This window comes from Dipodomys merriami, unplaced genomic scaffold (assembly GCF_024711535.1).
Source record: "Dipodomys merriami isolate MVZ:Mamm:240054 unplaced genomic scaffold, mDipMer1.0.p SCAF_10, whole genome shotgun sequence".
NCBI lineage: Eukaryota > Metazoa > Chordata > Mammalia > Rodentia > Heteromyidae > Dipodomys > Dipodomys merriami.
Window position 1 is genome coordinate 33,437,383 of NW_027202271.1, and position 288,358 is coordinate 33,725,740.

General features: G+C 35.7%; 1 protein-coding gene across 10 annotated transcripts; it reads right to left on the reverse strand.

Annotated features, from left to right (window-relative positions):
• Window positions 1-75,591: 75,591 nt before the first annotated feature.
• Kcnc2 (potassium voltage-gated channel subfamily C member 2) lies at window positions 75,592-235,868 on the reverse strand. Of its 10 annotated transcripts, none has more exons than XM_069988793.1 (6): window positions 235,496-235,773; window positions 233,528-234,221; window positions 84,368-85,295; window positions 83,852-83,955; window positions 82,042-82,206; window positions 77,473-77,558 (listed from the first exon to the last, which is right to left on the reverse strand). In XM_069988793.1, exons 2-5 carry the CDS (start codon window positions 234,200-234,202, stop codon window positions 82,087-82,089), a joined length of 1,827 nt encoding a protein of 608 aa, XP_069844894.1. In that variant the 5' UTR covers window positions 234,203-234,221; window positions 235,496-235,773; the 3' UTR covers window positions 77,473-77,558; window positions 82,042-82,086. The 10 variants fall into 10 exon arrangements, with proteins under 10 accessions (XP_069844867.1, XP_069844890.1, XP_069844884.1 ...); XM_069988803.1 differs by lacking the exon at window positions 77,473-77,558 and adding an exon at window positions 77,565-78,695; XM_069988766.1 differs by lacking the exon at window positions 83,852-83,955 and having other exon boundaries at window positions 75,592-77,558; window positions 235,496-235,868.
• Between the last annotated feature and the right edge of the window lie 52,490 nt (window positions 235,869-288,358).

Here is a 288,358-nt window from a genome sequence, read left to right on the forward strand (position 1 = left end):
AAGTGACATCCCAATTATTTTGCCTTGTTCTGTCATAAATCACTTGGTAGTTATGACTAGGAGAAGGTGGGGGTCGCAGGGAACTCTTTCAGAAGCTGCCTACAGCAGTGATATTCTTTAGTACGTTGGTTTTGGAGATGCATTCAGTTAAACAATAGCTGTTAAGGTACATAATTTGTGTCAGGCAGTAGTTAAAAAAAAAGGATGAGTAATATTGCCTGCTTTGAAGAATGTATTGTTTCCTTTGGATCCCCATGGGTTTCCAAACGCACAGGCTCTACAGGCATATAGATTTCTAAGCCAATCTGTGAGTCTAGGATACTCTTCCCTGGGGAGGCAATCCAATTCTTTTTGATGCAAAGGTGGGGAAGAGGCAGTGTAGAAAGCTGGGAAAACAACTATGTCAAGCCAGTAGCCTATGACACAGCACAATATATTACAGTACTGTGAGTAACAGTGTCCAGCTGAACGCCTTAGAAGATACCACAACTTAATCTATTTATCCCAGAAGCAGTCAAAGCACTCTTCAGTAAACTAATACCAACCTTAATTCTTCTGTTTGGCTCGGTATTGCTGGGCTAATGGTGAGAATTCATTCTTCACAGGAGGCAATTCTAGCAGGTCGCTCTGGGAAAACTCTCACTCACAACTGAATATCCAAACTCAGGTTCCCAGGGGGAATTTGAAACAAACGCAATTTTCCCCATACATACCTTGAAGTGGTTTGTAGAGACCATGTGCACTTTTAATATCACTGCCTAGTCTCAAAATTAAGCATTCCAATTAAGGTATAATGATGTTTCATAATTTCCCTTCATGGGAGAATTTTAAATATTTTCACTGATTATAAAAATCTTTTAATGTTGCAGAAGATATTTAACAAAAATGAACAGATTAGGAATCTGAAACTTGTAATAAACTTGCATTAAATCCTATGAGAAAATTTGAGTCTTTATTCCTGAGGAATGTTTGTAGCTGGTTCCTCTCAAGCCTTCTATGATATAAATCTTGGCTGATTTCTGGATGTGTGTGTGTGTGTGTGTGTGTGGTCTTGAAATCTTCTATAAAGTCTCACATATTAGAACTTTAACCATCACTGACTCAGACAAATTCATTCATTCCAATAGAGGGAGGAAGCTCCTAATTGTTAAGTGATTAATATTTCTTATACGAGTAGTTATCTTTTTTCTGAAGATCTGCTTGGGGGGGGCAATAGCGTAGTTTGTGTCTTCTAGCTCTAACTTTGATGCCATGCCACCAATATAACCACTCCAGTTCCCTGTGCATTAGTATCTCTAGGGCTGCTATGTTTCTAGCAAGAGCATGTTCTAAAAGAACAAGAAATGATGGTTTTGTCCTCCAAAAATCCTAAGACATGAGACTGCTATGCTGTCCATGTTTAATGCAAGATATTTTGGTTGTGGTTGATTTTTAGCAGTACTAAAATTGGCATTTAAGCCCTTATACTTGCTGGCAAGCACTCCATTTGTTAAGGTAGAGTTGATTTTTGCTTTAGTTAATTTTTAGATAGAGCCACACACTTCTTGCTCACTTTGTCCTTGAACCATGGTTCTCCTACCTATATTTTCCACATAGCCTGGATTAGTGGAATAACCACCATTGCTTGGCATGATTGTTGAGATATCTTACTAACTCTTTGCCTGGGCCTGCCTTGAACAGAAATCATTATGATATCTGATTAGCTTGGAGTACAAGTGTGTGAGCTATTATGTTCTGCTTAGGAAGACAAAGTTCCTATGATCACAATAAGCATTAATATGCCTAATTTAGGATTATTAGAAATGAAGGAAGGAAGGAAGGGAAGGAAAAGGGAGGGAGGGAAAAGAGAGAGAGAGAGAGGGAAAGAAGGAAGAAAGGAAAAAATAGCAAGAGCTGGCAAAATATAGAGACATTAGCAAACTTTATACAATTGCTGGGAATTAAAATGCTTCAGTCATTGTAGAAAATAGTACAATGATCCCTCAAAACTTAAATATAGTATTAGTACATGACCTCAAAATTCCACTCATGCCTATTGTATGAGTCAGGGTGCTTTTAGGAGCAGAACCAGTGGATATTTATTAGACTGCCTATATAATCAGAGCTGTATAATTTAACAATGGTCATGTGAAGGGCCAGAGATCATAGTAGCTGTTCAGTGCAAGCAATGGGAAGCCCAGAATACAAGGGACCAGTACTGTAACTCCAGTTCCAGGTAGAAGGTCTGGAAGCTCCCTGGAGAGTAACCACTGAGTCTACATTGAAAGGCTGAGAAACTCCATCTGATGTCCACAGGTGATCAAACACCTGCTCAGGAAAAATCCTCCTTGCGTGTGCTGGTTTCTATTTCTTCTTTTGCTCCATCTGGATCACCAGCCTATGTAATGATGCCATTCACATTCACAACCAGTCTTCCCCTTTAGTTTTATCCCATGTGTTAATGATCTCTGGAAATATCCTCATAGATACTCAGATATCCAATCTCCTAGGCATCTCTTGATCCAAGCAAGCTGACAATCAAGATTAATGGTCTTAAGCATATATCCAAAATAATTGAAAGCAACAACCAGAACCAATGTTTATACACCAATGTTCATACCAGTATTATTCACAGTAGTTTAAAGATGCAAGCAACCTCTCTATCAGTGATTAAAGATGATTTCTTAAAAATTGCAACAAAAAAAACCTCATGTCCCTATCTTGGGGTTCATTTCACTTAGCATCATCTTATATGGTCATATATACATAGCTTTTGACCTCTTCTGCTTGTCTGGTAAGATTATCCTAGACATATACTAGGTTTGCAAATAAGGGAAACCATGGGACCAATGTTTCTTTGGGTCTGGCTTACTCCACGTAATATAATTTTTTCCAAGTCTTTCCATTTCCTAACAAATGGGGTGGTGTCATCCTTCTGATGAAGGCATAGAATTCCATTGTGTGTGTGTGTGTGTGTGTGTGTGTGTGTGTGTGTGTGTGTGTGTCACATTTTCTTGATCCATTTCATCTACTGAGGGGCATCTGTGTTCATTCCATATCTTAGCTATGGTAAATAATACTGCTTCCCCATGGTATAACACCTGTTGTCACTATATTTAATTCTGGTGCCCTGCATCTTGGATACACATTTTTCTAATTAGGGGAAGGGAAGGAAAATAACAAAATGCTGAAACAAAGATGCAGGTTGACCCACTATAATAGTTAGACCTACAAGACACTATGTTGAAAACGAACTTCACAAACTTGGGGAGGGAGGAAGGAGGAGTTGGGGAGGTAGAAAGAGAAAGGATGGTAGGGGGAAAACAAAGGAGAGGGTAACAATACTCAATAGAAAATGTGCTCATTAAGTTGTCATGTCCAAAACGAGCTTTACAACGTCGGTGCGGGAGGGGGGGGGAAAGGGGGGAAGGAGAAGGATTGGGATTGGGGGGGAGGGGGGAGGCTCGGAAGGGATGTGAAGGGTAAACCAAAGGAGGAGGCTGCAATGCTTGGTAAGAAATGTACGCATTATCCTGCCCATGTAATTGTAACCCCTCTGTACAGTATGTTCACAAATAAAATTAAATTAAATTAAAAAAAAAGAAAATGTGCTCATTACCTTACTCATGTAACTGTGACCCCTCTATACAGTATCTTTACAATAAAAATATTTTTATAAAAAGACCTCAAAAATTGCAGTATATACAAATCAAGGTATACTACTCAGCTTTTTAAAGGAAGGGAATTCTGATACATACCGCAATGTGGATAAACACTGAAGTTATTTTGATAACTAAAATAAGCCAGATGCAAAAGGGCAGACATAGTAGTTGCTGATTATATGAGACACCTAGAGTAGTCACATTTGAAGACAGAATGAAGATTAGTGCTTACTAGAACCTTGGGGAGGAGAGAGGTACTATTTGATGCTGTAGCATTTCATCCGGGCAAGATATAAAAATTCTAGAGATGGATGATATTGGTAGCAGCTCAACAACATAAATGTAATGAATGCCAATTTATACTTAAATGTAGTGGACATAATATTTATATTTTAAGTTCTTGGAATAGCCTTAAGATTAATCCATTTTATTGGTTATCTCTTCATTGTAGTAAAAAAAAAATAAAAATTTGACATGCAGAAGCTTTTTACTTTGATACAATTCAATTTGCCAGTGTTTACTCTTATTTTCTGGACAATTGAAACTATACTCAGAAAAATACTCGCTTATCCTCATATAGACAAGGATTTTTTTCCTATAGCATAATTAATAAATGGGCAAACATATTACCTGACAGCTCACAGAAAAGTTACAAATGGCAATAAAAACATGAATAAATGTCCAAAGTTCTTATCCATGAAGGAAATGCAAATAAAAATATCCCTAGGATCCCATTTCAATCTTACCTCAAGCAGAATGCTCTCAGAAAGCAAAGAAGCAAAAGGAAAGATAAATGCTGGTAAGGTTGCTCATACACTATTGATAGGAATGTAAAATGTGAACTAGTACAACCACTATGGAAATCAGAATGGAGGTTTATCACACAGCTAAAATGTGGGTTTTGACCTTGTTCACTCTTGAGCCAAAATAATCAAAGGAGTGTATACCTTCACACTCATGTTTATCACAGACCATCTTTCCAAAATAGCCAACCTGTGGAATCAGTCTAGATCCCCAACAAACAATGAATGGGTAAAGAAAATGTGTTATATATACAGAACACAGTATAAACCACATGGAATATTTATTGAAACCTCCTTATATTGGTAGCAATTTCTAAAATTAAAAATTAAACTGGAGAAAAAATTCTTAATATAAAAAATGCATGTGTGTATTACAGGAATAAAAATAAATAAATGAGCACGATTCCCCCAAAAGACATAATTAACCAGCTTGAAAATTAAATTGTTAGTGGTAATTATATGTGCCCTAACAAATTGGCCTCCCCAATGATCAAGACTCGAATTATTAAAATGTTCAAGAGTAATGATTTTCTGAAAGCACAATAATAATAACTGAATTACGGACAAACAAGGCAATTCATCTTCTATCTAGAGCAAGTAGTATGAGAACACAGACTGAGTCAGACTGCCCGTGTTGATTTTCTGGCTCTACGACTTAACAGCATTATTTTGGACAAATTTCTTAACCACATTAGAGTCTCAGTATTCTAAGTTACAAAATTGAGAAAATGAAAGAGCTGATTATATGTGCCAAAATCCAAGTGTTTGTGTTAAAATCGTGTCTCCCAAGGTAATGGTATTAGGAAATGGGGCTTTGAGAAGTGGTTAGGCCTAAAATGAATCCCACATGCCTGAGACTAATTTTATTATAAGATGCCCACCTGCCCTTTCAACCATGTAAAGACACCACTACAGATTGCTGTCAGTGGAGAGGTCCTCACCAGACATCAAATCTGCCAATGTTTGGATTGAGAATTCCTTAAAAGTGAAAAACATACATTTCCAGAGGAGACAAATTAACAGTCTGTGGTATTTCCTTGGAGCAGATTGAATGAATGAAATCAACATAGAATTTTGTGTGCATTCTAAGAGTAAATACGAATGACAGATAGCCTGGTACCCACAGTGTCACATAAGAGATGAAAAACAAAATATCTATTCAAGCATTTATTAGCACCGCTATTCAAATAGTAAAAGGAATTGTTAAAAATGATTTTGATGAGGACTTTAAAGGTCCCCAGGGCAGAGTGATTATGCTCTTGGCTGCAATCATTTCTTTAGTAAGGATTTATCTGTCAGCAGCAGTAGCTGAAGTGGGCAATTATCTCCATTAACCTCCACCAATGTTTATCATTATTGTTATGTGAAAGTATGGTAGAGGAATCCTTTCAACTAAATATAAACACACATTAACTTCAATTCTACAGTAGACAAAAGTCACATTTTGCAGATTTTTCCTTCCTTTTAAATTCTTTTTATGTAAATTCTTTTCATAAAATGAATAAATTATCATAGATTTCAAGTCCATTCAAAATATAATAAATAATCGTACCTTTATGACTTGATAGTTTCCTCACAGAAATTCCCATGCCATTACTCATAAAGAATATTGCCTTTCTCTATTATTCTTTCTGTGGCCTGAACAGTCTATGGAGCAAGGCTTTCCTCCGAAAGTAAAGAATAATGAATTTTGAGTCAGAGATCTACTCTTTGTCTAATCGGCAGGCTCCGTGAAGGTGTAGGCCTACATTGTCTATCCTTGCATCCTCAGAGCTCAAGTACTACCTACAATGCATTAGCACACAGCAGGAACTCACTATGACTTAAGGAAGACGACCCTGCTCTCATCTGAAGCTCAGAATCCAGCAAAGCCCATGAGACCCTCATCCCCAATTACCATCCAAAAAAGCCTCAAGTGATAAGAGTGCTAGCTAGCCTTAAGCAAAAAAGCTCAAGGATAGTATCCAGGCCCTGGATTCAAGTCCCAGTTTTGGCACACACACAAACACACACACAATATGTATTTTTATTTTTTGTTTATGTTCACACAAACATATACTAACATGAAATCATAGTTCTAGAATGTGTTATACTTACTTGGTTGTTTGCTATTTTTTTTTTTTTTCAAATAAAGCTGAGATTTCAGTCTCTGAGTGCTTGGTTAGGATTGCCTCTCTTCAGTAACCAATTTGCATCCTCCCTGTATGGGTGTGCAGGATGTTTGATACGACTTCACACATCTCTTTTTTTGGGGGGGGGTCCAGTCATAGGGCCTGAACTCTGGGCCTGGGCGCTGTCCCTCAGCTCTACAGCTCAAGGCTAGCGCTCTACCACTTGAGCCACAGCGCCACTTCCGGCTTTTTTCTTTTTGCTTATGTGGTGCTGAGGAATCGAACCCAGGGCCTCATGCATGCAAGGCAAACGCTCTACCACTGAGACACCTTCCCAGCCCGACTTCACACATCTCTTGAGGACAGTCCTGCCTGTTTTGTTTTGCAATTATAGGAATGGATTTCCACACAAATGAAACAAAGGAGTGTACACACAAACACTTAATGTGAAATTGATATTGGAATGAAAGAGGGCTGACTACACCAGACAACAGCTTAGCCAAATATTTTTGGAAGAAGCAGGAACAAACCATCTTCTCTCATGGTTCCTTCTTCTTAAGGCAGTGACTCTTGTGGTCCACTGAATGATTTGTAAGCAGCTCTAAAGTTACAGTTACTAGTCAATCCTTAGGCAGGTATTCAACACCTCCTAATGTGCCTTGGAGATACTTGGTGACCTGTCAACAGATAAACACAGATAGAATGACCATATAAAATGGTGCTTATCGAAATGAACTCCAAGAAATGGAAACAAGAGGTTGGGTTTTTTTTATTGCACTATTTGCAGTTATTTCTTTTTTCTTTCATTTTTTCCCATTGATTTGTTTCCTGTTGTCACTGTTTTTTATTTCTGTAATCTTTGTCTTATACATAAGTTTATCTGATTTGGAGAAGGGAGGGGAATCACAGAATGGGGGAGACAAAGGGTGAACTAATTCAACAGTGATATTCACTAAACACTATGTTGGAAATTAACTTTACAACTTGGTGGGGGAGGGGAACAGAGAGATGGAGAATGAGAGAAAAGGAGGGAGGGGTAACACTGTTCAAAAAGAAATGTACCCATTACTTTACTCAAGTAAAGGTAACCCCTTTTGATATCACCTTACAATAAAATTTAAATTTTCAACAAAAATTACCAAGAGAGTGAAATCTATTTAAAAAATACTGCTGTACTACTATAGTAATGTCAACCCTTTCTTCAGTAACTAGAGATTACAATTCCTTGAAAATACAATAAAAAAATGAGCATCATTCTTTGAAACCTTTGAGAAGTGGCTATATCTTCACAAATATCAATAAGAAATCCTTTGGGTTCAATGAGGCTTTTTGGAAAAAGTAATTTGATAGTTTTGTTTTTAAGTTTTTATAGATTTTTGCCATGGGAGAGAGCTGGTTCCTTACCTTGGAATCAAAGAACAATATATTTGCCAAGAGGACCTGTAAAAACTGCTTTAATTTCTTCCTTGCCTTCTTATGATAAGATTGTTTTATCTGGTGGAGATATCCCAAATGTAAACAAAGAAGAAATAAGCTGAAAATTGCTAATGTTAACTTTAGGGCTTACAAAAAAAATCAGCTAGTTAAGAACAGCTGCCAGAACAAGACACTAGTACTCATAGACATGATTTTTCTTACAAAATTTGAAAGAAATTGTAATGATGAATCATAGGCCCTGCTATAAATAAATGATGACTGCAAATTGCCAGATACAAAAATATTCTCATTAAAGCCCATTGTCTTTGAAGACAAAATTGCCTCATTTATTATTTCACTAGACTCAAGCCAATTTAGAACAATTAAAGCCTGCATTATCAAACATGCTTGATATGCATGAAAAATGCATTAAAAGGGAAACAGGTGCTGTTTCTATCTAATAGAATCCATCACTACCTACTCTGTGAAGCCTGCCACTTGATTGTGGAGGCAATTTAGAGGGTTTCATTGAACGAATGGCCATTTCCAAAGAGCCAAGGACAATGTGGTGTTAGCATATGCCAACTGATGCATACTTTCATTCATTATTCATTTACTCACTCATTTACTCCCATATTTCTACTGTAGCTATACAGTGTCAGGTAATTAATCAGGAATAGTAAAAATCTGAAAATTGAGAGAATTATTCTCACTTACACTCACTCTTAGTCTTCAGTCAACTAAAATGGCATGAACTTAAAAGTCAAGTTTGAAATAGACTGGGCTCATGCCTGCAATTCTAGCTACCCAGGAGGTTGAAATCTGAGAATAACAGTTCAAAGTCAGCCTGGACAGGAAAGTTCATGAGAATCTTGTCTCTAACCACCAAAATAATCAAAAGTGCATCTATGGCTCAAGTATTAGAGCTATAACCTTGAGCAAAAGAGCTCAGGGACAGCACACAGACCTTGAGTTCAAGTCCCAAGAATGGCACAATATACATAGCTTTTAGGAATTTTCTTAAATTTAGTCAATTTGTCCCACATATGTTGTATAAACACATATGGATGCCCTTAAGATTCATGTAAGTGTCAACCCTTGGCCCCAGATCTCATGAAAATCTGTCTAGGAAATTACTTCCTAGAATTACCAGCAGCCTATTTGCCTCTGGACTATATTATCTATCATCTTGATAGTTTCTGAAAGTTTTAATTTTTAATTTGCCTACATTTATTCTCACTATTTGGATTGCAGCCAATTCTCTTATGTCCCAAGAATCTCTAGTTTATCTTCAATTTCCTATGTCTTTAAAGAAAAAGAAAAATCTTTGTCCCACTAAAATAGTGACTCTGATCATCCCCCAAGGTACTGAAAAGTTTTGCATAAGAATAACACTACTAAAGCCATTGATAGAAACAACAGGGAAGTAGTCTAAAAATGATTCTATTAACAAATGACAGGATGACAAAAGTCATGACATATTTCTAAGTGGAAACATAAGAGGATCATAAAGTGGTATGTGAATTTTGATCTCATTGAAATACTTGCATACTTGTACTATAGACACTGATTTGTTTACATGTTGTCAGTGATGATGCATTATAAATGGATATATTATATTATATATAAATATATTTGTTTACTATCCTGGGAATTAAACCTGATGCATGCTAGCCCAGCAAATCTACCCTGTGATCTATTCCCTCATCTCCCTTGCTTTTGAGAAAGATTTACACTACCTTTTGGCCCTGGCTATTCTCATATACATCTTTTCATGGGAATGGAATACTCAAAGACTTCAATTTCCTTCTCTATATATTCTACAATTCATATGTTTTATATGAAAATAATTCAACTAATGAAATTTACTAGCTTCTAAAAATTTGTGATTAATGCCAAAGCAATACTTTATCACCCAAAGTACCCTGGATAGTTGATAGAATTTCACATTAGGATTTTAGCTCTCACTATGGAACTAGCTACTTACCTTTCATTAGAGTGCTCATTTCCAGAATGAGAGATATGTCTCATAAGGTTTGTGGGTATATGAAATAAGATTATATATACAAAGTATTATATACAAAAATTTCAACTGAATTATAAATACCTAATATTGTTTTGAAATGGTGATTTTAAGCTAAACTCAATTTTATATTATGATTTTAAATTTACTGCATAATGTGTAGTATATTTAAAAATATAAAAATTGAAGCCTATGTTAAAATACAAAATTTATGCATTCTCTAGAAGATATAGGTACATTGTTGCATTAAAATCCTAAGTGATATTTCCAAAAATTACTTATTTACAGTTTATATTTTTGAATAGTAAAATACTGTGGAGTTTTAAAAATGAATAGACAATTTATATAATATTAAAGTTGCAAGAAAAATACCATCTAATAATTTGATATATATTGTCACTTTTTGAAACTGTTGTCATAAAATATAGCTAGCATATCTCTCTATGTCCATGTTATTTGACACTATTAGGATATAGATTCATATAGATAAACCAGTTCTGTAATGTGTATGTATTTGATTCCATATGCACACACAAAATGATCAATTGATTTTTAACCTTTAAAAAATGCTCTGAGATTCTGGGCCTGAGAATGTTCAATGACCAAATTGAATGACCAAATTAAATTCAAACTTTTCACTGGTTATATCCATAAAGCTTAGTCTCATGTTTATCCTAGCTTTAATATTCCAAGCTTCATAGCAAGATTTTCATGCTTTCTGGTTTTATATTTTCTTCTTCTAACTATTAATTTGTCACCAGCAGAAATTTGCATCAACAAGAACCAGAGTGCTTTATGAAGTGTAAGAACAAAACAAAACAAAACAAAAAACCCAAAGACAAAAAAAAAAACCAAAAAAACCAGAAGGTGACATTTGAGCCATTAATCTGTCAGATCTGAAAACAGATTTCTGCAACCAGTTAGAGAAAAAAACATAAAGACATTGTGGAGATTTTCTTTTCCTAGTAGATTATCATTGTTGACTTAGTTCTTTATAAAATGTCAGAGCTCTTCTTCTATCCTATTATTCACCTTTTTGCAATATATGTACTTGTCCCTGGCAGCATGAAATCTAATTTGAGTTCTCCACTACTAGGCTGAGACTAAAGCTAAACCTCTTAAGCCAAGGGAAAGCTGTGCCAATTGGAGCCATTTGAAGATTATGAAATCCCTGAGAAGCCATTACATGATTTGTAAGCCAGTTTTGTTCCAGGTACTTTTTACAGTAGCATTTTATTAGATCTCCATAAATTAACAAAGATTGCCATGTGCCTTGCTGTTTATATGACCTTAATTCAATAATCTTAGTAAATATTTTCTACCTTTGTAATAAGCTCTTTAAAAATATTTTTATAATCTCTAAGTAGTTGTACAAAGGAGTTGCCATTCAACACAGCAGTTTATGAACACAATGCATTTTGATCAATGTTAACCCTTCCAACAATCTCACCTGCCCTTCCCAACCTACTCCTTCCCTTACTTGTCTTTTTTTTAAATTTAATTTTATTTGTGAACATACTGTACAGAGGGGTTACAATTACATGGGCAGGATAATGCGTACATTTCTTAACAAGCATTGCAGCCTGCTCCTTTGTTTACCCTTCACATCACTTCCCCCCTTACTTGTCTTAATTTTAGGTTATACATTGAAATTGTTTGCCATTTGTTCTTTCTTAAGTTCATATTCTTAATACAAATGTGATAAATATTAGTTTTTTTCAAGGGCGAGGGTAAAGTGTTGTCCCCAACTATCTCTGTCTATAAGTATTTAGCAAAATGCTGTGATGGAAAGTAGCTTTTCACACTGTCCTAAAATCCTTTACCTGCACTAATTTTCACCCTTTGGTAATGTTCCATTTGAGTCCACGGTGCTTAAAATAGAATTGCAATGAAAAGGAACAAACATTGTTACAGTTAATGAGAGTATTTGAGCATAAACAGTCTTCAAGACTTGAGGGAATGAAGGAAAATAAAATAACTTTCAATCACAATTTAAGAAATTTCTGAAATGTCATGTTCATGTTTCCTTAAAAGTTGGCTTTTTTATTTCACTCAGATATATCTCACATTCCATTTCTTTTACAGTGTTATATGCATTTATACCTCTTTAAATTAGAATTAATTTGTCATGATATCATCCAGGGACCATGTATTCAAGTGCCACTAGAGGCCTATGAATATAACAAGTGAACATTGACAGTTGTGTTCCCAGAGCCTGGACTGGAGCCTAGTAAACTCATAACAATCTATCTGAGTTACAAAAATATAACTAAAGTCTCATGTATTCCAAGAAGTATCATGTATATATTATGTGATAGATTGTGGAAATATCATTTCTGTATGGGTAAAACTGATTTAAAGATACAGCAGTTGTTTAGATTTTCACTCAACATGTGCAAGTATTTTGATTATTGTATTCAAGTTTTCTCTTAGAATATGCCTGCTCAGCTTTCTCCATAGGCCATTCCACTACACATCTTAGATTTTAGAAATTAATCACATTATTTGTCAAGTTTTTCATAGTTGTAAGAGATTGTTCTGAGACTCTGAAATTACTTTATATGTCAATTTTTAAACTTGACTTACTATAATGAGAAAATCCTCTTTGAGTGCTCCCTTCAAAATTCTTAGAAATTCTGGGGAAGTTTTACCACTCAGTGAAATAAGTCAGCAAGCTGGGGACAGTTTTCTCATTGCTAAACATGTGAATGAATATCTATTTGTAAAATAAGATCTAGACATAAAAATGCCTTAAACTATTCATTTGCAAAATAAGAGGTAGTGAAACTTACCTTTCATTCTTTAGTCATAAAAATCATTATTTATTTTATGTTGTTTTAAATCATATTTTATCTATGTAAAATTTGCCTTTTTTACTTTATTCCATATGTTCTATGAAATAGAAAATATTCAACTCTCAGAGTTACTTAAACACAGAGGGCAAAAGTATTCTTTCAAATTTCAGAGCTTTCTAACTCCTGGGTGTTCCACAGGGGCAGCTAAGTCACAATCTGGGTTCAGGAAAGAAGCATTGTTTTTTCTTAACTAACACTCTGAACTACCACACCAAGATTCACCTTCATATACATATAGTTGATGATATCTATTGTCTTCATCATTTACTCCTTTTATGTACAAGTTGTATCAAGAAATAAAAACTGTCACATACTATAAGAGAAGCAGAGGTGGTATGCCACCATCTGTGGACAAACAGATAGGGGCAGGAAGGAGATAGGAGAAAGAGCGAAAAGAAATGAGAGAGAAAGAAAAAGCAAGAGAGAGAGAGAGAGAGAGAGAGAGAGAGAGAGAGAGAGAGAGAGAGAGAGAGAGAGAGAGAGAGAACATTCTAAAAGGGAAAGCATGTGAAAAAATACATACTATGAGATGCAGATGATGCCAAGAAAGTGCGATCCAGGAGAGAAAAGGAAAAAGACAAGGCTAATGAACAAAATCACAGAAACTTCTGAGCCTAGAGATGAGGAATGGATCTGGAAATGATGAATGGGCAATGCAGGAGCTAGGTTAGAATCTTGAGTTTAAAAGAAAGCGACTACACGTGAAATCAGAGTTGTGAAAGAATTGTGAACTCCATTCAGAAAAATAGCAAACTACCAAAAATTTAAAGGAGGCATGGCAGGGGAAAAGTTGAAAGAAACGAAGCAACTAAATTACATTCAAAGGTATGTACTTCTGAAAATCAAGAAGGAAAAAAAAAACACACAAGTAGGTATTACAGGCAAATATTTTGGTATAAAAATACAATCACATGGTTGTTGAAGAAATGTTGTGAGCAAAAAAGGTCTGTATATGAAATAGGTCAAATGATTACACTGTGTAACCTCCCTACCTCTTGGCTAAGTTTCCACCCAGTATCTGTTACCTAGGTAACTGGCACACCTGGAAGCAGTCACCTCCTTCTCCTGCTAGGCTACATCCTGGGTTGCCTCTGTTCACATGATTCCCATCTGACCTTAGAAGGGTCCCAGACCCTGAGGTCACATCCAGATCCGGTGTGGCCACATCTTTCCCCCACCTGGCCACACCTCTTCTTGTCCCTGGCCTAGATAAGTCCTGGCCCCCTTTTTAGCCATGCCTACCCACCATGCACCGCAGGGCAGCAGTTCAGTAAATAAACTTCTTTTCCTGCCTGAATAGCAGCATGGTGTTCTCTTCATTGGCTACCTAATGAAACCTACCTACTTAATATACCTTACACACTGTACTTGGAAAAGCCTGGTTCATAAGTCTATTTTGGAAAGTAGTCATTCTCTTTGAAGTAAGGAATATAAGAAGCAGCAAAAACTTTTGTCTGAAAATAGCCCGAGATTCTGCCAGACAGAGAAGCAGTGCAGGGAAATGTAGAAAAGGGACAGACTGGATAGTTTAGAGAAATTGTATCAATTCTGCATATATGTAAACATCTAGTACATTCAGAAGTAGAGAAATAAAAACTATGCCAGGAAAACTCATTTGCAAATGACAGTATGATGAAAGTGGACTGTTTCACTTGCATAATTAATGTTAGAGAACCTCAAACACGGTTCCTTCAACAAAATATTAAATGAACCAACAAACAGTTTGAATTAAAAAAAAGAAAAATAGCACACAGAAAGAGAGGAGGTAATGATTTTATTAAAAATATAAACTTGTCATTGACACTAATGCAAATGGAACATATGACTACTTTAAATGGAGATACAACTACACAGAAGCTTCTATTCCATGGAAAATAGATATATTTCAGGTCAGAATGACACTAAGGTAAATCACAGTCCCAATGCATGACTAGTACTGTACTCATTATGAGACTTACCAAACACATTTGTTTTTTGAAGTGTTAAGGGGGTTAAAGAAATCTAGAAGCAAATTTCCAGGACTTAAATTAATATGACTCCATTCTTGGTTTAAAATAAGGCATCAAAAGGAAAACAGGGGGAAGGAAGGGATAGTGGGACAACAACAAGGAATGGAAGGGGTAACAATGATCCACAAGTAATGTACTCATCGCCTTACTCATGTGACTGTAACCCCTCTGTACAACATCTTAACAATAAAATTTTAAAAATGTAAAGGGAAAACATATACCAGAACTCCATGACTTAAATAAAATTCTGAAAATGTGTAAGATCGTCAAGCAATAAAAGATGAAAATTAAATATTTTGTATATATAATTATGTATCCAATTTTGTACAAATGTATAGTCCCTGGAGAAGATGTAGTGAAAACATATTGAAAAATTAGAAAGTAAGCCAGGTGCCGGTGGCTCACGCCTGTAATCCTAGCCACTCAGGAGGCTGAGATCTGAGGATCGCAGTTCAAAGCCAGCCCAGGCAGGAAAGTTCATGAGACTCTCATCTCCAATAAACCGCTAGAAAACCGGAAGTGGTGCTGTGGCTCAAGCAGTAGAGGACTCGCCTTGAGCTGAAGAGCACAGAGACAGTGCCCAAGCCCAGAGTTCAAAAAATAATAAATTAGAAAGTAAAGAACCTTTATTCATACAATCGATAAATGAAAGTGATATTTAATTTTCAATTTGTGCTATTAATGAAACTTTACCTGTGAGGTCCTACAATATTAAGAATCTTTATTAATTAAAATAAAGAAGGAAGATAAAAAGAATGCAAATAACTTCAAATTGTATAATAATTTTAGGAGAAATAATTTTTATTTTAATGTTTAGAAAATGGTCACATCCATGTAAGTTAATCTTATGTTATGCATACATTATTAGAATTGATTTTTACCCAACATTTAATTTGTTAAAGATATTCCCCAAAATAAACATCTGTATATTTCATATATTACATACGCATGTACTTTTAATTGCTATCAAGGTAGTATATTCTAGTTATTTACAACTATTGATACTCTAAATTCAAGATTATCTGAGGTTGGCTATTATTGATTTGATGAGTTAAACTACCATGTGGCAAAAACACCCAGATGATAGTTGTATCTTTATATTTTAAAATTACATATTTGCTTTTTAAAACTAATTCTTTTTTTTTTTTTTTTAAGAAAATGTGTCTTTCTTTTATTTTTTTTTTATTTTTTTTTTTTAATTGTATTTTATTTTATTTGAGAACATACTGTACAGAGGGGCTACAATTACATGGGCAGAATAATGCATACATTTCTTACCAAGCATTGCAGCCTCCTCCTTTGTTTACCCTTCACTTCCCTTCCCTGCCTCCCCCCTCCCCCCACACAATTTTACCCCCCTCCCCCCACCCAATTATACCCCCCTCCCCCCCCCCACACCGAAATTGTAAAGCTGGTTTTGACATGACATTTTGTACTTCTCATTGTTGCAACAGGTCCACCTGAATCCTTAAACGATTTGTTTGTCCCCATCTCCTCCACATGATATACTGATATCAAATATAGTGAAAGCGGGGGTTACACTGTGGGGGAGGGACATACAAAGCAATAAAGGAATAATCTTATAAATGCATTAGAAATACATGCATGAAAGAAACGAAAACATTAAAATACATATTTAAGGGTTCATTTTCCTAACATCACATTATCTGGCCTTTTCCGCTTGACTCATACCTATACTAGATATTGCAAATAAGGGAAACCATGGGACCTATGCTTCTTTGGGCCTGGCTTACTTCACTTAATATAATTTTTTCCAAACCTTTCCATTTCCTAACAAATGGGGAAATGTCATTCTTTCTGATGGAGGCATAGAATTCCATTGTGTATATATACCACATTTTCTTGATCCATTCATCTACTGAGGGGCATCTGGGTTGGTTCCATATCTTAGCTATGGTAAATAATGCTGCAATAAACATAGTTGTGCTGGTAGCTTTAGTGTGGTCTTGTTTGTAAACATTTGGGTAAATGCCCAAAAGTGGGATTGCTGGATCATAGGGGAGATCTATGTGAAGTCTTTTGAGGAACCTCCATACTGCTTTCCAAAGTGGTTGAACAAGTTTACATTCCCACCAACAATGAAGTAAGGTTCCTTTCTGTCCACATCCCCTCCAGCATCTGTTGTTATTAGAGTTCTTGATTTTTGCTGTTCTAACTGGAGTGAGGTGATATCTCAATGTTGTTTTGATTTGCATTTCTTTTATGGCTAGGGATGTTGAACATTTCTTCATGTGTCTATTGGCCATCCTTCTTTCTTCTTCAGAGAAGCTTCTCTTTAAGTCTTTCGCCCACTTATTTATTGGGCAGTTGTTTCTTTGAGGATTTGTTGTTGGGTGGTTTAATTTTTTGAGTTCCAAGTATATTTTTGATATGAGACCTTTGTCCGTTGTATGGCTAGTAAAGATCTTCTCCCAATCGGTGGGCTTTCTATTGATCTTGCCAGCTATGTCATTTGCCCTGCAGAAGCTCTGCAGTCTTATGCAATCCCATTTGTCCAACCTTTCTTTGATTTGTTGTGCTTCCGGGTCTCTATTCAGAAAATTTCGACCTGAGCCAAGGAGACCTAGGGTTTCTCCTATTCCATCCTGTAATGTTTTCAGAGTGTCTGCTTTGAGTTCAAGGTCTTTGATCCATTTGGAGTTGATTCTGGTGCAGGGTGATATATAAGGATCTAGCTTTAGTTTTCTACATGTAGTTAACCAATTTTGCCAGCACCATTTACTGAAGAGGCTGTCTTTCTTCCATTCTATTGTTTTAGCTTCCTTATCGAAGATTAGATGGCTATAGGTCTGTAGGTTCATTTCTGGGTTTTCAATTCTATTCCATTGGTCCTGAGGTCTGTTCTTATGCCAATACCAAGCTGTTTTGATTACTATGGCTTTATAGTAGAGTTTGAAATTTGGTATTGATATTCCTCCAGCAGTGTTCTTTCCGTTGAGGAGCGTTTTTGCTATTCGGGGTCTTTTATTGTTCCATATGAATTTTTGGATTGCCTCCTCTATTTCCTTGAAGAATGAGGGTGGAATTTTGATAGGTATCGCGTTGAATTGGTAGATAGCCTTGGGAAGTATTGCCATTTTCACGATGTTAATCTTGCCAATCCAGGAGCATGGGAGGTTTTGCCATTTTTTAAGTTCTGTGTTGATTTCCTTTTTCAAGATTTTAAAGTTTTCATCATAGAGGTCCTTCACTTCTTTGGTTAAGTTAATTCCTAGGTATTTTATTTTTTGTGGGGCTATTACAAATGGAGTTGCTTTCCTAATTTCAGCCACACTTTTCTCATTGTTGGCATATAGAAAAGCCATTGATTTTTGTGGGTTAATTTTATAACCTGCTACTTTGCCAAAGTTTTGAATCAGCTTGAGTAATTTGGGAGTGGAGTCTATGGGATTCTTTAAATACAAGATCATGTCATCTGCAAAGAGGGAAAGTTTTATTTCTTCTTTCCCTATTTGGATCCCCTTTATGTCTGCATCTTGCCTTATTGCTGTAGCTAGGCATTCTAATACTAGATTGAAGAGAAGTGGAGAGAGTGGGCATCCTTGTCTTGTTCCTGAGTTAAGAGGAAATGGCTTTAGTTTTTCACCATTGAGTATAATGCTGGCTGTAGGTTTGTCATATACAGCCTTTATTGTATTGAGGAATGTTCCATGGATTCCTAATTTTTCCAGAACCTTCATCATAAAGGGGTGTTGGATCTTGTCAAATGCTTTTTCTGCATCTATTGAGATAACCATGTGGTTCTTATTCTTGCTCCTGTTGATGTGATGAATAATATTAATTGATTTGCGTATATTGAACCAGCTTTGCATCCCTGAAATGAATCCTGTTTGATCATGGTGTATGATTTTTTGGATGAATTGTTGAAGTCGATTGGCCAAAATTTTGTTGAGAAGTTTTGCATCAATGTTCATCAAAGAAATGGGTCTATAGTTTTCTTTCTTTGATGAGTCCCTGCCTGGTTTTGGGATGAGGGTTATGATGGCTTCATAGAATGTGTTTGGTAGTGAGCTTTCTCTTTCAATTTCATTGAAGAGTTGGAGGAGTATTGGTGTGAGCTCTGCTTTGAAGGCCTTGTAAAATTCCGCTGTAAAACCATCTGGTCCTGGACTTTTCTTAGCTGGGAGGTCTCTTATTGCTGTTTCTATTTCAATGCTTGATATGGGCCTGTTAAGCTGGTTTAACTCATCTTGGTTTAGTTTTGGCATGTCAATATTTGCTAGGAAAAGGTCCATTTCTGTCAAGTTCTCAAACTTATTAGCATAAAGTTTTGAGAAGTATTCCCTTATAATGTTCTGAATCTTGGTTGTTTCCGTGGTGATGTTTCCATTCTCATCTCTGAGTTTATTAATTTGGGTGTGCTCTCTCCTTTTTCTGATAAGGTTTGCTAAGGGTCTGTCGATTTTGTTAAGTTTTTCGAAGAACCAACTCTTTGTTTTGTTGATTCTTTCTATAGTTTTTTTGGATTCTAATTCATTTAATTCTGATTTAATTTTGATTATTTCTTTCCGTCTACTGGATTGGGGTTTATCTTGCTGCTCTTTTTCAAGGAGGTTTAGATGTGTCATTAAATTGTTAGTTTCCGATCTCTCCAATTTGTTGATGTAGGAGCTCAGAGCTATAAACTTTCCTCTGAGTACTGCCTTTGCTGTGTCCCAGAGGAGCTGGTAATTTGTGTGTTCATTTTTGTTGAATAGCATGAACATTTGAATTTCCTTTCTAATCTCTTCCATGACCCACTCATGATTCAGTAGTGTGTTGTTCAGCCTCCATGTGATACCGGACTTTCTTTGGTGGCTTTTGGTGTTGAGTTCTAATTTTATTCCCTTGTGGTCAGAGAGAATGCAAGGTATAACTTCAATGTTTCTGAATTTAGACAAGTTTGCTTTGTGGCCTAAAATGTGGTCTATTTTAGAAAACGTTCCATGTGCTGCTGAGAAGAACGTGTATTCTGATGCTGCTGGGTGAAATGTTCGGTAAATGTCTGTTAAGTCTAGTTGATCTATGCAGCTGTTTAGATCTGCGGTTTCTCTGTTGAGTTTTTGCCGAGTTGATCTATCTAGTGGGGAGAGTGGTGTGTTGAAATCCCCAACAATTAATGTCTTTGGATCTATCTGGGATTTGAGGGAAAGTAGTGTTTCTTTGATAAATTTGGGTGCTCCATTGTTTGGCGAATAGATATTTAGAATTGTAATATCCTCCTGAAGGAGAGATCCTTTAATTAGTATGTAGCGACCTTCTTTATCTCTTCTCACGAATTTTAATTTGAAGTCTATTTTATCTGATATTAGGATTGCAACTCCCGCCTGTTTATGAGGGCCGTTTGCTTGGTAGATTTTGTTCCAGCCTTTAACCTTGAAAATATGTTTGTTTTTACGGGCAAGATGTGACTCCTGCAGGCAGCAGATAGAAGGGTCTTATTTTTTAATCCAACTAGACAGTCTATGTCGCTTAATTGGAGAGTTCAGTCCGTTAACGTTAAGAGATAGGACTGAGAGGTATTTGGGAGTTCCTGCCATGTTATCCACCTTCTTGGGGGCTGTGAAAACTGGGTTCTTCCTAAGGTTCTTGGATTCTCCATTTGTGTGCAGTTTCTTGGCCTTTGTTGCATTCTTGTTGGTTTTCTATGTGTAGGACATCTTTAAGAATCTTTTGCAGGGCTGGTTTGGTGGAGATGTATTGTTTCAATTTTTCTTTGCTATGGAAGGTTTTTATTTGGCCTTCAGTTATGAAGGAGAGTTTAGCTGGGTACAGTATTCTTGGTTGATAGTTGTTTGTTTTTAGGGCATGGCATACGTCATTCCAGGCTCTTCTTGCTTTGATTGTCTCTGCTGAGAAATCTGAGGTAATTCTAATTGGTTTCCCTTTATAGGTGATTAATCTTTTCTCCTTGACAGCTTTAAGGATCTTTTCCTTGGTCTGGGTTGATCCTGTGTGGATTATAATGTGACGGTGGGATGTCCTATTCTGGTCTGGTCTATTTGGGGTTCTAAAAGCTTCTTGTATCTGAATAGGCCTATCTTTTTGTATGTTTGGGAAGTTCTCTGCTAGGATCCTGTTAAACAAATTTCCTAGACCATTAACTTCTGTTTCTAGGTGCTCCTCTACACCCATTATCCTTAAATTGGGCCTTCTGATGGTGTCCTCCAGGTGTTGGATAGACCTATCATATTTCTTGGACTTGTCTTGGATGGTTGTATGTTCTTTCTCTATAATATCTAGGCTGTCTTCAATCCCTGAGATTCGATCTTCTGCATGGTCTAACCTGCTGTCAAGACTCTCTACTTTGTTTTTTATCTCTTTTCCTTCTACTTGGTCAGCTTTGATGGCTTCAAGTTCTTTGTTGAAGCTCTGTTTTAGGTCTTGTATGAATTTCTTTACTTCCTTAATTTGGTGTTCAGTGTTTGTTCTCAAATCACTTAGTTGATTGGTTATGGTTTCTTTGGACTCCCATTCCTTCTGTTGGGTTCCATTCAACATTCCCTTTGTGGTCTCCCTGACTTCCTTCAGCTCTTTGTTAATGGATTCCATGAATGTCTTTAGTGATCTTTGTGTATTCTCTACCTGGTCTCTTAATTCGTGAATTACTCTTTGATTAGTTTCCTCCCTTTAAAACTAATTCTTAAGACAAATTTAATTGAAGTAATACAGCTCTCTCACACACTTCATCTAAGGGCAACTGTGTCAAGATCTGTAAAGATGATTTTATTAATCAGTAATTTGATAAGTACCAGCCATTTCTTACTTTTCTTAACTTGACAATTAAAAGACACTGGAATACAATTCATGTTTTCTGTAAAAGTGATGCAAGTTTAACATCAATAAAAGAAGTGAAAAACTGGGTGTTAGTGGCTCACACCTTGTAATCCTAGCTAATCAGGAGTTTGAGATCTGAGGATGGCTGTTCAAAACCAGTCAGGGCAGGACTGTATGAGATTCTTATCTCCAATTCACCACCAAAAACTGCAAGTGACCTTGTGGTTCAAAGTGGTAGAGCACTAGACTTGATCAAAAAAGCTCAGAGACAGTGCCCAGGCCCTGAGTTCAAGACAACAGATAAAAAAAAAAGTCTAAAGGTGAAAATGAGCTCTGTAGTGCAAGTCTGCCTGGGTTTCAATCCTGGCATGGTAAAGGCAAAAGTGCCCTGCCAAACCACATTGGAGCCTTGTTCAAAAGAAAAGGCACACATGCTTATCTAAATATCTTTGCATATTTTGAACAAAGGGGATAAAATTAATGGGATAAAATGTATGGATACATGCTATATGTAGTATATGTATATAATATATTATGCATATTTGTGTAAGTATGCCAATATGTGTGCATACATATAGTGATATATAGAAATAGACACAGATAATACATTTACATAGAGAGAGAGAGAGTAGCGCATGTGCGTTGATTCATCTTGATTGGCAATTTCATTGGATCGTGAAAAATCTAGAGGATAAGGAATGTACACTTTTGAGTATGTCTCCGAGAATATTTCCAGACAGCATAAACCAAGAAGGAGAGATCTACACTGAATTGGGTAACAACTTCCCATGCTGAGATCAAGCATGTTCTAATTTTGCTTACTAGACACCTGATGTGAAAGACTTTAGTCTGCTATGACCCCATTCCGTGGAATGGTATGGGCTATATAGGAGAGTAGATATTTTCTAGGTCTACAAAAGAAAAAAAAATTGGATTTTGGTAGAAATTACATTGAATTTGAAGATTTTTTTTTTTGGTTGGGTTAGAATCAGAGTAAGCATTAGGATTACATTGATTGTAAAGGAATAGTTTTAAAAAGTTACTCTTTTCTTTTTTCGGTCAGTCGTGGGGCCTGAACTCTGGGCCTGGGCTTTGCTCTGTCCCTCAGCTCTTCAGCTCAAGGCTAGTGCTCTATCACTTGAGCCACAGCACCACATCCTGCTTTTTCTGCTTGTGGTGCTGAGGAATTGAACCCAGGGCCTCATGCATGTGAGGCAAGTACTCTACCACTGAGCCACCTTCCCAGCCCAAGTCACTCATTCTTAATGTGTCTGGTTCATGCCTAAGAAACACATTAAAAAACCAATGGATAATCATAAAATTTCATATTAATATATCTTGAGAATTTAGTGTAGGGGGCCTGACAAAGCTAAAAAGAAATCAAGGAGTTCATTTTGATAAACTTCATTATATATGGTCGTATGTACTTAGCGATTGGGCTATTGTGATCCCCTGCTAAGAATATGATAGACATATTCTAGTTATTACAAATGAGGCAAACCATGAAACTTATATTTCTTTGGGTGTGGCTTGCTTCACTTAATATAATTTTGTCCAGGTCTTTCCATTTCCTTTTGAATGAGGCAATGCCATTCTTTCTGATGGAACCATAGAACTCTATTGTGTATATATACCATATCTTCTTGATCCATTAGTCTACTGAGGGGCATCTGGGTTAGTTCCATATCTTCGCTATGGTAAATAATGCTGCAATGAACATGGTTGTGCTGGTATGGCCTTGTTTGTGGTCATTGGGTAAATGCCCAGGAGTGGGATTTCTGGGTCATAGGGGAGCTCTATGTGAAGTCTTTTGAGGAGCCTCCATACTGCTTTCAAGAATGGCTGAACAAGTTTACATTCCCACCAACAGTGTAGTAGCATTCCCTTTTGGCCATATCCCTGCCAGCATCTATTGTTATTAGATTTCTTGATAACGGCCATTCTAACTGAAGTAAGATGGAATCTCAATGTTTTTTATTTGTATTTCTCTTGTGGCCAGAGATGTTGAGCATTTCTTCATGTGTCTATTGGCCATTCTTATTTCCTCTTCAGAGAAGTCTCTCTTTAAGTCTGTATAGCCCTCTTGTTAATGAGGTGGTTCTTTCTTTGAGGATTTGTTTGGGGATGGGGGGTGGAATTTAAAGAAGAATATCAAAATGAATTACAAGAATTAGAAACAAGCGGTTCTTATTATGATCTGCATGCAGTTATTTCTAATTTTTTCTTTCTGGTTTTGTTTTCTGTACCCTTTGTATTGTTTTTTTTTGTTTTGTTTTGTTTTTTTTGGGTCTGGTCGTGGGGCCTGAACTCTGGGCCTAGGCACTGTCCCTCAGCTCTTCAGATCAAGGCTAGCGCTCTACCACTTGAGCCACAGCGCCACTTCTGGCTTTTTTTCTTTTTGCTTATGTGGTGCTGAGGAATTGAACCCAGGGCCTCAGGCATGCAAGGCAAGTGCTCTACCACTGAGCTACCTTCCCAGCCCCCTGTACCCTTTGTATTGTATATAAGCTTATCTTATCCGTGGAAGGGAAAGGGAATCACAGAAAGAGCAAGACAAAGGATGAACGAATGCAACAATATACCCAGTAGACACTATATGCTGGAAATGAACTTTACAACTTAGGGGAGAGGAGAGTAAGGAGGGGTAAGTGGGAGAAAATGAGGGAGGAGCTAACAGTGTTTAAAAAGAAATGTACTCATTACGTTACTTATGTAACAGTAACCCTCCCCCCCCCTCATCACCTTTACAATATTTTTTAAAAAAAAAAAGAAGCCAAGGAATAGCCTCCCATTCTCAAAACATTCTTTGACAAAGTCTCATTTCAGTATTTTTAAAGAACTTTGTAATTAATTGTACTTTTATGATGCAGAAATACTGGAAAAATGATGAAAACAGTAACATATCCACTAAAAGAATGCAGACAACATCTGAAACTTCTATGGGCTGCAAACCTCTTCCTAGCCATGCAGGCCCTCTCAGTGATATCAGAGCCTGGCTTTGCCTTTGTGGAGAAACTAGAATGCAAGGCTTACTTTTGGGGAAGATTTCAAGTATAACAAGTAACAAGATTACTTAGTATATTTCCAGATACTTTTGAACAGCTCCACCAGGAAAATGTATTATTCTTCAGAACTGAGGCAGAAATGTACCTGTTATTTATGTTTTGTGGTATATCTTATTTATTCTCTGAACTTTAAATTCCTTAGTGCAATAGCAGAATTTCTTTTTCATAGATACTCTAAGCAGATTAAAAACTCTATGTACGGCAGACAAATGACAATAGCTATGTTAGGTGCAGTAACAAATACCTGTGTAAGATGCAATCATATATTCCTGTCTGTAGCAGCAATGGAAGGTTTTGACTTTCACTCCCAGCACATCTTGATTCATATCAAGAACCCTAGACAGTTTTACAGCAAGAAGAGCTGTCATGTTTGCCTTCCAAATTGGTTATTACATTCGTCTGAGCTTTATAGTCTCTGTCTGTTCTTTCAATAATTAGTTCATTTAAATATATGAAAAATGTAAATGGAAACTCTACTGCATCTAAAAGAATGAACTAACCTTATGAATGACTAAATAAATGAATGACCCACTGACAGAAAGAGTACAACATGTCTGACCTGTTTTCTTATTCTTGACAACTTCAGTTAATCTTCGTGGCAATAAAATGTGTTCAGTAAAAATGACACTGATAAAAATAGAATCACCCTAAAGTGCCACTGGAACATTTTGAACCGGGAAAAACATACCAACTTGAAGATTTTTTTCTGTCAAATAAGAGAAATGGCAGAACCTACTGATAATGAAAAGCTCCATATTTTAAAGTAATAAAATAAATCTTCTGACATGAAAAGTATACAGAAGAAAATTGAATAATGTCATTTACCTTTAAATAATCTTCACAAAATTATCCATTCATGTTAGAGTGCCTCCATCTAGATAAGAAAGAATACCTGCCCTGATAATTCTTTTAAAAAATTATTACAGATTTGTGCAAAGAGTTTACAAGTCCATAAGATAGGTTACGAGTACAATGTTTCTTGAGCTGTGTAACCCCTTCCATCCTTCTCCCCCATTTTCTCCATCCTATCTCTACCCTCAAGTTCTGTCCTTCAGGTTTTCCATAATATACAATGAATATAATCATTTTATTTGCAGTCATTATATTCCTCCCTCCACTTGTGTGCTCCCTCGTTACCCTCTCCACCACAATTTGTTTCTACCTCCTGATAATTTATTTTGATAAATAGTCTATTTTTTATTTAGAGGAGCTATACCTTTGGTCTCCTCCACTAAGTATACCATTTTTTTTAGTCTGTTTGTACATATATGCATAGAACCCTGTAAATGTTACCATGTATGTGTTGTTTTGTTTTGTTTTCTGTTGGTTGTAGGGTTTGAACTCAGGGCCTGGGCATTATCCCTGAACTTTTGTGCTTAAGTATGTATAGCACTCTGCCACTTTAAGCCACAGCTCTGCTCTGGTGGTTAATTGGTGATTAGAGTCTTGTGGCCTTTCCTGCCTAGGCTGGAACAGTATTTGGGCTGTTTCCATAATGTGGCTCTAATGAATAGTGTGACAGTAAACAGAGATGTGCAAGTGTCTTTACCATATCCTCACCTGTAAAGCTAGCTAGAAAATCCTAAGAGGAAATGTGAAGAGATAAAGACATAGACAAGAGCAGCATAACCATGAAATATTAAACTAAAGAAGAGGTAGCCAATAATAGCAAGAGGAAAAGACAACAGGAAAGTAAGAGAAAAAGCACTGGGAAAGATAACTATAAGTCAGCGCACAAGAAAAGTAAGTCATCTTTCTAAAGTATAACTTCAGCCTTTATATGATTCTTTCACTATAGATGTCTCACATTTCCTAACTTTCCTACCTTCTTTATGGATAATTGGGACAATTTTCCACTATGCCAGATAATTAATCAAATATCCCTCCCTTGCAATCAAATAGCTTTAAAAAAACAAAAAATATTAATTTTTTTTCTAGAATTAAAAAAATATTTTTCTCTTATTTATTTTTGTTTATATGGTACTGAGGACTCTAACACTGATCTTTATGCATGCTAGGCAAACCTCTACCACTAAGCCATATTCTCACCCCCATTATCAGTTTTCATTATTTTCATATTATTGTGTGGCCTGCAAATACTATGCCAAGGAGCTATACTATCAGCTCCAAATCTCTATGGTCTACAGAAATATGTTTGAGATTTCAAGATCTTTCAAATTACTCTAGGAAATATATTTGTCCAGGAAAGAAAACACTTTAAAGAAATTTTGAAAGAATAAAGTATGGGAAAGAATCACATAGACCCAGACTATGTGAACATGTGGGTGTGTTCAGTCTTATTTATAAATGGAAAGAAACGGAACATATATCTTGCTAGTATTTCTTTGCACACACTGACATTTAAATGGATATGGAAAAACCACATCCTCATTAAGTTCCTGCTCAAATTAAAACTACTGAACTTCTCCTCAGAAAATGGCTTTGCCATCCATCCGGCCAATCTGCATAACATTATCAATTATCATTGGAGAGTGACTCATGCAGCAGATCTTTCCCTTAGACATTTTAAAATCTTCATTCATTTTCCCACTTAAGTAGACAGAATGAGGCCCACTCTGCTTGCTTCTTTGTTTAGACTGAAAACTTAAAAGAAGCTCAATGAAGCAACAGGTATGTAATATACTGAACCCTCTCCAGAGCCCACCTTAATACCAATGAAGGAACCACTTGAGAAGAGACTAGATAGTAGTTAACTTTTCCTGAATGATGTATCTATTTTTCCTAATAAAGTCTCATCTAAGCTGTTCATACTCACAATTCTCTTACAACATGAACAAATGGAGGTGATGGCTAGTCATGAGACTTGCAGAGTAAGATATAGTTCACGCCAGCACTCAGGAAGCTGAGACAAGATGATCAAGTTCAAGACTAGCTTAGGCTACATAATGAGACCCTTTTCAACTATTAAATAAATCATTACATATCTACCTTCCTCAACATTCACCCCTTCCTTTCCCACATTAAGTAGAGGAGAATGGAGTATTTTCTTTCTCCTCCACTTTTCCCATTTTCCATGGACAAAATCTAAATGCTAGTATGTCATTCTATATAGGTAATAGTAGAAAGGTACACAGTAAATCTTCCCCTATGTCATTCTTTAAAACTGGATGTTCTGGTTGGTTAGTTATTGCTGGGAACAAAATAACTGAAACTTAGTGACTTAAAGCCACATGTTTACAATTTGGGAGAGAAAGAATTTAGCCAGCATATGTTAAAAGTGGCTCTTTTCTAAACTATGATGTCTGTCTTCAAATGAGGCAGTCCAAAGGTCAAGATGTGACTAATAGCAGTATCATTTACATCTCACTTCTTTGAGTGTTTCTTGCCCTGAGCAAATGATGATATGCTTACTGGGTTCTCAAGAGGCCAAAATAAACCCATCCAGATTTAGCCAGGAGATGTTTAGCCAGGAAATAAACCCAAGGAAGTGACAGCTTCTCAGTACTACATTTACTTTTCAAACTTTTCTCACATGGATTGGATTCCTTCAGCAAAGAGATCTCAGCAGACAGTACTTGCGTGATGTCCCACAAAGAGAATGTTTCAAGGGACAAAATGTAACACCTTGAAGACCCTAAGTTCTGAATCCAGAGAGTAGTTCTGCACACTGTTAGGGAAGTCAGTACTCACAGAGATTCAAGAACGAGTCTTCTGGAAGACACTTCAGAGAGGAGTGTGAAAACATGAATCCATCTTCAATATGGCATCCATTATCTCCTATACTTTTCCCCTCCATTCTGCATATGTCACTGTTAGAATGAAACTCAGATTTAATAGGTACTTTTAGATGTTTTGAGCTTCTATGTTCTATCTATAATATTTATAGATATATTTATCAGTTGATAAATAAACACCGCAATATGCAGTTAGTGCTCCCACACACGTAAATTACTGTGAAAAAAATTTACTGAGAAAAACCCCTTGATCTCTCATCAGTATTTTTTTTTGTTTTTGGTCTTCTGTAATAAATGTACCTCACAGAGATGTTTTGACAACTGAATGAAATAAGTTGTAAATGGAGCATAGTTGATAGTAAATAGTAAACATGTTCTTCTCCAAATTAGAGACAATTATGGTTTGTTGGGTGTAAATGTGTGTGTGTGTGTGTGTGTGTGTGTGTGTAAAAGGAGAAGAAAAAGTGAAAGTAAAATTCTGCTTTGTCAAAGCCAGTAGCATAACAGAAATAGCATCTTTCATGCTCCATTTCTGGGAAATGTAGAATAGTGATGGATGGGTTTATTTCAGGATATTGAGAACCCAGTAAGCATATCAAGATTTAATTGGGGCAGGAAAGAATCACCTGCAAAAACACTCAAATAGCATAAGCTGTTTGGGTTAAGTATTTGTTATTGGCTTAAACACAGTCCTCTTCCATTTCAGTCTTATTGTGTGATGACGCTTGTTTATAAACAAGAACATTTGGCGGGGGGTGTTGGTCGTGAGGCTTGAACTCTGGGCCTTGGTGTTGTCCCTCAGCTCTTCAGCCCAAGGCTAGCTCTCTATCTCTATAGCCACAGAACCACTCTGGCTTTTTCTGCTTATGTAGTGCTGAGGAATCAAGCCCAGGGCCTCATATATGCAAGGCAAGTACTCTACTACTGAGCTACCTTCCCAGCCCAAACAAGAATATTTTTATACTATTATTGCCAGTTAAAGAATGAGGATCCTATTAAATTCATGTTATTTTATATTTGATTTCATAGCACATTGCATATAGTATCTAATTTGTAATTAATTGCACCTATGAATTAGAGAGTAATTAATGACAGACTAAGCTAGTAATATAGGTGTTTTAAATTTTTTGGCATAAGCTAATTGTGATGCTTGACCATAGTCATAATTGATATTGTAATGTAATGATTTCAATTTATGTTTTAAATGTCTGAATCTATATTAAATTTTATTCATAAGGAAAAAAGATTAAATCAAAATACAAAAAGAAGTCAGTTGATAACATATAGGGAATATTGAGGAAATCTCTTCCAATGTTGGACATGTGGTAACTGTTCTTTTATGAAAAAAAGTACAATTCACTAAGTGCTGAACACTATATGAAATCTAATCATAGTTGAGTTGGGAAGATATTTCAGATATTTCCTTGTAAATAACCAAAGTAACTTATAGTACATTTTGTGACTAAAACGAAATTGGCTTATCAGGAAGAATGTCAAAAGTAGAAGAAATTGCTAAAAGCTTTGAAATTTCTCCATGCTAATTACAGAAATAGGAAAATGAATGTAAATTACAAATAGAATTGCACGAAATAAAAGAATGTTATGACAATGTTTTCTCTATGAATCCAGTGTTTCATAAACCAGGTCAACTGTATGTAGGAGCCCTTCTACAGAACCCAAAGGAACTTACCTTAGCTTAGTCTGTCACTGCTAGTTTTTGTAAATGAAAAATTTCCCTTAATAGTTCTCCATTCTGCTGTTCATTCACCTTTAGATAGACTATTCAAATGCTGCCAAAACTACCGTAGTTGAGCATTTATAATCATAAAAATTCCTCAGCAATGGACTGATCTACATCTTTGAACAACAGGAACAAATTATAGCTGAAAAAAAAAGCTGATGGAATAATTTCTGTGACTACAGTCCTCATAAGCCAAATACTATGATTATTTAATGCCAACTCCACTTAATAGTACAAGAAAGACATCTCTTTTATATTTTATTTAATTTTTATTAACTTTAAGTAGTGTTACAAAGGATTCTTTTTTGCTTTTGTTTTTGTTTTTATTTTGTTTGTCAGTGGTGGGTTTGAACTGTGGGCCTGGGAGCTAGCTCAAGGCTTAGTGCTCTACCACTTGAGCCACAGTGCCACTTTTGGCTTTTTCTGTGTATGTGGTGCTGAAGAATTGAACCCAGGGCCTCATGCACGTGAGGTGAACACTTTACCACTGAGCCACCTTCCGAGCCCAAATATTTTTTTATTGTAAAGATACTGTACAGAGGGGTTACATTTACATGAGCAAGGTAATGAGTCCATTTCTTATTTGGCTATGAAACAAAAGTCAATCACTATATTCCCTGTTAGATGTTAATAAGAAAAATTATGTGCCCCTGAAATTGATTCTGGAAAAACAAAGGACTGTCCATTATATAATAATATATATTATCATAATATATAATAATAAAATAATAAATATAAATAATATGAATATCCATTCAAAACAATGGTGAATGTTGTAAGAGGGAGATTAAAATTTGAACAAGTCTCCAAATGGCAGTTTAAATCTTTTAAAATATAAGTTATTAAAATTTAGCAGGCAGCCGGGCACCAGTGGCTCATACCTGTATTCCTAGCTACACAGGAGGCTGAGATCTGAGGATCACGGATCAAAGCCAGCCCAGGCAGGAAAGTCCATGAAACTCTTATCTCCAATAAACCACTAGAAAACAGGAAATGGCGCACTGTGGCTCAAGCAGAAGAGCATTCACCTTGAGATGAAGAGTGCAGGGACAACGCCCAAGCCCAGAGTTCAAGCCCCATGACCGACAAAAAAAAAAAAAAAAAAAAAAAAATAGCAGGCAATTGTTCCACCAAATTTCCAGATGATTTATAGAGAATTATGGAATAATGTAACTAAGGAATAACTAATTAAAACATTTGTTATGATGCTGAAGAAACTAGACTAGTATACAGAAACAAACAGAAAATGTAGAGAATCAGTGTTGAACTGTTTTAGATAAGACTAAGAGGTATCTTAGAGTTCAGAGGAGGGAATGATTATTGCAGAGTATTATGATTTTGCAAAACCGTACTGTAAAGATCTATCTGATCCTTAAGGATAATGTTTGAAAATGAAATAGATTAAAAAAATTTTTTATATATTCTGAATGGAAAGGCTAATAGGCCATAAAAAGAATGAAGGAAATAACTTCATTGTATACAATGTTTAGATTTTCTTATCAATAAAACAAATAGTTGTATGAAGCTGTTATGAAAGATAGATAGATAGATAGATAGATAGATAGATAGATAGATAGATAGACAGACAGACAGATACAGACAGACAGACAGACATAATGTCAAACCTAAAATATAAGGCTAAGAACTTGGTAAAAGGATGGCTTAATAAGAATTCCTCAGTTAAGAATCAGGTTAGTACAAACAAGCATTATGAACTAATTATCACCCTTATTTTCTATTACTGTAAGTGTCAGACCCTAGCATTTTGTTACATGTCAGAGAGTTGCAGAGTGATTTTTGCATGGGAGGGAAAGCTTATGTGGAACAGCTCACCAGTAATTTTTTTAACCTAGCATCCTTTAAGTCAGTATGGTAGTATTATACATCAGCCTGGTATCTCTTAAGACTCAACCTTAAGCTCTGAACTGTGGAGACCAAACAAACTATTACAGGAAAGAGTAGGGGAAACATTAGGGCTCCTGGGCACAGGTAAAGACCCAGAAGCACAACAAATCAAGAAAAACCTTGATAAATGCATTGAACTAAAAAGTTTCTGCTAGGCCAAGGACATAACCATCAAACTAAAATGGCAGACAACAGAATGGGTGAAAATATTTTCCAGCTGCATATCAGAAAAAAACAGTCATTTTTATTACAGACTACCTCAACAAATTTCAAAGGCCATATTTGAAGAATTGTGGAGGAGATTATGAGAGAGAGCCAGAGTGGGGGGGGGAGGAGAGAGAATGCCACTAAAATATATAGATTATCTAAATGGGACAAAGCTACATGTTCTGCCTTAGGTCCTAGATAAAAGTATTCTCTATAGCTTTTTCCAGATGTTCTTTCAAAATGGTTTTCTATTTTTTTTCTGAGACTAGTTGTTTACATTAAAAATAATCCATAGCCTGATTTAATATGTCCCACTACAATAAAATCATCTCAGTGATTACAACTAAATGTCTCACAAGTTGAGTAAATATGTGTTATATTCATCTTTATGGGTAAACCTATTGTGCTAAGTGTTTATGTTTTAATGAAAGTAGCCTACTGAATTCTATTTTATATGCCATTCATATAAAATAGCTTTCAAAGAGGTTATGGCTTTTAAGTTATACAAAATTCCATGTCAATACAGATGCATTGAAATAATACCTCAGCGTAAGTATCATATCCAGTAAATACTAGCATATTAGCATAATAAGAAAAACCTTAAGTAGTTACAACTTACTTTATTATTTTCTTCTTATGAGAGAAAGGAGTTTTTCTAATAAAACTATTTTCATATAATGCCAAGTGATTCATAACAATTTTTTCTACTATGAAAAAAATCAATACTTTATTCACTTGAATTGAAATGTATGTGAGCAAAATTTCTAGACCAGAGATCTAATGAACTCAGCCATAGACAGTTGTAGAAACAAATAGACAAGTGAATATAAATAACATAAAACCTTACTCACTAAAACAAGTAGTAAACTGGAGGCATTTGCCCATAAACATTATGGACAATGGAGAATTTGTCATATAAAATACATGGGCTCTTGGAGCCATAATTTTAAAAGTGTTATCTTCAAACCCTCTGAGGTTTGATTTAAGAGGAACAGTTTTCCCCCTTTAGCTACTTACATACCAATGCCTCGGGGGTCTCTTGGCTATAAGTTGAGACTTCCTTTTTAGAAGTAATTGCTTGACTAAGTCTGCAAAAAAACCTCTTTGGAAACTTGACTCTCACAATTAAGCAACGTGGAGGAAGAAAAACACAGCTGCCTAGGATACTGTGTACTGGTAATCAGTAGAATTGCTGGTTATTTTCTGTGAGGACAATAGATCTTAATTTAGTTCTTCTTCTGTCTTCACACTACATCCTCATTTTTATGCTATAATAGTGTATATTGAATCTTCCCTTGCCCCAAATCCCATGACAGGTATATTATATTTTTTTGAGAATCACTTGGTTGTTATAATTCAAACGCCTCACAATGCCAAACAGATCTTTAAAACTGTGTTATCCTAGGTTTCTTTCTTATGAGAATCTATAATATCTCCTTCTTTGCCTCCTAATGCAGACCTATCAGCTACCAGGAGCTTAGTTAAAAAAAAAAGTTTCCAGTGTGAGAAAGTACAATTTTTATTTGAACTGAAAATAAAATATCTTGGCATTACACATATTGAACAGAATAAAGAGGAATCTTTCAGTTCTAGATAAAAGGAAACATCATGATGTTATGTGCAACTTGATGTTATCTGTATCTTAGATACAAATGTCAGCAAAGCACACAAAGATTGTTCTGATTATTTATTGTGTCAGCTAATAGTATGATGCAAGTTGGGAACAACTACTTGAAAATTTAGGAAAGTTCCTAGAAATAGAACAATTGGACTTTATGTTTTGAGGTCTTTCTTCTAAATATATGATTTTTTTTGGTTAGGTTTTTAAAAAGAGCTGAGTAAGAACAGCACCACACACGTGGTATTTAGGTAAGGAGTAGGTTTATTCATCGTTCTATGAATTTGATGTGGCCACACCTTTCTCCACCCATACCCTAGATAAGGCCTAGCCCAGGCCCAGATGCTCTTTCTAGCTCTTTTCTAGCTCTTTCTCAGCTTGCTCTTTCCCAGCTCTCTCTCTTTCCCAGGCCTTTCCCACCGCATGGAGGGCCAAGATGGCCTGGTGCCAGCCAGACAGATGAATAAACCTACTCCTAACCTGAATACCACGTGCGTGCTGCTGTTCTTACTCAGCTATCTCTTTTTAAAAACCTAACATAAATGGTGCCGAAACCCGGGAAGGGCCTGCTGCCTTCTCTGGGAGGGGACCAAATTCCAGCCTTTTACCCCTATTGTCACGCCCTTGTCAGCAGGAAGTAGCCAGAGAGAATCCTCGCTCTATTTCATGATTATTAAAAGGCTAGAATGTAAGATCCGTTCCTGGATGGCTAGCAGATTCCACACTCCTTGCAGCAACAGCAAAGTCTCCACCCAGTACCTGCGTTACCTAGGCAACTGGGACACCTGGAAGAGACACATCTGCATTTGATGTGGCCACACCTTTCCCCGCCCATACCCTAGATAAGGCCTAACCCAGGCCCAGACGCCCTCTCTGCTCTTTTCTAGCTCTTTCTCAGCTCTTTCTTTCTCTTCTCTTTCCCAGCTCTCTCTGCTCTTTTCTAGCTCTTTTCTATCTCTTCCCTAGCTCTTCCCTAGCTCTTCTCTTTTCTAGTTACTTTCTCTCTTTTCTAGCTCTCTTCCCCAGCTCTCTCTCTTTCTCTCTCTCTTTCCCAGATCTCTCTTTCCCAGGCCTTTCCCCACCCATGGAGAACCAAGATGGCCTGGTGCCAGCCCGAACGATGAATAAACCTACCACTTACCTGAATACCAATGTATGTGGTGCTGCTCTTACTCGGCTACCTCTTTTTAAAAAACTAACATTTTTAATTATTTCATTTTGATATGCAATAATAGTAACTTAATAGTGCTTTAAAATATTGTAATAGTTGCTCTCCGTTACCAACATGGTTTGAATGGGAAGAGCGTAGGAGATTAGGAAAGTTTGCAGAGAGGATTCATTAAGGGGTTAAGAGCTACCCTGAGTGTAGGAGACACCATCCCATAGGCTATGAGACCCAATGTAATTAAAGGAGAGAAAACAGAGAGCAGATAGGATGCTCTCTCCCTGTCTCCCCCCCCTCCCTGTCTCTCTCTGTCTCTGTCTCTGTTTGTCTTTGTCTCTCTCTCTCTGTCTCTCTGTCTCTGTCTCTCTCCCTGTCTCCCCCCTCCCCTCTCTCCTTGGCTCTGGCTTTAATGTCCTTTGATATGTACCAAGAAGATAAAGAATTTCTTTTATTTATTTTCTTGTAAAGATGCTGTACAGAGGGGTTAGAGTTACACAAGGTAATGAGCACATTTCTTGTCGAACATACTTGCCCACTCCTTCCTTTTTTCTTTCTTATTTATTAAAACAATTGAAGGTGAATTAAGGAGGCCAGGTCTGGCAGGTGCCATATTGGCCACAATGGTGGATGGTAGGGTCTGGCATCTTGTCTTCAAGCTGGGGGAAAGGAATCCTCCCTCCCCCTTCCCCCGCCCCTGCCTGGCAGGTAATGGGTTTGCTCCGACCCCTGGAGGCAGGTTACTGAATCTGTCAGTTTCGTGCCTGGGACTGGGAATTTCCTGAGGATCTGCCTCCTGAGCCCGCCTATTTTAGGCCCAGACCAGCCTATCCACTAGACTTCAAGCCACATGTGTCTCCGTGATCTTGTCTTGTGTCCTGTGTCCAGTCTCCTGGCTCCTCTCCAGTCATCATGGAGTCCCAATTCCGCTCTCCATTGGAGCTGAATTGGCTTTTGGTATTGTTTTTGTTCTTTTTCCTCTTTAGCATGTTTCCTGGCTGTGTTATGTGTATTTGCGCCTGCAGGTCTTTGTGACAGCTGGCAGCCTGTTAACTGTATAAAGACTCCAATATTCTATATTTTAAAATGTGGCTTCTGGGATGATTTACCTTACAGCAAAGATACCTGTGGCTCAAGTCTGATATCCTACCTACCCAGGAGGCTGAGATCTGAGGATCGTGGTTCAAAGCCAGAAGGGCAGAAAAATCCACGAGACCCTTATCTTCAATAAACCACCCAGAAAAAGCCAGAAATGGGGCCATGGCTCAAGTGGTAGTGTGCTACCCTTGAGCTCAGGGCAGCACAAAGGCTGAGTTCAAACCTCAGGATTGGCAAACAATAAGAATAAAAATAAAAATAATTGAAGCATTACACAAACATGATTGAATGCTAGAATTATAAGACAAATAAGAAATGTTCCATTTCTTTTCATAAGGCCAATGGTCTAGAAGAAATGGGCTGAGTATATATTCTTAAAAATATATCTAACTAGATAGATAGATACATACATACATAAATTAAACCTAATGATGTTTATATTTGTTAGATATTTTAATCACCCTTCCTCTAGGATCAAATGTCTTTCAGTATTTCAAGAACTTCAAATTGAAATATTTGCTAAGTAGCATTGAATTCCAAGCTGAATTCCAGGCTGGGTAAGAGCATAGACATGCTAATAATGCAAGTTATAAGAGATCTTAGGCAAGGAATCTTGTAGAAGGGGAATTTTTCTTAAGGTGAATCTTTAATTTACCTCTGGATAAGAGTTGAGGTGTTTCTTTCCAATCCAGCCCCTTACAATGCAAGTGTCCCATGCTATTATTTAAGGATGGCTTAGCCCCTATTCCTAGCAAACTCAGTAAGGTTGTTTGCTTAAAATGCATGCTGGATGTGTCAGAAGTAGTCAGACTTTGTCATGTACTTGTTTTATGACAGATCCAGGCCACAGACAGGAGTCTCGGCAAGTACCTTATAAATTATAGCTGTACTGAAGCCTACAGCATTGGCGATGAACTCAGACCCACCTTCCCCATATTCTTGCAAAACTAAAAGTGACTGTTACCTACCACAGGAAGGCAAAAAACAATTCCTGAAAAAGCTAAAAACCAATTCAACATGTAATAACAGACTTATATTTTCTGTTTTATTTTCTTCCCAAGCAATCCTAAAACTTACTTTTGATTTAAAAAAAACCACATGTGACATTATATAATGCTTTTCTTTAAAATTTAATAACCCTTACTCTCTAGTTCTGCTGCAGGCTTTATTTGACAAAAATCTTGGCCAAAAAGGACATGACAATAATATTACTCTTTGTTTCATACTAACCAGAATTCAATTATCTTTAGTTTCTAAGCAAGAATGTTTTGTATTATCTACAATCTATTTTATGAGGGCAGGAAAGAAATGGCTGTCATTATTTAGATAATGACATCTCTACACTGACTAATTTAGAATAATTGTTCTATGTTAAATATTTAGACTAAACTGAAGATTCTCCTCAAATGTTTGATTATAGTGACAGTAATCCAATATAAATTTAATTTAGATTAGAAAACTGTGACCAAGTTTAGATTTTTGCATTGAATATTATGTATGACATAAAATGCATGTATTTGTTCTGTCAATTAAACTTCTACCCTAATAAAAGCTTACATACATCTACTGAGGGTCATTTGGATTGGCTCCATATCTTAGTTATGGTAAATAATGCTGCAATGAAAATGGTTTGCTGATAGCCTTTGTGTGGCCTTGTTTGTGGTTATTTGGATACATGCCAGGAGTGGGATTGCTGGATCATGTGGGAGCTCTATGTTTAGTCTTTTGAGGAACTTCCACACTGCTTTCCCAAGTGGTTGAACAAGTTTACCTTCCCACTAGCAGTTTAGTTGTTTTCTCTTTTGGCCACATCCCAACCAGCATCTGTTATTATTTGTATTCTTGATAGTGGTCATTGTAACTGGGGTGAACTGCGATCTCAATGTTGTTTTGATTTGCATTTCTTTTATGGCCAGAGATATTGAACATTTTTTCATATGACTATTGGCCATTCTTATTTCTTCTTCAGAGAAGTCTCTCTGTAGTCTCTGGTCCACTTATTAATGGGGTTGTTGTTTTTTTGAGGATTTGGTTTTTGGGGGGAGGGGTTAATTATTTAGCTCTTAAGTATATTTTAGATATGAAGTCCTTGTCTGATATATAATGAGTGAAAAATCTTACCCCAATCTGTGGGCTTTCTATTTATCCTTCAGTAGATGAGCAAGAAAATATGGTATATACAGGCAATGGAATTCAATTCTATGCCTCCATCAGAAAGAATGACATTGCCCCATTTGTAAGGAAATGGAAAGACTTAGAAAAATTATATTAAGTAAAGTAAGGCAGGCCCAAAGAAACATAGGCTTCATGATCTTCCATATTTGTCATAACTAGAATATGTATAGGATATTCTTAGCAGAAGATGATAATAGCTCAATAACTATATGCACCTGACCACATAAAATGATGGTTATCAAAATGAACATCAAGAAATGGAAACAAGAGGTTTTATTTTTTTGTTTGTAGTTATTGCAGTTATTTCTGTTTTCTTTCTTCTTTTTTCCTTTGGTTTATTGTTGTCACTGTTGGATTTCTGTACCCTTTGTCTAGTATATAAGTTTATCTGACTTGGGAAAGGGATGGAGAACCACAGAAACAGTGAGACAGGGTAAATCAACATAACAGTGATACTCACTAGACAGAATTTTACAACTTAGGGAGGGGGAAAAGGGAGTTTGAGGGTGGTGGGAGAAAATGAGGGAGGAGGTCACAGTGTACTAATGTAAATGTAACCCCTCTGTTCATCACCTTTACAATAAAGTAAAATAAAATTTAAAACAGAGACAAAAAACTTACATAAAATATATGAAATTATTTTCACTTTTTTTGTACTTTTTTATTGTAAAAATGCTGTACAGAGGGGTTACAGTTACATGAGCAAGGTAATGAGTACATTTCCTATTGAGCATTGTTGCCTCCTTTGTTTTCCCCCTACCATCCCTTCCTTCCCACTTCAACAAATACCCTTCCCCCTTGCCTCCCCACCCCCACTCCCCCACACTGAAGTTGTAAAGTTCATTTTCAGCATAGTGTTTTGTACATCTCATTGTTACAGTGGGTCAACCTATATCCTTATTTAAACATTTTGTTTTTCCCTTCCCCTCTCTGAATTACAGAAGTGTATATACAAGATGCAGGGCACCGACATCAAATACAGTGAAAACAGGGGTTATACCATAGGGGAGGAACATAGAAAGCAACAAAAAAATCACATGGTACATTATGAATACGTTAGAAACAATAGCAACAAAGAAAAAAGGTATTTGTGTCCCTATCTTGGGATTCATTTCACTTAACATTATCTTATATGGCCATATGTACATAGCTTTTGGCCTTTTCTGCTTGTCCTATACTTGTTATTTATTTTATTTTTCTGTGCTAGTATTGGGACTTGAACTTAGGGCTCAGCACTATTTCTTCACTTTGTTTTCCACTCAAGACTGGTGCTCTACCATTTGAGCTACAGCTCCACTGGCAACTTTATACTGGTTAATTGGAAAAAAAGGATCTCAGGGGCTGGGCTGGCTTCAAACTCTGACCCTCAGATCTCAGATTCCTAAGCACCTAGAACTGCAAGCATAGCCACCAGTGCCACACTAAAAAGTTACATATAATTTTTGCCAACTCTTCCCCACCCAAAAAAAAGAAAGAAATTTCAAAGTAATTTCAATTTAGCTATTTTTTTAAATACTAAAATGTTTTGATCTTTATCCAACCATTGTAGACCTATACATTCTTACTAACTTCAAAAACTTGCATTATTTTTACTAAAAGGGTATACATGCCATTACATGATTACCTCAATGTCCAAGGAAGGATAAATTTCTCCTTTTTTCCTACCTCTTACCAAAGGATGGCTTTGGTGAGCAAGTTCTGTGTTCACCAAAATTCAAAACTCCTTAGTAACCATATGTTTTGTTCAAACACAGTAATCTGAAATTTAAATTTTAGCTATTTAGGGGTCAGACATAGTAATATAGTCCTGTAATTCCATCTACAGAAAGGCATCCGTGGAAAGAGTATAAGGCTGTATACAAGTGTTTCTGTTTGACTCAAGTGGTAGACAGAAAATGCTTAACACGACCTCAAGACCTTGAGTTCAAGCTTCACCACCGGCACACACACACACACACACACACACACACACACACACGCGCGCGCGCGCGCGCATGCATGCACACATTTTAGAAAATTATCTCGGGCTGGGAAGGTGGTTCAGAGATAGAGTGCTTGCCTTGTCTGCATGCCCTGGATTCGATTCCTCAGCACCGCATAAGCAGAAAAAGTTGGAAGTGGTACTTTGGCTCAAGTGGTAAAAAGCCCTAACCTTGAGCTGAAGAGCTGAGGGACGGCTCCTAGGCCCAGACCAGAAAAAAATAAAATAAAATAAATTAAAAATAAATAAAAAAAAACTCTTGCTCTGATCTTCCATGACATATATCAAGAACCAACCTGGGTTTATATCATGTATGGACACAGCTTGCATTAGTTAACAACAAGCACATACAGTACCTTATTTATCATACTATCACTTAATCTCAGTTCACATATTCAAGATTCCTTCACAAGATTTTTACCACAAGATAAAAAGATGAGGGAAATTACTGAATATCTGTGCAAAATTAAACACTTGGAAAATGCTAAACCTCCTCACAACTGGAAAAACAATTGCTATCCTTCCCTTCTACCAGGTGATAAATGAAACCAAAAGTGAAATCTCTAAGATAACACAAATAACAAAAGCAGAGGTAAAATACAGGGCACCATGAGCACAGAGCACATATGTGAGATGTAAGTATTAAAGGCAAATACTTGGTAAAATTATAAACTGAACAGTTCATACCACTCAGTTGTTAAAGTATTATGTATTTCAAAACAGAGAGTAATAGAAAGGGAAATGCTAACAAGTAGTTGAAGTCGACATTCTAAGTAATTTTGTTTGTGTCACTTCATATAGAATTGGAATTTGGGCAACCCTAAAATCATCTTACATATGCATGAACAAAGAGATATATCCACCTCAAATACATCATTTGTGTAATAATTGTATATATATTAGATTAAAGTCATAATAAATTATAATAGTTATACTAAGAAACTAAACTGATGATTAGTCACCATGTATATATATATATATATATATATATATATATATATATATATATATATTTCATTAGCAATGAAATAACTTGGTCATTCCCAAATGTGTAAGGAACAAGGCTCTGATTCTCTAAGGATTATAAGACAATACAGTAATGATTTTTGTGAGAAGTCCATGGGTTCAGTCTGCATCACTAGGTTTTCAATAACATGGATACATACAAAAAAACACACATACACATATGTACAAACAAATCTAAATAGAGATATGTCTAGATGTTGTGCCAGAACTGCATGAAATATTAAAGGTTACAGATGCATATATGCTATTCTGATGAATTTATATCATGGCGTAATAGTTATATTATTAGTCAACCTATTTCAAAGAATAGAATAGGCAGATGTTTGATGTTGGTCAACCTTAATGACCACCCCCAGTTCTTTATGAGTATTATATCATAAATGTTGGATCCTATGCAATTAATATCTAAAAGATGCACAGTGAAAATGCATAATTTAATATTTTAATAATTTTACCAATATATAATTTTAAGATATTGATTATTTTTGAGAAAATGTAATTTTTTATTTTCTTATTTTTATTTTTATTGTAAAAATACCATAGAGCAAGATTACAATTACATGAACAAGGTAATGAGTACATTTTTTATATTTCTTATCAAGCATTGTTGCCTCCTCCTTTGTTTCCCCTTCCTTTCCCTCCCCATCACCACACCCCGCCAAAGGTGTAAAGTTTGTTTTTCAACATAATGACTTGTACATCTCATTGTTGCAATGGGTCCACCTGTATCCCTATTTAAACGATTTGTTTTTTCCCTTCCCCTCCACAAATGATACTAACATCAAATACAGTGAAAGCAGGGTTTATACTGTGAGGGTGGGACATACAAAGCAACAAAGAAATAATCTTATAAATATGTTAGAAACAATAGCAAGAAAGAAAAAACATTTGAGTTCTTATCTTGGGGTTCATTTCACCTAACATCATCTTATCTGACCATTTCTGCTTGTCTCAGACATATACTAGTTATTGCAAATAAGGGAAACCATGGGACCTGTGTTCCTTTGGGCCTGGCTTACTTCACTTAATATAATTTTTCCCAAGTCTTTCCATTTCCTAACAAATGGGGCAATGTCATTCTTTCTGATGGAGGCATAGAATTCCATTGAGTGTATATACCACATTTTCTTGATCCATTCATCCACTGAGGGGCATCTGGGATGTATCTACTAAGATTTTCTTCTCAATATACATTTCAAAATGGCTAATAATAGCAATAATTAAAATTTAAAATAACGATGATCTTCAGTAATAGAAAGCAATTATTGTGCTAATAATCTGTGCAAGATAATTTTAAGCAGCTAATAGCAATAGCAGAATTGTAGGGACTAACTAATGGTAGTAATCAAATAACAGTTTCACTATTCAAATGTGTATTTGATAGCAACCTGGTTAATTAATACTGTCAGTCACAAATCAATTCAAAGACAAAATATATTAGCTAAAATAAACAAGGATGGCATTCAAGGTTGGGATGTAGCCCAGAGGCAAAGTGCTTGCCTAGCAGGTGCAATACTCCAGATTCCATACCCAGTACCATTAAAAAAACAAAAAAAAAAAGAGTAGCTTTCAAACTGATTGAAAAAATGCTATAAATAAGCCTCACAGCAGACCCAATAGATTAGTAGTTGGGAAAACATACCTCATTCAGGTAAACAGATGCGGTCTGCATCATTTTACAAATATTATTTCATATTTTAGGTACATGAGATTGACCCTATTTTGTTGTCCACAAATATAGGGAATAGCATATTTGTAGGTGTTAAATAATTGTTTGTTGTATAAGAGAATTAGCAGATGAAAGACTTGTAGGAATATCCTTTGTAGTGGGAGGATTTGATAGTAATTTATGGACTTTAGACTGAGCATATGGATTCACATGCATTCCTTTTCAACACAGGCTTTCCAAGTAAAAGGACAAGAAAAATCAGTAAACTGCTTATAAGACACTAGCAGATTAAAGGTACTAGAATCTTAACATAGGGGTCGAAATGTTGCTTTTGCTGTTTCTCTGTGGTACCACATCATAAAGTTTTATAGGCTCAGTAACAAATGAAATACAGCAATTCAGACTTGACTCAAATACGCCTATGACCTCTAAATCTTGTTGTCACTTATAGTATACCATCTTTGAATTCATATTACCAAAATCAAATTCCTGAGTAATATAAACAGAGCCATTTAACCAGCAAAGTATTCTACCTCATCAATGAAGATTGTAGTACACAGAGCAGTAAGGGATAGGACCTTTTGACAACTCATTCTTATAGTCACAGGGCTTGTCCCCTTTGGTATGTGAAACTCTCAACAATCCCTATCTTCATTCCTGCTATGTGTGCTCAAGATTTCATGAGAGATGAGTTTTAGTGTTAACCGCTCATTGAGTATAATATATAGGTAGGTGAGGTAGGTGAATACCGATAATGTTTGTCAGATAGTCTTTTCCAAAAGTATTCAAGTTATTTTTTTTAAAAAAAGAGTAACTGGTTCTAGCACAAAAGTAACAGAACCAAGTAAAAATAAGTAGGAAAGAGCATTTTGTTGTTTAGGGTAAGTTAATGAGTACATTCATGAAAACCTATGGCCACAGATGTGAAAGGGGAGAATGGACTAAAATACAATACATAGCTAACTATCTGATACTGTGTAAGTAACTAGCTGTAGATTACAAGTATGAAAACAATCTAGGAAATCACAGGACAGGTAGTAAATTCTGTAGACAGAACTTGATTCTAGGACTCTGAGTTTATTTAGTATATTCCAAAAGTTTGCTTATCCATAAAAATGGTACACATGGTATAATAACTGTCAGTTCAGTACTGAATAAACAAGTTAATATCAAACAGCTGCTCAGGACACAGGTGATATTCTTTGCTGTTTGTCAATTGGAATTTTTAATTGTTAACTTCAGTTCATGGGAAACAACATATCTAGGACACACTCCCCTTAACTTTCCAGTTTTCCTTTGTGGAATTAGAAAAGTTGGGACTGAGATATGTGTTTAATCCTATCTACGTCTCTCTGTGAATAAGGGAATAGTAAGAACCCAGTTTTCTTGAAGAGATTGCAAAAAAAGGATAATCTAAGCAGTCCTGGCAAAAACAATGAGCAAGCACTGTGTCACTGCTGTTACTGGAGAGGCCTGACCTGACCGTCAAAGATCCTAAAGACAATGCTGAGCCTTCCAGTGACTCAGGTCCTCGCAATACTCTACTTCCTTCATCTGTACAAACATTTGATGTAAACTGCCAGCATCAATGGAAACACTATTAGAGCAATAACACATGATAACATTTTGAACCATTTCACTATTAGAGCAATAACACATACTAATACTTTGAATCATAAATTAAATATTTGCCTCATTATTGATGTGGGTGCCCTAAAGTTAGATTTGAGAAATAAGGTCACTGAGCATTAAAAAAATAACTCCATCACAAGTCACACAAGGGCAGAGAAAAGAAAAGGAGATTTTCTTAGAATTGCAAATCTAACTCGAATTTGAAGCTGTTAATGAAAAGACCTAGGCTTGAAAATCACAAAGATCTAGAAGAGGCTAGGAGTAAATTTGTTTATTAGATAAAGGATATTTAAGATCACAGACTAGGCTTGGGCACATTGGGTAAAACTGGTGAAGGTACCCCTTGAAATTTCTAGAATAACCTTATTTCTCATTTTTGGAGCAGTCAGAATTGAACATAAAATGACTATAAGGCTAGTGAAGATCTTTTCCCAATCAGTGGGCTTTCTACATACCTGGAACTCAAAAAATTAAATCCCCCAAAAACAAATCCTCAAGGAAATAACTGCACAATAATTAAGTGGGCTAAAGACTTACAGAGAAACTTCTCTGAAGAGGAAAGAAGGATGGCCAATAGACACATAAAGAAATGTTCAACCTTTCTAGCCACAAAAGAAATGCAAATCAAAACAACACTGAGATACCACCTACCCCAGTTAGAATGATTATAATCAAGAACTCTAATAACAACAGATGCTGGAGGGGATGTGGCCAGAAGAGAACACTACTGCATTGTGGTGGGAGTGTAAACTTGTTCAATCACTTTGGAAAGTAGAATGGAGGTTCCTCAAAAGACTCCACATAGAGCTCCCTTATGACCCAGCAATCCCACTTTTGGGCATTTACCCAAATGATCACAAACAAGACCACACTAAAGCTATCAGCGCAACTATGTTTATTGCAGCATTATTTACCATAGCTAAGATATGGAATCAACCCGGATGCCCCTCAGTAGATGAATGGATCAAGAAAATGTACAATGGAATTCTATGCCTCTGTCAGAAAAAATGACATTGCCTCATCTGTTAGGAAATGGAAAGACTTGGGGAAAATTATATTAAGTGAAGTAAGCCAGGCCCAAAGAAACATAGGTCCCATGATTTTCCTTATTTGCAATAACTAGTATATGTCTGAGACAAGCAGAAATGGTCAGATATGTTGATGTTAGGTGAAATGAACCCCAAGATAAGGACTCAAGTGTTTTTTTCTTTCTAACATATTGTTTCTAACATATTTATAAGATGATTCTTTTGTTGCTTTGTATGTCCCATCCCTGCGGTATAACCCCTGTTTTTACTGTACTTGATGTTGGTATATTTTGGGGAGGGGAAGGGAAAAAACAAACTGTTTAAAGAGGGATACAGGTTGACCCATTGCAACAATGAGATGTACAAGAAAGACACTATGTCAAAAAATGAACTTTACAACTTTGGTGGGGTGGAGGGAGGTGGTGGTTAGGGGGTGTGGAGGTGGCGGGAAGTGGAGAGGGGAAGGGATGGTAAGGGGAAACGAAGGAGGAGGCAACAATGCTTGATAAGAAATGTACTCACTATCTTGCCCATGTAATTGTAACCCCTCTGTATGGTATTTTCACAATAAAAAAAAAAAGAGAGAGAGGGAAAGGAAGAGAGAGAAAGGAAGAAAGAAAAAGAAAGAGAGAGGGAAAGGAAGAGAGAGAAAAGAAGAAAAGAAAAAAAGTGAAAGAAAAAGAAAAAGAAAGAAAGAGAGAGAAGAGAGAGAGAGAGAGAGAGAGAGAGAGAGAGAGAGAGAGAGAGAGAGAGAGAGAGAGAGAGAGAGAGAGAGAGAAGAGACCAGCTGTTAGATATTTAACAATACAGGATAGGATTGAGTTGAAACAAAGGGCCTTTACTCAAAGAAGAAAACAGCTGTAATTTACAAAACTTACTTGATTTGTAGAATCAGATCATAATACATTAATAAAATACAGTGTGCCTATATTGACAGGCCTTTTCCTCATCTTGTAAATATGGCTGCTAATTTTCCGGGCAGCCATATTGAACTATTTGTCATTGCAATCATGGAAGAATGTCTAGTTGTGGTTTCACTTGTAAACTTTTCTTCCCTTTGTGGAACTGGCCTTCCATGCTGTCCATATGGTCCATTTCTGATTGATCTCTAAGATTCTGATCACGTTATCTTATCCTTTGCTGAGTTCTTTCTCTTTTTTTTAAGTTTTTTATTGTGAAAATACTATACAGAGGAGTTACAGTTACACTGGCCCCCACTAATATTTCTCTTCCCTATCTCTGTGCTCCCTAAAACAAAATACATTTCTCTGGAAGCTGTATAACTTTGAACAATTGCTTGCCTGATTATGACTAGCCTTTTCTGCACATTGTGATATTTGAGTTTCACTTTGCTTGTCTGTTTGTTGTTTAATCGGGGTATCTATCAGAATAATAAAACCTAGGAGGTCTTCCATAAAAGCATCATGATTTTAGAAAATAGCCTCTAGGAACATAAACGTCCTTATGTTTTGAGCAATTTAATAATTGCTTGTTATATTGATGAGTACTTTCTGTCTCTTGACTGAAATGTGTCTCCCAAGCCTCAGCCATCAGAGGTAAAGTCTTATGACAGAGAAAACAAGCAGAGAAGAGAACCAGCATGGCTCACCCAGACCAACAGGCTCCTGGGTAACTGACTGAACATGGACTCTGGAGGAAGACTAATGAGAGCAAATCCACTCTTCTCATTCACTGCTTACAGCTGCTTCCCTCTCAACCAGTGGCACCAACTTTAATTACTTACTACTAACATTCCAACCCAAGATCTTTCTTTCCTGAAGGTAAAGTTATTTGGTAAGATAGCTGATTTCATTACAACAAGAGTCTGTTCCTCACAGACATACATTTCATCATCTCATCATTGAGATCTATTGGTATCGTTTCATTCACCAACTGCCCTTTTCATTTTCTGTCAGGGCAGATGTTCAATCTGGCATCTTCCCCAGCTGCAATCAATGCCTGTAAGGCCACAGCTCCTTGATTGGTTTCAAAACACTTTCCTGTCTACAAATAGGAAGAGAGTTTAAAGTTTCTGATGGCACATTTTAAATGCCTCTGCTTAGATCATCACAGTGCTCAGTGTCTTGGTTTGGTTGTTCATATTGATCTTTAAAAATAGATTTCCTGAAGTTGCAAACTAAGAAGTACTTATAAGGAAAAGAAAAAAAAACTATCATGATAGATAACAGACCCCCTTTTATCCTGATTGTATTAATATAACCGTATTGAAGATAAAGTTAACTCATTGGTCATGAAAAATTAGATAATCTCCAATAAGTGACAAAGTGTAGCTCTTACAACCAGCTGATATACAATGGAAAGCAATCTCAACCCAAACATAACTCTTTCTATAGAGGGCTCTGTTCTAAGCCCTAATGAAACAAACAAACAACAAAAAAAAAACAAACCACACCACTAAACCTTTAGTCCTTCCTGAATATTTTGGTATAGTGCATTATGTTGTTGTACAATAAAGCACCAAACATTTAGAAGTTATTGAAATTCACAAATTAACAATTGACAGAAGTTGGCAACCACTCCCATAAATACACAAAATTTTGAATTTAATTTTTGACACAAATGAAATCTGTCTTACCTATAGGTAGGTAAGACTTTGGCTGTCTCACTAAACTTACTTGAACTTCACATTGTCATTTGTGAATTGGAAGCATCAATCTCAATTCTGATTATGTCATGGAGTCATAAAATAGTGGTTTTCAGTAGAAAAAAAGGTTTTATAAGCAATGAACTGCTGTGCTGCAGTACTCAGAGGAAGAGACATTCCATGGCGAATACTTCATTCTTTCATCATGCTTACACTAATTGGTTTCAAGTATGGCCCTTAAAGTGGAGATATTGAGACAGATAAAATATAATCCTCCAATTTCAAGATATGCGTAGCCCACAAGAGCTTGCAGACTCAGCTCATTGGTGCTCACAGATATATTTTTTTCTACAAGCATACATAATTCAAAGTTGGAATGCAAAATAAGTTGACCACATTCTCCTGTTGGTCACATGCTTAATATCTCTTCTTGCATTAACCTTTTTACCTGTGAGTATCTCCAAAAGTCCTAATGTCATGAGTACTGCTTCCTTAGGCAAATGAACATTTCAATATATGTGCCCAGTTTGTTTCAGTTAGACTCTTACCTACATTTAAAGCCCTCATGCAAGTTGTTGGAATAACATTTGCATAACCATCACATTACTTTTATATTTGTATCAAATGTCTCCAGTTTTGTTCATTTTTCAACTAGATATTGTGCATCTCTATTTCTTTTTTTTTTTTTTTTTTTCCTGCTCATGGGTCTTCAACTCAGGATCTAAACCCTCTATCTAAGCTTTTTTACTCAAGATTAGTGCTCTAACACTTTGAGCCACAGCTCCACTTTCAGGTTTCTGGTGGTTATTTTACCTAATAGTCTCATGGACTTTTCTGCCAGGCCTGGCTTTAAACCAAGATCCTCAGGTCTCAGCCACCTTACTGGCTAGGATTTACAGGTGTGAGCCGCTGGTATCTGGCTTTGGATTGGCTTTTATACTCTTTTGCTAAGTTTTTCTAAATATCATCCTGACATACAGGATGCATTGTTTCACCTCATGCAGACTTGATCTTCCTTCAAACTCAGAATGGTTTTTTGGGTTTTGCTTTGTTTTGGTTTTTTGTCGGTCATGGGGCTTGAACTCGGCCTGAGTGCTGTCCCTCAGCAATTCAGCTCAATGCTAGTGCTCTACCACTTGAGCTATAGTGCCATTTCTGGTTTTCTCGTGTTTAATTGGAGATAAGAGTTTCACAGACTTTCTTGCCCAGGCTTGCTTTGAACCTTGATCCTCAGATCTCAGCCTCCTGAGGAGCTAGGATTACAGGCATGAGTCACCAGCGCCCGGCTATTGGGGTCTTTTAGATCATTCCAAAACTTGGTGATTGTTCTCTTTCCTGTAGCATTACTCATGCTTGTGTGAGTCATTTGAGAATGGAACTACATGTGGAGACATTTCTTTAGTTCTTTCATGTCGCAGCTTTCAAAATCCATTTTTAAAATCAGAAATTAGATCTCAAATTCTCTTATTTCCAGATTTTTATCCCAGTAAACCCTTATTAAAAATAAATTGACAAGCAAGTCAGGATGACACAACTGAATATATATCCTCCAAGAGGCAAGTAACATTTTATGCATTTAGTTATACAAATACAAAATTATCATATATGTACGATAAAAATGCTTGCAATTATTATAATCATTCTTATCTTATAATCAGTCTTATCTTCTTCTTTCATCTGGAGAATTTGAAAACTTCCCAAGTCTCTATTTCTCTATTTGTTAATTATTCTCATAATATATGAGTGGTCCTTAGATACAATGAAATGAATGCACATAAAGAGGTCAATCTTGCATAGTATAAAATCACAAAGGAAAACCGATGAAATGTAGCCCTAAAATCTTGCACATCAAAGTAATGGGCTATGGTCTCATTGGAATTACATAGAAATTCAGAGAACAACAGACGAGTGATGTATTATTTGCAACAATTTAGGTAAGAGTCTCTAGATTTTATAGTTTCCCACAGGAAACTAATTTGCAGAAAATAAAATCAAAGCTTGACTCTGCAGATACAGCCTGTGGATACTTAGCTTAAATATTGAATCAAGGGAGTTTTAAGTATAACAGAAGGTAAGGATAGTCCTGTGTGAAAGTGTTGCATTATATAAAATCACAAAAAGATTTATTTTAATTGCTATTGTAATTAATTAAGTTGATTGCTGGCAATTGAAGTTGGTGTTTAGAGTTTTTCATTTGTTTTGAGGGGGTTTTTAAGGGGGTTGTGTGTGTTTTCAAATTCTCCAGTGGAGTAATAATTTTATGTGTAAGTTGAAAGGATTAACAGGAAACAAAGCTTTGTAATTGAAAGAGACTCACACTTCAAACCAGAAAAACAAGCTTTGTATGCTTCTTTGCCTATCGTAATTATATGACTGTGTTTAGTTGGGTACCATTTTTAGCTTAATTTTGCTTTTCGTATAGTTGAATAATAATAATTTATTATTCTTGGTAATAGAAAAGATCGATTAAAATTGTAATTTCTCATTTTTAGTGTTTTTAAATATTTGTACAAAGGACTTTCCATTTAACAAAGCAGTTTATAAATTTGATCAATGTCTCGCCTTTCAACATTCTCATGATCACCCCTAACCCAACCCTTCCTTCACTTTTTTAATCTTGTAGTAGTCTATGTACTATATGTGTACTATATGAATTCTTGACTGCATTTCTGAGTAGAAAGGTTTGCCCCATTTATTAAGAAATGGAAAGATTTGGAAAAAATTATATTAAGTGAAGTAAGCCAGGCCCAGAGAAACATAGGTCCCATGGTTTCCCTTATTTGCAACAAGTAGTATATGTCTGAGTCAAGCAGAAAAGGTCAGATAAGTATTCAAATGTTTTTTTGATATTTTGTGTAATTTTTTTTGTTGTGAAAATACCATACAGAAGGGTTACAATTACATGGGCAAATTGATAAGAAATTACATTTCTTATCAAGCATTGTTGCCTCCTCCTTCGTTGTTGCAATGGGTCCACCTGTATCCCTATTTAAACGATTTGTTTTTCCCCTTCCCCTCCACAAATTATACCAACATCAAATACAGGGAAAGCAGGGGTTATACTGTGGGGGAGGGACATACAAAGCAACAAAGAAATCATCTTATAAATGTGTAGAAACAATCACATGAAAGAAAAAAAACATTTGAATACATATCTTAGGGTTCATTTCCCTAACATCACATTATCTGACCTTTTCTGCTTGACTCATACATATACTAGATATTGCAAATAAGAGAAACCATGGGACCTATGTTTCTTTGGGCCTGGCTTACTTCACTTAATATAATTTTAAAGTTTTGAAGAAAGAGATTGAGGCTGTAGAGAGAAGGGATTTAGATTCTGGTGGAAAATAATACAGTATGGACTAGTGCAATGGTAATGGAAATGGAGAAAAGATGGACTTACAAAATATTTTGGAGGTAAGATCAATTCACAGTATTGAACTCTGTATTAGAGGGAAGAAGAACGCAAAGTCAGAAATACTCTTTCTAAGCCAGGTGCTGGCAGCTCAAACCTCTAATCCTCACTACTCAGAAGGCCGAGAACTGAGGATTGTGGTTCCAAGCCAGCCTGGTCAGGAAACTACTCAGAAAATGTAAGAAGTGCCACCATGGTTCAAGTGGTAAGGTGATAGCTTTGAGCACAAAGAGGCTTGGGGGTAGTGCTCAGGCCCTGAGTTCAAGCCCCTGGACTGGCAAATAAAAGTAAAATGCAAAAAGAAATATTCTTTCTGGCTTGGATATTGATACAGTGACACTAGGGGAGAACCAATGGCAGAGGGGAGGTGACAAGAATTTATTCAGAACTGTAGAACCTTTTGAGACATCCAAATAGAGATATCAAACCCTAGATTTCTGGATTTATTCTATACCATCCTTTTTTTTTTGTCAGTTGTGGGGCTTGAAATCTGGACCTGGGAGCTGTCCCTCAGCTCTTCAGCTCAAGCCTAGAGCTCTACCACTTGAGCCATAGTGACTCTCCTGGCCTTTTCTGTTTATGTGGTGCTGAGGAATCAAACCCAGGGCCTCATGCATGTGAGGCAAGCACTGAGCCACTTTCCCAGCCCTAGACCATCCTTTTTTAATTTAAAATTTATCATTCACCATAGACATAACATGTTTATGTTCTTTCAGTGAAATACAGAGTTTAAATTCTCCTTTCTTTTGCATATGGTTACTCAATGAGTGGTTTGGAACTTTCTGCTTCAGTATTAGCTTCGTCTCCATGTGATTAGACATGGTTTTTGAAAATTATATTTTTATTATCTTTATGTAGTTGTACAAAAGGGTTACCATTCGACAAGTCAGTTTATAAAGACACTACATCTTGATCGATATTACCCCTATCAGTTAATCTTCCCTGTACTTTCCAATGAAGAGAGGAAAGGCTGGGAGAATGCATTATAAAATTCAATGCATATCCTACAAGGTTCTGGATTTTGGAAACTTCAGTATCAGAGGTACGCATTTTTTGGATTGTTAAGTATTTGGCTTTGTTTTATCAGGTGATTACTTGGCTTCTTGGGAGAATTGTATCTAAAACAATTGTGTTCATTTTTCAAGCAAAAAGCTTATTCACAGCTGCGATATTGCTGGACAGAGGTGGAAAATAGCTAACAGGGACAGGAGACAACATGATTAAGAAATATTAATACTAAAATAGGAAAACCACATTCTAACTAAATATGGATGTTAAAAGTAAAGAAGGAAAAATGGGTAGTGGGCTTAAGATGTCAGTGGGATCATATGCAAAAGCCATAGGAGTGGGAGAAGTTTGAGATCAGTTTTCTGTGCATTTGCTATTAATTGAAGATGTAATCATTACGAAGACAGTAAGGTGTTGTATTGATTGAATAGGGTGATAGAATGATAAAGAAGCTCTGCGAGATAAAGGAGCTGAGGAGTTTTAGCATGAAGTCCTCACCCCAATGCAATGATGAAGAGAAAAAGTGAATCAAGAAACAACAATCTTCATTGCTATTTCCTTGCTTATGAAAAAAATCAAAGTACCAAGGGAATTTGCTGTTTAAAGAGTTTTATACGGATAATCACAGTAAGCCCTTTGGATTTTCTCAGTGTTGGATTTTTAGTCACAAATATTTGAACCTCAGATTCTAGAGCCTTAGTAAATCTCGCATCCTAGTTGATATTACATTAATAACTTCACTCCCTTCCCCACACAACCAGACATATAGGACTGAAAATGCATCAGTTTTGACAGTTTTGGTGATTAGTAAGCATTGAAGACAGGCACAAGAGATTTTATACTAGGTTTTTGGACAGGAAAGGAAATATAATTAAGATGTTGAATAATTTAGTGACATATACTCTCCAGAGCATATCTACTTTTACTGCTGTTGCTATTTCCAGATCCTATTTTCCAGCCAGTGATTTTTTTCCCATGAGTTGTGATATTCACTTGAAACCTGACTCATTCTCAGAGATTCAGCTCTAAAATGGAAACTAGGGCTTTTCCTCTCTTCTGAAACTCACTTAAAAAAAAAAACTAGAGCTGCTGTGTCAACTGCCTTCAAATTTTATTAAGATTAAGAATAATAAAATGAGTTTTTTGCCTCATGGTTATCTTGGCTTACATTGTGAAAATTTCAGTACTGAATTTTCAGGTCCCAGTTCAAAATGCTACTTTGGTGGCCCAGCTCCTGTGGCTCATTCCTGTAATCCTAGCGACACAGGAGGCTGAGATCTGAGGATCTCAGTATAAAGCCAGTCTGGAGAAGGAAAGCTTGTGAAAAGCTCATGAAAATTGCCAGAAGTGGAGCTGTCGCTCAAGTGGTATAGTGCTGGCCTTGAGCACAAAAGCTTAGGGACAGAGCATAGGCTCTGAAATTCAAGCCCTAGGAAAGGGGAACACACACACACACACACACACACACACACACACACACACACACACACACACACACACACACACACACAATACTACTTAGGTATCCAAATGACCTTGGTAACAATCTTTAGTAAAGACTGTATCATCATAAAAGGAATTATTGACAGCATCTGAAATAGCACATCTACAAATTCAACAGGAAACAAAGTTATTGTTATTATTATTTTGCTAATCATGGGGCTTGAACTCAGGACCTGGGCACCATTCCTGAGCTCTTCTGCCCAAGGATTGTGCTCTACTACTTTGAGCCATAGTGCCACTTCCCAGGTTTCTGGTGGATAATTAGAGACAAGTCTCATGGACTTTCATTCCTATTCCGGCTTTGAAGAGCTATTCTCAAATCTCAGAGTTCTGAGTAACTAGTATTATAGGCCTGAGCCACCAACACCTTCCTGGGAAACGAAATTTCTACACAAAACTGATTTGTTAAATTGAGCTATTCACTTCTAATTTGCTCTTAATGTCCATGAATTTGTACATGAATTTGACTGTCAAATCATAGCTTTACCTAATACCTGGTTTTTACCACCTTACCTTTGTCTCTGATTTTCAAGGACAATCCTCGCTCATTTGTCTCCATCCTCAGCTTCATCTCTGTTGATGTTCTAGACTTGTCATTGTCCTCATTTAGTAGTGATATTCTTCAAAATGCCACTCTATTTTCACAAATATTTCCCTTCTCCAAAGTGAAATCAGTGCAATGTTTGATCCCATCTCATCATAAATAAACTGTGAAATACACAACAATGTCCCTTCCCCCGGTGATATCCGTACAATCACCCCAATATATGACTACTATATTTCATGGCAAAAGGGAATTAAGTTTGCAAATAGAAAATTTTCCTAACCAGCTGACCTAACAACAGAGAGATTGTCTTGAGTTATCCATATGGGGTTCCATCAGTGTGGGAGAAGGAGGCAGAGGTGAGTGCAGGGGCAGAGATACGTGGAGATATTACTGACTACTCTGTTGTCTTGGACAAAGGGAAGGACTTTGAGCCATGGAGTGGAGGTGACCTACAGGCTCTGGAAAGGGCAGGGAGCATTCTTCTCTGACCCCACAGAAGGAGTCCAGCTTTGCAACATTTTGAGTTTAACTCAGAAATACCCACTTTCGACTTCTGAGCTGCAAAACAGTAATATAATAAATGAGTGTTGGTATAAAACCATGAGATCTGTGAAAATTCATCTCAGCAGCAATAAAAAAGTGATATACAAGCTTTGGACTCATGGCGTAGCAGCACGTTAGGGCCGCAGGATGCTCGTGTTAATTAACATGTCCACATCAGTGACTAGTAGTGTTGTTCACGAATCTATTGCAGTTATTTTACTGTGTAGTAGTTAGGACTTTTCATTACTCAGTGACAGAATCATAAGTTCAAAGAGATGAAAGTTCTGTGAAAGAAATGTGGGAAAATCCTGCATTACAAATGATGGAGGCTTCCAGCATTACTACAAAAAGACAAAAACGAATCTGTTTTCTCCATTACACCCATCTCATTCATTGTGATATTACACATAGGGCTGCTCTTGTTCTGGTCCCCAGATTTCCTCCGTTCCTCTCCATTCATTGCTTACCACAATCATCGATACTTTCACTGATTCCCTTCACAACCATTTCTAGGATAGAACCTAGGCTGCAATGTGCCTTGTTTTTTGCTGCTAAATAATTCATGAAGCATCTCTTCTTTCTAGATACTCCACAGTAAACTGGAAAAGACATGTTGATCACCTGCAACAATCTTCCATAAGCACAAGTAAAACTTGTTTCAAACAAAAAAAAAATCCTATGAATTGTTATAAAGCCTTCCTTAACTTACTTACAGTGGCAAGATGACAATGATAACTCTAAAAATTAGTGACTGTGCATTAGAAAACATAGAATTTGGGAATATTTTAAGTTAGAAAATTAGAGTATAATATATCTATAAAATGCAAAGTTGAGGGGCTGGGAAGGTGGCTCAGTGGTAGAGTGCTTGCCTTGCATGCATGAGGCCCTGGGTTTGATTCCTCAGCACCACATAAACAGAAAAAGCCAGAAGTGGCACTGTGGCTCAAGTGGTAGAGTGCTAGCCTTGAGCTGAAGAGCTGAGGGACAGCGCCTAGGCCCAGAGTTCACAGGCCTACGACCAGAAAAAAAAAAATCAAAGTTGATATTTCTATCCCTCAATCCAGTATGATGTACCATTATCAAATATTAAATGTTTTTTTCTAACACAAATGTCAAGGGTACAAATATATATTCAATATTTTTATTACTTAGATATGATCCCAGAATGGGATAGTCTTTTTGAAAGTTGACTATCCTCCTAGAATGTGGGTTACTGGAGTTTCTTAACATATCTTCTGAACAAGTAAAAAACTGACAATGTATGCTAAAGGTGGTTATTTGAAAGAAACTGAGCAACCGATTGGTTACATAACCATTTATGAAATCCATGTATATGCTGCATGTTTTACCTTTTGACCACATACATATTGTGATGCTAGCTGCAGCATCCACAGCAGACCTCAGCCATGGCAGATGGGAAGTCTATGATGGATACGGTGTTTCCAAATTTGCAGTGGTAATGATCCTAGTTGTCACTTTTCATCTGTTAACCCCCAACCCTAAATTCTCAGGCACAATATTATACTTTGAAAACAGGGCTATAATTGATTATCTTGAAAAAAATAATCAGACATTACCTTTATTGCTTACCTTAGAGATCATTTCAAAATCGATTATGAAGAGTTAATATACTGATGGTTTTATTAAGAAATGGGAATTTTTATACTGTCCCTCTGTAACAAAGACAATCTATGCAATTAATTCTATAAAACATGAGAAAGTCACACTAAATTAACAATTACCATGTGATAATATTTCTTTTCTGATTACTGCCACCAATACTAGACTATATTCCTTTGATTAATGTTGAACCAAAAAAGTTCTGGGAAAATACTTGCAAAGAAATATTTTCTTCTTTTCTGAGCCGATGTTCTTAGGAAATGTTTAACATGTGAGAAAATCAAGATGAAATAAAGTCAGATCAAATAAAAAAAACAAAGCCTAGTTAAATTTTTTTTAATCCTCTAAATCTTTCTTTTTCTTTTGAAACAGACTGGCAAATGCTGTCAGCTTTATTCTTTGTTGAAAACAGTCATCCATGTGCAACAGCTAGCCATTTAAAGTATTTAAAAATAAGATGACTAGTTTATAATTATTTTAAACATTGAACTTTGTTAGTAACAGCCTTAGCACTATAGCTAAATATGAGGGGGGGAAAGGGGAAGAAGAAAAATAAAAACTCCTGTGAATATTAGGGCTGTGTAGAAGTTGCTTGTAGCAAAGAACCTGTAGGCAATTGTACTTATGTTCAGATAACTCTATTAGGCTTAATTACCTTGTCTGAAATGCCATGTAAAACAATAGTTTTCATAATCTGTTTGTGAAAAATGAAACATATTTTTGCTATTCTGAGTTATGAAATGATGTACATTACTTTAAATAGAGTTTTACAGAAAGTAAATTCTTTATCTGTCTTGATTTGCCGTATTTGTTCAGTTGTCAGGATTTCTGGTTGTTTTGCCATGAAACGTCATGGATACTTCATAATATAAGCCATGTTCCATTGCCCCAAATAAAAGGCAGCAGCTTTCCCACATGAGCTACCCCCTACTACTCCATTTTTGCTTTATGTTTATTTTAGGTATACACTCTGGTTTTTGTGGAGGAGGTCTCAGATCATAAGCCTCCTGATCTCCACCACCATGCCTGGATCAATTTCCTTTTTGAAAGCTTATAATCTTGGAGAAAAATGTTCCAAGTTTAAATAGACTGCCCATAGACTCATAAAGCAGATTTGCTTCTTGGGTAGTTATTTGGGCAATTTTCTTTATGGCTATTCTCATACATCCCATAGTCTACATACCTGGAAAAGATTTAAGGTAAAAGTGACAAAAATAAGAATACTAACCAAAACAAAAAATCTCATCACTGAATAATTAATAAGAAAACATGGACTTTTCCTTTAGCTATAAAGTCCAGCAATAGAAATCTCCTTATAACGAGATAGAGTCTTGAATGTGATATTTAAATATCTTTATTCTCTCTTAATATTATTTTACATTATTGTTATTATAGAGGTAATATACATAGTGATTAATGATTAGTGATTAGTTACATGAGTCAAGTAACGAGTAAATTTCCTTTCGTACAGTGTCTTCCGTTCCCCCATTCTCTCCCAGTCCCTCCCTCCCATCTCTACATGCAAGTTGTATAGTTCAATTTTATAATTTGGCAATATTGGGGTTTGAACTCAAGACTTTATATTCTAAGCAGGATCTCTACCACCAGTGCCATAATCCAGCTTCCTTTTTAAATATTTGCATGCATTATAATTTAAGAGAATCTATCATTCCTTATTTTTGCTTACATCTTCATTTTTCACATGGATGTAAAGTGATATTAACTTTATGATAAATAAGTGGGAAACTTCTTTTTCTATTTCTATATTTTGCAGCAGTTCTTTGAATGTCTGGAAGAGCTCATTAATAAAACTGATTTGAGCTGTGACTTTTTATTGAAGAGTGAGATGCATGTTAATGATTTAAATGTCTTCAGTAGGCTCCAGTATATTTCACTTTTCTATTTTGTCCTAGAGCAATTTTGGTATTTTATATTTTACACACAAGTTCTCTGAGAACCTAAACATTTTTCTGAGATTTTTAAGTATTCAGTACCACATAATTATTCGCAATATACCTTTTCCTTTTCACAATCATCGTCTATAGTTATTTCTTTTTCGTTCTAGATATTGTGTATCTCTTCCTTGTTTCTATTTTTATAGAGCAGTTATCTGATAGTTATGTTTATAAATATTTTCAAAGGACTAGGTTTATTCAGTTCAACTGCTCTTATTTTGGTTTTATCATTTTCTATTTCATTGATTTCTTCCTTATCTGCTTCTTGTTGACTAGCTTTAGTTTATCATTCTGTCAGTGTCTTACCAACTTCCTGATGAATGCTGGCTTCCATGCTCTTGTTTTTAATCTTTCTCACTCTGTGATTAATGTACTTGTTCCTGTAAATCTTTCTGCATAGCTGTCTTGTCACATAAGTTTTGAAATGTAGTCTTTTTATTTTTATGCAACTGATGATTTTCTAATTTGTCTTATGGCTCCTCTTTCACACAGAATAGTTAGTAGTGTACTTTTTTAGTTTATAGGTGTATTAGACTTCAAATCATTCTCTTCTTATTGATTTCATTTCATTATTATTATCAAACAAGATCACTTTTTCCCCTTCCTTCCTCCTTCCTTTCCTTCTTTTTTGTCCTTCTTTCCTTCCTTTCTGTATTTCTTATTTGTTTTGCTTTGTTTAACACTGGTGCCAGGGCTTGAACTCAAGACCTTGAGTTCATGCTCACATCTGGCACTCTACCACTTGAGCCATGCCTCCATTCTGGCATTTTAATGCTTAACTGGAGACGGGATCTCCTAGATTTTTCTGCCCAGGAAGGTCTCAAAACATAAAGCCACTGGCCTCAGGCTCCTGAGTAGCTAGAGTTACAGGCATGTACCACTGCCGCTCAGCAAAGAAGAAAATTTCTGATATATTTATTCTAGCAATTTAGGAAGCTTTCTCTGAGTTCTAAGAATGTTACTTTTGATGACTTAACTTGAAAAGAATGAATAATGTTGTATGTCACCTAGTTTAGGTTTTCTTGATGTGTTTTACCAGATTTTACTAGACTTACCAGGTTCTATCATTTTACCAAAATATAACACTTAACTAGTTTATCTCAAATTTTTTAAATCATCTTTAAATTATTAGTGTATTAAAACTATTGCTTCAGTTTTTGCTTTGGCTAACATTTGTCTAATATATTGCTTTATATATGCTTATTCAAGCTGTCATTATTCTTTTCATTTAAGTGACATTAGGGTTTTCATGGCTTTATAGTTTTCTTTTGTGCTGATAACATTGTATCAGGACTTGTTTTTACATTTTCTATCACCGTTTTTAGATGTATTTGTCTTCCTTTATCCCTTCCATTAGATATAAATTTGAAATTTGAATTTGTATTTAAAATGATAGCTTTAGTAATCTAGAGGTTATTTTTATTTTCAATTACTCAGAGCTACACAATGTTATTGGTTCCTATAAGTCTATTCATCTTAAAAATATCTATATCTTCCTCCATAACAAAGACTAGCACTGTTCTAAAACATCCTCTAATACATTTAAAGCTCTACCAGCTTACTTCCTCATCATAGTCACATATTCTATGTGTTCATTTAGAATTAGGAATGAGATAGTTAACCAATAGATAAATGGATGGGTAGATAGATAGATAGATAGATAGATAGATAGATAGATAGATAGATAGATAGATAGATAGATAGATAGATCGTAGGCAGATAGACATGCAGAGCAACAGAATATTGATGCATGGATAAGTATGTATACTGAATCTTCATGTGTTTCTTTAATTATTATATGTGCTAGTCTAAAGTGAGTACTTCCTCTTTTGAATATTATGAAGAGGATTAGGTCTTACACCTGATAAAAGTTGTGGTTTTTAAGCTCCTTTAAATAATAGGTAAGCTTCAGGGGGTACTGGTGAGTCACTTCTACAATCCTAGCTATGTAAGAGGCTGAGAACTGAGAGTCACAGTTCAGGAAAAAATGGAAAAAGCTGAATAAGATTAAGAGTTCAAAGCCCCTGTTCCAGAAAAAGCAAAAACAGCTAAGTTTAATAACTACTACTGTTTGAAGCTCCTTTCCTTCCCTTTTTAAATAATGTCATTCCATTATTTTCCTTCACTCAAACATGCTAAGGACAAGTTTAATATACTTCTGATTATTTTTATTCATAAATAAACTTATTTTCCTCCCTGGATATGATGAGTCTTTTTCTTTGAATCATTTAAAACTGTAGTCCTGATATAATTTAAACTGTATCTAATCATCTTATCTGAGATTTAATTTGTCTCAGGAACTTGCACAATTGCTAAAAAAAAATCTACTTTTATCCTTGAAATCTCTTCTATTTTTTAATGTCTATGATATTGGGGATCACACCCAAGGCCTTGCAAGTGCTAAGCAAGTGTTCTGCAATTAAGCTGCACCCTTAACCTTCTTAATTGTTTTGATACAATCTGGGAAAATTACCAGTCTCATCTTCAAGCTATTAATATTTTGGTTGATTCACTTTGTAAATCATGCTTCCTTATACATTTTTGTATCATCTCGGAAAATCACTGACTTCATCTTCCAATTGATTGATATTTTCCTTCTACTGACTTTGCTACACAAAACTCTTTGGGTCTCCTTTCCACTTTTAATACCTGCTACCCAGCCTCTCATGGATTCCCATGTAGGAAGAGGCAAGAACCATCAGAATTGCTGTAGTAGCTGGACATATTGATGGTTTCAGACCTCAGTAAGAGTCATTCCAGGCACTGATCCTTACCAGGAACTGTTTCCTATCAAGTCCTTGAATTGGCTGAAGAGGAGTTGGAGAAGGGGGAACATTCAGAGTCTTTTTGCATTTTGTTTTATGGCTTTGCTGCTCAGCAGCATTTGATCTCTTGTTCCTCGGTCACAGGCCAATGTGAAATAATTTATACAGATAAATCCAGTCATCTTATCTGAGATTTGCCACTGTTGATTTCTATTTTTCATTTGCAATGGGACAAACAGGGATCTTCCCAGAAGTAGAAAAGATTTTGTAGTAAAAGCTTTCATCCAAACCAACCTTCAACCACAGCATTCATTTTTTATTTTCTTCTTCCAGCAAACCCAAATAGCTTCTATACCTCTATAGATGTTTCAAGTTGTACTTGGTGCTCTTTGCTTTGATAGCATCCCTGGCATTGAGTTTGGAAATGACAGACTACACTTTTCATCATATTTTTAAGAAGCTAATATTAGATTTAACATCTCTGAATTTCTCTCTCAATCCACTTTTATCAGCTCTCTTTTGAGGAAGTAAGATACTTTTCAGGCTTCCAATTTTGTTTTGAAATTGTTGGTGGTTTTCTAAAATTTTCAGAGAAATGTCATCATTGTATGAATTGAGGCACAGGCATACATTTAAGATCTCAAAGGAATCTGGGTATATCATTTACTAATTGTTTAGCATTGTTTTAATATGAATTAATGTCTTGAAGGGAGACGAGAAAGCTCAAAAGCAGTATAACTTGCAAGTATAACTTGTAAAAAATTAATATTTGGATATTACTCCTTTATGATACTGAGCCAAAGTTGTCACATTAAAGTGCACTAATTCTTTTTTTTCCAGTTTTTCCTGGTACCAGGATTTGTACTCAAGGCCTTGTATTCACATTGATTACTTGCTCATCTTGTGCTCTACCACTTTTGAGGTACACCTCCAACCTTGAATAGAATAGAATCCTGAGAGTTTTCCACCTGGGCTGGCTTTATGACTAAGGTTCCAGATTTCAACCTCCTAAATAGCCAGGATTATTGGCATAAACTACTGATATATGGCAAAGTGATTTAATTCTGAGTCCTATATATTAATGTGGCTGTTTTTCATTGATTATATACTTAAAGAAAGCACTGCAACATATATTTGCATATCATTTATGAAAGTGATTTCATGTACTCTCTGATTCCCTAGTTTCATTTAAAAAAATGAGTTATCCAAGGACCAAGAATCTTGGATTCTAGAATGTGAACCCTTACCTTAAGATGACTGCCACCATTCTCTGCACAGAGTGATTCCTTAATATAATGAATAGTATACATTAATCACCTTCATATTTACTTTCAGTCTCTATATTCTGATATGCAGCTGTCCAGGGATCCCGTTTGAATACAACATCTAAGAAAATGCCAGGTTCACAAATTCTGACATTCAGACTCAACAAACCTTAGCTCTGTTTCATTTAGTGTCTTACTGGGTGCCTGCCCAGCTAATTGGATTTCTAGGTAATGCGTTATTTTGCCTGTCCCCTTGAAGCGTATTTTGATAATTATCAACAGCCTCCAATTCCTGAACTCAAGGGGATGAATATTGTGGTAATTTCCAGCCCTGTGGCAAGGAGAGGGAAGAAACATTTTTGAATTATGGTGTGTAGGAGTGGCGGGAATTAAGCTTGAGAAGGAAGCTGAATCACACTGTGTAGGCAGCTCGGCCCTAGTAGCACACACCACGGTTCCCATTTTCTCTTAGCAGACAGCCTAACCTTACAGGTATCTAGGAGAATCTAGACTCAATTTCAGACATAAACAAAAGTCAGCACTCTCGGGATCATGGAAAACAGAAGTTTAAAAAAATAACTGAGGGGAGGGGGGAGGCTGGGAAGGGAGGTGAAGGGTAAACAAAGGAGGAGGCTGCAATGATTGGTAAGAAATGTATGCATTATCCTGCCCATGTAATTGTAGCCCCTCTGTACAGTATGTTCTCAAATAAAATAAAATAAAAAAAATTAACTCCATCAAAAAAATAACTGAGATATAATAAAAAAAATATGAGCCCAGCATCGGCGGCTCACACCTACCATCCTAGCTACTCTGGAGGCTGAGCTCTGAGGATCTCAGTTCCAAGCCAGTGAGACTCTGATATCCAATTAATCACCCAAAAAAACTGGCAGTGGACTTGTGGCTCACGTGGTAGAGCATTAGACCTGAACAAAAAGGCTCAGGGGCAGCACTCAGGCCCTGAGTTCAGGCCCAAGGACCTGAACAAAAAGAAATGAATGAATACTATATGTCTGCACATTTAGGTTTATACATTGTGTACAAAATGTATTAATATGGAGTTTAATTTTATTCAGGGTATATTTTAAAGGTGTATTCTTAGCTCTATTTTATGTATTGGTATCTAAACTAGTGGGCCAACTAATTAGATTAACAGAGCCACAACTGTGAGTTTTGTTCATTTTGCAAGGATATTTTTATCATGGTCCAAAATGTCCATGTGATGGGGAATCCATCTCATCACCATTTAGTGCACTCCACGCTTTTCACGTTGGTTGTTTCTGCATCTTGAACACACAAGCCGACTTTGCTATTTCTGTTTCCATGGAGTGAAAACCCTTGCCTCAGATTTCCTCCAAGGAAATACTTAAAGGTAAAACCTTCCTTGACCAACCATCCCACGTACCATGGCTCCCAGTCCCTCAAATCTCTGCCCCTACATCTTTAGTTTCTAACTTTTACCTCCATATGGCACAGGTACCTGTACCGTATTTGTGGACTTTATGTCTTTCCAAAATACAATTTTAATTTCACAAAAGCAGGATTGATTTGTTAAACAACAGGACTTACTTGCTTTTAGGAGTGAGGAAAATGACTGGAGATGCAATAGTTACTTGCCAATAAATGAAATCATGCAGAATTCACATGACATGCATTTTGCTGTAAGAATCATGTAAGTCCAAAGCAAAACACAGGGCTCAGGCTTGCAAGGTGAGCTCTCTGCCACTGAACTATGACCTTATCCTTTAGAATTAACATTATAATCATCAGACTCATGTTTGAAAAAATTCTGAGACAAAAGTATACCAATAAAATCAACAAATATCTTAGTATCTACTTCTATTTTTCCCTTCTTTACTAACACTTGAATATTTAGTAATTGGTTATGTTTGGTGGTTAAGATTTCAACTTATCAAAGTCATTTCAGAGACATCTAATAACAGTTTTCAATACCATCCCATAAATCAAATGCAAGAAATATCACTTGAATATGTGTGTTTGTGTGTGTATATTATGTATGCATGTATGTATGTATTGTTGGTTGTGGGGCCTGAACTCTGGGCCTGGGCGCTGTCCCTCAGCTCTTCAGCTCAAGGCTTGAGCAACAAGGCTACTTCTGGCTTTTTTTTCCCCTGCTTATGTGGTGTTGAGGAATCGAACCCAGGGCCTCATGCACGCAAGGCAAGCACTGTACCACCTTCCCAACGCTCACTTGAATATATTTTAGAAAATTAAATATAACTTTTCAAGAGATTCAACTACAGTCATTAGTCTCTCCCTTTTTGTTTGAAGATTATCCGTGTCTTCTTTTACAGAGGTGCATATATGAGGGATTTGTCCTCATAATTTAACCAACTGGCAAAGGCCCCACTGTCAGATACAGTCACCATAGAGGTTTAGCTTCAGGACTTGAATTTTGGATGGCACAAACATCCAAACCACAACATCTGTTATTCCTGTCAACCTCCAAAGCTTGTCTCTCACTGTTCCTAGGAAGTCTCTCCTTTTCCCAGAGAACATGAATCTAGCTTTCACCTATGAGCATTTTCTTTACCATCATGACCTTTAGAAAAATCAAAATCTGGGCTGGGAAGGTGGCTCAGTGGTAGAGTGCTTGCCTTGCATGCCTGAGGCCCTGGGTTCGATTCCTCAGCACCACATAAGCAAAAAGAAAAAACCAGAAGTGGCGCTGTGGCTCAGGTGGTAGAGCACTAGCCTTGAGCTGAAGAGCTTAGGGACAGTGCCCAGGCCCAGAGTTCAGGCCTCACGACCGGCCCCCCCAAAAAAAAAACAAAACAAAAAAAATGAAAAATCAAAATCTTCCATTGAAAGTGATAGTTATATCCCTTTTTAAAGGAAGGCCAGAAGATGGAATAAAATAGAGAGAGTAAATATTAATATGCCATAGATTATTTCTGTTAATTTTCCCAGCCACCGTTCCACAATTAATCCTCTCTAGGGATAAGTGTAAATTCATTCATCCAAAAGCCTGATTTAAATGCTAAGGTCTGTCTCAATTACTAATTAATCAATGGAATGACAAACATCTTCAATATCTTTAATATTTTCTTGGTTGATCTAGCAAAGAATAGATTCCCATATTTCAAACTCTAAGTTCCAACTCAAAAGTGAGTCATAGACACAACTAAAATTTAATTTGAAAATAAATTTTATCACCTGGAATAAAACAGATTAAAATCTCATTTGAGCTCCTATCCTCAGGCTCTGCATTATGTTCCTATGCTGTACAATTTAGACACCTTTCTCCTCATCCAGAAATCCCTTCCATTTATTCCATGTCTAAGTTTTCATGTCCCTACATGCTCATGGCTTCTACCTCATTATTGGTTCATTCTCTAACTCCTTTTCTGCTTCTGACAATGACTTCTTAGCTATCTCTCTTGTATATCCATACATACCCTTACTGATTTCATCCATTTTGATGGCTTTAAATGCCATCTTTGTGCTAACAATCCCCAAATATACATATTCTAGCAAATCTGAGGGCCCATATATCTACCTTAGACCTAAAAATGCACACTTAATACATTGGAAGTAACTGAAAATAAAAAAATCCACTTTCTTACAAATAAAAAATGGTTGTCAACTTATTTCCTAAGGCATATATTATAAATACAAAAAAATCATCTAGGGCTGGGAAGATGGCTCAGTGGTAGAGTGCTTGCCTTGCATGCATGAGGCCCTGGGTTCGATTCCTCAGCACCACATAAGCAAAAAAGAAAAAAAGCCGGAGGTGGCACTGTGGCTCAAGTGGTAGAGCGCTAGCCTTGAGCTGAAGAGATGAGGGACAGCGCCCAGGCCCAGAGTTCAGGCCCCACTACCGGACGCCCCCCCAAAAAAAATCATCTACTTTTTTGCATCTAACCTGTTAATAAACAAAAGCTTTCATAGACATACATATGGGAAGTGGTGCAGTAGATCAAGCAGTAGAATGCTCACCTTGAGCTGAAGAGTGCCGGGACAGCACCCAAGCCTAGAGTTCAAGCCCCATAACCAACAAAAAAAAGACACACACACACACACACACACACACACACACACACACACACAAACACACACATGTATATCTATATATGCGTGATGCTGTTAAATTTTGAAATATAACTTGAAAATTAACAATCAGTAAATAAAGTTTATTCTTCTTCCAAGTCTGTGATACTCTTCTTAATTCAAAGAAAAATATGCTAGGTAGCACCCTAAAAATGGGCTCCATGTTCTCATTTAGCCTGAGAGGGAAGGAAGCTTCAATGTTGTTACAATAGCGGTTGGAAAACCAGCTCTTGAGACTTAAACATGTACAGCTAAGACAATTCTTTTTAGGGTGCTACCTAGCATATTTTTCTTGTGCTTTGGCACTGTTTTGTTCATGAATATTGTCTATTTAAATCAACTCTGAGAAACGATAATATGCTCCAGTTTGTTTTCTAACTATTGTCTTAATACAGATGTCATAGTAAGATTTATCTTCCAAGATTTCTTAAATTTACATCTATATTAATATTTAGTGCCATCCTCTTTCCCCCCAACTAAGTCAAGACTTGATTCCTTTTATGTACTATAGATAGACCACCTTAACTTATAGTAATGAAAATGAACATTAGGATCAAAGTATATTTGAGTCAGAATTTTGTTTGCCTTTTTTCCTTATTACATGACTTTCAAAAAGGAATTTAAACTCTATGTATTTAATAAAAACCCATAGGCTAGAGAGAATAATATCTACATGGTAATTTTGTCACAAAATTGAATGGAATTTATAAGTAATATATTTAGCATGGAACTTGGTACAGAGCTTCTGCTCAGAAAGTGTCAACTGCTATTATAAGTATAATTTTATGTTATCATTGATTGTTTTTACAAAAGTGTTTTACAGTTTAACAACTTGTAATTTATTCTTTCAGGACTGATTTTACTTATGGAAGATATTATGAAGAAAAAAATTAGCAAAAGTTTTTAAATTTATTTTCAATTGCCTGTAAAGCAAATTCCATTCAAATGTATCCCCTCATCAACATGATATATCTTCAAATGATTTTCTTGTCACTTATAGATTAATTCTCCATACATTGGTAAAGGTGCATTTTTAATATTAAAAAAGAAGAAATCTATTTGATAATTAAAGTATTTGGTAAGACTGGCAAAGTTCCTGAAGAATATAAAAACATATAAATTATTTATATCCTATTCTGTAGAGTAAGTGAACAGATTCTAAGATTTAGTCTAAATAATATTACATCATTAAACATAACCTTTGGGGTCATATTATTACATTCCATATCTATTGGAGATACTTTTAGAAAAAAAATTAGTTGGTTCCAAGAAGCATCTTGCTTATCAACTTCTTTCACATTAGGTTTATTTACTTAATGAGCATGTGATCATAGACTTTATTTTAACTCATTAAGTAAAGAAACCTAATGTGAAAGAACTTGATAAATAAAATAGAGTGTATTGTAGTTTCTCAAAGTTGATTTAAATAGATAATATTCACGAACAAAACAGTGCCAAAGCACAAGCAGCTCTAAGCCCGCCAAGGAATATTGTAAAGAAAGACTAACAATGTAGAAAAAATCCATGTGGCTTTGTCAAAATTATAAGGAAGTATAGATCATCTAAGAGAAAGTTGTCTGAATCCATTCTTCTATAAGGAAAGTGAAATTTTATGGTGTCTTCTGCTACCATATTATGCCTTGCAAACCTTCCAAGATCTTCCAGTGAAAATAGAATCTCTAGTGTTTCTGTGATGAATTTAAGTTAACAGTTTAAGAAAATTATGAAACTGTTTCTTTACTTTCAGCTTATCTTTTTATTCTGTGCTTAAATGACCTTGCTTCAGGCAGTGTTCAATGTCCTGTTTAGTCTTATGTTTCCTGGTCTCTGTCTACCCAGCTCTGTGTGTGTGTGTGCGTGTGCGTGTGTGTGTGTGTGTGTGTGTGTGTGTGTTAATCATTATCATCTTAGAATCTTAGACTCTGGGATCCCTATGAGCCTGACATCCAGAATTCCCATACTGTTTTTTTTTTTCTTTTTTCTTCTTTTTTAAATATATTTTTGTTGTAAAGATACTGTACTGAGGGGTTACAGTTACATGAATAATGAATGTATTTTAGAAAATTAAATCTAACTCTTCAAGAGCTTCAATTACAGTCATTAGTCTTTCCCTTTTTGTTTGAAGATTATCCATATCCTCTTTTAGAGGATTTGTCCTCATAATTTAACCAACTGGCAAAGGCCCCACCATCGGATACAGTCACCATAGGGGTTCAGACATGAATCTTGGAAGGCACAAACAGCTAGTGAAGGAGGAGGTGGGGAGGTGGGGAGGTGCTCAATAGGAAATGTACTCACCGGGCATGCACAGAGTACTTCATTATCAAATGAAAACAGTATAGTTGAGAAAGCCCCAACAGGCCCTGAAGGCCTAAGTAAGTTTTATGTATAGAAGTTGTATGTATATAAGGAAGAAGCAGTAATGCCCATGGTCTCTGACACTGCTAAATGCCTCTTTTCTTCCAACCTTCACACATTGCCTCACAGGGAACTCTCTTCTATTAGCTGACAGTTCCTTCCTGTTAAAGGCTTTAGTCTGGTTCACAGATGATTCATGGTCATACGTAGACGCCATCTGAAAGAGAACAGCTGACACTCCACAGGCCTTTATCTGGGACAACCCCAAAAGGCAGTGATGAGGAAAATCTTCCCAGTGGGCAAAACTTAGAATAGTGAATCTGTTCTTCTTCCTTGGGAGGAAAAATGGCTAGATGTATAGTAATACTTGGACACTGTGGCCAGTGGTCTTTCTGAATATTCAAGATTTCAGAAAGAACATGACTGGAAAATTGGTGACAAAGAAATCTGGGGAAGTGAATATAAGTACACCACAAATTTTTTAATGAAAGTAGTGTGTCTCCTGTGAATGCTTAACAAACCATTGAGCTTAACAGAAAACATTTTAATGATCTAGTTAGTGGACAGGATTACCCAGTCTGTCAATTTCAGTCAGCCTCTTTCCCCATCAACTCCAGCCATTACTCACTCAACAAACTCATGAAGTTGTTTATGGGATTATAGGGATTTTCACTTACCAAGGGTAACATAGTTATAGCCACCACTCAGTGACCAGCAACAGAGTCCAATACTAATATAGCAGTATCCCCTAGACTGCTCAGTCATCTGCACGGTATGAAGTTGATTTTATATTGGGTTACTTCCATTATGGAAAGGGCAGCATTTTGTTCTTATTGGAATAGGCACTTACTCTGGCAATGGATGTGCCTTATCTTTATGCAATGCTTCTATCACAACTATGATCTATGGATTTGCAGAATGCATTTTCTATCATTGTGTTATGACACGTACAATTGCTTCAGCTCAGAAACTCAATCCACAGCAGGGAAACAGAGCAATGGGCTCACATTTATGGAATTTATTGCTCTTACATGATCCCAGATCTCTGTAAGCAGATACTTTGTAGAGTGGTGAATAATCTTTTGGATATTAATTTATATCATCAACTAGAGGAAAGCAGCTGGTAGTGTTGAGTCAAGGTTCTTCCATTTTCTAAAAGTATTTCCAAACTAACCAATCCCAGAATCAAGATTCAAAACCCAGGAATTAAGGAGATAAACATAGGGATGACACTATTCTAACTAATCTAACTCCTAGTACCCGACTAGCAGAAAGGTTTTCTTTCTGTTCCATCAAACTCTGATGGTATGGAACTCTTCCAATGGAAGAAATGCTTCTTCCCAAAGACAAGAGCTCAGACTATTGTCCAGTCACTTTGGACTCTAGAAACACCTGAGTCAAAAGCCAAAGAAGAAAGAGCCCCTTTACTAGCAAGGGTGATAGGTCCTGACTATTAAGGGGAAATTGTCTAGAACACGGGAGATTTTTAGGGTGTACCTTGCTATTATTTCAACTAGTATGGTCAATGGGAAGTACAGCACTCCAGTCCAGCCAGGACACTCATGGGTCAGATTCTGGAGTGAAGGTCCATGTCATTCCATGCAGTAAGGAGCCACATTTAGCTTCATGAAGGCAAAGAGGAGATACAATGAGAGAATATGTAGAAGGAAGTTACGAACTCCAACTATGACCCTATGTGACCAGTCATGAGGAAGTAGAGAAAGGGAAGTTTCTCTCAGTCTGACTGCTTGAACAGGATTATTATTCAGGATTATTAGTCTTCTTCTGCCCTTGGCCTGGAACTTACATCACCAACTCTGAATCTGAGTATATTCTTGCTTTGTTAAGCATGTGTTAAAGTGTGTGGGTAAAATATCTTTATTTTCTTTGTTGCTCATTCCCATATCATACACTGATATGCAATGACTTTCTGTAAGAATTTTACTATTTTTATGCCACATTATTTAAGACAGATGTTAAAGAGAATATAATAATCATCACTTGAGAATTTATCTGTAGAAGAGTTTAGTGTATTTTCAGATGAAGGCCAGTTCTTCAGTCAGGTACACAAATATCTATAAGACATCTGTATGGAGCTGGGTTCCACAACAGAGACGAGATTTACAAATGCTTCTTATGTCAAATAATATAGCATTTACACATTACCTATACATACCTTCCCTTAAACTTCAGTCATCTCTGGATAACTAATGTTCCTAGAAAAATGCTATATAAATAGTTGCTGGGCTCTATTGTTTAGGTAATGACAAGAAAAAGTCTGTAAGTGTTTGTTATTAAGGCAATTTTTTCTAAATATCCTCAATCACCAGTTGGTTGAGTCTGTAGATTTGGAACCTGTAGGGCTTGCTAGTTAGCATTATGATGTTGTTATTGTCCCAATTTGGAGACTGGGTATTGTAAGGATGCTTCTGAGTATGAAGGTAAAAGAGGTGGACATCTAATGTTGTTTCACATGTTGATTTGAGTAGATCAAAATCTGATTATGCATTATTTCTAGAAAAGATGAACATTTGAATCAGTAGGCTGGGTAAAACAGATTTCCCTCCTCACTGTCTGTGGGCCTCACCCAATATGTTCAATGCTTGAATGGAGCATTTAAAAAAACAGGAAGGAAGACTTCACTCTGTTGAAGTTGAGTATCAGTCTTCTCCTGCCACTGGACTAGCTCTTACATTACCATGATTTATTACTAGTTCAAGTTCACTTGAACTGCCTTGAAATTTGAGCTACCACTGAATGTGAACTGCCTTTGAACTTGGACTCAAATTACAGCACCAACTGTCTATTTCTCAGGTCTTCTGACTTGGACTAGAACTTAAAGCAACAACTCATATTTTGCAAGTCTTCAAACTTAAAGAAGAACTACACCTCCAGGTTTCTTAGGTATCTAGCTCACAGTTAGTAGATTAAGATTCTTGAGCTTCCATAATTCCATGAACCAAATTCTTACAATAACTCTTTTTTAACGTAATTAATGTATATGTATAACCTGTTGGTTTTTCCCTCTGGACAACCTTGACTGATGTAATGCCATTCTAAACTACTATGTGTCAAAACGATGGAATATTACTTATTGCTAAAGGAAATACACTTGCAAGTATGAAAAGATATGGAGAAATATCAAATGTATATTACTATGTGAAAGAAGCAAGCTTTTAAAACTATAAAATGTTTGATTCTGACTTCAGGACATCCTAGAAGGCAAAACTCCAGAGAGTAAAAAGGTTAACCTTCAGAGTTAAGAAGAGAAAGTTAAGAAAGTGGTGTGGATGATATTGTAATGGCACCTACAAATCACTGTGAAGTTCCCAAAGTCCATAGGAAATAGAACACCTACAATAAAGCCTAATGTAGACAGTAATAATGTTGTGTCATCCTAGGCTCATAGATCCATCGATTTTAACAGATGTACCACAGATTGTACGAGAGATTGAGACGTCTGCAGTGTAGGAGGGAAGGGGTACATGGGAACTCCCTGTATCTTCTACTCAGTTTTGCTGTAAAGTCACAACTTAAAAAAAAATAAATCATTCAAAGGAGAAGACTATATTCCCTGAAGATGTTAAGATGAAAATTGCGTTTTTCAGTCATCAATCACTTGGGCATGATAGTGTGCAAAAGTGATTAACAAAATGAATAAAGCAATTTTAATTGTGTTAAATCATTTAACTTTTAGAAAATATCTTTAAAAAATCCCACATTTTAAATAAAAGCAGTATTCAGAAGAGTTGAATTTGGTGATGGAAATTAGAAGAATGAGATTATTTTTCCAGTATATAAAAATCAAAAACCATATATTTCAATCATCTCAAACTGTTAAGAATTTCAGTATTTTAATAGATTAATTTGGCCATAAACATTTTCAAGCATGGATGTTGTGAATCCTCTGAAGTTCTTAGTCTGTAATATAATCTGTTGACATGTTCTTTGTCTATGTAAGATAAGTTGACTATAGCTAGTCCATTAGTCTGTCTTGTGATTTATTCCAAAGATAAAAATTAATGTCTTAACTTTCATCTATGACTATTTAATCTTGATTTTATAAATAAATTCCAATGGCAAGTATCATGGATTACAACAGATCTCTTCAACTTTTTCCTTTTTTTTTGGTCGATCATGGGGCTTGAACTCTGGGCTTAGGCTCTGTCCTTGCGCTCTTCAGCTCAAGGCGAGCGCTCTACCGCTTGAGCCATTGTACCACTTCCAGTTTTCTAGTGGTTTATTGGAGATAAGAGTCTCACAGACTTTCTTGCCCGGGCTGGCTTTGAACCGCGATCCTCAGATCTCAGCCTCCTGAGTAGCTGGGATTACAAGCGTGAGCCACCAGCGCCCGACTCTTCCATATTTTTTTACACAGTAAATTCTGCATCCTTAAAATTAAAAATATTAAAAATATTCTATAGGTAATTTTGTTTGGATACATTCTCTTTTCTAAGCTCACTTCTTAATAATCAACACTGAACATGATTATAGACTGAAAAATGCCACAGATATATTGTAGGAAAGGGCTGGGCTTGACAGCATTTTTCCCTTTTAAAATTTTATATGTCTCCTACCTCTGGATGGTGTCATAGAAATCACAATGTAAATCTGCACATATCTTTATGATATAAATGGAATGACAGGTATGTATAGTGTGACAGAAACTGAGATTCATTACTCAAAGTTGAGACAGGAGCTGTCTCAATGATGAAGCATTTATAAGAGGTGCAGTAACTATTTTCAACATTCGAATCTGTGGCAAAGTTGATCATCTGTGACGAAAATGTGCATGAAGATTTGTGCCTCTCTGATCCTAATTTTTATTACCAATAGAAAAAAAACAAAAATATATGCTACCAGAATTATCGTGACTAAACTGGAAAACAGACAACATTTAGCATTCTGAGTACATATGTATTGAATATTATAATCATTAATCATTTTAAATTTCACAATTATGAGAGATAAGTCGGTAGGCCAAGCAAGAGAGAAATACTGGCTACATATCTAAAACTGAAAGATTGTAAGAGTCATGTACCTTTTAAAATTCTTCCATTCAAAATTCTATATTAGGTGTGAGTGTCTAGTAAGCTACCAAAAAGCATAAAAATAGCAAAGCTATTGAAAACTAATACAAAGAAAGGAGCCAAGAAAAGACCATGAATAATTTAATCAGATAGGATTCAAGTTTGTCCCCAGTTCATTTGCCTTTTATTCTTCATTTCAATTAGTTACATGTCTGTCCGTTCTCGCCAAGGTTATGCATGCACCTTGAAATGGTCACAGAAAGGTCCACAATACAGGGGTTCATAATTAGTTTATATGTTATATTCAGAATCCCAGGGGAACTAATATATTCTGGAAATATTGATAAGCACTGTGAAAAATTCTAATACAGTTTTAACCACAACAATTTTAAAGACAAGTACAAGCTTCATTTGCCACAAAACCCACAAAAATTAATTGATTGAAGAATATCTCTGTTATGCAAAATATACATCTTAGGATATAATTTGAGTAATATTCCACTATATACTGACATTATTTCTTGGTCATTTATTAAAAAAATACTCTCACTGCCAGAATTTTATATTTCTTAATATTTATAATTGAGGTAACAATGACAGAAAGGCTTAAAGTATGAAGACTATTGGTGACATTCTTTGAAACTATAACAAATTGCCAGAACCACACAAATTATATGACTAAAAATTGGTTAGCTTTTGATAAATAGAAAAACAACTTTACAGAAATGACAAGTTGATAAACAGTTTATAAGAGAATGATACAGTCAATGTTGCTAGAACTTACCCATAAAGTAGAAACAAGAAAAACTAAAACAGGTCTAGAATACATCTGTATCACCGCCTTGTATAATTCACAACACACCCTACAGTGGGCCTGGGCCTCACTTGAAACTTCATAGATCGTGAGTTTGGCTTCCTTTGATGAAAGGTGACCAAAGTGGTGGACCCGTGCACACATGTTGGTATTTACAGGTGTTTACTGATACTGGTCAGTCTACCAGCAGAATGCTCACGTGGGAGCACAAAGCCAACTGCAGCCACAGTTCCATTGCAAGCTTTAGATGCTTCGTGAAGATAAGGGAGCCCACTTGTAAGTACAGCAACCTGGTCACCTCAGAGCACAGTCAGCAGCAGCAATTGTTTCCAGTAAAAATCCTTGGCATGCCTACATTCCACTGTCCCTTTTTCAGCCGTCAAAAATATCCATGATAAATTCTGTACAACACTGGAGTCAGGAACAGCAGCACCAGACAGCATAGTAATTCCTCTACTAGAAACTTGTGTATAATTAGAACATTCTCTGTGTGTGGTGTTATCAAAAAGATCACAGTATCTCTAAAGAGCAGGTGTGTGTGCCTGGGTGGATAATTTGCTGTATAAGATCTCCGACATGCAGCTCATGCTCTAGGATTTGGGAATACACAGTAATACATACTTTTTTTGACCAATCATAAAAATGGCAATTGTCATCCTCACCAAAATAGAAAAAAAAAACGAACATTAAGAATTAGTTAACAATATCAAGGATCCTAAATGCCTTAAAGCATTATTCTTCAATGTATATTATGGCATTGTACTTCCCTCACATGCCTGGTACAACAGATACACTATTGCTATTGCGTTTGGGAGGGATGTGTATGCAAATAGACTTTCTACCACTCACACTGAATATGACTCCCCAGGGGTTTTGCTGGAGTGTGGTGAAGAATGCTAGTTGCTAGGCAGTGGAGAAGGCTGACACTACATTAGGCAATCAAGTGCAATGGTGAAATTACTGTTTAAATCCTACTTATCAAAAAGAGTCACAGTGCAGATTAACGTAGGTAGTCTACAGGGCATCACTACTTAATACACAAAGCAGAGAGGCTGCTCAAAATAGCAGAGGCTACAGTGGGTAGGAAGTGACAGGGTTTCAGTATTAAAATCATAAACACCGTATCAAGGCATTTCTAGACTTCATGGAGACAAATGATATATGCAGTTAAGACGGACAGACAGAAATGACATACATGACAAAGCACCTGATTAAAGACTGCCTGATTATCCGATGAGAGTCCTTTGATTCAGAACTTTAAGGCTAATCAAAAAAGCCTCCTGTGAACACACGTGACCTTTGATCTTTGCACACAAAAATCATCATAATAAAGAAAAAAAGAGGGGTTAAAAAAAGCCACTAGAGCTTTGGATTAATATTTGGCACTCTGCTTCTGAAAATGATGACAAACCCTTGGGTTAAAAAAAATGACTGTAGTACTAAGCAGTAATTTCTGGCTAAAATGTGCAAGCCTGGCTGGACTTTTTCTGATTTTGTACCTTCCTCAAGTCATTAAGGGATCTGGCCTCAGCTTGCATGTATCAACAATGGCAATCTCTGTGCAGTTATCTGCATACAAACTATCAAAGCCATTCAGAATTGCAATACAGCATTTTTTGAACAAAGGAAATCAATAAAGAGATTAAGGTGCTTAAATACTTCTATTCAAGAATAAAGAGGAAAAAATGTTGAGGAGAAACTCACCCTCCCTATCCCACAATTCAATGTGCAGAACAGTTGATCAGTGCTTCCAGATCGGCAGGGTGGTTCCATGCAAGTACACATGTCCTGAGCCATTCACAGTCCCCCAACTCTGCAACATTGCTTTCAGGTGATAGAAACAAGATGGTCTATGCAAATGTGCTGATCGAAGTCATGTTATGTGCAATCAAGAGGAGATCCAGGACATCTTCAGAATGGTTTAGAGTCACAAGAAATGAAGTGGTTGACATTTGGAAGCACATCGATGTACATATATTTCCCTGAAGATGTGGTTATGTATTAGTGTACTAGCCAATATCTGATGCTATCTGTCATTTTATTTCCAAAGGAAAATTAGGGCAATTCATATGGAGAAGTATAGGAGTACTACTTTAGACAACCCTGAAAGCCAGAATAAGATTTCTTAACTACTCAAGTGGCATTTCTGACTTCAATAGTAGTATCATGCAGGACTTATACTGTATTAATAGATCCTGGAGTAATGCTACGTTTAACTATTTCCATTACAGGGTAAACAGTACTTGAATTGACATAATTTAGCCGACTGGATGCAGTTTGGTTTACAAGATAGATGGGATGGGAGATCGAGAGCGCCTCAGAGGACAAGGAGAGTTGTAGGGTGATGTTACTGGAGAGAGCCTCAGCGCATTGCCTGCCAAGCCCGCTATGTTGTTTAAGCTTCGAGATTTCTCATAGCCTTTTATGAAAGAATGCACACACATCAGTTGAGTTCAACCAGAAAATAGACAGCGACAAACAATTCCATGCAGGGTAATCAAAAGTGCTATTTTTGAGCTCAAAGAAGCTTCTGTTTACATAGAATTCAATATGGAAATATTTCACAATAGTAAAAAGAAATGAAACTCACTGTAAGCTGACATGGTCCAAAACTTAAGCCAGCTGTCACAAATTTCAGCACAATTAATACTACAAAATATATTCTTTCCTAGATTATAGTTAGTATAAACGTCATCTTGCCTATAAAATAACAGAACTTTTAAGAATTAGGCAAAGCAACTTAAGTAAGATATGGCCTTAATATCACATTTCATGATGTGTTTCTGAAAATGAAAATGGATGCATTAACTATATTTTTCCATTTTCATTTTAATAATCTAATAAAGTATGCTTAAGCTTAAGTGAGCAATCTTTTCCAAGCATATTTATTCTTCTGGCTTGATAAAGTTAAAAGAATGACTATTAAAATAATAGGAATTGATGTCATTATCTAGGTGACATAGAATGGGATGCCCATTTCTAATTCTCTGGATAAAAAGCAAAAGTAAGTGAACAGGGAATTGAATATGACCTAAGCAGAACCATAATTTCCATGAAATAAACTTGAATTTGCCTAATGTTGTCTCCTTCCCTCACCTCCCCAAGAATTGAGAAAAATTTTATGACTAAGTCATTTTTATTAACTTTCATCCTAATCTATTGTTCATGTCTATGATAACTATGGAATTAGAAAATACAACCAATCTCTTACAAACTTTAGCTGAATGGTTTTCCTTAATACTCAAACCAGATCACTTTTGTAGGGAGTTATATACTGTAGTGTTTCTATTTCAAACTATTAGAGACCATTGAGTGATGTAGGGCACTTAGTATAGTTTGAAGTGAAATGTCTAAACAGCAGGACAACTGTTTACTGTTAAGTGGAGCCAGTTTTGGAAATGAGTATGTGGACAGCTGCACTGAAGAACTGTTAAAGAGCAGGAAAACGAACTTCCTTTTGGACAAAGTTGAACACGTGCATACACATCCAGTGAACTTCTTGTCTCCCTTAGACTGTGTAGCACACTGTGGTGCTAATTAGCCCAGAGTGCACTTGCTGATTGTGGAGGAAAAAGAAAGAAAAATGAGTCCTTTGTTAGTACTCATGTTCTTCCAAGCTACATTTTTCTTTCATTCTATCTTTTCATAGAAATTACAGGGAAGAAGCGATTGCTAATGCTTTTTCTAGGAGTGAAGTGATATCTCTGGTTAAAGGCCAAGACAGGTATGGATGTACATCATAATAGTAACTTTGTAATGAGATGAAACTGAAGTTTTAGAAAAGGAGAAAAACCCGCACATATTCTGTGCATTATAAACACATTAACTTTCAATAGATGACATCTTTTGACATTTTTGTGGATGAACATTTATGCTAATAATTTACTATGATAAGGTTTTCTAGGATATGATTTTGACCAATTTAAAAACTTTTTATACTTTATTTAGTATTCTTTACTGTCAAGTATGGGAAATGGCATATCTTGCATTCCATGTTGGTAGATAATATGTGAGTTAAGAGGAGGTCAAATCATTTTAAATTTCATGTACTTTATTTTTACAAAATAGCCTACATATGTTTGGACAGTTCATTATTATTACTCTTCTCTAAGTGGCTGAAAATATAATTTGGGGAATTGTATAAAATATTTTATCCAATGCAGTAGAAATCGAATATGTAACTTAAAGTAGTGAACTAGAAAACACTTGATTAATTTTGATTAAAGAGAAACTGTTGACTCTGAATGAACCAGAAGGGTTCATAATACTTACAAACCATCATCATAAAGTCATAACTTTATCCACTACCATCTTCAAGATATCTAAGGGAACCTCAGAAATTTAAAATCTCTTTGACAATTTTATATTAGTCATACCAGTAACATATAGGTATATTTTGATTGTAACTTACTTGTTCAAAATTATCATGCTTCACATAAATATTACTCATTCTTAGTTTCTCTTCTTTTTAATGTCTGTACTTTCAATATTCATTTAGAAGGATTTTGTAGTTTAGTAACAAGTACATAATTAGTGATATTATATGTTATTCTGTTATTCATATACCTTTTTATTCTTATTTTTATGTTTGATTTTGACTAGGAAATCTGATGAAATTTTTGCTTACTTGATGTTTTACTGGAGTAAACCTGAAGATATAATTTATATTTAGGCTTATTTTAAACTATCATCAAAATAATATATTGGATTGGACATATTTTTTCAAATCCCGAGACCAAAGTTTCTTTGAGGCAATGTTAGAACTGCGTATCCATAAATGTACTATTAAAAAGAATGTATATATATAATACATATTCTTAAAAACTACTGTACAAATAGAAAAGTAGATTCTAAGTATTGGGATTTTACTTAAGTGAATCTTCAAGTTTTCTTTATAAATGACCAACTATATTCACATTTGTATAAAAGAAAATTGCAATAACAATCCAGTAAATTCATTTACATAGGGTAAGGTTTTTAGGACTTTAAAACAAAATCTGTAGAGGCACCAATTTGAAGGCAAATTTATTTTCTCATGGAAAATAAATGTTTAAGTAGAATACAAAAATATAACCTACATAATAGGACAGAAGAGAGGAAATTAATTCTTGAAGATATGAGAACATGACAAACTAGAAGGCTTAGGTAACTTATTCATAAATGTTATCTGACCTAGGAAAACAAACATACACAACTACAAGAGAAATAAATAAGAATGAAAAAGTTGATATGGCATAAAATGTTATGGATAAGTTTTCAAAGATGATTTTAGTGATAAGGAGAATTTTTGTTTGAATGCATAAGTTCTCCATGCAAACGAAATATCTTATTAATTGCTTTGCTCATGAATATGCATAGTTTATGCAGTATATATTTATATATTATCTAAAATTTATATATATAATTTATATAGTACCTATTTTTTCAAAGTTCTTTCTCATCTGTAAACTCATTTAACAATTTAAAATTCAAAATATTTTCTGACATGGAAGAAAAAAATTCTAGCAAGTTTTCCTTGAAGTAACCTTGGTAAATTAGTGCATATAGTGCTTTATTGAATGATGAACAAAATTTATCTAAGTTGAATTACCCACAAATATATAGATGAACATGCCTACAAATTTTACAGAAGTATACATGTAGATATAGAGTAAGTTAGGTAATGAACCTTGAAGTATATGTTCAATGCAACATATTATCACACTGGTATTATCATTTTTAATCTATGTACATATTTTCACAAAACTAGAATAAGATATTAACTATGTTCATAAAACATTTTTAATGTTTCCAGCACATGTGTAATGTAAAATAGTAAACCCATTCAATGATTGGAACACATTTTAGTTCAAAGAATAGATGTAGATGATAGAAATAATTGCAAAAGAATAGTATTTAAAGTAATACTCAGAAAAAGAAAGGCCTTTAGTTCTCTCTTCTGAGTCTCAAAGACACAGAAATAGAAGGCAACAGAAAATGATCAGAAGAAATTAAAGACAAAGGCAACATGAGTAATGAGATAAAATGTGAAAGAAAGACAACATAACATTGCAAGCTTAAAATGGTAAGGAATTCAATTGGGTAAAACTATAGTGGAATAACAAGCAATTATTCTTAAAATGCAGTTGCACTAATATGAAAATTGGGTGATGATTTTTTACTCAAATTTAGCCAATTAGGACAAATTATTATATATATATCATATAGATATCATATTGATATTTTGCTATATCACTTTAAAAAGACACTTGACAAAACATTTTTATTTGTTTGATATTTATGTGCCATCTTATGTTTCAGGCATACTCAGGGTCTGGTAAAAAATACAAATGAATTTCAATTTTTTTATTTTTTGTAAGGAAAAATACTATATGTATATTTGTAAGCACTTACATAACCTTTCAAGGGATTAAAAGGTATTCTTGCCTGAAGATCCTGTACCTTTGATACCTTAACACACTCAGCTAAATCCCTGGCAAATCTGCCCAAATATTAGAAAAGAGAACTCAAGTATGTGTAGTATTTATTATGAAAATAAAAATAGCCAATAATTTGTTTTACAGTCATCAATTTCTTATCAAATTTATTCATAACTCTGATTGATGAGTTTTACTTTGTTGTAGTAAAATAAGTACTAAGTACATTATAAAATAATTGGGTTCATAATTTAGTATTTACATATTTCATTTCAGTTCTGCCCATATGCAAATTTAAAAAAGAAAAAGAGAAATGTCTTTCGGGTATGACAATCTATTATGACAGGCATTTTTCAGTGCTTAAAATGAAAGATGGGTTGGAGGGGAGAAGAAAATGATGAATGGGCCTTTACATCACTCCACATATTTCTGGAACTCACTCAATTGCTAAGTCACCTGTTAGGATCTGATTAAAGGCATGCCTACCTTTCCTGATACCTCCATCAGAAGCACACGTGTAATCACCTGCCGTCAGAAGGAAACATGTTTCCCCTCTTCTGTTTTTGTCTCTGGTACTAGAACGTCTGATGGGGAGCCTTTCTGGGGGTGATAATGGCGGCTCACTTCCTGTACTGTCGTCACCTGATAACACTGGTCACAGCACCACGCCATGGACAGACAGTGATGGATGAGGAAATGAGACAGGACAAAAAGTTTACACCAAATGCCCATAGTCCAGGCACGCAATATACAAGACACAATCATCACACCACAGTAAGAAAAGGAGTTTTCATCACTCATCACACACACACACACACACACACACACACACACACACACACACACACACACACACACACATAAAATAACTTAAGTGGAGCAAAATGGAAATGTACTGCAAAGGAGAAAGGTGCTCTTTGTGAAACTTTTATTGCTCTGAGGATTTTGCCTAATATATTATTGACTTTCACCCAAGTAGTGAAAACTCAAAAAAAAAAAAAATCCTGGGAGCATGTATTAGCACACAATTTACCTTACAATATGTTACATGCTATTGTGAAAATATGATTGGGAATCATTAAAAGTAGAGGCCGTGTAAGGAAAAACTCTCAAGCAAAGGGAAAAAAAATCTCTCAAGCGAATTCTTATTTTTTGTAATTGCCTAAGAGGCTTGCTTTTATTAGTTCTCTAAAAGTAATTTTTAGAAAACCGTAATAAAAATAACCCTAAAGCTTAAAAACTGCGTGTTCAGATATTGCATTTTGAAGTAGCACAGTGTTTTTGAGCATACAGTGGAACAGATCAACTTCTCCAAATGCCCTTGAAATGACCGTTTACTTCTGCATGCTAGCCAATGAGCATATCCAGAAATGAGCATATCATCCTTTTTCATTTCCTTCTTAAAGGCTCTGTATAGATACTCTGAAAGCAGTCAAATAAGAGCAGCAGCACAAGCTAATTCCTCCCTTCATAGAGATAATCTTAACTCTCAGACATTTGTTGTGAAAGATATATCTGAAATCCTCTAATAAAACTTCCTAAATGAACATAAAGACTGCTCAATGGATTTCACTCCAGCCATATCTTTTGCCCCCTCTATCTGCTTCTTAAAATCTACCAGTCCAGGTATGTTATCCATACCTGTAATCTCAGCTGCATGGGAGATATAGGCAGTAGAAATATGGTCCAAGACCAGCCAGGACAAAAAGTACTTCTGGAAGCTAAGGAATTATGAAAAGGACAGCTGCCTTTTTGTTTCTTCACTTCATTACTTTGGGTTACTTCTAAGCTATACATGTGACCACAAGTCATTTATCTACAAGAAAAACTAAATTAAATATGTGTAAATTATGTGGAATGCATATGCCTCAATTTTTCCTAGTAAGAAAAGTTATTTAAACTGTAGAATGTTTCCTTCCCCTGAATCAGATATAATAGGGATGACACTAGTCACCATTACATTGGCATACTGAATATCAAGCTAGGATCAACTTTAAAGTACTTTGGTAGTGAAGAGGAATAGCTAATTTCAAGCAATAAATTACCTAAAGTTATGCAGTGCACGCTTCATTGAAAAATAGAAATGCACAGAGAAATTCAAGTTTGTCATTAGTTATCAGAAGCACATCATATATCCCTGAGAAATGGTGAGTTTTGATTCTATGACACAGAATTTTATCTCACCAAAGGGTTATATTAATATAACCTAATTTATAAACAATAAAAAATAGCGCTAATCTTGCAGAATATTACTAAGAAAGAACCTTGTCATTAAAAAACTTATCTTCCATATCACCTCTTTGGTGTTTAGGCCTTTGATGTGCAAGCACCCATTCTCCTTAAATAACGGTTTCTTGTGGACCCGGTTGAGATGCACAGCACCATGTGGCAGTGGTAAAACTGACAAACACACCAAGCCAAATGATATGGAGATCAACATTTGGAGAAAGAAGAACGAAAAAAAATGGCCATACCATCACATTGTGCAAAGAAACAAAGAAACATTGGCACAGAAGCAACAAACAGGCAAAAAAAAAAATATTGGCACCATCAGCAAAGGTCATTCCCACTAATGTCAGGAAACTGTATAGGTTGGTCTTCACTGGCCTACAGTCTCTATCTTGTAAATATCTACAATCACACCCACACGCGTGCAGGCACGAGCAAACACACACACACAATTTAAATTTAAAATTAAGACTGAAATTTCATATACATATGAGGAAAGCTGCCTTCTGCCTAAGGGAGAAGGTATAGAAAGTAATGACCCATGCCTATGCAGTCGTGAAGTCTATTTAGAATTGTGCCTTACCTGATCTATTATGTTCCAGAAGTCGATTGTCTTTGCCCAGACACGTGTCACTCTGTGTGCTATTGCAGGCCGTATTCAATTCTGTCTTGCAAAATGTCGGTGAGCTTGCCTGCGGGGCAGGAGGAATGTGCTTCTTTCTCTTTCTTGGAAGTTTCTGCTTCGCCATGGCCAAGGAGTAGTACATTCCAAAATTGTTGACAATCACGGGCACTGGCATGGCTATTGTCAGCACTCCAGCCAGAGCACACAAGGCTCCCACCAGCATCCCTGACCATGTTTGGGGGTACATATCCCCATAGCCCAGGGTAGTCATGGTCACCACAGCCCACCAGAACCCAATGGGAATGTTCTTGAATTGTGTGTGTTCACTGGCCGAGGGGTCATTTGGTTGAGCTCCTACTCTCTCGGCATAGTAGATCATGGTAGCAAATATCAAAACTCCTAGAGCCAGAAAGATGATCAGCAGCAAAAATTCATTCGTACTAGCTCGAAGAGTGTGTCCGAGCACCCTCAAACCGACGAAATGGCGGGTGAGCTTGAAGATTCTCAGGATCCTCACAAACCTTACCACCCTGAGGAAGCCAAGTACATCCTTAGCAGCTTTAGATGAGAGCCCACTCAGCCCCACCTCCAAGTAGAACGGGAGGATGGCCACAAAGTCAATGATATTCAAAAGGTTTTTGACGAACTCAAGTTTATTGGGTGAAAAAACAATACGGACTAAAAATTCAAAAGTAAACCAGACTACACACACTCCTTCTACATAGGTCAAGGCAGGATCCGTCTCGATTTCATATTGTGGAACAACGCTTGTACCATTGGTGACGGGTTCCGTCTTGTTTTTAACAATATTGAAAGCTTCGTGCGTTTCCAGGCAAAAGGTTGTGATGGAAACCAAGATGAAGAATAAAGAAGCAAAAGCAATGAACTGCAGAAGAAAAAGAAATAGAGTGATCTGAACCATCATGTACTTGGATCCAAATCTAAGAGCATTGATTCCTTCTGAAAAGAGAGAATAACAGCATATTTGAAGATATCATTTGGGGTGTTTCTCAAGTCAAGGGAGAGTTTGTATGTAATATTCACCAGAAGAGTATATATAACATGTTTCAAGTTCTGGGGTTTTTTATTTTGTTTGCTTACATAGAGACCAAGTTTTGCTTTATGTTTGAAAATTGTTTAGAACTATGATATAAGAAAATATAACCTGCGAAGAAAGCATAACATTAGTCCAAAAGTGTCTTTAAAAAGAAACCATCTGGAAAAAATAAAATCAGACAATATCTCCAGAATTGCTTGTGAGCCTAGAAATCTCCAAAAATGAGACTGAGTTTTATATCTATAAATATAAGCTGCAATAGACATGCTGAATATCATGAGCTATAAACATGGAGAAAGTGTTAAAAATGTATACTGCAAGTTAACTGGTATCAATCCAAGGTAGAAACTTGCCTAATAGAATAAACTGAAGGAGAAAAAGTAATGCAACAAGATGGAAAAAATAGATTAAGATACAAATTAAAACCAGCTTTCTTCCTCTACTGAAGAACCACTTTATTTTTCCCATTCAAAGATTTCAAAGTGTTAGTCACATTGAAAAGTAGCAAGTGAAAATGCTGTAATTTTTATTTAATTCCATTTCTTCAGTCAATTTGTGTGTATTAATGCACACAAATCTACTGATGCAGACTAATAAGTGTTCTGAAAGCATTATATAATTCTGACTATAGCTAAACACTATAGATACAAGTTTGCATAACCCACTAATTCCTACCAATCATATACCTGTGCTTCTATTTCCAGTCAGGAACATCAGATTGGGAAAGCTAATGTCACTTTTCTTAGTCCATATGAAAGGAAATGATAGAACTGACAAGATTATGTCCAGATTCCATTTCCTAATCTTCTCACATTCTCAGATGTAGAATACAGATAATTTGTTATTGTTACCATTTGCTGGAGTCTGGGGTCACAGACTCATTAATATTCGTCATCTGAATATTTGAAACCTAGGTGCTTCAAGCATGGTTGTCTTGAGTATTAGAGGATTTTTAAAGGGGTGGCAGATGTCTAGAGCTCTTTCATAAATGTGCCTATTTTGGAATCTAAATGAACAGATCATTCTATGAGTATCTAAACAAATGGGTCACTTAGGAGAGGGAAAGTGTCAGGCCAGTGGAGAAAGACCTTCATTTGGAAACAAATAAAAGTTGTACCCTAACATCTGTCACTCAAGCTCTGCTGAAAGGGAAGATGGAAACCACCTCTTTTATTTTGCAATTTACCACACAATATATAGGGCTACACAGGATGACTAACTTGTCAGAACTGTGACTTTATAAACTAGCAAAGCACCTCAAATCAATGAACAATTTTCTTCATATTGTGGTAGTTAGTACATCAATTATATACTATTATATGACTGGAAAGTATGAGACTTTTGAATTGCCTTTCCATATATATCTTCCAACAACATTATTTTTGGTCTTATTGTCAGATCATTAGCACTCTTAAACATATGGTGAAATTTTTTCATTCATTTTTTCCTTTGTATATGTAAATATCCAATTTTTAATCAACTAGTTGTTATGCTGATGTGAGGCACATTTAAAAATGACATCTTTTAGGGGAAGCAGCAATTATCCTTGATGGATAAATTGCTTCTTAAACTAAGCTTAATTTGAAACCCATATTTGTTTCTAATTCCACTTAAAATCTCTCTTCGTAGAACCTTGTTAATATGTACCTACTCATTCTTCCTCACCCACACTCCCTTATATCTCTAGCATTTCAGGCTACATGAAAAGTTTTAGTGTACAAAATCCATCAGTGGGGCAATGCGAGTATTAAACAACTGGGCTGCAATTTTCTTTTAACAATTCCGATATTCTTCAGTCTTTTTTTTTTCAGTTGACTTTGCAATCTCAAACTCTGCCTACATCCATGTGGCATATTAGCTGTTTCTTCACTTCCCAATATTTTGAGCTGCCAAAAGTTCTAGTGTGTCTGCCCACATCCAGTCAGGAGAAAGATATGGTAGTACATATTGGCGTTATTGACATAAAACACTAAAAATCTTTCTTAGTTATTTTCCAAGTATTCACTCACTCATTCAGCAAATGTATATTTGATGCTTCTCTATTTCATATAACAGGCTGTTTAACAGCATAATCCCAGCCATTGAAAAACTCACAATATCCTATGGATACAGACATGAAATATATTAATCACATAAAAAATGTAACTAAATTTAACTAAAATGGAAATAAATGCAATGAAGAGAAATAGAAGATACTTTCAAATGATCAAAAATAGACTAAACTTAGTCCATCACATGTACCAGAGTGTAATATTACTGATAGAAGGTACGTGTTTTAAACAAAATTTGTTGTTTTCAAGATCAATATTCATCTCAAAAGATGAATATTTTGTTTAGATAAACACAGCAAAATAAACTTTTTAATTTGTAAAAGGTAAAGATAATTGGCATGATCTAAAATAGAGGTTTGTAAAAGAGGAAAAATATGCTTTGTAACTACATGACTGGTATTTGGAGATTAGCCACTGTCAATTAGAGGGTAGAGAATTCAGAAATAAAGAAAAGAAAAAAAGAAAATGGGGTAAAAGGAAATCTCTAAGGAGAATGAGCGAGAATACATGAGGTTCCGTCCACAAGTGATAAATCCCTCCACAGGTACAGAACTCTGGAAAAGCAAAATGTAAAATATTACTTTGGGGTGGAGGCTGGTCCTTGGGCTTGAACGCAGGACCTGGGGGCTGTCCCTGATCCTCTTTGTGCTCAAGGCTAGCACTCAAACACATAAGGTACAGTACCACTTCCAGCTTTTTCTGAGGAGTTTATTTGATACACGAGTCTCCAGACTTTCCTGCTTGGGCTGGCTTTGAATCACAATCATCAGATTTCAGCCTCCTGAGTAGTTAGGATGCAGGTGTGAGCCACCTGCATCCGGCTAAAGAGTTACATTTACAGATTATCCTTTGTCTGTTATGCCCTTAGCAAAAGACTGTTGCACAAAAGCAACTAATATTGTCATGTTCAATAATGGAAGGTTTGAGCCAAGGAAAAGCAAAGGGAGAGGGAGAAATTTCTGACAGGAGGTAGGCTATTTGAACAGGTTCAGGAACAGTAATAAGGGTGAAAAGTTATCAGAAAAAAAAAAATAACTGCCATGAAAAATCCATGGATATTTTGGTGAGTTTAGACTTTCACATGGAATGAAAAGAAACTTACTTTATAAGTCATTAGTCTGAGTATTAACTAAGTGGATGACCTGAAGCACTTTGAAGACCTGGAACTAGCCAGAAGCAAACACTTAAATTGAATTATCAGGACTTGGCATGTTTTAACTGAAACTAATTCTAAGCTATTTGGACAAAGCAAAGTTCTGTGTTTCTGGTTCATTAAATAGAGTTAAAAAAGAAATAAATAAGAAGTTATATTGAATAATTTTAAGAAAAATAAATTAAATATGAATGAGACAGAAGGTTTCATTTACTTGATTTCTCTTCACTATTCGGAAAAATCTTTAAGGACTGAAATTCTGTAACATTCATCTTATTTAAATCTCATGTTCCTGGCATCATCATTAGAATTAAAGATGATAGGACAGAATAGAAAGATGGAATCATTAATGGAAAATAAGTAAAGAAGTAAAAGTACACTGTATGTCCATGGGAGTGAAAAATAACATAAATTCGAAGAAATTTAAATAATAAAGTATGAATGTTGAAGAAAAAGATCCATATGTATCACAAATAGCATGTTACATAATAAAATTGAAGGTTCTCCATACAAGTGTCTTTATCATATTAATTGAATTCATAAAAGAATAGGTCATTCCAAGTAGTTTCAGAATAGATATGTTCGGTCAAAAAATCGGCTTATGGAGCCAGGCCCAAAGAAACATAGGTCCCATGGTTTCCCTTCTGTGCAATAACTAGTATATGTCTGAGACAAGCAGAAACGGTCAAATAAGATTATGTTAGGTGAAATGAACCCCAAGATAAGGACTCAAATGGTTTTTCTTTCTTGCTATTGTTTTTAACATATTTGTAAGATATTTCTTTGTTGCTTTGTATGTCCCTCCCCCACGGTATAACCCCTGTTTTCACTGTATTTGATGTTGGTATAATTTGTGGAGGGGAAGGGAAAAAAACAAATTGTTTAAATAAGGATATGGGTAGACCCATTGCAACAATGAGATGTAGGAGACGTTATGTAGAAAACCGAACTTTAGAACTATGGCAGGGGAGACTGGGGAGGGGCGAGAGTGGGGGGCATGGGAGATGGGAAGGGATGGGAAGGGGAAACAAAGGAGGAGGTAACAATGCTTGATAAGAAATGTACTCATTACCTTGCTCATGTAATTGTAATCCCTCTGTAAGGTATTTTCACAATTAAAAAAAGAAAGAAAGAAAGTAAAAAGAAAAAAATTGGCTTACGGGTCAAGAACTTTTTCTTCATTGATACATTGTTTGTGCTTAGCCAGAGAAAGTGCTCTATATTCCTGCTGGCTGTCATCAGCTACACAGGGAGAAAGTCCTCAGAGTTCAGGGGTTACATGGAGGATATTATGTCAACCTACCTCAATACAAATACTCAAGTCTCTTTCCAGGTGTGTATACTAGGCAGAAATTGGAGAAAATGAAATATATTTTTATTTCCTCCTTTTTGTCTTTTTCCTGATAGCATTAAGATAAACAGAAATGAGTTCTGTATCCTACAAGCCAGGGAATTTCAAAAATGTAGGCCAAACTGGTAAGTATTTCCTTTCTGTGCTCAATTGCTTAGGCTCACTGATACTTGATGATTTTCTCAGGCTTTTCATTTTTCTTTTGTCTTAAAGTATCTTTAACTTAGGAGCTTCTCTTAATTGCGTACACATTCAAATCATATTCATTAGTGTGACCATAATTAATAACAGCATAATCTTGTTCACAGAACTGTGGTCTCTACAGGGACAAAGCAATTCTCTTCATTGGTACATCTTTCCTCAAAAGCCAGGCAAGTGGGAACAAGGAGCCCAGTGTCACTTCCATGTTGAGCTGATACTTCCATGAGCTTCTTCTGAGCACTGGTGAAATCAAGTTTTCTTCAACTTTTAAGATCCACAAGTAGATCCACTGATTTTTATGCATTAATGGTATTGAATTACACTGAAGAATGCAGATCTTTTTCAGTATAGTCACCATATATTTTCAAATTCAGACATCAATATAGACTGTTAAGCTTCAAACATCTATATGTAAATGAATGTATATATGAATGGATACTATAGACAGAACTACTTAACATATATTGTATGTGCATATATGTGTGTGTCTGTGTACACCATATATTGAATGTATATCCAATATATTCCTTCTCTGAATCTGCCATTTTTACAAGAATTTTCAAATCTACTGAGCACACTAATTTACAACAGAAATCCTAGAATGCTCCTATAAATTGTGTTCTATTTACATATATACATGAAAAAAACATAAGGTGAATATACATGCTAAACTCTGGACATCAATAAATCAAGAAGGGTAGATAAAGGAGAATGAAATTCCACCATTCCATTCCTTATTTGCATAGATTTTTGTATATAGGATGTTTTCAATGTCCTCATAAAATTTGGTATTAAAACCAAATGCTGGTTCCACATAAACTATAAAAACTGAACTTAACAGTGATCAGGCTAAACAAACCTTGTGTTTGTTATTTGGACAAAGGGACTATACATTTCAGAAATGTAACAGGCAGACTGCAAGGTGAGTTCTTTTTCCTTTATATATTGCTGTTTTAATCTCTATTTCTCTAGCTAGAGAAAGAAGTGGATGTTTTCATGGATTATTTAGCTCATTTCAGAGCTTTCAGGGTAAGGTTTACAGAACTTGCCCTTGATATAGAGACAACAGAAAGAAAACTGTTGAATATTTAATAAAGCTAGAAAATACTACATTTAATATTCTCTTGAGCTTGCACAGTGCAGACTTGGAAGGAAAAATCAAAATGCCTCTTTCTACATGGTGAATCTAAAAAGTGCAATCGTTAGATCACACTCTAAAATGATATCAAAAGCTGAATGCCAACACTTTAAAATTATAATATTTCTTTTAAAATATATGGTACTTGCTCTTAATTCATTGCGAAAATGCAACTATGATCTGTGATTTATGGTTTCATTTACATCTATTTTTTAGAACACTTTGTTTCTTTATTTTACCACTTCAACATTTTGGCAATGATCAGAATGTGACTGAGGTTTTTCTTTATTTTACTTTGTTTTGTCAGTGTGTTTTGATTTGTAAATACAACCCCTCTGCATATCACCTCTACAATAACAATAATGTATATATACATATGTATATATGTATATATATATGAAGTTTAAACACTAAGCAAATCAGTCCTGTAAAGTCTTTAATATTTATTACACATTTGATATGGTTTTTTTAATTTTCTAAGCAAAAAAAATTTAAACAGAATAATCTCGCCTGGCGCTGGTGGCTCACGCCTGTAATCCTAGCTACTCAGGAGGCTGAGATCTGAGGTTCGCCGTTCAAAGCCAGCCCAGGCAGGAGAGACCGTGAGACTCCTATCTCCAATAAACCACCATAAAACCAGAAGTGGTGCTGTAGCTCAAGTGGTAGAGCCCTTGCCTTGAGCTGAAGAGCTGAGGGACAGTGCCCAGGCCCAGAGTTCAAGCCCCATGACCGACAAAAAAACAAAACAAAACAAAAAAAAAAAAAACAGAATAATCTCTTGAAACCAACATTGTGAAAAACCAATTTTGTGAAACCAACCAATGTGAAAACCAACATTCTTCTTGAAAGGTTTTATCACTCATAGGACTTTAAAAATATCCCATATAATTTCATTTTTTCTTTATTCTGCAATTTCATTTATATATTCACTAAATATTTCTTGTTCCAACAAAGATGAATTTCTGTGTATTATAAGCATGTAACCTATTTAAGAGAAACCAAATTAAAATAAATGCCTTAAGTAAAGGGAGAACACATGTCATTCACTATTGACAAAATGTTTAAATTTAGCCATCAATCTAGCTCAGGCTTCATTCAGTCATTTTTCTCCATATCAAGCAGCTAGCTTCTGTTAGGCCAAGAGTTACAACCCTATTGATAAATCCAAATAGAAAATGCATTATCTTTATATTCACTTTCTCAAAATTAGTAAATGCTAAAGACCTCCTTTTAAGAGAATCACTGACTGACTTTCAAGATACTCTGTTCTGATATGTTTCTGACTTCTCTGAGCAATAATTCTCAGTTTTTTTCTGGATCCCCAAATGTTGGATGGACTACAACAGAATTCATAACCATATTATTTCTCTATCTAGGGACTGGCACAATTCAAGTCCTAGAACCTACATTAAATTGTGTAAGATTCTAAATTTAGATCTCTACTCCAGACCATGTCCCCCCATAGCTCTAGAATTCTTTTCTTATTTTCTTCCTTCTCAATACCACAAAGGTATGATATCAAGTATATTTAACATGCTTCTTAATATTTTCCTCCTAATTTTTATCTCTTCTGCCTCTCTGTCTTACTAAGTAAACAACTGTTACCCAAACCAAAATGTAGACATCATCCCAGTGCCTCCCTCTTCCTAGATCAATATCTAATTCACTAACTTGTCAGAGTTCACATGATAGCCAACTTTTTGGATAAGAACTGTATTCTCTTTAGGTAGTACCTGATTCTTATAGAGATCATACAGTGTAAGTACGCCTTTCAAAACTTAATAAACTAAAACAGTAAATGCTATCCAACTTTTTATATCCATAACAGTGGGTATGTCTGGGGATGACACCTTACGAAGTTTTATTCAAGATTTTGTCCAGTCTCATTCGTTTTCAGAAAGCTAATCTAAAACCATATATGTGTGTGTGTGTGTGTGTGTGTGTGTGTGTGTGTGTGTGTGTGTGTGTGTGTGTGTGTGTGTGTGTGTGTGTGTGTGTGTATGCACATGTAAGGAGTTGGCTTATGAGATTATTAAAATTGAAAGAGCTCAGAATTTGCCTTCTGCAAAGCTTGGAGCACAGCAAATCTAGTGGTGTGATTCAAAGGCCTAAGAAGTCAAATGCACAATGGTATGGATTCTAATCCAAATCTGACGACTTCAGAATCAAGAATGCCACAAAGAAACTCTTCTTGCTCAATTAATGTATACTAATTTTTTAAACTCCTTTTAAAAGAGTCAGTATAAACAAAAGTTGAAGAAGATGGTTGTACCTGTTCAAAAGTCAGAGAGCAAATTCAAATTTAACCAACTTTATTATTTTTTCTATTCAAACCCTCAGAAGAAGATGCCTACTCCCATTTCAGAGGACTATTTTTGTATTTTTCTCCACCTCAAATCCTAATCTCTCCAATATAAGCAGAAAAAGCCAGAAGTGGCACTGTGGTAGAGCGCTAGCATTGAGCTGAAGAGCTGAGGGACAGCGCCCAGGCCCAGAGTTCAGGCCCAGACTGGCAAAAAAGAAAGAAAGAAAGAAAGAAAGAAATACCCTCACATGTAGGACCAGAAATCTGGGCATCCAGTGGCCCAGTCAAGTTGACACAAAAGCTTACCTCACTAGATCACTGCTCCCTAGGCATCTGTCCATGGTGCTGAGTTTTATAGGCCAGCACTGAGAAGTGCTGTTGGGTCTTTGTGTCACTGCTAAAGGTTGCAGTCATGGAGATTGGGATTGAGGGAAGCAGTTGTGATTCCTCCAAGATGTTATAGAAACAAGGACTCAAGAGGCTATTCAGGGTTCATGGGTTTACTATCTATTACATTTACCAGTCAGACCCTGTGTATAATTTTTGACGCTTTCAAACTAAACTTCTAGTGGTCTGTTGTGGTAAAACTTATTGGAAATCTTACAACACCACAACCAATTAACAAATTTTGTACATTGAAATGTCTCCTTTATGGTGCAAACACATTAAGAGTGGAAGAGGTTGCTTTTCAGTGATGTGCCATTTACCACAGAGATCAATATCCTATAGGAAAACTCATCACTCAGAATTTCATTTATTTCCTTTTGTGGTGGTACTGGGGTTTGTTCTCAGGGCCCATACTTGCTTGGACAAGCACTCTCTCACTTGAACCACAACCACAGCTTTATTTTGTGTTTAAATGGCACTTAACAACAATGGAGCTCATCACAATACAACAAAAGATGATCACAAAATATTAGTAGTGGTACAACCCCTGTTTTTACTGTATTTGATGTTGGTTGCCTGCATCTTGTATATACATTTTTCTAATTTGGGGAGGGGAAGGGTAATAACAAAATGCTGAAATAAGGATACAGGTTTACCTATTGTAACAATGAGATGTACAAGACACTGTGTTGTAAACACACTTTATAACTTGAGGGGGAAGGAGGAGTTGGGGAGGCAGGGAGTGAAGGAATGGTAGGGGATAAACAAAGAAGGAAGTAACAATGCTTGATAGGAAATATATTCATTACCTTACTCATGTAACGGTAGCCCCTCTGCACACTATTTTTTACAATAAAAAACATTAAAACAGTAGTAGTATAGTATTGATTACTAATTTTGTGCAGTTACAATTCAGCAGTACAGCTCTAAATTTATATTTCTCTTGGCTACAAATATTACATGTTTTCTCTATGTTTATAGTATATTTGTTTATATTTTATACCAGCAAATGATTAAAAATAGATTATTGCCTACATATGTTTTGTGCATTGATGATATGCCTATTTCCTTATATGTTAATATTTAGGCTACATAGATTTTCTGTATTTTTTTAATTGTCACAAGCCATCTCCAAATCTACATATAAGAAGATTTTTATATTTCATATCTTTGATGTTCAACCATCAACTGTATAATGCATTCATGATAAATATTAAGAGAATGAATGTTGAAGATATGTTTTTAAATCTCTCCCCAGAGCACTCCCCAGAGTGAATGCCTTGTACAAAACATGTCCAGAACAACTGTGGCAGGTCATGAAATATGATGAAAGGGTCCAAGACTTGTACATTTGTAGGGATATTTATGAAGATAATCACCACTCTAAAATACTAAAGAAAAATATCTGATGTTACCAAGAATAATGAAGAAGATTCAGAAATTATTGGATGATTTCAATGAGGAATAAGAAAAGATTTAGGGAAAGAGTATGGACTTAACAGTGTGCAATAAAGTGAAAATTTACCATTCTTGACAGAATGGTTTAAAGAAGCACCTGTGAAAAATATTTTTAGGAAAAGTTACGCTTCCCTTAAGCAAGAAAGTGGGAAAAGGACAGTTAAAACTCTAATATGGATAAATTACTCTGCTTAGGCATCTATGACAAAGTACCATGGTTTAAATGAAATAGAAAAGTTGCAATCTCACAGTTCTAGAGGCTAGATGTCCAAGGTCAAGGTAGGGTTACTGTTCAGTGAGGGTTCTCTTTCTGCTTCACAGATGATTGCTTTCTCATTATATCCTTACATAAACTTTTTTTCTGTGTCTCCACATTCCTCTTTATTACTTCCTCTTCTTAATTTACAGTGATTCTAGTACATCATGGCCTCATACTTGTGACATTCAACCTTAAATCCATCCTTAAAATCCACTGCCAAATACAGTTACTTTGTAAGTTAAGATTTTTACACAATGTTATAATGAGATGCAATTTAGCCTGCAATCATGAGTTAACTTGTAGTAAAAAAAAAACATACAATGGTTTTTCTGAAGGTAAGAGTAGAATATCATACCCAACGGTCATTATAGGCACAGCAAGGAATTAGAATAGCTATTATAAAGGTAGAAACATAAAGATGGAAGATCTGGAAGGGAGGGCACTGAATCAGGATCAGAAATGAAGCACCCGAGGAATAGTGGGGATATTGGCCTACAAGTAGTACAATTTCAGGAAATGAAATGAAATGGGTAAGTCTCTGTGTTTCAGTGGTTATTGGGAAAAATTGGGAAACTGAAGTCATTAAATAATACACTTTTTATTGAAATAAGCGTTAGGTAATTAACCTTTCCAGGTTCAAGTGGCGACCTTGTCTGACACTAGATGGGTAACTCTTCAACATTGAAAATTACTTTCAATACTATGAGGACTGTGATAGGTATGGCTTAGTAATGGGATGAAGTTAATGCTGGCATAGACTTGAATAACAAAACTTAGGAGAGAAAGACAGCAAAATATCAGCTCATGAATTGGAACATCTCAAATACTTCAAATAATAAGCATTCAGTGACAATGTTAGTTGTATATTCAATAAAATGGTGAAGATCTTTAATTTCTTATTATGTATTTGGGCAACAGAATAGAGCCTCAGCAACTACTTTCATAATTTATAATAAACATGCATAGACATGTGAGAAGAAGGTGAGAAAATAAAATTCTAAGACAAGACTGGTCAAGTGTGCACAACCAGCCAATTACTATTTTTTCCAATAAACTATTCACATGAATTTGGATGGATTATAAAATGTTACAACAAAAAAATCAGGTAATTCTCACATTTTAATGTCACAGAAAGGATTTGTTAACTATAAGTCACAAACATGGGGATCCAATAAAAAATGCCCATGTGTTTTGAAATTTTAATTTTGCTTCTAATAGCTGCTTGATCCTGGATAAATGACTCCTGAGAAGCAAAGATCAATACATATGCTTTACAAACTGCTAAATTTCTTGTTTTTCAATTCCTTTCTTCCTTTATGATTGCAGTAATATGCTACATTAGTCTAATTGTTCTAATGTCAAAAAGGTAACATTCTAAAGAAATATTAAATCTCCCCAAAATATATATTTGGAGGTACTTAGATTTGAATTTAGAATCCTGTGTTTGTCAGGCAGATATTCTACTATTTGAGCTGAATCCCTTGCCCTTTTACCTTAGATTTATTTATTTATGATTTATTTATTTATCTATTTAGAGTGAAAGAAAGAGAGTGTGTGTATTGGTACTGGGGCTTGAATTCAGGGCCTGGGCATTATTAGCTCAAGGCTAGTGCTTTACCTCTTCACAGCTCCACTTTTCAGCTCTTTGGCTTCTCCCTAGGTTGGCTTCAAATGGTGATCCTCAAATCTCAGTCTCCATCCTCATATCCTAGCTTCCTGAATATGAAGATGACAAGCTTAAGCCACCAGCTTCCTTCATTATTATTATTATGTTTTGTCTGTCATGGGGCCTGAACTCTGGGCCTGGGCACTGTCCCTCAGCCCTTCAGCTCAAGGCTAGAGCTCTACCTCTTGAGCCACAGAGCCACTTCCAGCATTTTCTGCTTATGTGATGTTGAGGAATAGAACACAGGGCCTCATGTAAAACAAGGCAAGAACTCTACCACTGAGATACCTTCCCAGCCCCCTTCATTATTTTTTGATAGAGTCACATATATGTCTGAGCCAGCCTGGAGCACAAGCCTCTCATTTATACTTCCTGTGAAGCTAGAACAACCAATGTCAGTAGAGGAAGATTCAAACCATCCAAAGGCTGAGGTCTGTGCTTCCACTAATGTCCAGGCCATATAACACTTACATCTCAACAACTTCTGTCTTCCTCCTCCTCTGCCAGGGTTTAAATATCATTGAATAAAAGTTCTCTTAAATCATTCACTTGTTTACTTCTGGATTCCAGGCTCCTGGCATGTGGTGGTTCTCAGTAAATGATGGCTATTGGGTGGGTGAGTGAATTAATGAATGTTGAGACTGAACAATTATTTTGTTTGCTTTTCTGAATCCAAGAAAGATCTCAAATGGGTGAAAACCACATCTGTTAGGATGCTTACTCCTCTCTTTGCCCTCCTTCCTCACACCTCAGAGGTGAACTCATACCTGAATCTCCCTCGCAAGAAGTGTTTGGACAATTCTCACATCCCACTGAAAGTTGTCTTAGGAGACATGTCTTTTATGCTCTGATGTCAATAGCAGTCAGCGGTGGGGATCCAGGAATTATATTGCTAGAAGCTGAACTGTTTTCCACCAAATGTCATGGTGGGAAATATTCCCAGGACCTTAGAATGTAACTATAATTGAAGGTAGAACCTTTGATTAACATTAGGGTGAGCTATTATCAAATGCTTCTGATTTCCTTCCTAGAAGAGAACATTTAGACACACAGACACCCCAGGTATGAGCACACATGAAAGCCCAGCAAATAATAAGCCATCTGTAGACCCAGAAGAAAAGCCTCAGAAGAAACCAAACCTACCAACACCTTGACCTTTGGTATCTCTCTGAGATCTGTGAGCTGTACATTTCTGTTGTGTAAGCTTAAAGAAATTATTTGTTTTTTTCAAAAAGACCCCTAAAAGCAGAGTGACTCTGGAGTAATTCTGTGTATTGATGAACATCATGTAAATGTTGCTCAATTTTATATAATCTTGAAGTCAAACCAATTTTATCTCATTTTAACATAACTTCAAGAATCATGGATATGTTATTTTCACTGAAGACTTAAATATTTAGAATATAAATATGGTATTATAAATATTTATAATACAAGCAGTTATTACTGTTTTTCACTACAATTTTAATTTAGCAGTGTTTAAAACAACACAGCCAGGTACTGGTGGCTCATACTCATAATCCTAGCTACTTAAGAGGCTGAAACTGAGGATTGAGATCCAAAGAAAATGACAACAAACAGCAATGGCAACAATAAACAGGAAGACTTGTCTAAGCCACAAAACTTAAATTAAGAAAATGCATTTAATGAAAGAAAACTAATAGATAGGGATATTCTGACTAGTGTGTGTTGGCTTGTAAAAGAAATTCTGAAGATATATTTTAAGCCCAGATAGTCACTCCTTAAACACAGCACAGTGTTAAAAGTTACAAAGATTGATTCTTTTGCAAATCAAAATGCAACCACATTTAAATTCTCAAGGTGAGATTTTCATGAAGAGGAAAATTTAAAAACCTATACGTATACTCAAATTCATGTATTAAAATATGGATAAATATATAAAATATTAAAGTCATATGCATCCTCTATAAAAGTAGCCAGATATATTCACTGAATCACAAAAAGATTTATTGGGAGGGATAAAGTTTCGATAGAAAGCATAGCATACTGTGTTCTAGATTTAAAAAAGTTTTCTATCATGCATAGTATATAGAATAATTCTTGGTAAGTATGCTCTCTATGCTTAATCATTCAAGATCGCAGTGTGAGCCGGCTGCCAGTGGCTCATGCCTGTAATTCTAGCTATTAAGGAGGCTGAAATCTGAGGACCATGGTTCAAAGCCAGCCTGGGCAGTAAAGTCTGTGAGACTCTTCCCCGCCCCCCCTTTTGATTATGAAAACAAAACAAATACCTCAGGAGAAGGGTCCATGATGACCAGAAACATTAAAGAGTACTTTCTACTGTTTTTTACTCTATGGTGTTGAGGCTGGCATTGCAAACAAAACAGAACAAAACAACAACAACAACAAAAGAAAAAACAAGTTAAAACTACTTACATTGGACTCATTTTCAGTAACTGACATTTACCGGAATCTACAAGCAACAGCACTAAAAGGCTTAAGAAAAGGTAAGGTCAAGTAAGAACCCTGATGTGGGTCCAGCCACACCAGCGCTTCAGATGCAGCTGAGCGGATGCAGAGGAGAGGAGACACGAGGCTGGTGATCAGGTCACAGCTGGTGATCTGACTCCCGTTGTGTTCAGCCAGTTTGGTAAACTGTTAAGTCAGTTTTGTTTATAATAAAAATAAGACATGGGTTTTTTAAAGCTCCATTTTTTTTTAAATTAGCCTTGCTTTTCAAAGGTATTTTTCTAAACAGATCTTGAATAGAACGTTTGAACTGTGACCTCAGGATCTGCCGGTGGAGACTGAATCTTCACCATGCCAGCAGGCTGGTGGCACTGTGTGTCCCTGGTGCAGGCCCTGCCCAGGTGCTGGGGCTCTGCCAGGCAGCCCAGGGGACCCTGTGTGAGCTGGGGTTCCTGTCGTTCATTTGTGCTGTAACCTTGTAAGGCTTTGTTTTGGAGGGCCAATAGCTCCTTCAGCCTCTGGCGTCCCACGTGGCTGGGGGGAACTGCTATGTGCTTCACCAGATGGGAAAGGCTGCCAGGCATGCACAGGGCGGCTCTACACAGGCTTCCCTAAGCCAGCGGGAGGACAGGGTCAGGTGTAAGTTACCACCTGCAGTGCCCTGGGGGCTGCAGAGTCACTGGGTCCAGAGACCCTCCCCTCAGCCTTGTTCTGTTGTGTCTGTCTTGGTTTGCCTTCTTCTGTAGTCATCTGGGAAAAAGAATATCCACATCGCTGTTCCTAATGCTGGCCTAACACTTCCGGGAAGGTTTTTGTTTTTATATTTAAAATGTTACTTTTCTGTATGCTGTGAGTCTCTTATCTCTAATAAACCACCAGAAAACCAGAAGTGAGCTGTGGCTCAAGTGTTAGCGCACTAGCCTTGAGTTGAAGAGCTGAGGGACAGCGCTCAGGCCCAGAGTTCAAGCCCACAACTGACCCCCCCCCCAAAAAAAATTGCAGTGTGTTGAATTTCCTTTGAATTGTTCACAAAAAAACACAGCAAAAGAAAAGATCCCAATATTTTTAGAATCTCTCTCTCTGCTCATAAAGTTAGTATCTTAACAAGAGGAAATGAAACATACTATTTATTGAAAAGCTCTTCAATCACAGGGCTGTGACTTTTTAAGTGTCAGAAAGACATCTTTCATGTGAGAAGAGACCCTGCCTGGCATTATGCAATGCTTTTTATATGCATCAGGCCACTTTCAAGATCAAATAGCAACTATATAAAGGGTCCCAGTGTCTTCCTCCTTCAAGTAGGACACAAATAGCTTAAGTAAATTGCCAGTGACACAAATGGCAAATGACAAAGATATGACTCAACCCCAATCCTATAACATTGACTTCCCCTATACCATGAAAATATTATGAAGTGCGGTAAAACCGCACAAATAAATGAAACTAAGTAATTGAGGAACAAAAGACTTAATGTATAAAGAAGTCAATAAAATTCTATTACATATAAACCATGTATTAACATAGAATTTTTGACATTGCATGTATATGTCATGAGTAGATTTTAGTTTCCAGAACTAAAAACTAGCTTTAGAAATATTTCTTCAATTATTTCCCATGAATAATTAATATGCATAATTTATATAGTTTTTTTCACCCAAAGTTAAAACTTCTGGGCCAAAGTTAATTCCTCTGGGCCTAAACCAGAAAATGATTAACCCTTCATGGAAATGAGAGTTGTTTAAAAGAATGTGAGATGCAGAAAATTCATGTTTAGATCTCTTATATGAAACCTCCATTGCAGGTTTTCTTCAATACAAATTCAATTTGATACACCTGACTTTGCTGATACAGATCTTAACATGGGTTGGAGCTAATGTATACTTTCACAGATCTCTCTTTGACTTTCTGAGGCTCCTGATTAGGTTTCCTTCCATTGTAGCTGTCTGTAGATGTTAATAACATTGACAAAGAAGGGGAAAACCAGTGATCTTGATAGTTCTAACTACTCTGGATACCCAACTAAGATATCTAACTGGTTCAATTTAGAAGATTTCAAAAGATTCTAATCACTGGTAAGCACTCCCACATAGATGATTCAAACATATTTATGAAATAAAGATATAATATATAGTCATGAAAGGTAAGACATACTTTCTCCAATTATAAGAAAAAAAAAGATAGTTTGGAGGCACTTGTATTTAAAATGTGGATGTAACAGATACTTTCATGTCTCTGCATTGCTGAAGTCTTAAAAAGAACATTTTAGGAAACCAATAGATCTGAAATGTTAGAATATCTAAAAGGAGAAACCAGTAGAAAAAAAGTCAAATAAGTCCTATACACAAAAGGGTTTTTTTAATCAGTGGCTTCTCAGAAACATTTCTAGAGAACTCTAAACTTTCTCTGTAACTTGCTGAGTGCCTGGGAATGACAATTTTAACTTGTAATTTTCTTTCTCCTGTTAGTTCAAATCAGAACTTTAATGCTATTTCAGTAAAGGTTTTTGAACCACAGATCTTGAAATGGCTTTGATGTGACATGATTTTTTAAGACATATATCTGTCAAAAATGCCAAATAAATATAACTTGCAGATGATGTGGGATGCAAAATCCCTTGACAAGAAAATTTCCACTGAAGTGGACAGAATGGTGCCCATTCATAAGAATAAGACTGCATCCTTTGCTACAGAGATGTCTATTTATATCAATGGAAAACAACTGTGATGTAGATGGGAGCCAACTGAACTGAGCATTGTACAGCTCATCCCTGACTTCATTCTGCATCAGTTGTTTATCTACTGTGACCTGTAAGTCTGTTATCACGAAAGAGCTGTTGCTATTTCTTTCATTATTCAGTCCAGGTATTAACAAAATCTGTCTGATGCTAAATTGCTCTGAAACAAATATCACTGCACAGTAGTAACAATAATACTGATAACAGTTCATACCATAAGGTTATTTTTAAATAGAATTGATAAGAAAATAACTTTTTGGTTGGTTAAATGATGGTGAGACTATTTGATTATAAATTAGTAAATAAGCTTTCAGAATAAAAACAATTCTCTATTCCATTGATGAGCTCATTTTTTGTAATTCTGTGTATTCTTTTTGTTTAGATAGATAAAGTTTTTACTAAATTCAAGTTAGGAATTTAAGAAAGTTGTATTAATATGTTTAATAAATTTTATCCCTCAATAGATGCAGTATTGCATTAGTTTCAAAAAGATAGAGATGATCTCCTTTGGTCCTTTATTTTCTTACTTAAAACATTCTTATTTAGGTAGACTGCACCTAAATTTAGAAAGTATATAAATTATTATAAGAACATATAATTAATATTGTTTTAGAAAGGGAGGACCAAAAATCCAAAAATACACAGATAATATCAAATATTTCTATTGAAAATATAGATTTTTAAATTGTACAGATCATATAAACAAATTCATGGTCTATCTAAAGCATAGGTAAAAAATGTGCTTAAAGCATTACCATATATTTATAAGATACTTATTTTCGGAAGTGGCGCTGTAGCTCAAGTGGTTGAGCGCTCGCCTTGAGCTGAAGAGCTGAAGGACAGCACTCAGGCCCAGAGTTCAAGCCCCATGACCGACCAAAAAATAAAAAAGATATTTATTTTCATTGGCTTCTCAGATTTAAATATAAATATATATAAATGTACAAAAATAAAGTTATAATATTAGCTCATTGATTCTAAATAAAGCCAGATATATTTAGCCTAATTAAAGCAGTTGCTTTGTATTGAAGTTTTTTCAAAATACTCTACACAAGTGAGTTTTCCATATATAAATTTACATATATTGGCCTTTGACTAGTTGATCATTCTGTTTTGTGGTTCTTCATATGTTTTGTCGATTGAAATTTTAAAAATGTTAAGAATCTGTGACTGAAAAAGTCATCGATGAAATATACATAGTTTAGAAAGGTTTGGTTTTCATATTATTTTAAAAGTGTATTTGTATTCTTACAACCACATTCTGCTATAGTACTAGTCATAAGATAAATAAGAAATCAGAAAAGAGAGGTAGTACTCAAGATCTCAGATGCTCACAGCAGATTCTAGCCATTTAGCTTTCTTCTTTTAAAATTTCGATTAGCATAAATTAATTATACAAAGAGGATTCATTTTGATTTTATATACATGTATATAATGTACTTTTATCAAATTCACAATGTCTGTATTACTCTTTCTTAAACCACTTACCCTCTCCCTCCTCTTTCATGATTTTTAAAGAGTCTTATTGTATTATTTTAATGACTATATAATAGAGTGTGAACAGGGATTGTTATGATTGAAGTTTATTAATCTGGTTTTATTCAACTTTCTCAATTCATATCCAAATAGGGCAATGATGGTGATTTAATTTTGCTCCATTTATGAGATGTTATGATTTTATTCCCATCATCACTTTAAAGAAAATCTCTTCTTCCTCTAATAATATTTATACAACTTGTGAATGCCTCTATTAGATCCACTGTTAAAGCACAAAAACCTTCCAATCTGATGGTTTAAAAAGTAATCAGTAGAAAATTCATGAAGAGAAAAATACATAATTAATCATGATTCTCTCATAGTTGGTGGAAGGATGATAATTCTGGTTTCATTATTTATACCTAAAATGCAGCATCTCTGAACCTTCAGAATTATTCTTTATAAAATATAGTCAAACCCATACTCATGTTAACTAGTAAGTGTATCTGAGAAAATACACTTATTGAGATATACAGCCTTTTTGCATAGCCTTTCTCAATTTTTCCATTAAAATGGACCACAATGAATTGATTAACTGGTATCTAAATCTACTTTAACACATATATTTTTTCATTTAGCCCATGAAAGTGGCCTATTCTAAATATAGAAATAATGAAATGTATCTTAATTATCAAACTGCTGGCCCCAAGAACTTTCATACAAAAACGATATAAATCTAAACTGGTTTACCTAGTACTTTCTCAGTATGGGTATATACAATCTTAATGTCAGACAGACAGACAGACCCAGAGGATCATGTGCATCCAATGTGCACAAACACTCACCCGTGGACACAAATAAACACACACACATATATCAAAGATAATCTCATTGTAATTCTATCAACGTAACCTAAACATGTGTGATATACATTTAAGCATTTTGACTCAGACCTACTCAAAACAGACTAAAGAATATTAAAATGCTAATACCTTAAAATTCCTGTATCATACAAGCCAAAACTACTTTCCACACATGGTCAATTCAGTAATATCATCACATGCTTACTGAGAAAATTTGTTTCCTAATGGGATATTCCACTCCTAACAACCAAAACTGAGCAAACAAAGTTTATGATACAACTCAATTCTTTGCCATCACTCATTCATTCTTTTATTTTGTCCCTGATAGCCTTGAAGGACAAAGTTATTCTCTTCCAAAAAACTGTTTCTAAGGATTCCGAGACATACTTTAATCTGTAATTTCTCTAGTGAACTTCCATAGGGCATGAAAGTTCTACTATTATTGAGTAGAAAATTGTATATAAAGTTTCGACCAAATCCCCAAGTTATCTTTGTGTGTCTAGCACTCAATTTGTGTGTGTGGCACGCATCCCTGCACTCAGAAGGCTGAGGCAGGAAGATTAAGAATTCCAGGACACTCTGGAAAACATAAGAAGACCCTTTTTCATATATAGATATAAAGATAGATCTCTATATATTCATATATAAATACATATAAGTAAATATTTCAAATATATGCATATGTACTCTTTGATCACTTCTTTCATGTTGTCTTACTGCACATCATAAATATGGTCCTACCTAAGGCTAGAATTCTACATAGAAATAAAGTAACAACTCAGCCATTGGATTCTAAAAGCTTGGATATTTTAAGCAAATAGTGCCTGAAGTTTTTAGTTCTTTGGATCAGAGTTCCTCAGTGGAAAATAACCAAGTAATCAAAATCAAGATAATCTCCAAACATTTTTTTAGCATTACTGAAATGGATAAAAAGTAGCTTCTCTCCTTGGTAAATGCATGTCTCCTTCATTTATGAAAGGGTGGGGATGGAGGGAGAATGGTTTCCCTTCACTCTGCCCTAAGATGTTTCCTTAGTGAGAATAAGAAGGGATGAATGAGATGTAAGATCTCATTGACTCCTGGCTGTGTCATATAACCCTTTCTTTGCTGGATGCTTTCTTTCCTCAACCTAAATTTTACAAGAAAGTGCTCTTTTTTTTCTCCAACTTCAAAATACATTGCCCTTGATTTGCTCCTATAGACTGGCTCAATCTCATGACCAGTTCTGTTGACAAGATGTTATTCTTCTCAATAATAAAATTTCCCTGAGAAAAACTGTCAGCAAAAATATGGAAAAAGGTAATTAAATAACTTTCTAAGGGAAAGAAGATGCAATACTTCTTATGGGGGAGGACATGAATAAATCCAAAGTGAAAATTAGAAACTTTCGTTTTGAATGTATCAGAGAAGGTATATTCATAATCACACAAAACCCCTACCTAGAGTCATAATATGATAGAAAAAGCTAGAAAACAGTTTATATCATGTGGTTAAAACTGAATAGCCATGCCTGAAGAAAACACCCAGTTCCATCTAGCACCAAAGATTTAAGTTTATAACAAAAGCAACAAACAGCAGAATTATCTGTAAGATCGCCATAATGGAATGCTGTACTGGGATAGAACTGACCAAATGACACATAACAGACCGACCCAGATCTCATTATTAACACAAAGGATCAATTCTGCATACAAGTCTTTGGAACACAACTATCTAACACAAGACCCTTTATTTGCACTACCCTAAAGTGGTAGGTATACCAATCATTTCAGCCTAGTCTCTCATTCTCCTCCTTCCTGCCTCTTGGTGGATCTCTTACACCACTCAACGAATCTCTCTTTCTCTCTCTTCCTCCTGTTTCTTTTCCTACCATCCTCTCCCACAGTCATATACACATGCTCATATGTTCAGCATATGATATATGCCTACACTAGCATTTAATTTTGTTTGTGGATATGACTGTCCTATCAGAGCCAAGTGCAGTGCTAAGCACATTTCAGAAGTCACAATTATTGGCAAGATTAATGGATCTAATTATGGTTTCTTCATCTTCTCTTGGGAAATCCCTTCTGGAAACAGTAACCTATGCTAGTACAGAATAACATGTGTGGATTTCAAAACATGTTTCCTCTTTTCTGTAATTATATTATATAGTTCCTCTGGTGCTGGATTGTTGTGAAATAAATTGTTGTCTCAAGATATTTCTCAACTTTCTATAAGGGTATATAATCTATTCAAGAGAAAAAAGTATAAGCCATATTGACACATATTAATAATCTATATTGACACATTTTAATAATCATTACATTTTGATCCATTTAATTTGGAAGCACTTTTAATATTTTACTTATTAAAGAAGTACAATTTGTCATCTTTTTCCCTAACTCCTATCCTGATATCATTCACTTTTACCTTTTAAGTCTCTTTGTCTAGGACAACTTTATAGACACAATAAAAAACAATAATAAGTCAATCCTAAGGTCAACTTGACCAACTTTAAAACCCTAATTATGTACATTTATAGCTCTTTTTAATGTAATTATTTGGTTGCTGGAGATAGTTTGTTAAGTACTTTGTCTACCAAAAGCTTGATTCACATCATGCAATAATTTTTTTCAGCTATTCTAGAAAATATTAGTAATAAAAATTTGTATTTCAGCTAACAGACTTATGCATATATAATAATTTGAGAAAATATAAGAATACAAGAATACTTTGTATGTCAGAATAGAAAATAATGCTTCAGTGGAAATGTGCAGGAATTGAAATCATGATGTTCATATTCTAAATTTATAAAACCAGTATAATGTTTATTAGTAGAACTGATCATTGTACCTGAAAGAAAAATTCAATGCTAATCCTGTATGAGCCTTTCTGCTGATTTTCACTTATATCAAATGTCACCAAAATTACTATTTACTTAGCTAAAAGATAATTTAAGTTTCTTAGTTCCATACGTTCTCATATCAGCTTGCCCAAACCCCTTAATTTACGTTAAGCCTGAACAAGTTGCCTTTCTGCTACATGTATTTTTTCTGTAACTTGTAAAAGAGGCACAGTAATACCTATTTCTTTTTATCACATAGGTATAGTATGAAGATCAATTAAATCTGTTTGCTGACAATTTTGGAAAGTGCTATATAAACACAAGTTGCTGTAATTTTTGAGAATCATAGGTTATCTCAGAAAAGTTTTGAACCCTAGATATTAAAGACTCATTACAAGGCATTGGAGTTATCTGTTAAAAAAAGTAATAATAGCACTAGTAATCAGACAATCATACTACTACTACTACTACTACTACTACTACTACTACTCTAACAACTAATACTACTACTAATAATAATTCTATGTAAAACTAGAAATCACAATGGAATCAGAATTTCTACAAGTAGTCCCAACAGCACCATTATCAACCCCAATCTTTTGCAATAAAAGGCAAATTTTCCTATACCACTTAAAAATGCAATAAAACATGAAAAAGAGACTTTTTGTCTATGCTCAAGTTCAAGGTGGGCCTTGAGCTCTCATTTGATGTTCTTACTGAAGACTGGTACTTGAGTTATGCCTCCAGTTAATTGGAGATGTAAGACTCTCAGTTTGTTCACCCAGGGTAGCTTCAAATAAGGAGGATCCTTAGATCCTCTTGAGTTGCTAGGCTTATAAGTGTGAGCCATGGGCACTCAATTAGCAGTATATCTGATAAGCATATAAGAGAAGGACAGACTGTCATTATTTTTTAAGCACTGTACCATATGATAGAACTTTTGCAAGCTCGTCTTAAAGCCATAATCTCATTTCAGTTTTATACCAGTCTTTAAGTGAATATAATTTTAATCATCTCAGAGATGAGGAATAGTCTATCTCAAGTGTGTTCAATAATGTGCTATAGGTAAAATAGTTTTAAATGATTATGTCTTCTCTTTCCATATTAACATGCCATGAATATTTTTGCCATTGGCCAAATACCATGAACCTTCTAAGAGATAGTCATACATAAAAATAGATATCCTCTAATACTCAGGAAGTATACATACATAATTAAAATTTATTGTGATAGATGCAATGAAATAGAACAAGTAAAACTGCCAACATAACACAGAAAATAAAACTACAATGATCAATATCAGGAAAAGCAAATTTTCATAATTTATAACCATAATTAGTATCCTTACTAAAGAATTCTTTAAAATGTTATTTATTATACAAAAAGATGATCATAATTTGGCCAATAACAGTATAACCCATCTTCTGGCAGCTGCTTTGGTTCATAACAAGAAGCAAAACATCTTCATCATCCTGGTTTGATATTTAATCGATACTATATTTGAAATTTCTAGATTTAGAGCAAACCTCTTAGATGCAACAATCTTGTCTTCATTCAACTGGTAAATATTCTGAGTATAGGTATTTAATGGTTAATTGGATTAAGTTAGTAAGAGTACAGATTAAAGTTGAAAGAGTATAACAAATTGGTAGTCATTCAATGAAAGTCCCAGTTGTTACTCTGCTATTTTCCTACAATGAAGCTTTGAAATATTTCCTAAAATTTTTGAATTCTCAGTTTCTTTATTAATCAAGATGGACTAAAAAATAACTATTCCCTATCCTAAGAGAAATATTTGGATTCTGCTAAAATGCATAAAATCTATGGTTTATATAAGTATTGCTGTGTGGTTTTTTATTATATTTAAAAATAAATCAGGAAACTGACAGGCCATTAATTTTCATATTTGTTCATTTTAAACGTTTTAAGCATTTAAGATATTTTACTATAACAAATACATAATACTTCTTACTTTTCTTTTCATAGAATGGAATTTTACTGTATGGTAATTAGGAAAATATCAGAAGTTGAAAAACAAAATAAAATGACATTTAGCTAAACTCAGGAAATAAAGATGCTCATTCTTATTCTCTCTATTCTCTGCTCTTAAGCTAAGCAAAGATGTTTGAGCACGGATGTTCCTAAATTGGATGCATCCTTTTGATTAGACTCTTCTGCTTAATTTTTGATTTGAGAGCACCACACTCCTCTTGAAGTATCCTAGAATTAAACCACTTTACATCTGTTCACAAAGACGGTTGGAAAATGTGGAGGTCATAGAAATTAATTTATCCCCAAAGAATCTAAGATACAGCTCCTTCTACCATGTCCAGGTCCATATTCTGTGAGATTTCATGCACATGTCCATATGCATATACACATACATATAGAAATAGAGTTCTATTTCCTGTACATTTTAGATATGTATGTATGCATATATATATATATATATATATATATATATATATATATATATATATATAAGCCAAATCAAAAGGATTGAACTTCCAAAAATTGTTGTAGATAGTTACAAAAACATAGTATCATCTTATTTCTGGTATTTTCAAATTGACTATGTATAGTCTCTAATATAAATCAAATTTGATTCCTGGGAACTTACTAGGTTTTACACAGTAGCCTTTTGTCCATTCCTGACTTTCACTAAGAGTTTTAGCTGCCAGTTTCTTGTCATTTCATTTCATACCAAACTGACAAATTTCACATTATTCTCAATCTGGGTTTCCTAGTGTTACAGCACTTATATCTGAGCATCCTATTATCCTATTGTAGTTCTATTGTTCTCACAAACAATACCATCACTATTTCATAAATGAAGACAAAAGGAGAAAGGAGGAGTAGGGGAAATTTTAATAATTATATCAGCAGCAAGCATTTACTGAGCATATACCAGTTGTTAGCTGTTTTGCTATTTATGTCAACCATTTCATTTAACATTTACAAAACTAGTTGTATTCATTTCATTTAATTTTCATGGAATTTACTCTACTCAGTTTTATAGAGAAGAACGTGATCCTAAGGCCTCTTTAATTTAGAAAGTGGCATATTCAGAATCTGAACCATATCATTCACTCCAGAACTTGTGTGCTTCAACTTTGAGGGAGACTAACATACTCCACAGCTCTCTTATTTCTCTTAGGCTGGGTATTATTGTTAATATACTAAACTAGTCATTTCTCAGATGGTACATCAGGTCTCCAGTGAGTTTGCTGGCTTTATCAAAAGATATTTGTTCCCAATCTCTCATAATCATCTTCCCAGAGATGAGTTCCATTTATCTGATTATATTCCCTTAGTACCAACTTTCCTCCTTATTCTTTCAAAATATAAAGAATAAGGAAATTAGAAAACTAAAGATACTTCCAGCTATGGTGCTAATGCAATGATAAGGATGGAAGATCATTGTGTTAAGATTCAAAAGACTCAATTTCACATCCCTTAAGTATTTTTCAGTGAAATTTCTTTATTGCTGTAAATGGGAGCCTGAATCGGGCCCATGTTGGTTCTAAACTTAATATAACAAAATGTAATGTAATTCAGTGTTTTAGATAAACCTATTTTTAATCATTAATATACATCATTAGTATTCCAGTAGAGATTTAGAATATGGGAAATATCAGTAGCAATTCCTCAAATTCTCCAAATTTACAAAGATAACCCTTTGGGCCAAATCCAAGTAGAAGAGCTCTCTGCAGGGTCTGTAGGGGAGGATGGCAGGGGGATATGATCAGATATCAGATCTTCATAGGGCAAAACTTCGTGCCAAACTAGCTCAACCATTCATGGTTGATGGCTGTTGAGCTATCTTCCCTTGCTGCCATTTGTCAATTTATGATTTAGGCCATGGGACAAGAATGTGCATAACAAAAGAAAATGGAAAAGACTCTGACTAACACAAGGAAAAGGATTCATTTTTCTACCTTAATTCACTTGCTATATTTTAACCTCTTGGTGCTCTTTGTCTTGAAATAATGAAATGCACATGAATAAGTCAGATCTTCCTCCATTGTTCTCAGCCTACATTTGGTCAGGTAGTAGACACATTTCATGAGTCAGCAGCATAAGGCTTCAGCACTAAGAAGTATTTTTAGTTTGCCTTCAAATAAGAATACCACTCTTTTAATATGAGGATGCATTTAGAGAAATTATGTGGATTTATATGCACAATTTCAGATATATGATGAAGGCAGAGTTCAAGAAATAAAAAAAATATGAACATTTGACATTTTCCACATTAAGCAGGACAATCACATATAAATAATGTGCATTATATTCTTAGTGAAATGGGTTTTCTCACTATCTATATCAACTGATAAACTATCATTGAATACCTATGGTATATATTTTTTATGCTTTTGATGTTCAAAAGCACATTTGACTCATATTTCATTTATGTAGTCCTTCAAAGTAATGGTACCAAAATATATTCTATTACTGACTTCTCTATTAGATATTGTGGATTCAAAGACAAATACCACTTTGTAAGAGTTGTAATTTAAAACCTAAGAAGAAAGACTTATAAGCAATAGTTCCAGGTCCAAGTGATACAGGATATTCAGCAAGAATATTCCATTTGGGGCTACTTTCCCTTCAGAATAAGCTTATGAACTAAGCAGAGTTATTACTTAAATCCATGTAGGACAGTTAGTACTTATGCTGGGAGTATAGAATGAATTCTCTCAAGTCTCAGAACTAACTGAAAGCAGATTTAGGATGAGAATCTTCATCTCTACTAATGCTCATGTGAGCCTTACCACACTAGCCACCTCTTCCCCTTAGTCAAGATCATAACCCATAGGCTTCAACTTAAAAGCATTTTGCTGTTGTTTTAGGGAGAGAAGTAAATCTATATTGATAATTCTGTACATCTTCTAACAAGCAGCTCTTCCCATAGTAATGTTTAAGCTTCTAAGGATCTTATAAAGATGTGACATATTTCCTGAATAATCTTTTTAGTGCTTTCACTATTCTGAAGTTCATATTTTTATAAAAAATTGATTTTCTATTTTTCTTTATGTGGTACTGAAGAATTGAACCCAGAGCTTCATACATGCTAGGCAAGCATTAGACCACTAAGCTATACTTCCCTGAAGTCCATGATCTTCAATACTTGAGGAAATTAACAATTTGGTTTATCATTGTAGAGTCTATGGCTTTAGTTTGAATTGTCTACATTAATTTCATTCAACTAAGATTTGGAGAATCTCAGGACACAATTGCTAGTTCATTTGCTGATCCCTTTCTACGAGTACATAGTACTGTGCAGAAGAACTGTGGTACATTACTGTGAAAAAAGTAAGCCTGGACACAGGCCAGGCAAGGCCAAGCACAAAAACAGGAATACAAGACTAGAGCAACACTGACTCCTGACCCGAATAGTCTAGACTGAAAGAACCTTGCCTAAAAAGCATCTCTAAGTAGAATGAGTTACTAAACATAGACTCCTGTGTTCCAGAAAAAAAAAAAAAAACCTTTCATCCCCAATACTCTTCACTTCTCCATTAAACCACAATTTTTCCCAAATGAGAACATGGTGAATGTCATGATAGCAGACAATGGTTCTGAAAAGAAAATATCTATTGAAGAACAAAGTTTTGACATATCAGAGTTTATGATCTAAGATACACATTAGCCACACAAAATAAGTGGGATATTTAATCTCATATGTGAAGTAGAGATTAAAAAAATTATTGAACTAATAAGGCCTGTCTGAGGAATAAATACTTGAATGTACATGAGTGTTCATCACAGGGTCTAGATTATATTGAAATAAATAAAATTTATCAGATTTTACAAAGATTAAGTTTCTTATTAGTTACTTAAAGATTAGTTTCTTCATTTGGAAGGAACAGATAATAATTATGGAAATATAAATAATTTGGAGGAAGAGACAATAATTATGGAAATACAAATCCTATTACCTTGTGGAAATTTAATGAGGTCCTCCATGTAAGTAGTTAGCTTGGTGTCTGCCTAAAATATAATCTAAATAAATGTAAACTTTTAGTATGCTGTATAAACATAACACTAGAATGGAAGCTTTCTTAACCTGCAACTGACTGGTTACCTGGGTCAAGCAAAATTTTCTATTCTTTGCATAAAATCCATAAGCTGATTGATGTCCAAAGAATTTAACACCATAGTTATTAGCATACTCTATAATTACAGTAAATATAGGTCTTGGCTTGTCCAAGATAAGGTAACTATTTCCTCTTTCTTTCTCAAAAGTATCTAAACTTGAGTGATAAATTACATGGTAATTTCACAAGTATACTCAAAAGCCCATCCCAAAGACTTATGTGTTTATCAAGTTCTGCCAAAATGTTCTCAATGGTATTTCTGTGAGATGTACTTATTCTTATGATTTCATAGTTCAATTATAATTTATATAAACTTGTAAAAATACTATTGAATTAGATACAATTATCTAAAACTTTCGATAAACTTATAGAAATTCCATAGTATTTGACATGAGCGAAAACTTACAAAAGAAGCTAGTGGGATTTTATGTCTCTGCTCCCTAAATTTTCTGAATTTCTTGCTCAAATGAAGAGAAACTCAGGACAAAAACAGAATATGTGAAATTTGAAAGCAGATAAACTTGCCATGAAATACACTAGATGTGAAATAATTTGTTCTTAACAATTCAATAAGTAAATACATAAAATAACAGTACTTAATTGTAACAGAAACGTGTCTAAAATGCAAGTCTTTGTATACAATTCCTAGATAATAACTCTCACATCTCCATAATAGACAAAATTTAAAGGCCAAAATGAAGAGAAAACACACTATCAGTTTTAGATGCTACATGAAAAAGTTCTGAGTTAATTGTGAAACATCGACTATTAATTTTTCATGACAAAAAACACCACAAATTAAAGATAAATCTCTGTTCTCAAATATCAGCATTCCATTGTGATACATATGCATACATATTATTTTAATTACTAAAAATAAATTATATGAGATTAGATACACACTGATGAAATGAAATGCCTCCAGAGTGTGCTGCAGCACACTAATGGGATATATTCAATCTGCAGTCAATCAGTGCAGAACATTTAATGTCAAGCGAGAAACTGTCATTGCATTCTCAGCATTTACAAGGTAATCCTCCTGAATTGATATCTTCTCTTAGAACACTATAAAATACAAACCATTAAATCGATTCCTGCTCCATCAATTATTGAATGCAGCTCCTCTTTGAAAGATTGTCTTAATTACAATGAAATAAGGAGCACCAAAAAAAGGAAACCTTGTTGGATTTAAGATGCACTTTATGAATTTTGAAATAATGAGTACTGTTTCATCTATGTGGCTTATTAACATTACTGGGAAATGTGCAGCTAAAAGAACATGCAACATTTAAGAATTCTACACTTTATTTCTCACTTCTTTGCCATTTTCTCAATAAATGGTAAAATGATTTGCAGAATTTTAGGGATCCAAATTAAACTATATAGACCTGTACCATCTCCGTAACCCCTGTCTGGAGGTAACTACATAACTTAAAATAAAATACTAATTAGTTTAGCCACATTCTAAGCATCTATACGGATGTGTTGATAGTTACCATTTACTAAGCAATGAAGAAAGAAAGCACTGAAATTTCTACTGATACTAAAACCTTGAATTAGGTTTTCCAGGAATCTGTTTTTGCCTTTAATGTGCTCCATGTATAACACAGTTTAAGATAATTCTAATAAGCTGAAATCTGATACATCAAAAATAATGTTAATTTCATTATTAGTAAATCCATCTGAAGGTGCTTCCTTATAAGGAGTTCCTCATTCAACAGCCATGAGATCTTCTCTACCAAAAGTTTCTTTTTACCCTCAGGTATACTGTTTTGTTTTCAGAAAGTCTGCTCATCTATCCCCTATCTTCAGAGCTTCTGCTTTCTTTATGTTCATAACACTATCTCCAAAGTCACCTTTTAATAATCTTTGAGAGCATATCTTTCACTTCTTCTTCTTCCTCTCCTGATACTTGTAAATAATCACCAAACATTATTTATTACACACATGTACACACATATGAACACACTTTATCTTTACCTCTTCTTCACCTTTAATGCCTGTAGCTTGTTATCTCTATTTCTCTCACTGTAATCCATCTCAAAACCGCCAAAAACCATCTTTCCTTAAGCATAGACAAGAAGACATCTACCCCAAAATAGCGTGTCAATCCCTTAGTCCATTCCACTTTTGGAAGTTTACACAAATGATCACAAACAAGGCCATGCTAAAGTTACCAGCACAACTATACTATTGCAGCATTATTCACCATAGCTAAGATACAGAACCAACCCAGATGCCCCTCAGTAGATGAATGGACCAAGAAAATGTAGTAGGTACACACACACACACACACACACACACACACACACACACACACACACACACACGCACACACACACACACACACACACACACATACACAATGGAATTCTATGCCTTTACCAGAAAGAATGGCATCGTCCCATTTGTTAGGAAAGGGGAAGACTTGGAAAACATTATATTAACTGAAGTAAGCCAAGCCCAATAAAACACAGGTCCCATAGTTTCCCTTAGTTGCAATAACTAGTGTATGTCTGGGACAAGTAGAAAAGGCCAAAAGCTATGTACATATGACCAGATAAGATGAAGTTAAGTGAAATGAACTCCAAGATAGGGACACAAGTGGTTTTTTTCTTTCTTGCTATTGTTTCTAACGTATTTATAAGGTACCATGTGATTTTTGTTGTTGTTTTGTATGTTCCTCCCCTACAGTATAACCCCTGTATTTGATGCCGGTATAATTTGAGAAAGGGAAGAGAAAAAACAAAATGTTTATATAAGGATACAGGTTGACCCATTGTAAAAATGAGATGTACAAAACACTATGTTGAAAAACAAAAAGGCTTGGAAAAAATTATATTAAGTGAAGTAAGCCAAGCCCAAAGAAACAAAGGTCCCATGGTTTCCCTTATTTGCAGTATCTAGTATATGTATGAGTCAAACAGGAAAGATCAGATAATGTGATGTTAGGAAAATGAACCCTTAGATAAGTATTTAAATGTTTTTTTCTTTCATGCATTTGTTTCTAACTCATTTATAAGATTATTTCTTTGTAGCTTTGTATGTCCCTCCCCCACAGTACAACTCCTGCTCTCACTATATTTGATGTCGGTATAATTTGTGGAGGAGATGGGGAAAAACAAGTCGCTTAAGGATACAAGTGGACCCGATGCAACTATGAGAAGTACAAGTCGTCATGTCAAAAACGAACTTTACAACTTTGGTGCGGGGGTGGGGGGGGTGGGGGGTGAGGGTGGCGGGATTGGGTGGGGGGCAGGGAGAGGCTGGGAAGGGATGTGAAGGGTAAACAAAGGAGGAGGCTGCAATGCTTGATAAGAAATGTACTCATTATCCTGCCCATGTAATTGTAACCACTCTGTACAGTATGTTCACAAAAAATAAAAATTTAAATTAAAAAAAAACAAACAAAAAAAACAAAAAAAAAAGAAAAACAAACTTTGCAATTTAGGCGGGGCAGGTGTGGTAGTTATGGAGGTGGGAGGGAAGGGATGGTAGGGGAAAAACAAAGGAGAAGGCAACAATGCTTGATAAGAAATGTACTCATTACCTTGCTTATGTAACTGTAACCCCTCTGGGTACAGTATTTTCACAATGAAAATTTTATTTTAAAAACAGGAATTTTGTAATCCTGTATACATCCTACCAACCATCTCCCATAATGCCTTAATAAATATTCTTGACAATTTTTAAGGAGTCTCAATAGACATTTGTTGGAAATCTTTTCTAAATATCTGAATATCAACTCATTGTCTCTAAAATGAAGGACAGAATATCTCCTGTCAGGGAATACAGAGCATCATCAATGGCATAATCACCTACATCACCTATCATCAATTTGACTCTCTTTCAAGGCTCTAGTTGTATTCTCAAAGACATCTGCATGGACAAACTGGTAAAATGTACCATTTTACTGGTGAGAAAAAAATGGGTCAGAGAAGGCACTATCAACTTGCCATGACCAATCATATTAATGAAGAGTAGCCTCAGGATATCAATGACCTTTCCATTCCACTAAATATTACACAGTGCCTGCTGAAGCTCAGTGCTAACGGTGACCTTAAGTGGCTTTAAAAACAATTCTGAATTTAGGAAAATGGGCTGCTTTTTTTCAGAGTTATTTTATAAATAGAGAAGAAGAGGAAGGAGAAGAAGGAGAAGAGGAAGGAGGAGGAGGAGGAGGAGGAGGAGGAGGAGGAGGAGGAGGAGGAGGAGGAGGAGGAGGAGGAGGAGAAGAAGAAGAAGAAGGAGAAGGAGAAGGAGAAGGAGAAGGAGAAGGAGAAGGAGAAGAAGAAGAAGAAGAAGAAGAAGAAGAAGAAGAAGAAGAAGAAGAAGAAGAAGAAGAAGAAGAAGAAGAAGAAGAAGAAGAAGAAGAAAGGAGAGGAGGAGGGGAAGAGGAAGAAAAGGGGAAGAGGAAGAGGGGAAGAGGAAGAATCATCTGTCTAACACTGGCCTGTGAGGCAGTTTCTTTTCCTCCATTACATATTCAATTTTATTTTATTCAGGCTTTCATTAAAATTCATTGATGACAGGTCATATACATATTTTATGACAAAGTGGACAAAGACATTGCTCCCCCCAAAACAAGACTGTCTCTTGGACAAGTTTTGATACTCAATTATAACTAAGCAACCCATAACAATAAAAATGTGGTGCTTTAGAAAGATCAGTAACTGTCAGTTTTCCCTTTCTTGCCATGTCTTCATATTTCTATCCCAAACTCTTAACTCAGGAAGATCACACATGTCAAGTGTTATATTTGAGTCCCAAAGTTTATGTCTTTTGGTAAAAAAAAAATTAGTTACCAGTTTTGCTCAGCATGAATGCTTCTATGTGGATAAACTTGCTACACTCCAGTGGAACTCATTCTGATATATACTGCTCCATCAGTTCATCAAAAAGTTTTATCTCATAGTGATTATGACTCTCAGAGGTAAGAAATCAAGCATGTGATTTTAATTTGTCCTTTAGATTGTCTTAATTGATTGGAGAGCTCCACGTTCTTTTCCCATATTTAAAATCTCCCAAGGAAATAAATTAGGATACCAAGTTAAAAGAAAACAATGAAGCAATTAAAATGGTGTTTCTTAGCATTTCATTTAGTCAAAGAACCAAAATACTCTGGCAACTCATGAACATAAAAGGAAATGAGGACATTCACTAACAGTGGAAAATTAAATTCAAGACAGACTTTTGTAGTCTGTTCTTCTTTGTCACAGCATCAATGGCCTTAGTATTGTTGGTGCTACATAGAATACATGATCAGTTTGCTGCCATTAAGAGAAAAAAACTACATCAAAGTATGTTCCCACCCTCGTGACATTGTGGAAAATCAATGTTCATTAGATGGTAGAGGCCCAGCAAACCTAATGTCCCTAGGTACAACATCCTTCCTAGTTAAAAATCAGGCATAGTTAATACATGTTGGCCATTCATGAATCTATGGGATTTGGAAACATATAAAACCTGTTTCCATTTTACTTAGAAAAGCAAATGTTCATTTTAGCTACAGGTATACTCTACAACATCTTAAAGACCAAATCATCCTAAACTTAGAGAGTCAACCTCATGAAATGGTCACCTTATAGTGGATTGCATTTAAAGTATTTAAACGTGATCCCAGCAAAACCTAAAGTTGCTAGAGCTTATTGCACCACTGAAATGACTGATGGCAACTACAACCTATGGTTATCTATCAAAGATTCAAGAGCTTCACATTTAAAAAATACATTTAGAATTTTATTATTGCCAGATGGAAGTATGTATAAATTGACCAGTGCTAACATGAGTGAGGCTATTTTGTAGGACAGTTCCATTTAAAAGTTTCATTTTGTATATTTTGAATTTATAACAATGCTTTTCAAATTTCCAATGTTTTTCTTTTTGCTTACATTTACCTAAAAGTACACTCATGCTTTTTTGGGGCAGAGGTTCAAAATATTAGAATAGCATATTTAAATGTTAGTTCATCAGTTAGGTGGGAACAACCTCAGTGCTTTATAAGACCAAAATCAGACAATATATTTTAAGTTGTTATTCAATTTTCTAATTACTTAAAATTCAGATACTCAAAGTAAATTTAAAAAAACTTCAGACACTGGGCCATCAAGGAAAGTTATCTTCTCCTATAGTAACATCAACTCAATACCAACAGCTAAAATTCTATACATAAATCACTTGAAAGCATTTCTCTATCAAGACAAAATCCATTTATCTGGGTTGTCAGTTTCAAGTCAAACAATTTATTTATTAGTGATCTGTGAAGATGTTATAATGATATAGCAAAATTATTCTTGTATGTGTGCTTATAAGCAAACACTTCCAATCTGTTCTCATATTCTTCTAACTTAAAAATTAAATCTAGGGCTGGGAAGGTGGCTCAGTGGTAGAGCGCTTGCCTTGCATGCCTGACATCCTGGGTTCGATTCCCCAGCACCACATAAGCAAAAAGGAAAAAGCCAGAAGTGGCGCTATGGCTCAAGTGGTAGAGTGCTAGCCTTGAGCTGAAGAGCTGAGGGACAGCGCGCAGGCCCAGAGTTCAGGCCCCACAACCGGACCAAAAAAAAAAAAAAAATTAAATCTAAAAACAAAAATTATATTCTGAAATATTTGCTTTCTTACTAATCCTATTGACAAACATTACTTCTCTCCAACCCAGGAAAGTCTCTAACTTGTAAAGCCTTTGTTTCTATTAAACAAGAAATTTGACCTTTTTTTTTTTTTTTTTTTACCTTTTTAAAAGCAAAGTTTCCATAAGGACAGTTCAAGCAGACATTGAAAAGTCTTCAGGATTTTTTTACTGAGTCAGAACTTATAAGGATTAATTAGCTACATATGTCCTCATGACAGTACTGATGTGAGAACAATAACCAAATAAAAACTCTGTTGACAGAAATTGGCAATGATAAAGACTTTCTACCACTCTCTCTCAAAAAACCCCCATAGTAAAGACATTAGAGAAAATGTTATAGCAATGAGAAAAAAGGATTCATAACCCACAGTTCTTGGAAAAAGACCAAAGAAGTCTAGGAATATCTATCTGCCTATGAAGTAACAAGAAATCAAAACAGAAATGAACCTACTTATGGTTCCCTGATGCACGGAAGGCTGGCCCTCCATTGTCAATGCAACCAGATACAGACACATGAAGATCTATGCTTATTTGTTTCACAGATACTAGAAGAATTTCCAAGATGGAGAATAGGATGGAGAAAGGTTTACAACTGATCATTCATATAGAAAAGTTGAAAACCACATTGTTTCCTGTGTCAATTTACATATCAGTTTTCAATGCTGACAAGGAACTAAGGCTGATCTGACCATCCCTTAGTCAGACTGACTTTCAGAGGTTTAATTGTACAGGCCCAGGCTTAGAAGGGACTCATTCTTGTTGAAACATTCATAGTCACTTTCTTGAGACTGTTAGCAATTTTTAACAAGTCTCATATTGTTACTTTTCCCTAGATCCAAGAAATTACTATGCCTGCCCTATTCCCAGACAAATCAACCATATTCTTTTCATATTTTGTTACTGCCATTTCCCAGTTCTCCAAATGACATAGAGTAAATGACATAAATTATTTTTTCTAAGAATTAGGAGCCAAACTGAAATGGTTAACTACATGATTCCAAACATATAACATCATGGAAAGGACAAAATTACAGAGCTTGATAAAAGTCAGTCATTTCTGGACTCCATAGGAAGAAGATATATGTGGAACTTAGAGGATTTTTTAAAGCCTGCAATTATATATGAACCTGTAATTCTAGATATGTATAACTATACATTTGTCAAATGTCATAGAACGACCAGGCACTGGCAGCTCACGCCTATAATTCTATCTAATCAGAAGGATGAGATCTAAAGATCAAAATCTGGTTCAAAGACAGCCCAGGAAAGCAAGTCCATGAGACTCTTATCTCCAATTAAAATCTCCAAAACTTTGAAGTAGCTGTGTTCCAAGTGATAGAGCACTAGTCTCAAGCACCAAAGCTCAGAGGCAGCAGCCAGGCTCTGTATTCAAACTCCAGCACTAGCACCAGCACCAGCACACACACACACACACACACACACACACACACACACACACACACACACACACACACACACATAGAATGTAGAACATCAAGAATAAACTCAATGCAAACTTGTTAATAGTAATGTGCCAACATCAGCTAATCGTTACCTTGTAACACACGAGCACAAGAGAGAGCATGAATTGAATTGAAACTCTATACTCTCCATTTTCCTGTAAATTCTAAACAGCTAAATAAATAAATAAATAAATAGTGTTCTATTTTTAAAGGACCATAAAAACATAATAAAAGCACAATAGCAAAGTAATCCTACTTCATAAAAAACGTATTAGAAAGTATATAGCTTGGATTTTTATGACAATGACTTTGAAGACAAGTGGACCAACATTTTAATTTCAGTTTTGTTGCTTAGTACTTTTTTTGCCTTGAACAGAAATGTTTTTAAACTTTTGAGCCTTAAGTTTCAGAACTGAATAGAAATAATATTTGTACCTATATTACTATATTGTTTTCTCTCAATATAGAATATTTAAAAGGGTAGCAAAAAAATTGTCCAAAATTGAGAACAGTATCAGGTTATGAAATGATTTACTTTAAGCAATCACTATAAATTTACTACTTTCTACCTATAAGAGTTCTGTAGTGGGAAATATTATTAAATTACTTAATTACTTAATTAATTAAAATGTTATCATGAATGTACAATTAAGAAGTCTTGCTTATTCTCTAGCCTTAAAGGTCTGGTCAATTTATAAAAATTTAATTTCAGATCTCAACCCTATTTGTTAAGTAGATGCTATTCTAATCTAGATAAGACTAATTTAGGACTATGATTATCTTGTTCAATATTTTGTGCCAAAAGACATTATCTACATTAAATAGAGGGTTTTTTAAATGTTTTCTTAATAGAGAACACAAACAACCTGTAGGAATTCACATCTTAGATGGCACGGGCATTGTGAGCCAGCTGTTGCTATTTGTAAAATATTTGTTTCACATTGCTCTAGCTGGCTGATTCAGGTTTCATTTCCACAGAGAGCTGCAAGAAGCTTTTCAAACATCCTTAATCTATCCTAAATCCCTTTTCTCCATAGAATTAGAAGATTGGGATGGGATGGTCTGGAAATTATTTCTAAGCAATCCAAACAAAAGAATGTTGAAGCTACAAACAAAGTGAGGTCTGAAAAAGGCTCAGAAATAGCATAACTTTACACAGGAGACCTGTTTATATATAAAGTGGGGCTCTACCCTCTGGAGAGCTGGAACATGTTCTCTTCTCAGTGTCCTGCTGATTCATTGTTTGACTTTTCTCAAGGACTGTTTTTCACTGCTTGTGGTAAATGAGCAAAAAGTGTCAGCATCTCTTATATTCTTTCATGATGGTTTATAAATTAATAAGCTTCTATTATAACACAAATCTGCTCAGAAAAGCAAAACATCACTATTCTTCATACAAAGTGCACAGAGAACACTGGAACATATTAATCTGAGCAATTACAAATAATGTTTAGAGGACCAGCACAAATGGCAATAAGCCATTTGTTCTGAGATAAATTTTCTATTTCTAAGATTCAAATGAAAGAAAGTGATAATTTCACAAACCTTCAACTGTACAAAGCCTTGCGGGGTCTTGGAGTGGTATTTAGTCTACATTCAGATAGACTTGCATTTTCACACACTTTTGTCCATGAAAAGCCCAGCTGCTTGCCCAGCTGTCTATCAGTCCATCTTGACCAAAGCTTTGTAAGCAAGATTGTACATGCCTGCTATTTCCTTCTCAGCTGAAAGTGTTAGACATATTTCCTTCATTTGAAGGTCATGCAGAAAAGTTTCTAACTCTATGAACATGAAGACTACAAAAGAGACGCTATTTAGATATTGCTATACAAACATATGGTGTTTATCTGATTGAATTCTTACGGCTGTGTTAAATGGCTGTCAAATGATCAATTATCTCAAGATAAAGAGCCCAGCTTTAGCTCAAACACTAGATTTCTATTCTTCCCATTTCAATTTCAAGTCTCTATTGAATAATGCAAATTAACATACAAACAAAATATGTTGAAAAGAATAATGTCATAGCTCTATGATGTTAATATTTGTCAAAATAAGGGAAAACTGAGCAACAGAATAGTAGAACTGGGGCTAGCATTCTCTGACACCAAATGGAATGACCTTAAGAAAACATCTAGGTCTCCATTTACACCTAAAAATTGAAAGGAATAAATCAGATTAATGGATTTCAAAACTGTGTTGCAGAAATCTGTGGTCTTATGGATGAATTTCAGGGAAGGATAAGGTGGAAAAGAGAAGAAAGAAAGGAAATTCAGATAGATGAGATTTTACTGGCTTACCCTCTGGTATAACTGTGCGCAAGTTCTCGGCTTCAAAGATTTACTTTCATAAAAACATATTTCCATTTTTACATGTTCTTTAATTAAGTGCTTCCTATAGTCCTTTGTCTATCTAAGAGGCAAATAAAAATTTAATTGGCAAACCAGATCTACAAAAGAAGTTAGTTCCTACTTTTGTTTATTGCCTTTTATTGTGGAGTTATTCACTTGATGTAAATTTCAGCATGTCCAGAGTAAAACACTCTGAAATTTCAAGTAAATTGACAAAGGTAACAATAAAAATGCAAATAAATAAATGTATCTAACATTACTAAACATTGTATAAATAAATATATAAATATATAATTTTAATGCTGTTCATAACAGAGTTTTATGTGGAAACAATACAGATATACAATATTAGCAAACAGATTTGATGCCATTAAGCACAGTATCTTGATATTTTTGTATAAATTATATCATCACTGTCAATTATGTTCCATTATTGATTAAAGAGAGACCATACTTTTTAAATATTGCTATGATTTTCACACGATTATTATAACAAATCTAAGATTAGTAAAAATCTTGACAATTCATTTTCCTCTTAGGAACAAATCTGACAGGAATACATCAGAAATGTCATACTGTTTAATATTCTTAGATCATAAATGATAAACTATGCATGTATTTATGAATGGATGTGAAATTAAAATTTTAAGTAATACAGTGTAAACATACAACACAAAAATGAGAGAAGACATTTGAAGCAGAGGCAGTTGATGTTCTTAAATAAAGATATTTAAATTCAACCCATATAGTCCTCACCTTCCTTTGGCTCATAAATCTAAATGAAAGCACAAAACTCTATTTCCAGAAGAAAGTAGGGGAAAAATAATCTTCGTGTTTCTGTGTGAGTAAACTCTGTCACATCATGTGCATAACCCAGTAGTCTTAAAGCAAAATCTTGGTGAAGTAAACATTATCAGAAACAAAATCTTTTTCTGTTTATTTGTATTAGCAGCATGGCAAGAAAGGGAGCAGTTCTAAGACAATGTTTTCAAAAAACCTATCTGATACAGACAATAAAACTACAATATGTATTTTTTTAAATCACTCAGCTTAGTAAGACCAGCAACTTAATCAAAATTGGACAAAAGATTTGAACAGAAGGTTCATCAGAGAATCAGAAGGTGAATTTCAGGCATATAAAACAATGTCCAGAATAACTGGTCAATAGTGAAGTGTGAATTCAATAAGCAAGGTGAAGGGTAAACAAAGGAGGAGGCTGCAATGCTTGGTAAGAAATGTATGCATTATCCTGCCCATGTAATTGTAGCCCCTCTGTACAGTATGTTCTCAAATAAAATAAAATAAAATTTAAAAAAAACAAACAAAAAACAAAAAAAGCATTACTATAAAACAAAGTAGAATGGCTAGAAACAGTAAAATGTCAAAAGTGGCCAGACCGAAGCTAACATTAAAAATACAAGAAAGATTTGGGCCAGGCGCTGCTGGCTCACACCTGTAATCCTAGCTACTCACTCAGGAGACTGAGATCTCAGGATTGAAGCTCAAAGCCAGCCCGGGCAGAAAAGTACCTGAGACTCTTTTCTCAAATAAACCAATAGAAAACCCGAGGTGGCACTGTGGCTAGTGGTAGATCACTAGCCTTGAGCTGAAGAGCTGAAGGACAGGGCTCAGGAACAGAATTCAAGCCCCCCATGACTGATTTAAAAAAAAAATACAAGCAAAAAGGTGTATTGTGTATTTTCTTTAGCCATAGACACACACGATGAAATAATTTGGAAGTGAAATCATATGTACATTTTGATACTGGTCATCAAAACACATCAATCTGATATTGGTCATGAAAACACATTTTCTTAGTTGCACATAGAAGGAATATTTCTTTTCATACATGCATCACAATTAACTCGGAAACCACAGCCTCATACTTCAATGTAAGATAAGAACCCAGTGGCTACGTGGTAATTTTTTTTTTTTAATTGTGAAAATACTGTACGGAGGGGTTATAATTACATGGGCAAGATAATGAGTACATTTCTTATCAAGCATTGTTGCCTCCTCTTTCGTTTCCCCTTCCCATCCCTTCCCCCGGCCCACCTCCCCACCCCCGCACCTCCCACACCAAAGTTGTAAAGTTCGTTTTTCGACATAAAGTCTTATATATCTCATTGTTGCAATGGGTCCACCTTCCCCTCCACAAATTATACCTACTTCAAATACAGTGAGAACAGGGGTTATACAGTGGGGGAGGGACATACAAAGCAACAAATATCTTCTTAAGTTTGTATAAATATACTCAATTTGGGCTGGGAAGGTGGCTCAGTGGTAGAGCGCTTGCCTTGCATGCCTGAGGCCCTGGGTTCGATTCCTCAGCACCACATAAGCAAAAAGAAAAAAGCCAGAAGTGGCGCTGTGGCTCAAGTGGTAGAGTGCTAGCCTTGAGCTGAAGAGCTGAGGGACAGCGTTCAGGCCCCACGACTGGACCCAAAAAAAAAAAAAAAAAACTTTAAATATACTCAATTTATATACCAACAGTCTGGTTTGTGCAAATTCTTTGAAACTTTTAGATGTCTCATTATTTATAGTCAGTCTCTGTCTTTTCTCTAATTTATGATTTTTTTTAACCTTGGATCTAGTCAGAAGGGAAAATTTTATGGAAAAATACTAAATGAGTTTTGGGGGACGGACATTCCTATCACCTCTTTGAATCTAGCTAAAGCAATTAACAATAGTACTCACTTTCTTTTAGAGGACTATTTAAATGTTAAAATATCTAATTCCATTGGATAACAAATGAAGAGAAAGGAAATGTATTTCCCCAGGCCACTTATGTCATGACACTGAATTTAAATTATATTATTAATAAAATATTATAAATCTAAAAGCCTTTAGAATTTCAAAATATTCCCCATGTCTTTTAATTTTAGCCCATAAATTTACCACGTTCTGTGTTTTATAATTGTTTTTATATATTGATCAATATACTTTACTAGTAAAAGCTTATATACACTTCTGTAAATCTGTGCATAAATATACCTTCATTATATACTTATATGTGTAACATTACTGAAGACTAGTTAATAAGTTGAAAAAAGTATGCTTGCTCAAATATGCTTTATGGTCATTATGATTTATGATCAATATTAATTTTAGTGGACAATTGTAGTTGTCTCTTTTAGGAAAATATTTTACTGTATTTACCCTATTGCATTAGAAAATAAAATCAACCTCTAAAACAGAGGCGACTGAGAGATAACTTTCATTTACCTTCTAAAGCCTTCATCCATAATAATACTGAGATACAGATCCATAATAATACAGATATACATACATGTATACATTTATATGTGTGTGCATATATATATAAATATATATAGAAAGTTAGAGAAAGAAGTTTCATTCAAAGTGGGATATTTTCTCTTCTCTATTAGGAGATGTGTTCTCATGCATTTGGGCCCCATATATATTTTACCCAGAATTCCCAACAAGCTTTCTAACTAATGTGATTTCTAATCCACATTCCACCCCCTCCCCCACAGAATGCAGCAGAAATAGAATTATGAGCAGAAACGGGAAATTAGTTTGATGAGAAAGGTTAAATATCAGCTCATACAATGTACAGTTGATTTACTATGGGGCAATTTCCCAGGTTGGCTCTACCCTGAAAATATGAGAATATCTATGAAAAATGTTGATACAATGTTTGAAGTAGCTACATCTTGTTTTAGAGTTGACTGTTTAGTCTGTTACACACATTGAGACTGCAGCTATGAATTTAACTTGGCAATAAGAAAAATTATTAAATAACAAATCATAAAGAAATCTTGATTCTCTCAAAATGAACAGCTCTGAAAAAGAAAACTTGGCTAGCATCTACCATCACATTTTCTTCCAAAGCACTAACTAGCATAGCAAATCAGAAGGACAGAAAATAAGAGTTCTAAATTTACTACTCTGCCACATATGTCTGAAAACCTTAGGTGTAGCAGTAATGCTACAGAGCTTTTCTTTATTTCAGCATCAGGGAATAAAGATGAGAGTAACAACAGAAAAGATATATAAAGCCTGAATAGCTATCCTCTGTGGTCAAATTTACCAAGCCTTGAAATTGTTAGAAAATGAGATTTTATTTAAGAAGAAGGAACTGCATGTAGATTATCCAATCACCAAGTTCAAACCACTTATTGCTAGCAATGCAAACTGACAGCAAATGCACACACATAGTCAAATGGGAAACAATAAGGGTATATCCCCATAGACAGTCCAGCACAAAAAAGTCCAAAGGCCCAAGGGATATATGTCAAGAGTAATTTCTTCTTGTACATTGGTCTCATGCTGTGCTTTGTTAACTGGCAGTCCCTTCAATGGAGAATGTATGAAGCTCACAGGCAACAACAGATCTTTATTCTTAGCTAGTTCCTTCACTAGGGAAAAAAGAATCAGGTTATCCCTTATCCAGTACTGGAAGCGTTTACTGAACAGCCATATTTTTGTGTATGAATGGGTATTCAGAGAGAAGGAAAATAAGCTAGTTTCCTCAAGTATTTGTGGGCCAAAAACAAACAAAACAAAAAAAGGATCGTGTGCTGGAGAAGATTTCACTTTTTTTTTTTCTTTACCAATGGAATTTTCCATCACTAGGAATAGCTTTTCAAATATAATCATTAGATGCAAATTAGATGACTAAGGTGACATCTGCACTGGTTACATACTTCTAATTTTGGAAAAGCCCAATTGTATTACACCAGGAAGAAAACATTATCATGGCCCCTAAATGGCCCTCATTTTTTAAAAAAAGCTGTAGCAATAAACCTTCTATCATGGACATTGCTAGTAATGTCTGTATTTTTTTTAGGACTCCCTTCATAATATTTACTAACAATAGTCAAAGACCAATAGTAATTCTAATCATACATACATATAAGCATATATATTTCTACATGGATTTTATACATGTTTTAAATTATATAGATATCTATGATATTTTCATTTTTGTTTTTATTATTTATATCTTTCTACTTATTCCTACAGTCAATTTCTCTCAGTAATGTTTTCCGATTTTCAGGGTACCTGTCTTATTATAGATGTTGTTATATTTATCTTTACTAATTAAGCTTATAATACTATTGAAACTGGTGTTTTAAATTTCAGTTTCCAATTATGGCTTTCTTTCACCTTTGTAAATTATCTTTAAGTAGTTGTACAAAGGTGTTGCCACTTAGCAAAGCAGTTTATGAATTCAATATATCTTGATCAATGTCAACCCTTTCAAGAATCCAATATATATCCTACAAAATTGAGTGAGTTAAGGAGTGGGTAAGAAAGGGATTGGTGAGAACGATATTTTAACTTTTAAGATCAAAGAATTATACCCTTGATGGAACTAATTAGAAGCAGTACAGAAAAAGTAATTTATTCCTATCACCATAGTGAACTTTCAGAGAGCTTTAGAAAGTACCACTGTCCAGAGAATACTACCTCTCACCCATGTGTTTATGATAATACATAACAGATCTACAATCTCATAATCATATGATTTGTTTTATATGACAATTCATGGGATGGAGCATTTTTCAAACCTCTATATAATATAAAACAGTGATAACGAATGTTTCTATCCAGAGGAGACCTCCACAGGGAGGAAGAATATTTGATTTTACAAATGGTTGCACACATGAAAATAAAAGATGCCAAGAATAAATTTAAGGAAAGATGAAGTAAATTTCCAGTTTTCCATAAGAGAGTGTTCAATTGCTTGTAAAATGATCCCCAAGGACAAGTCACGGGCTTTGCAAAGGCAGATAATGAAAAGAATAACATCTAACTCACATGGAAAACAAACAAGTCAATGTCTATAATTGGAAATTTCCAAACATGAGTCAGTCAAGGCCTATGGATTCTGCATATTACTATTATGATTCCCAAATGTGTATGGATTTTTCCCTCTTGTTTTTCTTCAGGAGAATTGGGAAGAACCTATAATGTGTTACCTACTGTCTTGAAACCTGAAAAATTAGTCACTCACAAAATTCTGCCTGTATATATACATATATATATATGGAAGAGATATCAATTGTTATGTGAAAATATATGATATGCCATCTTGGGATGATCTTGGCCTTCATTGTTATGACTATTTTATTGTTTACTTAATGTCAACAATTCTGCTGGATGTCCTGTATTTGTTCCTGACTGGCTTATTTATGCCCCATATGGTACATAAGTACCCACATTTTAAGATGAGGTGAGTAAAGTTCTGAAATTTACAGTAATACAGCAAAGACAAATGAGACAACAGAGTCTAAAACTTCCCATGACTTTCTCATATTAAATCTGGAGAGCATGTTCTTCTGTCAGCACTGGAGAGACCCAATGCTAATGACTATGTGCCAATCACATTTGTAGCCAACAAACTTCTTTTTTCTGCTTGTAGTTTTAAAATATGTCTAGTTCCCAAACAAATTGCATTAGCACAATCAGGTGCTAATGGTAGTTACAAGATCTGAGTCTCGTGCTAAATACTTTCCAAATGACAATTTATTTACCTTTTGCAACATCATTATACAACAGATTCACAGAAGGAAACTGACACACTGCAAAATTGTTTCCCGATGTCATAAAAGGAAGTAAATAAGAGTTACAATTCAAACCCAGAGAGACTAGAAACCAAAAGGAGCTATAAATTATTAGTCCTTTAGAAAAAAATAAGTCAAATGAATAAGAATGACCGGGTATACATGGAGTGAACATTTATGATTTACCACCTCTCCACTGCAAAAAAATGACCTTAAGAAGATGTCTGATGGAGCTGGGAGTGTAAAACAAGCAACTTAACCTGGGGGGAAGAGCATTCTAACAAAGTGCATCAAGTGTAAAGGTCCTGAGGCCAACGAATGCTTACTATCAAAGTGTGATATCAAGACAAATCCTGTGTGTCTGGAGAAGAGTGAACAAGGAGAGGAATGATAATAAGAGAAGTTAGAGATAAATGGGGACCTGAACCCTGCAAAACCAGGCAAGGCTTTGGCTTTTGAGAATAATGAGAAACCATTGATTTTTAGCTAATGGCTGTTGTCAAAGAACAGAATGAAAGTGGGTTGGAGTACAGCTCAGTAACAGGATGTCTGCCTATCACGCTTGAGGATCTTAAATTCAAACTCCATACCATCAGAAAGAGAAGGACACAGAGATAGACAGAGACGGAGAGACTGAGAGGACAACCATAAAAGTGAGGAGGCCAGGGACTTACGATGTCCATAGAGATAGAAGTAATTATCATGTGATTTATGAGGAGTAAGAAAGAAAGCAGAATCACTAGAGAGGTTTCACTGTGGACATGAGATGAATGGAATTTTATGAGCAAGAAAAGGAACTGTTACTTGATAAGAGGAGGAAAAGTTCAATCATAGAAGCAATAGGATAAGCAAAAGATGGAGACATGGTGAATGGATGGAGATAGTAAGTAGGCAAATACATGGGTATATATATATATATATATATATATATATATATATATATATTATATATATATATATTAAAGATACTGTACAGAGGGGTTACAGTTACATGAGTAATGAGTACATTTCGTATGGAGCGTTGTTACCTCCTCCTTTGTTTCCCCCCCCACCATCCCTTCCCTCCCTACCTCCCCAACTCCTCCCCATACCCAAGTTGTAAAGTTCGTTTTTTCAACATAGTGTCTTGTACATTGTTACAATGGTCAACTTGTATACTTGTTTCAGCATTTTGTTATTTCCCTTCCCCTCCCCAAGTTAGAAAAATGTATATGCAAGTTACAGGGCACTGGAATAAAATACAGTGACAACAGGGGTTATACCATAGGGGGAATAACGTACAAAAGAAACAAAAAATATCACATAGTACATTAAAAACAACAATGACAGAGATTTTTAAAAAAACACCTCTTTTGTCCCTATCTTGGGTTCATATTGCTAAGCATCATCTTAAATGGTCATATGTACATAGCTTTTGGCCTTTTCTGCTTGTCTGGTAAGATTATCCTAGATGTACACTAGTCATTGCAAATAAGGGAAATCAGGAGACCTATGATTCTTTGGGTCTGGCTTACTTCACCTAATCTAATTTTTTCCAAGTTTTTACTTGGGTTTACAAGTTTTTCAAAAAATTTTATTGCGAAACTACTGTACAGAGGGATTACAATTACATGGGCAAGGTAATGAGTACATTTCTTATCAAGCATTGTTGCCTCCTCCTTTGTTTCCCCTTCCCTTCCCATCTACCCCCCTCCCCTCCCCTGACCCCTCCCTCCCACCCCACCCAGCCAAAGTTGTAAAGTTCGTTTGTCGATATAACAACTTGTTCATTTCACTATTGCAATGGGTCTACCTGTATCCCTAGTTAAACGTTTTGTTTTTGCCCTTACCCTCCACAAATTATAACAATATCAAATACAATGAAAGCAGGGGTTATACCGTGGGGGAGGGACATACAAAGCAACAAAGAAATCATCTTATAAATATGTTAGAAACAGTTGCATGAAAGGAAAAAAAAAACCAAAAACAAAAAAACATTTGAATACTTATCTTGGGGTTCATTTCCCTAACATCAACTTATCTGACCTTTTCTGCTTGACTCAGACATACACTGGTTATTGCAAATAAGGGAAACCATGGGACCTATGTTTCTTTGGGCCTTGCTTACTTCACTTAATGTAATTTTTCCAAGTCTTTCCATTTCCTAACAAATGGGGCAATGTCATTCTTTCTGATGAAGGCATAGAATTCCATTATGTATATATACCACATTTTCTTGATCCATTCATCTACTGAGGGGCATCTGGGTTGGTCCCATATCTTAGCTATCATAAATAATGCTACAATAAACATAGTTGTGCTGGTAGCTTTAGTGTGGTCTTGTTTGTGATCATTTGGGTAAATGCCCCAAAGTGAAATTGCTGGGTCATAGGGGAGCTCTATGTGGAGTCTTTTGAGGAACCTCCATACTGCTTTCCAAAATAGTTGAACAAGTTTACACTCCCACCAACAATGCAGTAGGGTTCCCTTCTGTCCACATCCCCTCCAGCATCTGTTGTTATTAGAGTTCTTGATTCTAGCCATTCTAATTGGGGTGAGGTGGTATCTCAATGTTGTTGATTTGCATTTCTTTTATGGCTAGAGAAGTTGAGCATTTCTTCATGTGTCTATTGGCCATCCTACTTTCCTCTTCAGAGAAGTTTCTCTTTAAGTCTTTAGCCCACTTATTTATTGGGCAGTTGTTTCTTTGAGGATTTGTTGTTGGGGGATTTAATTTTTTGAGTTCTAAGTATATTTTAGATATGAGACCCTTGTCTGTTGTATGGCTAGTGAAGATCTTCTCCCAATCCGTGGGTTTTCTATTGATCTTGCTAGCTATCCTTTGCCATGCAGAAGCTCTGCAATTTCATGCAATCCCATTTGTCCAACGTTTCTTTGATTTGTTGTGTTTCTGGTTCTCTATTAAGAAAATTTTGTCCTGTGCCAAGGAGACCTAGGGTTTCTCCTATTCCATCATGTAATGTTTTCAGAGTGTCTGCTTTGACTCTGAGTTCTTTGATCCATTTGGAGTTGATTCTGGTGCAGGGTGATATATAAGGATCTAGCTTTAGTTTTCTACAAGTGATTAACCAATTTTGCCAGCACCAATTGGGTTCATTTTTCATGGATACTATTTCCTCACTGAAACAGAAAATGCAAAAGCAATACCACTGAGAGTGACTGAATGCCAGCTATGCATCAGTCCCTTGGCCTGTTCCTCCTTAATACTATTTATATTCAGATAATTTCCCTACACTACTATGGAAAAATTTGGAAATTGTAAACACTGTCCTTATACCCAATATCTAAATACTTTTTTGTTGTTGTTTTTTTTTTTTTGGGGGGGGGAGGTTCTGGTCATGGGGCCTGAACTCTGGGCCTGGGCGCTGTCCCTCAGCTCTTCAGCTCAAGGCTAGCGCTCTACCACTTGAGCCACAACACCACTTCCGGCTTTTTTCTTTTTGCTTATGTGGTGCTGAGGAATCGAACCCAGGGCCTCATGCATGCAAGGCAAGCGCTCTACCACTGAGCCACCTTCCCAGCCCCTATCTAAATACTTTTTAGCTGAACAACTAACAGTGTATGCTAATGACTAATGTTTTTCAAACTAAATCCATTTTTTGCCAGTCCTGGGCTTGAATGCAAGGTCTGAGCTTCTTTTGCTCAAGGCTAACACTCTACCACTTGAGCCACAGCACCACTGCCAGGTTTTTCTGTATATATGGTACTGAGGAATATAACCCAGGGCTTCATGCATGCTAGGCAAGCACTCTACCACTAAGCCACATTCCCAGCCCCCAACTCCATTTTCTGTCAACAATTGAAAATAATTTTTCCTGTTTTAAGATCAAGCAAAAATAATATAAGGGTGTAAAGAGAGTTGAAAGTAGATATAATTGCTCTGTATTTATATTTTGTTATAAAATAAAATATAAAAGAAGCAATAGTAAGTTATACTAACTAATTTGTATTGTCTACGTGTTATCTGAAATGTCTGATCTATTTCACAGCTTCTATTTGAAATGGAAAGATTTCTCTAAGATTAGTCTCTGATTAATGATAAAAAATCAGTCTTCTCAAACCTTTGCTAGATTTATGGTTTCAGTTGAAGACAGAAAGAAACATGAGGTATGTTTATTTATTTGAACATATTTCTTATATAGGCTTCTTTCAAGAAACAGCTATCACTTTGAAGATTAAAAATAAGAAGACCATGGTTTCCCTTATTTGCAATAACTAGTATATGTCTGAGTCAACCAGAAAAGGTCATATAAATTGATGTTTGGGGAATGAACCCCAAGATAAGTATTCAAATGTTTTTATGCTTTTGTTTTTTTTCCTTTCATGCAATTGTTTCTAACATATTTATAAGATGATTTCTATGTTGCTTTGTATGTCCCTCCCCCACAGTATAACCCTTGCTTTCACTGTATTTGATGTTGGTATAATTTGTGGAGGGGAAGGGCAAAAACAAGTCGTTTAGGGATACAGGTGGACCCATTGCAACAATGAGATGTACAAGTCGTTATGTCGAAAAACGAACTTTTCACCTTTGGTTAGGGGGGAGAATCGGGTGGGGGAAGAAAGGGGAGTATGGGAAGGGATGGGAAGGGGAAACAAAGAGGAGGCAACAATGCTTGATAAGAAATGTACTCTTTATCTTGCCCATGTAATTGTAACTCCTCTGTACGGTATTCTCACAAAAAAATAATAAGAAGACCTAAAAGAATATGGTGATGACAACCAAATATGTGTGTGTGTGTGTGTGTGTGTGTGTGTGTGTGTATTTAAAGAAACTGCAAGAGCAAACAGAGAAAATATCTCCTAAGTCATCCATCTTGCCTTTTCTAAAATATTCAGGAAAAGCTGAAGAATTGCTTTTACCTGATGCATATTAAATTATCAAGCGCTCTAGATACTTGTATTTTCCAAAGGCAGCAAGTGAAATCCTGGATATAAACCTAATTTACTTCTAAATCTGGTATTCACATCACTAAGAAGTAGGTTAAAAGAAAAGCAAAAGGCAGAAGGACAGAGAAAAGATCTACTGTAGAGGTTAAAATGGAAGTCATCAGAATTGTCTTGAGACCAATCAACTTTGGAACTTATCACATTATTTCAACCGACAATAAGAAGGAATGGCACAGTTAAATGTATGCATAAAGACATATCAAGAAAATATTTGGTACGACATGATGTATTAATCTCTACCCACTTAATAAAAATGAACCTCTCTTGCTTATCAAGAAAATTAACATCATAAATTTTTGACTCAGAATGATTACTAGGTTTAAATTAAGAGATGTATAATTTACTGGTGTGACACGGAGCCAGCTACTTCACCTCTCTGATCCACAGAGTGGAAATATATTGTAATGATATGAAATAAAACATGTAGACAAGGGTCTGGAAGTATGTTAACACAGTGCTGCTGGGAGGGTATTTGTTCAGTGTCTATTTCAATCTCGTTTGGTAGTATAGTTCTCCTCACTTCAAAATTGTTAATAGGTTCAGAAACATTCATATCTATTCTAGTTATTCCATCTCCTTAAATATTTAGCCCTCATTACATTTCCTATGGCCATAGCTTGAAGAGGAAAGTTTCATTAGGAATTAGCAGAGGAAAGAATGTGGTGATTAAAATTTGGTTCTGATTATAACTATGTAAAACAGATTCTTACATTTGCATATTGTGTCCATCATTTTTTTCTATGTCTATTGAACTATAGACTTTCTAGAGTAGGAAAAGGAAAGCCTTCTCTTTTCCTTTTTTTCAACCCTTAGGAGTCTCTAGATCAATTTCTCTAATTGTGTTTTTCATCCATTTACCTAAGAAACAATTTTTTTAATATATTCAGATTTAGGTCTACTGTCTATCATGACAAAGCCTTTATTTGCCCTGATCCATTTCAAAATGGCTGCTGAATTTCAAAAACCCAGTGCTTACCACTTGCTTCCTCTCAGCCTTTACAGCTTATTAAAAGTGTATTTTTATTTTCTTTGATCCATTATTTTTTTTAAAATTGCAGAAATTGTTTTCATGAGTCCACTGTGATCATTTCAGGACTGAGGTAGCTTAGTTTTCTCACAAGTTCAGCTGAAATTCAATCTATATCAGAGCAGATGTATAGTCTATTACCATTCCAAAAAAATACTACAATAAAAAAGTGAAAAAATTGTTAACAACTTTCAAATTTTTCTCTGTAATAGAACTCAAGGTAAGTTTGAAAGTCACATAGCTACCTACTTGAAAACATACAAAGTTAATGTTCAGCTATCAGTATCTTAGACATTTACTAATGCATCTGTGGATAAGTAACTCATTCATCTCTTATCTAAAGCCTCAGTTCCCTTGATTAAAGTAGGTACTTATGAAATATCTTCAGGGATTTAAGTTGTCATATAAAATTGGATACTGATTAATGCATAGGAAACCTCACATTTATGTATAAAAAAATCACAATTTTATCTTAAGACTTAGAAGGTACTGAATAGACAGCATGCAGTGAACCGAAACTTTAAGCAACTCCTTTTGTAAGAGCCCCATAAAAAATAAAATACCAGCCGGGCGCTGGTGGCTCACGCCTGTAATCCTAGCTACTCAGGAGGCTGAGATCTGAGGATCGCGGTTCAAAGCCAGCCCGGGCAGGAGAGACCGTGAAACTCCTATCTCCAATAAACCACCAGAAAACCGGAAGTGGCGCTGTAGCTCAAGTGGTAGGGCACTCGCCTTGAGCTGAAGAGCTGAGGGACAGCGCCCAGGCCCAGAGTTCAAGCCCCACGACCGACCAAAAAAAAAAAAAAATACCTAGGAGTTAACTTAACTAAAGAAGTGAAGGGGGAAAAAAAGAAGTGAAGGACCTCAATGATGAAAACGTTAAAAACCTGAAAAAGGAAATTAAAGCAAAACTAAGGAAGTAGAAAAACCTCCCATGCTCCTGGATTGGGAGGATTGACATCATGAAAATGTTAATGCTGTCAAAGGCTATCTACAAATTCAATACAATACCTATCAATATCCCAACCTCGTTCTTCAATGAAAAAGAAGAAGCAATCCAAAAATTCCTATGGAATAATAAAAGACTCCAAATAGCAAAAACAATCCTTAGCAGAAAGAACAGTGCTGGAGGAATATCAATACCTAACTTCAAACCCTATTACAAAGCCATAGTAATCAAAACAGCTTGGTAATGGCACAAGAACAGACCTGAAGACCAATAGAAAAAAACTGAAGACACAGAAATGAATCCACAGACCTATAGCCAACTAATCTTCGATAAGGGGGTTAAAAAAATAGAATGGGAGAAAGACCGCCTCTTCAGTAAATGGTGCTGGCAAAATGGGTTAAACACCTATAGAAAATGAAGGCTAGGTCCTTATATATCACCGTGCACTAGAATCAACTCCAAATGGATCAAAGACCTGGAAGTCAAAGCAGACACCCTGAAAATATTATAGGAAGGAATAAAAGAAACTTTAGGGCTCTTTGGCACAGACCAAAATTATCTTAATAAAGACTAAGAAACACAACAAATCAAATAAAGGTTGGACAAATAGGATTGCATGCAACTACAGAGCTTCTGCATGACAAAAGACATAGCTAGTAAGATCAATAGAAAGCCCACAGACTGGGAGACGATCTTTACTAGCCATACAACAGACAAGGATCTCCTATCTAAAATATACTTAGAACTCAAAAAATTAAATCTACCAACAACAAACCCTCCATGAACTGAAACTTTAATGCCCTAACTATCCCCTCTAACACACTCGGTTCAAGACAGTATCCAAAGAAGACAAATGCACTGAATGAACATTCTCTGAGCTTGATAGGTTCAGAATAGTGAGCAGATTATTAAGACTATGTCACATCCATATAGAACTTTTGACATGAAACTCTTCAGTTATTATAGACAAGTCATGCTTATTTATTTGTATCAGAAAATCCTAGGGGCAGTGGTTGGGAACCATACTGTTCACCAAATTCGAAGCTAAACTGATATTTGGGATTGCAACTTGGAATGATGAGAGGAGCTCCTTCACCCTGACTTAACAAACAATTTCAAATCTGTGCATTTACCTCAAACTGAGAACTATTAAAAATCTGTTGAACTTTACTCTGCCCTGCTTGGACAACAGCGTGAGAACCTCAAAACTTGACTTGATACCTAGCAATCAGCAATGGAACTCAAGAATCTATGAGACAACTTCCAAGCAGATGACCCCAAAATGAGGGCTTCTACTGTAAACAATTTCTTAAGAAAAGTACAATGAATACTTGAAACAAATGGAAAGCAGTGTTTCTAGGTATATTCTTTGCATATTAAAAAATATTCTTCAACTCCAAATGGATCAAAGACCTTGGAGACACCCTGAAAACATTGCAGGAAGGAATAGGAGAAACTCTAGGGCTCCTTGACACAGGCTGACATTTTCTTAATAGAGACCCAGAAACACAACAAATCAAAGAAAGGTTGCACAAATGGGATTGCATGAAACTGCAAAGCTTCTGCATGGTAAAGGACATAGCTAGCAGGAACAATAGAAAGCCCACAAATTGGGAGAAGATTTTCACTAGCCTTACAATGGACAAGGGCCTCATATCTAAAATATACTTAGAACTCAAAAAATTAAATCCCCCAACAACAAATCCTCCAATGACAACCACCTGATTAATACGTGGGCTAAAGACTTAAAGAGAGACTTCTCTGAAGAGGAAATAAGAATGGTCAATAGACACATGAAGAAATGCTCAACTTCTCTAGCTATAAAAGAAATGCACATCAAAACAACACTGAGATTCCAGCTCACCCCAGTTAGAATGGCTAGTCAAGAAATCTAGGGGCTGGGAAGGTAGCTCAGTGGTAGAGCGCTTGCCTTGCATGCATGAGGTTCTGGGTTCGATTCCTCAGCACCACATAAGCAAAAAGAAAAAAGCTGGAAGTGACGTTATGGCTTAAGTGGTAGGGCGCTAGCCTTGAGCTGAAGAGCTGAGGGACACCCAGGCCCAGAGTTCAGGCCGGACCAAAAAAAAAAAAAGAAAGAAATCTAATAACAACAGATGCCAGAGGGTATGTGGCCAAAAGGAAAACCTACTACATTGTTGGTGGGAAGGTAAACTTTTTCAACCACTTTGGAGAGCAGTATGGAGGTTCCTCAAAAGACTCCACATAGAGCTCCCCTATGACTCAGTAGTCCCACTTTTGGGCATTTACCAAAATGATCATAAACAAAGCCATACTAAAGCTACCAGCACAATTATGTTTATCTCAGCATTATTTACCATAGCTAAGATATTGAACCAATCCAGAGGCTCCTCAGTAGATGAATGGATCAAGAAAATGTGATATAGATAGATAGATAGATAGATAGATAGATAGATAGATAGATAGATAGATAGATAAAGATATATGCATATAGGAATTCTATACCTCCATCAGAAGGAATGACATCACCCCATTTGTTAGGAAATGAAAAGACTTAGAAAAAATTATATTAAGCAAAGTAAGCCAGGCACAAAGAAACATAAGTCACATAGTTTCATTTATTTGTAATAACTAGTATATGTCTAGGATAATCTTACCAGAGAAGCAGAAAAGGTCAAAATCTATGTACAAATGACCATCTAAGATGATGCTAAGATAAATGAACTCCAAGAAAGGGACACAAGAGGTTTTATCTTTGTTGTTTTTATGTATTTAAAATGTGCTATGTTGCAATGGGTCCACCTGTATCTCATTACAACAATGAGATGTATAAGACGTTATGTCGAGAAACGAATTTTACAACTTTGGTGGGGGGGCAGGAGGAGGGAAGGGATGGGAAGGGGGAACAAAGGAGGAGGTAACAATGCTTGATAAGAAATGTACTAAAATAAAATAGAATAAAAATGACCCTGAAAAAAATAAATAAAATGTACTATGTAATTTTCTTGTTTCTTTTTTATGTTCTTCCCCCATGGTATAATTCCTGATGTCACTGTATTTGATGTTGGTTTCTAATTTGGGGAGGGGAAGAGAAATAACAAATGCTGAAATAATAATACAGGTTGACCCATTGTAACAATAAGATGTACAAGACACTATGTTGAAAATGAACTTACAACTTTGTCGGGAGAGGGGGGGAGTTTGGGAGGTGGGGAGGAAAGGAATGGTAGAGGAAGAACAAAGAAGTGGGTAGCAATGCTCCATAGGAAATGTACTCATTACTTTACTCATGTAACTGTAACCCCTCTGTACACTATTTTTACAATAAAAATATATACTAAAAATTAAAAAATATTCTTGAATACTTACATTTCACTAGAGGAAAATGAAATAAAAGATAAGTACTTTTAAGATTTGGCAAAGATCAATGGATAGGAATTTTTTTAATACACAGAAAACAGACTATAATGTAAAAGATCATGGGAGAAAAGTGAGCCTGAAGGAAAATACAAGAGGTTTGATATGCAAATAATGAGGATTTCAGATGAAGGAACATGAACAGATGGAAGAAAGAGAATAATCAAGCCAACAATAGACAAAATGTTTCCTAAACTGAAGAAAAGCAGGAGCTGAATACTGAAAGGGTTCACCACGTCCCAAAAAAGATTAATGGGAAAAATACTTATTTTTCATGTGAATCCTGGTAAAATATTCTCAATTTCAAAGGTGAGGTAAACTTTTAAGATGGAAAGCACATAAGTACATTTTTTTTTAAATGAAAGGAATCAGTCACCTTCAAACACATCAGAAATACCAAAGGACAGAAGCTAATAGTCACCCACCATTCACAGTCACAAAAGACTGTAATCATCAACTCTTGCCTAGATGAGACATCTATTGCCTGGGAAATAAGAGAAATCTAGCTCTGGATATGAAGACATTCTGAGACTTATGTAATCTACTTGCTACTATCTGAAGAAAATATATGAGAAGTTGAAGATATCAGCCAAGCAAGACTGGAAGACCTTGAAAGATGAAAAATGGAAGAGGAGGGCTGGGAAGTTGGCTCAGTGGTAGAGTGCCTGCCTCCCATGCATGAGGCCCTGGGTTTCATTTCTCAGCACCACATAAGCAGAAAAAACGCCGGAAGTGGTGCTATGGCTCAAGTGTTAGAGTGCTAGCCTTGAGCTGAAGAGCTGAGGGACAGCACCCAGCTCAGAGTTCAGACCCCACGACGGGATCCCCCCAAAAAATGGAAGAGGAAGGGTCAATCCCTTGCTTTGTAAAACACATAGATCTGTATTGATGGCCCTATGGAGATTGTCAACAAATAGAATTTCAAGTTTGAGAGTCATTTTAGTGAATAAAAATGCATGATAAAATGAATATTCATAAGCCACCTATTCAACAAACTGACTCTAACCTGAAATTCTTCAGCCTCAATGTGCCAGCAGTGATCATTGTTCCCATCGAGTTTGTTCTGATGCTTATATTTATGTTTTTTGTGATGCATGTAAATAACTCTGCACAATACATTCTTTGCCTTACATTTAAAAATACTTATGGAAATATGCATTAGACTACATGTAATTTTCTACACTCTACTGTTTATGAGATGAAATGCCCAATAAATCCATTCTTTTTTTTGGTACATGCTGCACTTTGATTTCAGTATAATGATCTGTGTATGAACATAGTGCCCAGCTTCTGACTTGTCCTGTTGGTGAACAATGAAGGTCCTTGGATCCAAAGGGTATCATTACATATGACTAAGCAGTGGAAGAATTTCTTAAGGAATAAAACTTAAGACACTAACACCAATACTAATAAATATCCATTCTACAAACTAATGCATAATATTGCTTTATTTTCTAAAAGATTTTTTTAATCTCTTTCTACAAATGTTTTATTCCTATTGTTTTTGTTAATGTGTTTTACAACTTTTATTCAGTCTCTTTTTATTCAATCTCATTCAAAATTCTGTTTTTCCTTTACCTGTTTTTTTCCTTTTATGTTTGTTTTCCTATATTCATATAAGCTCAGCAATTGAAGATTTCTACAACATATCCCATTTTTTGTAAGATAGAACTATACCTGAAGTGATGAATGTAAATTCCGATTTCATTTAGAAGTGTTATGCCCAACACAAAAACCTGAACACTGACTGTTAATACCAACAGTCTAGTAGAAATCATAAGTACATTACTTTTATGTTAATAGCTATCATAGAAAGGATGAACATTGATTAAAAAGTCTTCATGCCAAAATTTAAAATTTGAGAAACATAGAGATAGCTCAGAACAAATACCTAGAGTATACAGATATTCAATTTTCCTTGACTATCAACATTGCCTGAAACCTCATGTAAAATGCTTAAAACTACACATGGGCAGTTAATATACTTCAACCCCTAGGTGGTCTTTGAGATAGTTTTAAAATTATCTCAAAGAATAAGCAATTAATAGGTTACCAAACAGTTCAGAAGAAACCAAAGTGATAAATATTTTATAAAGACTGGGCTGGGAAGGTGGCTCAGTGGTACAGTGCTTGCCTTGCATGCATGAGGCCCTGAGTCCAATTCCTCAATACCACATAAGCAGAAAAAAGCAGAAGTGGCACTGTGGCTCAACTGGTAGAGCACTAGCCTTGAGCTGAAGAGCTGAGGGTCAGCACCTAGGCCAAGAATTCAGGCCTCATGACTGACAAAAACAAAAATTTTTAAAAGATGGATGCTTGTAATTGTGTATCAACCAATATTTAAACAATTGAAGTGCTCAAAGGGAACACATCTATATGAAAGTACATATCATTTGATAAATTTAAGGGCTGTACAATTAGTACTGACATTAATCCAAAAGGATTGGACCAGTGAGGTGACTTAAGTTTTCTAAGACCTCAGCATTGTATCTTAAAAGCTGAAGTCTCAAGTTTGATACAAATGTATCATTCTTCCTGGTCTGTGGATTCTCCTAACCTGCAACTCAACCTCCTTATCAGTAGCTCCAAATGCTGTATACCCTCTCTTCAAATGGATTCAGAGTGACTAAGAATCCACGGGCTGCCCATTTTGATGACAAACTCCTAAGCTAAAACCTACAAATCTGCAAATTTTCAGAATAGCAGAAAAGAGATGAGAAAGTTCTTTTGCTTATTTTGTACATCGTACTTGCCTACGCCTAGAACATATACATGGGTTTTCACTGGACAATCAATGTTCTAAATTTAATCGGCCCACTATTATCACAAGGTAGTAAGCAGACCCTCCTTCTGGTCAACATAGTAAGAATATTGTGCTGATACTTAAAGGCTGATTCTAGCCTTTAAAGTCTCTGTTAGGGAAAAGTTATATATAATATGTATATTATATAATGTAAAAGTTATATATATTCAAAAGAACTCAGATTGAGTTTTATTTAGTCATACAACTATTTTTCATTACTTAAAGAAATATGCACACATATTGTTTATAAAAGTTTAATCCCATAGACTGTGGCTCAAGATAATTGTGTATGTGCACGTGTGTATGCACACACACATACACTTGTATACACGTGCGGGTACTAAAGCATGAATTTAGGACCTAGTTGCTGTCCCTTAGCTTTTCCACTAAAGAATGGCTTTCTACTACTTAGCTATAGTTGCACTTTGGGCTTTTGGGTGGTTCATTGCAGACAGCAGTCTCATAGACTTTCCTACCTGGGCTGGCTTCAAACCCTGATCCTGAGTTCTTAACCAACTAGTTCTGCTTAACTCTAAAGTTCATATATTCATTTTATTTATTTACTTATGCTTCTGTATGCAAAAAAGGTGGTATATCTTATGTGTTGGATTCAAAGTTAGGAGAAAGATGACATTCAATCCTTTTGGTCTTCTGTTTTGCTTCTCTTTTGCAAATCAATTGCTTTCCTTAATTACCTCAGATCACTCTGATCTCCCAGTATGGTAGGAATCAAATTATACACCTGTTTATTTCTCAACTTGGTGACATTTTTATCTTTTTAAGCAAAATTATGTAAGAATCTATTGAGAACTAGAGACATCATCCATAGAAAAATAATGAGTATAATTACAATATTGTACATACCTGAAATTTATCCTAGGATTCCCTGCTAAAAATTCATTTATTTAATGTACCCAAGAAAATTATAGGCTTCTTGAGATCAGCAGCTATGGCTTATCCTCTCTTGAGCACCCTGTAGTGCCAGGGACAGTGTTGAATAAATTGAAAAAGAACCTTTGCTTGATGTAATATAAAGTGATATATTTTCAGCATAAACCCATCTAATTTCATACAAAATATTATGTGTATAATGAAGAATCTAATGTTTAGGAGATTATAATTTTATGAAGGGAGATTAATATAGTTCAGTACAACTGTGTGAGGATCATTGCCCAAAAATTCTAAGGCTGGCTGGGGAATCTGGATTGAGTTGTTTCAAAGGAATGTCTGAAGGGAACTTGAAGAAGGAAGCGGGGCTCACTGGGGCTTGCTTTGTTCCTTGCTCAGTAGCACTATCAGAAGGAAACTTCCTACTGACATTGTTGAAATTGCTCATTATAAAAATAATTGTAACATGACAGAAATGTTACTAGATGCTCAAATAAAAGCAGCCACAAAAAATCACTTTAATTTCTTCCTCAAAGTCACACAATAAAGTTTTCTCGGTTAGGTTCACATAAAGGAAAGTGAACAGTCTACAGGAAATGGCTATACACATTTTAAAAGAGAAAATTTTATACATGCAAGTGACATTTGAAAGTAGCCAAATGGGGTGGGGATGGTGGGCAATGAATGACAATAGATAATATTCTGTCTTGTAAAATGCGGATAACTAGATAACAGAGGACATTTACAAAATGGAACAATGGGTTCATTTTGCTTAACATCATCTTATATAGTTACATGTACATAGCTTTTGATTTTTTTCTGCTTGTCTAGTAAGATTATCTTAGACGTATACTAGTTATTGCAAATAAGGGAGACCATGGGACCTATCTGTCTTTGGGGCTGGTTTAATTCACTTAATATAATTTTTTCCAAGTCTTTCCATTCCTAACAAATGGGGCAGTGTTATTCTTTCTGAAGGAGACATCGAATTCCATTTTGTGTGTGGGATGTGTGTGTGTGTGTGTGTGTGTGTGTGTGTGTGTACATATATCACATTTTCTTGATCTATTCAACTATTGATCTACTGAGGGGCATCTGGGTTAGTTTCATATCTTAGCTATAGTGAATAATGCTGCAATAAACATACTTGTGCTCGTAGCTTTACTATGGTCTTGTTTGTGATCGTTTGTGTAAATGCCCAAAAGTGGATTGCTGGGTCATATGGGAGGTTTTGTTTCTTTGTCGCTGTTGTTTTAATGTACTATGTGATATATTGTTTCTTTTGTATGTTCTTCTGCCTATGGTATTAACCCCTGTTGTCATTGTATTTTATTCTAATCTGGGGAGGGGAAGGGAAATAACAAAGGCTGAAACAAGGATACAGGTTGACCCATTGTAGCAATGAGACATATAAGACATTCTGCTGAAAATGAACTTTACAACTTGGAGGAGGGGAGGGAGGAGTTGGGGAAGTGTGGAGGGAGGGGATGGTAGGGGAAAAACAAAGGAGTGGGTAACAATGCTCCATGGGAAATGTACTCATTACCTTACTCATGTAACTGTACTCCCTCTGTACAGTATCTTTACAATAAAAAAATATAAAAAGAAGACAATGAAATAATGTAAAGACTGAAAAAATATTTTAAAAAGAATTTAAAAATGGAACAAAGGGTAATGCAGGATTGTGTGGACTGTCTGGTGACCATATCTCTAACAGCTTTTCTCTTAGCTCATGTCCTTGACATTCTGTGCCTAGAAGATATCGTATACTGACTCCCACCTCCATACACATGTTTACAACCTATTCTTTCCTGTTCATCACTTCCAAAGAACATATTCTTCTTGCTTCAACAGTCTAGCTTTCAAAGGTGGAATCCCATCTAACTAAAATGTCTAGCCTTACATGGAAAAGAACATACGCTTCTTGCTTCAGCAGTCTAGCTTTCAAAGGTGGAATCCCATCTAACTAAAATGTCTAGCCTCACATGGAAAAGCTTCTTTGCAATTTTTTCTTCCCACATTCCATTCACATAGCAACACATTTGTTCTTCTGTTTTGGACACAGTTACTCCCTGACTCTCATTATCACCAGTAATTGAGCTTTTTGGATTGCAGTTAAAATGAGAAGGGGGGAGGGAGAGAGAGAAAAAGAGGGAGGGAGGGGGAGGATACAAAAGAAAGACGTTCCAAATTTAATTACATATTTTTCTTCATACATTGAGAAGTTTCTAGGCTTAAAGGCTTACTGTGTTTTATACTTTCTGATGCTCTGAGATGCTTTTGTTTTGAATTTATTTGCCTACTCATTACAAAACATACAAAGGAGACAATCTGGAGAAAATACAAGCTGCTCCATCAACAAGCTGGACCTGGATTGCTTTCATTATCTTGACTCAAACCACCAATAGGACAATAGGCAATTTGCATACTAACTTGTCCCCAAAAGACTATTACTAGGACTTTTGTAGCCATTGTTAGGAGATAGGTAGCCTTGGCGAGGTCTAATGACTTTTAAGATCACATCTATTTTTCTACATCCCAACCACTTTCCTGTAGTTTCCATCATTACTCCTTGACAAAGGTAATGCTGGGTTGAGGGTGTTTAGAAAAAAACTCTTTTAAATGGAACTTCCTAATCTAAGAGAGCACTGAGATCTGGAAGAATATGACTAAAATTAAGCAATAAAGCTTAAATTTATAAAATGCATAGAAAATAATGTACAATATTCACATATATGCACCCTTTCATACTTATACTTATCCAAATTATAGAAGTAATGGTATCTTTTTCATAAGTGTTTTTTTAAGTCATATGAGTCCATATTTAAAATTTCATGGTATAAAGAATTATGCAGCTTAGACATCATACAACTAAAAAGGTCAGTGTTCACCCATAACATAAACTGAATGGTATCCTAGAGTTGTGAAAACTAAAGGTCTTGCATAGTGATTAACATACTCAATTATTTGTTTCTGTAGATGCCTACCCAACCACATCATATTCTCTCAAAACAGTACCACTTGCTCATCTTTGTAACCTTAGTCCTAGCACCAGGTATTAGAAGGTAAATATTGACATTTTTAGAGACTGTCATGGGGTTTAGAGACTGCAGATATTGTAATTTCCTTTAGACATGTATAAACCAAAGCTCCAGAGAATTCAAGCAACTTAATCAAGGTCATTTAGTTAAATGATCATTGATAACCAGGCACTGGTGGCTCACAACTGTAATCCTAACTACTCAGGAGGCTGAGATCTGAGGATCATGGTTCAAAGCCAGACTGGACAGGAAAAGTCCATGAGACTCTGATCTCCAATTAATCACCAGAAAACCGAAAGTGGAGCAGTGGATCAGCGTGGGAGAGCACTATCTTTGAGCAAAAGAACTCAAAGATAGCACCCAGGCCCTGAGTTAAAGACTTTCGTCAAACTGACATACATATGTAAATAAATACCTAAATACATAAATCATTAATGATTTACTGAGTATCATTACTGAATAACCTAGAATGTACCAGATTTCAATGTCATCTCTGAGGGCAATATACACTGGTTACACTGAAATACCTAACATGCCAGTGGCAGAAAAATATCAAATAGTGAGGATCTAATCATATAAATTAAAATAATAAGGAAGGTGGTTGACTATACAATGATTGTGAAGAAAGTCTTGTTGAAAAGGGGACCTTTCAGTTCCTACCTTAATGTCGAGAAGGCTGCTCTGTAAGAAACAAGAGGAGGAGCATTCCCAGCAGAAGTGCAGGAAAGACTAAGACCTGCAAGGAAGTGGCCAACAGCAACAAGACCAGCGTGGCTATAATGCTGTGAGGAAACTGATGTGAAGAACTCAGAGAGACCTACAGAAATCCTGGTAAAGAGAAAAGATTTTATTCTCGTTCCATTGTTTTATCAGCCAAAGGCCTGATTGTGGAATAAGGTGGTTATACACAATGATAATGTACTGCATATTTTTGAGAACTGAAAGAAACAATTTTGAAAGTTTTCATCATAAAGAACTGATAAATATTTGAGGTGGGTGTGTGTAACCTGCCTTAAACATGACCTAAATGAGATATAAGCCTATTTAGATGCTAAGCAGGTGACAAGACATAGTACCCAATAAATACATATGATTTTTAAATTTATACATTATTTTTTAAACAATGGGAGCCAGGTGCTGTGGCTCATATCTGTAATCCGAGCTACTTAGGAGGTTGATATCGAAGGATCTCAATTTAAAACCAGCACAGGCAGGAAAGTCTGTGAGACTCTGATCTCCAATTAACCACCAAAAAACAAAAATAGTACTGTGGCTCAAAATGGTAGAGCATTAGTCTTGAGCAAAAAGAGCTCAGAGACAGTGCCAAACCCTGAGTTTAAGTCCCATTACTGACAAAATTAATAATAATATAATTATAATAATGTAACTTACAACCAATGGTAACATTTAATGAAAACTGAATAACATTTCAGCGAATACAGAGAAACTGAAGTAAATAAAGGACAGAAAGATGTTAACAGCCCAGTGCAGACAGACAGAATGTCTAACTGAATAGAGCAGTAAAGATTAACAGTGACATCCTTGAATTGTATGGTTTCATAATTTATAAGCAGAAGGAATTACATAGGGAAAAGGAAATTAAATATGGTATCCACACTTTGTTTTGCATAAACTTCACTGGAGAGAAATCTCCTAAATCATACTGAGCCTAGTGAGAATCAAATGATGCACTAATTAATTGAAAGGTTACATGAAATGTCTGTATCCTTTCAGGCATTTCCTTTTCACTCAATGGCCCTGTCAAATAGATTAATACTATGCACAACTTGATATCCACAGGACTGGGCTTTGAGAATGCTTGGGGTTGCTGTCAAAAATACAACAAAGGCAGATAAATATTTGAAGGAGGATAATCAAAAGCTCAATAGCTATGTGCATATGATCATATGAAATGATGTTTATCAAAATCAACTCCAAGAAATGGAAACAAAAAGTTTCTTTTTATTTATTTTTGTGTTCATTATTACTGCTTGGTTTGGTTTAGTTTGGTTTGGGTTTTCCTCTTTTGTCACTGTTTTTGAGATTCATACCTTTTGTCTTGTGTGATTTGGGGAAGGGACAGTGGAGCACAGAAATGGTAGGTCAACGGGTGAACAAATTCAGCAGTGACCTTCAGTATATTGAAAACGAACTATGCAACTTGTAAGAGAGGAGAGTCAGGAAGTTAAAAATGGGAAGAAAATCAGGAAAGTAGTGATGCTATTCAAAAAGAAATGTACTCATTACTTGACCTATGTAACTGTAATCCCTCTGTACATACAATATTTTTTAAGGTAAAACTGTAAAACCACATCCACCTTAGCAGAATCAGACCATCTGCAGAAAGCTTTGGTAGAAGATTTCCAGCCTAACTTCTCCACCTTACCTATCATTAACACAAGACAAAGGATTTAAGTGTAATAAATAGAGAATAAATATAGTGTAAGTCTTTCAGGAGCTTTAGTTATAATTCCAGTCATGTGTACTCAAGAGTGTACAGAACAACTCATTTCCCATTATCCCCAAACACTCTATCACTTTAATAGTTGCAAAGATTCCCTAAGATGGCAGTGGCATCTTGTCAATACTCACAATTGATTTACATTGAAGTATAGACCACGGTTTCCTTGGCATCCTGGCAATAAGAGTTGGCAGATAGCCTCTACTTGGCTCTCCACCAGAAGCTATAGCATCCCTCTGCTAGCAAACCATTAACCCTACATTCCGAATCAAATGTAATTTATAGTTGGGAGTACACCTACCTGCGCTTCTTAATAATACTACTTCTTGAGTCCAGCCAGTTCTTTACACAATTGGAAAACCATATTTAATCTCCTAAATTCTAGGGACTGGTATTTTCTTGAGCTTTGAAGCTGCATAGACTGAGCCTACAATGAAGCCAAAGCCATCTAAAGAATGTCCTGGCCTTGATACAGAAGTTCTGAAGTTGATGAAAGACGGGCAACAAGGAGAAAAACTCTAACAACAACAACAACAAAAACAGCTCGTGGCACATACCTATTCATTACTCTGCTTCAAAAAGCACTGGCTAGCCCATAGTTAGGAGATACAGGTGGGGTTCCACAGTATATCTGCTCAGAAGAGGATGAAATTATTCTCTCAATTATTTTACTTACTGAAAAATTTGGCTTCTGCCCTAGGGAAGGAACAGATGCTAAGCAACGAATCACCCACATAACAGGAAATATAAGTTGTCATATGTGATAGGGAAAAACAAACAAACAAACATAGGGCCTGGTGGAGAAGACCCACGAAGGAATGATTATATTTAGTTTAGGACCCTACCCATTCTTCTTTGTTAAATTATGTTTTTTTTTATTAGGAGTTGAAGACAGAATATTGTATTAGTTTGTCTGATGCTCTGCATGTGATTCCAATTTACTGTAGCTGTGCTGGGAGAGAGAAGTCCTCCATACTTTAGAATTTCCTATGAAACAGAGTAATTGTCCCCATGTTATTCCTTTGTCAATTCACAATGTCAGAAGAAATCCAGTCTTTCCACAATGCTTCCATAACCCTTGATTTGTAGAGAAGAGGAATCAGGCTCTCCTTTTCAGAAAAGAGAAGTAAGGCTTTTTGAGTTGACATTACCCTACAGTTTTTAAGGTAAAGTAGGAGTTCTGCAAATCATCAGCTTCTTGACACTGACTTACGGTAGAGAGTAAACAAAATCCTGTGGAAAGAAAAGGGCAATTGGAGCTGTGTAGGACCAGTCATATCAGGAGGTACCCTACAAACACTAACATCTGCAACTCGTAATAACCCTAAAGGCAGGTAGAGAGTGAGTGCCAGAGATACAACCCACATAGGATGGAATGTCCGCATAGGCCTATAATAAAAAGACCACAGAACTGGAGATCAAAAGTCCAATCACATGCTAACTCTTTCATCTGTGGGTGAAAGATTTTGAGATTAACTTAGTCCATAGGAAATGTTTGGCACACCTTTATGTGAGATAAGAAAAATAATATTCACCTTTTCCACATGCTTTTGGTATCAAAGAAAATCATGTCAAAATCCTATCAAAAGCTACAAATCATATTAAAATACTAGAAAACATGTTTTAATAAGTAAAACAGAAACATTTAAGGATAAAGCAAATGAGGACTAAAGCAATTAGAAAATACCAAAGTAAGCCAGCAAGTACAAATATTTTCTCTTTATCTATGATATAGTCATTGTATTCTAACATTGAGTGAGGTCACATCATGCAATACCAGATACTAGTTAAAATTTGAAAGCTAGAAAAATACCAGACAGTCTTATATGTCATCGTTGTAGCAAAGCAAGCTATTCTTTGAAACTCAGATTCATTTTAATCGAAGGGCATTTTAATTCAGGTCGTAGGCGAACCTTCCCTGGTTAATTTGAAGACTATTTTATCAAGTGTTATATGTTTTAAATCAAGTCTTTAGCAAATTCCAGTTAAAATAAAATCTCTTGTTCTCTAAAAAGCAAAAGCCAAGTTGTATAAAATAATATTTTAAAATGGCAAATAAGCCTTGCTCAAAGACAAATGTTTCTCTAATATTATTGGGACAAAGTATCACTTCAGGATAACAAAAAAATCAAAGCAGTTCCACAAAGTTTCAGCCTCAAACACAGGTGCAAAACAGAGATGCATAATAAAATATTCTTTTCTCCAAGGCAGCTTTCATCGCATAGTTTAAGGCTAAGCTTATTTTAGTTGGCTTGAAGCATTGCTATATAAATCTAAGTAGAGTAATACTTGAAACCAATTCTATTCTTAATAGCACAAAAATAGATGCAATGAAATACTTCTCTCCTAATTAAATGTTTTAAAAATACACTTAAGGAGAAAAGCAAAACAAACAGCTTGATATCCACCCACATCCCACGAAGAAGTACCTTTCCCAAAGGCCTCATTTGTGGCTGAAGAGGCAGTTTCTAACCCTTATTTCTGCTTGAGGTTGTTTACCCTAATCATTCATTCAGCCAAGGCACCCAATATAGTAACGATCCCCTCTTCTTCTTCATAAGGGAACACCCTAAATGTGTCTGAAAATGAGCAGGAAGGCCTTGATTCTAGGCCAACAGAATTCAACCAGCAGAGTCTGAATGAGGATGTTTTGCCTCTGGTGTATGCACTAACCCACTCTTTCGGTCCTTTCAAGCTGTGCCAGCAAAGTGGAGATTTGGGGGACCTGATTATCTTAGGATCCTGAGGAATATATGAAATCCACTCAGTCGCATTAAAAATAGGAGGCTAGGGAACCCCAAACTTCAAAATCATCCAGGACTCAGATCATTGGCTAACAGAGAAAACTTAGCTGAAGTTAGCATTTCAAAGTGTATTTGTCCAAAATGGAAATCTAATTTCACTTTTGTAACACAGTCAAGTCATTCTTCAAGGTACACTCTGCAATTTCTAAAGCCATGTATGCCCCTCCCCCCATTCATCTAGTCAGGAGAGTAAGTTCAAGGTGATGAAAAGAAGATAACACAAAATTCTATTAAATATTTTTAAAAATGTATCCAAGTTTGCTACATGCAGGTTGATCCTCTAGGTTCATGGTTTGGTTCTATTCCCTTCCTTGTTTGAAATCAATTTTTAATGCTGTATATAACTTCAGAGGGAAAAGAAATCGGTCCTTTACTGGTCATTTTTTGTACTTCAAAAACAGAACATCAATGTGATGATTCCCACTTCACAGAACATATTCCAGGAATTTATGCATCGTCCAATAGCTCCTTAGCATGATCATTTGTTTGTTTTATAAGTTTCAAGTCTGAGGTTGACTTCATAATAATCTTTAGCTCTATAAAAATTTTCTACATAGCAGGAAACCATTTGCTTCAATCACAATAAAAGGTATTACATGAGATGTAAATACAAATTGTTGGCATGGGTTTTTTGAAGATGTTTTATCAGATTATTACAGATTATTTAAATCATACCTGGGGATAAAATAATGAGCTCAGAAAATCCCATGCAGATCTATAATCCTGCAGAAATGAGCCATGACACAGGTGAATCTTTGAAGATAAAGATGTTCCTGCATATTAAAGAAGGATTAAAATGCAGAATTTCCATATATTGTGACTAAATATCTATCTCCCACCATGCTCACAGAGCTCTGAAAAAAGTATAAAAGACATTTTTTTGTCATTGGTGATTAGTATAACATTCTGTACGAAGACATTAAGGATCCTCCTACTGACATTTCCCCTGCTTGGCATCTTTCTTACTACTGAATTGACTTTAATCAAAATGGATCAGTGATTGTGGGCAAAAATGATGACCAATATGGCAGAGAACATGTACCTGGCCAAGTTGCATGTTCTACCATGAGTGGGGATAATTATTACAATTGGGAGATTCACACAGTTATTATACTTCTATAGCCATTTGTTTATAAGTGGGGATACTAAGTGGATCAACAAAATGTGCAAAAGTACTGTCAGATTCTTGTCTTGTGCCAAGAAACCTTGAACAGAGAACTGTCAATTAAGCAATCTCTCTTACTGACTGGCTGGGCAATCATCATGGCAAGCCACCTTCTTTGAACACTTAATTGATTCCTTGAAGAAACTCTACGCCATTAAAGTTCTACCAATGAAGTTACAGACGTCTGCTCCAGTACGTCTTGTTACAATCACTACTGCTCTTGACTGAGAAACCTTCACCTCAGCTATGACTGAACACGGACATACAAGTACACAAAATAAAGGTAACATCCAGCCCCAATAAAGGCCTTTTCCAATTATGTTTTGCCTATTTGTAGTCTTCTCATATGTAGAGTGAGCTGAGCAGATGTTGCAGTAAGCAAATAAACTCTGGCTTCCAACAAGCCGCTGCCGCAGCAGCAGAAGTAAGAAAGGAGCTAAACATCCAGAAATCAAGGATACCCTTATGACTTGATACCCAAGCCAAAGACAGGTAGCTGCAAAGCTCCACAGAGTAACCAAGGAGCAAAGAAGGAAATATTGAGAAGGGAAAAGAGAGGGAGAAACTAGAACTAGGAAAGATTAAAAAGGTTATGAAGAGCTTTAGTCAGAAGCCAGTCTATGGAGACTGGCGCTCTAGTAACCTGAAAACAAAGCCCAAGCTGCCGATGAATTGTCAAGGAGACCAGGAACAGACACTACCCACTGTAGTTCTACCTGCTGGGCACTGGTACTCTAAGCCCAGGACAGTAAGCACCTGTGTTGAGAACCTAGAGCAACAAGCCTCTGGCTCCAAAAACTTGACACCATAAGCCACTGGCTCTCAGGGCTTATGGCCAAATGCCTCTGAGTTTAGATGCCCAGCCTGTGAGCATCTGGAGCTCAGGTCTGTCAACACTATGGGAGCTGCCACTTTGTCACTTCTGTTTGGGTCTTGAAAAAAGAACCCCTAGCCAGCGCTATTTTTGTAGCAAAGAATTCCTAATCACACAGCAGAAAGCCAACTCCACCACTTATAATTTCTAATGAATGACCTTAACAGATGAAAAGAAAACCTCTTGTGTAATAATAACACGTTTCCAAAGATTGTCATAATACTCACTAAGTGGTGCTGTTTTAAACATGTCCTATGTTACCAATGTACTAGGTATTTCTTTTCTTTCTAGACTGTCTCAGTCAGTGTTTGGGGTTTGTCACAATGAATCATGAATGGGAACTTGCAGAGGAAATTACAGAATACAGGTAGCAACATTCTCTGGCAAAAGCTACCCTTTTAACAGAGTGAGAATTAGTAGCTACATGACAGCATTAGAAGAAAACGTAGCTCAAATTAAATCCAAACAATATTCAAAATTACAGGATCTCTCACTTGCTTGCAGAGAAAAAGGTCAGTTCTCCTAGTGTTGACAAGACGAGAAAAAGAAGCTTGAAATGTAAGGAAAAAAAATGCCTAAGGCTTTATGGAACTGTGGAAAAAAACTGACAGTTCCTCAGTCTGATTTAATTCAAGTGATTATTTGAAATTAATAATTGAACATGTCAATTGGAAAACCCAAAGGAAATTGGGGGAAAACTATTTTATTCTTTATCAGAAAAAATTGTGGAAGGGAAGGGAAAAAACAAATAGTTTAAATAGGGATACAGGTGGACCCATTGCAACAATGAGATGTACAAGACATTATGTCGAAAACGAACTTTACAACTTTGGTGGGGAGGGGGGAGGTGAAGGGATGGGAAGAGAAAACAAAGGAGGAGACAACAATGCTTGAGAAGAAATGTACTCATTACCTTGTCCATGTAATTGTAACCCCTCTGTACGGTATTTTCACAATAAAAAAATTTAAAAATCATAGATTGTCATTCCCAAACTGAAATACTTCAGAGGACCATGAGCCAAATAAGCACATTGCCCTTAAGAAATAAGAAAGCGAAGTAAATGATGAACATCGAACAGCATTTCTCTAAAATGAGGAGGTAGGTAAACAGAAAATTGAGCATCTTTTAAAATGACGTAGGTTAGAGTCTGTTGAGAAGATTAAGGCAATAAGAGGAGGATTATATAGTTTTAAAAATCTCAAAATAGCTGGGCACCTAATCCGAGCTACTCAGGAGACTAAGACCAAGAAAATGGTAGTTCAAAGCCAGCCAAGGGCAGAAAACTGCACTCTATCTACAATTCTCTAGCAAAAATCTGGGCTGGACATATGTCCCAAATGGTAGCATCAAACAAGCTTGAGGCCTGGAGTTCAATCTCTTGTGTTGGGAAAAAATAGGAAAAGGAATATTTTTATCTCACAAGTCAAGGTAACACTTCTAAGAAACAATTATAGAACTGTGAATGAAATTTTCTTCTCAACCTTAAATATGATGGTAAAATAATAAAGAAAAATTATAGCTTCTCCTTGTAAAGAGAGTTTCCTTCAACAAGAAAGAAAAATAAGCTAGACCAATTAAAATGATATGATGATAAATATTACTAACATAAAGTAAAAGTGGTATAGAAATACAATACCTAGTCATGTAATAGAATGTTCTGGTTTCTACAAAATTGTAGAAAATTCTTATTACCAGACTTCCTCTGCAATTTACTTCCTATTAGGCTTTCTCCTAATGAATCTATGTTCTTATTACAATAGTTGAAACCTGCAAATTCACATTACATATTTTTAATAAATGTGAGAATAATAAAACACTTCCAAATCATGATTACAAAATGGCCCAATGAAAAATAACAAGTTACATTTAATTTACTATGGACTACAATAGAAATATATTCTCCCTTCTCATTCAGAGGAAGAAATATAGTCAATCTATATAAAGAAAACTGCCCATGAAGAAGCATATTAAGGATGGAAAGAGGTAACTTTTCACTTACCATCCATCAAATAGCTAGTAGGTTTTTAAAAGGTGCAGTAGAGAGCAAGAAGGCCACATTATTTTAAGTAGACCTCTCAAAGTCCCTCATAGCTCCATGACTCTAACAGAGATCAAAAAACTTATTCTTTGTTACCAAAAAAGCAAATCATTTCAGATCACCAGAAATTTTAGACTGTTATATTTACACAAGCCCTATACCTTTGTTCATCTGAAAAGAAATGAAAATTTATTTTTAGGGTTTTGCTTTTGAAATCACAAGAAGGAACAAGGAAATACTTGAGCACAGAAAAGTTTTGTTTTTTTTCACACAGGAGGTATGAGAGAATGTACAAAATCAGATACTTGTAAGAGGAGATTTCCGTTATCTATTGATTTATGATTTCTTTATTTCCATGTTTTCTCTAGGGAAGATGCAATTAGCCTCTCACCTGCTAATAAGCTGCCTGGCCTCATTCCTCTCAGTATTTCATTTCATACTGGTTTATAAAAGTAAGATAAGGTTATCACCAAATATGAAAATCTTTATGGACTTTTACAAGTCAAAATACTTTCAGGTGAGGAGAAGCAGATCCAATAGCCATTTAAATTAAACTTCATGCTGAATGTATGAGATGCCTTATGCATCTGTCTCACTTAGCTTCTGGTGATTAAGTGGAGATGAGTCTCACAGACTTTTCTGCCTGAGCTGGCTTTGAACTTAATCCTCAAGATCTCAGTCTCCTAAGCAGCTAGTTTTACAGGTGTGAAGCAACTGTGCTCAGCCAAACTTCTCTTATAAAGTCAGGTCATGTATCTCAAGTGCAAGTAAATAAATCGTGGTAGATCAACACAGATAGGCACATCCATATTACTACACGGATGACTCTTCCAGCACACTGCACAGCCTGACAGCCAGGCACTAACCACTACAGCTTTGTCTCTACCATAACCACATTTGCTGTGGCTGTTGCTTAGCATGGGGAATAATCCAGGCAAATACAGAAAACTGGACATTCAGTGATTTCTTTTGTGAATAAATTGGTATATAGTGAGGTTTCCCTTCGCAACCAAGTGTTCAAAATGTGTGATTTCTTTGGAATTCATATCTTCCCTCACTTCATCTATTGTAATTTCTTGAAAAGCAGGATTAAGTGTCTTTATTCTTCTGCTTCAGTTTCTAGTGCATGACACAATGCTTTACACACAAAAATGTCCCACATACACATCCTGTCATAAAAGACAATGATAGAAGAAAGCAGGAAAAGGACTAAAAAAATAAAATACATGGTTTGTGAGGATTTCCACCATGATATTCAATATCATGCAGAAAAATGAGGATGGAAAATGTATGCTAGAAACAAGAAGGGAAGAGGCCTCCATACCCACTATATCCATAAGATACTCATACAAGGGCACCTTAACTAATATGTATTACAAAGCTAGGAAATGTGTGGTAGAATGGTAATTGAGGCATTTGTTTGACTGGATAAGTATATAGCAATATAGACAACAATGAAATTCACACATAGTTTCCTAAAATCAGTGTCTATATAATACTACATAAATTCTGTACAGTCCCTATAATTTGCCAGTAGCTTCCATCGATCTACAAAGTTAGTGTTTTGGGGAGGATTTTGTCTATACTTTTAAGTCATTCGTGATGTTTTAAATTTTGGAACTGTCTGAACTGGTTTTGAAGAGCTATTATTCTACATATCTTATATAGATAAAGATATAGATATGGATATATACTGTCTATACTTTTAAGTCATTCGTGATGTTTTAAATTTTGGAACTGTCTGAACTGGTTTTGAAGAGCTATTATTCTACATATCTTATATAGATAAAGATATAGATATGGATATATACATATAGACAACCTATATGTAGATAGAGATCTCTCTCTCTCTCTATATATATATATATATAACCAATATATATATATATATATATATATATATATATATATATATATATATATATATATAACCACACTAATCACAACAAGGTTTGAGTCATAATTCATATAATGATGTGAAGCATACATACACATCTTTAGCTATTTTAAGTTTTGGCCTTAATTAGGTCTATCTTTTCTGTTTTCTTGAGCACTCTCAATGATGATAAATATAATTATTTATGAATAATTTATTTACATGTTTTCCTTTTCAATAAGCCTATAAGCAGATTTGAGAATCAGTGTTTTACTTAGCTCTTTCATACAGCATCTAATGTAGACCAGTACAACATAGTTTATGTAAAATAAATGAAGGATAGAACTAATTAAGTAAGAAAAAATTAGAGTTTGATTTCTGGTAATACTAATATTAAGAAGATGCAGTCTATCAATATGAATACTTCATAAATTATGCTTTTAATGAGGTCACAGAAATTGTTACAATGACAATAATGCAAATATCAAGAAAATTTTGTAAAGTTGTACTTGAGAACTAACACATTTGAGTCAGCGTGGATATTAAAAACCTTTATTATCAATATTTTTAGGACAAAGATTATGTATTTGACTTAAGGCTGGTCACTTTTTTAATCACACTGGAGTTATCATAGCTCATGAAAGATCTAATAATAAAAAACAACGCATATGCTGAATATGGTAAAGTGAGACCAAAAAGCAAGATAGTACGGCTGAGATTTAGTATATTATTTAATTCATATTGCCTCACTGGCAATTCTGAGTGAATGGCCAGCATCTGCCATTCACAGACAAATCAAGCCCATCTGTTGTGCCTTCTGAATTATTGCTATTTGGATGCACCAATGCACTCAGAGGCAGAATACCCTTCAGGATATAACTACAATAAACATATGTTGAGGAAAAGCCTAAGGCTTGGGAACAATTGGGGTACATTGTATATCACCCACCTAAATGAGCAAAACTAGATGATTACAAATGTTCACATGCATGATGGAAAAACGTTAGCTATAATGGCTCAAATCAACACAAAATGATTCACTGCAGAAAGAAGGGTCTATTTCACAGAGAAGGGGACTAGTGTTCTTTATTGACATCTTGATATAGTTCACTTCCAAAATCAATTAAGATATCAGAGTCAATGTGGACTTCATTAAGACATCCTCATAGATCTTACCCTCAAATATGATATGCATTTCTTCTACTTTATTCTTAGCAAAAGTAATGCTTTTCAAAATTGCTGAAGGATCAGAAAAACTTGTCAAAATAAAAGATTGCTGAAATTATAATTTTAGTAGACAAAAGGCATCTCAAATAACTTTGTCAGACATATGTCACATAGGGGTTTTGTAAATTCAATTAAGGTAATGGACCTTAAAGAGGAGATATACTCGTTACCCTACTCATATAACTGTAACCCCTAATGACAGTATTTTTAATATATACCTATATATATATATATATATATGAGATAATTCTGTATCACCTGGGTAAATTCAATATAATCCCATGAGCCCTTTAAAGAATAGAAATTTCTTTGGCTAGAGGCAAAGGGGTACCACAGGAGAAAAAGTTGAAGATACTCAACTCTGGTGACACTTTGATCTCAATCCTAAGAAACAGTGAGCAAAATTCAGGTTAAGATAAGCTCAAGACACATGAGACAATAATAAGTAGATATTATTTTAAGCCATCAAAATTACAGTGATGTGTCACAGTCTAGCACAAAACCAATATAAAAGCTGGATCTCTAGAATTGGACTTTCTAGCTTCAAATTTCAACTCTTCTTTAGACAAATCGGGTGAGGAGAGTTTGTAATCTTAAAGAAGTAATCAGCCTTGTTAGCAGAGTATAACTTGGAGAAAGTTATGTTTCCCCTGGAAGATTCTAAATTTTCACTTGCAAAATTTCGTTAATAAAAAACCATTGTCTTTCTTGTAGCTTTGTTAGAGGATATTGGTAAGATTCTGCAAGTCACAAACTTAGCGTGGTGTCACTTCATATATAAAAATTATATTAAATTGAAGATTATTTGCTATTTTTATTTAGAAACAAATGCCTTTGCTAACATATCAATTGCTCAGATGTTTATCTGGATGTTTATTTATATACGTGATTTGCTCTAAATCATATAAAAGTGTCCGGATAGGTAGAAAACATTCATCATGTAACAAAAACAATATATTACAATATAACTGATAAAATTTGTTAAGTGGGCATATGGATATTATCTGTAAAACTGTTGCAAACTCTTGGTATTCTTGACAATTTTTAATATTTTATTGTAAAGATACTGTACAGAGGGGTTACAGTTACATGAGTAAGGTAATGAGTACATTTACTATCCAGCATTGTTACCCCTTCTTTGTTTTTCTCCTATTATCCCTTCTACCTCCCTCCACCATTTTCAACATAGTGTCTTGTATGTCTCATTGTTACAATGGGTCAACCTGTATCCTTGTTTCAGCATTTTGTTATTTCCCTTTCCCTCCCCAAATTAGAAAAAATGTATATACAAGATGCAGTGCACCAGAATCAAATAGTGACAACAGAGGTTATACAATAAAGGGAAGAGCATACAAAAGAAACAAAAAAAAATCACATAGTACATTAAAAACAACAGCAACAAAGAAAAACATTTTGTGTCCATATCCTGGGGTTCATGTCAACTATGTTTATTGCAGTATTATTCACCATAGCTAAGATATGGAACCAACCCAGATGTCCCTCAATAAATGGATCAAAAAAATGTGGTACACACACACACAAACACACACACAAACACACACACACACACACACACACACACACACACAATGGAATTCTATGCCTCCATCAGAAAAAATAACACCACCCCATTTGTTAGGAAATGAAAAGACTTGGAAAAAATTATATTAAGGCCAGTCCCAAAGAAACATAGGTGCCATGGTCTCCCTTATTTTCAATAACTGGTATAAGTCTAGGATAACCCTACCAGACAAAGAGAAAAGGTCAAAAGCTGTGTATGTATGGCCATATAAGATGATGCTAAGCGAAATGAACCCTTGACAATTTTCACTTTAAAATATTTGAACAAAATTCATGGATACCAGACGGGTTTGCTTACAAAAAAAATATCTTTCCATTGAAGTAACTCATATAGTCATTGTTAACAAAATTATAAGCCTTGAATATAAATCTTGTTTCTGATCCTAGCTCATTCCCTTGCTTTCTCCATACATTACCTTCCTCTAAGATGTTAAAGAAATCAAATTATGTAAGGGATGATAATAACATTCTACATTAAGAATAAAAACATCATATATGGCTTATTATCATTACACAATAATGTTTCACAAAGTGATAACATTTGTACCTTTTACAATGTTTATTAAGTGATTCCATAAAATTGATGAATAAATGCCATAGAACTATAATGACAATTCCTTTACTAATCCATTCTCCCTACACTTCGGTAATTATCATTGCTGCTTATCAGTGCCTTCATTCATTTCTCATTGTTTTCACATTGATATATTAGCCTGAGATTGCTTTAATCTTGACTTATTGAAAACTTTGAATTAATAAAAAATGAATTTACTGAAAATATTGACTATAGATTTTATGTATGTATTATATACATCATGTTTATACAGAAACCAAATGGCTTAATAGCTCTTCTCTTAATAATTAACTACTTTTATCCTTAATTTGTATAATAGCTTTATAATAGATAGTTGTGTTAGAGATTCTGAAATGTCAAGTGTCTTAGCACTGAAATCTTAACACTGAAGTCTAGAATACTTAAATTTCTAGTATTCAGTATTGGTGTCTGATATGAATGTCCTCATATAAATAATAAAATGGAAATTCAGCTTTCACACTCTACTTAATGATATTTTTCAACTGAATACTTAAAAATAAAGCTGATAGTTGAGGATGGAGAAGGTTAAGAGAAGGAGGGTTGACAAAGAGAGGAAGAAAGGGAGAATTAAGTCATAACATTCAATGTATATTTTCTATAAAACTAGGAAAATGAAGGGACTGGGTGGGGTCTGGAGGTATGGGAGAATGATGAAAGGGGTGATAATGATCAACTTGCACTTGCTCTCAACTGACCTGTTGAATGGTAACTCCCTTATACAACTACTTAACAATAATAGAAATAAATACCTAAAAATACAGAATATAGACTTACAATGCAGCTGTAATGAACATTTGTTATAGAGATTTGGAAAATGCTTGTAGAGTTTAATAACTCATAACCAAATTCATTCTTTTGATGCTTATTTTGGATATAAAATAACTAATAAATGAAATGAAACTGTTGAGACTATTCATGAAGAGATGGAAACACTAGATTTGAACTGTTCCTAAATCCCAATAACCTTCACAATAATATTAAAGGAGACCTACTTCTAATAGAACTTGGTAAAAGGAAATTATGTGTACTCCACTGAAGACACATTAAGAAAGTTAATTTAAACTGACATTTTTCTAACGTATCTATAATAAATTACTAACTCTCCCAGATGAGCAGAGACAAATGATACTTCTAGTGTTTATATTACATTGGTTATGATTGATTATTCATTAAATTTGCTTTAATATATGCATTCCCACAGTCAGCAAAGATATAAAGAAAATTTTTTACTCAAAGGACAATAGTTATTGTAATTGAACTGTGGGGAAAAACTTTGATTTTACAAATTTCAACTTGATCCTAATGAGCAAAAATAGTGTAGATACTAAAAACACAAACACAAATGTAATTTTAAAAATTAAATTGACCTACACATACAAACACAACTACATTTTATATGATAAATATGTATCTGTAAGCATGTATGTATATGTGTACCTGTGTAGGTATATGTTTATCTATATGTAAGAGAATACACAAATGGAATAATGTACATCAGTGTCTCAACAACAATGATATGCACTGCTAATAATGATGAATAGTAAATGGTAGAGGAGGCAGTGGCCAAAACCAAATCATATGAGAGAACTGATCGACACACAGCCTGTTAGGGCAGTAAGGTGGAAAAGGTAGATGGGATACACAGGCAGTTATCAGGGAGAGCTATCTGGGTAGTCTTTGCTCAAAGAATGAATTCATTGCTGACTCAAGATCCAGCAGAGAAGGTAGAGGAGTAAAGACAGACACTTCTGCTCTCCTTCTGCTCCCCTGTTAGTTCCTACAATTGGCTGAATCCTATGGGACTCCCAAGGCCAAAAAAAAAAAAAATTGCATCCTTGGGAGACCATTGCCTCTGAAGCCCAAATGAGGGGAGAGTGTGGAGAGGTATAGAGGAGAAAAGAAAGACAATCCTAAAACATTCCTGTCACTCAACATAAAATATTTTTAAAGGAGTAAAAATTTGAGGACCACTAAAAAACAACAACGCAAAAAAAAAACAAGGTGAAAAGGAGCCCGAACACAGGATACTGTAAGTACTCTATTCAAAGCTTGATATTATGTAACGTTAATATACAAAATGAATGCTTCTCTGCACACAAAAACATTTGCAGACTGGAAATTTGAAAACAAGTAACATTTACTTCAACACCAAAACAAAACCTCAAAAACTGAGTATGAATCTGACAAAAATATATCTAAGATCTAGATGAGAAAAACTGCAAGCCATAAAAACAAAGAGATATTTGACATTATCAAGCATTAGAGCAACAATTCCACCAAAAGTAGCACTGGGGGTTTTATACAGCTTCCTAAGCAAACAAAATAAGTAATTTTTTAAACAAATGATATTTAATAGCAAAGAGGAAACTACAACTGTTTACAATAATTAAATAAGGAGAAATGACGCTGTGGCTCAAAGTGACAGAGCACTAACCTTGAACACAAAAATTTCAGGGACAGTGCCCAGACCATGAGTTCAAGCCTTAAGGCCAACACACACACACACACACACACACACACACACACACACACACACACACACACACACACACACACACACACACACACACACACACTTAGCAAAACAGGAGAATGGTAAAAACAAAGGTTTATTAGAACACTAGTTAACCAGACACAGGGCAGCTAGCCAGCTAAAGGGACACAACAATGTGAAAACTGAGTTGGGAGCAGGGTTCTGCCTTTGGTTAGGTTACTTTGAATTAGCTCTTCCATTTTGTGGTACTGATTGGCTGCCTCTTTCTTGCAACATGGTTTAAATTTTCACATGAGCGAAAAAGCCAGTGTTGCATCTGGCACATTTCATTGGTTTTGACCCACTTCCTCATTCCATCTGGATCTTATTATTTGTCTGCCATTTTACCTTAAGTGAGGCCTCCTCCACATTTCTCACTGGAGTCATGCTTCCAGTATAGACTTTTGCTGGTTATTCTGGAGATGGAGTTTCAAGGACTAATTTTGAACCCTGATCCTCCCTATTTGAGCTTCCTGGGTAGCTAGGATTAAAGGCATGAGTCAACGATGCTCAGCTTCCATTTCCTTCTATTAAATACATACTCAACTCATTTCTAGTCTCTGGGAAAATGCTGTTCTGGAGCCCAGCAGTCACCCAGTTCATTTTACTGAATGGAATAGACAATGTTATGAGATATATGAATAGGTGATTACCAAGAGATACAATTTCAAACATCCCACTGGGACAACGAATAGTTTTTGTCCAAGTGAGAAGATCTGGGTTCTGGTCCAGAATTTGTGGTAAGCACCCCCATTAGACAAAGGGCATAAACGTACCATCAGTTTATCTTTGAGGTCTGAAATTTTATGAACAGTGCAAAACTATGGATGCATGCTACCACAGAATTTGTTTTGTGTTCAGCTGTAACCTAAACACTTACGCCTTGGCCCAAGGAATAAGAAAGCAGGAGGCACACTCTAGACAATAAATTCTTAAAAAATTAAATAAGTTTAGCAGTTTGTCCAGATGAAGGTAGCAATCAAGACATTTTTAGAAAACAAATTGACTAACCAAAATGCATGGAAAATATTTTCCTTTATAGTAATCACAACCAAAAATTATTTTAAACATAGAAATTTAACCAAGTACAGAATAGAACAACAAAAAAATTGTGGCAAAAGCAGAAAAATGTTAATGGCTAAAAATATATTTGTTGGAGAAGAAAAAAGGCTTGAGATGTGTGCTGAATAATTGTACTGTTGTTAACTATGCCAGACTACCCTTCCTCCAAATGGGAACAGTGCTGCCATAGTGAAGAGCAGAAAAGGCAGCCTTCTCCACCTGAGTAGGCGCTATTCACATCTTCATCATTCAGCGTGATGGTAGTTTCAGGAACTTTTCAGAATCAGGCAGCTCCTTTTTTATACCTATCATGAACAGTCGTTGTTTTTTGTTTGTTTGTTTGAGGGTGTTTATTTTGGCATATGTTGAGATAGCTTAGTTGCTGAGTTTGAAAATCACATTGATCTCTAAATGACAAATCAAGTTTACCCTCTTGGTATAAACCTCCATTAATCAGTCCACATCACCCATTTTATATTTTTAAGTGTGATTTGACAATATTTGATGATGATTTTGAAGCCTACGTTCACAATAAATATTGACTGTGCCATTTTATATCTTAGAAAGGTTTTGGTTTTGAATAAGGGTAAGACCTACAATGACTTGGCAAACATTTCTGCCAATTTTGAGCTATACACATGATCAATTTCTTTAATGAAAATATTATTGAGATGATTCATGTCAGAAATGCACATAAAGTACATAAATTAAGGGTTTTTAGTGTAGTAACAGAAAATATAAAGTTACTACTAATTTTAGGATAAAAAAATTTAGTCCAAAAGGAAATTTCTTACCTTCTTGATTGCTATCTTCATCTGGACAAACTGCTAAACTTATTTTTTTTTTTAAGAATTTATTGTCTAGAGTATGCCTCCTGCTTCCTTATTCCTTGGGCCAAGGCCTAAGTGTTTAGGTTACAGCCGAACAAAAAACAAATTCTGTGGTAACAGGCATCCCCAGGAATAGTTCTGCACTTTTCATAAACGTTCAGACCTTCTCCCTTCTTCCTTTTATTCAGTCCCTAGTGACCACTAATTTGTTTTCTGTATCTATGGCAGGTAAGTATTCAACTAGCAACTAAAAGGGACTCCACTCAGCTAGTTGAACTCTTTCCTATTTTCCTCTGCAAATTGTAGCAGCTCAACTCCAACCTTCTATACGTTGAACTCTGTCTCCTCTACCAAAAAACATCACTGGGTTCCTTCTGGAGTCTATCACCCTGCCTGTGTCCTAGAAACCGCAAATATATAGGGCACCAACAAAGTACATCTCAATTGTTTTCTATCTACCTGTTTTGTGGCCCAGATAGGCGAAAATCAAGGACACTGGAAAATCTGAAAATGGGTTTGGAAAATGAGACTTAAAAATCAGAAAACATGGGACTGGGAAGGTGGCTCAGTGGTTGAGTGCTTGCCTTTTATGTATGAGGCCCTGGGTTTGATTCCTCAGCACCACATAAACAGAAAAAACAGGCACTGTTGCTCAAGTGGTAGAGTGCTAGCCTTGAGCTGAAGAGCTCAGAGACAGCACCCAGGCTCAGAATTCAAACCTCATGACCGACCAAAAAAAAGTTAGAAAACATAAATAGCATGTTAAGAAATTTATTTCTTTTATAATTCTGATGTTAGACTTTTTTCTTAAAAAATAAGGAAAAGTGATAGTCAAGTTACATACTTGGAAAAATCACCATGTGGCATGGTAAAAATTAAATTTCTGAGCAAAACAAAGGTTAGGGCCTGAAATGGAGTGAAATTAATAACATGGGAGATTGTGTTTTAAAATAACTCAAACAATAGATCCACTATGAAGAATATCCCATAGAGATCTGAAGAATGATGAAGAATGGCCATGTGATCCTAGGTTGTGTAGCTTCAGAAAATTGGTGATAATTATTTCAGCAACCATATTAAGGAATACAAAAGAAAGAGACGTTGTATAGGAAAAGAATCTAATTAAAAGCAGGGCAATTGAAGAGGTCTACATATACTATAATCTGACAATGTTTTGTTGCCGTTTGTGGGGACTCTATTTTGTTTGGTACTCCCATATTTAAGTAGTGGAAAGACATTATGCAATGGCAAACCAGTAATGCTTTTGTCCTTTCAAAGCTAATCTTGCACTTTATTCTTCAAGTCTCATTCCTTGTCATAATTGGTCCTTGTATTCAAACTGCAACACAGTTCAATTTTGAGTCCATCTATAGTCTGGCTTAAAACCAGTGTCGATTCACGTTGCTCATCTTTCTTGAATATATTTGTGAGGTTTGGAAAGCAGAAGAGTCAGAAAGCTTGAAGAGAATGTTACAAGGCTTCCAACTAATAGAATAAAAACTGATCCTTTCATGAGCAGATACTTAGATTTAAATTAGCACAAATTATTTTTAAAACACATTTGTTTCTATTGCTAATTGGGAAAAATGCTTCCAAACATATTCTAGGCAAGAATAATACAAGGATGGAATAGAGGTGTGGCTCAATTGGTAGAGAGCCAGCTTTGAGCCAAAAAGCTATGTAAGACTGATAGGTCCTGAGTTCAAGTCCCAGTACTGGCACACAAAAAAAAAAAGAAAGAAAAGAAAGAAAGAAAGACTATGTGATGGAGGATGGGCCATTTCTCAAACTCTGCAAGCAATTTCCAAGTGAAGTAGGTACCTGCAAGTTAGCTCCAATGGTACATGAGCCTTTATCCTTTTTTGTTCCTAATCCAATGAAAATGACTTCAACTTCTATATGTACACTTACTGCATTTGGAGTACCAAAAACTTTTCCTCAATAGTCACTTATTCATTACTAATTTCTAGGCTGCTTTAAATGTGTTTTTGAACATGTCTAAGGCCTACAGAGAAACCAATTCACACATTACAGTCTTTTAAACAAATGGTAAGAATTTTCAACAACATTTCACCAGAGATATTCTATAGTAATTTTTTTCTGTTTGACTAGTTTTGACTCCCTCACAAACTTCTACTATTTTGAACATGTTTTGAAATTTAAAAATGACTTCTTAATGTCCACCATCTCTTAGAAGATATCAATGCACATTTTGTCAGTAATAAAAACTATTAGATTAATACTTTCACATTTAAAGGATGTATTTGAATCACTGACTTCAAATCTAACACATATACAAATTTTTGTACACTAGCAAGCATTCATATTTAAGAATCCCTTGATCTGACTACAAGTATCAAGACATTTGTAGCTGAGTGATTTTCCAACCAAATATTTGATATTGAGTAATATTTTCTATGAAAATTTGTTAAATCTCACAAGCTTAGTGACCTTATTTCTCCATCACTCAAGACAAATAAGCTTCCACTGAATTTCTGGTATTTTCTATATATAAAATTAAAACTTACAAGAATGTCCTTAAACTAGTTCTACAATTGATACCAAGACATTTGCAAAACAACAACAAAAAATTTCCTCCTGTGTTAATAACTTAAGTATTAAAATGGATTCACTTCCCTTGGTTTCCTCTCAGTGGAGATAGAAAATATATCTCTAGTTTCTCTGTAGCAGTTCTTCAATAATCAAAGGTCAGTTAGTTAGCTTCACATGTAAATGTGGGGTATTCCTATGGGCAGTTAAGCAATAGGGAAATGGTTGGATGAGAAGGAAAGAAAGAAGATGTGAAAATAAAAGAATTTTTTCTAATTATGCTTCTACTCATTCTTTCATATATAAGGAAAGCATTCATCCAATGAGTATTATAGAGCACATATTCCACTCAAGAAGCTGGGCTAGAAAACAGCAACAAAGGGAGTGACAACAAGACTTGGTCTTGTTTCAGACAGAATGCTGTGAATAAACTAAGCCATCAAGTGATGGATTAAGAAGATTGAACAGTACTTAAGAGAGGGTGCTGTTTAATATTTACAGGTCTCAAAAATGCATTAGGCTACAGATCTCAAGAATATATAATACATATAATGTTGTATATGTGTGTTTGTAAGTATAAGAATTGAAGCAAAAGTGTGTCACACATGTAAAAAGCAAGAAATTCATCTATTCTCATCTTCAATTGTGATTAAATTGTGCTTAATCAGTTATTATACTTTTAAAGGTCAGCCATTAGCTACTTAAATTTTTATAATTTAAGTGAAAGTAAAATGAAATGCCAGTGCCAGACATTAAGTGAATACAATATCTTGCTATTCTGGAGGTATTATGTTGCATTTTAACTTATACCTGGAAAGTACACAGATATGTAGAGGGATATTAAAGATATACACTTACTTATTCAGACAAAAGGCATATGTCTCTTCTTTGAAAAGAGAATGACAGAGTTCAATTGAACATAACCTATCTGTTCAAATATAATGTTGAAAATAAAAAATACTGTAGTCTTACAAGTGACTAAAGGTAAGTTAAGTAATATAAACACCCTTAAACACTTTTTGAGAAAAGATCTCAGTAGGTAGCCCATGTTGGTCTGGAACCATAGAAAGAATCAACAAAACAAAGAGTTGGTTCTTTTAAACAATTAACAAAATTGACAGACCCTTAGCAAATCTTATCAGAAAAAGAAGAAAACACACCCAAATAAACAAACTCAGAGATGAAAATGGAAACATCACCACAGAAGCGACCAAGATTCAGAGCATTATAAGGGAATACTTCACAAACCTTTATGCTAATGTTTGAGAACCTGGAAGAAATGGATAATTTCCTAGCAAATATCAACACGCCTAAACTAAACCAAGATGAGTTAAACCAACTTAATAAGCCCATATCAAGCATTGAAATAGAAACAGCAATAAGAGACCTCCCATCTAAAAAAAGCCCCAGACCAGATGGATTTACAGTGGAATTCTACAAGGCCTTCAAGGTAGAACTCACAGCAATACTCCTCCAACTCTTCAATGAAATTGAAAGAGAAAGTTCACTACCGAACTCTTTCTATGAAGCCATCATAACCCTCATCCCCAAACCAGGCAGGGACTCATCAAAGAAAGAAAACTATAGACCCATTTCTTTGATGATCATTGATGCAAAACTTCTTAACAAAATTTTGGCCAATCAACTTAAACAATTCATCTAAAAATCATATACTGCAATCAAACAGGATTCATTTCAGGGATGCAAAGCTGGTTCAATATACACAAATCAATTAATATAATTCATCACATCAACAAGAGCAAGGATAAGAACCACATGGTTATCTCAATAGGTGCAGAAAAAGTATTTGACAAGATGGAACTTGCTATATTAGCCCAAGCTTGCTTCAAACTTATGTGTAATTGAATTATAGATATGTGCTACCATGCTCAATTCTAATGGGAGGGTATTTCAAATACAATCGCAATCCCAGTATATCTGCAGACATAGCAAGAAAAACCAAACACTGTTAATTCTTTTTTCGAGGGGATCAACCATGAGATTTTGCAAGGCAATTTGCAAACTCTCATTTGATTTGAATTCATTTTAAAGCAGTAGTTAGCCTTTCCAGAATCATTTATCCACAGGTAATTAATTGATATAATTACATATATAATAAAGTTTCTCAAAGCCTACTCTTAGAAAACTTAGAGCAGAATATTCATTGCAAAATACATTTCAAGTAATAAAATACCTTTTACTTTGAATGTTCTACACTTCTTATTCAAACTAGAGTTTTTCCTAGTTTCTCTGATTAAACAAATTTTAAAGTATTATGAGTACGAACACAAAAAGAATGGCATTTAGCAAGCTCTCTCATAACTACAAAAAATAAGTAAAATATTTTTCTTTTTGTATTCTTAAATGTTACCAAGCCCAAGTCACTAAGCCAAGATATTATTGATTCTAATTGTAATGACATAAGGTTGCAAATTCCTATTGCCTTTAAAATCCCTACTCGCTTGTACGGAGCTAATGGTAGTAAGTTCAAAAAAAAACAGATGGAGAATAGCTGAATTCATTAGGCAGCATGCCAGGTGTTTGTTTCTGGAAAAAATGGAAGAAAAAATAATGTTCTGAATCCAGACCATTATGCTTTCACAGCTGTGTGTAGATGTGATAATGATTGCAATTAAATTAATATGTCCCTCTTTGCTACAGGGCAGGTCTGTGTTATTTCAATCATCCATTTAAGTATTTCCTATAGGAAGACTGAGTGTACAGCTTTGTTAATATCAATGATGTCCTCATGTTCTTTCTAAAGAAAGTGAAAGAGATAAGTAAATGAACATAGAAATTTCAAAGGTTCAGCTTTGAAAATAAATGTTTTTTCATGTTTTCCTAAGCATCATGGCATGAAAACAAATACCTTTTGCTACAAGGAAGGATTTACAAAGTAGTAAGTAAAATTGATTGTATAGTAATAGCCCTATAACTGCAGTACTTCTGATGAAAATTTATTGTTGAAAATCAAACAGAAAATGTAAGAACATCTTATATGGATCCTGTGATAAATGGAGTATATTTATATACTTCATATATTATAGAATTCATTATTATAACAATGGATATGATAATGTCCTCTCATTTATATCTTCATGCTAATGATCTATATTAAATCTTCACTTGAAATTCTCACCTCCAATGATATGTATAAAACCTTACATGCTTCCTGAGAAGGATCATATTCTAATTTAACATGATGTTGTCTTTATTTGACAAGTTTATATTCTTCAGGAAGAACTATGAATTTTTCATTAGACACATTCAACTACGTTTTTTTAACGTAGGAGGAAAATCATCCCTCTAGTTTAAAATTCCAGTTTAAACATGCAACACAATGTCTCTCATCATATCTATAACTTATTTCCATCTACTATTTCTTACTTAAATATACTCCACCTTTCTCTTTGCTATCATTTCTGTAGCCTACAATAAAGCCCAAGTTTCTCTCATTCTTCACAAGTATCTCTCCTCCCTCTGCCTGCTCCCACCAAAACACTGTCAACCCTCCACAAATCTCTCTCATTACTTCTCCATCAAACATTTCTTTCTGTCTCTCCCAATCCTCCTTCCAAACTCTTCTACTTCAGTATTTTCTGACAGTGCCATGGCCAAGGTCATGGCTTACTAAACCCAATGGACAAGTACCCAGCATTTCTACTCTTTTTTTTGACTCTCAGAGGAGAGGGTCTCACTCAACTTTCTCTTGCTATATTGACCACTTATTTAAGTATCAGTTAGTGACTCCCCTTTTGATATTTTATTGTCATTTTATTAATATATATTGTTTCACAAAGGGGTTTCATTGTGATATTTCCATATATGAATACAAAGTACCTTAATCAAATTCACTCTACTACTCCCCCATCCATCCCTTCCCTTTCTTGAAACAATTTCAAGAGTATGTTGTTATATTTTCATACATGAATATAGAGTACTTCGATCATATTCTCCCCCCTTAATGTTTCCTTTTGCTCTTCCTTCCATGCCCAAGCACAACCTGTTTTGCATCCCTATTATTCATTGTTAAGAACTATATTATGCATAACATTGGACTAATATTAAGCTTCATCAGTTTGGTTTATTACATTTAGCATGATCATCTCTAGTTCTACTCATTTTTATGTGAATGGTAAAATTTCAGTCTTTATGACTGAAAAATATCTCCATTGGTTATATGACATTTTATCTATCCATTCATTGGTTAAAAGACACTTAGGCTGATTCTATTTTGGCTGTTGTGCATAGCACTACAATAAACATGAATATGAAAGTATCTCAACTATATGTTAATATATTCCTTAAATTAGATGCCCAGGGAAGGCCTACTAGGATAATATGGTAAATTTATCTTTAGTATGCATAAGGAAAGTTCAAGTAACAAAATCAGTATGGTATTGCCACTGAAACATATATGTAAATCAATGGAATAGAATAAAAGATGCAGAAATAAGCCCAGATGGTGATAGTTATCTGATTTTTGACAGAGGAGAAACCTACAGTGGAGAAAATGTACTCTCTTCAAGAACTGGTGTTGGGAAGACTGGAATAGACCCTTATCTCACTCTGTACAAAAATCAACTTCAAATTAATCAAAGATCTTAAGAAACTTTGGAGACCAGAAACTTTGAAACAGAGAAACCCACAGGGAAAATATTTGAATATACAAGCATAGGCAACAATTTGGCTTCATAATAGAAATATTTTCCTTTATAAACACTAATCATTCAAGGACCCCTCTTAAAATCTACATCTACTCTACACACCTGGAAATTTTTTTCCAGAATCAATTTTTTTAATTGTGAAAATACCATACAGAGGGGTTACAATTACTTGAGTAAGGTAATAAATACACTATACTTGGAAATTGTTATAAAATACACTGGTTTTAATATGTGTATTTGTATGTATAGTGTGTATGAGTGCATATAATTTTATATCTGCATCTTTTCACATCTGCATCTGTGTGTTTAGCTGCCATACCAAATCCTTTATCAGAAAAATATAGACTAATTATTTTTACAGAAATGGGATAGATAAAAAAGTGATGACATAATCACATCCATTAATCATAGCAGAAATAGTCAATTTTTCCCTAAGGCACTACTGCGTTCACATGGATCTTAATGACAAAATACTTCTGCACATATCATTCAAGTATTATAGTCAATATGACCTTCAAGACAAAAATAGTTATATAAATAAGAAATAAAGTCATTGCTCCATTTTCATTTCTATTTCTATTTTTTGGCCTTGGCAAGAACAGAGTATCAAAACTTCTGATGATTTTGATATGGGAAATGATGCCTGCTAGCTGTGCATATTTATTTTAATAGCTACCAAAAAATAAAAGCTACACAATCGAGTTCATTTCCTAGAGAGAAAAGTCTAATTCATCAAGATTATGAACACTACTGAAAACCCACTTCAGTAATGTAGTGACTACTTGGAATGAGCTGTCATTAATCAACAGTCACCTTCCTGAGCCCTTGTGTGACTTGATTCACTGACATCCACATAACCACAGTCCTGCTAATTCTATGTTTTAAAGCAATGCTTACTTTAGAGGATTGTATACCTGGAGTATTTCTCAACCCCAAAGAACAAAATCTGTCTATCTAACTTTTGCTGTTGCACTGTATGCATTTTTTATACATTTTTATTGTAAAAATACTGTACAGAGGGGCTACAGTTACATGAGCAAGGTAATGAGTACATTTCCTATCAAGCACTGTTGCCTCCTCCTTTGTTTTTCCCCTATCATCCCTTCCCTCCCACTTCCACAACTATACTCCCCAACTTCCCCAGCCTAAATTTTAAAGTTCGTTTTTCAACATATTGTCTTATGCATCTCATTGTTACAATGGTTCAACCTGTATCCTATTTAAGCATTTTGTTTTTTCCCTTCCCCTCCCCAAATTAGAAAAGTGTATATACAAGATGCAGGGCACAGACATCAAATACAGTGAAAACAGTGATTATACTGTGGGGGAGGAACATACAAAGAAACAAAAAAAATCACACAGTACATTATAAATATGTTAGAAACAATACCAAGAAAGAAAAAAACCACTTGTGTCCCTATTTGGGGGTACATTTTGCTTAACATCATCTTGTACATAGCTTTTGACCTTTTCTGCTTGTCCCAGACATATACTAGTTATTGTAAAGGAGGGAAACCATGGGACCTATGTTTCTTTGGGCCTGGCTTACTTCACATAATATAATTTTTTCCAAGTCTTTCCATTTCCTAACAAATGGGGCAATGTCATTCTTTCTGATGGAGGCATAGAATTCCATTGGGTTTATATATACCACATTTTCTTGATCCATTCATCTACTGAGGGGCATCTGGGTTGGTTCCATATCTTAGCTATAGTAAATAATGCTGCCATAAACATATTGTGCTGGTAGCTTCCGTGTGATCTTTTTTGAGATCATTTGGGTAAATGCCCAAAAGTGGGGTTGCTAGGTCATAGGGGAGCTCTTAAGGTGAGAAAAATCCAATAGAGATGTTGTCATTTGTTTATGTTGTACCCACAAAACAATCAACCAATAATTGGTCTCACTCTCTATCACTGACCATAAAATATCTTTTTATACATGTGTATGAAACTAAAATTGCATTTCAAAAAAAGGATAACAATATAAGTATACCTATGGTTACAAAATATGTTTTTAGGTGACCTGTTTCAGAATTATTTGAATGCTTTAAAAATAATTTTAAAATCTAGGTTTTTTTGAAACCTCAGGAAATCAATTGTATATTGATCTACATTTTTTTGTTGTTGTTGTTTGTTGTGGGGCTTGAACTCTGGGCCAGGGTGCTGTCCCTCAGCAATCCAGCTCAAGGCTAGCGCTCTACCACTTAAGCCACAGCGCCACATCTGGCTTTTTCTCTTTATGTGGTGCTGAGGAACAGAACCCAGGGCCTCATGCATGTGTGGCAAGCACTCTATTACTGAGCCACCTTCCCAGCCCCAAGAAATCTTCATTTTAATAGTCATCCAAAATGATCTCTATGGCCATGTAAGTTTGAGAACATCATAAGCTTTTATTATTTTTTATTTAATTGACTTGGAAAGGAAATCAGAAAGAGTTCAAAGTTTTAAAAAAATGTATGGGGGGGAAATGGGAAGGAGAAACAAAGGAGGAGGCAACAATGCTTGATAAGAAATGTACTCATTACCTTGCCCATGTAATTGTAACCTCTCCGTATGGTATTTTCACAATTTTAAAAAATGAATAAAGAATACAAAGGAATTACATGACATACCAAGACTATGGTCATTGGCCATGAATCTTGGAATAATGTGTGTTCTCCAAATAAAATAAATCAGAACTTGAAAAAAAAGTGTCTTTCCTTTTTTAAAAAATTGGTGTGCAAATTAAGAGAAAGGTCAAGACACATCCAGACTACTCACCTGAAACGAGCATCCTAGAAGGAAGTCCTGGAGAGTGGAGGACCCAATAAATTACATTATTTGCTATCTACATCTTTGAGATCATCATGACAGTCTGCTCTTTTTAGAGCTGAAAAACTGACTCACCCCCACTTCATTGGCTGTACAACAGAGCACTCATTTCAGGCATCCAAGTTGGCCCAGATATAATAATAAGGCCATGCCTTAGGAGGAATTGAAAAAGAATAAAACATGAACCATTTTTTTCTTCCTCAAATGAAGCTGTGATTTATGCTTAGAGATAAACCAGTAACACTGTGAGTGATGCTCTCTGCTTTGAAATCCACAGCAAGTAAAATGCAATTTGACAGCCAGGAAAAAGAATGCAAAATTTTCTTTAAAAGCAAAATAATAGTTAAGGGTAATTTTTTTAAAATATGTGAACAATTGCTGTGCTTATTTGTTCAATTCTAGTTGCTATTCCTTAACCAAAAATATTACCCTTACTCAGGCTTTCTCTCCCTTTCTTTTTTTCCATTGGTAGCCATTAAAATTCTGCTGCTAGATTAACAAGATGTCTCAGCTATAAAAAACTTAAAAACATGATTCAGACATTATCTTAGAAGATTTTGTAAATTTCTATAGAAACTTGTAGTATAATTATTAGACTTCTTACCCTGATAAATCAACTGAAGGGATTAATTAAATATCATAGTAGGAGTAAAAAAAACTAAAACCTGTATCTGAGCCATGGATTCTTGATATGTAAAACAGAGACAATAATAACTTTCTGAAATGATTCTCAGGGTTAACAATGCTCAGCTGATCTGCTTCTCATAACATATTACCTTAAAATTCAGGACTTTGAATATAAAGTCTTATTAACTCAGAATTCTACAATTTGGTATTTATTTGATTAAAAGGTTTTCTGAATGTTCTCCTTCATGGTCACTCATGGAGATGATCCAGTGGGCTTGAAAGACCCACAGTGGTTTCATTGTCCTGTGTGACACATAACTGTGCTGTTGTTCTGGCTTTTCTGTTCTACCCATGGATTCTCCTACAGGATCCATGAAGGCGAAACATGATCTATAAAGATCTGACAAGCTTCCGCTTTCATCACATCATGGACATCCAATTAGAGAAACATTATTTGTTAGAGAAATTGAGTGACATGAGTGCTGTAGATGCCTAAACTCAAATCCAGGTCAGATTCTAGAAACTGAGTGCCTAATCTGTTTTTGCACAGGGCCTGTGCAAAAAAAAGAAGAGAGGAAAAGAGGGAAGGAGGAGAGAGAGAAGGGAAAGGAGGGAGGGGGCAAAGGGAGGGAGACAAGGAGGAAGAGGAAAGAATGGAGGGAGGGAGAGAGACAGAAAAGAATGGAAAAGAAAAGAAAGAAGGGAAAAAGGAAGGAGGGAAGGAGGGAGGGAAGGGGAGGAAGGAAGGAAGGAAGGAAGGAAGGAAGGAAGGAAGGAAGGAAGGAAGGAAGGAAGGAAGGAAGGAAGGAAGGAAGGTAGGAAGGAAGGAAGGAAGGAAGGAAGGTAGGAAGGAAGGAAGGAAGGAAGGAAAACTGGCTTTATAAAGGAGTTATTGACCCTCTTTTGTAGGCAAGGACATAGAAGCAGACCAAGTTTAAACAACTTGTTCACCTGCCTGGGAATGTATCTCAGAGGTAAAGCACTACCATATACAACACTCAATGATAGAGCACTCAGAATAAAGCACTAGCCTATCTTGATATTCTGGATTCAATGCAAAAAGATAGTTGTAGATCCTGTCATAAATGGTAGATCTGAAACTTGAGATCAAGATAATCTAACTTCAGCCTAAACAAAACAAAGTAAGACAATTTTAATTCTCAGAAATTACCAATCTCTAATTTTTTTGTTGAACTATTTAGACTCATCATTTTTAAATTGAAAATTAAGTCTGAGGGTAAAAAATGCTAAGTGTTCTTGGAGGCCTATGTCCTCTCTGATAAATACCACTCAAGTAAACAAGTGCTCTGTATCCAACCCAATAAGGTAACCCACCCTAATTTAGTGATTTAATGAAACATTCATGTAACTTACTAATGTTATTGGTTTGGGAACAGATCGGTCATGTCTATTCCAAAAGAGATTCACTCTTAAAGGTTTTAATGGGACCCCAAAGTCCACTTTACATATGGTTATCTCATTCTTACAGACATGTTCAGACGCTCCACTGGGAGTAAGTCCCAGATTAGCTAGGAGACTTAGCTCTCCAAGTGCTACTTGCTCTTCCTCATGGCATAGTAGCTCAATCCAGAATGCATGAATCCCACTAACAAATCAGATTGTCTTTTATGAGATATCTGGGGAAGTCTCTTAGGTACACTTGTGACACTTCGCTACCGTCACAAACTGCCTTGCCTTTATTAAAAGGAAGAGCGCATCAGCATCACATCTTGAAGCAGAAAAGTGTTAAGTGTTGAAGTGATTTTAAAAATAATTATACCCTGCCCTCTTGTTACTTTAAAAGTCATTATACATTCATCTCAATTAGTAACTCCAGACCCATTTCTAATTGGCAAATCTGAGAGACAGATCAGTGAGTAGCTTCATGATGAGTCTGCCTGTGGGTCTACGAAAATGATGCTGATGTCAAAATACTATCAGCCTGGAAGTGAGGAAATGGAAGATCTAATTCCAAGCTATTCACTTAACTTGTTCCCTGATTAGTCTCTCAGAGCTTCATTCAGTTCTCTCATCTCAAGTACTCTTTACTTCAGTAAAAGAATTGGTTTCTGCAATCCCCCAAACCTCAGATCTTTACTAAGGTAATCTGTTATCTACCTGCTCTTCCATACTCACTTCTCATACCTCACAATGTAGTGTCCATCCATATACAGAACCTTTCTGCCTGTGAAAACATACTGCTGTAAACCAGCACCTACACTGCTGCGGTCTTCCTCAGAGGACAGCCCGCCTTCCAGGAATGCCACCAGGGCTACTTCAGAGGCCACAACTGACTTAGGAAGGTAGATGCTACGATTGCTAATTAATCTGGTTATAATGCTAACCACTTGCCCCTTCTGAAGATAAACTTGTTATAGAGCTATCTTCAGACTCCAGCCCTAAGTTTCTGTTCCTAAGGTAACAATCCTGCCCTTGATCATAAGTTCTCCTTGACTTCCCTGACCAAGAATATTCGAAGAAATCCCTGCTTTTCTGACCTGGAATTCCACACTGTCATCTGGTCCTTGGTTCTCATGTTTGTTGTTCATGCATTCCTCTTTTCAGAACCGCCTGTAGCCAAAGCACCCACTGACTCCTCATATTTTTTCACCTTGACTTTTATTTCTGTCCACAAAATTGGTAGCATAAGCTTTCCACAAAGTCTTCTACAAGTCAACTTGAAAATTCCTAATTATGTATGGTATGTTTTGATGGGAGTCTTAATCAGACATATGAAGCTAATTTAAATGTCAGCAATAGTTTTGCTAATGTGTATGTAGAAATTCTCCATCTGACAATAAAAATGACATGCCGACAGTAAGGAATTATTGTGTGGGAGTAAAGATTACCTCAGAAAACACTGCAATTCATGGTGAATATCTATTTTATATGACTGACATTGCATTAATAATTTTAATAGTTTCAATTGTCACTGGCAGGAGGAAAAGAAGAATATAAGCTTATAGTACCAAAAAATCTAATCATCAAATGTATTGAATCAAATGTATTGCATGAGTATTAGCCATCATTTATATTTAAAAGTGATCATCTGCTTTTTAATTAGCATGTCAAAGTATCCACAAAGCATTGAATATTGTGAAATACATTTAATTGAAAGGCATGGGTATTATCTCTATCTTTCAAATACCATATGCAGGCTCTTCATATATTGCATCATGTGATAGAGCTGACAGTGAATAGAAATCATTGAATTTGTATAATATTATCCCACCAGCCCATTATTATTTTATTCATTCATTTATTAAAAGTTGGCCAAAGAGCCAAGTTAAGGCTGGTAGAAATGCAAAATATGCTTGTACAGCACACCAAGTAAACATTCCAAAAACCATTCACCATTCTAACTTGCCCTTGAATACAAAACAGTGCTCCTCAACAACCCCAGTCCCATTAAACGTAGACTCATATGGATAGGAAAGCTAAGAATAAGGCTGTTCATCACAGGAATTGGTTAAATAATCCCACAAGTTCATTGAAAATTTTTGGGCCTGGTCAAACTTTCTGTGTACTTTTTGTGGAAAAATTACTCTACCAGAAGGCTAAAGCCTTGACAACAGTATACATCAGTTATGAATCCCAGGTCTAGTTATGTGCCTTCCTGCCTGGCTAGGGTTTCTCCATCTCAAGCTGCAGGGAATGCTCTTATTTTCTGTTGCTAATAACTCTGCTCTCTTTCTTAAGAAATATCTATTTAAAACCATTTATGGATGAGGTGCAAATAGTTCTTAGAACTTCCCAATATTGTCTATATCATATCAATAATTCCCACTCTAAAAATTTCGAACACTCTTTGAACAAATAAATGAATGTTTTATAAAGTTTGTATTACATGGTTGGTCTAAAACATCTGCATTTAGTTCATGTGCCATTTTCCTTTCATGTTGTATAGAAAGACAAAATAGTAAGTTTCTTTCTCATTGGAGTTTTATAAGGAAATGGCTATTTCCTAAGGATTCTGAAAGTCTTAATCTTCATATCACCCAAGGATCCAAGCAATTGTTCCTCAAACAATATCCACATTAACTACTGTATTCACAGTCCATTCATTTATTACTCACTTAATGAATGACTATGAAATGTCAAGGTCATTCTTAAGAGTTTCTGATTCTATGGCAGGCTGAGTTGGTATTTCCTAAAAGCATCATCTCAGAGCTTTACTACAGCTTTTTAAGTGAATGAATATCCATTTAATAGCCTGGGTGATCCATCTAAGAACATCCAAACACATCCAAACAGCTGTATATATGCCTTCAAATGAAAATCATGTATGATCTTATTCTAGTCAATGGTTGTGGGCACGTTTGATATTTATACATTGTTTTAATATTAATGGCATTATTAATACCAATAATATTTCGTTTTTCATATTTGTCTTTATCTGATTGAAAGAATGTTACCATAAGATCTCAACTCTACTAAATAGAACCTTCAAACTTCAATAGTCAAATGTAGAGACTGGTGCAGTTTTTGATGCAGCTATACTTTTTCATTATTATGGTAAATTACATACCTCATATAAGCCTTGGAAGTAAGTTTATTTTTCCCCTTGATAGTTTTTGCATGAAGCTAAAAGACTGATTACTAGACATTAAAAGGAAAGCATACACAGAAATTAAAGTATAGGAGAAATAAGCTCTTCCCTTTAGAAAGTTACACCAAGAAAACCTGTTTAGACTCAAGAAGAAAACCACAACAGCCTGCACAGACGTTTGCATGTGAAGCATCATATAATTTGTATAGTCTCAGGATCCTTTTACGAAGAAGAGAATCTACAAATAACCTTGGTTAGTCTACAAGTGGATGATTGACAGAAACAAATGAAAATCCTCCATCCTCTGGAAAAGCTCAATCGAAACTGATCAAAAGCATTTCCACAGATAAAAATTCTGTGAGCCTTCGGCTGTGCCTCTCCACCATGCACAGCGGGGCAGCAGTTTGGTAAAAATAAACTCTTCCTGTCTGCACACTACGGGGTGTTCTCTTTATCGGGTACCTAATTAAACTTACCTATTTAATTTACCTAACATATATGATGCCGTGTCCCGGGAGGGCTTTTTGAGTTGGGAATGGCAGAATTTTCTGACCATCGCTTTTCCGGGAACCAAACTACCTGGAGACACCAGGCCAGACTTTTCACCAATACCATTGCTGGCCTCCACATCCAGGCATGCCACACCACTGCTCCACTCTGGTGAGTGAAACTGCTCTACAGGTTCTCTGGTTTTCGGTCAGACTAGATATGGCACCAGGCCAGAGAACTTCTGTGGTTTTAGACCCGGGTATCTCCAAAGCCGAGGACGCTTGTTTGGGAGTTTGGCCCATTCTGTCTAAGGGGCACTGAAGGATGTGGGATCCTGCCTCCATCCTGTAAGCTCTCCTTCACTCACCAGACTGATTCCCTCACCCCTTTAATGGGGTGCTGCGAGTCACACCCGAGCCTGGACACTCAGTTGGAATGCGTCTTGCAATTGCAATGAGGCCTGGTCAAAATATTCTCAGATTTAGACAGTGTTTGCCACTGCAGTGGTAAATGGTCAGAAGTCTGTTTACTTTCAGGCTCTCTTTGTGCGCTCTCTCTCTCTCTCTCTCTCTCTCTCTCTCTCTCTCTCTCTCTCTCTCTCTCTCTCTCTCTCTCTCTCTCTCTCTCTCTCTCTGCCAAGCATGTCCATTTCCCTCTCCCACTTTCTCTTTTCTCCAACCTTTTGGCTTGTGCTCTCAAGAGTGAGACACCCCGTAGGTTTCCTTTTAAAGGCTAGCCATTCTAGGTTTGAAACCTCAGTCTTCCAGCCATCCTCTCTTCCTTTCTCTGTCCCTCTTTCTCTTTTTCTCTCTTCCTCTCTTCCTCTCTGTCTCTGTCCCTCTGTTTTTCTGTCTCTCTCTGCCTCTCTGTCTCTGTCTCTCTCTGCCTCTGTGTCTCTGTCTGTTTCTCTGTCTCTCTCTCTCTCTCTCCCTCCCTCTTGTCTGCCTGCTTGTTTGCTTGCACTTACTTTATAAAACTCCAAGTAATACCATCCTGATAATATTCCTTGTTAACAGCTGCCTCTTTTCACAGGCCGTGAAAACTGAGGCCCAACTAGCTAATGTGCTTTATTAGCAAAGATAGCTAAACATTGTTTGTTGTAAAAAATTTGGGATTTTGATTTTACCTTGTATTTTGTTTGGTGATGCCTATTCTACCACTGAGCATTTGAATACTGGCATCTTAAAAAATACTCTCTTTAGGGGCTGGGAAAGTGGCTCAGTGGTAGAGAGCTTGCCTTGTATGCATGAGGTCCTGGGTTTGATTCCTCAGCACTACATAAGCAGAAAAAGTGGTGCTGTGGCTCAAGTGGAAGAGTGCTAGCCTTGAGCTGAAGAGCTGAGGGACAGTGCCCAGGCCCAGAGTTCAGGCCCCACAACTGACAAAAAAATGTCTTTAGACAAAATTATGTAATTTTTTTTGGAGGGGGAGTCTGGTCGTGGGGCCTGAACTCTGGGCCTGGGCGCTGTCCCTCAGCTCTTCAGCTCAAGGTTAGCACTCTACCACTTGAGCCACAGCGCCACTTCTGGCATTTTTTATTTTTTGCTTATGTAGTGCTGAGGAATCAAACCCAGGGCCTCATGCATGCAAGGCAAGCGTTCTACCACTGAGCCACCTTCCCAGCCCCAATTATGTAAGCTTTTATAGAATGAATGGTTCTAAAATATTGGGCAAACTGATGTCATCTTACTATTGGAATTCCAAGAGTCTACAGCCATTATTCATTTTTGGGTGCTGTAAAACTTATGTGCCCAGTGTGTGTGTGTGCGTGTGTGTGTGTGTGTGTGTGTGTGTGTGTGTGTGTGTGTGTGTGTGTGTGTGTGTGTGTGTGTAAGAAAGAAGGAAAGAAAGAAAAGAAGAGAGAAAGAAAGGAAGGAAGGGAGGAAGGAAGGAAGGTAGGAAGGAAGAAAGGAAGGAAGAAAAAATTCTATGAAATGAATAGATGAATATATAGAGAGAATATATATAAGGAGTAACTCATCAATAATAGCCACTGTAACAGAGATGTGTGTGAGAGACAAAGAAACAGAAAAACAGAGGGATATAACGCATAAGAATTAAAACAATAGTTATTGGAACTATAGTTATTAGGACTCATATACTTATACAACACTTAAAACAATTAAATGCCTAATCAATGCTCAATATTATTGGGAATCAAGCAAAAGTTGAAAAACTCAAATAGAAGTTATAAAAATAAAATAATACAGTGGAAAGATCAAGTAACATTTTACTCTAAGATAGTAAGCTAGAATAAAGAGCATAGTGACTACTCCAATAATAATGTATAAAATTGAAGCGAAGGTACATTTCAAAAGGAAGAAACAAGAAATGGAGCTGGTGGAAAAAACTGTAATAATATTAATGTTGAATTATAGATCAAGAAATCACCCAATATTATTGCAAGCTCAACACTGAACAAAACTACAGTTTGCAATAGACACACCTGGTAAAGAGGAAGAGAATGAATATTAGTCAACAAAATGAAACCAAAGGCATTTTTCAAGAAACTTAAGAAAAGATTTTTGAAATCTAAGAAGTTTAAGGAAAATAAATAAGAAAAAAAATATTCTAAATGCACCAGAGTAAAATAAGGTTTATCTAAATGAATGGGTAACTCTTAAAATCAACTAAAAATAAAACATACTCTTCAAACAAAAAGAATCAATACAATTGCTTATTTCTGAACAATAATAGAAATCAGAAAAAATAAGGATTTCCCTAGATAACTGAGGAAAAATAATTGTCTGCAGAAAGTTCTCTTTCCCAATGTGTATGCCAAGTCACTTTTTCAAAAGCAATAATTGAAAAAAGTATATTCAAAACAAAAAAATTATTTGAATCCTGCAGGCAAAAGGATTGTAAGCCTTAAAATATACACAAGAATATTGAACATATTATCCCTTATGTGTGGAAGCTTCACTAGTTTACAAACATGTAAGTAGATGTGTTGGGTGCTATGCAAGTGTATATTTCAATTTATTATTAACTGAAATATGGCAGATTCAAGGGAGAACTCAAGTAGTGTAATTTTTAGAAAGGCAAAGTCAAAGCTCAACAAGTATTAAATACTAGAAAGTGCGTACTTAAAAAGGGTGGGGTGAGAGCAAGGGGAAAAGTATAAACAAATGAAGAGGAGAAGAAGGGTAACATGTAGTAAAAAAAAAACATTCATTGTATATCCTACAAAATCAAGATTAGGGAGGGGATAGATAGAGGAAGGATGGGTGAGAACATTGAATTGAAAGGGGTGACATTGATCATGATGCATGTTTCATGAACTGCTTTGCAAATGGTAACTCTTTGTACAACTACTTAAATGGGTGGAACATGTTGGAGTAAATGACTCCATAGGGTCTCCCTTGTCTGAGATATTTAATAATCTGGAAAAGATAAAGTTATTAACTTTAGTGTATCAGGAGAAATAAAATGTGTGTGAGAGTTTCAGATGGGAGCATTTGAATACTGGCATCTCAGAAAATATTCTTTAGACAAAATTGTGTAAGCTTTTATAGAATGAGCAGCTGAGATTTGGGAAACATTGAGTTTGAGTTTTCCTTCCCAGAGATCATCACACCTGTCCTCACAGTTGTCTATTTCCAGACTCCCAGCCTGATGCCCTCATGAAAATTCACCATATTTCATTTTATACAGCCTTTATACTTTGGCAAATGCCAAGATTCTAGAACTTCTCATCACTGGCATTTGTGGCATGTGGAAGATAAGCTACAATAAATCAGACTGACTAAATCCGCCAATACCATCTGGTGCTCCGGCAGCATAGTTAGATGCCATCATGTTTTAAAAAAGAAATCTGACTGGCAATGGTATCTCTTGAGTCATGAAATGTGTGAGATGGTCACCCAAAGAAGTAGGAGAAAAATAAAACATGATTCTGAGCTATTTTCATTTGATGTCATTTCATAAGTCATATTGCTCTGATGCTATAAAACTAAATACATTGCACATAAATAGATTATAGAAAAAAGTCTTGTGGCTTTCTACAGTAGTAATGGCTTAAGGGATCTCTTTCACATTTTAAGTACTTTAGAACACTAAAATTTGTTGCTGTCAATGTTTTGTCTTTATAGACTCTGTGAAGAAGTGCCTTTCAAGTTTCAACATACCCTTATTGGTTGCTGGGGTATCTGATAAGTTTAAAGATTTAATGACTTTCACCAAAGTTTGGTGTTTCCACTAAAGTAGGGACAATGAGCAGTACTAGGTGCGATCTTGTCTTCTTACTGGCTCTCTTTCTGAGAAATGTCCTTCTTTTTCATGTCTGTACAAAGTTCTGTCCACAATATTGCAATAATGACTATCAATGTGCAAATTGGGTTAGTATTTGATTATATAAAAATTTGGAAATCATATTCCATGTTGCTTATGAGTTCTGAAGAAGAAATGTACAACCCTCTTCTTTACCTTAAAGCCTGTTGAGATAAATGAATAAACTCTGTGAAAGCTACTTAGAGCATTGTGCTCCGCATCACTGAACTCTACTCTGCTTATCAATTTCATTAACACAGATTCCATTCTTTTCCTTTTTAAGTACTATGTCTAGTTAGGATCACCTACAGACTTAACAAGTCTCCTCATTTTGTGTTACCACTGGCCAACTACAGCATGTGAACATGCCCATACGGCTAGACACATAAAAGACTCATGAGAGTTCAAAACCTGTGGAGTTCTAGAAAATGCCAGCTTAATACATTTCTAGGAGCTAGTTACAGTAGCAAGGTCAAATGTACAGGACTTAGAACAGGAGTCAGCAAACTATGAACTACAGGCCAAATCTGACTCTCTGGCCATATTTGTAGACAAGCTAGGAATGGCTTCCTTCCACCCTTTAAGGGGTTAAAAGAAAAGGTAATAAAAATAGCATTTCAATTCCTACAAAAATGATAGAAAACTCAAACATCAGAATCTCTACACAAAGTTGTCTTATAATCCAGCCATATTAATTCTTTTATATTAAGTCCATTACTATTTTCAAGCTGAAGCAGAACTGAATATGGCTTTTACAGTTTAAAATATCCTCCCTGAATCATTACAGAAAAAAATGTTGACTTTAAAGTTATCAGGTAGCAAATCCTGTTTTTCTATGTGAGCTTAAGAAAAACACTTAAGATCTGTATTCTCAATTTTAAATGATACTTACCTTGAAGGCTAATTGTGAGACAAATTGAAAATTATCTAAAGAACTTAACCTAATTCTTACACATAATTAAAAACTAAAATTATAGCCATAGATATTCAACTCAGATAACTATCTGTTTAACTTTATAGTAGCTAATTTCTATACATTTTGATTCCTGTGTGGCACTTAGAATTTTTAATATCATTATTGCACATGATAAATTCACATGAAACTTTCTGATAAAGCAGCTAGAATAGTTATGACCCTGAGAATAGTACAAATAAAGCTAAATATAAGGTTATATGGTATCAACTAGTTTTTTTGGAGGAGGGGTTAAATTTTTATTTTATTTTATTGTAAAGGAGATATACAGAAGGGTTACAGTTACATAAGTAAGGTAATGAGTACATTTCTTGTTGAACATTGTTATCTCCTGTCTTGTTTTCTCCCACTTTCCCTCCCCCTTGACTCTTTCCACCACCACCCCCAAGTTGTAATGGTCATTTCCAACCAAATGTCTTGTGAGTATTGCTGTTGCATTGATTCACCATTTGTCCTGTGCTCACCATTTTGTTATTCCCCCTCCCTTCCCCAAATCAGATAAATATATCAGCTCATTTTAAACAATATTTGAACTGCTGCCACAGGCCAGTAGCTCATACCTGGAATCCTAGCTACTCTGGAGGCTGAGATCTGATGATGGTTTGAAGACAGCCTGGACAGGTAAAGTCCTTGAACTCCTGTCTCTAATTAATCACCAGAAAAGCTGGAAAGAGAGCTGTGGTTCAAGTGGTAGAACACTAGCCATTAGCAAAAATACTCAGGGACAGCACCTAGGCCCTGATTACAAGCCTCAGGACTGGCTCAAAAAAGAAAAAGAAAAAAGTATTTACCGAGCATCTGTCATGTTCTAAAGGCATTCCCAAGTATGCCCTGGCTCACTCCATGCATAGATTGATGTTTTACTGATTTGCCCTTCTTAGTCACTAACAGAACTTCAGTTTTGTTAGGTGCATGGAAAAACTAAAACATTGAATTTCCTTTCTTGCCTTAAAACCAGGGGGCGGATACATATGGTAGTAAGGTTTTTATTTGGGGCTGGATTGTCCCACCTGTTTATTGTCTTCAGTCTTTTCTTTTTCTGTTCCCTGAGCTGTGCATTATGGCTCCAGAAATCATACTGTGTTATAAGGAAAAGAGAAAAAATTTATAGAAACCTAAGTGTAGATATCCTTGGACTGTTAAATCAGAAACTATCCACTTTGGAAATTCTTGTTAAATAAAAATAAAAATCCACCCATTTCCATCCATTGAGAAAGATGCATTTTATTCAGAGTCTGACTTATGGAACTGAAATCCCTTTGGACAGCTACCTAAAACATAAAGAAACAAAGAAACAAATAAATAAATAAATATCTCTTGCATCATCTATTCATTTCTTTATTTCCTCTAGTAAAATCTCTGACTTATATATTCATCTTCAAAGAGTTTTTGATCCACAGATCTATGTATCCAAACATTAAGATGATTAATATAGTGATTTTAATCAGCTTGCTGTCATCTGTCCCAAAATAAAATTGCATAATGAACCGCTTCCCATGAGAAGAAAAGACATCAAAAGACATCAAAAAAATGATGAATAAAGCATATGGTTTCTTCAAGAGAAGAAACTTAAGATGCCCCATTTTAAATGGGATTCCTGCTACACTGATCATGGGAATAGTGATCTTAGTTCGTAGCGTCTCTGACTTGGGAGCTTGAACTCTGTGCCACAAATCTGAAATGCAATTCCATGATCACATTAAGATGTTTTAAATGGAAAATTAAATGCTAATAAACCTTTGGTTCACCCATTCCTCTGGAAACATTTTCCCTTGGAAATATTTGATTAAATGGCAAGGCAGCTTTACAGATGTCAAGCCTATTCATGTCATCTCCCATTCAAGAAGGACAGCAGTTGAAGTTGCGTTTTGTGTTTGGCAAACTTCGGCAATATTATTTACATGGTTTGTATTCGAAGACAACAGAAGTCAGAGATGTATCCATGTTTTCTGATAATATTCAGGAATGGATAGATGCATTTTACCCATACCTTTTAGCAGGGGGTGGGTTTGAACCCAGTCTTGCACTTGCTAGGCAGGTGACTACCAACTGAGTGTATTTTTTACTTTGGTTATGTTGGGACCAGTGTTTTTTTTTTTTGCTAAGGCCAACCTCAGACTTCAGTCCTTCTACTTATGCCTCCTACATGGCTGAGCTTAACAGACATGTATCATCACACCCAGGAATTTTGTTATCTGAGTAAATCTATCAACCCCTCCAAAACTCAATTTGAAATAGGAAAGGCAATAAAATTACTAGCTTTATTTCTTTGTGCCAGTCCTAGGTCTTATAGTCAGGGCCTGGGCACTGTCCCTGAACTTCTTTTGCTCAAGGTTAGCACTCTATCACTTGAGCCATAGCACCACTTCTGGCTTTTTCTGTTTATGTGGTACTAAGGAATCAACCCCAGGGCTTCATGCATGTTAGGCAAGCACTCTACCACTAAGCCACATTCTCAGCCTACTAGCTTTACTTTTTAAAACAAAAAATGTAATTCTACTTTTTAAAACCAATGGAATATAACTGCTAACCTTCATTGAAAGTGGGAAAGTAGTTATCTGTACAACTTTGCTAACCACTTAAATAACACTAGAACCATGCATATATTTGAAATTTTTTCATTGAATCACTGAAGATTATATTTTTAGATATGCTTCAGAAAGAAGAAAAGAAGCTGCCACATATTTTTATTAATAAGGAAAATCTTTCTCTTCTTATCTCTACATTGGGTGTTCCTTTGGTTTTTTTCCCCCCCTTACCAAGAAGGCCTGGTGTTCTGAAATCCAAACAAGATTTTTTCATGGTTATGACATTTCCCATGACATTTATGTTTTTTTAAAAAAATCAATCTGGCTTTTAAAGCACTAGAAATGGGGTCTTGTGAAATGAGGAAATCATAACAAGGGTTCAGCCCAACAAAGTTACTTTGATTTCTTTTTTTCCCAAAGACCTTCTGAGACGCTTTATCTGAAAATGGATCCAGGTAGTAATATTTCAAAGGCCTAGGCCATCTAAGCAGTTTTATTTTGTTGTTATTATTAACAGCAGGGTTATCCTGTTACACAGATTTTATGATAGTCCTTTGAGAGACTTTGACTATAATCAAGTTAGAGCCAACCCGGAGCAAAATCTAATTTTGTCTTATCCTAATTATCACAAAATATACATCAGGAACGAAAAGAACTCTTGCTTTAAAAGTTTCAAGGCACAAATAAAATTAAATTAAATTTAAAAAAAAATAAAAGTTTCAAGGTCCAGAATGGAAATATGACCTTTTGGCATGGCAGAGAGAGAGTAACTAATGATTTGTACAACGTGCTTAAGAAATACCTGCATTATAAAGTTCCAAAAACTGGGAGAGATGGGGAGAGAATTATTAAAGGGGTGACACTGATCAGGGTGTATTGAACTGACATGTAAATTAAGGATAGCTTTTAAAAATGATAAAAATTAAAATTTAACAGGTATAAAACTGTTGGTTTTGCTTTGGTTTTTCTTTCTAATTGAAAAAAAAATTTATTGAAGTCGAACTTGAGAAGTGTTCTACTGATGGTAGAACCCTTCTCATCTCACTATATAATTAAAAGTTTACCAGCGTGGTTCAACCCTATCTCTTGTTCAAATCAGCTATGTTACACTTGGACAAAGCTCTTGAGGCTTCTTTAAGCTCAGTTTCTAATATCCCTGGGTTAGAAGCCTTCATTAACACAAAAGTTCTCAAGTTCTGCTAAGCGATAGACAGACAGATAGATAGATTAGATAGATAGATAGATAGATAGATAGATAGATAGATAGATAGATAGATAGATAGATAGATAGATAGATAGATAGATAGATAGATGATAGATAGATAGATAGATAGATAGATAGATAATCATATTTATATGGTTAATATTTTCCATTTGACCAGTGGTGGCCAAGGAGTTTTTCACATCAGCATATTCTAAATCTACCCTGAGAGAGAGGTGTATGCACAAGGAGTTCGTCTATGTAGGTTAAAGTCCTTCAGATCATTCTGCAATCCAGTGAAGCTTGCAAATATTGTGACTTCACTGAGTTCATTAGGACAGGGATAATATTTGACTATTTTGAAATCTCCAGTATCTAGGTATCTGTTTCATAGTAGGTTTTGAACACAGTAACTGAAAAACCATAAATGAATGGACAAATAATAAGCTAAGTAATAATAAGCTATGTTACCCCAAATTTCATGTATTGAAGCCCTAGTCACTAGGATTACAGCTATGTCTATATATGGAGACAGTGCCCTCAAAGAGGTAATTAAGCAGGAAATATTAGACTAGGTATTAATCCCATTTGTTTGATGTGCTTACAAAAACAATTTGAGATGCAGAAACTCTAGGAATGTGCACATAGGGTGGTAAAAAAAACACATGAGGTGGGTACTGGTGGTTCAATGCCTATAATACTAATTACTAATTACTGTAATACTAATTACTGAGATCTAAGAATTGAGTTTCAAAGCCGGCCTAGCAGGAAATTCCTTGAGACTCTTATCTCCAATTAACCACCAGAAAATGGGAAATGACCTGTTAGAGCACTGGCCTGAGTACAAGCCCCAAAACAGACAAAAGAAAAAAAAACGTAGGGGGGAGCCAATATATCCAAGCTCAGGAGAGAGGGGGGGGGAGGGACCTCAGAGGACAGAGAACAACCACCTGCCCGAATCTTGACCTTGGACTTGTAACCTCCAGAAATATGTGTGAAAATACAAATTTCATTGTCTGATCTACCCAGTCTATTCTCTGGTAGCAGTATATGCAAGCTAATACAGTTAGAAAATATTCAAACCTTTGAAACATGCATTAGAGTTTACTATAACCTGACAAAGGATACTTTGCACTTATCAATCATTTCAACATGAGCAAACGGTGAAAGTACTTTGCCAAAGACCACACAGATAGTTAGTTGCAAGGCCAGGGATAGAACACAGGTTTACCAGGTTGTGTCACTGTATCTCAAAACAATCACTATTATTGAAATGTGTTCTTTTCAATAATGAAGCCAGAATTACAAATATCTTCTGAATTAAGATCCAGATGAAGGTGACGTGTTTAAAGACACATCTGACAAATTCACATAGATACCTCCGTAATCAGATCCTCATTTACTAAGTCATAAGATAAATATACTCGAAGCTTAATTAAGATCTAAGAAAAACATGCATTTAACCTCAGCTTAATACACTGCTAAGTTTCAAAATTGCACAGGTGATATGTTTGGTAAGTTATAATGACCATAAGATACAGTTTTAGGCCTGACACTTGTGGCTCATACCTGTAATCCTATTCAAGAGGCTAAGATCTAAGGATCATGGTTCAAAGTCAGCCTGAGTAAAGAAGTCCATAGACTCTTCTCTCTAATTTATCACCAAATAAGTCAGAAGTGGCTCCATTTGTAGAATGCTAGACTTGAGCAACATAGCTCAGGGACAGTACCTGGGCCCTTAATTCAAGCCTCAAGAGCAGAGAAAAATGGAATATATATATATATATATATATACATATATATGTACAGTTTTAGGATATATAATAACATTTTGAACAATATTGTTGATTTGAAATTTTCAAATCACTCCTGAAAAGCAGATGAGACAAAATCACATTGAACAGAATTATTATTAAAAAACATTACTTTAAACAGAACATCTTATTCTTATTTATTACTAGTTAATATGAATAGAACCTATATATGAGACATTAATGAACCAGATATATCATTCAAGACTACAAGCACTCATAAATTAGCAAATATCAATGGACATTTAAATATCAGTATGTGCTTTTAAAAATAACCATAATAACAATAATAATCACTATTATTTAGAACTTTATTTCCAAAAGTAAACTATATATATATGAAAAAATTTTGCAAATATCAATGGATTCATCGCTACAAACACTTTTAAAATGTAAATCCCATTTACTCAAGTAGGAATTGATTTTACCCAAAGGCACATGGGAAGCTACTTTCAAGTGTTAGTTCAAAAACAAGAGTTCAAAGACATAGGAAGAAGATCTATCAAAGGGATACTTTGGTAAGTTTTAAATGAAAATTCATTTATGCAGTGACAAATTCTTTTATACAGAATAAGGTTCTATAAAGTTTGGTAAACATAAAATTGAAGTATCCCAATTTCTCCTTAGTAGAAGACTGTGTTGCCATTTCCTCCTCCAGCAGTGTAAAGAAAGACAAACGATTGTTATCATCATTTTGGTCAATGTTTTTGTTTGGGTTCAGCAGATTTCACAATCTAGAGCTGCCACATAATCACTCTGCTTAGCCACTGCCCAGTTCTTTCATTTTTTCACTGCCTAGTTCTTAAAAGTGTCATTCACAGAGATGAGCTGAGTTATTCAACTCTGCTCCCACCTAAAGAAAATCCTTTCCTTTCAAATTTATGAATGAGAGCAAAACAGCTGTTTTCCTTTTCTTTGTGAACTATTATGAATCCTTAAAGCATGCATGGGGAGTGGGGGTTGGAAGGGAACTTCCAGAGATTAAAAAATCAACATACAGTCAGAAATGTAGATAGAATATGCTGGCAGAAATGCTGAAATATGCTGAAGAAGTTGGTGATATTATTAATATAACTGAAGTTCTTTTGAGATTATGGACTCTGTGTCTATACTCCAGGCATATATGAACCTTTTCTATCAATCAACAATAATTAGGAAGCCCTAGAACAAAAATATTAAGTAAGGCTCTGTTTAGAACTATAAGTAATAAATACTCTGGAGTGTCTGTCTGTCTGTCTTGTCTGTGTCTCCTTCTCTCCTTATCTTCCTGTTTTTTCTCCTCTTCCTCCCTCTTTTTCCCCCTTTCTCAACTCCTTCCTCCCCATTTTTTCCCCTCAATGAAGTGAATCTTTATGCAAGCTTCACTTTATCGCTGAACTTATTCTGTCAAAATTAAAACATCTCATTAAACAAGTTAAAAATACACAATAAACATTTTCTTTTTCTAAAATGTGTTTCAAACCCATATCTTCTCCTTTAACAAGACCTTTGGTCAAGAGTTTATAAAAAATGGGACTATAGAGAGTCCAAAGTCTACATTTTTGTATGTTTCTAAATAGCTAGGATTTTTTTATTCCAACCTAACTGACAACTTTGTTCTTTGACTTTCTGGCGTCATCAGTCCAGGATCATGTATTCTATGAGGCTCTGCCAAGCACACAGAATGATGCCTGTTCGGTATGCCATTGAGACTATGAGGTGATTTCTAAGGTTTTGTTCTTATCTTGCTATTAGACCATCAGGGGCTACATTGAGCATTGGGACATCTCTTTGACCTGAATGATGTTATGCTTTAAATCATACATTAAGGTAAATCAAGAAAACCAATGCTCCTAAAAGCATAGACCTGCTCTGTGATGTATTAGATTTCTGAGGAGAAAGAACAAATTTAATGACATCTGTGCAGCCCACTCAACCTCAGAAAACGCTCTCCCTTTGTCATGGCTTCATCTTTGTTTTTTGAAGTGGTACCTTCACCTATTTTCAGTTCCTTTGAGCAGCACCTATCTGGGACATCCACATAGCTGGTATATTTTTGCTGGGATTTTGAAAGGCCAAGGTCACATTTTCTCTTTATCCCCTGTACCTGAAGATGGGATCATCTTTTCTCTTAAAAGTTACCATTGGTAAGAAGACCTAAATGGCTGAATGTCAAAGTGGATGTGCAGCTCCAGACCTAACTCTCCTCATGCATCCAAGTCTAGGAATGAGTTACAGTTTGCTTCAGGGCAAGATGGCATGCTCCATGAACCCGAGTGTCTCAGGCCGTGGTTATAGCTTTGCAGGGAAACCCCTCCAAGGGGAGAGAGGATACTAAGGAGAACAGGACAGTTAAAAGGCATGGTTGGGTAATAATATCATGTGCTTCTTCCATTATTAAGGCTGATATAAGATGACTTTTCAACTGATTTTTTTGTGTATAGAGCTCTTTTACTCAAGAGCCATAAAGGGAAACAAGTTGATTAGACTTTACCCAGATAAGAGACATACACTATAAATTATTTATGGAGACTAAATGATTTTTGGTAGAACCCTTTCATAAAAGGAATGTCTGAACATAAAGCCAGTCAGGTGGTAGGAAAAAAACCACATTTTCTCATGTGGCACAAATGTATTTGAATTTCTGCAACTTAAAATTTTGCCTTAAAACTAACTGCTTATAGGTAAAAAATCCTAAGCAGTAAATAAAACAATTAACATATACACATTCCTATGGAATGTTAAACTTCAAAACCCTGAGATAGATTAATAGATAGATAGATAAATAGATAGATACATAGATACATAAATAAATACGTAGACAGAGCCAGTATGCATACATAGTATAAAATATCTATGACTACTATGGCTACTTACTCCAACCACTTCTTAAGGTAACTGGTGACAATTTCAAAGCCAAGTTGGAAATTTTTTACCATAGCCACAATTGGAGAGTAATTTCAGTGATCAAAAAATAGTTGTGCAATGACTCGCGCCGGTGGCTCACGCCTGTAATACTAGCTACCCAGGAGGCTGAAATCTGAGGATTGCGGTTCAAAGCCAACCCGGCAGGAAAGTCCATGAGACTTATTTCCAATGAACCACTAGAAAACCGGAAGTGGCACTGTGGCTCAAGCAGTAGAGCGCTCGCCTTGAGCTGAAGAGCTGAGGGACAGCGCCCAGTCCCAGAGTTCAAGCCCCACGACAGACCAAAAAAATAAAAAATAGTTGTACAGGAGCCAAGATGAGTTACTTTGCTGAAACCTAAAAAGTTGATGTGTCACTGTAGTCTGGCTAAGCTTTCTGTTATGTATGCTTCTCTTAATAGATACCCCATTTCACAGCTGTCATGTCACCTGCTACACATTCATTGTGACTACTATGAAATTAACCCCATGTAGCCTAAAACTACCTTGAAGGAAATCTTGTAATCCACCGGGAATTAGCAAGATCAATATGGAAGAAAGATAATAGAATGGAGCCTGACCCAGAGTCTCTCAAATCTTTCTTCAAAAGCTCAACTTAAATATCCTGTCATTTGACAAGCTTCTCTTAGGTTATTCAGGGAGAGAGATGAACCCAATAACTAAACATTATTAGCATCCTATTTTTTTATTGTTTTATCTGTTCCTGTGTGTTCAATGGGAGCTATGATTTGGACTCTGTGCCTTTCTCAAGGGCATATGATGGCCAAAGCCATGTTCATGCTCTCTCTCCTCAGATTGTCTAATGCACCACAACCAGAAACAGAATTGTGTCTGCTTTATTTTGTTCACAATATATTACCCACCTTCAGGATGCTCTGGCTACCTTATCGTGAGACTATACTGGAGTATGATGGTTCAAATCATGTCCTCAACCCCATGTATTTTCTAATCCATTCAGTGTGTACCAACTAGCAAATCCATCCCTAGAAAGTATTGGTATTTCTGATCCTATGCTAGTAGCCACTGTCTCTGTAGGTTTTCACATAATGCAGTGAATCATAGCTATTGATCCTTAACTGGAGTGTATTCCCTTTGGACTAAACTGTTGCCAGCTTAGTTGAATTTTGGTAATGGATATATTGGACATCTACCAAAAGGATATGAATGTACTTGGGGTAAATGCCAGTCCCTTAAGTCCTGACTTTTAGCAAAGATTGTGTTATTTTCCTTCCCAAATATATTTAAACTGTAAAAATGCTCAATGGTATGGTGTTGGAATGTTATTCCTCGATAAAAGCAATCGGAAGTGTCTACATTTACATGAATTATACAAAGTAGAATTAATATTTGTTAGATATTCACAACTAGTTTGAAGTATCAATTATCAAACTCTATCAATCTTTCAAATATGTGCTTTCTAAATATTACTACCAATATGTCCACCAGCCTAAGGAAATTACAATTGTCTCTCAATCTAAATGTGACTTTATAGACAGCATATAATTGAATTACTTTTTAACTGTTTGTGAGTCTTTGCTTTTTGGTTAAAGAGTTTAGTCCATTGGCATTTCATGTTTTCACTCATATGTGGTAACTCAAAAAAAGTGTATCTTATAAAAGTAAAGATTATAGATGTCATTAAAGACTGGGAAGGGTAATGAAGAAAGGAGGAAGACAGAGAGAAATTAGCGAGTGGGTGCAAAATTATAGGTAAATACAACCAATATATTATATTGTCCTATAGCAATATTATAATAACTATAATATATTATGAACAATATACTATATTTAAAAATAGCAAGGATCAATAATTTGTTTTAGTATTTCTAACACAAAGAAATGATAATGATAATGTTTGAGATGATGGACATGATAATTGTCTTTATAACACATCAGATATTTTTCTCAAAAGTTACCTGAGCAAGATTGATTTTTTAGATGTCTCTTACCCAATGGATCTTTTATTATTTTCCTTCATAAAATCCTTGTCTTTTGCATCTAACCTCTATTTTAGAATGGAATTTAAGCATTAATTTATATGTAACAGAGTCTCAAGATTCACTAACTCTTTGATGGCCTTTGATCTCTAATGCTTAAAAAAGACTTATCTTAAATCTTCAATCATGACTTTCAAATTTCTTTCAATCTCTGTATTTTATCTTCTACATTTGAATGGCAATTTTTTTAATGTATGAGATTTCCAGAAACCAAACTGAGCTCAACATTCAAATAACATAAAATTGTTATCTACAAATATCTAATTTGTTCTAACTGTTGTCAGTCACTGTCTTGTATCAGATCAAATGAAGCTTTTACTTTTTTAATGAATGACTTAAAGAAGCTGAAAAACTTGGCTATGGTAGGCAAAAGAATTAAGTACTGTGGTGAAAAATATATCCCATAGATTCTAAATCTCATTTTTAAATACTATTATCTGTCTATTATGTATACATAGTAGTTTTTAAAAACACAATAAATGGCACTTATTAAATACCTCTCTATCTTCCAGGTGATGTATTTAATCCTTGTTTTATAAAATATGGAACTAAGTTGGAGATGTTAAACAGTCATAAAGAAGCCAAATTCTATAATATCTTTAAATAATGAAAACAAATATTCCTCAAACCCTTACATGAAATAGAAAGGAAACTACTACTTCTATAAGGATTACATTCACTCCAAAAACAAACAACAACAAAAAGGAGAGAATCATAAACCAAAAACAAAAATCAAATAATTATCTCAATACAGAAAAACGATACATTCAACATCTTTTTATGACTCAATTTCCAAAGAACTAAGCATAGAAGAAATGCATTGTAACATAGTAAAGGATATATATGACAACTCTATAGACAATGGACTATTAAATGAGGGAAAAAAATGAAAACACTTCCTCTAAAGTCAGGAACAAGACAAAGTATTTACTCTCCCCATCTTATTCAAGATGACACTAAAATTTCTACCAAGAACAATAAGGCAGAAGAGTGAAATAAAAGAGATTTAAATAGAAGAGAAAAAGTGAAAATATTTTTATTTGCAGATTATATGATCCTCTATCTAATAGACTCTACAGATTCTGCCAAACAACTTGTAGATACAAGGACCTCAGGACCGTAATAAGATATAAAATCAATACTCAAATCAGTCTATTTTCTATACATCAACAATAAACAGACTGAGAAAGAAATTAGAAAAAATAATTCCACTTATAATAGCCTCATAAACAATAGAGTACTAAGGTATTAACAAAGCAAGTGAAAGACCTCTACAATGAAAATGATAAGACCTTGAGGGAAACACCATATATATATAAACTTTTGCTCATGGATTGGCAGGATTCATATTTTAAAATGGCCATAATGACAAAAGTAATGCTAGATTCAAGGTAATTCCCATGAAAGTCCCAATATTATTTCTTATAAAATAGAAAAATAAAAAAATAGCAAAAGCAGTCCTGAGCAACATGAGCAACATGGGAACTATCACAACACAGTAATGGCACAAAAACAGACATGAAAATAAGTGAACATAATAGAAAACCTTGAATTAAGACCACACAGCTATAGTCATCTAATTTTCAACAAGGAGACAAAATAAGACACTAGAAAAAAAGACACTTTTCAACAAATGATGCTGGCAAACTAGTTATATGTGTACAAGAGACAAAAAAATTGACCCCTATCTCCCATCCCATATAAAAATCAACTAATAATGGGTTAAATAACTCAAAGTAAGACCTTAAGTATTAAATCCCATACAGGAAAACATAGGCAAAACTCTGGAAGTTATGACTTTCAGTCAATTAAGTTCCAAATAGAATCCCAATTGCCCAGAATAAGAATTGATAAATGGGACTACACTGTATTTAAAAGTTTCCTTAGAGAGGAAGGAAGGAAGGAAGGAAGGAAGGAAGGAAGGAAGGAAGGAAGGAAGGAAGGAAGGAGAGAGGTAGGGAGGGAAGAAGGAAGGAAGGAAGGAAGGAAGGAGAGAGGTAGGGAGGGAAGAAGGAAGGAAGGAAGGAAGGAAGGAAGGAAGGAAGGAAGGAAGGAAGGAAGGAAGGGAGGAAGGCGGGCGGGAGGGAGGGATCTGGAAAGTCTTAAGTGTCTGGCTATGGATCCAGAGTTTAGGCAAAGCTATAATTAGTGAATGCCTGGTTTCTATACAAGAACAAGTTTGATACAAACATGCTGGTAAATTACAATTCAGTAAACATTAATCAGTGTTCAAATGGTTTTGAAAGTCAAAAATGGTAGATATAATACTTTTATCTTCTTTTGACCATCACATTGTATATTTTATAAACCATAATTATCCAAGGGAGAAATATAAATATGAAAAAAATCATTTATTCATCAAATTTATCTTCTAGTTATTTTGTAGTCAATTGGGGTGGTAAATAATGTATCATCCTATAAAAGTTGGCTAGAAGCTTTATCGTCTGTTATATATTTAGTTTGGCCAAAATGAATATTGAAAATCTGTCTCAGTAATTTTAGAAAGAAAGTTTACATAATTTTTCATTTAAAGACTCTCTCTTCCTCATTTTAGACCAGAACTTAGAACAACTGTACAGATTTGCTCACAAGTATAATAATTATACTAAGAGAAAAAACTTCCTTTTTTAAAAACAGGTAAATGGTGTTTCATTCATGAAAACTCAATTGAGATAAGTTTTTAAAAGAACATGGTAGTGTCAGTTCTCTTTTCACCAAGCAATTAATTTACAACACATAGATTTCCTTTCTAAAGCTTAGAGACTAGTGCAATTACAAATAAATCATGGTAATTAAATAGCTTTCAAAGATAAACTAGATGAGGCCTTCATCTTCAAAGCTCCATTCTAGCATGTAAGTATGGTATCTGGTACATAATGAATGCTAAACCAAGAATGTCTTTTTAATGAAAGAGTGAATCACTAATTCTCACAAAAATAAATATACAAACTAGAACAGGTCTGTGACTAGTTAAATTAATCATAAATCAAATAAGGTCCTGGAGTGGTGGTACAAATCTTCAATCCTAAACAGGAGGGGAAGACAGATTTTGGGTTATTAAGCTAGCAAAGGCAAAAACAGTTAACAAGACCTCATCTCAATTAATAAGCAAAACATAGTAGACAGTAACTGTCATCCCATTCTAAGGGAGCTAGAAATAGGAAGACTACAGTCAAAGGCCAGCCCTGAACAAAAACCCAAGACTCTTAATAGTAGGTGAGTATGGTCTTAATACTCAATGTACATATGTGAAAACTGATTTAGAAAACTTGAAGAATGTGTAGGGTTAGTCTAGATTAGGAGAGGAGATGATGGAGAGAGTGACATGGATCAAGATACATTTTACCTATAAATTGACTTGTTGAATCAAAACCCCTTTGTACAACTATTTAAAGATAATTTAATTTTTGAAGAATTTAATTAATTTAATTAGTTTTTTAAGAATGAAGAAGCAAGGTCTGTGTAGGTCACATCTATACAGTAATTCTAGCTACTCAAAAGGCTAAGATCTGAGAATTGAGTTTTAAAGTCATCCCAGCAAGTCCAATTAACCATTCTCCCAGTGGCTGGAAAAGATTATTTGTAAGTCAACTTTACCTCTCAGGGAACTTGTGGTATATCAATTCATCATGGACAACAACCTGAAAATCTAAATTCAAAAATAATCAAATTATCCCTGACTAGACTTTAGGAGCAAAATGTGCCTGCTTTCTACATTCTTTTGTGAGAAATTAAGTAAATATACCTAAACAAAGTTCAAGCTTCATTACTGTCAGGTTATAAGCATATGGATGAAATTCTCTATTGTAACTCAGACCTCATTTTCTATGAGTCTGCTGCTACCTTCTAAAGCACCACCAAAGTACCAATTTAGAAGTCTGAGACCTCCTACTGGGAGTCAGCTTTAACAAGGTAAAATTATTACAGCCACTGACCTGGACATAATGGTGAGAAAAATGAAGCTAGAATTATAAATGCTTTTAGAGATGCCAGACATTACAAAAAACACTTCATAGTCAAAGCTCACACATTCTGCATTGTACTATGTAATTCAATTACAATCTGTATGTGTTGTTACATACATATTACATACTTTGTGGCAGTAACTAGCATCCCTTTGAACATTTGAAAAATAATTTATTTTTACAATCAATTATTTACAAATTTCACCCTATAATAGTAATTATTTCCACCTTCTCCACTTTACTACATCAGTAGCAAAATCTTCAAAGTCGAAGAACTATGTCTGTGAAGGATCTACTGTATTACTTAAACTGAAGTCCATTCTAGTCTAAAATTCTCCTACGCTGGACAAAAAGAATAGCATCAGGTACACTGGTTGTGAGAGCTACTTTAAAGATACAATTGAAATATTTTTAGAATTGGGAAGTAATTGGAAAATAATGAAAAGAAACATTTCTATTCTGTATTTGAGACACTCTTTCCTTTTCTCCACATTTTCTCATTCATTCACAAAAACAAGGGGAAACAGTGGAGTGATGAAGGATATTTTATTTCTTACCAATCCATTCCTTGGTTTTTGTATTATCATAAACCAGCTTTTCTTACCAGATCAACTCCTTGCCTATGACTATCTTCTTCATTAAGACTGTCCATATAAGTAATTACATACCTTTCAGAAACATGGACAAGTACAGAAGGAGGATTGAGGGGTGAAAGTTAAAGCCAAATTTCAACAGAAAGTTCATCATAATGAAAGATATTTATGAGATGTAAAAACAGATTCAAACTGGAGATGCAAAAAAGAAATCACATAAATCATTATGGCACTATATCAATTTACTTGAGTATTTAATTATTTCTAAACCTTTGCAGCTAATTGTCTGTGCAAACATATTGTTCATTTTGTTCCCCTAACATTATCCTCACACATAAATTCTTTAACCAACCAATTTTATTTGTATTTTTGTTTCACTGAACTCTAATTTGAAAGACTTTTTAACAAATGACATGTATTTCAGAGCACTTTCATTTCCAGGCATAGCTTCTGAATTTTACTTTTCATATTTAGGAAAATACCTTTATCATCCCCATTAAAGAATCATTTGAAAAATAGTAGCTTCTTTAATATAAATTTGAGGTACACTTCAGTAAAACCATTTTTCATCATCTTTCTAACTTTTTTTGCAATGTGGCTTTATACTTCAGAGAACAGAAACAACAACCAACTTGAATAAGTTACATTACTGAGAAAACCTGATCAGAATTCTTAAATATTGGATAAAAATCATAAACTGTATGCAGACACAAAACTACTTTTGACTGATTGATGTGAGGGACTATGTCTGATCAGTGAGTTATGAGCAACAATAATTGTTCTACTTATGGGCCCAAGCATTTAATTGCTAAAGTGAGATTCGTGAGATTCTTGAAAACTTGTGTCTTAACCACACACACACACACACACACACACACACACACACAGAGCAACTCTGAAGTAGTAAACCTTGAAATAGTATAATTACTAGAATTCTCTGTTGCCCCATCCTGGACATTTGGAATCAACAAAGGAAAACATACTTTAGAGATCACTGAAAGTTTAGGATTTCATTTCTCCTATAGCATAACATAACCTACAGTGATTGAAATGACGTGTAACTCACATGTTGAGTAACAGTTTAGGAATATATATAAGATATATCAACAAATAAATACAGAAATAAATATAAGATATCCAGTTAAATTTGTATTTTCAAAGGGATAATGATTAAATGTATTATATGTATAGTCATATTCTTAGGGCTCTTCCAGATGAATTTGAGGGGAAGGATACTACTCAGCCCATAATATTTGGCAATTATTGGGTAAATTTCTTAACATTTTAAGTGTGGTTAATACAAAAATAGTGTTGACATGAGGAACATAACAAGAACTACATTCCAAAAAGACTATTATAAATGAAGAAACAATGGAAGTGAATATTTAATCAACTTATAATTTTTAAAATGTAATAACATTTTATTTATTCCTCTAAAACCATGCAGAAATGTTCTACAAACAGATACACAATGCTAGGAGGGTAACTGTAATCCTATAAAGGTACTGAAGAATATTGGTCATTTTATATTTTTATGAGAATTCTTAAGGAATGTCGGTGGGGGGGCGGGTGGGGGGAGGGGGAGGCTGGGAAGGGAGGTGAAGGGTAAACAAAGGAGGAGGCTGCAATGCTTGGTAAGAAATGTATGCATTATCCTGCCCATGTAATTGTAGCCCCTCTGTACAGTATGTTCTCAAACAAAATAAAATAATATTAAAAAAAAATAGGATAGAATTTTTAACTGTGTCAACCAAAATACTTCCATTTATGACCAACAAAAAATATAGACTCAAACTGGCTTAGAATATAAAGAATTTTTTCTGACATCTTATGAAAACCAGAGGATTAAAGGCACTTAGCCCTGTGGACTCATCAGCACAGCCAGGTCAGTTCAGTTCAGTTCTTCAAGTCTGGCATCCTTGGCGTTCGATTCCATCTTTACTCCAATAACAGATGGGATGATAAAAATCCAAATACACGGTGATGTAGAGGAGGGTAGTCAAGTTCTCTCCTTAAGGAAGGAGAACTTGCTCCAAATATTTCTTGGAGGCTTATCTAAAGCTTTATTGGTTTATCAGACCATTTACTGACAGTGAAGAATGGGATTGCTTTTGGACCAGTCAAACCCAACACAGTATCTAGGTTGGGGTAAGTATTTGAGAGCATTGCAACTATATGAAGAGATGAAGGTTACCTCATAAAGAAAAACCTGAAGATTCCATTACAAGAGAGATAGTGGAGAGTAGCAGTAATCAACAATATTCCGTATTTTACTCATTCAAATACAACATGGATATCAATTGTGTTTTAGAATGTAAAAATCTGACAGGCAGATTAGATACCTTGTCCTAGAAAAATGAGGAGTCAGTCTTACCCTTGATGTCTCTTATTTAATGTGGAATGACAATGACAATACTAATTAATTCCATCAACTTTCATAATACAACTTAGCAGCAGTAACATGCTGAAGGCATGATTCAGAAATGAAATGCTGATGAGCGGTAGAGCAGTAGAGACCTTTCTGCTTTCATCACAAGTGAGTCACAGTCTGACTCACAGCAAGCCAATTACATCTCAGCAGAAGACATACAGCTCTGCTGGCATCATATAAACTAGCACTGACACATTGCACTGGCTCTCAGAAGAATGGAGATCTCTTCCAAAAGAAATCAAGTGATGGATAACAACTGAAATAGAAACTTATTCCACATGGGGGAAGATGATTCTTGAAGCTCATAATATAATCAAGACTAAATTCATTTAGCAGAACAACTCACTGTTAGTTTTGAAGGCAATATGGAAAGTTTATGTCTTGTTGTCTTGACTACTAAAAATATTCTCTAGCACCTCATTGTGGAATACCTTAGATTTAAAGTTTAAAAAACATACCAAGGGTAGCAAGTGGATTTACAGATTGCCCACTATTAAACATGGAACTAGTCATGGTCCTATAACTTCCAAATGAAGATTAAATCTAACAAAACGATACCAATAATAAAACCACACCATCTCTTTTTTTTTTTTTTTTTTTTGTCGGTCATGGGGCTTGAACTCTGGGCTTGGGTGTTGTCCCTCAGCTCTTCAGCTCAAGGCGAGCACTCTACCACTTGAGCCACAGTGCCACTTCCGGTTTTCTGGTGGCTTATTGGAGATAGGAGTCTCACGGTCTCTCCTGCCCGGGCTGGCTTTGAACCGCGATCCTCAGATCTCAGCCTCCTGAGTAGCTAGGATTACAGGCGTGAGCCACCAGCGCCCGGCTCACACCATCTCTTAAAACCAGAACTCCATAGGATTTCAAGAAAGAAAGATCAGATTTGTTATCTATGTCATGTGTATTACATGGCATAAAACCATTTGGGATATAGCTACCATAGATATGAAGCAGCTGTATTATCATTGTGAAGCAAATAGTTCATTGTTAAGATGGCCATTTCATAATGATAAAAGGAAACAAGCCCTCCTTATTTAGGAAGAAATTTTATGCATAGAAAAGTTTTGAGACCTAGAAGATAATAGATTAGATAATAGACAAGTGCATGCTTATTCTATCTTTAGGGTTGACAGTTCCAAACTCATAGAATACAAGCCAAGTGAAGATCTCACTTCCAAGGCTGAAAATGAGAAACAAAAATATACTAAAAGAAAGATGATAAGAATAAGATTTAAATCTCATCATTTAGAAAGATTTTCACTTAAATGCATATACCTCTATGTAATTAAATGATCCAATTCTAAGATAAAAGAAGAGCATTCCTAAAAATTGGTCTCTGCAGGAAATGATAGAGTATTTTGCTTACCTATAAATTCTTAAAAGTGAAAAATGCAATTTAGGAGAAAAGGTTACCATTTAAATCTCCATCAATTTCAGTCTCTTTTCTCATTTTTCATTTTGACTAATATTTATGAGTCATTGTGAGGTATACTTAATTGCTCCTTTTATCAGAGAACAAAGAAATTTTTTATGATTGGATATCAGTTCCAAATTATCTGAAGCTATCATAGACCCAATGACACATTTTGAATAATTTATGCATATGTTTCCATACTTTTATAGAAACAAAGTTATAATATAAAGACATCTCTATATGTTTTGTAAGTCACCGTTTATTCCTATTGTCACTGAAAAATATTTCAACTCTTGATTTTTCAAAAGACATTTTTGCTGTCTCACTAACAGACTTCAATTTAGCATAGTTCACAAAAGAAAGCTATACTTAAATTTGATTCCCAGTACCAAAAAAGACAAAAAAAAACAGTTTAAATAAAATGAAAGCTACAAATATCACTGCATTCTAATGATTAACAAAAAGCCTTGATTGAATATCATATATTAACAATTTTTTGCTAAGAATAGAAAATAGTAAATGGCATGTTTTATTATCAAAGCAAGGTAATCAAAATATGATTTTAAAATATATTAATATATAAAGGGTAAATGCTTAGATGTGTATGTTACTTTTGATGTGTATCAATTTTGTGTACTGGTAGCAAGAATTATATCATATTATCAGTATGTCATATATCCATGAGAAGAAAAAGAAGTTTCACAAAAAAAATCTATTTTGTTGTTCTTATAATCCAATTTCTATCATATAATAGAGTCTCAAAAATATTTTTAGATAGGTTCCATTGATTTCTAAATATGTGAATCCTCCTTCATCAGATATTAGGTTTACACCTAAACTGTATGTGTTTTTATGAGCAATTCTGGCATAAGGAAGGAAAACTCATAAATTGGGCAGGTAAAATTTATTACCAAGCACTCTTAGTCAGTCACTTTTTATTTTTTTTAAAGTTGATGTTAGGAAAATGAACCCCAAGATAAGTATTCAAATGTTTTTTTTTTCTTTCATGCGATTGTTTCTAACATATTTATAAGATGATTTCTTTGTTGCTTTGTATGTCCCTCCCCCACAGTATAACCCCTGCTTTCACTGTATTTGATGTTGGTATAATTTGTGGAGGGAAAGGGAAAAAACAAATCGTTTAAATCGGGATACAGGTGGACCCATCGCAATAATGAGATGCACAAATCGTTATGTCGAAAAATGAACTTTACAACTTTGGTGGGGGGGGAGGGTCAGGTAAGGGGGACTGGGAGGGGAATGGGAAGGGATGGGAAGAGGAAACAAAGGAGGAGGCAACAATGCTTGATGAGAAATGTACTCATTATCTTGCCCATGTAATTATAACCCCTCTGTACGGTATTTTCACACACAAAAAAAGCAAAAAAATAAATAAATAAAATAAAATTAGAAGTAAAAGTAAAAAAAAGATTTCTTCACAAACTTGCATTAGTTTATATTTTATTTGTGTTTGTTTCTACAATAAGTTTTCAAATATTAAATTATTTATCTATTGCCTATAATAAATTCTACCAAGGTTCTACTTAAATTTCTACTTAATTCCACTTGAATATTTTAATACATTATGATAAAGGTATCTTTCAGTTGTAGAGCACCTGTCTAGTATGTGAGGGCCTTGAGTTCCATACCAAGCATTGAAAAAAAGAATAAATATATGTGCGTATGAATGTATGTATTATTCAATTAATAGGGAACACATATTTGGCATTCTATATTTTAAGTGAATTTGCTACAAAATCTATTCATATATTTTTACTGAATTCACTAGCTTGGTTTTTTTAATCCCTTTCTTGCTAGATGCCAGTTGCTCAGGCCTATCTATAATTCTAGCTACTCATGAGGATGAGATCTAAAAATTGGGGTTCAAAGTCAGACAAATCTAAGCTCCTTATCTCTAACTAACTGGCTAAAAGCCAGAAATGGCCTTTACACACATACAGACACACAATTTTTTCCTATGCTCTGAATTAAATTTCATATCATAAAAATTATTGTTCTTTGAATGTTTAAAAAGCTCATTATAAAATTTAAAAGGCACAAGCCTCTTAGTGTAATTTTGGTTAACTTCCAACCTCTTCCAGTTAGCATTTTTTGGAAATACATGCTATTTCCAGAAAAGCAGACATTTCTTCACAATTTCCTGATTTATTCACACATTTTGAAAGCAGAATTGGTCTCAGACTTTTTGTTATTCTTCTAAGGTGCTGAGTATAATGTTTCAAAATAAATACTGAAAATGGAACCTTATTTGAAAGAATGGAGTCACATAAAAGTGTGAACAGTGAAAACAGAAGGAAAAAATTTGCTATATTTATTTAGAATCTGAGTCACCATCCTTGATACAAGGACTGAGAATTTCACCTAATTTTTTAAATACTACTAATTATCTTTATTTTAATACTGTCAAAAATGTTTTCCAAATTTAGCTTTTTATTTTACTTTTTCAATGCTTATATCTTGGGCAGCCTCTTGTTCATTCAACATTTTCTCTTAAGTTATTGCAGTTCCTCCTCTAGCAGAGAAAACAAGAGCACAAGGGCAAAAATGTATGGTGTTAGCGAGCTGACAGATACATACATATGCCCTCTTCAATAACTCCAGATATCTGAGCATGAATAAGTCAGCCTCAACAGCTGTAAACTTTGCATCAATTAAAATGAAGGTCATGACAGTAATGATAGTTCACGCTTGTCATTTTAACTCCTTTAAGTCAGACACAGAATCACGTTTCAAGGCTGGGCAAAATGTTAGGAAGAACATATCTAAAAGAACAAACCTGGAGCAATAGTTCAAGCCCCATAATCCCAGCTATGTGGGAAGCAGAGATAGTAAGATCACAGACTGAAGTTGAGCTAAACAAAGAGCACAAGAGCCTACCTGAAAAGCAGTTAAAAGCAAAAAGGTTTGGAGTTGTTTTCTTGCCTAGTAAATGCACACCCCTGAGTTCAAAACTCAGTAGCACCCAAAACAATATTTTTAAGAAAAATGAAAGAAAATTGATATCATTATGCCAGTATCATCATTTTACTAAAGTGGTTAACAACAATTCAGAGTAAACAGTATTAAGTGTGCCACACCTTGAATCATTTAAATACCACACTATTAGTTTGCCAGTGAATTACTCTTACATTTTTCTATTTTCAGAGAGAAAAAAAACAGGAAACAGTAAAAGAGAACTCAGTCCAAAGAAACACAGTGATTTCAAAACAGAACTGGAATTCAGACATACATAGCTTCCTAAGCACAGCCCCTTGCACCCTGTAATACCTGCCCTCAGACCTGCTCTTATAGAGTGCTAGGTACTCAATGTACAACATACTCGCTGGCTCTTGACAAGCACTAAATATATGCTACTCACTAAGGCCTTCTTCAGTTTGTTATTCAAAACCCCAAGGATCAACTGCATTTCAACATTCTGAACCTTTTGGAAAGGTAATAAGCATCTTTTTAATATATGTTACATAACATCTCCAGCAGGGTCTGGGGCAGAACCCCATAATCAACTACATTAATATTTGTACAGCAATCAAAACATTCACACTAAGTAGGATAAATGAAGAATACTATAAATAGCTTCACCTCACTTCAGGACAAGTTTTGCTACATCCGTTACTTTAAAAATAATAATAATAATACTATTTCCAGATCTTTTGAAGAAAAAACAACTGCCCAATAAATAAGTGGGCTAAAGACTTAAAGAGAAACTTCTCTGAAGAGGAAAGAAGGATGGTCAATAGACAAATGAAGAAATGCTCAACCTCCTTAGCCATAAAAGAAATGCAAATCAAAACAACATTGAGATACCACCTCACCCCAGTTAGAATGGCCATAATCAAGAACTCTAATAACAACAGATGCTGGAGGGGGTGTGGACAGAAGGGAACTCTACTGCATTGTTGGTGGGAATGTAAACTTGTTCAACCACTTTGGAAAGCAGTATGGAGGTTCCTCAAAAGACTCCACACAGAGCTATGACCCAGCAATCCCACTTTTGGGTATTTACCTGAATGATCACAAAGAAGACCATACTAAAGTTACTAGCACAACTATGTTTATTGCAGCATTAGTTACCATAGCTAATATATGGAACCAACCTCAGTACATGAATGGATCAAGAAAATGTGGTGTATATACACACAATAGAATTCTATGCCTCCATCAGAAAGAATGACATTGCCCCATTTGTTAGGAAATGGAAAGACTTGGGAAAAATTATGTTAAGTGAAGTAAGCCAGGACCAAAGAAACATTAGTCCCAAGGTTTTCCTTACTTGCAATAGCTAGTGTATGTCTGAGACAAGCAGAACGGTCAGATAAGTTGGTGTTAGGCAAAATGAACCCTAAGATAAGGACTCGAATGGTTTTTCTTTCTTGCTATTGTTTCTAACATATTTATTTATTTTTTATTGTGAAAATACTATAGAGGGGTTACAATTACATGGGCAAGATAATGAGTACATTTCTTATCAAGCATTGTTGCCTCCTCCTTTGTTTCCCCTTCCCATGTCCCCACCCAACACCCCCCCCCAAAGTTGTAAAGCTCGTTTTTCCTCATAACATCTTGTACATCTCATTGTTGCAATGGGTCCACCTGTATCTCTATTTAAACCATTTGTTTTTTCCCTTCCCCTCCACAAATTATACCAACCCCTGAAAGCAGGGGTTATACCGTGGAGGGGGGGCATAAAAAGCAACAAAGAAATCATCTTATAAATATGTTAGAAACAATCGCATGAAAGAAAAAACATTTGAATACTTATCTTAGGGTTCATTTCACCTAACATCAACTTATCTGGCCTTTTCTGCTTGTCTTGGACATATACTTGTTATTGCAAATGAGGGAAACCATGGGACCTGTGTTTCTTTGGGCCTGGCTTACTTCACTTAATGTAATTTTTTCCAAGTCTTTCCATTTCTTAACAAATGGGGCAATGTCATTCTTTCTGATGGAGGCATAGAATTCCATTGTGTGTATATATACCACATTTTCTTGATCCATTCGTGTACTGAAAGGTATCTAGGTTGGTTCCATATCTTAGCTATGATAAATAATACTGCAATAAACATAGTTGTGCTGGACAGAAAGGAACCTTACTGCATTGTTGGTGGGAGTGTAAATTTGTTCAATCACTTTGGAGAGTAGTATGGAGGTTCCTCAAAAGACTCCACATAGAGCTCCCCTATGACCCAGCAATCCCACTTTTGGGGATTTACCTAAATGATCACAAACAAGACTATACTAAGGTTTCTAACATATTTATAAGATAATTTTTTTGTTGCTTTGTATGTCCCTCCCCCATGGTATAACCCCTGTTTCACTGTATCTGATGTTGGTATAATTAGGGGAGGGGAAGGGAAAAAACAAATTGTTTAAATAGAGATACAGGTGGACCCAATGCAACAATGAGATGTACAAGACGTTATGTTGAAAAACGAACTTTACAACTTTGGCGCGGGGCCCGGGGGTGGGGGGGCTGGTTGAGGGCAAGAGGGGGGTGAGATGGGAAAGGATGGGAAGGGGAAACAAAGGAGGAGGTAACAATGCCTGATAAATGTACTCATTACCTTGCTTATGTAATTGTAACCCCTCTGTACAGTATTTTCACAATAAAAAAACTGAAATGTAATGAATCCTTTGTGTTAAGCCCATAAAACCTCTCCACCAAGATCATTTTAGAATCAAATTATGGTTGTTCATAGTAGTCATCACAATAAAATGTCTTACATTTTTCAATATCCATCCAAAAATATATATTTTAAAAAACATTATGCCTTATATATCAAAAATGCCTGTTATGTTCAGGAAATAACCAATACAAAATCCTAGAAATGAGAACAAACTTTACACTTAAATTTTTGCAAGGTTTTGATGTATCTTTACAATGTTACATACACATTAAGAATTTCATCACGATGATTACACCTCTTTTTAAGTCCAACTGAATGATACCTTTGTGTTCTCACTATAAAAAGTAGTAAAAACATGAACTATCTTCTCTCTGGTCCTACAACCTTACTAATAGAATTCTGTTGTACTCTTGAATTGAAAAATAAAATAGAATAAAAGTCAGATTTCAGAATGTTGAAATGCCTTTTTCTCTAACAAAAAAAATATATATTTTAAAAGACCCTATTGTCCATCAAAAAAAAAAGTGTTCCTTTTAAAGGGACTTGCATTTGTTCAAACTGACTCTCCACTCTATATACATCTGTGGAAGAAAAAACTGCATGATAGTCATGCATTTGGGTGAGGTTTAATTATGTTTGATAGAAATCTTTCCTTAGTTACATGTCTTCTTAACTCTTTGCTGTCCTTCCTTCCTTGCCCTTTATCTAACCATTCTTTGATAATACTTCAAAACATTAAAAACTACTTTGCCATTCACCTGAGAAAAACCCTTCATTAACATCTCATTGCTCTTAAAATAAGCCTACATTTCTGAGCATAGCTTCTCAAACCCTCCATTTCTTTCATTCGCTCTTGCTCTCTCATCTCCTTCTCCTTCCCTTCTACATCCAGAGGTTTAGCGCTCCAGCTTTATTCAACCCCACATAATTCCCGAAGAACTGTACACTCATCACACTCACCACTGGTCCAGCTGACTCCATTGTTCCTGCATTTCACATGAGCCTGCCTCCTGCCTATTTCTCCTGCCTATTCCATACTCTTCCTTGACTTTCCCTGTCTCTGCAAACTTCAATTAGGTTTCATCTTGACTTGGTTGGATGCTCTTTCTATATGTTAACTGTATTTATAATATTTATTGTATTTTATCATAATGCTTGGTTCAGCTTTTCTTAGATGCACATTCAGTAAGTATTTGTGAAATCTCTCATTTTGCCCCATTAACGAACACAGCATTTCCCCTTTTGTATAAATATAAAGAATGAATTGATTTTTAACAATGTCTATGTGTTTGTAAGATCTGAATATTGTCATGCTGTTGGGAAGCAGATCACATTTAGAGGCAAATTAAACATCTAGCTGAGAATATTCCAAGATGTGTTATCTTTCTCTTTGACTGGTCAGACTGTCACCGGTCTACTGCAGTGTGGGTGATCACTTAGAGCAGGTACCATGCAGCTCAAATAGTATTTGACTAATGGTAGATGCACTTGTTTTCTCAATGATCATTTCTTAGTGATGGGTGTTGGCAATTTCATTAACATTTTAAAATGCCCTCATCGTATCATATATGCTTTTTATAACTCTTAAAAGTAAACTTGTAAGATGAAGAAATAATTGTGAGTACAAAGCCAACATCACTGCAGCTTCTCTTGCCCATGATAGAAAGGACTGCTATGAACTAGCATGGAGAAATCTTATTTTCCTGTTATTTTTTTCAACTCTTAATCCCTTAGTATGTAAGTATTATACAAGCAAAACCCTCAGACGTTGTTTTGAATGGCAGCCAAAGTCAAAAGCAAACAGTGTTGAGCTAAATCATATAAAACAGTAATTTTCTCTTACCAGTCTTAAAGTAAAAAAATGTAAATCACAGGTGTCAATTTCCCTTTACCAGACATCTTAGCACATTTAGTGCCATATATGACTCTAAAACAACGGATTGAAACATACTGAGGTCAAAACTCAGGTTCGAAAAATTCAAATTCCATAAAGACAAACCAGATATAGCCATTTTAATGGTAATCCCAGCATTCCTGAAGCTGAGACAGGAAGATCATGCGTTTGAGACCAGCCTCTGCTACATAGTAACACCAACTCAAAAAAATGACTGGATGCTTTCAGGAAAAAAATAATTGGGAAAGTAAACATTTTTCTTTTTTTTCTAATGCAATTCTCAGAGGCTTCAATATATACAATTTATATATATATATATATATTATATTATATATCCACAAATGTAGGTAGAGTATGACTCATCACTCAGATACAATTTGTTGTTCTATCATGTAGCGTCTCAAAGGATTTGTGTGCTGAAGAATGTATTTCTGCTCTGGAGATCATGTCCTTGGTATGACATTGTTGTTTTATTTAAAATATTTGAGGAAGTGCTCTATTGGAATTGACTTCAAAGACACTTTACTAAAATACACTAGAAAAAAAAAATCAGTCTCACTGAATTATAGTCATAGGATATTCTCTCTCTCTCTTGCCAGTACTAGAGCTTGAACTCAGGGCGTCGGCATTGTCCCTCAGCTTTTATGTTCAAGGCTGGCACTCTATCACTTGAACCACAGTTCCACTTCTGGGTTTTTGCTAGTTAATTGGTTATAAGAGTCTCATAGGCTTTCCTTCTCAGGCTGGCTTCAAACTGCTATCCTCAGATCTCAGGCTACTGAGTAGCTAGGATTACGGGCATTTTTTTTTTTTTAGTAATAATCAAATCTCTCTTTTATTTGCAATAGTAATCCTTCTTATGAGTAAACATACTAAGAACAAGCTATGAGTATGCAAAGAATAAAAATTGTATCATAGTAACAACAGGAAACAGCATCCTTTGAAACATTTGGCCCAATAATGGTTTAATTAAAATATTAAATTTCACTTTCTCTGGACCTAGAACCACAGAAATTAACTTTGGCAAGGATCCAATCCTGTCTCTATTTGTTCTGGCCATAGTGTCACTGAATGGTCAGAGAAGTTGTCTGTCTCTGTTGAACACTAGCTTCTTCAGAAATTAAAGCTATAGAAGATGTTAGCCACCACTGCAAATATGACTGGTCAGATATTTTATGTATAGAACTATTGCTAAAACAGTGGCGGGAGATGAAAATGAATTCTCTAAAACATAATATAGCACTGCCAGATATATTCAAATAAAAATACAGTCTCCTTCTTTGCAAATTTCAAATACATAACAAAATACTTTAGGGTAAGTTTGACCCATAATTTAATATATGCATCAATACTAAAATTAGTTATTTCCTGTATATCTGCAGTTGAAAGTTAACTAGGAATCACATTTGATCTAGCATTTTATCTAGTAAGAAATAAAACGAGGTTGATATACTATAACAGCCCTGGAAGTTAAAGACTGAAATAAACATGTCAAAATCCAGAAAACAACTCATTAAACAAGAGTTACTTTAGTTTCTTCTGTCTCCCCTTAGTCATTCATTCCCTATACCTCATTCAAAGAAATATGCAATGGTTTCAGGAATACACCAAACTGCATATCTGTCCAAGATTCATACCTAATCCAGTAGCTTTCAAACATTAGTAAAGGGATGGCAAGTATGTTTTACAAACAACTGACAAAAAACACAAATACTTTCAACTTCTTCTAGAATCTCCTTATTTTCTATGTGGCATATATAAATATAAAATAAGACTGACAGAGAGCACCAGTATTAGACTACAGATTCTGAACATCAGCCAATCAGTAAGTTTTACCTAAAAATAGCTACCATTCATAGAATGTACTATTTGGGCCAATAGTGAGGCTTGAACTCAGGGCCTCTCACTTTCTCTTGGCTCTTTCCTTCAAGGCCAGTGTTTTACAACTCAAGCCACACCTCTACTTCCAAGAACGTTTATTTATGCACAGCACATTGAAATGCACATTAAACATATAGTTTCTTTGATTCTCATCATTTAATCTTCACAATACCAATTTTTAAAAGTTCTGTAAAAATTAGACAGTGGTGAAATTAATATGTCATGAGGTCCTATCCAAACCCAGATCTGTCTAATACCAAGCTCTATATTATTAGCCATCACAATACACTGCCTCTGAATGCTCCAACATGGTAGGATAGCCTACAGGGAAATTCAAGACAAGCCTGAGGCCTGCTGCATGACAATGCTATATCCATCTTTATCACTAGGATGAAGAAAATGAGAGGGAAAACCAAAAGAACTATAGGATGAAGATAGAGATGGAAAAAAGGAATCTGCAGCAAGAAATAAGTGATAAAGTATACAAAGGTTTTAGAGTTAAGACCTTCCTTTAATGAACACAAATAAATATTGACTCAATAGAACAAAACCAAAAAGAAAAGATGGGGGAAAAAAGAATTTAAAGAAAAGACAAGAATTGACCTAAAGGAGAAAATATTTTTTAAAAAAATAAGTGCATAATAGGATTACAAAGTGGTGGGAAATCTATTGGATATGATCAATAACAAATTTTACGCCACCAAAAATCTAGGAGAGAACTTGAAATAAGAAAGACTCCTTCAGAATTTCTGCAAAATTGTAAAATGACAAGGAGCAAAACAAAACTGATGAAGTATTAAAAGTAGAAAACAAAGTAAACCTATGCAAATGTACTGATTTTCAAAACAGAAAAATGTTTCCAAATGGGGGAATGTCCATGTGGCTCATGAGGTTCTATTTGAGTACTGCCAAACTACCATTCTAGGCCTTCTTGTCACATCTGTCTGACCCATTTCTAGGCCCGCCATGCCACTGAGTCCTATTTAAATATTCTTTTATCTCCTTTGGTTTCACTCTAGTCTTTATATCTTGGCACAAGGGTTATGCCCTTTAAGGTATACTTCTAGAACCAAGTTTTGTTCAGGGTTCTTCTCTTGCTAACCACACATAGAAATAGATCTATCTTCTTCCCACCTCCCTCTACTCTTTATTATTCCAAAATATCTGACATAGAAGGTGAAAGTTTTTTTTTTTTTTTTCTGTCGGTGGTGGGGCTTGAACTCTAGGCCTGGCCGCTGTTCCTCAGCTCTTCAGCTCAAGGCGAGCGCTCTACCACTTGAGCTACAGCACCACTTCCAAAAATATCTGACATAAACAGTAGGTTTTAAGAAAGAATATTGAGTATCCAATAATTCTACACTAAGGCAGATGCAACCAAAAAGATATCCTCAGCTATAAGAGGACCCATTCAAATATAGCATGCTCAAGCAATCCCTGAAAAGAAATGCTAAAATAATAGCAAATCACATATAGGTTTTTTAATTGACAAAAATGAGGAGATACTGTTAGGAAAGCAATTGTGATAGTTAATTAAACAATTGTAAGTTTTTAAAAAATTATTTCTATGCCATATATATGGTAGATATATGCACACAACAGAGAGAAGCAAGGAGGAGGACGCAGAATAAATAAGAAACGAAATAAAATACAAAAAAGGGCCCATCAGCCTTACTGGACATAGATGAAAAAGAACTAAGCAATCCAAACGCAGCGTTGGGAAGGGCGGAATGAGAGGGAAAGAGGGAACAGTCTACACTAAGCAAAAGGAAAGAAATGTAAACATCACCTGATGTGGAAAAAATAATCGTATTGTGAAAGCTCATAGAATTCACAAACCTTACAGGCTATGATAGTGACAATTTGCCGTGTGAAGGTTAAAATGTGTCTGTGACTTTAACTAAGTATCCCTATTCCACAATACTGTGAAATATGTGAAATTTATATAATCACCTAATCTCAATTTAAAAAGAAAACAAAAGTAAGGGAAGGGATGGGTTAGGAGCAATGGGTGACAATGTTGTCAGATGCCTTGTATTCATACACTGTTTTGTAGAATGGGAACTTCTTTGAACAACTACTTAAAGATAATAAAAAATGTTTAAAAAAACAAAAAAATATGTATATGGAAATCATTATGAAATATTTGCATATAACAAAATCCAAAAAGAAAGATATTCATTATAACTATTGTAAAGTATAAGATTATCACTTTATAGCTATATTATGATATAACTATAAAAATAATACAAAAAACTACTCTTTCAATCAATAAGAATACTGTATGATTACTAAACATGTCATTACTATGTCAAATATAGTTTACAGAGCTGACATCAATAACTAGATAAATTATGATAGGCAGTAATTTATAATTAACAACAGTGATGCACATGTGGTTTAGGAAGATACATGTAAAGCCTACATAAAATATGAGATAATTTTTCAAAATCTAAAACCATACTTGAATAAAACTGAGGAACGGTGTTTCTGACTACAAAGATTAAATATTGGATTGAAAGCTATGCATCTTTAAGTCTATATTTATCTTACAGAAAGGAAATATACTAAGTTCTTATTAGTGTTTTGTGGCAAGAAGACCATTTTTCTCTCTCAGCTGATTCAATGTTTTCCATTCAATGTCTTATTGTAAGTATGACTACTTCTGTAACTCATTAGCACTTTTTGTTTTAAAAATAAACTACAAGAAGGCCTCCTTTATAACAATGAGATGTACAAGACACTATGTTGAAAATAAACTTTATAACTTGGTGTGGGGAAAGGGAGGAGTTGGGGAGGTGGGGAAGGAAGGAATGGTAGGGAGAAAACAAAGGAGGAGGTAAAAAGGCTCAATAGGAAATGTACTCATTACTTTATTCATGTAACTGTAACCCCTCTGTATAGTATCTTTACAATAAAAAGACATACCTAAAAAAGGTCTCCTTTAAAATTCATAAATTCATTGTAATATTCTGCTTTGGGTATTATATACTATCACTCTTACTTCACCTACTATTTCACAAAGGCTTTTTCTCAAAACAACACAGTCTTATTTGATCTCTATTTCACATGTCTAGTATATTTATAATGGAGATGGTCCTTATTCCTTCTATTGACAGTATATATACATGCACATATATGTTCTTTCTTTAAGCATATTTCTCAGTTCTGATATTGGCCTCAGCTCAGATGGACTACCGGGGTATAATCTGGTTTCATAAGTAATAGTTTTACTGCACTGGTTTCAAAAATTATATTATATATTGAAGGGAATTCACCTTTGGATAGTTTCTAATTTGTTAAGTGAAAAATAGTAACAAGGCTGAAATGAGAAGGAATGCTTTTTTCCTACTCTTCTTGGCTAATTTCTTTACTGCTGCAATGATATTCTTTAGCATCTTTCCCGAGGGCACAGCATCCTTCAGTGAAGGTCTTACTTCCATGTAATTAGCAGGATAATCTCATCTGTTATTCTTAGTCAGATGCTTCTATCTAATGGGGCCTTGGCATTTGCTCCCACTGGCAATGTCTCTGTGAAAAAATTAAAGCATACTAATATATAAACCTTATTCCAACCTTAGGGGCATACTTGTCATGCAAACTCATAAACATCTGTCGAATGATCAAAGTTCATGGTTCTTACAATGTATTCTCAGTGGGAAGATGACAAATTAAAGTGTTACTGTTGTCCAGATGATAGTTTTCCATACATTTTAAATGTTGGTCTAACAACCTTCTTATAGCAATGGTAAATTCATAAAGTATATGCAAGCTTTGACTTTTCTCACCAGGACTGTATATTTGGGCAACAGAGTTGTGAAAAACTGGGAATAGAAGGTGTCTGCAAAAGAGAAAAGAATTTCTCCCTCTGTGGGAGAGACTCACAAAGGTGTACAACCTTGTAGGCAAGAAAAGTCAGAAAAGACAGTGATAAAAACCTTCTGAGAGCAATAAACTTCAGAAATCTATTAAACAGAATGGCTCTATAATAATTCGCTTTATGTCTCAAAATTGCAAAAAAAGTAACTTTTAGAAAAAAATAGGTATGTGAGCTGAATTTATTAAATAACCTGGTTTTATCCTTACGTATTTTAATACATATATCAAAACATCTAATTATACTCCATAAATACCTATAATTATTATTTAAAAAGCCTACACAGCAAATTACCAGATATTAATCAAAGTCCAGGATCACCACCACAAAAAGAATGAAAGGGTGACACTATGCAGAATATCATACCTCAGATGGATGAGAAACCAGTGCACATACTTATGCACTACATAATGGTGTTGGGCAAAAGATAAACCCCATATAATGGAGATGAAGTTCTTACCAGCTACTGACAATGTAAACATATAGACACAGTAGCTCAGTGTTCTAACCATCTATTTATGGTAACAAAAATCTGTACTGCTGTTTGTATGAAAGGAGATTATAATAAACTTTATAATACAGTACACAATACTTGATAACAATTACAAACAACTACTGTTGGTATATGTATTTGCTATACTATTGCTATACTATATTTTAGAATATACTCCATCTACTATCAAAAAGGGACATTATTTAAAGCAGCTATGAGCAGATCTTTCATGAGAGAATGTATTATCACAGGAGATGACAATCCCCTGTGTACTCCTGCCTATAAACACCTGCAGCTTGACCAGATATGAGGGTAGAAGTCCAGTATAGAGAAGAGCCTGACCGATGCTAATGTGTGTTTAAGTAAAAGAAAAAAAATAAGAAAATTTAAAAGCAGGAAAAGCTTTTAGAATATAAAGAAAAAAATTGTATATCTGAGCAGTATGTTTGTTTTAAGCTACACGTTTAAAGAGTTGAAAGTTGAAAAAAACTAAAGCATATATAAGGCAAATAAGTTATAGTTATTTTATATAGCAAACATTATTGAGGAAAGACTGCTTTATACATTTAGTGTAGCCAAAATGTCTATTAAATCGGCAGCTATGTGCAGTAACATCCACTCTTTCTACCAATGACTCTCCTAGTGCAGCTTCTAGAAAAGCACCATGCATGTATGGTAAGCACTATGCACAGATGTACCAGGTCTTATCTGATAAACTAGTCTTACTGTGTCTTTTCCTTCTTGGTTTACATGCAGGTATCCAAATATTCGATAATCTGTTATCATTGGCTCCAAAATTTGTTATAATAACATACTACATAGGTTTGTAACCTAGGAGTGCTAGGTTTTATCACATAGTCTTGGTTATCCTGGTCCATCACATCTAAATTTATGTAAGTACCTACTAGCACCTTGTCACAAAGGAGAAATAACCTACCTAGATATTCTTCAGGACTTCTGTCTTCATTACTCAGTTTGCGTTTTACATGGAAATATTCTTCCTTGGGTCTGAAATCATCATCTTCTTCCCTGTTTTTATTTTTGTTTTCCTTCCTTATTAACTTCACTCCTTGATGAGCTTTCTCTTAACGAAACTTTTATGTAAAGCAAATTTCTAAGATGCTTCATATTACCATTGTAATCACATTACCATTGTTTAATACTGAGTTCAAGTTTGTCACTTTGGGAGACACACAGACAAGTGCATTTGGATAGTCATTTCAATGTCAGAGAAAATAGACAAAAATAAATGATATTTTCTCTGATTTTTAAAGAAGTAACAACACAAAACTAGATAACCTGAAGAGAGGATATCTTGTCTTTCATCAACTAGTTAGGGTGGTAAACTGCAGTACCAAATTTTTAAGAGGCATACTTAACATTCATTTGCACAGCTATACAATCTATGAGATGTCTTGTATAACTGGTTAATTGATACAGAAAGACAAAAGGACAATTATAAATTTCAATTCTAAATAATATAGTTGTTATGTCCCATGAAAAAATACTTCCCTGTGAAGCAAATTTTCAGATCATAATCATTCCATCTTGAACTAGAAAAATATCATAAAGGAACTAGAAGGACATTCTTGATTTTTATTCATTTCATTTTACCCAAAATTCAACTTCATCTGCTTTACTTCCTCCCTTCTGCTTCTGTTTCATTTTAGGTCCCATATTCAGTCTCTCACAAACCTATTTTACTAAGCTCTAGCCTTTCTGAAACCTTAAACTCACCTCTAGATCAATACCCTTCTTCAATTCCCAGTTACAAAAACCTGCATGCTACTATTCTGCATGAACTCCTTCAAAATCACGCATTTATGTCAGGTATAGTGGTGCATGCCTGTAATCACAACCACTCAGGTATACTAAGGTAGGAAGACAGAATTTGAAACAAGCCTGGGAAACATATCAGAGCCAAACTCTCTCTATCATCAGAAAAATAAATAGATGATAGATAAATAGATTGATAGGCAGATAGATAACAGAATTTACTCAGTATTTCCACCTAAACTCAGCTTCTGTCTCAAACCATATCTCCCAGCTATATTCAATTATTCACAGTACTTTGAAAAGTTCCAGATGTACTTTCCTTTTGAAATTTTGTTTACACTCTTTCCACCATCTAAAAAAATATCTTGGTACCTTCATCCTCTGGTAAATTCTTCAAGAAGAATTTTATAACTCCAACATGACCATGCAGACTTTCAAAGCACCCTACCTTCTGTCTACTGCAGACAACATGACCTGATGCTACCATGACACTTCTGTTTTCATTTGTAGACAACTAGCATGTTAAAGAGGGAAACAAGGTCTTTTTCTTTTGCAAAATGCCTATTGTATAGTAGAAGCGTAGTATATTATATATATATATATATATATATATATATATATATATATATATATAATTCATCACTATTACTCATTAAGAGCCACCCCTACATCTTCCCAGGCTGATATTCACAAGAAAAATCTCAAGAGACTGGTAATTTCTTCATGGACATTCTAAATACCAGGAAGTCATCCTAAAATGACTATTACAACTCTACTACCTCTAGAAATGACTAAGGCTAATCTCAAGTAGTGATGATGATGATGATGATGATGGTGATGATGATGATGATGATGATCCTTATAGCAATCCACTAGGTAACTATTTTTTCTGTGATTCAGTAAGCGAAGAAAGGTCTAGACAAGTAATTTACTGAAGCTAACACAGAAAGCAAGGAATGGAGTCTAAATTCAAATTTAGACATTGAGCCCAGCCCTTAACACTAATTTACTTTTACCTCAAGACCAACTGCCAAGCAGTTAGTTTAACGATGGTTTGACCATACAAAACAGGTAATTAGGGGAAAAACTAGCTAGGCATGAGTAGCTCACCTCTGTAATACTAGCTACCTCGGAGGCTGAGATTGGGAGGATCATAGTTTACAACAAGCTGGTAGAAAAGTTCACAATACCCCTTCTCAACAGAATTAAGCCAGGTGTCACACATTTTTCCTCATTACAACTAGAAGCCTACTGTATGGGGACTGTCCCCAGTCACATACTTGGGAGTTAAGTAAGAACTTATGTCAAAAATAACCAGCAAAAACGGGGCTGGAGGTGTGGCTCAATAGTAAAGAGCAACTAGCACCTGTTTCACCAGCTTTGAGACCCTGAGTTCAAATCTAAGTACTACACACACACACACACACACACACACACACACACACACAAAATACTATATATAAAGTGTTGGTCAAAACAGGACTGTTAATTGAGTTTGCTTCTGCAACAGTTGTGTCACAGTACTAGTACCTATTGGCCAAGGAGCCAACTATAACCCAAAACATGAATCTTATCCAAAACCTATTTCATTCAAATCTCTCAGGTAACACTTTATTTGGATTAATTCGTGTGTCATTATCTCAGGGGATTCGCAGGCATGTTTTAGTTGGGGAATCAATAACTGATATAGGATATTGTCTAACCCTGTCCTAGACTAAGAGTCCTACCAATATCTCACGAGGACATTTTCTCTATTTTTTAATCCTGTACTCCTGCATTTACTGTATTTCCTTTATTTTGCTTTCCTATTACTTTGTGTTACACTGGCATATTTTCTGTCAAGCCTTAGTGTTTGCTCAGTAGTCTGCTGCCCTTCCCCTTGATTGCTGGAAAATGTCCCTGTATCCTCTGGGAGTTAATTAAAATGCCATTTTCTCTATAGGAAGGAAGCAGTCCCTCCTTTCTCTGTGTGTCTACACTATACTCTTATCTCCATTGCAGCATTCAATGAATTATATCGCAACTATGGATTGAAAGATCTTCTTTTCTTACAGAATACGTGTTCAGAAGCCTTATGTCAAATTTCAACTTGTGAATTCATATTGTATAACTAAGTCTTAGCCAACTGCTGCTCAATAATTATCAGCTGAGAGATTCAAAAGTATTAGAATCATTGGTGCTTGGTTCTATGCCAGTTTGTTTAATTAAGGGAGAAATGTCCATATGCTTGAAAATAACATGACATTTCACCAGCCAATCAATACCAGCCAAGGCCGAACACAAAAGGCTATTGATGAAGAAATGCTGAAGTACATTTTGAAGAACTTTCACAATGCACTTACTTCTATAACCCCAATGTCACCAAGAACTCTAATGCCACCTTACGTAAGTGAACAAATTCAATCGATAATAAGTAAAACTTAGAAAGGGACAGATTTTGAAAACTATCACTAAATTTTAAAACTAAACCTAGAGAACTGACAGTTTGAGCATGTTTTCATTAAAGTTTGAACAGCAAACATAAAGATGAGATTGAGAAAATTATATTCAATCCTATTTTTTATTAAGGCTAATGATTTTTAATTACTTGAGAGTCTAACGGCTGATTAAATTGTATTTTGTTTCATTAGTTACCTTGAATGTTGCATCGCAAGTCAACACTATGATGACACTAGGATAAATTATCTCTCCCCAATATTACTCAGTCATGATATAAATATGATGGTTGTTCAACTTTGATGCACTCATTAAGCATGTTATATGACTGTGGTAGGTGGTTTCATTTAGGCCTGATAATAAAGTTCTTTAATTTAAAAAAAATCAAAGGTTATGATGTTATGTTTAGACAAACAAAAGCCAGTTAAGGTTGTATTCTGTGCTTTTCCTACTGAAGTTAATTTGAAATATGAGAGAACACTAGGATATTCTAATGACTTCCACAATTGCTCTCTCATTGCTCACTTCAAGAAGTCTGAAATACAGAAGTAGGACAACGTAACTGACAAGTTAAACTGTAATAACTGTATTTTGTGTTTTCTTAAATACCAATTTTACTAATTTTATCCAAAATCAGTAAGAAAGCTTATTCTTCACTCTGTCATTGTTTTAAATACAGCTTTTAACAAATGGTAAAAATAAAATTAATTTTTAGTTCCAAATTTTAATGTACCAAATGTAAAAGTACCAGATATACAAAACACTACTCATATCAGTTATAGAACAGAAATTCAGCATAGACAGACACAAGCATAGACAGACACAAATTTTATAGTGAATAGTAAGTGGTGAGCCATTTCAACTGCTAGCCTTGAGCATAAAGCTCAAGGACAGCACCCAGGCCTAGAGTTGAAGCCAAAAGACCGGCACACACACACAGACACACACAGACACACACACACACACACACACACACACACACACACACACACACACACAGAGAGAGAGAGAGAGAGAGAGAGAGAGAGAGAGAGAGAGAGAGAGAGAGAGAGAGAGAGAAACATCAGATGAAAAAGACATCCCTATGATAGTCACCTTCTAGGAGAATATCAGCCAGTGACCAGTGATAATTCAGCATTTTTATTTCAGTGATACCATTTGCTCCAACTTCTGTTTTGATTCCTGCAAAATGCATTGTCTCAGACAATCCCAAAATAACATTATTTTTCTTCCCTATCACACCTAATTCACTATTTATTTCACAAAATCTCAGGAAAAGAAGCCTTACTAAATTGTACTTACTGACCTCAAAATAATATAGACCTTCAATTTCAGATTTCTTACAGATCCAAACGTATTTTACTCTTCTAATTCACCAGTATACACCCACCAGGACCTGGTGAGTTTTTAGAAGACAATGTTCCATAAAACATGAAGCCCATCACCAATAAGTCAAAGAAATGTTGCATTAAAAAAAAAAACAATAAGCCAAAACGGCATAGGAAAAAAATGCTACAAAAGATATACATACAAAGGGTCAGGGGAAAGATATTTTTTCATTATCTAAACAACTGAAGCTCATTGCAAATGTTCAGCTTAGGAGTTGGAAGCCCCTGTAGATCCTTTCAGAATGGTTAAGAGTCTAAGGAACAAAGAAGGTAAGTGCACAGGCAGATTAATGTTGAGATTTTAAAAGTGGTAGGACAATAATATGTCAATCTGAGGCAAAGAAAGCACTGGAAGACTGATCTGTAAGTGGATCTGGAAGTAAAGTGAATGCCTGAAGTAATGAGTTTCCTAATACTGTTCAACAATAGAACACATTAAGATGGCAGACTTGACGCTTCCCAACAGTGAAATGTTAAAAAAAAAAAAAAAACAAGCTACCTTGAGCAACTGAGATTGAATACTGAGTCAGAAGTCAGAAGATTTGAATCCTGGCCTGTCGATCATCTCTTAATACCCATGACCAGAACATATCCATTGTCTTCTCTTTAAACTGAGACAAGTGTGCTAATTGCCATTTTTGTCTCATTTCTAATCCTCAGAAATACAAAAATCTGTCATTTATGCTACTCACCAATCTCACTGAAATAAAGTTTGTATATAATACAGGCAATACACATATTAATGTTATAAACTGATATTTCACTTCCATCTCTTACCTATGCAAAATTTTATAAATTATTTGGGTATATGTTTATGGTACGGTAGTAAATATACCTGGTTTTATGTATGCATATATGTGTGTATATGTATATATCCTGAAATAGAAATTTTATTTTCTCAAAAGAGAAATACAGATCATTAAACAATATACATACATATTCATATTGAGATAATCTTCATTACAGAGCATATTAAATTTTTTTATTGTGAAAAGACCCTACAGAGGGGTTACAATTACATGGGTAAGGTAATTTTATCATATAAAGTATGCTAGACAGTGTAGTATTCTCTCTGCTTTTTTTGACTGTGCTATATAAGAGATTTGAACTGAAGAACTTGACATTGTTTTGTAAACATTTAAATGTGTTAGGCATATCTGTAAATCCTCAAGTGAATGAGTCTTTTTTTGTATAAAATATAGGAAAGGGAAAAGGATAGTGTTTGTCATGGCACCTTTCAAATGGCAATAAAACTGAGATTATCTGATCAGTTACCCTGTGGTGGATGCATGTATACCTGCACTGAATCTTAGACCTAGGAAATGACACAGGCGGTCATCTTTATGGGTTTCTATGACAGAGCTCCAGCAAAATGATTTCCTGAAATCAATATGTGGTTAAGAGAAAGCTGTTTTCAATGGAAACAGGAAGCAAGGAGCTAACTTGTTTCTATGGTAACCAGATCAGCAGCTACCAACAGCTGTAGTAAAAAAAAAAAAAAAAAAAAGTTGGGGGGGGAGGAAGTAACAAACGAAAAACACAATCAATTCTATTTTACTTTATTGGTGGCCCTCAATGTGTAATCAAAATGGGTACAGACATGTTGTTCTTTCTCTGTTATCATTCAGGATCCTTAGTAATAATTATCCAACAGATCTCAAAATTTTAGAGCTGGAAAGAAGTTTGGGTACTATCTAGTCTTAATATGTCATCCTTATTTTTTTAAATATACTTCAATGATACAAAGGAAACAATGACTCAAAATGATGTAGGAAATTAAGATCATTCAATTGGTGCTGAAATCAGAGCTAGTGAGTAGTTCTCCTGGGTTCTAATCCAGGCATTTTTTTTCCAATTCTGTTTCAATATATTTTCACCACCTTCTTCTGTTCCCCAAATTCACTTTTCCCAAATTTCACTTTCTGTGAAAATATTGACTACACTGATTTAAAATTAATCACTATTCTTCAACCTGTAAAGAAAGCACAAAGCAGCTCTATTCTGTCTTAAAAGAATGTTTTGACTATAAAACAAAAGCCCTCCATCCTTCAAACCAAATTAGTTTAACTTTGTTGTAATATATTCATGGGTATTTTATCACTTTTTGCTTCTACAGGAAATTAAGTGTTCAGTGCTCTTTACAATCTCATTTAGACATATCTTAAATATTGCCATCTAAAAGGACAGATAACTCAAAAATTCAAAACATATGAGATTTGAAAGACACATTAACCTTATTTGTTGTTATGAACATAAATGGCAGTGATATACATTTCCCAATGGGAAGGGTTGATCTAGATCTTCACATAAACTAGCTTCTCTTCATTTTCAATAATTTTAAATATGAACTTCTTGACAAAGAAGAAACACTCCCTGTCTTTCTTTTAGTTTTGTCAAGTCTATAAATGAGATCTTAGCTAAATATTACTTGTGGGGAAGGGAGAAGTCATGCTTGATCTGCACCATTGCATTCATTTCTGTATACCTAACGTTCAGCAACAGATAAGATCACCTAGCCTGTGACCAAATATCCAACTGAAGATAACAATGACATTTGAAGATACTTTGTTCTTTTAACGACATATTAAGTCAAGTACTTGTGCTCCTATTCAATGCTCAGAATTTATTAACTTAATTAGTATCAAATGTGTTTGTGAATTATACAGTTAGTGGCCTGGAAAAGGTCAAAAGATACCTTAGATGATTAAATGGCAAATGCAAACACCCCAACTATTGCCCTAGACTCTTCTCAAATGTATTAGTTTGAGTTTGTGTTATCATTTGAGTAGCTATGACTTCTAATTAATATGGAAAGACTAAAGAAACTTAGTTGTTCACGTCAATTCATTTATTTGGTGTAAGTACAAGATTCATCATATTATAGATAAGAGATTGGAATTATTTTTGAAAATAGAGAAGTCAAGATTAAAAGAGAAATCAAATTAAAATTCTAAGGCTTTGCCAACTCAGAAATCCAGGCTTGCCCATTATTTTTCAGCTAAACATTAATTCATATTTTCTTAAAGTAATGAGAAAGATGTTGAAGCGTGGGGGAAAAGGCAGAAGCAAGATAACCAAGGGCTTATTTGCTGTACTAAGGCATATGAATTTTACGTCAAAATTTGTGGTTACCAGTTAAATATTTAATGTGTGTGTGTGTGTGTGTGTGTGTGTGTGTGTGTGTGTGTGTGAAGTCTAAGACAGCTGAACAGAGTGAAGCCTAGATATGTGAGCTCTTAAGAGTGATTTCCATTACTGAGGTGAGTAAAGAGCTAAACTTAAGCAAGGACACTGGGGTGAAGTCTATGTGACAGTATTGATATTTAAAAAGAAAAGAAAAAGAACACACAGGGCATGGTTTTGAAGGAAAAGGAGTGGGAAAAGAAAAGGTAGTTAACTCTGCCTTGGTGGTGCAAGCCCTGGTGGTAGAATGCACCAAGATACAAGTTGAACAAATATGACTTTGTACACGCCACATTCATAAGTCATTCAAATCTAGTAATGAAAATGCAGTAATTAAAACAAATACTCTGAATTAAAACTAAATTGAATCATCATGCCTCTGCTACCTCACCAAAATAATTTTTATAAACAAATGAATAGTCAGGTGCCAGTGGCTCACACCTGTAATTCTAACTACTCAGGAGGGTGAGATCTGAGGATCATGATTAAAATACTTAGTAAAAGCTGAAAGTAGCACTGTGGCTCAAGAGGTAGAGCACTAGCCTTGAGCACAGAGAAGCTCAGGGACAGAGCCCAGGAACTAATAAAATGAATAGAATGAATAAATAAAATAAATAGAAGCAGAATTCACTCTCAGCTCTTTAATACTGGGAAAGAATTATTTGACATATTTTCTAATCCTAGGATTTTGTCCCTAAATTATTTTTTAAACTTTCAAAATCTTAGAAGTTCTATCACAGAATTTCTTCCTGGTCTGTCCTCTTGCTATAGTGAGTCTTCAGAGAAATTCATGTACACATTTCATTGTACTCTAAAACTCAATTGGGGACATACATCAATTTTCACAAGTACACTTATGTGTTACTGATTTTTACTATTTGTAACTGTCACCAGTGGTATTTCCATAGTAATGTTTCACATTTTCCAAGACAGGTTTCCATAATAACTTATATCAGAACTTTTATAACTTTCTATCTTTAGTACTATTATTAGGGATGAGTATAAAATGTAACCTTACTAACCAGATTAAATATGGAAGCTTAGATCTTTCAAGTGCATATTTACATTATATATTAAAATGCAGAAGGGGGTCCCAACCAACAAAAGGCAAAAACACAGTGCTACAGAATTCAACGAAGTCTTTAGTTCCTATCAATATAAAGGTCAGAAATAAAATGTTATGTAATTTAATCAGTCTCTTCAATATCAAAAAATCATAAAGAACTGAGTATAACAATAATATAACAAGCTTAACAAAATGAAAAACAAATTCAAACAGCTAAAATTGCTCAGACCAGCACATCAACAAAAGCTAAGCTGATATAAAAGATGGTATATCAAAGTATAAATCCTTAACTTCTGTTAAAAATGAAATTTGGGAGAAAAAATGAAACGGGGCAATACAACTACAGCTGGAGCAAATCACTGGATAATTGATTTATTTTTCCTAGATCTTCTCTCTGCAAAGCAGTGGTTCATCTTATGGCCTCTCCAATGTAATTCTATTTATCAAAGTGTTCAGATAACATTAAATCAACAATTACCTGTACTAAATGTAATTAATCCACTTGTAAATGTAATGACCTCTTCTGATTCAGTAAACATCAGTAACTTCAGAAAAGTTATCCTGAAGATAAATTCCACAAAAGAAAGCAAATAGTTACACACTAACTGGTCTACAATGAAACAAAGCATTCATGAAATTAAATCAAGAGATTGAAGATGTGGTTCAGGTAGTAAACAGCAGCTAATGAGCAAAAGAATCAGATATTGAGTTGGGAGTTCTGGTCTCAAAAACAAAAAGTTAAATCAAGACCCATGGATTTATATTCTATTGTTAGGTTATACAGGGTAAAAATTCCACTAGCTGAAGTCCTAGAAATATATATATTCATATAAAACAGTATATATTATATTATTAGTTTATTACATATTTTATACTTTTGTATTAGTGTTATATAATTTATGTATTTATTGTTATATGTTATCTTATAATTTCTATAATTATTGTTACTATTATATAATATATGCTATTACATACTATATATTTTAAACAAATAATGTATATTTAAATCTCCAGAGCAATATGGTCTGCAGAGATTTCACAGCCCAGTCAGTTATAATCAGAGGTTTTGGTGTAAAAAGACTGGAAAGGATGTCATGAGACCTCTAGAATAATTTTGGTTCTGCTATTAACTTGATGTATGACCTTGGCCATCACTTAGCATCTGAGTCTTCATTTTCCTCAGCTACAAAATAAAGGGTCTTGACTAGGTGACTTCAAAGACATTTTTCAGTCCTGTGATTCTCAACTGATTTTGTTTATACTTTCACTTGACCTTGTGTTAATCCCTATGTTGTTTCTTCACCTAAATTATTCAGGTCAAGTCCTCTGCACAATTACAACAACAACAACAAAAAAAAATCCAAGTATGATTAACTATTCAAGTCAATGATGTACATCTTTAGTTTAAAAAAATCCGTAATAAGAATTAGGCACCTTAAATATTTTGCTGTATGATTTATCTTAAAATATAAAATAACATGAGGATATTGTGTTATCACAAAGAAAGATAAAACCTTTTAACATTTTATTGCACATGATCTGAAAGGAAAAAAAAAACATCACTTGATGAGCCTGAAAAATAATTCAGATTATCTTTTTTAACCAGGAAGCAGAAAAAGCATCATGACCTCCAGCTGGAAAACAAAATACACAGATGTCATGATCATGAGTGAGGTCATTGAAATAAACATGCGCTTTTTTCGGAAGTTAAAAGAAATCTTTCAGAGTGTGTGAATTCTATGCTCACAGGTGTGAATATGCACATGCTAGAATTTATGCATTCAAATGCAGTCTGGAAAGCATTAAGTTGTGCCATGTTCTACTTCTCACTGAAAACAAAACATCTACAGACTTCCAAAGTGCTATCAAAAAGCACAGCTGAGAAGTGAGTCTACCAACAGCTGCTTGCTATCTAAGATGAAGGAATTTCTCACGTGCAGATAAAGACAATAGAAAGAACTAAGTCAAAGTAAAGCTGGGAGGGAGGAATTCTGCTCTGCCCAGGGCATTTCTGTTCTACAGAGCAGAAGTAAGGCAGACACCTGCAGTTGTGAAGACTTAACCAAATACCGAACTCTGTTCTCATATATAATTCTTTTTTAAAACTTCAAATACTGTATAATTGGGGTTATTTAGAATGTCTTTTATTTCTTAAAGCTGATGAAACTATCTCAGCTTACTTTTATAACCCCTTCATGGAATCTCCTAGAATTAATTGGGCGTGTCAACAACTAAATTTAAACTGTCACATAAGTTTAAAAATGAAAAAGAAACAGCAAGTCTAAGATCACACTAGACAAAGTAAAACTAAGTTTCCTATCCTCTAAGTCACTCAGAGACGGGAGTTCAGATCTGCAAAGTGGTTAATTCACCATCAACCTGTAAGGAATATGGACAGAAACTCTAGAGGGAAAGAAAGCACCAGGCTTGAAAAGTCCAGTGTTGCAGAGGTCAGCTGACTAGAACAAGCCATCCCTCCACGATCTTCTTCGCCCTTGGGAAGAGAGACAGGGCTTGTGTAGAATATTTCTCTCACAAAATGGACTGCCCCGGCCCACCTCCCACCTCCTCCACCGCAGCCACAGAAGCCACCTACAAACACCCCATTTCCCCTTCCTATGTCCTCCCATGAGATCCCTATCATTGAAGCCACTTCCTTGGGGCTGACTGACCCAGAAAGAGTCAGGCCTCACTGAAAATGTCACCTCTCAATGACCAGTAAGCCCAGAGAGCAGACATCCAAGCTAAAGGGAAAAAGTTGAAACAGAAGGTTAAGGGAAGGAAAGGGGTGGGGGGGGGGGGGGTGTGGAGAGACACACAAACAAAACCTCAAGATGAAGGTTGGTACCGATTTTAGGACAACATCAGTTGGAGACTTGCTCAGAGAAGTAGGCATTGGCCCTTCACGGCCCATCTGCTAAAGATAATCTCAGTGTGTTGAGTAAGAAGGAACAGAGTGAGAAGATGAAGAGGGTAGAACCAGGTTTTTTGTGTGGTTATTTGGGGGGGGGGGGTTCTTTTTTGTGGCTGATTTTTGTTCTTTTTGTTTTTTCCACCCTAGATGAGCCTGGAAACTCCTCTCTAGGCAGCCCCTGGTGGAAAGAAAGAAAAGTTTCAGAGGGAATGGGAATGGGAGGCTTGGGTGGGAAGGGCGGAGTCAGGCCTTACCCTGGCGGCTCGGGATGAGTAGGGGTCCTCGAAAAGAGCCCACATGCGGGGCTGCAGCCTCCTCCAGCGGCCCGACTTGCCGTCGGGCCCGCCCAGCCCCGCCGCGTCCTCGATGCCCAGCCTCTTGGCCCCCAGGTCCTCCTCGTCGCCAGGGTCGCCCCCGATGAGGTCCGGGGTCTCGAAGATGTCCAGGGCCTCCTCGGCGTCGCGGTGCTGCCTGTAGGTCATCCAGCAGCAGGGCTCCACGTCGGTCTCGTCGATGCCCCAAAAGGCCAGCTCCTCCTCGAAGAGCGGTCCGCACACGTCGGCCGGGCAGTGTAGCTTACCCGTGCGGTAGTAGTTGAGCACATAGGCGAAAACACCCGGGTGCCGATCGAAGAAGAACTCGCGGCCGCCCCCGGGCAGGTGGTTACCGCCCTGGGAGCTGCAGTTGCCCGCGCCCTCGAAGCAGCCGCCGCCGCCGCCACCTCCGCCACCACCGGGGCCAGGGGTCAGCGGCGTCAGGGGAGGGGGCAGGGGCTGCAGCTTGTCGGTCAGACAATCGCCCTGGGGCTCGGAGGAGGCCAGCAGCGCCAGGCGCGTCCCGGGCAGGGTCTTGAGGGTGCTGCGGTAGGTTTCGTGCCGGGTGCCCCCGACGTTGAGGATCACCCTCTCGTTGTTCTCGATCTTGCCCATCTCTGTGGCTCAGACATGACTGGGGAGGGGGAGGGAGGCAGGGGAGAAGGGAGGGAGGCGAACACGGCGCCGAGTTACCGATCTCCGCCGGCAGAAGCGCGCCCGGACCCCCGCCCTCGCCCCGCTCCCTCCCTCCCGGTGGCCCCCGGTTGCGGATGGCGGCCGGGGCGGACCGAGAAGCCAGGGGCGTCTGCCTCTGGCATCACACCTTTCCCAGGGGTTCCAGGAAACTAACGGAGCGAGACTTCCTCGACTTCCCACAAAACCTCTTCCCCTTGGCTTCACACCCTCCTTGCTTCCCTCCATCTCTCCACCTCCTGACCTTCCACCTTCCCCCCCCCATTACCCCCGCCGTGCAGGCTGAGAGCTGCTTCCAGCCCCTGATCCTCCCTCCCTAAGCCCTCTGACTCCCCCTGGGTTAACTCCATGCTTTGTCTCTCCCCTGGGTTGCCCCCCATCTTCCTCTCTCCCTGACCCCCCTCCATCCCCCACCACACACACACACACACACACACACACACACACACACACACACACACACACACACACACACACCACCCCGCCACACCTTCCACCTTCCTCCTTCTCCTCTAGCCTGGATGCAACGTCTTCAGGTCAAGAGTTCCCTAAGGTCGAGGAGTAGAGTGGAGTTGGGACCCCCCATTGCACAGGGACGGGGCCAACTCTGGACGGTCCACCGCGCTCCCCAGCACCCTGGGAGAGCGTCCTTGCTGGGCTCACCTCCACACTCCGTCACAGACACCTCCCCCCCCCAAAAAAAAATGAAGTCAAGGTGGGGAGGGGGGTCATCCGTGCTGTTGTCTTTCTCCAAGGAGACCTCTGACTAACTTCCTCCTCCCTTTTCCTTTCGGCTTGATTGTTATCGCTGTTGTTCACGTTATTATTACTTGGGTAAGGGAAGCACTAACTAGGATCCATCTTTGAGCCACTGAAGTGAGCAATACATCCCACCCATCCCCCTCCCCCCGTTACCAAAGCAAAACAAATACCTTAGGGGGTGGAGAGTTGGGGGGGGAGGGAGGGCTTGCTTTCTAAGAGGGGCGAGGGCGAAGCCTCGGCAGGCACACCCCCTGATCGGCGGAGGACCGAGTCCCTTTTCAGCCTCTCCCCCTGGGCTTCACCTCTGCATCTTTATTGCCGAGAGAGAGAGAGAGAGAGAGAGAGAGGGGGGGGGTGCAGAGGCGCGGTGGGGATGCCTGCCTATAGGGGCCGCACGCGCCCCCCCCGGGAAAGCACCCCATTCCCACCCCACCCCACCTTGTCCCCAGATACCTTAAGGAACCCGAGAGGAAAGTGGTTCTGCTTCGGTGTCTCGGAGCGGACGAGGTTCTCTGGGCAGCAGGATTGAATCTGGGCGGCCAGCCTGAGCCGCCCTTCTGCGAAGGGAAACTACTTGTTGGCGTTTTCCGGGTTCAGGTGGTTGGGCCGCTTCTCCGGGCGTGGAGGTCGGGGAGACAGTCCCCGCCGGCTGCCGGCCACGCTCGGTGCCGCCTTCATGCTGCGATCGGCGGCTTCGTCCATCGCCACCCTCCGCGCCCGAAGTCCCCATCGCGCAGGGCTGAGCAAACCATGGAGCTTGGGGCGGGTCCAGCCGGCTCTGCCCGACCCTGCTGGGGAGCAGGCAGATCCGCGAGCGGGTGTCTCTGGAGCTCAGGCTTGGCCGCAGGTCAGGAGAGCTCACCCACTGGAAGGTGAAGTCCCCGCTGTGCAGACTGGGTTCCCCTGCCCCCTCTCCCCGACGACCCGACCCCCACAGCCGGGCCAGCGCCGTGGGAGCTGTCCCTTCAGCACCACTCGCCGTCGGCTGCGCGCCGCCTGCCGAAGCACACGGCTCCGGGAGGGGTGGGCGGAGGGGTGGGCGGGTGGGTGGGTGGGTCTGAGGAAGCTGAACCTCATCTCCCCGGCTCACATTGCTTTTGTTTTTTCTTTTTTCCGGTGAAACACAGTCCACAGCCTCCCTGGGTTACACCTGGCTTTCTACACCCTTTCTCTCTCCCTCCCACCCCTCCCTACGTTCTCTCCCTCCCCACCCCTCCTAACCAGTGAGAGAAAGAGTCTAAAGCCAATTGCATGTTTTTTTATCTTGATGACAGCTGACCTTAAAGAGTGGGCCCCTCTCGGGTGACAGTGAATCTTGTTTCTGGTGTCTTATACGTGGCTCTGGCTTGCTCTTTTCAGTCACATGTAGGTCGCCAGCCACCACATCACAGTTATATAAAAGTAAAAAAAGTTTGAAAAGTTTTATTCCAGAAACGTAGTGCTCTAGGAAGTAAAAACTCGGGTTTCTTTGCCAAACCTAAAGACATGAGCTACAGATACCCAGATACCACAGCCATTCTCTAATAGGCTAATTTCTCCCTTGTCTCCGGTTTTTATTGGGTCTTAGTTTGGTTTGCTAGTGCTGACATAATGAGACACCATAAAGTGGCTGACATAACTGGCATGGGTGAATTTTGTCCTACAGTGGCTGGAGGCTTGAAGTGTTCAAAATAAGTAACTCTAGGGTTGGTTTCTTCCAACAGCTGAGAGAAGAATATGTTCCAAGTCTCTCTCATTAACTTGAAAATGGCCATCTTTTACCTTTCTCTTGAGATCTTTTCTCTTCACATGTTGCCTCTGTGTCTTATGTTCCCCTTTTCTTATACATCATTCATGAGCAGAGTCCATGCCAATGGCCTCATTCTAACTTGCTCACCTCTATACAGGCCTTAACTCTAAACACAATACATTATTGGTTTTGGACTTTAGAACTCCTATTACCCCTTTGGCTGGAGAAGGTACACTATCCAACCCATAATAGATCTCACCACCAAATAGAGTGTATGCCCATCTATCTATCTGTCTGCCTATGTGTATATTTTGGATATATGCACAGATGTGTGTATATATCAAGAGGGTGAAAGAAAAGGAGAGGAGGGGGAAGAAGAGGGAAAAAGAGAAGAGAGAAGGGGTGAATGGAGAGGAAGAGGAGGAAGAAGACCTCATTTCACAATTCTGTAGGCATATTTTGTTAATATTTAGGTCCACCAAGAAAGAAAAAAAACTGGTATTAACAATGAAACAATTCTCTAGAAAGAGCAAAAGTTTTTAATAGAAAGCTTTTGAACATCAAAGACTGTAAGGTAGGTGGTGAAATGTAAACAATTCACCAAATAAGACACTTATTTGTGATACTATGTTAAGTAATTAAACAATTAAAAAACTAAAAGGTTCTTTGAAGCTCATTGGTGTTTAGGAAAGAAATGTGAGAAAGCCTACTATATATATTTTAAAGAAAATATAAACATAAATGATAATATAAGTAATGTGGGTGTAAATATGAACCCCAGGTTTGAGTAATGCCACACATAAGAAAAGAAAGCTTGAATAATGAGGGAATAGTTTCATTTTGCACAATGATCTATCACTGTGAATCTCTAAAAATACCAGGAATTTACCAGAAAAGGTAAATTTCCATTGCCAAAAAGTGAAAAAGCAAAAACATATCTAACTATATTATGGCTAATTGTCATTGTTAGCTTGAATGAATTAAGAAACACCTAAGAAATAAGTAAAGCGCATGCCTGGGTATGTCTGTGATTGCACTTCCAAAGACAATTAGATCATGAGGACTCTGTCATAATGAATAGATTAATCACTTGATGGATTTATAATAAGATAGCAGCATTGCTATGGTTAAATGTAGGAGGTAGGGCCTCACTGAAGGCATGTCCTTGGAGCGCCATCTTGCCAGAGCTCGTTTCTATATTCCTTTCCTCTGCTTCCCAGTTATCAGGACATGAACTGTCCTGCTCCGTGATGCCCTCTCTGTCAGGACAGACTGAATCCTCAGAGACCATCAGCTAAATAAAATGATTCTCCAGTTAACGTTGTTCTCTTGGGTATTTGGACACAGTGATGAGAAAAGTGGCTAACACAGAAATTCTAACACCCATTCTCCTATTTTCCAAGTATTTGCTTAAGATTGTAAATTCATTGGGGAAAGGAGAACACGCTTTGCTTTAAAACAAATTAACAAGAATAATAATATTATTCCCAATATTTATTATAATATATAACACTAAGATCACGCTACATGGGACTTATGTTAATCATATCTTTTTATGTAAATGAAGGAAATGTGCCCCTTAAATCATATAGAAGGATTAACTCATTGATGTCAAGAATCACTAATAAAGGCCTTTAGCCTCAAAATACAAAGTAGCACTTTGAAGGATCAATGGAGAAACCCAAAGGAAGAAGGAAATGATGAAAAGGACATATGAGTTGAGAAATAAGGAACCAAAACCTACTGAATCAATTAAGTGTAAGGTTATATAAACTATATAGAAGTAATCACACTGACAGGGAAGTTGTCCTTTAGAGAACACAGATTTTTCTATGATTCACAAAGGATCTGATGTGAAATTAGACAACATGACAGAAAATTTTGAAAATAAAATTGTAGGGAGATAAAAGGATGAAATATGCTGTCATGGGACATCTGATATTGTTTGGTGGATATAAGAGGGGAAGATCCTAAGACAAATAACTGGGTTTCATTATGTAAGACAGGAAAGAACAGAAAACCCCTCCAGCTAACTAACTCCACTGATCCTACTGTAACATTCAGATAAAAGTGAAAGCAAAGCAAAGCATGAAAAGATGGTGATAGAACCCTGAGAAGAAAACTCCAGTTGTGATTTGCTTTGTAATCTGTGAGGAGCCAAGATATGAAAGACTGTAGGGGACAGTACTCCTGGCAGGAGAGCAGCCAAAATGTTGCTTCCTTTATGTCCTGGACTCTATGTCACAGAAGGCTATGGACACAGAACACTACACGATCATTAGAAATGCAGACTGATCTCAAGGAGCCATAATGTGGTTCAGCATGACACACTTGCAAAAGTTTCACATTTGAACAAATGAATTTTTCAAAGTCTAATATTTTAAAATTGTGTGTGTGTGTGTGTGTGTGTGTGTGTGTGTGTGTGTGTGCTGGCTATGAGGCTTGAACTCAGGACATGGGGCACTGTCCCTTACTTATCTCCTTCTCTCCCCATCCCCGCCCATCCTTGATCAAGGTTTGTGTTCTACCACTTGAGCTACATCTCCAATGATGGCTTTTTTGATGGTTAATTGGAGATAACAAGCTCTGCATAGGCTAGCTTCCAACTGTGATCCTTCTGAGGAGCTAAGATTACAGGTGTGAGTCACTTGTATCTAACTAAGGATCATAGTCTTCTGTACTAAACATTCATTTAAACAGGTAAAAAAAATGAAAGGAGATAGATAGGTAGGTAGGTAGGTAGGTAGGTAGGTGGTGGGTAGATAGATAGATAGATATAGGTAGACAGAAAATAGATGAGATAAATAAAAGACATAGATAGATGAGAGATAGATAATAGATAACTAGTAAATGGAGTAATCCATTTTTCATACCATACAACTTGAAATCATGAAATTTTTAAAGGGAATAAAATTTAGTATTTATTCCTTGTATGGCTACCCTACTATTAGGAGTTAGAAACATAACAGACACTCTGTTTTCTTATTATATTTGTTTCAAATTAGGCCATGGATGTTAGATGAGACATGACTAAAATTTTATAAAATACATTTTTACTGTTTTCCTGCTTTCCACTATTATTTCATATGTGTTTGGCTTACTCTACTACATTGTGCATTCCATGAGATTCTGATTCAGATGTTTTTGTGCAAAAAAGAATTGTAAATCAGTGCTTTCAAAAAATATCCTACATTTATGGAATATTATCTATAGGAAGTTGGATTGAAGCAGGGGTTTATAAAAATATGGGAAGACACTAATTGAACATTCTATCCACAAGAAATATTAGAGAGGACTGGGGCCAAAAAAAGGACTAACTTTTATTAGGCTAAAACTATGATAACAGTACTATCTGTTATGATTATGTGTACATATATAATTTTATTATTTCTTACAGTAAATCTACCAGCAACTATTTAAATAGTCTTTTTTTCCTATTTGGTAAATGATTATCAGGGTAGCAAAAGTAGAAGTTTTCTTAGTAATTGAAGCAATAAAAGCATACCTAAGTAAATGAAAAATGAAATGTCAAAATTTATACATTTTAATTATTTTAGTTATTTATTTATTACTTTAATGAGGAGGAGGCTGAGTTTTTAATAACACAAAACAAACACTTCACATTTGTTTATCTTGATGCCTGTTTTCTGGTCAGGGAATGTCTGACTACATGTAGAATTATGCTTTGAAAAGAGACTAGAAAATACTAAGTATGACAAAATAAATAAAAAAATGGAAATTGGTGTATCCCAATTTTTTAGTAACTTGAAAACCCATTATCAAAATAACTAAGAGTTTTATCTTCTTTCTGTAAATATGATTTAAAAATAAGCAATGAAAATAAGCAATCAAATGAATTTTTAAGGAAGATTGTTTTTGATTTATTTAGTATAAAATAAAAAGAATAGAAATCACAAAAATATTGTTCTGAAATATCAGACTGTTTGGGGTGGGACAAGATTAAAAATAAGAGTGCTAGGAATGAGAAGGGAGAAGAACCAAAGCATGCCTAGGCTCACCAATTTACTTTCAGTATTTAGAAAAGACATTTAGATAAGCAGCGAAGGGAGCTTTTGAAAAGCTACTCTACCTAGCTTTCAAAGGAAACTGGGACCTGTAAAAATAATATAGGGTAAAGAAGTAACTCTGCGGAGGACCCAGACTCAACCAAATATTGCTGAAATTCTTCTTTAGCCACATCATGGAAAATGGCTTTTCAATTTTATTTCTTATTAATTTTTTTAACAGTGGGCTATGGAAGAGTCTAGACCATTATGCAACTTGGGAACACAAATGAAAAAAAATAACATAAAACTCTAATGTGGATTAATATGCCAAACCAACCCCTCAAAGAAAATGTTAAGCCGCACACTGAAAGATTACAGTGAATTGCTTCCAAAATATCTTCAAATATCTGCCAGGAGAAAAAAATAGGAACATAGGCTTTAATACCATGTATAATGACATCAACTTAAAAATATGCAGTATTCTCTGAAGGTCCTGAATCTTTTGCCATAATTGAATTTGGACATTTAGTTAGTTAAAGTGATTCAAAAGTGTCTTTGGTGTTATAATTTGCTACTCACTCTTAAATGTATATCTTGAAATCTAATTTTAAATATAGTAGATTGAAAGCAGGCAGTCTGAGTTCAGTAGACAAAGTCATTCCTCTAGCCAATCCTTACTCTTCTGCACTGGTTATCTTGAGTTAGGCCCTCGATTTTCCCCCATTCAGGCCAGTGCTTGTACCATGATCTGCCCACTTGGGGCTTTCCATCATAGATGGATGCACACCTCTCTACTTGGCTTCATCCCTTGAGTTGAAGCTTCATAGACTTTCCCATTCAGGCTGGCTTTGAACTGTGATCCCCTCAATCTCTGTCTCCCAAGTAGCTAGGATTACAGACATGAGGCACCAGTTCCTAGTTCTTATGTGGTAGGTTTTTTGTTTGTTTGTTTTTGTTTTAGAGGTGGGGAATTACCAGATAGTTTGGTCCTGATGAACATAGAACACCCATGATTTGGATCAAACTCTTCATAAAAGCTATTGAGAGAATGGGTTCATTCTATTCAAATGTCACATCTCATTTTAAACACCATTATCTCTTCCAAAGTTTCTTCAGAACTCTGATATATGTTGTACCCTGTGAACACATATACTTAGCACCTTTTATTTCTGTAGGAAAGTTCAAAGTCAGAATTGAAATTCATTGCTTAATTGCTTCTGTCCAATGTTAGGCTTAAAAGGCTAGAATATAAGTATTTTGTCACAACTGTATCCTCAATGTTTGACTTAGTGTTTGGTTTACAATGATCAGATAATAATGATGAAATACTGTAATGAGATTTATATGGTACGTAGTGGCCATAGGCATCCTAGTGTGCCTGCAATTTCCCAGGTCGTATGATAAATGATTCGTGTATGTTCTTCCCTTTGTCACAACGATATGATAGAATAGGGACTAAGACTATTCCTGCTCTATACATGAGTGGATGTAAGTATAAAAACCCAGTTAGACTGCCCTAAGTCAAACCCATGGTAATTAGAGGGGGAAAAAATACACTTACATCAAAAGTTTTGCCTGCAAACGTGAGTGTTAGATGTGATACTGCTTTTCATGAGTTTTGAGTATCCTGGAGAATTTTACATATTGGATTCCATTCTTTTTTTTTTTTTTTTTGGTTGGTTGTGGGGCTTGAACTCAGGACCTGGGCACTGTCCCTGAGCCTCTTTGTATTCAAAGCTAGCGCTCTACCACTTGAACCGCTTCGCAGTTCTTGAGTGGCTAATTGGAGATAAGAGTCTCACAGGGACTTTCTGACCCCAGGCTGGGTTCAAACCGTAATCCTCAGATCTCAGCCACCTGAGTAGCTAGGATGACAGGTATGAGCCACCAGCACCTGGCTGGAATGTTCCATTCGTTTTAAATCCCAGTGTAGTCTTCATTTCAGCTCTGCTTCATTTTCTTTCACAATCTTAAATGTTTTTTTAAATAATTACAAAGATAATATACATCATGAATTAATGCAACCAAGATGATTTTATTTGATGTTTAGATATTTATGTCAGTGATCTCCAATGTTTAAATTAATTGAGTGAAATTAGTCATACACACACACACACACACACACACACACACACACACACACACACACACACACACACACACACTCTTACTACATATAAGAAATGCCTTCAGCCTGTTTCAGTACAAAGCCCAAAGACCTCTTTGTTCTTTGTAATTTTAGTCCAAGCTGATAAAGTCACTGGAAAGCTTGGTGTTATCAAATCATAATCTACTCCATTCAACAACAACAAAAAAAAATAGCTGGGTGCTGGTGGCTCATGCCTGAAATCCTAGCTACTTAGGAGGCTGAGATCTGAGGTTCACAGTTCAAAGCTAGCACGGGCAGGAACATCCATGAGACTCTTATCATCAGTTAACCACCAGAAGTGGTGCTGTGGCTCAAGTGGTAGAGTGCTAGCCTTGAGCTGAAGGGTGCAAGGATAGCAACCAGGCACAGAGTTCAAGACCCATTATGGACAAAAAAAAATTGTAAGTCTTTGTTTAATCACATTTACACTTTGGGACTCCTTAAAATTTTTGAGTTGTATTATTTTATCAAGTAAGGTCTAAGAGGACACTCTTAAATTCATAGATGGCTTTTGTTTAACTGAAAGTATCTCTGAGATACCAGAGTCTTTCTAATGTTATCTAAAATTCTGATATCTAATATTTTGACACTTTCTGATATTTTCATGCATATTATTACATATAATATATACATATATTAGTACATATAATATTTCTTAATACATGTAATTAGTACATAGATTTAGTACCTATGATATTAATTAACATGGTATTATCTGATATTCTGATACGTGTCTGATATTCTGGCACTATTTTTCTGATATTTTCACAAAGGATCTTGCGGTCCTATTCAGATTTGTTACTCTGAGTATTTTTTTTTTTTTTGCTGGAGACATTAAGACACAGTTTTATTTTCAAATTCGGCAAGTTCTGGCTTGTATAATTTCTCAAAATTCTGCTAACAAGCTTAGCAGCTTCTTCTCTGGTGTGTCTTTGCTGCTCATATTTTCATCACAAGTACCAAAAAGAAGCTGGCTATCATTTTCTATATTCTGCCTGAAAAAAAATCTCCCAGATCCATCAGTTTATTAGGTTCTCTTTCTATTTCCCACAGTACTGTTAGCAGCAATTTTGTCAAGCTTCTGTTGCTATAGCACAAGAATCCCTTTTTAATCAACCTCTGAGAACATTTTCCTCGCTCACCCCCAAGCCCTCCCCGACATTTCCTCACCATCTTCCAACTTCTACAGACAGGTTCCCTCATTCCTCTCACCTCTGAAGTACCGCTGGATCCCAAAGGCAATGACAATGATTTCAGCTTTTATTACAACAGCAGCTCACATCCAGATACAAATTCTGTTCCGATTATAGCTGGCAACAAATTATTCCAACCCTCTGTGGCTTTAAACAGGAGCTATAATGTTATTATCTCTAACAGTCCCATTGGCTGGGAACTTAGAGGATACTGCAAAGATGGTTTGTCATTGCTCTGTAATATTTATGGTCTCAGAAGGAATGCTTGTAATGGCTGAGGGCCAGGTAAGCTAGGGCTAAGGACTACCATCTATCTAGTCTGTGGGCTATCCATAGCACTGCATTTCAATTCAGTTGGACACTTTGCACGGTCGCTCAGGGAATCAAAAGCAATGGATAGTGAAAACTACAAAGATTCCTATGCTATTACGAACTTAACCTTACGCTCCATTCCCTGAGGTTTTATTTCTATTTTTTTTCCATTGGATTAAACGAGCTCCAGTCTGAAAACCATTTCATTCACTGTTTCCTCTGCTTGGATTTTTAGTCCTATGGATCTTCTCCTCGATTGCCCTTATGTCACACAAGTCTGCTTAGATTTACTGTCCTAGAGTGACTGTCCTGACAGAGCTCACTTCTCTCAGTCATCCAGGCTCCAGGCAGGACTGTCACTTTTCCTAATGAGTAGAAGGTAGGTAATGGAGAAGTCAAAAGTGGACAAGAGAACCCTTCTCTTCTAGGAGGTGAGAAATGATACATACTTAGGACTGACTGATTTTTTTTCTGGCATACTCTTTGCATTCTTGAATCTTGCAGTCGCTCAATATAAAACCAATCATGATCTAATGCTATGCTTGTTTTTTCTTCTCAGTTACCCCTATGTTTGGTGAATGTGTGACAATAAAGAGAAAAAAGTAAATCAAGATCCTAACTTTCAAACGTTGGTAATGGACATCAAAGTTTTCAGCCTTGAAATTCCTCAAACTTCCTCCCATCAACTGCAGTAATGGTTTCTAAACTGTCTTCCTGTAGCAACAACATAGAGAAGATGAACAAAGCATCTAGCTTTTTGTCCAATGCTTATGCATTTTTACTCATTTAAAACTATCTCTTAAACACCAGTTCTCACTGGAAACAGAATACTAAATGCAAAATCAAGTTAGGGAATTCCTATTGGACTTAGAAAATTCTATGCTCAGTAGTTATATATTACAATGTATTACTATGTCCTAACAAATGCTAAAATAATTACTAAAAAAAAAAAAGCAATGCTTGGATCATCTTGGATGAAGATTTCCTCAAGGCAATAAAGGACAGTAGAAATTTAATTGTACTCATGTCTTAGTCGTAGGGATGTGCACTTCAAAACACCAGAGAGTATCATTAAACATCAAGTTCCATTGCTTCCAAGAGTAAGAAAAAGCCAGTCAATTTCATGTGCATTTTTTCTTAGAAAGGAAAATGTTTCCACAGAATCTAACTCATGGGAATCATATCCGAATCTATTACACCATATAAAAAGCAATACAGAAATATCTCTGTGCCATTACTGGACTAAAAAAGCATAGGCAAGGCAGTTACTTGCACAAGCTATTAAGAAAGAGAACATAGAGGCCTTATACTCCAGGCTAGCAAAAGAAGTCTTCAGTTTCACCCTGTGGAGATACAATTACTTGATTAAAGCAAAACTACTTTCAGTAAAAATAGAATGAAGAAATTCTAGCCATAAAGTGTAACTGAATATATAATTTGTTGAATGATACCATAACATGTCCTCTGTACATAAACTATTTGTCCTGGAAAGAGGTAAGACCACACAAGGCTGAATATTATACTTACAGGAGAAAAAAAAAACCTAGCAACTCCAGGAGAACACATAATGAAATTTAAATTTCAATTTGAATTAGGTGTTTGAGAAATGTTCTAAATGCTTAAGATATATCATTTATATTTCAAGTATTTTTCCTTTCAATATTTTAAATCAAAATTACCCCAGTTGAATTACTTACTTTCTGCCTTAGTATATGAAATGTATAAGAAGAGCAATTTATCCTCTCTGTTGAGAAAGGTTTAAAATGCTATGTTATTGTTCTATTATGTTTTATTAATTTCATTATTGGCAAACTTAAATTAATATAGATATATGTGGAGAATATATGTATAATTATAACTGTATAATTTGTATATACACACATAGATATATAATATACATGTAGTATATAAATGTACAAATATATTTATATGTAAATATATTCACAAACAATATACCTACGTATAAATGTCCGTATTTATTGCTAAATCAATTGAAAATAAATTGATACTTCATCTCTAAATATTTCCTTGTGCTTCTCTTGAGAATGAAAACATTCTAGTATAAATCAATAACACCTAAGACAATAATTCAGTGATGTCTCATAAATATTCCATATTGAATTCTGAAACGTTCTATATGTATCTTTTAGCTAATCCATATTCAACCATTTGTTTATGTTTATTGGGTTTCATTATTGTCTCTTCACACAGAACTTACTCTTCCTCTTGCTTTGAAAGAGGTCGTCTTTTGTACAGAAAGACATGTCACATGTCGAGTTGTCCTTACTGTTTTCATATTGAATTAAAGATTTTTGGAAGAAAGGCTACACAAATGACATCATGTGCCTCTTACTGCCTCACACATGAGGAAATAGGTATTATTATTGATGATGTAAAACTAGACATTAGGTAACTGACTAGTCAAATGACCCCCAAATTTCTTCACCTGTACATTTTGACCATTATAATTAGTAATTATTCTGTGATACAATTTTTTACAATCACATGATAATTTATTTTTTCCAATTTTTCATTCATGTCAGTATCCACTGATAAACCATGTCTGAATTGATTATTATATTTGTCATTATAGTATGGGAAATTTGACACAGATGGTAAAATTATGAAGTATAAGATCATTCAATCAGTAGAAACAATAAGTCTGAAACATATGCAAAGAATAGAAACAAAATAAAGAAAACAATATAGGCCAATAGAAGACATTTATGGTATGTTAGACAAGAACTAACACCATAATGAAAACCCTAAAGAAAAAAGGAAAAACTGGGGCTGGGAAGGTGGCTCAGTGGTAGAGTGCTTGTCTTGCATGCATGAGGCCCTGGGTTCGATTCCTCAGCACCACATAAGCAAAAAGAAAAAAGCCGGAAGAGGCACTGTGGGTCAAGTGGTAGAGCGCTAGCCTTGAGCTGAAGAGCTGAGGGACAGCACCCAAGCCCAGAGTTCAGACCCCATGACCGGACCTCCCCTCCCAAAAAAGAGGAAAAACAATTACATTAAAGCAATGTATAAAATGTATTTAGAATTACAAACAAAATACCCACAAATATGGGGGATATTCAAAATTTAACATGTTCTAAAGTCTTTTAATTGTCTTACCTATGTTCACAAGTACTAATTCATGTTATATTTAAATAAGCCAGAGATGCATATTGTAATCCATTAAATAATACTAAAAAGATGTTAACTAATATAGAAAGAAAAAAATGAGAAAAATTAAAATATTTGAATAATACAAAGGAGGCCAGTTTTTTTTAAAGTAGGAAAGATGGAAAGGCAATTCTCATTTTGTATTGCCTTGAAAATATGTAAAGTGAGAATAACATTAATATCATATCATGATACTTTTAGGAGCAACAATGGAATAATGGAAATAAAATATACAGTATGGTACTACTACTAATTACTAATATGTAATTGCCAATATGTAAATGTACCAATATGTAAATATACCAATAGGTAAATACCATTATCTGTATTTTAAACATATTTAATGCTCTCTTCTACTTAATGCCTGTGACATAGATATATCAAAATTATGAGTCAAAACTCCAAGTGAACACCCAAATTCTAGGTTGATTTGCTATACATTTCTGGAGTAGTAAGTTTGGTTTTAAATAAGGACATATGTAAAAGTTTAGGCTGGGTGTGCTGGTTCACACCTATAATACTAGCTTCTTGGGAGTTACAACAGAAAAATAATTGGTTCAAGATCAAGCTAGGCAAAAATGTAGTGAGACTGTTTCAAAGAAAATATTAGGCATCATAGCACATGTCTATTGTCCCAACTACATGGGAGATGCAGGTGAGAAGATTATTATCTAAGGCCTACCCAGGCAAAAAATACAAGGCTGTATCTGAAAATGAAACATGGGTAGGGATGTGTAAAAAGGCAGAGCACTAGCCAGGCTCCAATGGCTCATGTCTATTATCCTATTTACCTAGGAGGTTAAGATGAAAGAATTTCAGTTCAAATCCAGCCTGGATCTGCAAGACTTGTATCTCCAGTTAACCAGTGAAAACTAAAAATGGACGTATTGGTTAGTTGTAGAGCAACACCTTGTAGAGCCTTGAAGCCAAGTGAGAACTTGAGTTCAATCTTCAGTACTCATACAGAGAGAGACAGACAAATAGACATAGAGGCAGACAAGGGGTCTGTCTTGTGTGCAAGGTCTTGTATGCAAATCTCAGTACTACCAAAAAGAAAAGAATTTAAATATTGATTAAATGTCCTCATTGATAAATAGTAAGATGATATAGCTCATAACAATTGACTTTTGGCAAAATTGGTATTCAACTTTTACATAATAATATCTTATTTTATTGTGCAATGTCTAATTCAGGTTAAAACTATTCCTTCAAATAGACACTTTCAAAACCCTTCCTAGTTAGTGCTCTTTTTTGTTTCTGTTTCTGTTGGTCATGGGGCTTGAACTCGGGATCTGGGTGCTGCCCTTGAGCAATTTTGTTCAAGGCTAGCCCTCTACCACTTTGAGCCACCTCACCACTTCCAGTTCTCGGGTGGTTAAATAGAAATAAGAGTCTGATGTCGGTATAATTTGTGGAGGGGAAGGGGAAAAACAAATCGTTTAAATAGGGATACAGGTGGACCCATTGCAACAATGAGATGTACAAGTCGTTATGTCAAAAACGAACTTTACAACTTTGGTGGGGGGGGGGGAGTGGGAAGGATTAGGTGGGGTGGCGGGGGAGGATGGGAAGGGATGGGAAGGGGAAACAAAGGAGGAGGCTACAATGCTTGATAAGAAATGTACTCATTATCTTGCCCATGTAATTGTAACCCCTCTGTTCAGTATTTTCACAATTAAAAAAAAGAGAGTCTGATAGACTTTCCTGCCCAGGCTGGCTTTGAACCACCATCTTCAGATCTCAGCCTCCTAGGATTACAGGCATGGGGCACCAGCACCCAGCTCTTTCTAATTTTTGAATTGTGCAATTCATTGTCCTTGTCCATAGTCATGCTACTCTATAAGAGCACAATAGAGCCTCCTAGGTTGTTTTTTTTTATTGTGAAAATACTGTACAGAGGGGTTACAGTTACATAAGCAAGGTACTGAGTACATTTCTTGTCAAGCATTGTTGCCTCCTCCTTTGTTTTTCCCCTACCATCCCTTAAACCTCCTGTTTTTATCTAACTCAAACTTTAGTACCCTTTGGTCAGCTTGTTCATTGCTCCCTGTCCATCCCTACTGTCTCCTTCTTCTGATAGCCATTCATCTACCCTCAACTCTCCTAAGGCCACGCTTTTGATTTTCACCTAAGTGAGTTGATGTAGTCATTGTCTTTTTGTACTGTTAAAATCATTCAACACAACCATCTCTAGTGGCATCCATGTTGTCACAAGTGACAGGCTTTCTTTCCTTTTCATATTCTGGTATATATATATATATATATATATATATATATATATATATATATATATATATGTATGTATGTATGTATGTGTGTGTGTGTGTGTATATATATACCATATTTTCTTCTATCTCTCACCTAGTAAGTGAGTGCTCTGCTACTGAAGTACATCCCATTATCTCATTTTTTTGTTAGTTGTTGCCATCTCGTGGCTTATTGTGAATAATATAAAATGTGGTAACATGCATTCCTTGTATATATATATATATATATATCTTTTGGATATATATTCAGCAATCCTACTTCTGAGTGAGCATATGTTCCAAAAGAAACAAAAATCAGTATCTCACTGTCTGCTCTCTCTTGTTTTCTGCTGTATTGTTGTCAGTATACACCATGCAGAATCAACCTCAATGTCTGTGAGTCAATGAAAGGATCAGGATGTGGTATACACAAATTCAACGGAATATTAATCCACCATTAAGAAGGTGAAATCTTGCCCTTCTGACTACAGGGGGTGCCTGACAGTTATTATGCTGAGTGAAATAAACCAGACACCAAAGGAGGCATTTCATGATCTCTTACCTCAAACTTAAAATATCAAGACAGAACAGAAGCAATGCAGAACAGTGACCATCGGGTTTGGGAGAAGATATTAGTCTAATGCGCAGAGTTTCAGGTAGGAGTATATCCTGGAAATCTAACATACAGCCCAGTAACTATCACTATGGTATATTTGAAATTTGTTAAGAGCATAGATCTGGCCCAGGGTAGTTCACTAGTGCTATCTTTTCTTAATAAACTCTGGCTACCATTTTTCTCCTATAGTCCTACAAGCTGGTCTGTAATACCCAGCTTTCTCCTCTCTCTCTCTCTCTCTCTCTCTCTCTCTCTCTCTCTCTCTCTCTCTCTCTCTCTCTCTCTCTCTCTCTCTCTCTCTCTCTCTCTCTCTCTCTCTCTCTCTCTCTCTCTCTCTCTCTCTCTCTCTCTCTCTCTCTCTCTCTCTCTCTCTCTCTCTCTCTCTCTCTCTCTCTCTCTCTCTCTCTCTCTCTCTCTCTCTCTGACAGCGCATTTCCAGAAGTGACAGATGGGTCTTGTCAATATATTACCTCCATGTCAGGCTCAATCCTGAGTTTCTCTCTATTCCTGAATCTTGGCTTCATCATTCTTCATTACCTTGCTAACTCTCTGTGCCTTCAAACAGTTCCGTGTAATATTGTGTCCATTTTTCTAGGTACTAAATGGTCTGCATTTCTTTCCTGTCATTATTAGAAGCACTTTGACTTTTGCTAAAGGTTATCCCAAAGAAGTATAGATTGGATGTCCTAATTCAGCCAAAAGATAACTCAAACACATGTTTTAAGAGTTTGTTTTTGGAGGGGGGAGGCGGGGAAGGGAAGTGAAGGGTAAACAAAGGAGGAGGCTGCAATGCTTGGTAAGAAATGTATGCATTATCCTGCCCATGTAATTGTAGCCCCTCTGTACAGTATGTTCTCAAATAAAATAAAATACAATTAAAAAAAAAAGAAATGTACTCATTATCTTGCCCATGTAATTGTAACCCCTCTGTACAGTATTTTCACAATAAAAAAAGTTCAAAAAATAAAAAAAATAAAAAAAAAGAGTTTGTTTTTGGATACTTTTAGTCACCTATTCCAATACTTATAGTTTATAACTGTATCATCCACTACCTTTTTATAATTAATTTACATTATTGTTATTATAGAGGAGATAAACAGAGGGATTAAATAATATGACTCAGGTAATGAGTATATTTCCTTTTGTATGGTAACTTCTGTTCCCTTACTTTCTCCCAGATAGCTACTATCTTAAACATGAACACATGAAAATGAAGATAACACATTTTCTACCTTGTAGGACTGATTTTCTCATTGGTGTAATATAACAAACAAATAAACAAATAAGAATATAATTTCAGGTGAAATGTGACATAAAGACCAGATATAGTAGTTTACACCTGTAATTCCAACATTCAGGAGGCTGAGGGAAGGGGATTACAAGTTCAAGGACAGTATGTGATCTACATGGCCAGATCCAGTCTCAATAGAAGGAACTCCTAGTACAAAGTAATAGGAAAACAGCATTAACTAGACCCTGAGGAAGCTACAAGCTTGTTTTGTTAGCAGAGCAAGGTTGTGTGTGGTGTATACAGAGGTTAACATGCATTAAAAAGAGTCAAAGAATTCAGTGACACAATCACATAAAACATTGTGAACTATACTAAGAATAACTCAGCTTTCTTTGTCCTATAAATTTTTAATAGACCTCAGTATAAGTTATGGTGCTGTACACAACTAAGTTAACTGTCATAATATTTCTACCAAATGACTACAAAAAGGTGGTCTCAGCCCACTAAACAGGTAGTAGTGTCCTGGATTGTCAAAATAATAACTACACTGCTCCTACTGAAAATTTTACCTTTTAGAGGCTAATGGAAACAACTTGGGAAATTATCAGTCTGAATTTAATAATGACCAAGAAAGAAAAATAGATTGGAAAGTAAAAGTGGCAAGAACCTTGGAGCAGGAAGCAATGCTAACTTAGAGCACAAAATCACAACAAAGAAAATCCCGGGGCATATTGAGCTAATGTTATCTAAGTCTTTGGAAAGAAAATGCTTTTGTTAGTTTGTTCAAGAACAGAATAGAAGGAGAGTCAGGCTGAGTGAGGAAAGTGGGAGAAGCTGAGGAAGGGGGTAACACTGTTCAAAAAGAAATGTATTCATTACCTTACTTATGCAACTACAACCCCTCTGTATATCACCTTTGCAATAAAATTTAAATTAAAAAAGAGCATGCTTGTAATCCTAGCTACTGGGGAAGCTGAGACCTGAAGATCGAAGTTCAAAGCCAGCACAGCAATAAAGTCCATGATACTTTTATCTTCATCTAATTACCAGAAATCCAGACATGAACTATGGTTCAAATGGTAAAGTGAGTGAAGCTTGAATGAAAGTGGTAAGCTTGAGTGAAAAAGTTAAGGCACAGTGCCCAGGGTCTGAGTTCAAAAATCTATTACACACACACACACACACACACACACACACACACACACACACACACACACACACACACACACACACACACACACAAAGTAAAAATGGACTCAGGCAGGCTTAGGATCTAAGAGAAAAGACTTCAAGCATTTTAGGGTTGTTCATCAAAACAAAATTCCATTTAAATCATTACAGAAGGGATTCTACTGAGGAAGAACAATGGAAAAGAAAGGAAAGGGCTGATATTTACACAAAGGCCGCTTTATACTACTAATGATTATAGAAATAATGGCACTGAAGAGTGTTTTCAAGAAGTCTTGTTCACAACATTATACTTGCTATAACATTAAACACTGAAATAATTATTTGCTTATTTTGAGAAAAATACTACAGCCAGAGAAAAGACAGCTTGGGGAAATATTAATGAATTCTAAGAAGAAAATAAAGCAATTATTTGCAGTTCTATTCCCCTGCCAGATGAATGACTATATTAAAAGAATAAAATAAATCAAAAAGAGAACTGAATGCCAGAACATAAGGTATTTAAAGAGATACAGTAATATCACAAAAATGAGACTACTTCCTTAGATAAGGTATATTATTCCCCAAGTGATAAAATAACTCAAAACTTAATTTACTGAAGGCATTTTATATAATGGCCATTATTCTTTTAGAAAGCCTAATGATCCAGGCATTGGCGGCTCAGGTATGCAATCCTAGCTACTCTGTAGGCTCAGATCTGAGGATCATGGTTCAAAGTCACGTCTGGCAAGAAACTTATTTTCCCTTTTCCCTATGCTGGTTAAGCTCCAGCCATAGAGACCTCCTGTTTATCCAAAAATCTGGTACATAAGAAACGTGTTAAATATCTCTTGGACATACAATTTTGTCAAATGAGACATCTTATCTTCCTGTGGATTTTCCCACACTGGCCATCAGCCCATGTTTCCCTCACTCTTCATTGATAGTACCTCAAATTCATTTCACTTTCAAGTCTCAGACTCAGCATTCAATGACAGGATCTTTCCTGAACCTGCATTGTGCACACAAGAACAAACATAGGTCAAATTCCTGTATTCCAGGTTAGTATGCTTTATGTGAAATGTCTGGGTCCAGAAGTGTTTCATATTTTAGATTTTTCTAGATTGTGCTTTAGTGAGTGTAATGAGTTGCAAGTCTAACGACAAAATTGCTTTATGTTTGGTATGTGCTGATTACATATATCCAGAGGTAATTTTTGACACTATGTTTAGTGTTCCTGCCTTAGGTCTATGCCACATCCTTTGAAGACAAGCATGGAGTTTTTCTTCTCTGGCATCATGTTAGTGTTCAAATAGTTTTAGACTTGGGAAGATTTTGAATATCAGGTTGTTTGTGGGATACTCAATCTGTATATACTTACTCATTATTTTATAGCACTTAGCACAATTACCAGATTCATTATTGAAGTAATTATTTGTTTAATATTCCTCTTTCTTCTCACACTGTAACCTGTAGTAAGATGAGAAGCATGTCTGTTTTATTCATCTAGAGCAGAGAATATGTTACATATAAATTCTTTATAGGGCATTTTGTGGGTATACAAAGGTCTTTTATAAAAGACTTAAGAAAAAGATGGAGAAATATGAACTGGTCATGGTTCAGTTCAACTGAATAGCAACCTTGGATTAAATAACTATATCCAAGGGATAAAGATTAAAAAGTGCCTGGAGACATTCTACATTGTCTGGTCAGTGTCACATCTCTGATGCAGCAGAGATTTATTAATATCTCTGTGACTGTGAATCACCTTTCTGCTTGCTTTATGAAGGATGAGTTCCCACTCCCAGTTATTTGGGTCCATGAGATTCTCTGCATTCTCCCCACAAACAAACTTTTCAAGAATCTCATGGTTTTCTTCAGGCTTTGTAACTGCAATATTACAAGGACATTCTTTGTCCCAATGATCTTTACCTTTCAGGTATGCTTGGTTACTGACTACATTAGTAAGATTTCAAATTGGTGTTCTTTCTATTTTAAGTAATGAGCACATGTATATATATATATATATATATATATATATATATGTACATATATAGATACATAAAAGCATATCTGTATGTGTGTGTGCACATCATATATATGGCATGCAGAAGGGAACAACTTATTCCTCTGACAGATTTTTAAAAGTAAGCTTTACAATTTATAGTAGTTTTAGATATACAGGTAATTTTCACATACTCTCAACTAATTACACTATCAGTGAGAAAAGATATTGTTATCACCTGGGAAGCTGTGGGTAAGAAGATCAAGGTATGAGGCCATCCTCACATCAGGCAGAAATTCAAGATCCTAACTGAAAAATATCTAAAGAAAAAAAAGGACTTGAGTGTAGCTCAAGTGGAAGAGCATCTGGCCACCAAGCACGGGGCCATGAGTTTAAATGTTAGTATCACTACCCTCCAAATAAGAGAAAACAAAACTGTGAAGCCATAAAATGACATTTTCACAGAAGAAAAAAAAAACTCTTAAGACAATGTTTACATGAAAACAAAATCTCAGAAAAGATCTGGGGCCAAAGTGCCACAGACAAAATTTAGAATCCATAACATATATACAGAGTACTTAAATTCAATATTTTAAAACTAAATATAAACAGGCAATTCACTAAGTGAAAAAATCACAAACAGCTAAATAAGTATATATACATAATATTCAACTTGACGTGCAATAAGAAAATGCAAATTCAACTGAATCATTTTTCATAATATTGGCAAGAATTAAAAAGAATGAATCAAGTTTTGGCAAGGGTACAAAACAATAGTACTTTACTATATTTTGAGTGGGAGCCACATAATTGGAAAATCGCTCTGGAAAACAAGTTGACAGTGTTCCAAAGTGAAGCTATACATCTCCATTGACTCAGCACCTCTACTTCTGAGAAAACATTTAAAAGATATATTCACAGATAAGCACCAACATCTACACACTTAATAGACTTTTTTGTTTCAGTGGGGAAAAATGTTGAAACCTACATGCTGTGTATCATTTTCCTAATAGTATAATATGTTACATACTTCCTTAACAAGATTGTAAAGATTTGTACATTTCCTAAATCTAACCTGATAGGAACAGAAGTTACAAGATGAAAAGGCTAAAGTAAATATTGATTTTCATCTTGTAGAAAAGAAACAATTACATATGTATACATCAAGGCAACATAAGGAAATCCAGCTAACACTATTTGAAAAAAGGGAGGACACTGGAGGAATAGAAACCGAGTGGAGGAGGTGAATTTGTCAAAGTACACTTTGTGCATGAATGGAAATGTCACAATGAAACTGTTTCATACAAAAATAAAATAATAAAAACACATAAAACGAAAGGGATGGGGATAAAAATAACTTGAAAATGTAATAATCACCTATTTTTCTCATAACCAAAGAAAGATCCATGACCTCAGTTGAGAAGCCTTCTAGGGCACAGAATGTGGAAGAATGATACAATGTATCATTATGATAGTTAACCTTGATTGTTGACTTGATTGGATTGGGCCATGCCTTTAGAGATTATCTAAACCCAGTCCTGGGGACTGAACTCTGGGCCTGGGTGCTGTTCCTCAGGTCTTCAGCTCAAGGCTAGCACTCTACCACTGGAGCCACAGTGCCACTTTCTGCTTATGTGGTGCTGAGGAATCGAACCCAGGGCCTCATGCATGCAAGGCAAGCGCTCTACCACTGAGCCACCTTCCCAGCCCCTAAGCACTGTTCTTGAAGTGCCTATGAAGGTGTTTCCATAGACAACTGGCACAGTCACTGAGGAAGAGGATACACTCTGGATGTGGACTGCACTGTCCAATAGGCTGAGGACCCAGACAGGAAAATAATGGAAGAAAGACACAGCCAGCCAGTGCCCAACGAGCCGCTCTTCTGAGCAAGTGAGTTTATTGCTGCTGTCCAGGGACATTATACCACAGCTTCTTCAGCCTTTCAACCCTACAGCTCTCCCAGGAGATTCCAGGCCTTCAAGCTGTGGACTAAACCTGGATCACTGGTCCCCTTGTTCTAAGGTTTCCAGCTTCTTGCATGGAGCAACTATCAATGTTCCTATCTCTCCAGCATGCAGAGGGCTGGAGATTGGCACATAAGCCAAGCTTACAAATCTCCTTTAATAGCTACGCATAATTCTATAACTATATACTTATACATATATAGCCTATTGTTTGGCTCTTCTTAAGAGCTAGTACATACATTCTGTAGTAATAGATTTAGAAACTACGGAAAACTCTAGCTCAAATAGACTTTTGGCAAACCTAGTCATGATCACCTAGAGCCGTTCTATCTGGACCTAGCGGTGGTTATAACTTGACCTAAATGCAATCAATTGTAGCCACAGCTCTCAACTATTTTTCTCTTTATTTTCAGTGACCACAAAGATAGCCTACAAGGAAGTTTCACTTAATATTTGGATAACTGATCAACTTGGCCATCTCTCAGTATCCTGTCATCAACCCCTGCCAACTCAACATCACATCATTAAGATTCAGAAAGTAGGCACCTTTTCTATTTGACAATGTTTAGCTCTTTGTGAGTTTTCAGGTGCAGTCCCACCTACCCATCTGTCACTAGAATACCTTACTGGTACTTATGACTCCATTGTTCTCTGACTAGTTCTTAGCTTTCTTTTTATCTTAGTCTTTTTTCACAAATATTAGTTTTTCAAACTAAATCATATTGATTTTAAGGGCCCACCACAAACATCCATCTCATCTCAGAACATTTGTGATATTTTCTAATACAATTTTAAATTACGTGCCTGAAGATTCAGGAAATTATTTGATGCTTTCATGATTGAATCAATTCAGATTTTAATAAATGTCAGCTTATATTTTATTATACCTAAATGTGAACATCTTTTGAAAGTATAATATAATTTTTTATTATCCCCTCGGGCTAGAAAACCATTGATAATGGCCCAGATGCTACTCCACTCATTCTGTGTGTGTGTGTGTGTGTGTGTGTGTGTGTGTGTGTGTGTGGTGTGAAAATATTGTACAGAGGGGTTACAATTACATGGGCAAGGTAATGAGTACATTTCTTAACAAGCATTGTTGCCTCCTCCTTCATTTTCCCTTTCCATCCCTTCACATCTCCGCCCCCAGCCCATTCCTCCCCCCCCCAAAGTTTTGTAAAGTTCATTTTTTGACATAACATCTTGTACATCTTATTGTTACAATGGGTCCACCTATATCCCTATTTAGACAATTTGCTTTTACCCTTTCCCTCCATAAATTATACCAATATCAAATACAGTGGAAACAGGGGTTATATTGTGAGGGAAGGACATACAAAGAAATATCTTATAAATATATCAGAAACAATAGCAAGAAAGAAAAAAACATTTAGGTTGTTATCTTGGGGTTCATTTGGCCTAACATCAACTTATCTGACTGTTCTACTTGTCTCAGACATATACTAGTTATTGCAAATAAGAGAAACTTTGGGACCTATGTTTCTTTAGGCCTGGTTGGTGGGAGTATAAACTTGTCAAGCACTTTGGAAAGTAGTATGGAGGTTCCTCAAAAGACTCCACATAGAGGGCTGGGAAGGTGGCTTAGTGGTAGAGTGCTTGCCTTGCATGCATGAGGCCTTAGGTTCTATTCCTCAGCACCACATAAGCAAAAAGGAAAAAGCCAGAAGTGGTGCTGTGGCTCAAGTGGTAGAGCACTGGCCTTGAGCTGAAGAGCTGAGGGAGAGCTCCCAGGCCCAGAGTTCAAGCCCCATGACTGGACCCCCCCCCAAAAAAAGACTCCACATAGAGCTCCCATATGACCCAGCAATCCCACTTTTGGGCATTTACCCAAATGATCACAAACAAGACCATACTAAAGCTACCAGCACAACTATGTTTATTGCAGTATTATTTACCATAGCTAAGTTATGGAACCAACACAGGTGCCCCTCAGTAGATGAATGGATCAAGAAAATGTGGTATATATACACAATGGAATTCTATGCCTCCATCAGAAAGGATGGCATTGCCCCATTTGTTAGGAAATAGAAAGACTTGGAAAAAATTATATTAAGTAAATTAATCCATTCATTCTTACTAGACTTAAACATAATAACTCCAGATTAAGCTCTTTCAGATATCCTCAACTCATTCCCTACTTTACCTAGGATGTCTAGCAAGCATCTTCTCTAGAGGCCACCATCTTCTGAGAAATCTTCCCCATTGATTATTGCTCTACATCTTCAATCTTTTTAAAGAAGTTACCTTTAATTATTCCTCTAGGTAACTTGTAGTTCTTTAGGCTAGGTCAAAAATATAATTCTTGAGCCAGGCAGTGGTGGCTCATGCCTGTAATCCTAGCTGTTCAGTAGGCTGAGATCTGAGGACTGTAGTTTGAAGCCAGCTGGGGCAACAAGGTCCATGAGACTCTTATTTCCAAGTAAGCACACAAAAGTAGGAAGTAGAACTGTAGCTCAAGTGGTAGAGCACTAGCCTTGTGCATAAAATCTCAGGGAAAGAGGCTAGACCCTGAGTTCAAGATCCAGGACTGGCACACACACACACACACATACACACACACAAACACACACACACAAACACAATTGATATATAGATAGAGATAAGAGAGAGATTATATATATATATATATATGAAGTTTTAGAATTTTTCATTAAAAATGCCTTTATTTCATCATTTGTAACCAGGGCCAATAACTACAATATTGGATAATAAATCAGAAATTAGTTTATCTAGAGATAATGTGAATACTTTTTCAGGAGCAAAGAAGACAAGGACTATAATAAACAATAATATTTGGATACAGAGGTATTTCTTTTCAATGCTTTCTAGGTAAAAAGCAGCTTATAATCTTAAAAATAACAGAATCACTTTGGCCACAGAGGGAAAGAGCCCCAGATATCCTGAAAGGTTTCTACTCTGATGTAGCATTTTTATAGAAATCATGAATGAGGTAGAAATACCCATTATGGGAATGTAAGGTGAGCCACAATGTTGTTACAACTTTCTGTGAAAGTAAATCATTTCAATAATCAGAAAAAAAGATAAGATTTAAAACACTCACATAATAAAAGGACGTGACATTTTGGTGCCTAAGTGTTAAAGAGTGCTGAGTAATGTAATGTTGCTTGGCAGTTTGTATATACTTAAGTGTGCTAAAGACATCAAAGATGTAGCTGTCACTGGAAACAAATGGGAAACAAATAGCATCCTGCTCAGGGGCTTCGTTTTGACCTAACAAGAAAGAGTTATTGTGCCCAATAAGTCATCTTGTCATTTGAATCAGGTATAAGACATGGGGGAGTTTGTGATAAAGACCTTATAATAACTCATCATTGTTTCTAACTCTGCTAAAAAGCCTTGGGCTTACCAGGGCTTTGGGTGGTTTGAGGGGCATTCCGCAAATGTACTTCTTATCAACTTCCTATGGTAGGCAAGGGACAATGCTTCCTGAAAAAATGACATACAAAGTTTAGAATAGAAAATATCTGCAGATAATCACTTGTGCACAAATCTCATTCCTGCTTTTCTTAATCACGGTAAAACATTAACACTATACTCTTCTTTTTGGTTTCCAGGGTATCTATACCGTACCTTTACTGTTTTCAGACATTTCAACTTAATACATTTATTAAACAACACATATTTTTGTCTTTTCTGTGTATAGTAACCTATCATACATTCTTTAACTTTCTTTTCTTTTTTCCTTTCAATAAATATTATTTTATATGATCAAATGCACATATGAATTGCGCTTTTGTGTTCCTCTCCTAAGAATAGTCTCCTTTGCTATCAGTGTGTGGGAAGGCCTATGTAATTTATCATGTCCCCATGTATTTTATATCTAACTTCCCCATATGAGAGAAAAATGTGCCATCTCTGAGCTGGGCTTACCTCACTTAACACGATTGCTCTAGGTCCACATCTTTAACTTTCAAGATTTCTTCATTTCCTTTGTTTCTGCATTCTGCAATTTCAGGAGGCCAGGAATGTGATCCCACAGACCCCTCCTGAAAATGTATAGTTCATAAAATATAGTATGCTAAATGATTTTCTATGTATAAACTAAGCTGAAAGCAGCAACACTAGAACTGGACTAGGTACTATAACTAAAGCCTTTTACTACCATTGATCTGTGCTTCATCACCAAAATGATCCCTAACACACCTTCAAACAGCCTTAGTCTGTCATTGACTTATAGAGAACTCCATTATAGTACATAATAAACACACAGAATGTCAAAATCATAACTCCTAAGTCTATAGGGTCTGAACTTAATGAATTAGAACATTAAATTAGAGAGGGGCTTTTGGCATTTAATAGTATGTCCTCTATTCTGAGAAAGGGATAGGAGTGCAGTTGGGGGTGATCTAAAATAAGCCACTCCTTACAGAATCATTTGCACACTCCTAGTCTATTTAAGTAAAGATGACTGTGCACAAAAGTTCAGATAAGCTACAGTTTCCATCTTATAAACCCTTTAAAAATAACCATCCATCTAAAAGTCTCAATTCCCACTCCCACCCAAATGAAGATACCTTTTATCGAAGAGAAAAAGTACCAATATTTAAGCTCTTCTCAGTTGTTATAAAGACTCTAACCTATTTAGTGGTTTAAAATGTAAAAATAGAAAAGTTCTGTTCTGAATTATAATAGATGGCAGGCCTTCTAGTGTTTGGCCTTCTGTCTGCATGAAAGCTACAAGGATTCCTTCCACTTATTACTTATAAAAATTATACTACCGAAATTCTGATCAAATCCAATTGATTTCTAAAATAGAAAGCACAGACTGGACCACTTTCAAAAAAGTTGGAAAGGACAGGCATCTTTGGTCACTGTGATGGACAGTTGCTAAGATTTCCCCCTCCACCACACATGTACTCTGTCATCTTCAGTCTTATACCCACTTCCATCAGGAGAGCTTCCTTCAAAAACACCGCTGCCTAGGAAGGTTTGTACATTACACCTAAAAACAATCCAAACCAACCTCTTGCAACATTTAAGAGAACATACTCCAGTGAGGCATTTAGAAAATATCTCCTTCCGGTAAAAGAGCTCAAGATCATTAATCTTTGAATACTTTATAACAAGCAGGAAATTTTTCAATAATTCAGTGAACTACAACATTTTGCTTCCAGATTAAGAGGGCATGAAATTAATCAGCTTTGCTTTTGAAAAGGCCAGTAGAAAAAAAAAATGCAAGCTTTCAGCTGAATTTCCACTTTAGAAGGCTCAATACTATTTTCCTCCCTGAAATGCAAAAAGTTTCAATCAACAGGAAGCTCCAATTTATAGCTGTGATTTTTTTCTGGAATCACTTTGCCCATTTGTTTCCTATTACAAGTTATGCATTTTCATCAACTAATTCAGATTACTTCATGAATGGATGAAATATTATTGTTTTCCATTAGTTTGTCAGCCAGCAAAAAAAAAATAACAGCCTTCAATGCAAACACATTTTATGCTTTGCCTTTAGAAGAACCAAGCCTATGTCCAAAATATTGACATCAAAATAACAATTTCTTAGCAAGATAAAAAGTTTATTAAATTGCTCAGATTTTAACATCTTCAACATGTTATTTTCAAGAGTAGCTTCCACCAAGAATCAGCTGTTTTTCTTGTGGTTGGAATTTTGATTCTTGTTCCAGGTAGAGTCTCAATAGCTCAAGGAGCTAGACCCATTCCAGACTGCCAAGCTTATGATCTCCAATTTTTCACCAAATAGGTACGCTGTCTGGCCTAAAGATGACTGGGGGTGGAAATGGAAGAGATGAGAGAGAATGATGGAAGGTGACATTGATCAAGATGCACTGTATTCATAAGTTCACATGTTGATGTGAAATTCCTTTGTACAGCTACCTAAGGAGAATTTTGTATGTAAAAGAAACAAGTTAAAAAAGGGGGGGCTGGGCACAGGAAGAAATGAGCTTTTTCTTGGAAGGGACCACCTACAGGCTCACAATTCTCTACTTCATCTCCTCCACATCCATCTCCTCCTCTGCCTCATGCTTAGCTCCATACCTTCTTCTGTGCCCACACTCCTGTTGGCAGAGACTCTGCTTCCCAGATGCTAGTCTTTTGGCAGTTCTGAGACCATGCCAAGCCACTCAAGGAGGCTGAAGCCAATCTCTTCTTGTTCATTATATTTTTAGTTTCCAAAAGTCATGTCTGTTTACAGAGAACTTCATTTGTTGTTTAAAAAAAAACAGATCTTATCTCCCTGACTATAGATTTTTTTTATTTCTTTTGTGATATTGCTTTGTTTATGCCTAGGATTGTTTTTTCCTGTTTGTTTCTATGTAGGTCTCTCTTCTAAATTTTCTTTTCTCTGATGTCTAATAATGATTATTTTTCAATATGTAAAAATGTGAAGTTGATTGGAAGACAGACATTGGTTTGTCCTGATGAAAAGGGCAAACCTAGTGATCTGAGAGCCCAGGTAGCAGGCAAGAGAAGTAGCCTGTGAAACACAATTTTCACATGTAGATTTTTTTCACACTTTCATTGCTCCTAGCTCCTAAACTAACCTCTTGTTTGCCACTGATACCTCTCCAAATGCAGTCTTTGACTCTCTGTTTGCCAAGACTAGCCTAAGTTTTAGCTATAATTCATGTAGGTGGGGGAGATTTCACACTTCTTAAGAAAGTGAGGGACTCTGGGAAATTCCTACCACTTCATGTACTACCACTCATGGTGCAAGGCTTTCTCCTTGCTTCATGTGCTAGGTTCTTGGCAAGCAATAGATACCCCAGTTCTTCTGAATATTTGGTTTGCTTTTTCATTCCAGCCTGTTTAGTACATTATGTTTCTTCCATCATTTGTTTTCCCTGCTTTAAAATTTTTTCATCCACTGTTGCTTCTTATATTCTATTTCTCTTAGCTGATTTCATTAAAATTTTATTCTTAAGGTGATGTATAGAGGGGTTATAGTTACATAAGTAACTTGTCTGTTACCTTCCCTCATTTTTCTCCTTCTTTTCCTACCCCCTACCCCCCACCAAGTTGTACAGATCATTTCCAACTTGCTGTCTTGTGAGTATCACTGTTCCCCTTTGTCCTTTGTCTCACCATTTTGTGTTCCCTTTATCTTCCTTAGTTCAGATAAACATACATAATACCCAGGGTATCAAAATCAAATGCAGTGGCAAAAGGGGATAAGCCATGGGGGGGGGGGGGGAGACACAAAAGAAAAAAAAGGAATTATGTAGTACATTGAGAACAACAAAGAAAAACCTCTTGCATCCATGTCTTGGAGTTCATTTCACTTAGCATCATCTTATATGGTCATATGTACATAGCTATTGTGCTATTCTGCTCATCTGCTAAGATTATCCTAGATGTATACTAATTATTTGGTATCTTACTGAAGGGAGAGATGTTGGGCTAGTTGGGATAGTCAATCTGCTGATCTAGATTTATCTTGTTCCTAGAAGTATAGCCAGACATTATGTTGAAAAACAAACTTTACAACTTTGGCAGGGTGGGAGGGGTCGGGGTGGGAGGGCGGTGTGGGAGTGTGGGGTGGAGAGGGGAAGGGTATGGGGAAACAAAGGAGGAGGCAACAATGCTTGATAAGAAATGTACTCACTAGGACTGGGAAGGTGGCTCAGTGATAGAGTGCTTGCCTTGCATGCATGAGGCCCTAGGTTCGATTCCTCAGCACCACATAAGCAGAAAAAAAAGCCGGAAGTGGTGCAGTGGCTCAAGTGGTAGAGTGGTAGCCTTGAGCTGAAGAGCTGAGGGACAGTGCCCAGGCCCAGAGTTCAGGCCCCATGACCAGACCTAAAAAAAAAAAAGTTAAAAAGTAAGAAGTAAAAAGTAAAGAAATGTACTCACTATCTTGCCCATGTAATTGTAACCCCTCTGTATGGTATTTTCACAATAATAATAATAATAATAATAAGAAGAAGAAGAAGAAGAAGAAGAAGAAGAAGAAGAAGAAGAAGAAGAAGAAGAAGAAGAAGAAGAAGAAGAAGAAGAAGAAGAAGAAGAAGAAGAAGAAGAAGAAGAAGAAGAAGAAAAGTATAGCTAGAATCTGCCTTTACCTCCACATTATGCTAGCTACATGTCTGGAGAAGAGAGCCAGTCTCATACTATCCTTTCTTTCTATAGCTAAAGGCCTAGAAGTCATGTTAAGTGATGGGTTTTTATTTCCCTCCCAAATTTAAAAGAGGTTCTTAAGTCCCTTCCATGGCTTCCTTCTGTGGTAGGAGCCCAGGCTCCTGTAGCACTGTACTATTATCAAGATGATGGAGATACCGAATACAGTAGTGAAGAGACTCTTGAACCTCTTTGGCAGGACTCATCTTCTGTGAAGCAATAGGCCTCCTTTTGTGTGTTGTACTTTTGCAGCTCGTTTTTGCTCTCAAAAATACATAAAGAAAATTATTCCTCACTAGCCTGGAAAACATGGAATTTAATCCAATACTAAATTCAGAGCTGTAAGCACCTAGATCAATCATGACACAAGGTTCATGACTGTGATTTGTACTGGTCTACTTAGGGTCCAGTGTAGTATCTGAGCCATGATAAATATTCAATGTATGTTTGTAAAGTGAAAGAATAAGTGAGAATAACTATGAGCTTACTTCTGGATAAAAAGCAATTACAGCTAAATACTTTCAATTAAGATTACTACTTATCTATAGTCCCAGAATCAGCCAGCCACAAAAATACCAATGAGACTCTTAATTTAAAAAGTAAAATTCAATGTATTAGTTGGGAAATAATAAATAATTCAATTTTGCACATATACTGTATAAAACAAAATGCTAATGCACACATATCCTTTGGTTAAAATTTTCTAAAAGATAAATTTTTACTAGGCTCTCAAGAAAAGATAGGGCTTAACATAATCATTGGAAAGAGAAATTTGCAAGGTGTAGGAGGTAAACAAGAAGCCAAGTGCCAATGGCTCATACTTGTAATCCAAGCTATTCAGAAGGCTGAGATTTAAGAATCATGGTTCTAAGCCAGCCCAGGCAGGAAAGTCTGTGAGGCTCTTATCTCCCCAAACAAATAAACAAACAAAACAAACAAAAAACTAAAATACAGAGCGTGGATGTGGCTCAAGTGCTCAAGTGCTAGTATATATCCTTAAGCAGAAAAAGCTCAGGGACAACACCTAGGCCCTGAGTTCAAGCTCCAGAACCCCTCACACACAAAAAGAAGGCAAACAGGGAAGCATAATCTGATGTCACCAAGAAAAACAATGATTTTCAGCACAATATGACAGGGAGGGGGAGGATTGGGTGGGGGGCGGGGGAAGGCTGGGAAGGGATGGGAAGGGTAAACAAAGGAGGAGGCTACAATGCTTGATAAGAAATGTACTCATTATCTTGCCCATGTAATTGTAACCCTTCTGTACAGTATTTTCACAATAAAAATATTTTAAAAATTAATAAATAAAAAAACAAAAAGAAAAATATGACACATAAATAGATTCCATGTATAGAACAGTAGACCAAAAATGACAGAAGCTTAATATAATATATATGCATATATAGTATATATATATGTGTGTGTATATATATAAGGCCATTGAAATTTAATCTGAAAACAACTGAAGTAAACATCTGAGTGACAGAAATCAATTATTAATCAACATTGCAATATGGAAGTCTCAAATTAAAAGATGAAAAGATATTTACATTTGGTGTCCAATGAGCAAGCTGAAGTCAACAACATTCTAATAAAATCTTTAAATAGCCATAAGAACTCTCTAAAATCCAAAAATGAAGAAAAAATAATAGCAAACAAAAATTTCAGAATGAGAAAAACAGTGGAGTGACATATTAAGTCAAAATTCTTCAAAAATTATAAAATAAGAGAGAATAAACACCACCTAGAATGGCTAGAAAATACTCTCAAGCTCATACATGGCAGTCACTGGACCATTCTCATATATAGCAACTTCCAATGCATTTTGTTTCTGTACCTAATAGGGTATAAACTCTAAAAGTAGTACATGAGTTATTTATCTAGATCTAATCATTCCATATATATACATATACATATATAAATATATGATATCTGTATATGGACCTGTGTGTACATATAAATCTCTATACATATATGTATCTCTATATACATATGGATATATGTGAAAACTTTGAAACATCATGTTTTACATGTATGTACAGTAAATATATACAATTTTATCCTTCAGTTAAATTTTTTAATTATAATTCGGAATATAAATTAGTTAACCTTGCCTTTTAAGTATGCAAACAATACAGAACTAAAAATGTTAAATAAAAAGATGTAAAACCTTAAGCTGATTGTCAAATTCTTCCAGAATCTTTTTTTTTAATTTTTATTTTTTTTATTGTGAAAATACTGTACAGAAGGGTTACAATTACATGGGCAAGATAATGAGTACATTTCTTATCAAGCATTGTAGCCTCCTCCAGTTTTCTGCCCTATCCATGATTTTTATAATGCTCTAAACAACTCATTTCTCCTCTTTGAAAGACAATGAAAGAGACTGCTTACAGAGCCATATACTCTGCTAAAATGTCTCATGGAAATAATTACAAAGGGGTGCAGGTTTACTAGCAAATATCTCTTCTTGTTTTTATAAGAATATTTCCCTGTGTCAACTACATCCACACAGCAGGGGACAGACAGAACTAAAAGTAAAGTTAAGAAATTAATAAGCAGGCTTGTGTAGGAGGGTTCTGCAAACTTCAGATGGTCAGATTTACACTAAAAGCAAAAGACTTCAGTTCTCCTGGTGCTGAGTTCCCTACAGTTAATCAGAAAAAGTTCCCATCTCAGCAATAAGTATCATTGTATCATGTGGAATGAGAAGATGGGACACAGGCGAAAGAAGTAATTGTAGTTGTCTGTTAGGAGTGCCTCAACAAACTACTACAAACAAGGTGGTTTATTGGGTTATTTTGGCCATTCTAGGGTTCGGTCTCAGTCATGCCTTCCAGCCCCACACGGGGTGGTTTAACAGGAATTTCTCATTTCAGGTCTGGAGCCTGGAAGTCAGAAATAAAAGTGCAAGTAAGATTAGGCCTTCTGAATTTTGTGACAGGAAGAATGTGTTCTGGGGCCATCTCTTTAGCCAGCTTTATGTTTGTATTTCTTCCCCTGTATCTTCATGAAATCTTCTCTGTATCCATGGTGTGTCGGCTGTTAGGAAGACCTCAATCACATCAAATTAGAGTCTGCTCTAAATACGTCAGTTTAACTTGCTTACCTCCGTAAAGACCTTATCTCTAGCTCAAGTGCATTCTGAGGTGTTAGAAAAAGCAGAGAAACTGGTGGGGCCCGGGAGAGTATCTCAGATCAACTGATGCAACGAACATGACCTTTCTGAGTAATTACTATAGTCCAATAACTTTGTATTTAGTCTCATTTTTATCCTCTTCGTTGTTAAGGCACAGCTGTCCTTGATCATGGAGAGCCATGCATTCTTGCTCTGATTGGACAAGTGTATCATTCTGCGTGAGAATGAATGTGACACGGCTGGGCTTCTGGGGTGGGCCAGTCCCTGAAGCAGACATAGAATTCTGAATGCCAGAACTGGAAGCCACATCTCTGAACTATCCTTATCACAAAAGCTTCAGTTGGTAATGCAAGCTTTTATCGTGAACTGAGGCATTTAATTCAATCAGTTATACTATATGGAGAAAGGTAACTATGCTCTTTTCATAGTCCAGGCCTGAGAATATGCTGAGTTGGACAAGTTAAGGGTTGCAGCAATGGAAAGTAGTGTGCTTCGATTGTGATGTTGTTTGGGAAAATGCTGTCATGTTTTATGGTAGTATTTCTTGAACCTAGAATACTTTCTCTCCCATAATCTTAATAAGTATATATGAAATGGACAAGTGGTTGAAACATAATTGTATTAATTAATAACCAACCAAATGCTCCTGGACACATGAAAGAGGATCCTTGGACATCTAGGAATCAATCTTGAGTCAGCAGCCTGAATGGTTAAAAACTAATCAACGCACAGACAAAAAGCTGTGCAAGGACTTTTCTCAAGATCAGAAAAGCTCCTTGTCTCAGAAGTCACAATCAATAGTTTTCCTTCCACATAAGATCAGTATCTAACCACGAAGTCCTATTCTAAAACACTCATTTTCTCTCTCAGATGAGCACGTGCGCGCGCGCACACACACACACATACACACACATATACACATACACAAAAATATATATGAAAGTCAGCTTCTGTGTAGTGTTCTTGGCAATTTCTGCTTCTGATTGTGAGACCACAAAAAAAAACTTGCCTGACTTCTTTGATTAGGGTTAAAGGGTTTCTTCTATTCTTTATTATATCTTCTAGAAATTAGAAGTAAATATGAATTACTATCTCTACAAATTATCATCTTTTCTAAGTCATCAAGATAATTCTTGCAGCTGGAAATTTTTTCAGCAAGATAATTATACTTATAACCTAAGATAGTCATAACAAAACTCGGTAATTGCTGGAACTAATACTATAATATTTGGAGAGAAAGGCTTCACTTCACGTCATGATTCAATATTGTTAAGAAAGATACCTCCTGCATTCTGTGTGCCGCACATTCCAGCAGATCACTGTCCTCCACACAACTGAAAACAACCATTTTCTCCCTTATTGTACCAGAAAAAAAATGCAAAATGACTCATTAACTAATTTTAATATGAAGTCATGCCTTAATATTTTTTATTTTATTCAAATTCTTATATAGGATTTGTTCTACTTACTAATGCTATTTAAAAAAATAGCAATTTGGCAGCTTCAGGCAACCATTTTATTTGTCTCACAGAGTAGTAGATCAAGAATGTGTACAATTTGGCTGGGTGGTTCTCACTTGGGAGCTTTCCTGTGGATGAATTAAGATGGTTTGGTGGTTGGATCAGCAATTAACTCAAGCTATATCATTCTCATGGAAGACAACCGTTGCTTTTTATCAGCTGGGAGGTCAGATCTAGCTATTGGCCAGAGCACCCACATGTAGCGTCTTCATCGTAAGTCGCAGCTTTCTGCCTTCCTATATAGCAGCATATTGTATCTCAGCAAACAAGGCAGAAACCAAACTGCTTGATCATGCTCAGTCTGGGGAGTAGCAAGACACCATTTTTGCCATTGTCTATGAGCTTCAAACAAATAAAAATCTATACAGGTTCAGAGAGTGTGTGAAGCCAGATTTACTAGGCAAGCTAAGTACATGGGATGAGTAAGTCTGTGGCAGCCAGTTTTGAATAATCCATACACACAGAAGAACCTGTGAATACTTCCTACCACAACCACAGAGATAAACATTAGTCCTACATGTCTATCCCAATTAGTTGTGTAACAAGAAGATTTCATAGTACCCCATTTTTAAACTATGTTGCTTCATGTTTTGAAAGAAAATTGCTGATAGCCTGAACACAAGATTTTGATTTTTCCTCATGGACTCTGTAGAAGGAAGGAAAATTGATAATAATGAGAGTTTTATCAGACTCCAGAGGAGGTAGTCATTTACAAACTCACTCTACTCATTAAAAATGTCTCTTGAAGAGAGTTCTTCATCAGCCTCCATTTTGAATTAACAAGAGAAATAAGAAAACTTGTTTTTCTTTGTTTACTTTAAGTAGCAGTGCAGGAAATGAATGTATATTGAGTAAATTTCTCATGCTAGACTGGGGCAAATAGATCTAAGCCTCTAGGTATAACCATTTCTGTTGATTCATCCTATCACCTATAGGGGAAGTCACTTCTTCAGTGATGAGAAAAAGCTTCTTAAAGACATGCAGAAATGTGTTAGGAGAGTGAAATCAGTATGCAAGAATTTCAAAGCCACAATCTTTCCATAATAGCTGTTATATATTAAAACATTAATACAAGTGCATATTATTTCTTGATCGAATAGTCCTCTGAATGTTTTCTCAAAATTACTTTTCCTTGACAACATATATTTTCTAAAAAGTTCTTCTCTAAGAGACTCTTCAATTGCTAGTGAAGTGTGCAGCTTTCATAAGCAACACATAATAGACTCCTTGAAATGCACTCATTTGTTTTCATAGTGGCCTTAGCATCATCTATAAATCCCAGGAAGTTCAGCATACAGCTCTGAAGATGGAAATCTTTTCATTTTGTATCAGAGGCAACAAGGATCTTGATTGTCTCTTTGAACAAAATTCATTATCAAATAAGTAAACATTTTATTCAAATCCTTCCAGATAACTGTACAGAACTTGGATTCAAAACAAAAACTACACAAATCAGCTTATACAAGATTAAAAAGAGAAATCGGGAAACGGGTATGCATTATCCAGTCATATCTCCAAAAATTTTTTGTTTCTGTTTTTACCTAAAATTCTGATTTCCAAATTATTCTGTCTTGTATTTTCAGATCATGGGTTATTCTAGCACTGCTTGTAAGACACGGGTGGGTCTTCTATGCTTCTGTGTGCCTTGTCTAGGCCCACATTATATCAATTATGGACTGGAATCCATAATTGAATCTTTAACATCTACTGCTTTCAGAATTGATCCTTGCCAGGGGGCAGGGAGGTCTTTGAGGCCCATTACAGTGTGTGACAGAGGATTCTGGTCAGGAACTGACAGAAGCACATCTGGTCAAGTAAAAGTAACAGGTTCTTCTTCCTCTTAGCAATTAACTATGAGCTCTCCCCTCCCACCAAAATCTTTGATGCAGGTGAGAATTTGATACTTTCCCCTCACATACATTTCAGACACAATCCTATCAACATAGTTTTGTTTCTTTGAATTGTTTTTTGGCCTTAGTAAAGTGGCTTAGAATTGTGTAGACCCCTGCACAGCTCCGCCCTGCGCAAGGAGGGCTGGTGGCAGCCTTACTTCCCAGGACCAGAGCTGCAGGCCTTATTGTAAGAAGTTCTTCAGGACAATCTGGAGATCTAACAAAACACGGTCCTCATGAATAAAATTTATTTTTCTTGCAAATCCAGTTAACTAGACATGACATATTGCCTGGTCTAAGTAATTGAAGAGTAGCCCCTGAGAAATGAGGCCTTCCTGGAAAAGTACCAGCTAGATCACACAATCTGTGTGATTATTATTATGATTATTATTATATACAGGGTGTGATATTTTGATACATGCTTACAATGTGGAATGGTCAAATCAGGACAATTAACAAAATCCCATGTGACATACTTACTCTTTTGTGGTAAAAACACATTTGAAATCTACTCTTTCAGCAATTTTGAAAAACACAATGCATTATAATTTATTAGACTCACTATTTTATGTACAGAAACTTTGTCCTCCTAAGAAAAACCTGAGTATTCTTTATTAAGGTAGCTTATTGCCTCTCTCATGGAAGCACTCACAAAATAACACATTTAAAATGTTTACATGGTTTAGGCTAAGTGTTTCAAATACACAAGTGTTGCAATGCAAGAACCATAAATAAATAATCAGTAGATCCCTATAAATATTGATTTATCTCTTTTTTTGTCAATTGTTGGGCTTGAACTCAGGGACTGGGCACTGTCACTGAACCTCTTTGTGCTTAAGGCTAGCATTCTACCACTTGAGCCATAGTACCATTTCCAGTTTGTGAGTGGTTAACTGGAGATAAGGGTCTCATGATGACTTTTCTGCCCAGACTGGCTTTGAACTGCGATCCTCAGATCTCAGCCTCCTAAGTAGCTGGGATAAGAAGTGTGAGCCACTGGCACCAGGCTGATTTAATTCTTATCCCATGACAGAGCCAGTACTAGACACCAGGATCACCAAAGTAAGGTACAGTTAGTATCCTAAGAAGGCTCACAATCCAGGGAGACACATAAGCAGCATGCTGTAAAGTGACAAATGCCAGACCATGGGCATGCTCAGCATGCCTTGGGAATCTCAAAGGACAATAACATCAGTATTAACAGCTCAGAAGGATCTCTTCTTGAGATAATATTGAAGACTATTATAAGCGAATTTAAACGTAAACCTGGAAATGATCATTCCACATGATAGGAGCAATTGCATGCATGGAGGTACTGAGATTTGAAGTCTCGGCTCCATGTACAACACTATTATATAGTTCAGAATACTTAAAAGTAATGTAAGGATTGAGCTGAAGACAGGGAGATGAGCTTAGGGAAACTGAAATCATTTAAATTCTATCAGGTAAGAGTTTGAACTTTTCTGGATGATATCAGAGAAGAATTTTATTCGAGGGGGTAATATGCATTTTCGAAAGGTCACTCCAGTGCTGGACATGACGGTTCATACTTGTAATTCCAACTATTAGAGTCTCAGGAAGCTGAAGTGGATCTCACTCCTAAACCAGCTCTAGTTAAAAGCAAGAGCCTACCTGAACAATAACTGAAGCCAAAAAAGGTGTGGGGTATGGTACAGTGTTTACCTGCTAAGTTTATACCCCAACACCATCAAAACTAAAATTAAATAAGTAAATAAAACAGTCAATACAAAAACTGGGGGCATGGCCTGCCCCAGAAACAAGAAAATCAATACATGCAAATCAGTAAAAAGCATGCTTGACTTAGTGGGAATATCACATCAAACCAGGAACTTATTAATACGTTTATAAAATACCTTCAGCAAGCAAACTCAGGTAGCAAACTTACAACATATAATTTAGTATTTTAAAGGTATTTCAGGTCCTAGAATACTATTTTAAAGTAGGAAATCAATCATTATGTTGTGAATTGAAAATGTCACTTCACTTACATGCTCTTCTACTAAATTGAGCACAAAAAGACACACGACACCAAAATCAAAGAAGAATGTTGGCAGTAAGGCAAAAACAAAAGCAAGATACATCGTGTCACCAATTCTAATTTAACAGAATACTTAAAACCTGTATTTCCTCCTTTATAAGGCAAGAATTAAATATAAATATAAATATATATATATATATATATCTTCAAAACAGAAACAGTACAAATAGCACATGTAAATAGATGCAAAATGTTAGATACCTATTTTCAGTTTTAGTACTTATTCTAACCTTAGAAAGATTAATTTACTGAGTTCATATACTTTCTTCTTCTGATAATGTGGCCTAGTACAGACACATGAAATAATATGGTAAGACAGATTCTGTAAAGTATGTAAGTTTAGCCAGATGCCCGTGGCTCATGCCTGTAATCCTAGCTATTCAGGAGGCTGAGATCTGAGGATCATGGTTCAAAGCCAGCCTGGGCAGGAAAGTTCATGAGAGTCTTATCTCCAGTAAACTACTAGAAACCAGAAGTGGTGCTGTGGCTCAAGTGATAGAGCGCTCACCTTGAACTGAAGAGCGTAGAGACAGAGCCCAGGCCCAGAGTTCAAGCCCCATGACCGACAAAAAAAAAAGTGTATGTTTATTTTTAAACTACTCATTTTGATAAACATGTTATTTAAAATTTTATGTGATTCTAGCATTTAAATTAAAATTATGAACCAAGAAACAATTCTAGAATGTTCTCTCTTCTCTCTTTCCAAGAAATGAAGAACATGAAATTCAGAAAAATGATTATAGTGCATGAAATTCAGAAGAATGATTATAGTACATTTAGCCATTTAGTAATATATATGTATGTATATATATGTATATATATATATATATATATATGAAAATGCTGGATGCTGGTGGTTCATGCCTGTAATCCTAGGTACTCAGTAGGCTGAGATCTGAGGATCACAGTTCAAAGCAGCTCAGGCAGAAAAGTCCCTGTGAGACTCTTATCACCAATTAAGCACTCAAAAACAGAAAGTGGAGCTGTGGCTCAAAGTGGTAGAAAGCTAGCCTTAAGAAAAGAGCTCAGAGGCAGTGCCCAGGCCCCAAGTTCAAGCCTTATGACCAACAAAAAAAGAGAAGAAAATGATTTGATTGTTTAGTATACAAAACGAGAGATGTTTATAATAATCCACATTCATTTAATTACAAAATGCTTTTACATTTTGGGTTGACTCACTAAATTGTATATATGTATATATTAAATTATTATGTATAAATTAAATATTATATAGTATGCATTATCTTATATACTATATAATGTACTTTTTGATATATTTATTTAAAACTCTCAGAGAACATTTCCCTTCCTATATTTTGTTATTCATAGCTAATAACATTTCTATGCAGTAAATAACTATTGTAAGTAAGATAGAATAAGCACGTAATTACATTGTGCTCTACTAAACAAACAGTAGAACATAATTCAAAAGACAAGTTTAAATGAGCAATGCAGAAGTAAAATTCAACCATTGTAAATATGAATGATAATTTGTCTTGGTTTTATTTTAATTCCGTTGACATTTTCCTATGTTTAAACAAGCTGAACTGCTTCTGTATCAGAGATCTAGAGTCTAATTTCCAATCATCAAATTGAGAATATTGGGAACTACACTGTGGAGTTAGAACATGGAAGGGCTTTAGACTGCTTACCATAACTTGTTTGTCCTACAATTGGACAGATTTAACTTCTGTTTAATGACTTCTACAATACATTCAAGGTAAGTAATAAAATGAAAGGACCTATCTTCAGACACTGAGAGGTGAGCACACATATATGCCCACTACACCCTGGCATCACCTCTCTATTTCTCTTTCAGATTCAAGTCTTTTGGAGGGAAAACAAAAAAGGATAAGGGAAATCATAGAATCATAGATTCCAGGGTTTGATCGCACTTCTCATGAGCTTCATCTCTTCTTCAATGTTTACTCATGATGAGATATGCATTGCTAAAAGCTAAATTCCCCATGGAGTGCGTACAATGGTAACAGTCTTCATCTTCTGCCACCCCAATGCTTAGACCTTCACAGTAATCTTCAAATTCACAGTAGGACACTTCCTCAGATTTGCTGCAGGCATCTATCAATATTTCAAGAAAAGCTGATTTGATTTCTTCCTCTGTGGACTGGCCTGTAAAAACAGTTTTGCCCATGAGCTAGTTCTGTAAAAGTTCAGAGAATGACTGATAATAATAAAGGGATTCTTATTTATCTGATAAAATCCTTTCAGCCATGTATACTATCATGTCAGACTACCTACCCCCTAATGTACTTAAACAGGAGCTAGAATTCCCCTCATAATTTGCTACCCCATCCCGCCTGCCTTCCTCTTACATTGACCTATTCCCAGTCATAGAACATAGAAGAAAAAAATTCCTGACACTTTTGATTGGAGGAAAAGAAGCCACAGGATGTAGCCAGAGTATATTCAAAAGAGAATGAACAAAACTTGAACAAGAGACTAACACATCCACATGACCCTCTAAAACACTTTACAGTGCCGCTGCATGTTGAGAAGCAGACTTAAACAGAAATACCATTTGTCACTTGCCTAACAAGGTGGACAGTGTTAGAGTAACATCCACAGCTTCCTCCCAAACCAAGTGTCCTCTGGTTGGCTTAGAGTGTTATCAGGTGCCTCTGCCTACAGGCTGAACTCTATTTTGAATATCAAAAAAAGTTGCTACCTTTTAAGACATCTCACACATGGAAAAGAGCACAGAGTGAATGTTTTGTCAAGAGGTTTCTTTTACCTCTTTTACTCAGAAATATTTACAATAAATATCAAATTTCTAATACCATTATACAGAAAGGCATTTGGTATATTCCATTTCCATTAAACTTCAAAATACATTTTTCTAATAAGTTACTTAGTAAACTATTTTCTACAGTTAAAATTAAATTGTATACTTCATAAGTCTTTTTTTGAAGTTAATTATAACTTCTACAGAACTTTATCCAAGAGATGGCCATGCAAATAGATGCTAATTTCTAAATTATCTTCTTTTTAAAGCAATACAGGTTTTCCATTTTTAAGAATATTTAGTTTGGCTGGCTGTAGTGACTCATGCCTGTAATCTTAGCTAGTCTAGAGGCAGAGATAAAGAGGATTGCAATTCAAGGCTGGCCTGGGGTAAAAGTCAGATTCCCTTTCTATCAAAAAACAATTCTGCACTGTGGTATAGCTATACTCCCAGCCACCCAGCAGGTGAAGATAGGAAGATCAAGGTTGGAAGCCAGCCTCAAGCAAGAACTCAAGACAAAAGTAATGAACTAACTAAATAAGGAAGTACAGCAAAAAAGGGAAGCCAGGAAATGGTTCAAATAGTGACTTCATTTTGACTCATTTTAATTACCTGAAATGACTTGAGGATGCTTCTTTGGCACAGTAACACTTCTTATGTCTATCACAGACACAATGCCAGTTTTGTTAAAATCTAGTTTTATAAAGGCCTTAATAAAGAGAGAAACATTATGTTTTCTGTGTTGTCATTGGATATGAGATCCTAATTTCTTATACAAAACTAAACTACAATATGAAAGAAGCATCGTAAGTACTGGAGAAAAATACTCACACATGAGACTAGACAACACATATTCAAATACTTAGCTTTTATACTTTCTGGTATTCTCACCTTGAGAATGTCACCTAGTCTCTGATTCTCAGGCTTTCCTACACTGTGAAATGAGCAGTTGTGTATAAGAACTCTCAAGTAGGTAGCATGCACCAGGCCCTGAGTTCAAATCCCACTACTGCTATAAATAAATAGATGATAGATAGATAGATAGATAGATAGATAGATAGATAGATAGATAGATAGATAGATAGATAGATAGATAGATAGATAGATAGATATTACTCACAGGTAACTTACAGTTCTAGATTCATATGAAAATGATTAAGGATCAAAACAAAGTGCCAGGCAGATGATTTAATTTAAAAAATGAGTCTACAAATACACCATCACTAAAATCAATGAAGAAAGATGCTGCTTGTTGATTGAAGCTTCAAATCTTTAGAAATGCTAGCTGCTTTATTGCTCTTCTAATTCAATATCAAAAACATACCATAAAAGATTATAATGGGGTACAGAGTAGCTCACAAGTAATCCAAAGTAACACCTCACATTTGCAAGAGAGGCAAACCCAGAATCAGATTTCTTTATTTCACCATATTGAATTCACCACAATCTGACATATTTTGGAGGGTATGTGCCCTTCCTCAAATCCAACTTGTTATGTCAAACCCTTATACTTGTTACCTCAGAGTATAACTGTGTTTGAAGATAGGTGTGTAGGAAGACAACGATTTAAAGCAGCAGCAGGGTAGAGCCTAGTGTAATATGACTAGCATTCTTACAGAAAAGTAGCAGGACAAACAACACAAACGGGCAACACAGTGAAGACACAGTGACAAAAGCCATGTGCAGGTCAAGGAGACAAAGACAGAGAACCTCAGGAAAAACCAAACTGCTGTCCCCTTCTTGAACTTCAAGGCACCAAACAATGAGAAATGATTGTTTGTTGTTTAAGTAGGCATGCTGTTATGACAGCCTGTAGCAGAGTATTTTGTAGACTATCTTATAACTCTTTTTCAGTCCCAGTACCAAGGTACTTAATGAAGACAACTGTCTCATTTCTACTTCTGAAATTCAAACCTATTGCTGTGCTATTTAAAGCACAAATAAGTGCACATTAATAAGTATTATAGCGTGAATTGGTTTTATTTGAGGTTTTCATTATGTCTGCTGCTCAGTAAGGTAGAGATTTTAATTTTTCAATTTAAGATTTATATGTATACCACTCTATATAGAATAGATGTGTTTCAATATTATATGCCTATATGTGTGTTCACATGTGTACTGTATCTGATGCATATACAAAAGTGAAAACATTGCGTTGCACAAAATTATACTCTAAAAATGGCCAGTAGAATTGCATATGTAGTTTCCTACAACATTCAGGACTGCTATTTTAATTTCAATTTAGCCTGATCTTTGTAGTCTTCATTTTTTTTTCTTTTTCCAGGGCTGAGGACCGAACCCAGGGCCTTGCGCGCGCCGGGCGGGCACCCTTCAGCTGGGCTAAACCCCCAGCCCCTGTAATCTTCATTTTATGATTCAGTATGTATAGTATAAAAAAGAGATATATCCAGATGCCCTCAGTAGATGAATGGTTGAAAAAAATGTGATACACAAACACATACACACACAATGGAATTCTATGCCTCCATCAGAAAGAATGACACTGCCCCATTTGTTAGGAAATGGAAAGACTTGGAAAAAACTATATTAAATGAAGTAAGCCAGGCCCAAAGAAACATAGGTCCCATGGTTTCCCTTATTTGTAATAAGAGTTATATGTCTGGGACAAGCAGAAAAGGTCAGATAAGATGATATGTCCCAAAATAGGGACACAAGTGGTTTTTTTTTTCTTGCTTGCTGTTGTTTCTAACGTATTTATAAGGTACAATGTGATTTTTTTGTTGCTTTATATGTCCCTCCCCCATGGTATAACCCCTGTTTTCATTGTATTTGATGTTGGTATAATTTGTGGAGGGGAAGGGAAAAAACAAATCATTTAACTAGGGATACAGGTGGACCCATTGCAACAATGAGATGTACAAGACACTATGTTGAAAACCAAACTCTACAATTTAGGTGTGTGTGGGGGGTGTAGTTGAAGAGGTGGGGAGGGAAGGGAATGTAGGGGAAAAACAAAGGAGGAAGCAACAATGCTTGATAAGAAATGTACTCATTACCTTGCTCATGTAATTGTAACCCCTCTGTACAGTATTTTCACAATAAAAACTTGTTTAAAAAGAGATACATTTTAAATCATCACTTTGATACTATATGCTAAGCAAGGACACTGAGATAGTCACTATTCTAGAACTATGTATGTGTTACCTCATTCAATCTCTACATTAATGCCATGGAATTGGAAACTGAGGCTCAAGGTACTTCATAACACATGCAGTCATACAGCTAGTAACTTAGAGAAGTAGCCATTTATAGAGCTTAGTAACTCAGAAATAAACTATATTTCCATTGTATTTTCCTCTTACATTTTTTCTAAAATTTATACCTGTTTTCTTGTTTTATTCTTGGTAGATTTGTATGAATTAGTGGTATTTGTGTTTACAAAGCCCAAAATTACAGATACATTATTATAGCACATTTTCAGTAGTAGTTCACTAAAGATTTAAGTAAAGAATTTAATGATCTATGAGCAAAAATAACTTAAATGGTTACTTACCTTTCAAACAAAGGATTTGCTATCTTCATTCATTTCACCAAAAATGGCACGTTTGAAGTCTCCATACTCCACCTGGCCCTGGCCATTGTCACTCAGAATTAGCCATAAAGATTCAAAATCCTGGAAATAGTCACAGAGTCCATTATTACATCTCTAGCTTTAGGCAGTCACAACAAAATCATCCTAGTCATCTTTTGTTATATCTTCTGTAGGCCTAGACATGGCAGCTCACTTAATAAAAAAATCTCAAACCTGATGAAACCATTGTGAACCCTACTTAAAAGGGACTCTGAGTTTGGGGAGGGCAAACAGATGAGGTGACGGACAGTGATGAAGGGCTGACTAATCAAAAAGCACTGGACACCGTGATGGACATGTTAAACCGTAACCGCCTTACATAACCTTCTGAAAATAAAAAAGAAACATTTTAAAGGATTCTGACATGGGAAGGTATGTAAAGCTAAGAGTCATTTAGAAGTATCAGTAACTTACAAACTGATCTCTGTTAAAGTGACATCATTTTACTGACCAATAGTAGTTGTATATATTTTTAGGGAGTGCCTATATACATTGTAGAATGATCACATCAGGCAGAGTTATCACATCAAATAACTATCACTTCTTCCTGTTTAGAATATTTAAAACCCTTTGTTTTAGCTATTATCAAATATACAACACATTATTGACTATATTAGCTATCTTGTACAGCAGACGACTAGAATTCATCCTCCTGTCTCATTGAAACATGGACCAACATTTTCCTGGCTCTCTCTCCATACCCAGCTAACCCTGCCATCCTCTGGTTACAAGTGTATTCTAAACTCACTTCCTTTTTATACAAAATAATATGGTTATCTGGTGCTTGTTTTTCAGCATTTCATTGAGGATGTGCACACACAGGCAGGTGTGAACTCAAAACCTTGAGCTTAAAAGGCAAGCACTCTACAGCTAAGCCATGCCTCCAGCTCTGCTTTTTGCTGGTTTGTGTGGGTGTTTTTGCTTGTTTGTTTGTTTTTACAGTCCTGGGTCTTGAATTCAGGACTGTCCCTGAGCTTCTTTTGTTCAAAACTTGCACAGCGCTGCTTCCAGCTTTTTTCTGTTTATGTGATACTGGGGAATCAAGCCCAGGGCTTCATGCATGCTAAGCAAGCACTGTACCACTGAGCCACCTTCCCAGCCCTTTGCTGGTGGCTTCTGAGCAGGGTTTCACTTCCTGCCCAGGCATTCTCTATTTTCAACTTCCCATCATTGCTGGGTGACAAGTGTTCACCACGACACCCATCTTCCCTCTGTGGAGATAGAATCTCACAGACTTTTCTGCCCAGGTTGACTTGAAACATCAATCCTTCCATTCTGAACATCTCCCATAGCCTAGGATTACTGACATGAGCCACCAATGACTGGCTTCATTATTTTAAATGCATTATACCTGTTAAAATTCAAAGAACACTTTAGGTTCTGAAATGCCTTCTACTGCATTGGGATGAATAATTGTATTTCTGCTAGTCTTTTGCTTGAAAGAATACACAATTTGAGTGACTCTAATAGTATTCCATGATCTACATGGAAAGGTATAATTTTGGGTAAAATACCTCATGTCAGTTTTTTTTTCACTCTCTCATTACTATGTACTTCATTGGTGAATGCGCTGTTTAATAGAAAGTTCTATTCATGGTGTTCTTGACAATCAAATTATAGAATGAACTTTCTTTTAAAAGATTATCTATAAGTAGTTGTTCAAAGGAGTAATCATTCAACAAATCAGTGTATAAGTACAATGCATCTTGATGGATGACACATTCTAGATGCATCATTCTATCCCCAACCTTCCCAACCCATCCTCTCCCCTCAACTTTCTTAGTTTCATAAGATATGCATTTTCTTTAACACAAATAACTATCATTTCAACATTTCAATCAAATTCTGAGCTCGGAATGAGAATGCAAATAAAACACTCACCAAGGTGCTTGACAAAGAAGACCTCAAAAATATTCTCTTTGACTTCCTTCTTATTTTTCTCAAAACTTTCAGAGGAAACTAAATCTCAGGATGCCCTGTCTCCTTTTCATTCTCAACCATCAATACATTTTTCGGATCATGGGCCCTTAGTTGAATTGAAAATGAGCTTGGGCCAGGTGCTAGTGGCTCACACTTGCAATACTAGCTATTCAGGAGGTTAAAAGGATCATGGTTTTAAGACAGCCCAGGCAGAAAAGTCAGTAAGACTCTATCTCCAGCATAACCAGTAAAAACCCAGGCTAGAAGCATGGTTCAAATAGAAGAGTGGTAGACAAGCAAGCCTAACAAATACAAGGCTCTGAGTTCAAACCTCAGCATTAGCAATGATGATAATAATAACAACAAAAATAATAATAACCAAATGAGCTTGGCCTTTAAAATCATGAGTAATATGGACAGAAAGTAGTTTGCTCACCAACTCAAGCAATGCTAGAATTCCAAAATACTTTATGAATTTTTAAGGAAATTGTTTTAAGAATAAAGCGAGTTAAGGGGAGAGTAGGAAAAAAACAAAGGAGGGGGTAACAATGTTCAACAAGAAATGTACTCATTACCTTACTCATGTAATTGTAACCCCTCTGTACAGCATCTTTACAATAAAATAAAATTTAAAAAAAGAATAAGGCAAGTTATATAGCAAATCTGTTTAACTCTTCCTAGATATAATACATAATGAAAGAATCTGTTTTTAAAAGCTGAGAAAAGCCCAATGATAATATTTTTATTTTAATCGGGCTCTTTGGGTGCATATCATATTTTAATTTCAAAAAAAGAGAATATCTATGTCCTCCCATGACCATTTTCTACAGTTAAAATCAAGGTTAGTGATTCTCATGACTTTTCCTCCTACTCCTTGAGTATGCTTTTTTGGGGGAACAATTCCCAGTGATACAACAGGAAAGAAAACAGTAATATTGTTTAAAATATATAGACTAGAGATATAGCTCAGAGGTGGAATCCTCACCTAGAATTTGCAAGGCCCCATTGGTGATTAGTTAAGCTACATGCCACTTCTATAATCCTAGCTTCTCCTGAGGCTAAGATCTGAGGATCACATTTCAAAGCCAGCTCAACCAGTAAAGTCTATGAGACTTTTATCTGCAATAAACTACCAAAAAGTTGGAAATAGAACTGTTGCTTAAGTGGAACAGTACTAGATGAAAAAAAAAAAAAAAAGCTCAAAGATAGTGCCCAGACTCTAAGTTCTCTCTCTGTGTCTCTCTCTCTCTCTCTCTCTCTCTCTCTCTCTCTCTCTCTCTCTCTCTCTCTCTCTCTCTCTCTCTCTCTCTCTCTCTCACACACACACACACACACACACACACACACACACACACAACCAGTGAAATAAAATCAATAATGAAATAAGCATATAAGAAAAGACAGTCATATAAGTTGTCGCTAGGTTAAAGTCTCATATAATTAGTATATATTTATTCATAAATCCAATAATAAACTTTCATCTATCAATCCAAAAAGGAAGTTCTGCAGTGATAAAGAAAAATGAGGAGAACTAAAGAAAAACAAACAAACAAAAAAAGGTCTCATGACTATAATCTTAGCTACTTAGGAGTTAGGAGGCTGAGATCTGAAGATCATGCTTTAAAGTCAGTCCAGGCAAGAAAGTCTATTTACTCTTATCTCTACTAATTTAAAAAAAAAAAAAAAGCCAGAAGAGGAGCTATGGCTCAAGTAGTTGAGTGCTAGCCTTGAGCAAAAAGAACCTTACAGAGTCCAGATCCTGATTTCAAGCCCCAGGACCGATGTGAGCATACGTGCACAGACAAATAACCAAAGACTTCCTAATGCTGTTTTCTCTTTGAAAGAGAACGATCCTTCATGTGTATCAGTAGGTGGGCTACAAGCTTAGAAATAATAAAAAATTTAAAAGGCAGGTATGTCACAACAGTGGTAAGCACAGAATTTTACAGTCGATAAGGCATACTCCCTTGCAATTTTCTCATTTTAGCTTCCAGGCAACTGTGACTACAGTAATTAGCTCCGAAATGTTCAGGCAGAGTCTGTCAATCAGAAAAGTTAAGACTTGTCCAAGACCACACAGTTAAAGAAGTACGCCTACATTGTGAACCTAAATCTTTCAACTACAATTTCCAGTGTTCCTTCTACAAAACGAAATATACTTTTTAAGACAAATAAATGTTTGAAGTAAAAGAGGACCAGGCAAAAGAATCTGTTAACTAAAATCCTTGATATGAATCAGATTCACGTTCTTTTAGAATATAATCCAAATTTGGGTGCAGTGGCTTACTTCTATAATCCTAGCTGCTTGGAAGGTTGAGACCCAAAGGACAGAGGTTCAGAACCACCTGAGTAGAAAGTCCTCAAGACTCCATCTCCAATTAAGCATCAAAAAATAGGCTAAGAGGCATGGTTCATGTGGTAGAGCACCAGCCATGAGCAAGAATGCTAAGCAAGATTGCAACCCTGAATTCAAGTTCCATATTAAAAAAAAAACAACCTGGATGTGATCCTCACCAAGAATTTTCCCATAATTCTCCCACTCCTCCATAACTTGGTTTGGAATTAGGGACCACCTTAAGTCATCCAAAAACATGTTCTACTTGACATGTACATTAACTTAGAAACATTTTCTCCAGTAATAAAGATTACAGGAGTAGAAAGCTCATCTTGTCATAGCTTAGTACAGCGCCTAGTTATGAACCCAAATATATGACAAAGGATAACTGTTTGAGTTATCATTTCTTTGTTGCTTTGTATGACCCTCCCCCACAGTATAACCCCTGTTTTCACTGTATTAGATGTTGGTATAATTTGTGGAGGGGAAGGGAGAAAAACAATTGTTTAAATAGGGATACAGGTGGACCCATTGCAACGAGATGTACAAGTTGTTACGTGGAAAAACTAACTTTACAACTATGACCAGGGTTGGGGGTGGAGGGGTGGGGGGGTGAAAAGGGTGGGGGAATGGGAGATGGGAAAGGATGGGAAGGGGAAACAAAGGAGGAGGCAACAATGCTTGATAAGAAATGTACTCATTACCTTGCCCATGTAATTGTAACCCCTCTGTATGGTATTTTCACAATAAAAAATAAATTAATTAATTTTTTAAAAGTTTTTCTGGTTTCTACCTTTTCATATACTTCTAAATGAAATACTTTTAGGGCTTGCTTAAAATCTGCTTTATCTAAAATTCCATTTCCTTCATTTTCCAATTGTTGGATATATTTTCCTAATCCCATCAAAACAGGAACACCTCTTTTCTGTAGTTTTCTTTTAGCAAATCCATTTAACAAGAAGAGAGATTGAAACTGATTGTATCTGTGAACAAAAGTATCAGACTGTCATTGTCTCTCCTGTAAGAAAACAAAGGCTGACATCATGGAAAGAGGGGCTGTGACTGTTCCCTCAGATTGTGTGATTGAAACAAAGACTTCGGGAAGTAGGTTTTCAATAAGGTTTTATATGTAACTGGCCAATGTAGACACATTAGAACCACAGCACCACTCTGTGGTGAAAGTGGTACATTTTCAAATGCAGGAAAAATTTCTCTTTATTAGAAAGTAACCTAAATGTTACAAATAAAATCTTAAATTTCTCGTGTCCATTTTCTTATCTAACATTAGCATCTTTAATATCTTCCCTCTTTCTTTGTTGTTACTGAGTTTTGAGTTACAAAATGGGTGCCAAGTAAATCGCTCAAAAGTATCAGTTTAGAAATTTGTGTATGTGTATGCTGGTACTAGGACTTGAACTCTGGGCCTGGGTGATGTCCTTTACAGTTTGTTTGTTTGTTTGTTTCTCAACGCTGGAACACTACCATTTGAGCCATGCTGCCATTTCAGTTTGTTGGTGGTAAACTGGCGATAAGAGTCTCATGAGCTTTCCTCTCACAGCTAGCTTTGAGCCATGATCCTCAGATCTCAGTCTTGAGTAACTAGGATTATAGGCATGAGCCACTGACACCCAGCATCAGTTCAGAATTTTTTTTAAGTTTGACATCTTTAAATTGCATTATGTTTTCAAAGTGCTATCCTATACTTGCTTATTTAAAGTAGCCTTTTTCTTTTACCACATCTCTCTTTAGAATATCATTCGGTGCATAAAGCAAGTATATTGCAAAAATCAACTTTATGTTTTATTTAGTTTATATGGAAAAACCTGTATTATCCAGTACATTCTAAATCTTAACTTCATAACTCACATAATACTCTGGACCATTCACTTAGAGGAAGCTCTACAAATATTTTAATATTTGTAATATTTAATATTAACTTTAAAAATCAAATAGGAGGTCTAAATCAAATGCTACAAAACTTAGAAGCATTTGAACAATACTTCTTTCAGTGAACAGTGAAAATGGCTAAAAATTAAGACTTGAGAGTGGAATGAATGCACTCACCTTGAATAACCTTGAAAACTAGCCTATCACTGGTTTCTTGACCAATTGTATCTTCCTCCTGTCCCATAGAAACAGTTCTGCAATTGACATGTTCACAGTGATAAAAAAAAAAAAAAGAAACAAAAAAAAACCTTACATTACAATCTTGAAAACCAAACTAACCACTCCAGGGTTTCTGACTCAGAGGCTTTCAGAGTTGGAAGTGTGCTAAAGTCCAAAGGTGTCCCAACTTTGCCTGCTGCTTTGATTCCCAGGAGAATAATGGCAAGACCTCAAGCCCTTACAACCTTCCAAGAGCTTCTAGTGAGCATATTCATTTTATATTGTTTTCAATATTCTTATATATATTTAAGTGAAACTTAATTTAAAAGAAGTTTCAATAAAATGTTTTTTGTCAAAAAGCCCTGCAAGGGCTGGAGGTGTGACTCAATGGTAGAGCATCAGCTGTGAGGAAAACCAAGCAAGGCCTCAAGACTCAGTACTAGAACAAAAAAGTAGCCCTCCAAATGTACACATTTTAGAAATATAGTATACAACCAATACAAATTTTCTTGTAGCCAATTTGTAGGATATGGCCTCTCATACATCTATAGTGCACCGGTTGCTGTCAGTTTATATCATGTTCAGTAACAAACATTAAGCAAGTAGCTTATGGCTGTGACTTTAAAAAAGCAATTTTTCCTAGCATGGATGTCTCATGCCTATAATTCTAGCTGCTCAGGTGACTGAGATCTGAGGATTGCAGTTCAAAGCCAGTCCAGGCAGGAAAGTTGGTAACACTCTCAATTCCAATTAATCACCAAAAAAGCCTGAAGTGGACCTGTGGCTCAAGTGGTAGAAAGCTAGCCTTGCGCAAAAGAAGCTCAGGGACAACACCCAAGCCCTGAATTCAAGCCACAGAGCTACTACTCGCCCCCACACCTCCCAAAAAAGCCATTTTAAAGTCATTTGTTTGACTCACTGTATCATGGTGTTTATTATGTTTGGACAGATGAATCCAACACTTACTTATTCTAAAAACAAAATATCATACTAGCAATGTGGGAAAATTATATTGTATTGCCATCTCATATTGCAAAACTTGTTATTTTGGCAGTATTTTGTAAAATAAATAGCAAGGGAAGGTCGGTAAGTTATTTTCGATACAAAGTGGAATATAAATTTTTTAATTCATTGTAACTATTTTCACAAGTGGAGTAGATAAAAATCTTAACTTGTATAAAATCTTAACTTGAGACTAAATACTTTGTGATAGAAATTCATAGACATAAAAAATTAGTGTTACAGTTACTGGGGACTAAAATTAGACTTCTATCTCCAAAACACAATGCTTTATTTAGCCTTTTAGAGCCATTAGTCTAAATTCAACAGACGTTAGTTGTCATTCTTTGACAAGTTACTGTGGTATTTTTTTCTTTTATTTTTATGTATTTATTTATTTATTCATGAGGCTTGAACTTTGTGCCTGGGCGCTATCCCTGAGCTCTTCAGCTACAGGCGAGCACTCTACGACGTGAGCCACAGCACCACTTCTGGTTCTCTGGTGGTTAATTGGCGATAAGAGCCTCATGAACTTTCCTGCCCCAGCTGGCTTTGAACCTCAATCCTCAGATCTCAGCCTCCTGAGTAGCTAAGATTACAGGCATGAGCCACCAGCACTTGGCTATTTTTCATTTTCTAAAAGTAAATCTTTTTTGGCTTTTCAGAACTAAGATAGATGATAATAATTTTCAACTTTGGGAAAATATTTAGACATGCTCAATAAAGTAAAGTACCAAGAGACACAACCTATACTAAGTCTCTTAGATTTGTTCTGGCTCAGTTCAGTGGCCTTGGATGTATTGTTCTTCTGACTCTGGCATTCTTGCTCATTCTCTGAGTGCTAGTGTGTATTCCTTCTCTAAGAGTCATGCAAATGTCCCATCAGTGATGTTTCTGATGAACGCTTCTTGCTAGCTTCTTTTCCAGGACTTGCATAATCTACTCTTGTGTTCTACTAGACACTTAACCATTTCTGAACCTTACTTTTACCTCTCTTCCCTTTCTATGGTCAGAAACCATCAAAGTGTGTATTAGAGTAGTAAGAAAGCTATGTGAAGCTTTTGTCCTCATGGGCTGGCTTCAAACAGCAATCCTCAGATCTCAGC

Bases quoted from the DNA above. Each gene is read 5' to 3' on its own strand.
- Kcnc2 (XM_069988766.1), bottom strand. From the start codon at position 234,202: ATGGGCAAGATCGAGAACAACGAGAGGGTGATCCTCAACGTCGGGGGC. The intron at 85,296-233,527 runs GTAAGGCCTGAC...TTTCTTCTGCAG, and splicing joins ACTCATCCCGAGCCGCCAGG to TTCATTGCTTTTGCTTCTTT. The intron at 77,559-82,041 runs GTAGGCATGCCT...CTTTCATAAAAG, and splicing joins TGATGGAGGTATCAGGAAAG to GCTATGAGAAATCTCGAAGC.